Here is a 279,329-nt window from a genome sequence, read left to right on the forward strand (position 1 = left end):
TACAGGGGCCAAAGGTGGGCACACATGATGGAAAGGTCTCAGGTGCTGAGTGCTTCTGCTCATTTGCTCCTTTCCAAGGAAATGGCTTAAAACCATGCTGAGAGCTACTCTATGGACACACCACCCAGTATCCAAATGTCCCACAAGGCAGAACAGTGAAAAGCAAAAGCTGATTTTCTTCATGCAACAAAATCTCAAAGGAATCAATATGAGACTATTTCTTGTTTCTCTAGCCCTTTATTGCGGGGGCCACACCCGGTGATGCTCAGGGGTTACTCCTGGCTCTGCACTCAGAGATTGCCCCTGGCTTGGAGGACCATATGGGATGCCAGGAAATCAAACTGCGGTCCATCCTAGGTTAGTGAGTGCAAGGCAAATGCCCTACTGCCTGTGCCACCGCCCCGGCCCCTCTCTAGCCCTTTTGTAGTGACAAATCATATGTTATGTACAGGCCGGACAGACACCTCTGGGAGTGACTAATAAAAGGGTCCCATGATGTATGAAACTGAGCACAGTTTCCAACGCTACATCTGAAGTACAGCTGGCCCCAGGGGGTTCAGAAAAGAGATCCTGGGTGTGAGTAACCCTTTCACACTTGACAAGGTAAAAGTGCTCTCATTTAGAAACAGCAGAACCATGCTCAACTCAAATGGGGAGACTGGGGTTCAATTCCTTCTACTAGTTTTAGTCACTCTTCCCTTTTCATAGCTTCCAACAACACACTTCTCACCCATTTTCCACCTGTAGGAAGAGGAAGATGGACCAGATCTGTGGGTTTAACCTGTGGTTTAATCTGCCCATTGAAACATTGCTCAGAAATTGGCCTTCTTCCAAGGAGGGCTTAGAAAAAGTGGGGGACCTCCATCCAGGGACAAGACCTCAGACCCAGGACTTTGGAGTCTGTTCCCAAAGGGGTTCCTCCCAGGTCACTCTGAGAACTACCAGAGCAAAGCCCCTCTAAGAACCCCTCTCATGGTTCTCATGTGGTTCTGTGGCCCTCTCTGAAGCTCGAGGACCTCACTGTGAAGGACAAGGTGGACTTAAACTTGAAAAGGGCAGCTTCTGGGCCCGGAGAGATAGTATAGCGGCGTTTGCCTTGCAAGCAGCCGATCCAGGACCAAAGGTGGTTGGTTCGAATCCCGGTGTCCCATATTGTCCCCCGTGCCTGCCAGGAGCTATTTCTGAGCAGACAGCCAAGAGTAACCCCTGAGCATCGCCGGGTGTGGCCCAAAAACAAAAACAAAAAAAAAAAAAAAAAAGAAAGAAAGAAAAGGGCAGCTTCTAATGGACAGAGAAGATGCCAGAGCCAAGGAGAGTGAGCACAGTGGGAGACAAGGAGCAGGTGGCAAGAGCAGAGAATCAAGAGGACACAGGTAGAGGAATGCAGTGGTGCTGCACAAGGGAATCCCTGCTGGAAAGGTCAACCAGCAAGTGGCCAAATGCTGGATCCTCCTACTAGCTGGACTCTGGCTGAGCGGAGGCATCAGCTCCTGTATACATGCATGTGTACAAGTCAAGGGAACCACAGCACCTACAAGGTTCAAGGTCTATGTTCCTGTTGGATGAACAATTTTTCTAAACACCAAAGAAAGACTGTGAGCTCTGCCTCCAGGCTAGGAAGTGGGTGGGGAGGGTCTTGCACTGTCCGTTCCCACCATGGTCTCCAGGAAGATAAAAAATGAAGCAAAGGGGCTAGAGTGGTGGTGCAGCGGTAGGGCGTTTGCCTTACATGTGGCTGACCTAGGACAGACTGCAGTTCGATCCCCAAGCATCACCTACAGTTCCCCAAGCCAGGAATAATTTCTGAGCGCAGAGTCAGGAGTAACCCCTGAGCATCACTAGGTATGATCAAAAAAATAAAAAAAGAGCAAAGTCTGACATCTTAGGTAAACCCTCATTCATTCATTCATTCATTCAGCCAACTTGCTATGTCCTTATCATTGATTTAGGTCTTGATTCAGGTTCTACCAATGAGGGGAAAACCCAACAGAAATAGCATAAATCCTTTCCATCAAAAAGCCCACGATTTGTTCTAGCCCTGAAGAGGCAGGGAGACAGTGGACTGAAACCATTAAGTGAAATTTGCTCTGGCTATCAGATGGTGGTTAGAAGAGAAAGTGCTTTCTTGGAAGTGGAAGAGGTCTGGGGACCCAGACTCTGGGAGGCCTCTCAGTGGGAAAGAAACTGAGGGCAGACAGAAGTGCTGGAAAAGCAGTTTAGGAGCTTCTGACTCCAGGAGCCTGCAGGACCTTAAGAATGTCTTAAAAAGTGCTTCCAAAGAGCAGCACCTGTCTCTCCAGCAGTGGACTCTGGGTTCCTTCAAGAGTTTGTCAGCACTAACTCCCTCGAGGAGAAGGGAGAGAGAATCTAGGGGAGCCCTAGGAGAGGAGTGATGGACATGAGGCCACCAGGCCCTAAGGAGTGTCCACTGTCTTTCCCACTCATGGTCAGAATGAACCTTGTAACCAAATTTTCCCCAGGATTCAGCTTCGCTTCAGGCTTCATTTCCCTCTCTTGCCCATCATCAAGAAATAATTAAGGGGTCGAAGCAATAGCACAGTGGTAGGGCATTTGCCTTGCACATGGCTGACCCAGGACGGACCTGGGTTCGATCCCTGGCATCCCATATGGTCACCAGAGCCTAGAGCAATTTCTGAGTGCATAGTCAGGAGTAACCCCTGAGCATCACCAGGTATGGCCAAAAAACAAAACAAATAAACAAACAAACAAAAAGAAATAATTAAAATGTCTCCAAACCACATCTAGTCAAAAGAGCCACGATGCATTCCTGGAGAAACCACCATAGGACCTTAATAGGTGTAAGTGAGCCCCGAGATTAGTGGCCCCGGTAAGATCCCAGTGAAGGCTAGCTGTTCCTGTTCAGACCTTGAAAATGTGGGGAGTTTCAGCTGGCCACCCGCTAGGGTTCCCTTTCTCCCCATCAGAAGACCCACAAGACTCATGCCAGGTCCCGTGCTGAAAGAAGGGCATGTGGCTGGACCCAGGTTTACCTATCAATTTAAGTTTCAGGAAGCAGCTTTCACTCTCTCTGAGGGGCACAGGCCTGGCTCATGATTACCTGCCAGACTAAGCTGGGGATAACCCCATCACCATGCCTCACCAAGCTGACTCACAGGGCACTAAGGGTGGTTGGACTGCCTCCCAGGAGCCAGAAAGGCCTGAAAGTCAACCCAAAGACAGACTGACTATCCATCTTCCCCTTGACCTCTGCTCCAGCCAGGCCATAGGGGGCCTCTGGCTATCCCTCCCCAATCCTCTCCCTGGAACTGCTTCTCCAGCACTTTTGTCTGCCCTCAGATCCTTTCCCACTGAGGCCTCCCAGAGTCTGGGTCCCCAAGCCTCCCCTACTCCCAAGAAAGCACTTTATCATCTAACCAACCATCTGATAACCCAGGCAAATTTCACTTAATGGTTTCAGTCCACTGTCTCCCGACCTCTTCAGGGACAGAACATATGTGGGCCTCCTGATGGCAAGGATCTCTGCTGTTTCTGTTTGATATTCTCCACATTGGCAGAACCTGAATCAAGACCTGAATCAAGGACAAGAACATACCAAGTTGGTTGAATGAATGAATGAATGAGGGTTTGCCTACTAAGATGTCAGCCTTTACTTTGCTCCATTTTTTATCTTCCTGACCAAAGGCCTTTGACCTTTTCGAGTCTGGATGACATTCTGTCATCCTTGGTGACTGCTCCCTACAGGGGTTCTGGGATATATGGAACTCTTTTTATTTATCTCTCTCATGAGTTTCTCCCAAACTACACTCACATTCAATGGTCCCTCTACACAATCACATGCCCCATGGCTGTGACCCAGGAACCAAGGTAACAGGCTCTAAGAAATTAATTATACTTTGGGATCAGGAAGGAGAGTAAAGTGGGCCCATGCCACTGAAAACACATCTACCCTTCTAGAAACCATCAGTTTGGAGAACCTTCTCCCAGAAACCCCTCCAAGTCAAACAGCTGTTTTCTTTGAATGCTTCTCACTCTGACACTTGCCTGCCTATAGGTTTCCATCTATGCCTCTCCTTTCTCCTCAAAAGAGTTTAAGTACTTGAGATAGGAGTGTGGTCAGCGCTGTTTCCCACTTTGTGCGCCTGGCACCACTGGGCACACAGATAACGGCCATGTGGATGAGTTAATGAAGCAGAAGGCAAGTGGACACTGAAGAGGAAAACCAGTGAGTGCACAAATATATTCATTTCATCTGAACCAGGAAAGAGTTCTGTGCAAGTCCAGGAAGGAATGAGTAAATAAGCAAGGAAGGGGAGGAGAAGCATGATGGACAGGCCAGTGGAACAGAGTCAACACTTTCCGCCAAGCTGTTGAGAAGTGGAGGGTGCCATGACCCAGAGTGGAGAGTACACAGAGCCAAACTCTGGTTCTGTGGCACTAGGACAAACACCACCGTTGAAGTGGAGGAGAGTAGGCCTGTGTCTTGGGATGAGCGATGCAGTGCCATTCATTCATTCATTCATTCATTCATCCATTCACCCAGTCTCCTTCCTAGATCATACCAGCCGGGCCTTAGGTGCAATGAGACAATCCATTGCCCTCTGACCTGCCCTTAGGCACCCGCCTTTTTGGCAGCACTGGAAGATGAGCAAGCATGAGCCATCCCCAGCTTCCAAAACAAACACCGCCACGTGGAGCCGTGCCCCAAGAATGGGATTCTGGATGCAATTTTGATGTGATTGAGCCCGAGAACCAATCTAGTGGCCCGCGCTGGCATAGACTAAGTCCAGGAGGCCCAGTTCCTTCCTCCCTGGGGGCTCCCTCACACACACCCCTCCCTCCCCTAAAATCCTTCACCCACCCAAGCCCATTCCTCAACATTCTTCAAGCCCATTCTCACCTATGCCCAAAGAACTCTCCCTCCCGACAGACACCCCTGACTCTATTTCCCCTCTGCTCCCCAACCCCACCCACCTCCTCGGGTCTTCATTCTGCACCATCCCTCCTCCCAAGACACACACAAACATATCCACCTGGTTCCCATCACCCCCAACAGCACCCCTACCTATACTTTCCACCTGCATGTGATGTTTACAAACTGTCTTTCCTGGGGGTCCCTCCATTTATAAATGTATCCCTAGTAATCCAAACAAGCGGGGATTCCCTACACACACACACACACACACACACACACACACACACACACACACACACACTCGTCCTGACCATGGCTTGGGGGTGCACCTTTCCCCTATCCCCTCCAACCTCTGAGCACCTCCTGACCTCCCCAAATCTCACCCCACCCTGGGAAAGACAAGAAGGCCCCTGACCCCTGGGCTGGGGACCCCACCAAGACAGCCACCGCCTTGGCAGCTCTCCCCCGTCATTCCCGACTCCCCAGAAGCCCGCCCTGCCCTGCCCTGCAAGCCAGAAGTCGGGGTGCCTGCCGGGCCCGAGCCCCACCGCGGCCCGGCCGCGCCCCTGCCCGCGCAGTCGCGTTTGGGGGGCCCCGAGCGGCGGAGGGGAGGAGGCCGCGTTCGTTGCCCCCCGCAGCCAGGCCGGCGCGTACCGTTGGCGATGAGCTTGGCCGACAGCTGCTTGACGAGCTCGGGGATCCGCTCCCACTGGGCCTCGGAGCGGCAGCGCTCGATCTCCGTCTCCAGCCGCGAGCCCGCCTTCCTGGTCGCCATCGCGGCCTGGCCGGGCTCGGCCCGCCGCCGCCGCCGCCGCCGCCGCCGCCACCGCCGCCCGCTCCGCCCGGCTCCGGCTCCGCTCCGGCTCCGCTCCGGCTCCCGGCGCGGCGGCGTAACGGGAGCGCCGGCTGGGGAAGGGGAGGGGGGGCGCCGCGAGGAGCGGCCCCTGCCGGCCAGGGCCGGAGACGCACGCGGGGCCTTGAGGGGGCCTTATAGGGCCGGTGGGGCCCGATGGGCGCGGGGCCCTCCAGGGTGGACCCTCAAGCTGGGCAGGCCTAGGGGGACCGAGGCCTAGAACGGGCAGCGACCTCTGGGACCGATCCCTGGGGTCCCCAACACCTGGGGTGTCGAATGAGAAGTGGGGAGCAGGGCCTGTCAACTGTGGGGCCGCTGACCCCTTCTGCAACGCCCCCCCCTGCTCAGCCTGCTCAGCCCCTTCCCAGCACAGGTGGGCAAGATGGGCAAAGGCTCATTCTTCCAGGCAGGCCCACTGTGACCAGGCCTGGACTTTGGTTTTGTTTTGGCTTGGGGGGAAATTTTTTTAGGGGGTTACATCCGGCAGCGCTCAGGGGTTCCTCCTGGCTCTTGGCAGGCTCGGGGGACCATATGGGATGGCGGGATTCGAAACGCCGTCCTTCTGCATGCAAGGCAAACGCGCTATCTCCATGCTATCTCTCCGGCCCCAGACCTGGGCCTTGGGCATGTGCTTGAAGTCAGCGGAGTCGGGCCTAGCTGCTGTCAGGTGCAGAGGTGCCAGGGATGTTTCTGAGATCCCAGGACTAGAGGTCCGAGCTATGCCTCCTCTCACATGGGGGTTGGAGGTTGTGCTAGAGATGGGGGTCCCCTGGATCGTTACACAGATAACCCCCTGGCTTGGTGGCTTCTGCGGGTCACCTAAATGAACTCATTGACTCATGGAGCTCATTTAGTAAATGAGTATAATCTAAGAGGTAAATATGGCTCTTGGACGGGAGAGAGAATTCAAAGGGTTGAGGTGCGTGTTTTGCATGTGGAAACCCCAGACAAGAGCCCTGCCCCCCCTCCACCCATATATTGGGCCAGGATAATCCTCATTTGCATGTGACCCAAAAATGAAATAAAATTAAATAAATAAATAGAGAGAGAGAGAGAGAGAGAGAGAGAGAGAGAGAGAGAGAGAGAGAGAGAGAGAGAGAGAGAGAGAGAGAGAGAGAGAGAGAGAGAGAGATGGCTATTTGAAGAAAGAGCAGGACTGAGAGCAGAGAATAAAACGGTGATGGAGGGAGCATGAGACGATCAGGGCCTGTCTCACTGGAAAAACTTGACAAACCAAAGAAGGAAGAAGACTGTGAGGATTTATTTTTTCAGGGAACATTCAAGGCAGAGGAAGCAGCAAGTGTATAAGTCCTGGGGGTGAGAGCCTAATGGAAAGCTGACTAGAAATCAGAGACTAGCACCGCTGTGGTGACTAGAGGGAGAGGAGAGAGAACAGATGAACAAGATTGGACTTTTATATAATGACGGTCATTATAAAAACAAAAACAAAAACAAAACAAAACACGAATGTCAATGTAGAACTTTTCCAGTCAGGGGAGGCTGGTAAAGAACTTTTGGAAAATAATAAAAAGAAGTTACCTCGGGGACTGGAGAGAGACTACAGCAAGTTAAGCACGTACACACAGTTGCTCCGAGCTCAATCCCTACCATCACATATGGGTGGACGCTCCCCCAAGCCCACAAAAGTGACTGAGCACAGAGCAAGGAAATTAAAATTTCCCGAGCTCTTTAGAGATGGAGACACTGAGGCACAACCCAGATGTAGAAATATGGGTGGTGCCTTCTGGGGGGGTCCACCCCAAAGAAGGGTGAACTCCTCAGAAAAGCAGAAGCTGGAGAAGAATCTAATATGGTATTGAGATTATGAAAGAGCTCATAACACTCAAATTGTTGTTTTGTTTTGTTTTTACCCAGATTGTTTTTATGTGTGCAGAAAATTCCAGGCCAAGACCACTTGAACAAATTATATATAACCTCATCTTCAAAGTTATTCAAGTCCCTATTCTCTCCTGAACTGGTGTCTCTCTCTCTCTTTTCCACTCTGGAAAAGTCCATGTTCTTTTGAACACATATTCCACTCTTTTCCCTCAGATCTAAGTAAATTTCTTTCAATATAATCTTTTTTTTTTTTTTTTTGGTTTTTGGGCCACACCCGGCAGTGCTCAGGGCTTACTCCTGGCTGTCTGCTCAGAAATAGCTCCTGGCAGGCACAGGGGACCATATGGGACACCGGGATTCGAACCAACCACCTTTGGTCCTGGATTGGCTGCTTGCAAGGCAAACGCCGCTGTGCTATCTCTCCGGGCCCCCTTTCAGTATAATCTATCTTGCTTTACTATTTCGTCTCCTAGAATATTTTTCCATGAGGGAAAGTGACAATACATCTGTGTCAGTGTTAGAATCAACTTTCCTTTCCTGCAAAGAGCAACTCCTCACTCCAGCCTGAGTCCATGGTTCCCTGAAAACTCAGATGGTGGGAACCACCTCCAAGTTGTGTAGAACCAATGGACTGACTTGATGGCTGCCTCTTAGGGCTAAACTCTCGGGGGTCTCAAACTCAATTTACCTGGGGGCTGCAGGAGGCAAAATCGGGGTGATCCTTGAGTGCAAAGTCAGTAGTAAGCCTTGAACACTGTGGGTGTGACCCAAACAACTAAAACAAAACAAAACAAAAAAGATTCCTCTAGGGCAAGGCCACAAAATGTTGTACGGAGGGCTGTTTGCGGCCCACGGACCGTGAGTTTGAGACCCCTGGAAGAAATGTAAGCATCTGTGCTGTGTAGGTACCTGTAGTCAACTTTCCCGTTCTCTGCCAGCTATTTTCCCATGTGGCCGAAGTGGGTCAATCTCAAAGAGGTGGAACCAACTTTTTATCGAGGCTACCTCTCTCTTTTGCCAAACTACCTGTTTACAGTGTCCTTATTGACGTCCATGTTAGAATATCACTATTAGGAGCAGTGAGCACTGTCCACTGTGATATTGACAAACAGAAGAGTGACAGATGCTGGATTTGAGTTGGGAATGTCAGTCTGGAACATCAGAAATACTGGGCCATCATTAGGATCAAGCAACTTCCTGAACTTTTTCTCAGCCAGCTCGCTCATCCCTTCAGTGGTTCTGGGATTGTTCTTGGGGCCCCAGTTTACCAAGAAGGAAGCTTGAAACATTGAGAAATAAGGAGGGCAGAGCAAGAGGTGACTGCTGAGGTAACCCCTAGGGAGTTCTGAGGTAGTGAAAACTGACCTGAGGAGCCTCAGATAGGGATGAGGGAATGGAATGATTCCAGAAAGAACAGGAAGGGATGGGGAACTAATCTCCTCAAGACAGTTTCCCTCCTCTAGACATCAATCTAAGTCTTTCAGGTCTTTCACAAGCTCTGTCTCTCCAGATGTTTGTCTGAAACATTCTCTCCCTGCTGTTCTATGTTCTGAGACAAGGCTTGGGAGGCCACAGTGGGGCTTGAACACAAGTTCAGCATCACTGCCCAGGCAATGGTGTTGAACCTCCACACCTCACATGTCAGTGTCAAAGGCCCCAGTAATGAACTTTTAGGAAATAATGAAACTTAAGAAATGTCCCAGTCCCGGAGCCATCCAAAGACACAACCACCACATCCGTTCAAGATGCAAATCTGGAGCTCCTGAGAGATGATGAAGCTGAAACAGCATCCAGAGAAGTGAACCCTCAAGAAAGAGGAAGTAACAGGAGCATATGAAAGCCATTGTAATACTATCAAAGAGGGGCCCAGAGCAATAGTGTAGTGGGTAGGACTCTTCTTGTCTTGCACGTGGCCGACCCAGGTTCAATCCCTGGTATGCCATGTGGTCTCCCAAGCATCACTAAAGGTAATCCCTGAGCACAGCTGGATGTGAACCAAAACAGAACAAAACAAAAGAATATGAAAGAATTCATGACTATCCTTGTGATAAACCCAGGTTAACTCTCTTATAGGCCGAGATAGTTGGGAGGATTGATGTATAATTTCCTCCAAAAAGCCAGTTGAGTGGCTGGGAGCCATAGCACAGCAGATAGGGTGTTTGATTTACACACAGCCGATCTGGGTTCAATCTCCAGCATCCCCTGAGGCTGCCAGAAGTGATTTTTAAGAGTAGGGCAGGGAGCACCACTGTGTAAAAAACAAAAACAAAAAACAAGAAAAGTCACTTCAGGCTTTTCCTCTTCTGGGGAAGCCTATGTTGTCTCTTAAGCACAGACTGACTCTCTCTCTCTCTCTCTCTCTCTCTCTCTCTCTCTCTCTCTCACTTCAGATCTCTAAATTTCTTTCAATGAAATCTCTTTTGCTTCACTATTTTGCTTCCATCTGCAAATCTCTTCTCTTAGGTAAAGGTGCTGTTCTTGGGACATACATGCTAAGGTGAGCACTGATTTTCTTTTGCTACAAAGAGCAATTCCTTATTTCAGCCTGAATTCACGGCTCCCTGAAAGCTCGGATAGTGGGGCCGTTCCCTATCCTGCAGTACAAGTAGTTTCAGGCATAGCCGGACAGCTGTCTGATGAGACATGAGTGTCTGTGCTATATAAGTGCTTGGAGCAGACACTAACAGACCTGACTCATGCTGGGCATTTATTTCTCCAAGTTAGGTGGAGCAGAGAGGTGGAAGCACCTTTCTCAGAGCTACCTACCTTGCTGCCCACTTTACCATGTCCCCAGGAACATCTGCAATGCCTCATTTGTCGCACTCTCCCTGCAGACCTGATAATTAAATGAGGACATACAGAGAGAGCACTTACAATGGTGTGGCTATATCACATAAATACCATAAACATCACCCGCCAACCTGTGTTTCAGTATCCCTAACACCGAGAGGAGGGCCTGGCACCATGGAGGAGTTTGAATGAACTGTGAATGAGGAGCCCAGAGGAATAGCCCACAGTACAGAACACGTCTGTCTTGCAACCTTGAAAGGGGAGAGTCACGAGTGCAATCCCAGGAGTTTGTGCTGAGTGTGATTCTGATGATTCTGAATAAGGCCAGAAATATTTAAGATCTAGTAGCGGTTCCATTGTTATTCAGTCTACCTCCTTCTCTTCTGGGAGAGAGGGGAGAAATAAAAGCTCAACTAATTTTTCCCCTGAAACTTTGAAATTTAAATTTTTTTTCTGATTCCTTTTGTTTTGGGGCCACATGCATCAGCACGCAGAACTTGTTCCTGGCTCTGTGCTTAGAGGTCACTCCTGGCAATGCTCAGAGGGACAGGTTTGGTTACATGTAAGGCTCTATCTGCTATGCTATCTCTCTGGGCCTATCTATCTTCATTTTGTTTTTATTTTGTTTTGGAAATTTTCAAGGTTTTTCTATATTCTGTCTGGAGAGAGGACTGACTGTCCACTTCCAGAAATGCCTTGAAGACCATATGTGGTGCTGGTTATTGAATTAGGTTCAGCTGCATGCAAGGCACGTATTGTACTATCTCTGTAGTAAAAATTTCCCCCTCTTGGGCCAGAGAGATAGTATGGAGGTAAGGTGTTTGCCTTTCATGCAGAAGGACAGTGGTTCGAATCCCGGCATCCCATATGGTCCCCTGTGCCTGCCAGGAGTGATTTCTGAGCATAGAGCCAGGAGCACTGCTCGATGTGACCCAAAAACAAACAAACAAAAATTTCCCCCTCTTTAAACAAACAATGCTCCCCCCACAATTACACCAGAATCTAATTGAGTACCCCTTAGATCTTTCTAGCGAACCATTTCCCCACCACAATCATAGAGTGGGGGGGCATGCCACCCACTCTAGAAACCCTGAATGAACTTTCAATATACTTTTTTAGGATCTAACACAGGGATAATAAACATATACAGTTGCATGTAATGCCTCTATGTCTGCTACAGGCTCTGCTGGAAGTGGCTGGCATTCCCAGAGTTCTTTACAGACCATATGCTTGAACACTATGATTCCTCAGTTATAGAAATGCAGAACAGAAGGGCCGAAGAGATAGCACAGCAGTACGGCAATTGCCTTGCGCGCAGCCAACTCAGGACGGACAGTGGTTCGGTTCCCAGAATCCCATATGGTCCCCGAGCCTGCCAGGAGCAATTTCTGAGCACAGAGCCAGGAGTAACCCCTGAGCAATGCCGGGTGTGACTCCCCCAAAAATGGGGAACAGAGGCTGAGTCCAGGAGAGAAAGAACCTCTTGTGCCTTCACTAAGTGGAACCCCAGAATTGGGTGTCTCCACAACTTGGTTTCTTCCCTCTACCCCCTTTTGAGATGTCAAGGTTCACTCACATCCACACTGGAGATATACATGTGACCAAGTGGGAAAGTTCCCAAACGCTTTCCCAGATAAGCCTAGTTGAGGGGTTAAGGGGAATTTAGGAGTTGGGAGCCCTATTTTACTAAAAAGTTATCAGACTCAAAGTAAGAAAGGGGCTGGAGAGACAGTACAGGGGTTAAGGCACTTGCCTTACTTACTACTGGCCCAGGTACCATATATGGAGATCTGAGCCCTATCAACAAGGAATTGTCCTTGAGCACCACTAGGTGTGGCCTAAAAAAAAAATTTCAGAGAGAAGGAGAGACAGTATAGTACATAAGGCACTTGCTTTGCATGTCACTGACTCACGTTTGACCCCAGTGCCCTAAAAAATCCAAAGGCATAAAGATCACATCCATTTGAGAGGTAAATCCTGAGATCTTTAGAGATGGAGAAATTAAGCCACCATCCAATGCAGAAACTGAGATACTACCCAGCAAAGAGAGAAGCCCACCTAAGCACCTACAGATAAAAGTATGAATAAGAGGGGCTGGAGAGCGTAAAGAGCTTAGGGCTCTCACAATTTGACTGGGTTTGATCCTAGGCACCCCATATTGACCCTCAAACATTGTCAGGAGTCATTTCTGACTGAAGAACCAGAAGCATCATCGAGTGTGTCCCCAAAAGAAGAGAAAAACCATCAAAAATACAAGGTTCTAATCCAAGCTTGTGTTCTCCCTTGAACACATATTTTGCATTCTTATCTCTATATTTCTTTTTTATCCTTTCTGGAGAAGTCATTATCTCTCTTGAATAATTCTTCCTCTCTTTCTCTCCCTTTATTTATTGTATGAAACTAAGTAAATTCAATAAAAAACTATCTTGCACAGAGCAATATGCACAGTGGGAAGGGCGTTTTTGCCTTGCACAGAGCCAATCTGGTTTTGTTCCCTAGCATCCCTTATGGTTCTCCAAGCTCACCAGGATTGATTACTGAGCACAAAGGTAGAAGTAACTCCTGAGCTTCACTGAGTGTGACCCAAAATAAATAAACTATCTTTTTTTTTTTTTTTTTTTTGGTTTTTGGGTCACACCCGGCAGCGCTCAGGGGTTACTCCTGGCTCTATGCTCAGAAATTGCTCCTGGCAGGCTCAGGGGACCATATGGGATGCCAGGATTCGAACCACCAAACTTTTGCATGAAAGGAAAATGCCTTACCTCCTCCGGCTCCTGAAACTATCTTGCTTCACTAAAAAATTTTTTCAAGTTTCTAGCAATAGACACTTATTCAAGTGTGAGTAGTTTGGGAGTAGCCCTGCTCTAAAACCCACTTTGTAAAAATAGAAAGGCCTGTTGGGGCATATCCCCCACCCTGGAAATGGGGGAGTTTCATTCAAAAACTGAAATATTACTCTGGGAATTTCTCTCAGTAGAAGCCCATGTTCTCTCTTGAACATCTATCTATCTCATCTTTCTCTCTTCCTTTCTCTCTATCTCTCTCCCCCTATCTCCTTATCTCTCTCCTCACACTTCCTTTAAGTTAATGTCATTAAATAAAAATGACTTTACTTGTGGCTAGAGCAATAGCACAATGGTAGGGTGGTTGCTTTGCACGTGGCTGACCCAATATGGACCTGGGTTCGATCCCCAGCATTCCATATGGCCACTCGAGCCATAGGTGATTTCTGAGCACATAGCCAGGAGTAACCCATGAGTGTCATCAGATGTGGCCCAAAAGCCAAAAAAAAGAGAAAAAAAGATTTTTACTTCCTTATTTCAATTCCTGAATTTTTTTTTTCTGCGTGGGAAGGCTCTATCCTTAGAAAGCCTTTCACATAAGTCACTAAAACAAAGCAAGCATCTTTGGCATTAACATTATTGGTGTGATAAGGACACCAGAATCACAGCTGGACACTGACCAAAAAGTGTGACTTCATGCTAGGTCCTTCAGGAAAGTCAGTTTGGCAAGGGAAAGACCAGTTCTAGGGTTCAGGGCAAGTTTCCTGCAGTCTGGATACCTCCTACAAAGCTGAGTTTTTTTGTTTGTTTGTTTGTTTTGTTTTGTTTTTTTCTTGTCTGACTCCAATAGGGAATAGGTGAATGGGCAGGTGGGAACAGGTTGGGGTGAGGAGATAAGTGGGAAGAAGCCTTCCAGCTACTCTGAGAGAAGAATCATTGTCCTCAGCTTGCTGGATCTCCCCCATGTCCACCTTGGCTACTTCCCTTCCTTATGGGGTTTCTGCACCCACATTATCTCCTCAGTGGCCTTCTCCAGTTCTTCTTTCCAGTTCAGTCCTACTTGTCTTCACTCTTTATCCCAACATCACCATCTGATCTCACTAGAACAAAAGTGTCACAAGCATATGACCGAGTACCCCACCCCCAAACACTGCCCAGCACATAGCAAGTGCTCAGGCAGTCTGTGTGTCCTAGATGAGTGAGAAGAAAGGAGGGACCCGTAGAACACATGCACTCAAGGCCTGAGAGTTTCAGCTGCCCACCCAGGGGTCAGAGACCAAGGGAGAGTGAACTGGTTTGCTGAAGCAGAGGAGTCTGGTGTGCTAGGGAAAAAGGGATTCAGAAAGAGGAATGGACAGAGGGAACCCCATTGGGCTAAATGAACTACTGGGCCTCCCTTTGGCCTCCACACAGTCCTGTATCTAGGAGGGCCTAGCTATAGGGTGGAGCCAGAGAGCTGAAGCCCCAGTTGCAGGCAGACCAGGAGCCAGGCTGGAAGTAGTGGCCCCTGCAGAGATGCTCAGGAAGAACCTGGAAACGTGACCACAGCTTGCAGGTCTGGGGCTTGGGTAATGATAGCTGCACTGCTTCTGGCAGGTTTATAATTACAACATGTTGGATACCTACAAGAGAACCTATAATCGCCAGGCGCCTGTGTAATAAAGCAATAAGTAATGTCAAGAAACTCCTGATTTTTCCAGAGTTAAGCACAAGCTTGATTTCTGGGTTGAAATGCCCCTTACTTTATTTTTCCCTAGAAGTCTTATCATTACTTTTGCTTTTTAGTTCCCCTCGTTCTCCCAACTGTGCTAGGCATGTCATAGACACCTCAACAGACAAGGTTTTCTAAAGATGGTGTTATACTCTGTCCGTTGCTTCTCATGTGTCATCTCCCAGGAAGGGGTCTACACTGAAATTCCATGGCCCAATCAATGTTCACTGGTATGTTGACTGGTACCCAAATCTGCTGGCCAGCCAGATTCATGCTCATTCCCCACCCAGCTTCCATGAAATGTTGACAGTACTGATATCAAGCTGTTTCCAGCTGCACTGCTGGCTAAGGACTCACAGCTTCTCTCCAGGAGAACTTGACGCTCAGCACTAGAGGTCCTGGGTGGGGGCCTGGATATAGACACCACACCCTGCTTCTGAGACAGGACCCAGTTTCATATATTCACACAAGGAAGCTCTGGGAGTTTGCTGGGCTCCTGTCCAATAATCTATTGCATCAAACAGAGGATCTGCCCTTGCTAGAGTGATTCTCCCTTAATGGTCTGTGGATCCTTCCCCACTCCCAGAAACCAGGACTGCAACTCATAGGTGGCTGGCCCAAGAGGATGAAAACTATAATGATCCTGAACTTGTAACAAGGAAGTGCATCCGTGATGACCTTCCATGGGACACTGCAAAGGCCAAATCCCCTTTCTCCCTGGGTATCCATGAAGTCCCAGATTTAATGTGGAGAGAAATAATCATTTCCATGTCATCCATGTCACAGGTTAAAGCAGTGCTTCTCAGGTAGTAAGGCGCGCCTCCCAGGGGAGGCATGAGGCTCCATAAAGAGGGGTGCATTTGACCTCGATAAACACATAACAAGCTAAGCCCCATGTTTATGTCTCTGTATGTCTCTGGAGCTGAGAGTTGATGTGTCCTGCTTCAAACCCCGCTTCAAAAAGCTATGCATTGCAAAACGTGCTCATTGTAGCCATTAATCCAGACATCACTTCTAATTAAAAAATCAACTCAAATTATTTTATATATTTTTGTTTTGCAGGTTAAAGTTTTTTAATACTATTTTAATAGTATTTTAATAGTATTTTTAATATTATTTACAGCCACGCGGGGGGGGGCACGAAAAATGTTTTCTTCTTTCTAGGGGGGCATGACAGAACATAATTGAGAAGCACTGGGTTAAGGTCTGACTCAAGTAGTTCATCCAAGAGAAGCAAGAAAACTCATAATAATACATAATTTTATTTTGTTGTTGTTGTTGTTGTTTGGGAACCACATCAGGCACAGCTAAAGGTTTACTTTTAGCAAGGCAGGAGCTCTGCCTACTGTACTATGTCTCTGGCCCCAAGATCTGTGATTTTGAAAGCTGGGAAATCAGTGGGATGCAATAAGTGAGGGCATCTAAAGGTGAAAACACCGCAAAGTTCCATATACTCCACTAACAAGCACCCTGCGCGCTGGAAAGCAGCGCTCTCCAGGAGGGTTCAAAGTCTAAGTTGCGAAGGGGCAGATTTTTCCTTCCAGGGGTGTTGGTTGTAGAGCTCACAGGCCATTAGCAACTGCTTGGCCCTGAGCCTAGGGGCGGCAGCCTATGAGAGGCCTTCCCAGTGAAGTCATCTAAGCGCCTGGACCCATCTCCCGTCTGCGGAGATGCTTAGGAGGTGCTGAACCCCGCTGAGCGGGATAGGGTTCAGGAATCCTTGCAGGGAGGCCCCTCGAGAACTTTCTCCGCAATTTCATGCACCCAGTTCCCAGAGCAATGAATGAGACGCGGGGTCCTAACGGTCCGACAAGAGCAATTAAACCAGTTGGGGAAAAACCCTCAACCTTTTACTGCTTATGAGACTGGGCTCCCCAATTCTATTAAAGTGGAGGGTCGGTTTGATCTACCCCAAACACACTTTTCCCCCTTTTTATATTTTTGGGGCCACACCCAGAGAAGCTCAGGACTTACTCATACTTTAGTACTCAGGGACACTCCTGGAGGTGCTTAGGGAACTTTATGGGGGTACCCGGGTCGAACCCGAGTCAGCCATGTACAAAGCCTTAGCCACTGTACTATCTCTTAGATCCATGTTTGGTCTCCTTTTAAGGCAACACACTGAAGAACTAACCTCTTTAAGCACTTATAGACAGTAGCAAAACCATCCATTGACCAGTGATATTTAGTTTCCCTTGGTGACACTCAAGGGTTGGAAAAGGCACATTTCTGGCTATTTGGAGGGTGAATGTTGTTGGATGGTGCTGGGAGGGGTCACAGGTGCTGGGGCTCAAGCCCAGGCTGTCCAGCACAAAGCTTGCACCCAGCCTACTGTGCCATCTCTGCCCCCACCTTAAAAGTGTTTCTTGGCAATCACCACCCCCAGTTCCGGCAGGATGTACTTCATGTACAAAGAAAGAGAAGTTTCTGTTGGAGAAATGCCACTATGAGAGCGAGAAGATTTGAAAACAGTTATCTGGATATTGTCCCAGTATGGTAGAAAAGGCCTTCAAAGCTGGGACAGGAGACCTGGACAAGAAGAAACATCTGGTGCTTTCTGATCCTACAGCTGACTAGCTTTACTTCTTGATCTGGAAGTAAACTCACGTCTAAACTGAGGACACCTGGTTTACTATACCCACATCATTCCACCTACAGGGCCACAAAGGTTCAGGATTACCAGGAGAACCAGGAAATATTCTTTCTGCACTTTGCCTACAGTAATACAAGTGTAGGGGGCAGGGAGTTCCCATTCTGCAGGTACCCCTTCCTTTACCTCCTGTTCCTCTGGCAACCACCCTTTTCTTTCTTCAGGTCCTGAACTTCCATATGTTTGAGGTTCTATTCTCAACCCTCTTAGCTGGAGGGTTAATGGGGACATGGCTCTCACTCTAATTCTTTTCGCTGTTCTTCCTATTTCCCTACCACATTTTCACTGTTATCTAGTCTTCTTTATTGTCCATCTCTGTTACATCTATGACTGTTTTCATTTCTGATCCCTGACTGCCCAAGGGTTTCACAAACCCCAATAGGGGTTGAAGAGAGAGCACAGTGGGTAAGGCTCTTGCTTTGCATGTGGTTGATCTCAGGTTCAATCCTCAGCATCCCATATGGTTCCTTGAGCACTGCCAAGAGTAATTCCTGAGGGCAGAGCCAGGAGTAAGCCCTAAGTATTGCTGGGTGTGATCCCCCAAAAAAGACAAGAATCCCTAAGTATTTCTGGGTGTGACCCTCCCCCCCCAAAACAAGAAGAAACTCCAAAAAATTCCTCCCTTTCACTATTTTCTTTGCAGAGGAGAGAAGAAGAGAGGAACTGAACTTAGATGGAAGGAACTGGCCTTGAGGGGGAAAGTAGGAGGTACATGAATAAAAGGAAACCACCAATCTGGAGGAAAAGCCCACAAACAAGTGTTTCTCAGACTGACAGCCTATAAATTCAATCCCTTGATCCATAGCATAGACCAAAGCTGATAAGATAATGAGTCACCTGCACCCACAGGCCAACTTGGATCCCATAACCCCAAATAACAGGTGTTCTAGAGTAACAGATATAGACAAAAAATCTTGCTTTGGGGCCAAAGCGATGACACAGTGGTAGGGCATTTGCCTTGCATACAGCTGATACAGGATGGAGCTTGGTTTGATCCCCCAGTCAAGAGCGATTTCTGAGTGCATAGCCAGGAGTAACCCCTAAGCATCACAAGGTGTGGGCCCCCCCCAAAAAATCTTGCTTTATTTATTTGTTTTTGGGTCACACTTAGTGCTGTTCAAGGGAACAGCTCCACTATATATTTTTTGCTTTTGTTTTTGGCTGCACCCATCAATGCTCAAGGGTTACTCTGGGCTCTGAAATCAGGAAGAACACTTGGCAGAGGCTAAAGCAATAGCACAGCAGGTAGAATATTCATCTTCTTGCACGCACTGACTCGAGTTCTATCCCCAGCATCCCATATGGTTTTTTGAGCCTGTCAGGAGTAACTTCTGAGCACAGAACCAGGTGTGGCATAACCTCCCCGCCTCCCCCAATAAAGAATAACACCTGGCAGTGTTCAGGAGAGCATATGAGATGCCAGGAATCAAACCTGGGTCCACCACATGCAAGGAAAGCACCCTACCCACTGTACTATCTCTTTGGCTCCATTCATGTTAATTTTGAAGGGAAACCATTTGACTTTGCTCTGGGGCTCCTTCCTACTGCTACTCAAATGGTACAGGGAATCAAAGTGGGTCTCTGCATGCAAAGCATGTGCTCTGCCCTCTGCACCACCTCCCTGTCCTCCAGCCATTGTGTCTTGACAAGATTACCAGGTATTCTGCTGTATCTCAAGTTTGAGAACTCCCAAATTTAAATCTAGGATCTGGTGGAGGAAAGTTGATGGTGGTAAAATTTATGTGGGAACATTTATATTCCTAAAACTCTGAATAATTAGTAAAATCACAGTACCTTAAACAATTTTTTTTTGTTTTTTTTGGCTCACACCCAGCGGCGCTCAAGTATTACTCCTGGCTCTATGTTTAGAAATCACTCCTGGCAGGCTCAGGGGACCATATGGGATGCTGGGATTCAAACCACTGTCCTTATGCATGCAGGGCAAACGCCTTACCTCCATGCTATCTCTCTGGACCCTAAAAAATATATATATATTGTATATATATATATATATATTTTTTTTTTGGTTTTTGGGCCACACCCGTTTGACGCTCAGGGGTTACTCCTGGCTATGCGCTCAGAAATCGCCCCTGGCTTGGGGGACCATATGGGACACCGGGGGATCGAACCTCGGTCCATCCTACGCTAGTGCTTGCAAGGCAGACACCTTACCTCTAGCGCCACCTTCCCGGCCCCTAAAAATATTTTTTAAGAGTGAAAATAGGAGTGCAATGAGAGATAGTACAGTTGGCTGTCATGCATGTAGCCAACCCAGGTTCAATACTGGACCAGCAGTTCAGATTGCCTTCAGATCCTTTTCTGTATACAGGTGATCCCTGAGCACTGCTGGATATGACACACACCCCAAAGTAAAAATAATATTCTGGGATATATAGATTAGAGGAGCCTGTCCTCGACTTGCCATGGAACTGTGGGGTAGAATTTGAGTAAGGGGATGAATTTTGCAGAAGTCTTTTTCGTCAGCCATGAGGAAAAAATATGTTCAAGTCTCTTTTTGCTGAGTTCTGAGGTAGCTGGGTTTGTGGACATGCCAGTACTTTGAAGCTCACACACCCCACAGTAGAGCTTGGCTGACCACTTATCTCTGGGTTTGCATTTCTCCAAACCTGGAATGCTTCCAGCCTCAGGTAAGAGCTCAAATTTTCCAATGCATTTGTTTCTTTTATTATGTCAGAGTGTTGGGAAATCCTACACACAGACAAATGCTTTGGGGCTGGAGTGCTGGTACTCTTAGCACCTACAGCTCACTAAATCCTCACAATGGCATTAGTAACATCATGGAGGCATGAGGTATTTGTTGTGACAAGCAATATAAAGTAAATTATTTTCAACTGTATTGTGAACAAGTTGGTAAATCACGGTGTTTAAAATTTTTCAGACATTAAAAAAATAGAGCTTACATATGAAACTTTTCCACCAAAATTCCAAAATTAGAAAATTTCACCTGTGGCCAGAGAGATAGTACAGGGGGCAGGTCACTCATCTTGCATATTGCTTACCTGGGTTTGACCCCAGCACCCCATGTGATCCCTGAACACAGAGCCAGGACTAAGCCCTGAACACTGCTGCATGTAGTCCCAAAACTAAAAGAAGAAAAAAAGAAAAAAAGAAAACATCATATTTTTAGATATGCCTGCAATCTAGATGCATAGATGTTTTCCGTGTGTTAATATAACTCATGTGGCCTAAACAAAGGACAAAAAGTGAAAAAATATATGCTTCTTCCTAATTGTTAAAAAAAAGCAGCTACCAGGCTAGAGAGATAGCATGGAGGTTTAAGGCATTTGCCTTGCGTGCAGAAGGATGGTAGTTCGAATCCCAGCGTCCCATATAGTCCCCTGAGGCTGCCAGAAGATATTTCTGGGCATAGAGCCAGGAGCAATGGCTCCTGAGGGCTGCTGAGTGTGACCCCCGCCCCCCAAAAAAAAGAAAGAAAGAAAAGAAAAGCAGCTACGGAATTCTGAGAACTCCCAAGAAGTAGTTCATCTGATAAAAAGTCTTGATTCCATAAGCTTACTTTTCATCAAAGGTGGTACCAACTATCAATGTAGTAAACCATCTGAGAACATTGAAATGGAGATTGTATAGCAGGTAAAGTGCTTGTCTTGCTTGCAGCCCATCTGGGCTCAGAACCCCGGACCCACATATGGTTCTTCTAGTACCAACAGGAGTGATTCTTGGGCCAGAAGCCAGGAGAAAGCAAGCCCTGAGCATCTGTGGTCTGGTTGCTTACAGATTTTGATTAATATAAATAGTACTGTGATGAACATAGGAGTTTCAAAGGTCATTTTTGTATTGTGATTTTGTGTTCCTGGGGTATATCCTTAGGAGTGGTATTGCTGGATCATAAAGAAGCTCAATTTCCTTTTTTTGTTTTTGTTTTTGTTTTTTGGGGGGCCACACCCGTTTGACTCTCAGGGTTACTCCTGACTATGCACTCAGAAATCGCCCCTGGCTCGGGGGACCATATGGGACGCCAGGGGATCGAACCTCTGTCCAGCCTAGGCTAGCACTTGGAAGGCAGATGCCTTACCTCTAGTGCCACACTCTGGCCCCTTAATTTCCAATTTTCTTTCTTTCTTTCTTTCTTTCTTTCTTTCTTTCTTTCTTTCTTTCTTTCTTTCTTTCTTTCTTTCTTTCTTTCTTTCTTTCTTTCTTTCTTTCTTTCTTTCTTTCTTTCTTTCTTTCTTTCTTTCTTTCTTTCTTTCTTTCTTTCTTTCTTTCTTTCTTTCTTTCTTTCTTTCTTTCTTTCTTTCTTTCTTTCTTTCTTTCTTTCTTTCTTTCTTTCTTTCTTTCTTTCTTTCTCTTCCTTCCTTCCTTCCTTCCTTCCTTCCTTCCTTCCTTCCTTCCTTCCTTCCTTCCTTCCTTCCTTCCTTCCTTCCTTCCTTCCTTCCTTCCTTCCTTCCTTCCTTCCTTCCTTCCTTCCTTCCTTCCTTCCTTCCTTCCTTCCTTCCTTCCTTCCTTCCTTCTTTCTTTCTTTCTTTCTTTCTTTCTTTCTTGATTTTCTTTCTTTCTTGATTTTCTGAGGCACAATTGTGCTTTTTTTTTTTAATATTTTATTTATTTATTTATTTATTTATTTTGGTTTTTGAGCCACAAAAATTTATTTCAGTTTTTGGGCCAGTGGCGCTAAGGGGTTACTCCTGTCTCTGCATTCAGAAATTGTTCCTGGCAGGCTCTGGGGAGTATATGAGATGCTGGGGATTGAACCCGGGTCTGTCTCAGGTTGGTTAAGGTTGGTACAAGGCAAATGCCCTACTACTGTGCTATTGCTTCAGCTTGTGAGGCATAATTGTGAATGGGGTTGATTTTTTAATTTTTGGACCACACCCAGTGAAGCCCAGGGGTTATTTCTGGCTATGTGCTGAGAAATCACTCCTGGCTTGGGGAACCATATGGGAATGCCAGGGGATCAAACCATGGTTCGTCCTAGGCCAGCCGCGTGCAAGGCAAACGTCCTACCCCTGCACCACCGCTCCAGCCCCTATAATGTATTTTTCTTTTCTTTCATTATTTGTATATAAAAACGACATGGATTTTTGAGTGTTAATTTTGTAGCCTGCTACTTTACTACAAAAATCTATTGGTTCTAGAAGCTTTTTGGTAGAGTTTTAGAATTTTCTAAATATAGTAGCATGTCATCTGCAAACAGTGGGATCTTGACTTCTTCCTTTCCTCTCTGGATGCCCTTGATATCTTTTTCTTGCCTATTTGCTATGGCAAGTACTTACAGTATTATGTTGAATAGAAGTGGTGAGAGGGGTCAACCTTGTCTTGTGAAAGATCTTAGAGGAAATGCTTTTGGTTTTTCCACATTGAGTATATTATTTGCCATGAGCTTGTGGTAAATAGCCTTGACTATATTGAGAAAAGTCCCTTCAGTTCCAATCTTGCTCAGAATTTTTTTTAATCATGAATGGTTGTTGGACCTTGTCAAATGCTTTATTTGCATTATTGATAGGATCATGTGTTTGGTTTTGTTTTGTTTTTTTTTTTGGTTTTTGGGTCACACCGGTAGCGCTCAGGGGTCACTCCTAGTTGTATGCTCAGAAATCGCTCCTGGCAGGCTCAGGGGACCATATAGGATGCCGGGATTTGAACCACCAACCTTCTGCATGCAAGGCAAACACCTTACCTCCATGCTATCTCTCTGGCCCCGGATCACGTTGTTTAAATTTTTCTTTTGTTGATATGGTATATTAGTTGATTGACTTGCATATATTGAATCATCCTTGTATCTTCGGAATAAATCTTATTTGGCCATGGTGTATGACCTTCTTGATGAGACACTGGATTCTATTTGCTAGAATTTTGTTGAGGAACTTTGCATCTGTGTTCATCAGGAATATTGGTCTGTAGTTATCTTTTTTTTTTTGTGGGGGGGATCTGTCTGCTTTTAGTATCAGAGTGATGTTAGCTTCATAAAAACTATTTGGGAGTGTTTCTACTTCAATTTCCTGGAAGAGCCTGAAAAGGATTGTCAGTAGGTCATCTTGAAAAGTTTAAAAGATTTCACTAGTGAATCCATCTGAACCTGAGTGTTTCTAGGAAGACTTTTGATTACCATTTTAATTTCCTCAATAATGATAGGTTCATATATGCCAGTTCATCCAGGTTCAAATGTTGGGAGTTTATAGGAATCCAAGAATTTACCCATTTCTTTCATGTTCTCTTGTTTCGTGGCAGAGTTTCTAAAAGTAATCTTTGAATACCCTTTTAATTTCTGTAGTTTCTGTAGTAATTTCCCCCTTTTCTTTCTTTTTTTCTTTCCTTTTTATTTTTTGTTTTTTTGGGCCACACACAGTGATGCTCAGGGATTACTCCTGGCTATGAGCTCAGAAATTGCACCTGGCTTGGGGGATCATATGGGACACTGGGAGATTGAACTGCACTCTGTCCTAGGTTAGCACCTGCAAGGCAAATGCACTGCCATTTGCATCACCACTCCAGCCCCCATTTTCATTTTTAATTTGGTTTATTAACTTTATCTTTCTTTATGAATCTTGCTAGAGGTTTATCAATTTTTTTTCAAAGAATTATCTCTTGCTTTTATTAATCTTTTGGATTGTTTTTTGGGTTTTCAGTTAATTAATTTCTCCTCTGAGCTTTGTTATTTTCTTCCATCTGCCTATTTTTGGTTCATTTTGTTGATTCTTTCCTAATTTTGTAAGCTGTTCCATTAATTAAGTTTGCTCTTTCTTCCTTCCTGGTAAATGCTTGCAAAGCTACAAATTTTCCTCTTAATATTGCCTTTGCTGTCTACCACAATTTTTTGTTTGTTTGTTTTTGGGTCACACCCGGCAATGCTCAGGGGTTACTATTGGCTCTATGCTCAGAAATCACTCCTGGTATGCTCGGGAGACCATATGGGATGCTGGGATTTGAACCACCATCCTTCTGCATGCAAGGCAAATGCCTTACCTCCATGCTATCTCTCCAGCCCCTGTGTACCACAAATTCTGCTAATTCATGTCTTCATTCTCATTTGTTTCCAGGAATCTTTTGATTTCCTCTTTGATTTTGTTTCTAACCACTCACTATTCAGTAGTAAATTGTTTAATTTCCAGGTGTTAAAGTTCTTTCTCTGTGTCTGTTTGTAATTGACTTCTAACTTCAGTGCATGATGATTTGATAAGGCAGTTGATATAATTTGTATTCTTTTTATTTTATGGAGGTGTGTTTTGTGTCCCAGCATGTGGTCTATCTTGGAGAATATTCCATGCACATTGAAGAAGAATGAATATTCAGCTTTTGGGAGATGGAGAGCCCTATATATATCTACCAAGTCACTTTCTTCCATTTCTTCCTTCAGAGCCATTGTATCCTTGTTAAGTTTCAGCCTGGTTTAACCTATCAAGTGGTGATAGAGAGGTATTGAAGTCTCCCATTATCATTGTATTACTATTGATATCTTTCTTCAAATCTGTCAGCATTATTTTAAATATTTTACTGGCCACTCATTGGATGCATATATATTTAGGAGTGTGATTTCTTCCTGTTGTACATATCCCATGATTATTAATATATGTCCATCTCTATCTCTTATAATCTTTTTCTTTTTTTGATTTTTGGGTCACACCCGGCAGTGCTCAGGGGTTACTCCTGGCTCTATGCTCAGAAATCACTCCTGGCAGGCTCGGGGGACCATATGGGATGCCAGGATTCGAACCACTGACCTTCTGCATGCAAGGCAAATGCCTTACCTTCATGCTATCTCTCTGGCCCCTCTCTTATAACCTTTAAGTTTAAAATCTGTGTTGTCTGATATTAGTATGGCCACCCCAGCCTTTTTAAGGGAGTTGTGTGCTTGAATGACTGTCCTCCAACCTTTAACTTTGAGTCTATATTTGCTCTATTAATATGTTTTTCTTGAGGCAGCAAAATGTTGGATTCAACATTTTAATCCATTTTGCCACTCTATGTATTTTTTTTTTTTGGTTTTTGGGTCACACCCAGCAGTGCTCAGGGGTTACTCCTGGCTCTACGCTCAGAAATCGCTCCTGGCAGGCTCAGGAGGACCATATGGGATGCTGGGATTCAAACCACTGACCTTCTGCATGCAAGGCAAATGCCTTACCTCCATGCTATCTCTTCAGCCCCTCTATGTATCTTAATTGGTGCATTTAGTCTATTGACATTGAGAGAAATGATTGTCCTGGAATTGAGTGTCATCTTATTGTAGGAGTTTATTGTCTGTTGGGTCTGCCTTGGCTTAGAGTAGATCCTTCAGCTCTTCTAAGATTGGTTTTGAGTCAGTTGAATCTGTAAAAAAAAATTTTTTTTTGTATTTGGACCTCACCTGGTGGCAGGCACTCAGGGGATACTCCTGGCACTGTTCTCAGAAATTGCTCCTGACAGACTCAGTGGACCATATGGGATGCCAGGGATCAAATTCAGGTAAGCTGTGTGCAAGACAAATTCCCGACCACTGTACTATCACTCTGACCCCAAATTTGAAAAAATTTATTAGCTGTTGTTTGTCTTTGAAGCTGTGTATTCTCCCTTTAAACTTGAAAGAAAATCAGGATGGGTAAAATATCCTCCACAAAGCACTCATTTAATTGAATTTTGTCACTATATTCCACCAGTGCCTTCAGGCCTTGAGAGTTGCTTGTGATAAATCTTCTGTAAATCTTACAGATGCCTCTTTGTATATAAATTTCCTTATGATTGTGCTGCTTTCAGTATTCTATACTTATCTATGGCTTTTGTCATTGTTACTATTATGTGCCTTGGGGTACTTTTCTTGGAATCTCTTTTAGCTGGTACTCTTCAGGCATCCAGAATATGGTTGCATGCACTCTTTAATTTTGGAAATTTCTTCGAATGATGTCTTTGACTGTTGGTTCTTTATTGGGGATTTTTTTCTGAGTCTCTGGGTCCCCAATGATTCTTCTGTTGTTTCATTAAGCTTATTCCTGTTTTCTTTCTTTAAGGATTTTATCCAGCCTCTTCTGTTGTATAAAAGGTGTTGTGCAGCTCATCTTCTATATCACGGATTCTGTTCTCAGTGGCTGTTACTTTGCTGGTGAAACTTTCCAGTGAGGTTTTCATTTCACCTATTAGGTTTTACAGACCTGATATTTCTGCTTGAAGTTTTTTTCATTTTTACTCTCATATTATTGAGTATTCTGGGCTGTCCATTCATTCCATCGTTTCTCTAAGTTTGTTGAACTTCCTCTTTAAAGTCCTGATCAGAAATGTTATATAGCTGGCAGTTGTTGATTTGGTCTCCAGAACTAGTTTTTCCAGTTACAGTTGTAGTGGATTTCTGTGTAGTATTACCATTGTGAACTTTGATGTATGAAACTCTTATTAAGTGTTGTGGTACAGCTCTTTGACTGGAAGAAATGCACAGTCATGGTGTGAATTGGAGTGGCTGTGCTCTTGTTGGTCTCACTCTGCTGAGCTCACGCTTAAGATTTTCCCATTTGTGTCTCACGATGCTGTGCTGGACATTGCCAAACAGACGCACCTTCTGCCTCAGTCCTTGAGATGGGGGTTGCTTACTTTGTGACGCTGTCCTGAGCACTGCCAAACACTCCAGCCCCATTTTTAAGAACTATAAGCATGTTAAGAATGTCACATTCTTCTAGAAAAGACTCAGCTATCAAAGCTATGCAAATAAAACTCTAATTACATGCCAGTTGAATGACGTTGCCAAAGGTTTGTCTGAGAAGGACTTTCTCCAAAATTACTGTCCATATTGATGTTATAAGAAAAATAAGAAATGACCTATCTTAAAAGCAAGCAAATCCTATCTATGAACATGACTTAATTGCACCATTTTGCTTCTTTTGAGGGGAGGTGTTGGGGGACTAGGCTATTGGGACAGGCCATACTCAACTGTGCTCAGGGATTACTCTTGGCTCTATGTCCCATGATCACACCTGATAGTACTTGGGGAACAATATTCAAAGCTAAGAGATTGAACTGGGATCAACTTTCTGCAAAAACAAATAAGTATTCAGGGACTAGAGATGGAGAGATGGTATGATGGGTAGTGTGCTGCCTTGCATTAGCTGATCTGGACTCAATCCCTGGCATCCTATGTAGTCTCTTGATCACTAATCCCTGAAAGCAGTAAGTAATCTCTGAGAGCAGAGCCAGCAGTAATCCCCAAACATCCCTGGGTGTGGCCCCAAAGCAAAACAAAACAAAACAAGAAGTCACTCAAAAAAAAAAAGTACTTTACACTCTTTCTGGTTCCATCTCCCTTCTTGAATGAAAAAGATTTATTTTTCATATTAGAATATGTTGGGGGGGGAATTGAGGGAGGCTGAAAAAATGGTATGTTATAGGGAAGGAGAGATGGGGGGGGAATCTGGACAGGGAACATGCCTTTTTAAGCCAAGTTGGATGTAGAAAAGCTCCACAAAGGGCAAAGCCATCTCTACAAACGGAAGAGTTGGGTCCCTTTGGGAGGAGCCGGTGCTTGGAGCAAGCCAGGAGCACTTGGAGTGGATGATGTTCCACACAGACTTGGGTGCTGGGGAGTCAGCTATACAGAGCCAGCAACAAACAAGGTCCCAGACACCAGCAGAACTAGTCTCTTTGCCTCGGAAAATTATGATGAGTGTGCAGCCACATATTGAGATTTTTTTCTTTTTTTAATTTAATATATTTGGAGAGGTAGACAGTGAGCACATCCAGAGTGCTCAGGGCCTATTCTTGGCTCTGTACTCAGGAATGACTGCTGGCAGTGCTTATAGGAACATTTACGGTGTTGGGGACATGAAGCAGAGTCAGCAGCATGAAAGGCCAATGCCTTCATCCTTGCAATATCTCTCCAGCCTTAAGCCTTTTATTTTAGAAATACCTACAGGAAAGCCGGTGATTGCTCTGTATTCAGAGCCACCTGGGCTGCTCATGGTAATGGCCAAAGTCTGGTAACAATGCTCTCACATTTAATTGGGTGGCACCATGCAGGACATTAATGCTGTTGGATTTGGAGTCCGTGGTGGATTCATCTCAGCCACTTGGAAGACAGCAACCTTGAAGAGAAATTACTCAGAAGGCTAAGAGAAAGCTGGAGGAAGACCATGGTGATGGGAAAAGAAAAGATTTCAGGAACAGGATGGGTTTTGTTGATGTAAAATGGAAGGCCAGTTAGCAAATCCAAGACCCTAGCAATCTTCAAAGAGGGGAAAGAAGGTAAGGGGCCAGGATTGTAGGGCATCCTTCAGCCTGGCTTAAGCTGGCATACTCATCACAGGTTCCCTTCCTGTGCCCCCCCCCCCAGTACTTCACAATGAGCCTGAGCTCACTGAAGAATGGGTCTTCTGGAGACCAGAGAGATGGTACAGAAGGAAAGGAGATGGCCTTGCATGCAACTGTCCCTTGATCCTTGGCATTGCCACCGCACTGAAGCCACAACCAGGAGTGATCTCCAGTACAGAGCCAGAATAAGCCTTAAACACAGCCGGGTGTGACACAACAACAATAAGAAAACAATTCCACATAAGTCAAGTGCTTAAAAGGGGAGACTGTAATATAACAGCTGCTTCTTCCAGCCTCCGAAGACTGGGGTTCTTGCTCCAAACTCACTAAACAATGGGTCTCTTGGCATGTAACCTCTACACACACAGTGTTCCCAACCATCACAGCACCCTACAAAACAAAAACAGAGCTAATCTAATAATACATGCATCATAGAAATAAAAAGAAAGAGCATTATTCAATATCCCACAGTCTAGAAAGCTAGCATTATGCCCAAGCAATTCATCTACCAAAAAAAAAAAAAAGGAAAGAATGCAAATTTCATCTAAAAGCTTCCCTTAAATTTATAGTTCATCAGCAAATCACTACTTTCAATGTCTAAATGTCTCCAGAGGAAGCAAATATTTATGTTAGTCCAATGATATAAAAGCTGCCCAGACAGGGTGTGAGTTGACAGCGTCTGAGTGTGAAGTGAATGAAAACTAGTGTACATGCAGCGGGTGTGGTGCAAGTCAACCTGGCATAGATTCTGGAGAGTTTGTCCTGTGAGTGGCATACGTGTAAGCATTTTCCCTGAATTACACAATTCATTTCTCTTTTTTTCTTCTTTTCTGCTGGGGTAGAAGGGAAATGGAGAGGAATGAGGCTCACAAGTTCTCCTCTCTCTGGCTCAATGGTTTAATTTAGGTCTTACTAATGAGGTGTTATAACCAAATATGTCTCTCTTTGTAGTTAGATACACATATACAGACATATGGAGGTACTCATTACAATACCAAACTTTTAAGTAACTGTTGGAAGCCATAAGACTTAGAGAGCAAAATGGAGTCTCTGATGCCTGAGAAATCAAAGGCCTGTGTACCTGACAGGCTGTACTGTGGCATTTCCCCCATGGGCCTAAAGGAAAGAACAGCCACATAGTTCAGTTAGCAATAGTCACAAGATGCTCCAATAAACCTCCTGAGTTGATAAGATATAGATCACATCCTGTTAAGCTACCATTGTGAAAGAATGTCTGTATGATCTAAGGGTATGCTGTAAAACTGAAAGTCCGTCCTGTACGACCCCCCCCCCTACTTTTCTATAGACACCATGGAAAAGTACTGACTGTTATTTCCGTATTTTGCTTATCTATAAAAACTAGCCCCCTTTCAATAAACTTTAGCTCTTGATCAGCCAGCTTGACTTGAGCTCATTTCTTTCTCAGCCTCTTTCCTCCTTTTTAGGTCGGATCCCGCTCGTGACCCACGAATTACTACGTGATCCTCAGTCCACCCTGCTGGCAGGGTTCTAGGGGGTTACAAGTAACTAATAACAATGTTGTTAATATCGGAATGGAAAACTGGAGAGCATTTCCTCTAAACTAAGGTATGTATATGACAGACAATCAATGCAACTTAATTTTAAGTAAGTATAATGCAAGCATGAAGATAAGATTTTGACTTATATTTGAGGAATTCCTTGGGTCAGAGATAGTGGGGAGGGTGCTTGCCTTGCACATAGTTGAACTGGGTTTGATCCCCAAAACCCCATATGTTCCTCCAAGTCCTTAATATAGAGTTAGGAGTAAGCTTTGAACACCACTGAGTGTAGCTCAAAAACCAACAAATAAAACAATAAAATTCCCTATGTATGTGACTGTATGGGAGGTAAGGAGCTTGCTTTCCATGCCACTGATGAGGGGAGGGCATTCCCTGGCATCATATGTGCTCCTGCAAGGGGTCATTCCTAAATATTGAGCAAAAAATAGTCTGAACACCACCAGCTATAGACCAAATACCTAAGTTCCACCCCAAAATGTTTAAGCATGCATTAATTAAAATAAAAACTCTTCCATGACTATAATCTAACTTTAAAAACAAACAAGCAAACAAAACAAAACATGAGTGGCTGGAGAGATAATACAGCAGGTAGAGCATTGTAAGGTATCTCCTTCCTCAAAGCCCTAAATTTTCTGTTGAAATGTTAATCACATCTGGATTACAGGGCTTTGCCCCACCCTGGTGGGTAGGGATCTAGAGGATGAAGAAAAGGGTCTGGCTGGGGAGAAGGAAGAAGAGAAAGAGGCAGAGAGCCAGAGGAGAAGCAAAGAGAAAGCTACTAGGAATAAACTTAGCATAGAAGCTATGTGAGGAAAAGTATATGGCAGATAGGGCCTAGGAATAAAGTTGTCTGACTCCCGATGAAACTTTAACTGACTGCTTGTGAGTTATTTCTCCACAGCTACTACTCTGTGTCTTCAGACCTATATGTCAAAGGGGCTAAAAGCGCCGTGCCTTGCTGTGCTGAGAAAGGCCACACCTAGACACGTGGACATTAGACATTATATTTTATATTAAATCAACAGAGCAGGGCCAGAGAGATAGCACAGCAGAAGGGCATTTGCCTTGCAAGCAGCCAACCCAGGACCAATGGTGTTTGAGTCCGGCATCCCATATGGTCCCCTGTTCCTGCCAGGAGCGATTTCTGAGAACAGAGCCAGGAGTAACCCCTGAGCTCTGCCAGGTGTGACCCGGCAAAAACCAAAATAAATAAATAAATCAACAGAGCACTGTCTACTGAGCATCTTCAGGTGCAAAATAAAACAAAACAAAAAACCAAGTTAGATGAAACCAATATTGAAATTTACTAAATATTCTTTTTTTCAAGTTTCTAATATAGCAAATAGCTCAAATAAGTTAAATTTTTAAGTTGTCTTGGGCCTTACCTGGAAGAACTTAGGGGTCTGCTCCCAGCTCTGGGCTCAGGGGACCAGGAGGTGCCAGGGGTCAAACAGATGTCTGCCACAGGAAGACAAATGCCTTAGTCCCAGTAATGTATCTTTGGTCCCTCAAATCTCTAATTAAAAATTTTTTGTTTGCCTTTGGGCCACACTTGGCTATGTTCAGAGGTTACTGCTGGTGTATATTCAGGAAGTAACCCTGGAAGTGTTTCGAATCATATGGGATGCTGGGGATTGAACCTGGATTAGCTGCATGTAAGGAAAGTAACTTGATTGCTGTGCTATCTTTTCCAGCCTTCTATTATAATGTGTGTGTGTGTGTGTGTGTGTGTGTGTGTGTGTGTGTGTGTGTGTGTGTAAGAATTAATATATGCAACTTGCCACTTAAGTCAAAAAACTGGGTGTCTCTTAGTTTATTCAATTAAGCAGTCACTTCCCATATCTTGTGCTAATCATCCCTTGGGCACTGCTAGGAATTCTTTTCTCTCTCACTGAACTTGCTTATTCTGAACATAAATAAAATCTTAAGTAAGTGGGCTTTTCTCTCCAGTTTCTTTCACTTTAACAAACATCCTCATACATTCTAAAAGGGCTGTTATTCCAAAGACACCAAAATCAAGTGTTTACAATTCTGGATCCATGGTCTGAGTGCATCCTGGTCTACCAAGACCTACTTACTATACATGATGCTCTTGTTCTTTGCTTCATGAGCACAAGAAAATCAACTGAAATTGAAAGTGCAAATAATTGTGCTGGGGTATGACTTTGGACAAGGACAAATATCATCAGGAGAAGGTGCTGAAGTGGGAACATAAGCCTATGGGGAGAGGAGCAGAAGTCTTTAGTCACAACTATGGGCTGGAGCAGGGGTCCTCAAACTTTTTAAACAGGGGCCCAGTTCATTGTCCCTCAGACCATTGGAAGGTCTGACTATAGTAAAAACAAAACTTATGAACGAATTCTTATGCACACTGCATATATCTTATTTTGCAATGAAGAAACAAAACAGATACAAATACAATATGTGGCCCGCGGGCCATAGTTTGAGGACCACTGGTGGAGGGTCCGAAGATCAGGCCTACAGAGTGCTAACAAGGCCTGGCTGTGCTGGAGGCCACTAGGTCACATCTGATGTTGGTTGGCTTTTTTTTTTTTTCTCTTGGTAACAGACACATTTAAACTATTTTGGAACCCTGAGAATACCCAGCCATTTTTATTTTTAGTAGCTCAAAGCATTTCAAAAGTGCTTTGTGGTATTTGAAGTTAAAAATGAGAAGCCACAGTAGGCTGATTGGACAGATCAGACATCGAAGCACATAAAAATAACTGATGATTGGGGCCAGAGAGATAGCATGACAGCTAGGGCACTTGCCTTAAAAGTGATCAACCTAGGTTCAATCCATGGCAGTGCATAGGATCCCCGAAGCACAGCCAGGAGTGATTTCTGAGCATAAGGAGTAACCCCTCAGTATGCCACATGTGGCCCCCCCCAAAAAAAAAAAAAAAAAGATCGGATCACAGAGCTAAGCTTGCTCCAGAAATTAGTTCCTTGGGTTACATTTTTTTAAGTAAATGATTTTATTTAGGGAATATGGGGAGGTGAGGTAAATATGGAGAGTCAGGACAGGAACGAGGAAGGGAGTATATGAAAGAAGGTATCAGAGAGAGTATAGATTTCTACAGAGGGGAGAGAGTCAGTTTCTAAAGTTTAAACTCAAATGGTCACACTTGGGCTCCAGAGTGATTTTTTTTTTCTCCTGCTTGTGTCTGGTCTGAAGGGTTTAGAAATAAAATGAAAGACAATGTTTTTGCTTTCAAAATTGGCCCAATAAATAAAGCACAGTGTGTTATGTGTGAGTTAAGGAAGGGTCTCTGTGAAGGTGAAGGGAGTCTGAAAATATCTGTATAAAATAGGAAGGTGTCGTCATGCAAAGCTCTTGGCCTCGGCTGTCTCTCTGTCACCCACAGCTAAGAAAGTCTTTAATTAGTACAAGTCTGACCCAGAAACCTTGGGGTTGCCTCTGTACAGGAAGCTGGACCTAGAGTGGCTGTTCTTTACTGTTCTTTTGGTTTAGAGCAGACTTTTCCTGAAGTCATAGCTCAGTTTTATGCAGGGTCGGCACACCCATGTTCCTTCCTAGTTCTGCATGGTCCTCTGAGCACTAAGCCAGGAGCAGCCCCCTGTCTTAATGGACGTGACTTCCAGACCAAAGAAAGCTCAGTGTGTACAAGCTCGTCAGTTTGGGCCACTGCACATGAAGCTGCCATCATCCTGATTGGTTTTAACTGGAGCTACTGTGGAGAAGGAATTTTGGGATTGAAAATGGATGTTCCAGGGCCAGAGAGATAGTATGGTGGGTAGGGCAGACAGTCTTTGCCACCACATATGTTTTCCTGAGCCCTGTCAGGAGTGATCCTTGAAGCAGAGGAGGGGTAAGCCTTTAGCATCGCCTGGTAATGGCTCCCAAACAGAGAAATAAACCCAAACCCAAACCCAAAGCCTAATCTCCACTCTCAGTAAGATTATGATGATCTGTCCCCCCACCCCCATTGCTATGAGAATAAATAAGTTTAGAAGCCGGTAGCAACTTCATGGGTGGCCTGACCATCTTCCCCGACACAATGCCTGATACTTGAGATCAACGGCTAAGGATTTTAGAGAGAAGGAGCAAATGATTGGAAACCAGGAGAAAAATGCCTCAAAAGAAACAACCCAGGCAATATCTCAGGTCTTATTTGACCCTGTAAGAACTTAAAAATAATTTTCAATTATTTTCATTATGGTCCATTATAAAGGAAAAGACAGGATTTCAGCAGTACTGGAAGCTACAGAAAAGATCAAAGAAGATCTGAGCTAAAAATCTAAGAAAGAAGGGGCTGGAGAGATAGCATGGAGGTAAGGTGTTTGCCTTGCGTGTAGAAGGATGGTGGTTCAAATTCTGACATCCCATATGGTCCCCCCGAGCCTGCCAGGAGCAATTTCTGAGCATAGAGCCAGGAGTAACCCCTGAGTGCTGCCAGGTGTGACCCAAAAACCAGAAAAAAAAATCTAGGAAAGAAAAATACAAATTCTTTAGATTCAGTAAAATAGGGGACTTTGATAAATTTGTTTTTGGTTGTTTTTTTGTGGGGGGGGTTTCATTCATACCCAGCAGTGATCAGGGGTTACTCCTGACTCTATGCAAAAATCGCTCCTGGCAGGCTTGGGATGTGGGATTCAAACCACTGTCCTGCATGCAAGGCAAATGTCCTGCCTCCAATTTGAACGAAGGTCAGTGAAAATGACATCGCAATGATAGGATGACACTATAAATAGTTACCTGGTCAGCTGGTGATTAGTAGACAACAACAAAAAAGGAAGCTACTAACTTTGTTGTATACAGCAATGTGGATGGATGAGTTCTATAGACACAAGGATCAAATAAAACCAGACACCACAGTTTCATCTAAATGTTCTATTTAAATGGAATTTAATTAAAGGACAAATCTAATCTATGGTGACAGGAGTTCACACAATGGTGATGATTTTTAGATTTGGTGGGTGTCCTTACTTGATTCAGGTCTGGTTATCGGAGGTACAGAAACCTCTAAGCATTCCTATGATACTTCATAGGATCTTTTCTTTCTTTCTTTTTTTTTTCCTATTAGGACACATCCAATGGTACTTAGGGGTTTACTCCTGACTCTGAGCCCTGGCAGGGCTCAGCACCATATGGGGTGCTGGGGATTAAACACAGGTTGGCCTTGTGCAAGACAGCAGCACCCTACCCACTGTACTATCACTCTGGCTCCAGGATCTGTATATTTTATCTCTGCTTCCTGTACTGAAAGTATCATCTCTGTTTGCAGTAGTGTTTTTTTTTTGTTTTGTTTTGTTTTTTTGGTTTTTTTTTTTTTTTTTTTTGGCTTTTGGGCCACACCCGGCGGTGCTTAGGGGTTTCTCCTGGCTGTCTGCTCAGAAATAGCTCCTGGCAGGCACGGGGGACCATATGGGACACCGGGATTTGAACCAACCACCTTTAGTCCTGGATCGGCTGCTTGCAAGGCAAACGCCGCTGTGCTATCTCTCCGGGCCCTTGTAGTAGTTTTAGTCATGTTTTGGACTGAACTAAGTCATGTTTTGGAATGTGCCAGTGGCTGGGAAGATGGAAGGACAGTTGGGAAAGAGGAAGGATCCAAAGAAGGGGAAGTTATTCTGAGGCCTTCTAGAAGAAAAGTGCCACCTTATAGAGATAAATGCAGCAGGTTCACTGATCCATAAAACAGAACAATTTTTCAAAGGTTCACTGGGGCTGGAATGATAGTACAGAGAGTAGAAAGTTTGCCTTGCATGTGCCTGTCCTGGGTTCAATCTCTGATACTCTATATGGTTTCCCAAGCCCTGCATGCAGAGCCAGAAGTAACCCCTGAGTACCACTAGGTATGGCCTAAAAAAAAAAAAGCACTAAATAAAAAAAAGATTCATTGGGCCAGAGCAATAGCACAGTGGTTAGGTATTTGCCTTGCATGCGGCCAACATAGGATAGGACCTGGTTTGAATCCTGACATTCCATATGGTCCACCGAGTTTGCCAGAAGTGACTTCTGAGTACAGAGCCAGGAGTAACCCGAGCACTGCTAGATGTGACCCAAAAACCAAAAACCAAAAAGAACCCCTAAAAACCAAAACCAAAAACCCCAACACCCAAAAAAATAAAAACAAAAAAACCCAACAAACCCAAAAAATTCATTGACATGGCCCAAACTGGATCAACTCTGTGAAGTGGACCCTCTCTCAGTGTCAAATGTCTGAATCTCAGTGCTGTAAACTCTCTCTCTCTCTCTCTCTCTCTCTCTCTCTCTCTCTCTCTCTCTCTCTCTCTCTCTCTCTCTCTCTCTCTCTCTCTCTCCCTCTCTCTCTCTCTCTCTCTCTCTCTCTCTCTCTCTCTCTCTCTCCAATAAACAACAATGAATTAAATAAATGCCTGCATCAGGCAATGTCATTATGTGTGGTCCAAGAATAAGGTGCAAGAAGTGGCACAATGGCTGCAGGTGATGGAGACAGTGTGGAGACTGATGGGTAGGGTTACAGGGACAGGCCAGGGATAACTCTCATGGGAACTGTGGATAGTGTGACTTGTTTTTCTCTTTGTGTTTTTGGGCCACACTGACAGTTCTCAGGGCTTTTTCCTGGTGGGAAGGGGGACCATATAAGATGCTGGGGATTGAACCTGGTTGGCTACATGTAAGGCAAGTGCCTTATATCTCAGGCCCTGAAACTTATTTCTCTCTTAAAGGTCTATATAGAACAATGAACCAGACTTTCTATCTTCTATTTACTTTCCATTAGGATAAATTCTTGTGGAAGAATTTACATAGTAATATTGATCATTTTAGCTTAGATAATTATCAACAAGTGTTTGGCTCCTGACCCAAGTATATATAACACTCTCTGGACAGAAATACATTTACTATACCATAAAAATGCCAAATTTTACACAACTCTGCCAAAACTCTGTAGATGTGGTTTCCATTTAACCCAGAAAAACCTTTTAGAGATTTTTCAAAAGTTTAGTGATATGGCATTAATTTTGCATGTCACATAGCACCTTCTTATGCAGTTAAAAATAAATTTATTGGGGCCGGAGAGATAGCATGGAGGTAAGGCGTTTGCCTTTCATGCAGGAGGTCATCGGTTCGAATCCCGGCGCCCCATATGGTCCCCTGTGCCTGCCAGGAGCAATTTCTGAGCCTGGAGCCAGGAATAACCCCTGAGCACTGCCAGGTGTGACCCAAAAACCAAAAAAAAAAAAAAAAAAAAAAAAAAAAAAATAAATTTATTGTACATTTAATCTTCCATTTTACCAGTAGTGATAACTTTGAGCAAACAGAACAGCACTACAGAACCTAAAATAAACTATGAATAATCAACTGTCTACCACAGCCACCAGTCTTAATGAGGATTAATAAATTATAAGGCATCCATTCCAACAGAATACATTCTCCACGACAAGCTTCTTAGAAAGCTAAAAATAAAATTGCAGTTGGGGCTGGAGTGATAGTACAGCAAGTAGGGCATTTGCCTTGCAAGCAGCTTTCCTGGGATTGATCTCTGGCACCCCCTATGGTGCCCTGGAACTGCCAGATGTGAATGCAGAATCAGAAGCCCTGAGCACCCGAGCACCACTGGGTGTGGTCCCCAAACAAATAAGTACACCCCAAAACACCCAAAAACTGCAATTTAGAATGTTATCTTTTTGTTTTTGTTTTTGAGCCACACCTGGTGACACACGGGGTTACTCCTGGCTAGGCGCTAAGAAATCGCTCCTGGCTTGGGGACCGTATGTGATGTCAGGGGATCAAACCACAGTCTGTCCTAGAGCAGGCAAGAAAGACTCCTTACTGCTTGCGCCACTGCTTCGGCCCTTGCAGTTTAGAATGTGAAATTACTCTACCTAACTGGACTTTAAAACATACAAAACAAAAATGTCCTATTTTTTTCTTTCCTTTAATTTTTTTCTATTTTTGATACCATGATTTACAATACTTAGAAACAAAAAAATTTTTCTAAACCACTAAAAGAAATGCCAAGGCCTACTCATTGGCAGACCAATACTCTTGCATATGTGACGTCCTCAGTTCCATCACTAGCAATGCAAAAGAAAAAGCCCCCAAACCCATAATATTCTCCTAAGATATGACTTCTTTTTCTTTTTACAGTAAAAAATACAGAACATAAACAAAAGGATAAAAAAGTCCACACAATTATTTTATATAGGGAAGAAATAAAAATGAAAACTGGGTTTTTATGATAGTGAAGAAACAAATGTTATAAAGTTAGGCAAATAAAATATATTGTGGGCCAGAGCAATAATACAAAGGGAGGCCATTTGCCTTGCACTTTTCTGAATTGCGTTTGATCTCCAGCATCCCTTATGGTCTCCCAGGCACTGCTAGGAATGATTCCTGAGTGCAGAGCCAGGAATAACCCCTGACTACTGCTGGGATGGCCCTGACCCCCTCAGCCTCCACCTCCCTAGACCCCCACACCCTAGACTCCCCCCAAATTAAAAAAATACTATGCTGTGGAAAAGCATGGTGTTGAGCATTATCCAGTGTTTTGGAGGAAGAGTCGCTATATTCAATACCAGAAGTTGACCTAGCTGAAGCCTTCCTTCGTCTGTAAACCAACCAGCAGCCATGTCAGACCACTTTCCCCAGCAGAAACACAGCAGGAAAGCAGTTGATGAAGGCCTGCCCACTACTGACTACTTTCATCTTTTTCTCCAAATCTCCTTCTAAATGCAAAATAACCAGCTGGCTACCCAGTGGTTACAAGTCACAAAGGGGAGGGCATAAGTGGCCATAAATAGTAGTCGATTGCTATAGTCGATTTGCAGGAGTGTGATGTAGCCAAAGCGGAAATATCCTGGAGCCACCTTAGTTTCTTGGCTTTTTTTTTTTTTTATAGTTGAATAATAAGATACACTAAAATCCTGGCATCTGTTGAATTTACAAATTTCCATGAACTGAAAGATAGGTAACAGCTGTGGGGAGGTGGAGCAGGGGCCACTGGGTTATGAATAGAGAGCTGGAATTACAGTGGGAAAAGCTTCCTTTTGTCTTTGCCTTTTCCAGAAAAGCTGGACAGTTCAAACTAAGGAAATGTTAAACAGACTGGAGAGTGGGCAAGGTGCTTGCCTGGCTTGCATACAGCAGACCCAGGATCAATCCCCAGTATTCCATAAGGTCCTGAGTACTGCCAGAAGTGATTCCTGAGTACAGTCAGGAGTTAAACTCAGAACAGCGCTGGGTGTGGCCCCCAAACAAAAACAAAACAAAAAGAAATGCTAAAGATGAAACCTGAAATAGTGCCAAGTGTTTCTTTTTATTTTTTTTGTTTTGGGGCACACCTGGTGGTGCTGCTAAGGAGTTACTCCTGTTTCTGTGCTCAGGGATCACTCCTTTAGGATTTGGGAGAATCATATGTGATGCCAGGGATTGTACCTCAGTTGGCTGCTTGCAAGGCAACCTACTAGCTGTGCTGTTGCTCTGGCCTCTGACAAGTGTTTCTTGATGAAAAGCACTCTCCTGGGCTGAAACAACAGCACAACAGGTTGCCTTGCAAGTGGCTGAGCTGGATCCAATCCCCAGCATTTCATATATCATATTTTCCAGCGTATAAGACAACTTTTTTTTTTTTTTTGGTTTTTGGGCCACACCCGGTAACGCTCAGGAGTTACTCCTGGCTATGCGCTCAGAAGTTGCTCCTGGCTTGGGGGACCATATGGGATGCCGGGGGATCGAACCGCGGTCAGTCCAAGGCTAGCGCAGGCAAGGCAGGCACCTTACCTCTAGCGCCACTGCCCGGCCCCATAAGACGACTTTTGAAACAAAAAAAAGTCAACTGAAAATCGGGGGTCGTCTTATACCCGAGTATATTCCGAAAAATGTTTCAATATGCCGCTAAAGGAAAATTGTCTGAATATTGCCACAAAACTAATTTTCCAATTTGATCTTGCACCAATCACTGCCAGTCTGTTCGGACGCCTCTCTAACTCAGCCAATCCAAGCAGGCTTTTTATGCATGCAAATTAGACAATGTTCTGGACCTGAATCTACACTGTAAAAAGCCTGCTCAGATGGGCCAGAGTCAGAGAGAAAGTCTATTAAGTGTAACCTTTGAACCTTTGCTTGTTGTGATTAGCTCATTGTGGTACATACAGTTGCAGCACAGGAACGCTCTGTCTGATACAGCGAATATAGGCCTAAACCTATGTTTTCACTGCAAAATTAGGGGGTCATCTTATACGCTGGAAAATACGGTAGTCCCCTAAGCATAGCCAGGAATGACTCCTGAGTGCAGAGCTAGGAACCCCTGAGCATTGCTAGGTGTGTCCCCAAACAAAAACAAAAATAACCAACCAAACAAAAAAGAAATAAAAAAATAAAAAGTTTAAAAATGTGGGTTTTTTTTTTTTTTCTGGACATAACTAGCACGAGGGTAAGATATTTGTATGTGGCTGATCCCAGTTCAATGGTTGTCACTGCATACTGCCAAAGTCATCCCAAGTATGGCCTAACTCCCATCCTGACCCCAATACATGTGAACAAAATTTAAAAGACCTTCTTTTTCTTTTTTTTTTTTTTTTTTGGTTTTTGGGCCACACCCGTTGACGCTCAGGGGTTACTCCTGGCTATGCGCTCAGAAGTTGCTCCTGGCTTGGGGGACCATATGGGACGCCGGGGGATCGAACTGTGGTCCGTCCAAGGCTAGCGCAGGCAAGGCAGGCACCTTACCTCTTGCGCCACCGCCCGGCCCCAAGACCTTCTTTTTCATTTGGATTTTGGGCCATACCCATCAGCACTCAGGGGTTCCTGGCTCTGCATTCAGAAATAGTTCCTAGCAGGCTTGAGAGACCATATGGGAATGAAAGGGATCAAACCTGGGTCGGCTGCATGCAAGGCAAACACTCTACTCACTGTTCTATCATTCCAGCCCCTAAAAGATCACTTTTTTTTTTTTTTCAGGGGAGAGTGCGAATGCAGTTCCCCACTACCACAAATTGTGCAGTCGAGTTTCTCACATTTGGGGAAATCGCAGGGGTCAGCACATCCAGAGTGCAATGGATAAGCCTCATCCTGGGAAAACCACCTTCATGATCATGGTATCTCCCCTGCCAGGTAAGTATTAAAAGATTATTCTTAAGGAAAATATTCATTTAAGGACTTATCACCATTGGAAAAAGTTACTTTGGACAAGAGAACTTCTATGTTGCAGGAGCAAACTACTTTCTTTGGGTAATTATATTTAAAATATTTATCTGATGTAAACTTCCTCTGCTATCTTTTTACTACTTTTCCATTTTTGAGTCTTATAATAACTTACATTTAAATTTAAAATTTCTTAAGAGCCTTATACATTCATTTGAACATAGTAAATGAGTTGAATCAAGATGAATACTGATACAGGGGAAATAAATTAATCGGAGACCATAAAATGGGTTATTATCATATAAAGAATCTGTAAAGTTAACAGCCACATAATTTAAATACTTATTATAATACAAGAATTCATCTGTAAGTCAATTATTCTGACACAGTGTTAGTAGCCTAAAAGATTTAAGTTTTTGACTTAGCTCTTAAAAAAAAAGATCTAAATCATGTTCTTATTAATCTGGAGGGATACAAAGAATAGTAAGTAATAAGAAGGAATAAAGGACCAATGATTTAGAAACTGTCACTATTTGAAGTACCTTGTAATATGCATTTGAGAATAGAAGCAAGGAAAATAGTAATTTGTAGATTTTCATAGAATATTTAAGAACATACTTATGGTCACTGCTATTCTAGTAGGTGTCTTTAAAATAACTTTCCATTTAAAAGGGAGCTATTTAGGGCCAGAGCCATAGTAGAGGGCATGTTCTTTACATGGGCCAACCCAAATTTGATCCTTACTCCCCCTATGATCAGTTCCCTGAACCCTACTAGCTCAGAGCCAGGAGTAAGCCCGGAGTATAGCTGGTATCCCCTGCCTCCTGAATCCCACATCCCAAATAAAAGTATATAAACTACTTACTTACCCATTTAAGAAATCAGCAGAAATGTACAAAAGAGAGAAAAATTTAAGAGTCTTTTTTTTGGTGGATAAATGAACCTGCAGCTCCAAGACAAACAAGCTTGTTTCAATTAACTCAGGATACTTGATTTTCTGTTCCAGTGGTTCGGTGATGGTTTATTATTTTACAGAGAATTGGAAGCATAAATGAATGTTAAAATAGCTAATTTACCTCATTTGGTGAAAGGCTGCAGTACAGAATGAAAAGAAACCGAACCATTAAGAATCCACTGTTACTGGGTGTTAGATATTACATGACTGAAATTCAATCATAAACAATTTTGTAACTGTGCTCAGGAATCGCTTCTGGATGTGCTTGGGGACCTTATGTGGTGGCTGGGATTGAATCTGGGTTGGACATGTGTAAGGCAAGTGTTTTACCAGTTGAATAATCTCTTCAGCCCCCTTTTCCTATTCTTGCTTCCCAATGAGCTTTTCCTAGTGAAATGACATAAATTTGGACTTATGCTGGCATGAAAATGACATATAAGAACAAAAAAATAAATCCAAAACTAACTGTAGCTAAGTTCTCCAAATTCATGTTCCAGAGAGAATTTCTTTTTTTTTTTTTTTTTTGGTTTTTGGGCCACACCCGGTAACGCTCAGGGGTTACTCCTGGCTATGTGCTCAGAAGTTGCTCCTGGCTTGGGGGGACCATATGGGACACCGGGGGATCGAACCGCGGTCCATCCAAGGCTAGCGCAGGCAAGGCAGGCACCTTACCTTTAGCGCCACCGCCCAGCCCCTAGAGAGAATTTCAAAAGTATTTTGTTTACTTGCCTACTTCCATTTTACTTCCAATGTCAAGAAAAAGGTCTTGCATTGGATATTGGATATTGCATTGGATAGGAAACATATTTTAGTTTATTTTTGAGAGGATGAAATACAAGCCTTGCAATCTGGAAGTGTAATTCACCATATACCAAGAAGGTGCAAGCAACTCACAGAGGGAATGTGAGCAAGGCGGCATCGGGCTGCCAGGCTGGTCCTTATCCATGTGCAGAGGACAAGCTATTGGGCAGGAGGGCACCAGGGAGGATTCTTGGGGCTCTTCTTCCAAGTCCTGCATATGTTTTAGGGAGGCTTAATCTGCTATTAACTACAAACCTTTTCTTTCCCTTACTTCCCTCTACTACCTGATTTTCCACCCATCTGATTTTCTATGAATTCCCTTAGAAGAGGCAGGGCAATGAAAAAAAAAAATCAAAACCTCCCAATGTCCAGTCTTCACACTCAATTTCCCCTGAGTTACTAGTACAGATTGACCCATCAGTGCTCTGGATCCTTTCCATGAGTGACCAAGTCCTTTTAATTTTTACTTTACAACTTGTATCTTCTACCAGAAGACCCTGTTTCAGAAATGACTAAAATAGCTAACATAGTATATTCCAATATACTCGATACAACTATGTGTTTAAAATGGTTATTTTTTCTTTTTTTCTGTTTTTGGTTTTTGGGCCACACCCAGTGATGCTCAAGGGTTACTCCTGGCTATGTGCTCAGAAATTGCTCCTGGCAGACACTCGGGACCATATGGGATGTCGGGGTTCGAACTGAGGTCTGTCCTGAGTCAGCCATGTGCAAGCAAATGCCCTACCTCTGTGCTATCACTCTGGCCCCTAAAATGGGTATTTTCTTGATGGTTAATAATCTTTAATAGAATTCTATTTTGTGAATCAAAAAAATGTAGCTGGCTAATAATTCAGATAAAATGTCCCATCATTATTAAGAACGAGGGGAGTAAAAACTTGCTCAACAGCCTTCTGAGCTTCTGAAAACTAGGAAATTATTTCCAACCACCACTGTAGACAAAAATGTAAACAGGATAATATAATACTTTGAAAATATTTTAATATTCACCAGTTTTGTTGCCTGTGCTAATAATATATACATTGATTTAGTAATAAATATACTATTACAGAGTGCACTGTTTTTAGTATTCATAATTGTTTGAAATTAACGCTATTAGCTCGAGAGCAATAAATAAATATCATGCCCCAATTCCAAACCAATGCTCAAGAGATTATCATTAACCAAATAAACAATAAAATAAACAAGTTGAGCATTATCTTTTTAAGCATGATTCCTGTAAACATTGCAAAGATCATTTTTCTCAGCATTGACATTTTATGGGATGGTTTAAAAATAATATACACGTTCTATCATTTATTTTATTTTTATGCATAGGGAGTGAATTAATCCATATATTTGGGATGCATACCTGGTAATGCTTAAGGATTACTCTTAGCTTTGGACTCAGGAATTAACTCCTGGCATTGCTCAGGGAACCATATGGGATGCTGGGGCTCAAACTTGGGTCAGCCCATGCAAGGCAAGTGCCCTACCTGATGTGCTATTGCTCCGGCCCCCAGACCATATTATTTAAAGACTGCAGTAGTAGTCTTTCAGGGAAATGTCTTCAACTAGTAGCACTTGACTTCTGTATGTATTCGGAACTTAAGAGCAATAAAAGTGCTTGGCACAGAGTTATAAAATAGGCTTTCCGGGATTTAAAAGTGAACCAAAATATGGCAAAAAAAACCAAAACCAAAAAAAAACAAGTCAAAGCTATGGTTCGAAAATAGTATGTACAGAAGATTGACTACAGGAGGGCTGCCTCGCCGTAGCCCAACACAGTGTCCAAATGTGAAGCACAGTGTTCCGAGAATTTCCCTTTAGATTTTCTTCACAGTGGGCCTTGGTGGCGAAGGATGGCATCTCCGCAGTGTGGCCCATTCTACTTTCATTGGAAGTAGAAGTGGGATGTGAGAACAAGTTTTAAATAGATTGGGGGGGGGGCTGTTGGGAGGCATGGCAGAAATACAGTACATATGCGTCAAAACAGTGTGCCTTATAAAGTGCAGCATTACTGAAAACAGACATGTACCTTGATGCTATGAAGTCACCGTTAGAACAAACTGCCAGGAAGGAGCAGTGCAAAAAAGGAGACAGACGTAGCTTAGCATGCAGCTCGGGTGGGGCCCAATAGCACAGGGGCCCTGCAATTCTCAGATATATGTATATATATTTTATGTATATATATACATATATAATTTTACTTTTTTAAGGAAAAGAATAATCCTAGCTGGTTGTGATCATACGTAGCCATAAATCAAAACAATAAGTTAAAATTCTCTCACAAGAAATTTAAGACAGGCCACACATAAAATTTATGACAGACTTTTTCTGCAAACAGTCAAGACCTTTTTCTCTGAGAAATGACTCTTTAGTAATTGCAAATCTCTTTAAAGCACACACATACACTCGTATACACACACACACAGACACACAGACATACACATACAAGACCACAAGGCAAAAACCAATGGGTTTCTCCAGCCTGAGTCTGCAGTTGCTGGCAGATAGCTGGCAGACTGGGGATTTGTGTGAACTGCTCAAATCTAGCTTGGCCCTTAAGCAGATGTCACCAGCTCATCTCTGCTCATTCTAGAACAGTCCTGCTGGGACTAGGCTCCATGGCTTGACACCATCCTGTCTGCTCTATTCACAATATCAGCCTCAGTCTGGTGCCTTTCGGGTCAGGAACACCCACAGGGTTTCCAATACCACTGAAAGCCTCATCCTGACTGTTGATGGGGTTTTCCTCCATTTGAGGCAGATTCCCCAGAGATCAACAGGACGAGTTCTTAGAAGCACATGTCTTGGGGCCAGGCTGAGACCTGAGCTGAGGGGACCACAGTGCCCTGGGGCTGGTGGGGCTGCTCAGTCGGCAAATTGGAAGAGGGCCTCTGTGTTATTGCTGTCGGAGGGGTTGCTTGGCTGCAGGCTCTTGGTCGGGGTGGTTTTCCCATGTGAGTGTGAGGATGAGGAGTGAGAGCTCTCGCTGGAGCTACTGCGGGTCTCCGTGCTGGTGCTGGTCTTTTTCATCTTCCTCCTCTTGGCCAAAGGGGCCTTATCGACATTCTGCAGGCAGAAGCCTTCTCGCTTGTATTTGTTGAAAGCCTAGGAGAGAAAATGGGGGGAACCGTGAAGGTGAAAGCGCTAATGTTGTCTTGGCAGGCTGGAAACAGTAGAAAGAAGGTCTCAAGTTTTTTGTGGGGACAAAGTCCACTTATTTTAAATTTGAAAATTTTTAATTTAAAGACAGTGTGGGGCTGAAGAGATAGCATGGAGGTGGAGCATTTGCCTTGCATGCAGAAGGATGGTGGTTTGAATCCAGGCATCCCATATGATTCCCTGAGCCTATAAGGAACAATTTCTGAGCCAGGAGTAACTCCTGAGCGCTGCCAGGTGTGACCCAAAAACTAAAAAAAAGAAAAAAGACAAAGTGTTTTAAATCACCATGAGCTACAGAGGTTAAAAAATTGCTGATAGGGGGCCAGAGTGATATGATAGCACAGCAGGTAGGGTGTTTGCCTTCCATGCAGCTGAGCCATGTTCTATCCCCTGCATATCATATGTCCCCAGAGCCTGCCAGGAGTGATTCCTGAGCACAGAGCCAGGAGTAACCCTTGATTATTATATGCCCTATATGCCTTCCTTTCTTTTTCTTTGGTTTCTGGCTCACACATGGCAGTGTTGAGGGGCGATTATTGGCTCTGCATTTGAGTGGAATTGGGGATTCAAACCAGAATGAGCTATAAGCAAGGCAAGTGCCTTACCCACACCTTGCTATTTCTTGGTCTCCTTGAATCTATGTTTAATATCAACTACCTTCAATCCTCACAGATGTTAGACAGTATTAGATTAAAACAAAATGGCTCTTGAATGAATGGTATTTCCATGTGCCTTGGTTTCTTATTTTTTTTGTTTGTTTGTTTTGTTTTTTTGGGCGACACCCATTTGATGCTCAGGGGTTACTCCTAGCTAAGCGCTCAGAAATTGCCCCTGGCTTGGGGGACAATATGGGACACCGGGGGATTGAATCAGGGATCGAACTGCAGTCTTTCCTTGGCTAACACTTGCAAGGCAGACACCTTACCTGTAGTGCCAACTCACCGGCCCCGTGCCTTGGTTTCTAATGTGTATAGATTATAAAGAAAAGGAATTAGCGGGGCCAGAGTGGTGACACAAGCGGTAAGGCGTCGTCTGCCTTGCCGGTGCTAGCCTAGGATGAACTGTGGATTCTCAGTGTCCCATATGGTCCCCCAAACCAGGAGAGATTTCTGAGCGCATAGCCAGGAGTAACCACTTAGTGTCACCAGGTGTGGCCCCAAAACTAAAAATCAAAAACCGAAAATAAAAAAAAAAATGGATTAGCTTATTTGAAAGAAAAATATTCTGATCTTAGACATACTTGTTCTCATTGTCCACTGAACACTTCCAACTATTTGAATATCTGACTACTGGGGCTGGAGAGATAGTATAGCGCAGGGCATCTGCCTTGCAAACAGTAGGTCTAGATTCAATCCCCAACATCCCATAGGACTCTAGGAATAATTCCTGAGCACAGAGCCAGGATTAAGCCTTGAGCACTGCCAGGTGTGGCCCCAAACCAAAACAAACAAACAAACAAATCTACTATCTGACTATTGCCTCAGTTCAGATAAGAAAGACTTGGCTTGCTCTCAAAGCCAAATATTCTCAGGGTTAGCCTAGACTCCTTCCTCCATATACACATTCATGTCACAGAAACTTTTCAGAAACCCAACTAATGGGAGGGAGACCTGGTTTAAAATGTCTCTGAGCTTCCAAACACCTGGTCCCCTTCTGGCTGCCCCGTGCCTTACGTGGAAGGTTGCTTTCACGCAGGTGTGCACGGCCGCTCCTGAAGACCCCAGGATGTCAGGCGTCATCAGAGGGTTCGAGGACAGCTGGCTGCCATCTTGAAGCCATTCATTGTATCTCAGACCGGACATTTTAAGTCTCTTATTTGGGTCGACGGTGAGCAGTCCTGTGGTTCAAATAAATAAATAAATAAATAAATAAATAAATAAATAAATAAATAAGGTCTCTTTTGCTGATAACTGACCTCATGGGGTCTGCAACAACCTCCCACAGATCTCAACTGCACTGATGGGTGGAATGCAGTAGTTTCTCCACTGCTTCATCTCTGCCTTGTCCCTGTCCTCATGCAGAGTGGCTGATTTCTGCAGATGAGCTGGCTTTTCAGTCTGGAACAGACGCTCATCCCCAAACCAAACTCCCCTGTGGGACTTGTCGAGGCCATGTGTAGAGGAGCATCCACTGGGACTCCCAGAATGCAGGACGGTGCCAGAGGCCTGGGGATAAATGAGGCCTGCAGTGGCATTGGGAGGGTGTGTCTGGGTCACAGGAAATAAGTCCTAGGGCTAAGGCCTTACACCCAGGTTATCTGTGAGCCCAGAGGTGGACCAGAGCAGGCAGCAAAGCCCCAGGGATGGGAATGAGTGAGACTCTCTGTGAAGATGGGTGAGCAGGACACAGGACACATGTCTAGTCTTACAGTAACCTGGAGACTTGGAATGTTAAAGGAGGGCAGCATGAGGGTCCAGGCCCTGAGAATTGTCATCTTTGGATTTGTAAGCAAGGAGAGGATAAGGTCCCTCGGCTGACTGAAGGTGGACAGAGGAAATAGGACCTTGAAGATGCCAGCCCAACTGACAGGCTACAGGGACCCCTAGGGAGAGAGATCAGGAGTCTGGGACAAGGCCCAGTTTCTCTTCCCCAACTTGGACCCTATAATAGAAGAAAGGGGAAAGAAAGGAGCACCACAGAGTGAAGACTGGACTTGTTCTTTTTTTTTTTTTTTTTTTTTTTTTTGGTTTTTGGGCCACACCTGGCGATGCTCAGGGGTTAATCCTGGCTGTCTGCTCAGAAATAGCTCCTGGCAGGCATGGGGGACCATATGGGACACCTGGATTCGAACCAACCACCTGAGGTCCTGGATCGGCTGCTTGCAAGGCAAACACCGCTGTGCTATCTCTCCGGGCCCAAGAAGACTGGACTTGTAAATGAGGCTCTTATCATAAGGTGGGTAGGACAGGAAGGAAGCCTATTCTGAGGAAGGCCATGATGGTGAGGTACTTGCTTTGGCCTTGCCCCATAGCCTTTCCCCTTAAGCACACAGGTCTGAGGGCCCAAGTTTGTTATCATTCCCCAGGCTTGAATGGTCTGGTTGCCTTTCAGGGGATTCTTACCTTGGATCAAGTCTTTAGCCTCTTGGGAAACATTTTTCCAGGCTTCTCCTTCAAAGGAGAAATCTCCTTTTTTAATTTTCTTCATGATCTCCACTGCACTGGTACACGTCAAACTTTTATCCTGAGACTGGAATGGGACCTGACCCGACAACATGGTATACTAGAGAGAGAGAACACATCACGGTGACTGCCAGCCATAATCACTTTCAGTCACTCAGAGAGGATAATGATCATTTTCATATTAGGCCACACCCAGCATTTCTTAGGGGACCCAGTCGTGTGGGGGATTGACCTGGGCTCAGTCTACAGACAGAGCTATCTCTCCATGACATTCTAGTCATTTTATCACCAATGTTATCAGCATGATTTACCAACAGCTAGCATTATGGGGTGAGAAGCTTATGATTTGGAGGCTGGAAAGGTAGTACAGTAGGGAAGGCATTTGCTTTTATGCATTTGACCTGAATTCCATCCCCAGAGCCCACATGGTCCCCTGAACCCCACCAGGAGTGAGCCCTAAATGCAAAGCCAAAAGTAAGCACTAAGTACATTTGGGCATGGCTCTAAAACAAAGCAAAAGATTGTGATTTCCATCATAAAAACAGTCAACACATTTAAAAGTTTATAAAAAAAATAAATGGCCTAAGCTTGCTTGCTTGCTTCCTTCCTTTGTTTCTGGGTCATACATGGCTATGTTCAAGTGTTACTCCTGGCCCCACATTCAAGAATCACACCTGACAGTGCTCAGGAGACCATATGGGAGGCTGAGGATTAAACCTGGATCAGCTGCATGCAAGACAAGCACCCTATCTTCTGTACTATTGATCCAGTCTCTGGCTTAGCTTGTTATATCAAGAGTTAAGCTAGTTTCATAATTATATTCAGGGAAATAAGAACAGAAAGTGATAACCAAGGGCCAGAAAGAGAGTACAGCAGGTAGCATGCTTGCCTTGTGTGCAGCTGACCTGGATTCAATCCCTGCCACCCAACATATTTCTTGAGTCCAGTTAGGAGAGATTCCCAAATGCAGAGGCAGACCTAGACCTGGAACATAGTCAGATGTGGCTCAAAGACCAAGAAGAAAAATCAAAGTGATAATTCAAATGCTTCACACAGATGGCGTTTATGTTGCTGGGTAGGGCAATGGCTCAAATGGTTGGAGCACAAACTTTGTATGTCAAAGCCCTGCGTTCGATCCCTGGCACTGCAAGGTTCCTGAGGACCCAGGAGGTCATAGCTGTTGGTATAGCCACAATCCAAGAACCAGACCAACCACCATCACAAATAGGAAGGCTTACTAAAATTAACAGAAAATTAAGCGTGCAGAAACCCTCCTAATCATCTTTATTCCTCCCCAACTCTGCATATCCAAGCTTGAAGATTAAAAATAAAGAAATGATTAAGGATTTGGAGCAATTTTTTTCATTTGTACCTTCTTCTTTTGTTTGTAATCATTTCCACTTATATTTTGCTTTTATCATGGTTGTGCTTGATATATAGAATATCTATGCCCACCTGTGTTTACTGTAGCTATATATTTGAAAGGTTGCCCTGAAGAGGTTTCTGCCCTTTACACACACACACACACACACACACACACACACACACACACACACACACACACACACACACACACACACACACACACACACACACACACACATCCTCAGAATTCCTACATAAAAACCTGATTTTACTTTAAAAAAGGGGGGGCTGGAGCGGTGTAAGGTGTTTGCCTTGCACACAGCTGACCTAGGACAGACCACGTGGTTCGATCCCCTGGTGTCCCATATGGTCCCAGAAGCCAGGAGCGATTTCTGACCCCTGAGTGTCACCGGGTTTGGCCCAAAAACCAAAAACCAAAAAAAAAAGAAGAGCAAGAACCTGAGGTTCATCTTTGGAGCTCAGGAGGAGTTTTTGGGACCAGTGGGCTCTGCTCATAGAGACACAGACTGCAGTGGGGTTGGCTCAGGAAGCTGGGGAGAGACACCAAGAGGAGAATGTTTGCTCAAGAGGTTCCTAGGTAAAGGAAAGAGTGGGTGATTCAGTCAGATGGGCAGTGCACAGAGCCTGAGAGACACGACAGTCACAAGCGTGAAGAGAAACAGGGCACCTGAGAGACTGGCAAAGCTGGAGGCCTGGGGTGAAGCTGGACCCTCTGAGACAAAGAAAGTCACACCCCAGAAGGTGAAAACTAATCTGCGTGGGGAAGAAGAGTGTGAAGGTGGAAGACAAAGAGAAGCCACTTTGGTTACAAATTTGGAGCCACTGAACAAGGAAGGTATTTGTTAGGTGGAAGGATATGGCAGGGCACGTGAGGAGCGAACAACAAATAGTTCCTTTTGTAAGGAACAAACAGCTTTATGGAGCCTGAGCCGATCAGGCTGGGCTAGACGGACAAGGGCTAGTTAAGCAGCTTTGCTGCTTCTGTTTCATCTGGCCACGACTCTCACCCTGCTCCTAGCACACGGTCACACCCACACCAGACCCACTGGAACTGCCTCCTCAGAAAGCAGAGTCTGCACCCTAAGACTACAGAAACTTGGCAAGGATGCCTAGGCTCAGAGGCTGGCAAACCCTGGATGACCAGTGCAGGACCAAGAGAATGGTCTGGAAGGAGCTGGGAGGCAGTGCAGAAATAAGACCTGGAAGAGAAGAAGTAGCTGCCATGCAAATGCTTCTGCACTGGTATCATTGATTTGTCAGGGACACCCAGTCAGGCCGGGGGGACAGTGCAGGGGCCTCTGGTGATGCCAGGACAGAGAAGTATGGGGGCTAACAGGCTACCGAGGAAAAAGCAATCTCCTGCTCTCTTTCTAGCTCTGATACTGTTCACGAACCCAAAGGGGCCTTTCCATGCCAAAGCAATCAAGCACACTCCATGCTTGCCAACTCTCCTACCCAGGGGCCTATGGCTTTTGCTAAGGGGCAGAGGGAAAGGGAGAAACCCAGACCCTTCATGTCCTGCTTGGATCCATGTGTTGAACAGGGCACCCAGGACACAAATTTTCTCTAAGTCTAAAATTTTATTTATTTTTCAGGGGGTATGCTCAGGGTTTACTCCTGGCTCTGTGTTCAGGGATCACTCTGGCAGCGGGTTGAGGGACCTTATGTCATGTGTGGATTTGAACCAGGGTTGGTGGTGTGCAGGGTAAGCTAAGCACCTTAATCCCTGTATTATCTTTCTGGCCCAAATAAAAATCACTTAAAATTTAAACAAATGTATATGTATCTTTAGAAAAAATGAACTTAATTTTCTATTTTTATATGGTAATTTATCAAGTTATTCATAACATAGTTTATTGCCTAATAGTTTAGGCATTAAATGTTCAAACACCAACCCTACAAGCAAGGTGCCTTCCTTCTACCAGTGTTCCTGGTTTCCCACTCACCACTCTAGCCTGCCCCCTTGCAGGCTATGAATTTACTTCATATGGTTTGTTACAACACAAAGGCAAATGGAAATATCAAAACTTAGATCAGTAAGTGTCAATTTGAAATGATAGTTCTTTCTCTCAAGGGTGTTAATGAAGTCATTATATAAGGATTTTCTGGGTAACCTCTGAACATTGTTGAGTGTGGATCAAAAGCTGAGCCTTGGGGCCAGAGACATAGCATGGAGGTAGGGCCTTTACCTTGCATGCAAAAGGATGGTGGTTCAAATCCCAGCATCCCATATGGTCCCCCGATCATGCCAGGGATAATTTCTAAGCACAGAGCCAGGGTAACTCCTGAGCGCTGCCCAGTGCGACCCAAAGACAACAAAACAAAACAAAACAAAACAAACAAACAAAAAAGCTGAGCTTTTTATGTTACTATTTAGGTTTACTGAGCTTGGTGGTCTTCTGTGGAACTTCCCCATCAGATTTGCTGTGAACCTACTAGGCTGACATGACTAGAAAAGTTTGAGGTGTTGTATAACTAACTGCAAGTGATAGTGAGGTCCAGTATCTAAAGATATGTAGCAAATTTGGTGGCTTGGCAGTTTGATAAGGTTAAACTGTGGATCTTTTTGTGCCAGAGGGTATAGGGTTTGGCTTCTGTGGATTCAAGCAAAATGAGAGATCTGCCTTCAACCATTCCGAGAAGGCCTTTGAGTTTTCAGCCTGGACCAGACTTCCTGGGAAGAGTTGTCAGCCATCATTGTCTTTTTCTAAACTCATTTATTATCTGTTTATGTTTGAGTCACTCACACTCAGCAGTGCTCAGGACTTACTCTTTGCTCTTTTCTTAGGGGTCACTCATGGTAGTGCTTGGGGTACCACATGCAAGGCAAGTGTCTTACCTGCCACACCACCTCTCCAAATTTTACTAAGTCTAAAATTTGTAAATAACAATTAAAAAAATTAAAACTGGGGGAACAAAGGCAAAAATAAAAAGGGAAGAATCTCCATAATAAACACCTGAAAGAAGTCTGGCATGGAATGTATAGCTCTCCCTGGGTGGTCAGACCCTACTTGTTGAGTACAATCCTATCTGATTTTCCATTATATTCTATATCATGGAATTCATGTTTGTGAGTCATGAAATTTTATTTGTTGAAAGCCAGTCCCCATCATGGTGAGTATTTGGAGTGGTGAACTCTAGCAGAGTGAATTAATGTTCGGGGAGGTTGTAAGAGCAAAAATCAGAGCCAGTAAAATTAAGGTTCTTATTGGGAAAAAAAAAAAAAAGGACAGCAAGATGGGCTGGAGCCATAGCACAGCTGGGAGGGTGCTTGCCTTATATACAGCTGACCTGGGTTTGATCCCCGGCATCCCATATGGTCCCCAAACACCATTTGAAAGTTATTCCTGAGTGCAGAGCCAGAAGTAAACTCTAAGCATTGCTGAGCATGGATTAAAAAAAAAATCAAAACAGAATGACAGCAAGAGAGTTTGTCATGGTCTCCAAGTGCATATACTGTGTGGGGTACAGGAGGACACAGGGAGCAAATGGTAGACTTCTGGTCCAGAACTGGGGGGAAAAAGTGCTTGTTTCTGGGGGCAGATGGGCTGTGTGCCCTATGACGGCAGTAGGAGCAGATGGAGACACGTAGAAGCACATCTGAGTCAAAGTGCTGGGACCTCAGGCCAAGACTGCGCAGCCTGGAGGGAGGCTGAACTGCACCCACATTTGTGATCATCAGCTGCAGAGACAAAGGCAGCCCAGAAGACTCCAAAGACAGTTTGTATTGCTATGGGATGACTCAGGCTTAGAGCCCAGAGTCTTTGAAGATCAGTTTTTGCTCCAGCAAAATTCTTTTTTGGGGGGAGGCAGTTTAGAGAGCAGATATTACATTTGTTTAATTATTAAAATTTATTATTTTTTAAAAATTTGGGGGCCATTGCTGGTTTTGCTCAAGGCTTCCTTTGAATACTATGCTGGGATCACTAATGTCAGGGTTTGGGGGACCATATAAGTGCTGGGGATCAGTCCTGGATCAGCTGTGTGAAAGGCAAGTGCCCTCCTACTATACTGTCTCTTCAGCTTCATGAAATTTTGGTTCACATGAATGTTTCATTAAGTATCTCTCATCCAATATCCAATTCAAATTTTCCTACTGATTGTGATGATAAATGTAGTACCATGAAAAGTAATCACAGCTGAGTGGTTTAGGGATAGACGTTGCATTTCATTATAAATAGAACAGAAATTAGATTTTGCACCTACCTGAAGTATGGTGCAAACTTTAAGTGTCTTTAATCTGTAGGGCTGCTTTCTTTTCTTATAACTTATTTGTTAAACTCTTGATTTTTTTTTATTATGATGATTTTTGGCTTTATGGGGCACAGCTGATGGCGCGCAGGGTTTACTCCTGGCTCTGCACCCAGAAATTACTCCAGGCGGTGCTCAGGGGACTATTTGGGACACTGGAGATCCAACCTAGGTCGACCACATACAAGGAAGCACCTTACCTGCTACACTACTGCTCTGGCCCCAAGCTATTTTTACTTATGATTTCTTTGTTGGGGAAACTGAGTTTCAGCCTAAGAAATCTTCAGAATCAAAAGTGGTTCAAGAGGTGGAATGCAGATTTGCGAGTGGGAGGCCTGGGCTCCATCCCCAGCTCAATTAATTGCATGGACCCAGGTACATCCTTGAGCACAAAGTCAGGAGTGGTCCTTGAGCAACGCTGGGTGTAGCCCAATGAACAACAACAACAATCTTATTCATAATTACAATTTTAGTTTCAAAATGATAAACAATAAGATTTCTGAAACAAAAACCATATAAAGCTTCAAAAGAAAAACCATAGCATGGGACCGGGACAACTGGTGAGGCAAGAGAGGAGGAACAAGCCGACTCCAGAATCAATCCCAGATGGAGCCCAGATTTAAGTGTAAAAATAAAACGCAACTCGAGAGGAGACTCAGGGAGGCTATTTTTATAGTTGGGGGCTGAGGCAGGGGTGGAGTGACAATCTGACATCCAAGCCCGAGCCCATAAAGGAAGAGCCCACTTAGAGAATCGGGACATGTGTACCTCAGCTCCCCTGCAAACATAAAGAAAAACCTTCTACAAACTTTTCTAAAAACTGGCCTTTCTAACAACACTAATGGCAGGTCAAGAACTAAATCTCCCCAAGTAAAGCTTTAACATTTGCTTAGAAGAATCGCCTAGAGGAAAATGGGCAAAGCTCAGAAACATCAGATCATAGAAGGGAAGCTAAAGATGAAAAGGAGCTCAGACTAAACCATCATCAAGAAAATGCATGCAAACCATCACCATCTTTCCAAATGACAACTGAAGTGGAGGTGAATGAAAGGATTCACACACCGAGGTGGTACTGAAAGCAGTCTGGAGAAACTTCTCACAGGAATTCATGTTACAGCCAAGAGGTGCAGACCCTCACCCTAACATGTGTCCAAGGAAACAGGGAGGCAAGTACAAGCAGGCTTATCTAAAGCTGTGGGTATCTGCACAGTGATATATAAGATAATTTGCACAACTTATGACTTATAAAAATTGGAACCTGTCAGCTGCTCTTTAGTTTAAATGAATGGAAACTCAAACTATGTGCAGAATATAATCTCACTTATCAAAAACCCAAATTTAGGAGATTGTACAGGAGAAGGCACTTGCTTTGCATGTGGCCAATCCCAACTTGATCCTAAGCATCACAAAATATCAGTTCCCAAAGAACCATAATAAGTGTCTCATGAGCACAGAGCCAGAAACCCTGAGTACCCCTGGGTTTAGCCCCCAAGCTCAAAAACCAGCAAGACCCAAACCCTATTCTCACTGCAGAGGAATTACAGAAGGGGTAAGGAGGATGGGGCCAGAGGAAGATAGGGGTGGGGGAAGAAAAGGGTTGGTGGAGGGAGGAAGAGATGATGAAAGAGAGCTTGCCTGTACTACCTTCATCTGGGATATAACACAGGAATACTGTTTTCTAGAACTTTCTGGATTATCTGAAATGGTCTGCCTAATTTCCAGGACCAAACAAATGCAGGGAAAAGTAAAGCTATTTTGAGAAAAAACATGCAGAAAGTTTTCTAGCTCTAATGTTCTGTTTCTGATGGAGTCAGCCAAGGCCATTTTGTGAAGTGTGTGCCTCCCACGATGATTCAAGTTACGATGACTATTTCTCCTTTTATCTGTTGATTTTATTATTCATCCTAAATGATGTTCTGAAGTGACATTCTCAGTCTGAAAGTTTCCCAGAACAGTTTGACATGCTTATTTGTGAATGTTTCCCTGCTCCTTCCATGTTACATCAATGCCACATAGGTCAGGTGTGGTCCTTGGCATTGTCTTTGGTCTCCTGAGCATGACCAGGAGTCACTCTTCTTTTTTTTTTGGATTTTCGGGCCACACCCATTTGATGCTCAAAAATTGCCCCTGGCTTGGGGGGACCATATGGGATGCTGGGGGATAGAACCACTGTCCTTCCTTGGCTAGTGCTTGCAAGGCAGACACCTTATCTCGAGTGCCACCTCACTGGCCCCCTAGGAGTCACTTTTGAGCAGAGAGCAGGAACTAAGTCTGGACGCTGCTGGTTATGACTCCAAACACCAAAACCAAAAAACAAACAAACCAACAAAGAATAGGCATATCTTTGGAAATATACTATTGTAACTCTGGGCCTCATACATGCAAGGCAAGTGATCTACCACAGGACTACATGCCAACCCTATGGCATCTTTCTGAGAAATAGCATGTAACTCTTGTTCAATTGAAACACAGCTGCCTTAAGTGTTTCAAAGAAAATCAAATAAAAATGTCTACATCTTTTCTAATGCAATCTCTTTTGTTGGGGAGAATGGTTGTTTGGGGTTTTGGTTTTGGGACTATATCTAGTGGTGGTACTTAGGGCTGACAATTGGCTCTCTGCTATGGGATCATCCCTGGTGATGCTCAAGGAACCAAAGAGATTGAACCAGTGTCATCAGAGTGCAAGGTAAGTGCTTTAACTCCTACCTGTAGTAACTCTAGGGCCCCTCTGGCACAAGTTTTGAGAACAAGAAACTTTGGGGATGGGGTTGGAGCAATAGTACAGTGGGTAGGATGCTTGCCTTGTATGCAGCCAGCCTGGGTTTGATCCTCAGAATCCCACATGACCCCCTGAGAATGGTTCCCTCCCCCGCAAAACTGCCAAGAGTAATTCTTGAGTGCATATCCAGAAATAACCCCTAAGCATTACCGAGTGTGACCCAAAAACTAAAAATAAACAAAAAAAAAAAACCAAACAAAAATCTTAAAAAAAAACAAACAAAAGAAGCTATTTGTTAAGCTCTTTTAAATGTCTCTCTGCTATGGGATTATCCCTGGTGATGCTCAAGGAACCAAAGAGATTGAACCAGTGTCATCAGAGTGCAAGGTAAGTGCTTTAACTCCTACCTGTACTAACTCTAGGGCCCTTCTGGCACAAGTTTTGAGAACAAGAAACTTTGGGGGTGGGGGTGGAGCAATAGTACAGTGGATAGGATGCCTGCCTTGTATGCAGCCAGCCTGGGTTTGATCCTCAGAATTCCACATGACCCCCTGAGAATGGTTTCCTTCCCCGCAAAACTGCCAAGAGTAATTCTTGAGTGCATATCCAGGAATAACCCCTGAGCATTACCGAGTGTGACCCAAAAACTAAAAATAAACAAAAACAAAGGAAAAAATCTCCAAAATAAAACAAAAGCTCTTTTAAATGTTAAGCTCTTTTAAATGGCTTGATCAAAATGCTATATAGGATGGAACTAGAAAGAAAGTACAGTGGGTGGGGGCATTTGCCAACACAAGGTTGAGCCCTGGCATCACATATGGTCTCCAGAGCATTGCCAGGAGTGACTTCTGAGTGCAGAGCTAGGAGTAACTCTGAAGCATTACTGGCTATGGGTCACCCCCCCCCCCAAATAAAATAAAACAAACTAAACCCAAAATGCTATATGGGAAAGAAACCAACTGGCCATAACTTTCAGGAATTGGAGGGGAAAAAGGGGGTGGGAGGGAAGGAAGATGAGGGGGGAGAGAGAGAGAGAGAGAGAGAGAGAGAGAGAGAGAGAGAGAGAGAGGAGAGGAGAGGAGAGGAGAGGGGAGGAGAGGAGAGGAGAGGAGAGGGGAGAGAGAGAGAGAGAGAGAGAGAGAGAGAGAGAGAGAGAGAAGAGGAGAGGAGAAGAGAGGAGAGGAGAGGGGAGAGAGAGAGAGAGAGAGAGAGAGGGAGAGAGAGGGAGAGAGAGGGAGAGAGAGGGAGAGAGAGAGAGAGGGAGAGAGAGGGAGAGAGAGAGAGAGGGAGAGAGAGGGAGAGAGAGAGAGATGGAGGCTTTGCCACTGGGAAGACTCACTAGAATGACGCCCAGGCTCCAGAGGTCACAGGACTCGTCATAGCCGTTGTGGTTGAGGAGCTCCGGGGCTGCATAGTGCAGTGTGAAACACGGAGTCTTTAGCGGCTGGTTGTCGGGAGGCTTCAAGCGTGCAAATCCAAAGTCAATGACTTTGATTTCTAAATTGTCATTCTCATCCGTGAACAGTAAATTCTGAAAGACACAAACGCATGAATGAGTTTCCCTTCAAGGAGTTGGGGCTGGTGACGAAGGCCCCTAAGTGACACTGCTGGACTCTGGGACCTGGATGCAGACACAATATACAGTCAAGGTCAACAGGGCCGTATGGAGAGGTGTTGTGACAGGGGCAGGCAGAGCACTGCTTTGACATTTCATTTTGACTATGGATGAGTGAGTGATGAAAAAAATTTGCTTTTTTTCCTCTATTGTATCTGGGCCATGCTTGGAGGTGACTCTCAGTTCAGAGTTCAGGGATTGCTCCAAGTAGTACTCAGGGACCAGGCAGTGCTGGGGATTAAACCCTGTTTTTTTGGGTTCAATTTGTAACCTACCCACTTGCAAACCATGGACTCACCCTGTTGAGTGAGTCCTGCCATAACAAATAGGAAGTATGGGAGATGTAGAGATAGTATAGTAAGTAGGGTGCTTGCCTTTTATGTGGCTGACCCAAATTCAATCTCTGGTATCAGGTCTCCTGAGAACCACCAGGAATGATTCCTGAGCACAGAGCCAGGAATAACCCTTAGCATTATGTGTGTGACCCCCCAAACCAAAAACCAAATCAAAAGTTTAATTTTTAAAGGGATTTTGGGCCATAGTTGGTGGAGATCAAAATTAAATTTGTGTCACCTGTATGTAAGGCAAATATCACTCTGACCCCCAAATATTGAATTTTTTCCCTCACCCCGGAATTTTTTAATTGTATGATATCATGTGGCATTTTCCACATATGCCTTTTGCACTGTGCCTTGCTCTTTTGAAGTCAGATTTTCCTATTTCTCCTCTGTTGGCATCTTTTATTTTCTGCTTCCTCTGCCAACCTTTCTTCCAGTTGGTCTCAGTTTAACTGCTCCTCCTTTAGAAATACCACTCCATGGGACCGGAGAGATAGCATGGAGATAGGGCGTTTGCCTTTCATGCAGAAGGTTGGTAGTTTGAATCCTGGCATTCCATATGGTCCCCCGAACCTGCCAGGAGCGATTTCTGAGCATAAAGCCAGGAGTAACCCCTGAGAACTGCTGGGTGTGACCCAAAAACCAAAATAAATAAATAAATAAATAAATAAATAAATCAATAAATAAATACCATTCCAACCCCTCCACCAAACTGAAGCCAGAACTGTCAAGATTTTCTCCCGGAGTCCTTTAGCTTTTCTTTCTGGCAGGGTTCACTGATTGCTCAAGTTGTCATCACCCTGAAACCCTCAGGAGGTCTGGTGCTGTGTTCAGTTAATTGGGGCCTATCCTCAGGCTTTGGGTGTCAAAGTAGGCCAAACCATCTAGTAGGGGCTTTGGTAAATGTCCTTCACTCAATGAAGCCATAAGTAAGAGAGCTATAGGAGATCTAATGTAATCTATCAAATAAAGAAGGTATGGTAGACCGGATCCTAAAACATATGACCATCGAGAACTGAAACATACAACTGCTCAACACAAACCTATGGTACGGATCCCACTCATCAAGTACATTTTTGCAAATTATTATTATCCCTCTTTGTAATCTATATTTAATTACTTATTTATCTTTTTTTTTTGGGTCACACCCGGAAGCGCTCAGGGGTTACTCCTGGCTCTACACTCAGATATCGCTCCTGGCAGATTTGGGGGACCATATGGGATGCTGGGATTCGAACCACCAACCTTCTGCATGCAAGGCAAACACCTTACTTCCATGCTATCTCTCTGGCCCCTATTTATCTTTCCTTAATTCAATTATTTCTTAAGTGCTCAGACCCATCCCATAGGGTCAGGCCTCCAACAACAACCCATAAATAGATTTCTAATATCTGTCTATGAGAGGGCGTGAAGTTGTATACACTCAACTCCTCTTTGTCCAATACATACTGTAAATAATCCATGCCTATCTTGTATATAGCCCCTCATATATTATCCCTCCTCCCCCCATTCAGAACTCCTTATATCCTCTCATCTTCCCAATTATGATTCTTCCCTATTTAACCTTCTTTACCCTCAAATCTTTTTTTCTTTTCCTTTTTATTTTATTTGTGTGTGTGTGTGTGTGTGTGTGTGTGTGTGTGTGTGTGTGTGTTTTGGGCCACCCCCCATGATGCTTAGGGGTTACTCCTGGCTATGTGCTAAGAAATCGCTCCTGACTTGGGGGACCATATGGGATGCCAGGGATCAAACCAAGGTCCGTCCTGGGTCAGCTGTGTGCAAGGCAAGCGCCCTAACACTGCGCTACCACTCTGGCCACAGATCTTAACTCACTATGTACCAAGATTGACTGACTAATAAGCCACCACCCAGCTCCCCAAGTGAAAGGACACCCTCTCAGTCCCACATCTCGTGCCCCGACAAGAAGCTGCAAACACCACTCCTGCTGACTCATTTTACGTGGCCCTTCGTCTCACATCCTTCTTAAAGTGGACTGTTGCATGCTACCTGATTCAACTCTAGAAGAACTCCCTGCTCAAGGACACTACCTGATCCCTTACTGCTGCAAACCATTACTCAAACTCAACAAGGCCATGGTGTGGGGTGAAAATGTGCCCTACATCTCACCCCCCCCAAGAATGCCTCAAAAGACTTAATGGGGATATCTGTAGTTTCTTTGTATGTTTAATACCTCAACAGTTATACTTCTTAGCGTGTTTATTTCCAATGTAAAGATAGCCTCCTCCATCCCTTTCTTCTTTTCTTTTTTTAAAGTTAAAATTCTAGTTTATTGTTTCAATGTATCTGTTTTAGGCACAGGCACTTAAAACTCCTTTCGTCATTTTAAAATTTAATTTTTATCTTTTGATTTTTTAAAAATTTCTCTCTCTATATATTTAAATTATACTTGTTTTGGTTCTTCTTGTTACGAAATTCTAGAAGAAAAATCCTTGCTTGGGATAAAAGTTCAGGTCAAAACCAGGGCACAGAGATTGTATAGCCTATCATTCCTATTTCCAAATGCACCACCATTCCCTTTTGTATAGGAATACTAAAAGAGGAGAACTCTTATGTATAGAAACAAGCTTTTATCTACCAGTGATAAGAACTGATACATTTTATAATACAGGGCACCTCCTACCCTGAACATGTGTCCTGGGGACTCGACTTAGACTCCATGTGATCGGACACCAAACATTCAACCTGAGTCCCAGATCTCAACAGTATAACTGACACAGTTCCCTGCAACATCATCAGAAACCAAACTCCCAAACTCCCTCCAGGAAGTACCTAATACCGCTCTGGCACCAACTTGTGCCTGGTTGATTCGACATCCTAATGACGTTGAAACAGCAAAAACTTGATCTAAGAATTGGTAGCCTAATGGTAAGATGAAATCAGAAGACACTACATCCTTTGAACCAAGTACTAAGTACAGAAGACTGACTTTGATAACTGTCACTGGGCAGAACTTTTCCTAAGACCAATAAGAAAGACCCTAGCCTAAGCTTCAGCCTAGGATTTGTACAAAAACCAATATCTCTAATTGCAGAAGTCTGACTTCAACAACAGCAACTGAGCAGAATTGCTGGAATCACAAGGAAACACTATACCCTAGGCTTTGTCTTAGGATCTGTGCAAAAACCAAGATCACTAACTACAGACAACTGTGATGAAGCAGAACCTCTGCAGGGGTCCTCAAACTTTTTAAACAGGGGGCCAGTTCACTGTCCCTCAGACCATTGGAGGGTCTAATTATAGTAAAAACAAAACTTATGAACGAATTCTTATGCACACTGCATATATCTTATTTTGCAATGAAGAAACAAAACAGATGCCAATACAATATGTGGCCCGTGGGCCATAGTTTGAGGACCACTGCCTAGAGCCATAAAAAAAAAGACTCTATCTTAAACTTCGTCCTATGACTTGTGCAAATACCAAGATCTCTAATTACAGAGGAATGATTTTGTCATCCACAACTGAACAGAATGTTTCCTGACACCATAAAAAGACCTTGGGGTTTGATAATGAGCCTGTCTGGAGCCTGTAGTTGTTCCCATGATAGTATGCTTCAAGGGTGGAAAAATCCTGTATCTCTTAGGCCAAGGGGATTCCCTTTCTAATTTCTCCAATACTTACTGTGCCTATGCAAAAGAAAAAAAAGAAAAGAAAAACTACAAAACCTTGCCACACCAGCCCTCCTTCTGTTTTCTTTTCCCCTTCTTTATCTTTCTTATTGTTGCTGTTTTATGTTGTTGTTGAGCTTTTAGTCGTTGCTTGTTTTGGTATGGTGTTTTTTTCTTTCATTTTTTTTATTTTTCCCCTTTAAATTGATATTTATAGCTTCTAGACAAACTCCTCCCAGATCTCTCTCTCTCTCTCTCTCTCTCTCTCTCTCTCTCTCTCTCTCTCTCTCTCTCTCTCTCTCTTTCCTTCCTCCCCCGCCCCCCAACAGAACCACAGAACTTGAATTATCTTGCTCTGCCTTGTATATACAAAATTGAGGGGGCAAAAAGTAGATGGTACTAGGAGCAAACAGTCACATGAACATTGAGTGGAAATAAAAAATGATCAGACCTAAACACCAAACCTAAAGTCAGTAACAACAGAATCGATACCCAATCTACAATAGATTATACACAAAGGGGACCTGTTATATTAGCAGTCTGGGAGCAAAGGGGAGAAGTATGTGATGCATACTGGGAACAGGGGTGGGGGGAGGACAGCACTGATAGGGGAAATGACCCTAATTCACTGTCACTTTTTACCTTAAATATAACTGAAAGATTAGTAAATCACATTGGTCACAATAAAAAATTTTTTTGTTTGTTTTTTGGGTCAGAGCTGGCAGCACTCAGGGGTAACTCATGGCTCTGCTCTCAGAAGTCTCAGGTTTGGGGGACTATATGGAATGCCAGGGTTCAAGCCATGTCTGTCCTGGATTGGCTGTGTGCAAGGCAAATGCTCTACCACTGTGCTATCTCTTGGCCCCACAATAAAAATTATTATTATTTTTTTGGGTCATACCCATTTGATGCTCAGGGGTTCCTCCTGGCTAAGTGCTCAGAAATTGCCCCTGGCTTGGGGGGACCATATGGGACGCCGGGGGATCAAACAGTAGTCCTTTCTTGGCTAGTGCTTGCAAGGCAGATGCCTTATCTCTAGCACCACCTCACTGGCCCCAATAAAAATTATTTTTTTTAAAAAAGAAGGCATGGTAGAGACAAATTACATTTCAGAAATTTTTTTTTGTGCAAAACTTAATAATTATTTACCCTAGTCATGTACCAAAACAATTGTTCTTTTATTTTTTTTTTTTTTTGTGGTTTTTGGGTCACACCCGGCAGTGCTCAGGGGTTATTCCTGGCTCCAGGCTCAGAAATTGCTCCTGGCAGGCACGGGAGGACCATATATGGGACGCCGGGATTCGAACCGATGACCTCCTGCATGAGAGGCAAACTCCTTACCTCCATGCTATCTCTCCGGCCCCACAATTGTTCTTTTAAATCAGCCAAAGCTTCTCAACCACTAAGTTTTACTATGTACTGCTTTAGTGTTTCTCATGGGCTTAATATATGCGAAGCCGAAAATACATGGAAATACCTTTTTTGTTTTGTTTTGGGGCTATGCCTTTCAGCGCTCAAAGGTTACTCCTAGATCTGTGCTCAGAAATTGCTCTGGAAGGCTCAGGGGATCATACGGGCTGCCAGAAAATGAATGCAGGTCCATCCCAGGTCAGCTTCGTGTGAGGCAAAACGCTTTGCTATCTTCCAGTCCATGGAAACATCATTTTTTATTAGTAAATTAAACTAGGGCCCCAGAGAGTGAATCTAATTATATTCTTAGACATACTAACAAAATCTGTTATGCCTTCATGTTTGTAAAATTAGTATCTAGCTCTGGAACACCATTTACTTTACTTTGTTAACATTATTTTAATGGAAAGACACCAGAAAAAGCTTCTTTAACTCAAAGAAGGAAAATATTTCAATCTTCCACTCAAAAATTAAAAACTAACAAAGTGGAAAGAAAGAAATGCAAGAAAAGGGTTGGAAAAGTTTTCTTAACATTTCTATCATACAGTGTTTGATCCCCCAGGACCATCTAATTATAGTCCCCTGAACCACACTGACACCAGAAGAGTTACCTGAGGCCTGAGAACCTTTGAGGGTAGCCAAAAAAGCCAAAAATAAATAAAATTTAAAAAATGGGAAAGCTGACAGAATGAAGAAGACTTCCTCAAAATGGAAGCCACAGATGGGACCCCAAGATAAGTATGAAAAAATGCTCCCAGCCAATGCCCGAGATGTGCAGACACACACAGTCGATCTGGAGCTCTTAAGGCCAAGGACCCAGTTTCTTTTGAACTGGGACTAATGAAAGAGTTTGGGAAACACAGTTCCTTGAGTGGAGAGATGCAGTTTGTGTGGCTGAGATAGCAGGAAGGAATCCAAGCTCAGTTCTGCCTTCAACTCACTTGATGTGTTGTTTTCTTACTCATTCAAAAGAATGGAACCCATTTGAAAAAATATATATAGCAGCCTACTTATAATGTCAGCCAGCTTCTACACATATCTGATTCTCACCTAGAATTGAGGAGTTTTGGTTATGGTGACAACGAATGTCATATATAACTGACTGCTTAAAGACATATAAACAGGAGCTGGGAAAATAGCTCGCAGGGATGGAGCATGAGCTTTGCATAGAGAGACCAAAATACGCTAACTGACACTGCATGAGCAGTGAGCACCTCTGAGTGTGCCATCCAAGTAAGAACAAAACAGAAACTGGGGGTTGGAGTGATGGCACAATGGGTAGGACGTTTATCTTGCACATGGTCGACCAGGGTTTGATCCCTGGCATTCCATATGGTCCCTGAGCCTATCAGAAATAATTTCTGAGTGCAAAGCCAGAAGTAACACCTGAATGCCACTGTGTCCCCTCCAAAAAAAAAAAAAAAAAAAAAAAAAAACCTCCACAGAAATTTTTTTTTTTTTTTTTTTTGGTTTTTGGGCCACACCCATTTGACGCTCAGGGGTTACTCCTGGCTATGTGCTCAGAAATCGCCCCTGGCTTGGGGGGACCATATGGGACGCCGGGGGATCGAACCGCGGTCCGTTCCTTGGCTAGCGCTTGTAAGGCAGACACCTTAGCTCTAGCGCCACCTTCCCAGCCCCCTCCACAGAAATTTATGTAATCAAATCTTAAAATCCTACATTAATAGGAAAATTTTCCTTTTGCATGAAAGTAATACATCCTGCCATTTGAAAGTCAAAGTGATTGCTAATTGTTTTAAATGAAAATACAAGTACAAGATGCTTATTTTCATTTCTCCAAAATATATTTCTATCTAGGCTATAACTGCAGTTGCAAACCCTGAATAAACTTGATAGTGCTTCCTCTCAAGTGATCAAAAGAAAAACTTTCAGCTACAGAAATATCTTTTTTGTTAGAAAAACAGGGAGGCCTATGGAAATTCTGCTGGGAGAACACAATTGCATCATTTGAAACTCAGGAGATGACAGATGGCCAGTTATCAAAGAATAAAACATGTGAAAATGAGTTCTATACAATCATGGAACAGAGCCTTTCAATTAAAAAATTACATGCTTGTTCCTTGTCTATCAAAAAAGCCATTTAAGTGGTGTGTTCTCATATTTGAAAATAGACAGCTCATCTCCAATGTGCAGAGAACCATCTTTTCTGTGGGCGTCACGTAGGAGAGTGAGAACTATAATGGAGAAAGCACAGACACAGCTCTCAGCATTGCAAGTTCACAGAAACACAAATTCCCTTTGGGTTAATGACTAGTAACATGCAAAACAGCAGAGAAAGGACATAGATGGAAGATGAAACAGTTCAGGAATCTCCATGATAGCCTAATGCCAAGAATTCCTTTTCAAAACTATCCTTTTCCTTCCCAATAATCCAAGAGCCCTTCAATAAGAGGCAATAAAATGGTGCTTTCTGAGGAAGAGTCTTATGTGCTCTAATACAAACACTAAATGTCAAGCAATTATTTTAAATAGATTTAAGGATGCCTTATAATCACAAGGAAATTAATAATGAGGCTCTCTATTTTGGAGAGGATGTGGGTATAACTCTGCATATGTTAAGGCTGAGTCATAGTTATCCCTTTAAAAATGACTGGGTTTTATCTTCCAATTTTCATTATTATTTTGATGATCTAAAAGGGAAAAATTTCTGATTTGGGGCATTAAAGAGGCACTAAAAACAAAAGTTTTAAATGGTCTTTATTCATCTTTGAAATATATGTGTAAAATATATCTACCTCTGTGTTGGCATATAGTTCTATAAATATTATAGTACATGGGCAAGAAAAACATATAAAGGACAGAGAGCTAATTACTCTAGGATAATTTTCTTTATGTCTAAAGATTTAGCACAGTCTTATCCACATTCCTATTCATGAACAAATAAAATTCGACAATAAATGTAAAAAGAAAAGCTTTCCAAATCCATCATTTAAAAAATGCCCACCCCCACCCCATCTTAAAGAGTGTACATATAGAAGGAATTATTATTTTCTGTTACCAAAATTTCGAGGACTATTTTTAGTCTACAACTGTTGCATAAAGCGTTTCTTCCATAAAAGGGCTTTCACACTTACAAATATAACCTCAAGATAATCAGCTGGTGAAAAGGGGGGAAAAAAGAAAAAAGAAGGAAAGAGATTTTTAGGCTGTAAGAGGAAAGACAAAGAAATCCAAGAAACATGATCTTTGAAAGAATCTATTAGCAGTTAGTCTGGAAAGAAAGAGGAAGGAAGGAAGGAAGGAAGGAAAGAAGGGAGGAAGGGAGGGAGGGAGGGAGGGAGGAAGGAAGGAAGGAAGGAAGGGAGGTTAGGGAGGAGAGAGAAAGGAAGGGAGGGGAGAGGGAGGGAGTGGAGGGAGAGTGAGAAGAGAAGGAGAGATGGAGGGAAGGAGGGAAAGGAGAAAAGGAAGGAATGGAAGGAAGGGAGAGAAGGGAGGGAAGAAGGAAGGGAAAGAAGGGAGGGAAGGAAGGGAAAGAAAAGGGGAAGGGAGGGAGGGAAGGAAGGAAGAAGAAAAAGGAGGGAAGGAGGGGAGGGAAGGAGGAAAGGGAGGGAAGAAGGAAAGGGAGGGGAGGAGGGAAAAGAGGAAAGAGGGAGGGAGAGAGGGAAGGGAAGGAGGGGAAAAGGAAAGAGAGGGAGGAAGGAAAGGGGAGGGGAGGGGAGGGAGGGAGGGAAAGGAGGAAGAGAGGGAAGTGAAGAAGAGAGGGAAGGGAGGAAGAGAGAGAAAGAAGGGAAGGATGGAGGGAAGGAAGAAAGAGAGGGAGGGAACAGAGGAAGATGCATCTATGGGGGGGGTGTTTACTGCTTCAGGGGTAGACTACAGAAGAGGCGACCTACCTCAGGCTTCAAGTCACGGTGCACCACGCCAACATCGTGCATGTGGCTAACGGCAGAGACGAGCTTTCGCATGATGTAGCTGGCCTCAGTCTCACTGAAGTGCTTCTTCTTCTTAATGCGTTCGAAGAGCTCCCCCCCATTCAGAAGCTCCATCACGAGAAATGTGTGAAGCTAGGAAAAAGAGAGAGGAAATGTGGACGGGTCGAATAGAGAGCAGCAAACAGTTAATTCCCAGATCATGCAGTGACAGTGAACTACCCCCAGAACAGGTGAAGAGGCCTCTGCTGAATTCATCAGCAGCACTCCATGCAGTTTAGAAGAAGAATGATGCAGGGTAATGCGGCCTTTTTAGAATTCTATTTTGGTAGTGGAAAATTTCAAGTATTGCAGCAGCATCTTCATATATCTTTTCCTTGACAAATTCTTTCCTTTCGAGTCTATTCCAACCCTCTCTATCAAGTTTGCCACTTTTTCTTTGGAAAGTGGACCTTTGTGCATAGAATCAACTGAAGTCTTTCTCCTTAAAGAATATCCTAAACTTGTCTATGACATATGGCTGAGTGCCCAGAGGGCGCTGGCACACCTAGGCAAGAGCCACTTTCCCCTCCAATGATACTGCTTAGTGTTGTCACTTTGAACCCCCTAAAAGGTACCAACAGGGTTGTTTTGGGGTTCCTGTTAATACCCATGACAGATGCCCACCTATTATTGTGAATTATTTAGAGAAGGGATCCCACACTATTTTAATTGAACAGTATAAAAGAGCATATGGCTTGCATACATGTCCATCAATAAAATAAAGTTCGTATCAAATCAATATTCAAATCCAGGTGTCATCATAAACAAAATGTTTTCCTGTGAATAGCAAGATCAAGAAGGAGTGCTTTAAAAAATAATTATAAATACATTATCTGGCACGTGATGGGAAAACTGTAAAGGAGAAATCTTTACAAATGGGAACTGGTCCCAGGTTATTGGGGAGAAAAATAAGGCAAGGTGGCAGGTTGGCTAATAGCCACGTGCCAGTGACATTTAACAATCCTGGGGGGGGTGGGATGTGCAGGTGGGGAATGTACTTTCACAGCAGGCCTGAAGCTGTATTTCTAAAATAGCATTGTGAACTGAGGAGCTATCAATGACAAAGAGAAAAAAGAATTTCAAGGGAGGCTTTGCTACTATAGCGGGTAGGTTCAAAGGTAAGCTTTGGAGTCAGACCAGGTGGTGAATGCCAGTTCTGCCACCTCTGACTCTGAGGTTCTAGCCCTCCAGGATGCTTATCAATAAAATGCAAAAATGCATCTACAGTGAGCAGATGTGTGTGTGGCCACTTGTATAACTAACTGCCTTCCAAAGCTGTCCATATCCAAATTCCCAGAGCATGTGACAAGGTCAATGTCACCTTTTAGGCAAAGATTCTTTGCAGGTGTGATTTAGATCTGGAGCTGGAAAGGTTGTCCCCAATACCCATCATTCACTCAACAAATGAGGAGGCAACAAGAACACAGGTCCTAATTCTGGCAAAGAGGGAAGTTTCCTGTGAGGCACTGAAAGGACTAAGAGCCCTGACTTTATAACACTAAAAACTGACTTTGGACTTCTGGTCTCCAAACTCTTAAAATCATCTATTTGACCTCTTGTCAGTCTGGGGTAATCTGTTATCATGACACACAGACAGAACTGTCCTGCTGCTATTGCCTGGTCATAGGCCCCAAGATTCCCCCATGGTGGAAGAGATAACGTGAGGATCTGGAAATGATCCACATCATGGTTTCCCCCACCTGGTTATTGGTCACTGCTCTGAGAACAGTAATGCATTTGTTCCAGTCAGTCCATGAAACAACTTAAGAATCTAGAATATCGGGGCTAGAGCAATAGCAGGTAGGGTGCCTTGCATATTGCTGATCTGGGTTCAATCCCCAGCATTCTATATGATCCCCAGGCTCTGCCAAGAGTAAGCCCTAAGCTCCAAAACAAAACAAAACAAAACACAAAAAGAGTCTAGAATCTCTAGAACATAAAAAATAGCATTGGGGATGCAGCCTTCAATGTGCCATCAAGTCTGAAATGCTCTCGACGCAGCACCCAACTCTCAGGATGGTGAGTCAAAGTGGAAGAAAGAGTTGGGGTACCTGATCATGAAACACTTCGTGCAATTTCACAATATTGGGGTGTCCTTCGCAGAGCTTCAGAGCTGTGAGTTCCTTTTGAGTATTGGCTTCCATTCTGCAAGAGGAGTCAGTTAGAGGCTCTATAATCTCTCACCATGCTTAGGTTTGGCATTGCCCCTCCCCCCGCTACTTTTGTTTTTATTTACAATGTGTTCAGAATATTCATGTTGAAACACAGAATGAGGTTTCCATGAACAGGCTGAGTCACACCACCCACCCGAACAAGGAAGGCGTTATTCTTGAGCGAATGACTATTTCTGAGTCAGGAGAGCGCTGAGCACATGAAGCAATGGACACCCTCATTGTCTGGAAGCTTGGTAATAAGAATAGATGAACATGGAGATAATGAGCAGTTACCAAAACAACTGCCCGCTCCCAGAGCTACCAGCAGATTGCAAAATCGCCCCAGAAGAAGGGGTATTTCAAGCCTCTAACTCTACAAAGGCAACAGCTGCTGAAATGACTAATCATGGCCACAGAAAAGTCTCCCCCAAATTGACCTGGAAGTAGAGCAACTAAAGATTGATGCCTCCAGTGTGTTACTTTATCAGCCAAGAGCTAGTAAAGAGTGATAAGTCTGAGGAATCCAACTGACAAGTGAGATAGCTAAACTCATGGGCAAAAAAACCACACAAATAAACAAACAAACAAAAAAACCAATAGCAAACCCAACAATAATATACCACTGATTTAAAAATAAGAATACTAATTCAAATAATTTAGTGACCAGAACGAATATATTTGAGAGACAGCCAGAAATGGCCATACCTTTTGCTGATAATTTTGACTGCAAACGCTTGATTACTTTTTTTGTGAACGCACTTCCGGCAAATGGAAAAACTTCCTTCCCCCAAAGGTTTGTCTTTCAGGTCGAGGTCATAGTGTTGATAGAATGGGGAGTCCTGACAAGAAAGCAGAATCATGAACTTAAGGAACTACGAGGAATACATCAGTGAGAAATAAAACTAGAAAGGAACAGCTTGCCCGAGTGACTAAATATGGAAGGAATACAAAAAAAAAACAAAACAAAACAAACAAAAAAAAAAAACACCTAAAATCCCCCTTACTTTAGTTCCTTTCCATTTTCAACTAGATCCTTTAGGAAAACAAAGTTCCCATTCACTTACAAGGGGGCTCATTCCAATAAATGCTAGCAATGATCTCAGGCAAATGACGCTATTTCCAGGTACTTGTTTGGAAATACTGCACCTTAGTCAAATGGCAAGTCAATTCAATTTACTGGCCCTGACACATGAGCTAGTGTTGGTCTTTGAGTCATGAATATGTGCTTTGATTAGCCATATGATGTACCTTCATCATTGCACTTCTGGCCACGTTTGTTGCTCCGGGCCGCTCCACTCCCATATGAAACTGCAGTGGGTCAATGACGGCTGCATTCCGCTTGAAGAGAATGGAAGGAGCTACAAAGGAATAGCCCTAAAAAAAGCAAAGCACAGAGGAGATGAAAGTAAGGACTTGCCGCTTGCCAATATAGATCAGAGGAGATAGCAATAGATTTTTTTTTTTGGTGGGGGGGATATCATTAGTTTATTCTTAAAGAGAGACACGGACATTATATACATGAGGAAAGATTCCAGTACTTCAGTGGAATGGGCAGCCTCCTGGGATGCCATTTCAATAGAGGTAGTGGATCAACATACTTTCCAAATATGTCACTAACTCAAAACAAGATCTCATCCTTGTCATCTTGCATCATTCTGGAGCCTCTGTATTCTGTTAGAAGATGTCTATCTCCAACCCAGGGGACTCAAGGGTCACTCACAGTACTTGTTGTTCAAGTAGGTTGATTCTAAACTTGTACACTAACTGGCTGAATCTCTCTACCTTTCCCTTTAAAGCCTAATCCAACAGCAACCACTGTAGTTTGCAAGACCTTTCCTAAAGGGTTCATTCAAGAAGCATCACATCTCTTTGCTTATATTTTTAGCCACACTCCTCTCAACTATATACAGTCAAAGAGAGAAAGAAAGATTCTAAATGGCTGTCCTGCCAGGATGTCAACTGCCTCACTTCCTTCAGAGCTCAAACTGTAGAAAGAAGAGACACGCAGTATAGCCCTGAGAACATGAATGTTTATTATAAAATGTTTATTACAATGAATGCAATACACTTTTTCTTACACCAAAGGTTTAGGGGGGGGGCAGGGGAGAAGAATACATACAAATATGTGCTAAGGTGAATCTGATTTTATTTCACTTGTAATTCCTAAATGCAAGTCTGTTTTAGATTTGTACAGAAATGGTTTTTGGAAGGAGAGAATGCCATCTTCTGGTAGAAATAAATCAATTCAGAAAAAAAATGAAAGCAGAAAAGGAACTTCTTTCTAGCCATCCTTGGTATCTGAATCAGAATTGTAAATTTTTTTTTGCTTTGCTCACAAGTTTGCTTATAAACACAATTCTTCAACAACAACAAAAAAAGACTTCGGATTTTGTTTTGTTTTTGGGCCACACCTTGTGGCACTCTACACTTAGAAATCACTCTAGGCAGGCTCAGGGGACCAAATGGGATGCTGGGGGTTGAACCCAGGTTGGCTGTGTGCAAGGCAAATGCCCTATCTGCTGTGCTATTGTTTGGCCCACAGGACTCCAAATTTTTAAGATATAAAACAAAAATGGTACAAGTGTACCTTTTTTCCGAAGTAGAAAAATAGCATAAATAAAGTTTGGGTAGTTTCTAATTCAGCAATTCAGCATTTACTCTGTGCCCAGCTCTGTGCTAGATCCTGGCTGGAATAAAAAAAGCTAAAATGAACAATACTAGATGAAATTATACTAATGGTAGACTTATTGGGTAAGAAGTGGGATAAAATGCCCTCTATGTGAGTGAGTATTTTATCTCATATCCAAGTAAGAACCTTTTTTATGATGCAGAATCCTTTCAAACCTTATTAATTTGGGGTTTGCCACACCATTGATGCCAGTGTTTACTCCTGGCAACATAAGGGGAATCATTTGAGGTCCTGAGGATTGAACTCAGGTCAGCTACATGTAAGTCAAGCACCATACCTGCTTTACTATCTTTCTGGCCCATCAGACCTTATCCAAAAAATATTAAATTTTTTTAAATTTTATTTTTGGGCCTCCCAAGAAGTACTCAGAGGACCCAAAGGTCACCCACAAACAGTCCAGTTCTAAAGATTATTCAATGAAGATAATAAATTAGGGGCTGGAGAGAAGCACAGTGGTGGGGCATTTGCCTTGCATGCAGCCCACTAAGAGGGACCCGGTTCTATTCCTGGCATCCCATATGGTCCCCCAGCCTGTCAGGGGTGATTTCTGAGTGCAGAGCCAGGAGTAACCAAACCCCTGAGCACTGCTGGGTGTGGCCCAGAAACCAACCAACCACTCAATAAAGTATTTTTTTTAAAGATAATAAATTAGACAATGCTGCTTTTGAATGAAAGAATATGTTGTATAAAGGAAGACAAAGTTTTATATTTATGCTGAAGAAACTAAACATGGGCTGGGGTGATAGCAGTACAGGTTTGGTTAAAGGGCTAGCCTGCATGCGGCTGACTCCAGTTTGATCCCTGGAGCTGCAAGGTCTTCCAACTACTTCTGGGAGTGATCTCTAAGCACTAAGCAGAGAGCAGGAATAGATCAGGACCAGTCCCACAGATACAGTCTGAACAGAAAAATTCAGCTATAAAAGGCATCACTTTGTTTATAAAAAATAAGTACATGTCTATTCACCACTGAACAAACTATAGGCTCCAGTCAACAATATATTATCTCGGTATCGGGTGATTTTAAGAGACTAGAGAATTCCACCCTGAGATGTCAAAAAGACTTTTTAGGGGGAAATGTCTCTGCCTCCTCAGCACACAGGGCCTGAGTCAGGCACACTGGAGGACACCTGGCACTTTGAGAACCCCAGAACCCTGCATGTACCTGGAAGAGCCTCTCTGAGCTCTGTGGCAGTGCTGCGGGTGAGTAGGTGGGGTCCATCTCTGTGAACTCTTCAGCAAAGTTACTCACATCCAACTCATCACGGATGACCGGCTTGAATGGTGCGGGCACTTTTTTTGCAGCTAAGTCATCCCAATTGATTTTCTGAAACAGAGAAAGAGCATTGGTACAAAGAAGACATCAACAATGATGTTATCCAATATTTTTAACACCATTTTTAAGGAGGTATCTGGACGTAGACATTGTTCCAACACCACACCCATGGCCAGAGGCTGCTTCCCAAACCCCAATGTCCCAATGACCCCCTCAACTTCACCCCATGCAAGCTCAAATTTTCCAGTTCTGATAACTTGGACCATTTGTTGTGCCCACACTATGTTTCTTTTACATCACACATATGATAAAGATTAAAAATAATTTATGGTGAAGGTAGTGACACACACATAAATGAATAGAGCTACACCAAACTGCAAACCAATGATAAGCTGATGAAATCCATCTCCCAAGAAAAACAAACAAACAAGCAAAAAAGGCAACAAAGACAGTTCATAGTTTTAACTGAACAAGAGGGAAAAGACACATATGACAATTATTTTTTTAAATGCATTTTTCCCTAGGCATCATGACAATTTCTTTTTTCTTCTTTCTTTTTTAAAAAAAGTTTTTTTTTATTTTAAGCCACACCTGGGAGTACCAGAGTTACTCATGGCTCTGCCCTCAGTAATTACTCCTGGCAGGCTCAAGGGAACATATGGGGTGCCAGAGATTGAACCTTGGCATGGCACATGCCAGGAAAATGCCCTCCTCACCATGCCATTTCTCTAGTTCCACATCATAACACTTTCTGAGTGATGGGGTCTGAAGATGAGGCTGCTATTCCTTGCCATCCAATCCTTGTCAGGGGCACACAGACAGTCTGGACTGCACCCAGGGAGAATAAATATAATCTCTCTCCTTTTTTTTTTTCTTTTTGCGTTTGAGTCACACATGGTGCTGCACAGGACTTACTCCTGGCTTTGCACTCAGGAATCACTCCTCGTGTAGTTTGGGGAAGCATATGGGTTGCCGAGGATCGAACCTGGGTGGACCACCTGGAAGGCAAATGCTTTCTCTGCTATACCATGGCTCTGACCCCACATCACTCTTGTCTTGAAACTTCCAAGAAAGGTTCCATTCTTTTGCTTTGGTTACTGATATTCCATGTAAGAGTGAAATCATCAGGGGATCAATCAAGAATTAAAAACAGTCTCTCCTCTCCCTCATGGGGATAATTTAAGGCCCCCTGCATTCATGCCAGACAAGTCCATCTAATACATGTTCGATGTGGCGATGTTTGACGTGATTCCAGCTCAGCTGTCTGCTTTCTCTTTATAATCCTTTCGGCATGTAAATAGCTTCACATCCTACTTAGTGAAGTGAATCAGAGACATTCTCTGCAGAATTTCTTTGATTCTAAAATGTCACTGTTGGCAATGAGTTATACCATCACTTTATAGATTATGAAAAAAAAAAGCATTATTAATTACAGTGCAGATTTTCCCACTGGGAGAGATGTACTGACTTCAGACAAAGTGTGAAACTTCTATCTCTTGCTTGATGTTTAGGAAGTTTAATCAACTAACAAAATGTTTTAATTATGCCCTCTTGTGGTAGGAGTGGAGATAAACTAATCCGATTAGGAATCTTGTTTTTGTGCCACAGGTTTTGGTGCTCAGGAGTTACTTCTGACTCTGCAATCAGAAATTACTACTGGTCTTGGAGGACCATATGGGATGTTGGAGATTGAACTTGTGCTAGCTGATGCAAGGTAAATGCTCTACTAGCTGTACTAGAGCTCTAGCCCCAGAAATCTTAAATTTTTGGCTGTAGTAGAATTCAGGGCAGTTGGAACCATTCACTTCATCTTTATTTGCTCTAGATGGAAACTAAAGTTTAGAGACAAGAACTAGGCTTTTTATTTCATCTATTTTATTTTTGTTTGAGGGTCAACTCAGCTAGAAACTTGAGGGATGAACCAGGTGGGGTGGTACTAAAGATTGAGCCTGGACCCCCTGCATGCAAAGCACTCATTTAACCCACTGGACTATCTTTCTGGGGCAATGTTTTTATTCTAACATTAATAGGTAAGTCAGGGTCCAGACACAGTCTTCTAACCCTCTAGTTAGGGTCCTTTCCTTCAACCGGCTGCAATGTTTTCCTTAACAAACATTTGGTTTGTAGTTGGCTATTGTATATACATTAGGAGAAACTTCTAGAGTGAAGGGAGTATTTTAAAGAAATCTGCTGTAAAAACATTTAATATATAGAACACTGCATGCTAATCTCCACCTCCATTCCATCTAGGTCTTTCATAATAGAAATCTCATCTTTCCCACAGTGTCACTAATTTTAAAAAGTCAAGGCAATTAATCTAAAATTACTCCTCTAAGATATAGAAAAAAGATACTTCTCTAGTATGAAATTTATTGCAATAACTATAAATACAGGAAGCCATAGGAAAAAAAGACTCAGAAAATATAATTTACAGTATTTGGCTTAAATATTTCTTTAATTTTACACTATCATTTTTCAGTTAGACTTCTAAAAAAGATATTTGACAATTTTTTAAATAACCACTTCAAGCCATATTTAATTATAAAATCCATGTAAATTTATTTGAACTTAGTTTCTTATTATCACAGAGGTTTTTTTGATTTTTCTTTGGTTTTTGGGTCACACCCAGCAGTGTTCAGGGGTTCCTCCTGGCTCTGTGCTCAGAAATCACTCCTGGCAGGCACAGGGGACCATATGGGATGCCGGGATTCGAACCACCATTCTTCTGCACGTAAGGTCTTATCTCCATGTTATCTCTCTGGCCCCAGAGATTTTTTGATATATTTTAAGTGGTTATACTGATGGATTGGATTAGTAGTACAGAGGGGAGGATGCTTGCTTTGCATGCATTTCACCCAGGTTTGATTCAATATAATCCAATATAATCCCCAAGCCTTGCTAGGAGTAATCCCTGAGTGCAAAGTCAGGAAGAACCCCTGAGCCTGCTGGTGTGGCCCCAAAACCAAAAATAAATAAATGAAAATGAAATAAAACTGTTATACTGAGAGATGAAAATAAATGTGGCCTGTTCTGAGCAAAGACATACAAGATCATGCTTTTATGCTTAATCACTATTTTACAATATTTATTTATGTACTTTTCCTATTTTAGAAAAAACAACAACATAAATTTGTTTTATGCTTGGTGTTTGGGTCACAGATGATGGTGTTTAGGGTTTACTCCTGGCTCTGCACTCAGCAATAATTCCATCACTTTTGGTGGGCTTGGGGGACCATATGGGTGGTCTAAAGATTAAATTCAGGTTGGCCGTGTACAAAGCAAGTGCCCTACACACTGTACTATTTATCATTCAGTCAAATAAAATAAACATTTTATAGTTCTTATAACAAAGTGCTTTCTTAAATTTGGTATGCTATCTTCATTTGGTGACAATATGTTAAAAGCTTAGTTTGCAGAATGAAATGTAACCTTTATTTTTGGATGAGGCTGGAACAAAAGTACAGAAGGTAGGCCACTTGCTTTGCACGTGGCCAATTCAGGTTCAATCCCCATCATCCCATATGATCCCCCAAATAACCATCAGTGATCCCTGAACAGAGTCAGGAGTAAGTTCTGAGCATCATTGTATGTGGCCCCAAAACAAAAACACACACAAAAATCTTGGATGGTCCTTCTAGAATATAAATATTTAGTTCACACCTTGCTGAAAGAATGAAATTACTTAAAAGCCTAAACTCAGGACCCTTGTAATTAAGGACCTGGTATCTGAAGTTTGGACCATTTAGACAGAGTGTACTCAATTTGTCTTTTTTTTACTTATCAAAAATTCTAATGAAGATTTTTTTTTGGGGGGAGACACTAAGTTGGATAAGTGGAACAGATGCTTGGTGTCTATAGAATGGTTAATATACTGATATGACGACCACATGCATAAGGAAAATTAACAAATAACTCCTAGCTTACTCTGAGTATATTAACTCAGTAACAGGAAGATCAGAATTTTCTGTAATTTGTCCCGGGAAATGAAGAAGTGATGAAATCATTAACAGCTGAAAAATATTGGCCGTTATAACTCATGAACTCAGAAGGAATAAAAATAAAAGGCTCCTTATATCTTGAGAGCATACATGAATAGAAATTAATTCTCAGAGACTCTAACCATTAATAGAAAATTGAAAGTTCTCATGATCTTTCTTATCCCATTTCATCGAGGGAGAAAGAGATCATCTTCTTCCCTACATGTTCAGTTCTGACTATTCCTTGGAGTCCGATACTGTGTAGACACAACAGTGGAACTGCTTAGAAAAACTGAAAAATTAGGGCTAGAGAAAGAATACAGTGGGGAGGAAGTTTGCCTTGCATGGAGCCCACCTGGGTTTGACCCCCAGCATCCCATTTGGTCCCCTGTGCATCATCAGGAGTACTTCGTAAGTAACTCCTGAGCATTGTTGAGTGTGGTCCAACCCTACCCCCAAAACAAACAAAAAAAGAAAACAGAAACTAACTCAAAGGCAGTAGTAATTCCAGTCTTTTCCCCAAGGATGTGGATCACGGGTGATAGACAGACAGCAAGACAGACAGAACCACCCATGCAAGTCCTTTCACCTGGAAGAAGAGATGTTCTTTGATCTCATCAGCATCGCGTGGGCCACATCCTAACCTTTTCTTGGGATCTTTCATCAAGAGGCGTTGGATTAAGTCTTTCGCTACAGCACTCATTTCTTGGGGGTATGGGGGCTCACTTTTCAATATTCTCCTGTTGAGAGAAAAACTTGCTGTTAGAACCACTGGCAGTGAAGTTACAGTGTATGGTATTTTTTCCCCCCAAAAAAACAAGTGCAGTGGAGCATCCTTGGAACTAGGAAAAAGCATTTAAAAGGCTTTTTAAAATTGTGAAATGTGAAAATTTTGTTTGTGAAAGAAGCAGACACAAAAGGTCTGGTCTTTTTAGGATAAGATCCTCCTAAAGGGAAATAGTCACCCCAAATATTTAACTGGAAAGAGAGGCAAGGCAGAGGATAGGATAGGAGATATCCTTATCCAGAGCCTATATTTGAGGAAGAGCGATTTCACAATGGAAAGAATGCTTCAGGAATGCAGAAAAGTTTCAATACCAATGGACATGAGACACAGAGACACCTGAATCCACTCTTCTTTCCCCGTGTGCTAGCAAACACAGGACTAGCATGGGGTGGGGGAGGAATCCCAGAACAGGAGTCAGAGCCAACTCTGCTCATGTGGAAAGGACCCAGGATGGATGCTCAGGGTGCCACTATCTATCAGGGTACTTGCTAACAGAACACAGTCAGACTTGGTCAGCTCAAGGCATGTAGCCCTCCAGGAGTCAATTCTAATCTTTACTATGGGAAATACACATGAAAAAGATCCCATTCCTCAATCTAAGTTTGGCAAGGAAATCAACCTAGCCCCCAAGCCAGATCATTGATAAGACTGACTCAAATCAAGCAAACAACTTGGCTCACTAGAGGGCTAATAAAATAACAGCCACTTTCTCTGGGTGCACAAAGGTTTCCTGAGGGTACATTAGCTGTGATGGACCAAACTAAATACAACATTTATAAGAGTCAGAACTTGGACTCTGGGGCTAGAGTCATAGGATAGCAGGTAAAGCACTTGCTCTGCATATGTCTGAACCAAGTTTGATTCCTGGAAACATATGGTCCCCCCCATCCCCCCCAAAGATCCCTGAGCACTACTAGCACTACTAGATGTAGCCCAACTCTTGCCCTCTCTAACCCCCCCCCCCAAAAAAAGATAAGACCTGGGCTTTGAATTGGACTGAATTACAGTATTTTCTGGCGTATAAGACGACTCCCTAATTTTGCAGTTGAAACATAGGTTTAGGCCTATATTCGCTGTATCAGACAGAACATTCCTGTGCTGCAACTGTATGTACCACAGTGAGCCAATCACAACAAGCAAAGGTTCAAAGGTTCTAATGTGATAGACTTCCTCTCTGACTCTGGCCAATCTGAGCAGGCTTTTGACAGTGTAGGTTCGGGTCCAGAACATTGTCTAATTTGCATGCATCAAAAGCCTGCTTGGATTGGCTGAGTTAGAGAGGCGGTCTGAGCAGCCTTGCAGTGATTGGTGCAGGATCGAGTTGGAAAATTCATTTTGTGGCAATATTCAGACAATTTTTGTTTAACGGCATATTGAAACATTTTTCGGGATATACTCAGCATATAAGACGACCCCCGATTTTCTTTCTTTTTTTTTTTTTTGTCCCCCAATTCACAATACATACCCGGCAAGGGGCCTGTGTTGAGGTGTATATGGGGTGCCTTTACTGTACCTCCTCTTTCTATACAGCCAGTGTAAAGAACACAGCCTGTGGTAAGATTTGGGAGGCCTTATCTTATCTTTTATTTATTTTATTTTTTTTTCTTCAGAGCAAACTAAAGTTGTTTTTTATTTTTTTTTTTAAAGTAAGAATTCATTTAAAGGACAAAATTGATTAACATAATGAGGTAAACTAATATAACATAATATAGTGACATAACATAACATATAATTGATATAATAATAATACATGTAAGTCAAAGAAAATTTCTGATTAAAAACACAATTTTTTTTCATAATGGCTTACATATCTTTCACTGTAGTATTTTGGGTACATATTCACATTGAATCAGGGGAATACCCATCACCTAATATGTCCTCTTCTCAATCAAAAATCAAATATGCTGAAAATAGGCAGAGTCCTATCTAGAGGCTTCCAACCTCAGTTTGAGAGAGGATGTGAAAAAAGTAATTAAAATACCACAACAATACAAAAAAAATATCGAATTAAATAACCGATAAGCACCACAGCAATAAAGACAGGCACCACACAATAATCTCGGTTCTGAAATCAAATCATACTCAAGTGCAAAAAAGAAAGAGAAAGACAAAACAAAATAAAATAATATTGGAGACATCAACCGTAATCTCCACACCAAAATAAAGACGTCAAAAAAAATAGATCATTTATTCTCCTCTTGCTGCTTTCGTGGTATGTGGAAGACTTCTACTTTATCTTGGATGGTAAAATCAGACCTGTTTCTAAAGATCTTGGTGGCTGTGCAGATCAGGGAATGGAGTTTATGAAGTCTTTCTTTGTGGTTCTAGCAGTTATGCTTCTTCAATGTCATTTTTTTGTTTTTTATGTGTTCTAGGTGTTTCAGAATAGTGCTACCATTCTGTGTTTTTCTTTTGTCTTCTGACTTACTTCGTTTAACATAACATGATCTAGGTCCATCCACGTTGCTGCAAAGTCTGTGATTGTATCATTTCTAACTGCCATGTAATATTCCATTGTATATATGTACCACATCTTAATGATCCATTCATCTGTTGTTGGACATCGAGGTTGGTTCCAAGATTTGGCTATTATACTGAGTGCTGCAATAAATAGTGGGGTGCATATGTATTTTGGAATGAATGTCCTTCCATCTTGGGGATATATGCCTAGGAGAGCAATTGCTGGGTCAAATGGCAGCTCAATTCTAAGTTCTTTGAGCACTCTCCAGACTTTTCTCCATAGATGTTGGACCAAGGGGCATTCCCACCAGCAATGAATGAGAGTTCCTTTCATACCACATCCTCTCCAACAAAGGTTGTTCCCATTATTTTTGATGTGAGCCAACCTCACTGGTGTGAGGTGGTATTTTCGATTGACTTTTTTTGTTTCAAAAGTCGTCTTATACGCCAGAAAATACGGTACTCTTGGCTTGGCTATCCCTGGCATGGAGGGTAAGTCTAATATGGTAAACAGGGGCTGCTGAGATGGCTGAAAAGAGAGGTGCAGGCAATGCTGTGATCCTTCCAGAACCCTAGTGTGGGGCTAATTCCACATCCAGTGCCATCGCTAAACCAAAGAGGATCTGAATGGAACATCCTGTGGAAAAACCCAGCGGCTCTCTTGCTCAGATCCTTCAGTGTTCTCACGACACCTGCAAGACACTGGAGCATCACTTCTCAGGTGGAACACAATGTGGCTGCCACTCAGGCCATTTCTAATGCACTTTCTATAGGAAGAATTCCTTGAGCCAGAGCATCAGGGGAGAGATACTTGCTGACACTCTCTTTGGCTTCAGCAGGACTCAAGAGTCCGAGGGGACTGAGCCTGTTAGTTTTGTTAAATTTTTTAACTTGCTAAATCACTGGGGAGAAGTGTGGTCCACAAGGCTGACATGGGTGGCTTCATCTACTGAATGAGCTCTGGAGGCCCCCAAACAGAATCAGTCCCACTCAGATGCACCTTCCTTACCATCCAAGGAAAAGCCTAAGTCCTTTACCATTGTCCTTACATCACTTCTATTCCACCTTGTCTCTCCTCTTCACCCCTCAACATAGCTCAGTAATCCTGTTTTCATAAATCCAGGGCCAAGGGCCCGGTTACTGTTGGACAGTCTTGCTATTCTCTCCACCACAGACAGGTGGCATTATCTGGAATCTGTCCTTCTCCCTCTGCTTTTATTTACTAACATGCTGCCCTCCAGTTTCATCCAAGTTGGAGCTAATGGCATGACCTGTGGCTATTCCTGTGGCTGATAGAATTCCATGGTGTTTGAAAACTGCAACTTCTTTATCCAAGATAATAGTTATTTGGGCTGTTTCCGTATAAGGGGCAGGACTGGAACACAGAAGGTGACAATGGCCCCCACCAGGCTTGGAGAAGGGAAGAAAGAACCACTCGGGGCCTGGTAAGGAGTGTGCCCTGAGCACAGCCAGGTATGGCTCAACCCTCTACTGCCAAATTTAAAATGCCAGAAAAAAAAAAAAAACTAAAGCTGGGGGTGGGGGGAGAGGCAGAGAAACCTACCACAGCCACTCAAACCTTGGCTTCAGGGAAAGTCTGATCTTGGGGCACCTGCTTGGGGGGCTTGACATCAGTAGGTCAGGAATAGACAACTGGGCCAGTTGACCCAGAAAAACTCCTGGAGAGGATATGAGAGGCATGATATCCCAGATGTTTAAACTGCTCTGTGGGAACACGGCTTCATGGTGTTTCCTCTCCTGCTCTGGACATCTGTGGAAGTTGAGTTCTGGTGGTGATCCGACCAGCTCCTGTGCTGAGACCACCCCACAGGTCTATCAGCACCTTTCTCCTCATTCTCATGGTGAACACTTGACTCATCGTGTCCAACTCTGGCCAGAGTTGGGTGCCACCAGTGGGAAGGACTCCTTAAAGATGGCTAAAGCTGCCATATTGATGGCCTGTGATTCCAATCTAGAGCCTTCTAGAAAGTTCAGTGAGTAAAAATGGAGCCTGATGCCAGCCTATGGTGTCCTGTGAGTGTGACTGTCAGCTTGACCCACATCACTGTGAGCCCCCCAGTAGCTGGCCCACTGTCAAGGGCAAGTGTGGCTGCAAGTTCATCTCATCCACAAACCTTGGCTTCTTTCTCTTCTTTCGGTTTTTCTGCTTAAACGGAGCAGTGCTGAAGGCTACTCCCAATCTGCTCCTGGTGTTTGGGAATCAAACCCTGGATCTCCTACATGTAAAACATGTGTTCCAGCATGTCAAGCTTTCAGAAACCTAAAGCTTGGTTTCTGAACTGGAAATAACTCAGAGCTATTTCTTCCTATGGAGAATCAAGAAGGCTTGATAGAATTAAGTCAGTAAAAGTTTTTTTGTTTTTTTTACCAGAAAGCTATTAGGAGGAATAAGAAAGATAATGAGAAAATTAATCCGATCACTTTCATAACAGGGTAAGAGATAATACAGCTCTATTACTCTGAGCGCGTCTCTAAAAGCAAGCTATCTACAAGTAGAAGTTTTAAGAAATACAAATGGGATGATAAGAGATATGAGCGTGGATCAAATAGAAAGAAACAGAATTACTGTTGCGATTTGATATTTATAAGATTACATGAGCATATATCGCACAAAGGTCAATGTATTTAAAACAATCACCTACAGAAAAATGCTTTTTGGAAGGGCCACCAGGTGCCTGAGTCAAGTAGGCACACAGGCTGGGAAAGGACCTTTGGCTGGCAGATCCTCAAGCCGGTACCCTAAGCCCACTATCTCCTTGTTCCCATGCCTCATTCTCCTTGGCTGTGACCTGGGCAGGTGAGCTTCTCATGACCCATTGAGACAGAGTCAGGATAAGATTATAAACACCATCTTCTGGCTTCTGGCTCCTCTGGATGCAGGCTTTGAGGAAGCTATGATGTTGGAGAGTCACTAACCACCCAGAGGGGTTTTTGCTCTGCAGCCAGCAAGACATCAAGACCCCAGGCCAAGACCCAGAGGGCCCAAAGGCTGCCAGCAGCCAGGGGTGTCAGGAAAGAATCTCGTTTCTTCCCAAAGTGACTTCCTGAAGTGACTCCAGCTCAGGAAGCCACCTGACTGCAGTCTGTGCACTCGATGAGCTGGGAGATTAGCCAAGATGTGCCCAGTCCACTACAAAGAAAGGACTTGCTTGAAGCTGCTCTCTTCAGAGGTGGCTTGCTACTTAGCAGAGGAGGGTAGGTGACTACTGCAAGGCTTGATGGAGAGTCAGTTTTGTTGGCTTTACCATCTGGACCATTTCTGGGGCAAATACTCAGCTGTGTCGCTCTAAGAAGGGAGGAAGTTGGAGGGGCCGAGATGATAAACATGAGGCAGCTCAACTGAAATTGGGCAGGTGGTCATGGGAATATAAATTCCCTTTACTTTTCAACCAGCAAGAAATTTATTTTTTTTGCTGTTTTTGTTTGTTTGTTTGTGGTCACACCTGGTGATGCTCAAGGGTTACTCCTGACTTTGCACTCAAGAAGCACCACTTGGTGTGCTCTGAGGACCATATGGGATTCCAGGGATTGAACCCAGATCAGCCACGAGGAAGGCAAGAGCATTACTCATTGTAATATGTACCTAGCTCCATGAAATTTACCTTTTGATACTGTACAAGCATTTAGACATGTAAAGACCTGTGACTAGAGCAATAGTACAGCGGGTAAGGCATTTGCCCTGCAAGTGGCCAATCTGGGTTTGATCTCCATCCTCCCATATAGTCCCCTGAGCACTACCAGGAATAATTCCTTATTGTAAAACCAGGAGTAAACTCTGAGCACTGTCAACTCAACCCCGCCTCACCCCCAGACCATTCTTAGTTCACAGTTAATACAAAAACAGGCAATAGAATGATTTTCTGCCTTTCGTGGGGGCCCCACTTCAGCCTCTCATAGCTTCATTTCGGCAATACTTCCTGATCTATGTGACACCACACAACAGAACACAAAGATGAAGCATACACCTCTTTATTCATGGAAGGCAAATCTTGCATAAACATCTTTAGGGGAGGAGGTGGTGTTTGGATCACCCCCATGATGCTTAGGGGCTATCCTTGGCTCTGCTCACTCCTGGCCATGCCGAGTGTCAGATGGGGATTAGCTTTATGCAAAGGAAATGCTCTGCCCACTGAACTACCTCTCCAGTTCTCAAATTATTCTTCTGATAAATATTTTTTAAAGGCAGATAAAGTAGGATAAAGAACCCCACCCCCATGTTGTGTGGTGCTGGGGAATAGGGGAAGCCCCACCCCAGACCTGACTCCATATTGAGGGGCAACCTGGAAATGGGGTTTGCAGAGCCCCAGGGGGAGCCCCTTTTCTTGGAGGGAAGGCAGAAGCAGGATGGCCACATTAGTGCCTGGGAGAGCGCCACCCCGCAAGCAGCACCACTCACCCCTAGAAGAAATTCTACCCATGGGTCTGGGACCTGAGCCAAAGAACGGTGCTTGTGGCTGCCATAAGGAGGACCTGAATTCAATTCCCTGCACCACTTGGTCCCCACAGTCCTGTTTGGTGTGGCCCTGGTGGCCCCCAGTGGAAAACAGAGCTCTGCCCACAATTCAAATAGGCAGGAGCTGCGGAGGTACAGCTGAGTCTGGGCACCCTGACAAGCAGAGTTGTCCTTGTGATGGCCCCCATCTCACTATAATCCTGGTAACCTGGGAATGTCCTCCAAATGGGCTCATGTCCTTGAGGTGGTCCAGCAGCTGCTCTGCAAAATAGCATGTGTGGGATTTTCTGCTTCTGTGCTCTCCTGCCAGCTGCCTGAAAAGGCACCACCCCCCATCAGATATTCTATAGAATGAAGCTCTTGCCTTCATTTAGGTCCTAGTTTTGCAGCAAAGCTCAAAGGGGCCTGACATAAATAAAATGGAGCTTTCCCACCTCTATAGTCTTCTACGTGGTGCTTTTAAATGTTGGCTGCAACACGGCCACAGAGTGTGACCAGGCAGGCTTGGTCTGCAGGCCCAGGCAACACCATGTCCTCAGGTTCTTGCATAGAATATCGATTATTGCTAGAGGTGGTCTCCAGGCCCTCTGAACACTACTTGGCAGATTGATTCCCATCCTCCACACCAAAAACGAACCCCAAAACAAAACCCAAAGTTGCAAACACTGCTTTAGAGAAGAGGACCAAGACTGAAGTGCAGAGCAGCAAGAAATACATGCTTTAAGGGAGAGAAAATTGGGCCTACCTAAAGCTGTTCCATAATAGAAGGGGATTCCTTGAACACAGCTTGATGGAGGATGCCAGGATGGTGGTCCTCAGGGATGCTCAGACACAAAGGAGGACTCTCAGGGGCATTGACTGAGAGAGCTTTACAGTTTGGAGTCAAGTTCCTTCTAAAGTCTTAGATTTTAAAATCTGATAAACCAAAAATTTTTATATTTTGATTTAGCCAATCAACTGTGGACAATAGGCCAAGCAGACTCTTGAATAGTGTGTTACTTTGAAGCTGGAAGAAAAAACTATAAAAATTATGCACAGCTCAGGGAAGGTCAAAGTAATTAAGGAGTGGAAGGATTCAATGGTGAGGAAAAAAGCCTTAGCTAATTAGGATGTTTGGGGACATGATAATGATACCATTTATCTGAACAGTGCATGTCTAAAAAGGAAGACTATAAAAGATTTTTTTCATCAGTGAAGACATTCAAAAATGATTATTCAAGAAGAAAAGTTCAGTTACTTACCACACAGTTTGCAAATTTCAGTAACAAGATCACCAACAATATTAAGCCACGCAATATACACAAATATACACACACACCTCTAAAACAAATCATATGAAAAAATAGATAGTTAACTAGCTAAAGGCAAAAAGAATCCTATTCAAGTGCCTCTAAACATTAAAGTTCTAGTACAAACCCTAAGTTTAGGTTTTAAGACTTGATCCAGGCCATCTTTCTCTTTTGAGAACCATAAAGCCAACTGGTCGACCCAAGGCAACAGCATGTTCTAAAACAGCTGAAGGCTATTTCCTTGGAAATATTCCTGTAGTCATAACCGAAAACAGACTAATTCACCAAAAAAAAAAAAAAAAAAAGGTAGGCATGCTGAGTCCCACAAAAGTCCCTTACATATACTTACTTGGCTTACTTCTTCCCCCTTGTCCCTTTGTGACATTTCTAGAGATCCAGAGAGGAAGAGTGAAGAAAACTCAGAAAGTGTACAAAAATTCCTACAGCCATAAGGGTGGCACAAGGCCTTGTCACTGTTTTGCATTTGGGAAACAACAAATTTCCCTCATGGAGTGAGTCCTTGGGTCCATTCAACAGGGGTGATGTTGAGTGATGACCACCTCAAGAGGAAGCTCTGCACTGGGTCAGGCTTGTTATAAGCTGCTCTGCATCCTCAGGATCCAATGTACCCAGGGGTCAGTTGCAGAAAGGGAGCCAGTGAGAGGCATCAGAAGGACCCTGCTAGGTAACTCATAGCACAGGCCCTTAAGACAGAAATTTATTAGGTTCATAGGTTTGGGTTTTTGTTTGTTTGTTTTGTTTTTTTGTTTTGTTTGGTGAGGAAGCTACACCTGGCATTTCTCAGGTGCTATGTGTAGCTCTGGAGGAGGAGGAGGTATCACTCCTTATGGTACACACACAAGGCCCTGAAGTGCTGGGGGGGGGTGTCAAATATGGGCCTGCCCCATGCAAAAACAAACGTGTGCTCCATCATTTGAGTCCTCTCCTTGGCCCACTATTAGAATTTTGGATCAAATCTCCTTATACCTTCTAGCAGGAAACTACTCCCCCTTTGAGAAACAGCTCTTGGTTCTAGGTCTTAAAAGAGAATAGGCGAGAGTTAACTCAGGCCCCCCAAGTTGTGGGTGGGTGTACAATCTGCCTTGCTTAAACTGGGCATTATCAGTCCCCCTGACGCCAGCCCTACTATGTCTGTGATGTTTGTGACATCTGTGACCAGCCCGAGCTTGTCTTGAAGGCACTAGTAAGTTATATGAAGACATGGTACAGATAGTCCTCACTTCCTCTTCACTGCCTCCTTTTTTCTAGTCTGTCTCAGCAGTCTTGTGGGGGTCCTCCATAGTGATTAAGAGGAGGCATAGGTTTGGTTTACAGATGGTTCTGCAGACTCCAAAACATAGCAAAGACCAGTACTGATGCTGGGATATCCCTGAGGGAATGAGGAGGGGGTAGGGAACAAAATCCTCAGGGGCAGGGCTGAGGGCTAAGATTTCTGGACTCGATGGTTCATTTTGCTTGAAAGGAGAGAGTCAGATGTGCCCAGGTGTGCAATTTCACACCAACAATTTGCTTGGATGCTCAGAGACTTAAAAGAAACTTGCTTGTAGATTATCTTATTATTATTTTTTGTTTGTTTTGCGGCCACACCTAGCAAAGCTTAATGATTACTCCTAGCTCTGCACTCAGGAATCACTCCTGGTGGTACAAAGGGCGACCAATATAGGACATCAGGGATTGAACCCAGGACAGATACTTGCAAAGAAAGTACTCTAGCTGCTATACTACCTGCTGATCTAGCCCAAAACTTGTATCTAGATTTGTGACAAGGAGAGCCAAGGGTCAATGGTGTTGGAGTAGAGAGATAAGTTATATGGGTCCAATATAAATGTTACCACCAGAGAGGAGGATTTTGGGATCAAAACTCCCAGGATGACCTAATGTGGTTGGCATTTAGCATCTTTCTGCAGTGATCCCTGTTGGTACCAATGGGCTCATGAGCCTTGTGGCCAGGACAGGAGGAATGGAGGTTACCCATGGCTCTACAGCTGAAGTGCCACTTGCAAGGGATGGCCTGGCTATGGCAGCCATAGAGTACTCAACGGACTGGTAACACTGATCAGCAGCAGTGAGTTTTCACTATACAACCATTCCATTGGGGTTGGGGGATCAGACAGCTATAGCTGAGACCGCACCCTGAAATGATCAGTCAGCTACAGAGCACCTGGCTCACTACCTAGAGTGTCCTCGATGCAGAAAAGGGGCCGGATTTTGTCTTCACTGCAATAGATGCCAGCAAAACCTTCCCTGCATAGGGTGCTTTCCCCAAAATCAACGTTCTTGGAGGCCCAAGAACCCTTATTCACTGTCATTCATTCCATAGAAGATTGAAGCAGATCAAAGAATATATACACCAGTCAAGGGAGTAGCCTAACAGGCCCAGGCTCATGGAACTTACTGGTTTCACTAACTTCTCCATGCTGCTAAAATCAACAGCTAGACAACACCATGGCATAGCTTTTTGCAAAATTCATGGCACAGCTTTAGGTGGCAATTCCTTGCTGGACTGGCTTCTCTGGGAGGTGGGATATGTTGTGAGTCAGATATGATGCCAACCTCCCAGGATTCAGGGGTTTGGGAATCAAGTGCAGCAATGGGAGTGGGACTCTCATTAATAGGCCTGTGTTCTGCTGTGTTCTGCTGGGGCAACACTTGCTTCCTGCTTCTAGGCTGAGCTGCCAGCAGGGCTTAGTGGCAGGGACAGGAACACTTCCCCACTGGTAGATGATAGTCCTGCTGAAGTGGAGGGGAAGACTCTGGGACCCTGAAATCTCAAAATCAAGAAAGGGGACAATGCTGCTAACTGGGGTGATTCATCCTGACCACTGAAGCCCCCCTTTCTCATGAATATCCACCCCTCCCAGCCAACCCTTTGGCACCTGAGTTGGTTTATCACACTTGGTCTCCTGTAGTCCAAGCTTATTATCCTTCATAAAACTTTCTTATGCTTCACTGCATGCCATCCTAGATTCTTTTCTATGACAAAGGCAAGGACCTGGACCTGACAGAACTATGACTGTTTCCGCTTCCTATAAAGAGCACAAATAACCTTGCCCCAGCCTGAGGACCATAAATCTAGGGACTAATTTCCAAGTCAAATAGAACCAATGGAACTCAGGTACAACTGGATAGCTGCTCTAGGAGGGTTGCCAGGACCTGAGTATCCTTTGGTGGACTCAGGGCAGAAGCTTATTCAGTCATGACCAGTCCTGACTTCACCCAGTATCCTTTTTGAGCAAGAGGAAAAGTAACTGCTACTCTACAATGGAAGAAAGGAAGATTATATCTAGGGTTCAGGAGATCCATTACCTTGGGGCATCATCATGCTGTGATAAAGGGTAGTTGAAAATGACTACAATCCTATCTCAGTAATATCACTAATGGCCCAAAATTTTCAGGATGACGATTTGGATCACCCCATCAGATAAAACAGCAACAACAAAATTTAACAGGGGGCTAGAGCAATAGCACGGCAGGTAGGATTCTTGCCTTACACGAAACTGGAACAGGTTAGATCCCTGACACCCCAGATGGTATCCCAAATAAACCAGGTGTAATCCCTGAGCACAGAGCCAGGAGTAAGCCCTGAGCACTGGGGGTGGTGGGGTGGTGGGGTGGTGGTGGCCCCCAAACAAAACTCAAACACAATTTAAAGATCTCATTTTGTCTATTTATAAAAAAAAAATTTCCCATCAGCCTAATGGCAGAAATTTGATCTGCCCCATACAGAAATAATGTACATATTATTTTGTTAAGTCTTACCTAGATATCTCAGCTTGGGAATTCTTTTCTCCATCGACAGTGAAAGGAGAGGCCCCAGTGAGTAATTCATACGTTAGGACACCTAAGCTCCACCAGTCAACAGCCTATGAAAGAACAATTTCAGCTTCAGGATAGTACTGAATATATATTTTATAAAAAGTGAACAAAAAAGCAGAACATTTGAAAATGTTTAGCAAACAGATTTTTCTGTATAAGGAGTAGTGAATGATTGTATTCAAGACAGACATTGATGGATAGATATGGAAATAAGGAAACTTCAACACAGTGAACCCTACCAGTGAACTAAAAAGCATTTTCATCATTTCCTCAAATAGCAGTGATTTTGCTTTCTTGGCTAATTAAGAAAAATTAAATTTGAGAACAATTTTTTACATTTTTAAGTAAATGAAATGTTTGGATTTTTCATAAGGGGAAATAAAAATTAATATTTTTATTCATTACTCAGACCCAAAAAAGCCTTAAACATTTTAAAAAATATAACTAAACAATAATCTAAGGGTGATACTTTTCATAATCTTCTAATCAATTCCTCTGATAGAACTTATAACTTTTTCTTTTTTTTTTTTTTGGTTTTTGGGTCGCACCTGGCAGCGCTCAAGGGTTACTACTGAGTCTATGCTCAGAAATCGCCCCCGGCAGGCACGAGGGACCATATAGGATGCTGGGATTGAACCACCGTCCTTCTGCATGGAAGGCAAACGCCTTACCTCCATGCTATCTCGCCGGCCCCTGAACTTATAACTCTTAAAAACATCCATGGAGGCCTGAAGAGATTTAAAATATAAAATAAAAGAATGGAAATCTATTGATAAATTCAGTTACCTAAATTAAGATTAATAAAAAATTTATTAAGTTTATGAAAAATTAGTTCTTTTGTAGTTAGGCATGTCAAAACTTCAGTGATAGTTGAACATATGAGCTTTTTTTTTTTAAATCAATGAGATATTAAATGTTAAATTTTAAGCTACCTGCTTCCAGATTTCATGGCCAATGATTCAAAGAAATGATGCAAAATTTACAAGCTTAGAGATTCTTTGTTATTTTTTTCCTTTTGGTGCCATACCCAGCATGTGATTATAGGGGTTACTCCTGGCTGTACAAGGGAGACCAGAAGGGATGCCAAGGATTGAACCCAGGTTGGCTGCATGCAAGGAGAGCAACTTATTCACTAGACTACTTCTCTGGCCCACTTACAGATTAACTTTAAAATATAGGTAGGAATAATACTAAAGAGGACAGGTGGGCTAAAATAATTAAGGTAGAGGGTTTACTAGAAGTTTCCTCAGAGATGCATGGAGATGAGAACTGTGCCCATTATCCTACTCAACTAACTCACCTGCATCTTGGGATTGCAGGATCGGAAGAGAGTAGTCATTAACTAGTACTCTGAACTTTGAGTATTCCAGACCTCTAGGTTTCTTAACTAAAAGTTAGTTTCATTGGGTCTTAGAAGATAATCTACAAAACTAAGAGTTAAAATCTTTCTCAGATTTCTCAATAGTGCAGAGAATTTTTATGAAATAAGTGAAACATGTCTTATTAACCATTTGAGTTGGAGACTATTTGAACATTTCTGTTTTTTGTTTGTTTTATTTGCGGGGCATACCTGGGGATCCTCAAGGTTTACTCCTGGCTCTATACTCAGGGATCACTCTGGTGGTGCTCAAGGAACTATATAAGGTGCTGAGGATCGAACCGAGGCCAGCTGTGTGCAAGGCAAGTACTCTACCCTCTGTACTATCTCTCTGGTCTCTTCTGAATGCTATGTTGACTGATTTAAAGCCCTGTTGTTAAAGAGGTACAGATCTATAATCAGAGTTTGGGCCTGAAACCAATACACATAAACTTGAAGTGTAACAGGCTTCTAAATATATCATTAGTCGTTCATTACTCAGGGGAACAAATATTCTTCCAAGTTAGGATATTCCTCTAATCTTTCTCTAAATAGTCTACCAAGGTATTCTATATACAGGACTTTGAAAGGGGAAGAGGGAGGAATAGTCAAATTACTCATTTGGAAAAAATTATTAACAAAGCACAAAGACAGAACAAATGTAAAACCTTTAATACAGGAATAGAATGACTTAGGTATTATCAAATGACATAATGAAGCTTCTTCTTTAATCATTATTTTGTACATGTACAGGGAATCAGGAAGGGAGGAAAATAAAAAATTTTAGGAGGCTTAGAAATATAGACTATGCTGAGTTTTCATTTTATTCTCTCAGGACTTTTACAGTGGTAATCTCTACTGCAGAGACAATCAACAAAGCTAAAGGCAGAAATTTCTAGGCTCTTTCCCTATAAAATATCAGCTAAAGCATGTTCTGCTCTACAAAGCAGAGATACTATGACAGTTTTTCACCAACACTGGAACGTGCCACTGAGAAGGTGCACTAGGCTTGCTGGAACGGTCCTTCAGCTGAACAGATTTAGACAAACAACCAAAAAGAATGAAAAGAACGTACCTTGTCATGTCCTGAATCTCCTCCTTTGACAATATCTGGGGCCATGTATTCAATAGTTCCACAGAAGGAATATGCTCTTTCAGCCTTAAACAAACAAATAAAAAGAGACTTGATCGTATGTTAGCCATGACCAGTGATTGTAAAAGAAAGTTCACACTGTCTGCCAGCAGTGGGGGTCTCTGCAGCAGAATTTAGATCTGCAGAGAGACAGACTCTATCCTCTCCTGGGCAATGCCACCTCTGCTGTATGAGTTCTGGACCAATATCATGTACCTGAAACCCTAAAATGGTCTTCCTTTCTTCCATCCATCTGTCCGTCCGTCCATCCACTCATGTACCTGTTTATCTGATTCCCTATTCATCCTTTTTCAAAAATGTAATCCTAAACAGGGTACCATGAGCTGTCTGATATTTTAGCATAAGTGACTATCTCTAGTGAGGCAAAATTGGAGAAAACACTGGAAACTTGAAAAGGAAAAGTGATCAAATGCTAGAAGGAGCACAAAGAATACAAAGATGAAAAATAAACAATCTAAAAAAATAAAAGAAGAAAAATAAAAAATCTTTTCCAACCATACCACCTTGTTTAGCACTGCCAATAGCATGTTTAGTTTGAATAAAGCAAAACTGTCAGTTTTTTAATGTTTATTTATTTATTTATTTATTTGTTGTTTTTTGTTACACCCAGCTGTGTTCAAGGGTAACTCCTCACTGTGCACTCAGGGACCATATGAGATGACGGGGATTGAACCTAGGTAGTCTCCCAGCCCCACCCAAAAGACATTTTTAAAGAGAGTTATTTTCATTTTGAAGATTTCTTAAAATTTCGAAAAGGGTATTTAATGTATCAGGTGAAGAATTAATTAAAAACAGATTTTATTTATTTATTTTTTGGCGATCTGTTCAATAAGGATTTCTGGTAGAACAGTCTCTCTGTTTAAAGTTCATGTTAGAACCAAGTTACGGGGATTGTTGGACTTGTTCCCTTGGCCCCCATATGCACCAATAATACCTTGTGGCATTGTTCCTCTTTTGCACAGGCACATTAAAATGGAAAATATTATATATGCAAACACGTTCTTATCTAATAGAGATAGGAACACACAAATTTTGTAATGCAGTGGGGCCTTTCGCCCTGAACATTGTCGTAATGACCCGGCTCAGGCATCAGAAGAATGGGCATTGTCCATTCACCCCTGAACCATAGATACCATCTACAGAAACAACCACGATTGTCTCTAACATCACCAGGAAGCAAACCTCTACCTGGGAAGACCCTACCACTGCCCTGGCATCGACTTGCTCCAAAGAGGCGACTTAGCAACAGCAACAATCTGCTTGCAGGGCAGCACTCTCCGCATTGCCCTCTAATGGCGAGGTGAAATCAGAGGACGCTCCACATCATCCTGACTTGCTCCACATCATCCTGACTTCGATGTAGGATATGCACAGAAACCAGGATCTCTAACTACAGAAACTGGGCACCAACAACAGCTATTGTGCCAAAAAATTTTACTGGTACCATAGTGAATGAGTCAGGGGTAAGGTCTCCTTGTATTTAGGCCAAGGCTTTTCCTTTCTATTTCCCTCATATTTTGCTGGACCTATACAAGCAACAACAATTGCCACTCTCACACCTTTTTTTTTTTACTGTATTTTTTTAACTCATCATTAAAAAAAAAGAGTTTACTAAACATATTGCTATCACTTTAATGAGTTCACTGGTGATACAAAATTTTCAAAATTAATTTTGATTAATTTTAAATGTTAATGAACTTTTTCTTCTTTCCTTTCTCTTCCATTTTTTTTTTAGTTTTTCTATTTTCTATTTTTTAAATAACTTTGCTTTGGTCATGTCAACTATGTGATGCATTTTCTTTAAATAAATTTATTAAAAAATTAAAAAGTACAAAGAACCCCAGAATTTTAGTTAATACAGCAGGTAGGATGATTGCCTTGAACACAGCTGATTTGGGTTCTATGTCCAGTACCCCACATGGTCCCCTGAGCCTATCAAGAGTGAGCCCTGAGAGCAAATTCAATATTGTAAACCTTGTACTATCTCTCTAGTCTCCAATAGATTCCTTATTCTTTCATCAGGAAGATTAAAAGAAAAGCTTTCCCCTTTATTGTCTTTTTTTTTTTTTTTTGATTTTTGGGTCACACCTGGCAGTGCTTAGGGGTTACTCCGGGCTCTACTCTCAGAAATCACTCCTGGCTGGCACAGGGGACCATATGGGATGCCAGGATTCAAGCCATCGTCCTTCTGCACATAAGGCAAACACCCTACCTCCATGCTATCTCTCTAGCCCAGCAATGTAAAGAACATTATTCTAGTTATGTTATAGAGGTCTCTGTCGGCAGAAGGGCAAGCAAGCTGCAGAGAATGTGAGTGTGATCTACTTAAATGTGTTTTGAATATATAATTTCATAGACATAAATATTAATAGAAGTAGAACTATGGTTCATAAGATTCATTTGTATGTGATAATATTATGGAAGATTATTATTCCTTAGAAACTAAAAAAAATAATTCAATTATGCTTAGGTCTACAGATAATTTTCTTCATTGTTAACTATTAGAAAAATGTTATTTAATAAGTAATATAAATTCATCTATCAAATATCATTATCTTCTTCATAATTTTAATAATAAGGGTTAAGTTTGTATCAAACTACTAGAAAGATTAAATATAAGTAAAATTCATTCCATATAAATCTGCATAAAAAGTAATCAAGAATGTTTTATACATACTTCTTAGGGAGAAAAATGGATGTATTGGAGAGCATTTATCGGCTGAATTATTTTAATTTTCTTTTGGAGGGTTTTGGGGCAATACCCAGCAGTTCTAGGGCTTACTTCTGACTCTGCACTCAAATCACTCCTGGTAGTGCTCAGGAGACCAAATGGGGTCCCAGAGATTGAATCTGGGCCAGTCTCAGACAGGGCAAGTGAATTCTCTAGTCCCAGAAGATAGAATTACTAACAAAAGAATACTATAAAATCATTTTTAGACTAAATTTATTTAGTCAATTAACTGTTTTGCAAGAACTTTTTTTCAAGTTTAAGATAAATACTGCTGAAGAGAACATTTAAATTATTGCATCACAAAATTTAGCATTTCACCTGTCTCCATCAATAAGGCTCAAGAAGATAACTCACCTAACTGGCAGCATGAAAGCTCTTGGGGAAAGAAAATTGTAGAAAAATATCAATTCACCCCTTATAATAGCTTATATCTTGGTTCTAGTTGGAAACACACACACAAATAAATGCTTTATGTGAAATTAAATCCTTAGGCTTCTTTTTCTTGTGGGTTTGAATTTACTCTCCCTCTGCCCTTACAGTTTGAGGCAATCTGGTCCCATATGTTGATCCTCAGGAATGGATGACAGGACTGAAATAATCCCACCCAGAGGGCCACAAATTGCATAAAGACCACAGTCCCCAGAAGAAGTAAACTAGATTTCTGCAGATACAAAACGTAGAATTCACTTAAAATCACAAGATAAAAAAATGATAAAAGTATGCTGTCCAACTAGAGAGATACAATGGAGGGAAAATACCTAGAAAACTAAGTAGCAGAGACATTATCAATAGAGAAGAGATTAGAAAAGCACACACACACACACACACACACAAATCAAATGGAACACTAGAAATAGTTACGTAATTGAAAAGCATACTAATAAAAATAGGCAGAATAAAGAGTAGACTCAATTAAAGAGAGACTTCATAACTAGAAGATATCGTTGAGAAATTAATTTGAATATTGTCAGAGTTCCAAACAGACTAAATAAAAATATCTGGTTTTTGAGTTGTAAATTTCTATTTCTACTTTTATTTTTTTTTTCAGGATGTCTCCCAAGCAGTACTAGTGTAGTGGTGGTGTGTGGGGATGTGGTCAACTTTGGTAATACCTGACCAACTGTGTTTGAGACAAATTCAATATCTAAATATTTAATAATCCATTGGTCATTTTAAAATTAGAAGATTCAGGGGCCAGAGCGATGGCGCAGCGGTAGGGCATTTGCCTTGCATGTGGATGACCCAGGACGGACCACAGTTAGATCCCTCGATGTCCCATATGGCTCCCCCAAGCCAGGAGCGTTTTCTGAGTGCACAGCCAGGAGTAACCCTGAGTGTCACTGGGTGTGGCCCAAAATCCAAATAAATAAATAAATAAAATTAGAAGATTCAATCCACAAAAATTGCCCACATTGATTTCACAGTTGCTGTGAAGTAACAAAGTCTTATTAAGACAGACAAGCCCGGGGCCGGTGAGTCGGTACTAGAGGTAAGGTATCTGCCTTGCAAGCGCTAGCCAAGGAAGGACCGCGATTCGATCCCCCAGCGTCCCATATGGTCCCCCCAAGCCAGGGGCAATTTCTGAGCGCTTAGCCAGGAGTACCCCCTGAGCATCAAACGGGTGTGGCCTCAAAAACCAAAAAAAAAAAAAAAAGACAGACAAGCCTAGGAAGAGGAAGGAGAGAGTCGGAGAGAATGAGAGAAAAAGGATGAAGCGGTTAGGAATCCTGAGCTTTCTCCCCTTGGTTTCTGTTGCTATGGTCTCTTACTTCTCTCTTGCTCTCATTTCTCTAAACAAAATATGCAAATGGTCAACAAACATATGGAAACAGAGTCCATAGTATTAGGAATATAAATACTGCCTTATTAGGCGCTCTCACATCTCGTCAGGATGTTTCACTCTTGCCATAAAGGGCAAAGTAGCAAGCACAGGTGAGGAAGTGGAGGAATGAGAACTGGTGTGCTCTGTGCATGGAAAACAGAAAATAGTGTAGAGTCTCCTCAAAAAATTAAAAATAGGGACTGGAATGATAGTGCAGTGGGTAGGATGCTTGCCTAGTACACAGCTGACCCGAGTTTCATTCCCTGGCATCCCTGAGCCTTTCTAGAAATAATTCCTGAGGAATCAGGAATAACCCCTGAGCGCAGGGGTCTGAATCAAGAAACCAGAAGTGGTACAGGCACACAGTAAGGCAGTGTTCAGTATAAAACGGAGGGAATTCTGTCTTACCCTACAGTGGTCCTCAAACTATGGCCCGCGGGCCACATACTGTATTTGTATCTGTTTTGTTTCTTCATTGCAAAATAAGATATATGCAGTGTGCATAAGAATTCGTTCGTAAGTTTTGTTTTTACTATAGTCAGACCCTCCAATGAGGTCTGAGGGACAGTGAACTGGCCCCCTGTTTAAAAAGTTTGAGGACCCCTGCACCATAAATGACCCTTGAGGACATTCTACTGATTCAAATAAGCCAGCCCATAGAGAAATGCAAGTGATGCCAGTTAGGTGGCCTAAAGTAGTCAGGTGCAGAGATGGGGAGCAGGCTGGAGGATGCCAAGAAAAAGAAAATGGAAAAAAAATAAATAAAAAAAATAAAAAAAAAGAAAAAGAAAATAGGGAGCTGCTACCAGCTGCGTGTTGAGTTAAGCTTCGCGAGATGAAGAAGTTCTAGAGCTTGACCCCAGAATGCCATGAACAGTGAATAAGCTGGGCTGAATTCTCAATCAGATGGTCCAGGATGATTAAGAAGGTGGTTTTAATCTTGTTTTACTACAATTAAAATAATATTTTTAGGGCCGGGCAGTGGTGCTAAAGGTAAGGTGCCTGCCTTGCCTGCGCTAGCCTTGGACGGACCGCGGTTCGATCCCCCGGTGTCCCATATGGTCCCCCAAGCCAGGAGCAACTTCTGAGCACATAGCCAGGAGTAACCCCTGAGTGTTACCGGGTGTGGCCCAAAAAACCAAAAAAAAAAAAATAATATTTTTAAAAGATTTAGAGAAGCCAACTTTAAGAAATAAGTAAATGTCACTATAGGAAAATGTTGCATGATAGTGGCAAAAACATCAGTGAAAAGACAAGTGGAAGAACTGTAAACTTGCAAAATCTATCCTTACAAAACTTGTAAATCTATCATTATATCATTATAAACATATAAATTATCATTATATCATTATAAACTTGTAAACATATCATTTTACTTGTGAAATATGCCATTACAAACTTGTAAAATATATCATTATGGATGGGCAGCTACAATATTTGAAAAAGTTCAACAAATCAGTAATGTAAGAAAAAAAAAAAGCAATACTATGATATATGAGATACATCTCATGTATCTCAGTAGGGGGTAGAAAGCAGGATAATTTACATCAAAACATTCTACAGCAGCTGCAACCAATAAAAGAGTCATATTAACCAGTAGGAACTGATTACAAAAAGGGGTCAAACAGAAAAGCCATTTGCCATAAGGCTTTCCACTGGGGTCCATGCTAGGAGCACAAGGTGACATGCTGTTTATACACCAGCAAAGCAGGGCATAAAACAGGATGAAATTCAACCACTGCCCATTTGTGGCCTGTACCTGTGCAGCTACCCTGTTTAAAGCAAAACAAAACCATTGGGTGGCTCGTGTTCACTTTTAATTTGTGCTCATAAACCTTGGTGGGCCTCTGAGACTGCCCAGGGAAATACTTGCTCCCTAATCCATTCAGGAGATGGGGAGATGACTTGGGGGCCCTGGGTTTGACCCTGCCACTACAAGAAGAAAGAGATAAATACCTAACCTTTTTTCCTTCCTGTTTTTTCTTTTTGGGCCACACCTGGTGATGCTCAGGGGCCACTCATGGCTCTGCACTCAAAAATCGCTCTTGGTTTAGGGGACCATATGGCTTAGGGGACAAACCATGGTCCGTCCTAGGTCAATGCATGCAAGGCAAACACCCTACAGCTTGCACCACCACTCCAGCCCCAGAAATACCTAACCTTTTAATTCAGTTTCTTTTTTTTTTTTTTTTTTTTTTTTTTTTTTTTGGTTTTTTGGGCCACACCCGTTTGACGCTCAGGGGTTACTCCTGGCTATGTGCTCAGAAATCGCCCCTGGCTTGGGGGGACCATATGGGACGCCGGGGGATCGAACCGCGGTCCTTCCTTGGCTAGCGCTTGCAAGGCAGACACCTTACCTCCAGCGCCACCTACCCGGCCCCTTAATTCAGTTTCTTACTGTTCTTGCTAGTTATTTTATATGATCTTAAGACTCGTTCCCTTCCTCAGCCTCAGTGAGGCAATAGATGCAATGAAAAACGACCTTCTCTATGTTCCCAGGGCCATGTCTTGCCAGCCAGACATAGTCGTGGCCAGTATCAAATCCCTGGCTCTAAGAATGGAGTGGCCAAGGCAGTGGCTGAGGCTACATTTCTGCCCATGCCCTGAGCGCACCTCGCCAAAGGCTCTGTTGCAGCCATGTCCTCTGTCACTCTGGTGTCATTATTACATGTGCCCTGAATCTCTTTCAGGATTATGCCAACCAGCACAACACATCTGTCATTTCTCCTAAATCACACTGAGCAGAACTCTCTCTACCAGCTCACACTTCTACGATGTTTTCCACACAATTTCACTCTGCCCTAAGAGGCGTTTGTGAAGGGCATGTCTACTGCTGTTCTCTCACTTTCTTTTGTATGAGTTGAGGCAATGCTCAGTCTTCAGCTCCCCCACTTCTATCTTTCTTTTTTTGGGGGGAGGGCACACCTGACAGCACTCAGGGGTTACTTCTGCTCTAGTATCAGAAAACACTCCTGGCAGACTTGGAGGACCATATAGGATCCCAGGTATTGAACCCAGATTGAACCTTGGCTGCATTCAAGCAAGCACCTACCTATTACTCCGGCCCCTATCCAGAAGAATTTTAAGGTTTCTAAGATAAATCAATTAGGTCCTATATATAATTAAGTTTAGCAAACTATTATTTATAAGTGACTGAATATTTAGTGAATACTTCTAGAATATAGGTCTGTGAGGATAAAAAAATTGTTACATGTACTATCTAGAGAATAGGAAGCACATCTAGTGGTGCTCAGGAGTCACTCTTGGCAGGGCTCAAAGGGCCATATGGGGAGCAGAGGATCAAACCTAGGTAGGCAAAGCAAACTCTTTATCTACTGTAGTATATCTTGGGCTATGTGTCAAGACACTAGCCCTATACTTCTAGTGCCCATATAAATCTAGCTCAGAAGTGGGCACCACTGCTGAATTATTAAATTTATGAATATACATAGGTTATACCATGAACAAAAACTGCAAACATCAACAGCACGCCAATTCCTGAAAATTTAATAGAAACACATTTCCCAGACCAAAGAGGGCATAATTCACAATTCATAACACTGCACTGTATTGAAAGAGAAGCAAATTTGGGTGAGAAAGATTAGTTTAGTTTTCAAAAGGATGAGCCTGAGCTATTAAAGACAAAATCAAGTGGAGATATACTACAGGCATCTGCATTTCTGCAGTCAGAGAGAGTGAGGTCAGGACTGACCATTTTTATTTGAGAATAAACAAAACAGAGAGATAAATTAAAGCTTAAAAGGACAGCCTAGGACTTCACTGTGATTATATAAAAGAAGAACCCGTAAGAGACAACAAGAAGAAGGAAGGTCAGGGAGTGTGATACCACTAAAGGCAAGGCAAAAAACCATTTCAAATTCAACACTGGGAGGCAATAAAGTAAGAGAAAGAATAACAAGTACCTAAAATTGAGGTCAGAAGGTTTGTTTCGGAGAAGTTCAACCAAAGTAGAGTAGTAGTGATAAGACGAGTGATGCGCAGAGAAAGGAGAACAATATGGTAGTTAGAAACAACTATGGAGTCTGAGAAGATTTTTCTTTTCTATTTAAATAATATTTTTATTTAAGCACCGTTACAAACATGTTTGTAGTTGGGTTTCAGTTATAGAAAAGAACACCCCCTTCATGAGTGGATTTTTCTTTTTACCTTTATTTATTCGCTGGACATTAGTCAACCATCCAACCATACATACATACATACACATTCCCTTCATCCATCCATCATCCAGCCTATCATCCATCCATCCATCCATCCATCCATCCATCCATCCATCCATCCATCATCCAACCAGCCAGCCAGCCAGTCAGCCAGTCTTCCAACTATCCATCCATCTATCATCCCCATTTTAAAACATTTTGAGGTTCTGTGACTTGCAATATTAATTTCTTGCATACATATATAATTCCAATATATCCAACATCATATCCATTTCCCCACCAAAGTCTCAAAGGCCCCTCCTTGTTCCTTCCACCCCTGCTCCATAAGCTCAGTTCTATGGATCAGCTCTCTACTTGTGTTGCCTTTGCCCATTTTTGGCTTTCTTATTGTTTGTTCCATTGATGAGAGAAGTCATTCTGCATCTATCGAGAAGTCATTCTGCATCTATCTCTTTCCTACTGAGTTCACTAGGCATGATACCCCAGAACTCCATCCATCTAAGTGGTAAAATGCATGATTTTTTTTTGTTTACAACTGCCTACTATCCCACTATGTATATCAATCATAACTTCTTTATCTCTTGTCCAATTTAAAAACTTTGAGACTGCAGATGAGAGATTGGGCATCTTTAAACAGCAATAAAAATAGAAAGAGTAAAGAGGTTTTAAGAGGACAGATTAACTATAAGCCAAGGAGGTAGACTAGATATTAGGGTTTTGGAGGGAATCATTCAAGAAAAATGATACTTTTGATTTATGTGAAATGGGCTAATATGTCCATGAAAAAGGGAATGACATGTAATCACAAGAGACCAAAAAGCATGCTTTCAGGGGCAGGAGAGATAGCATGAAGGCAAGGCATTTGCCTTGCATGCATAAGAACAGTGGTTCTAATCCTGGCATCCTATATGGTCCCCCGAGCCTGCCAGGAGTGATTTCTGAGCGTAGAGCCAGGAGTAACCCCTGAGCGTTGCCAGGTGTGACCCAAAAAACAAACAAATAAAAACAAGCATGTTTTCAGATGGAAAGGGCTCTGCAGGTACAATGCAGATGCTGGGAAGAACTAGGGGCAAAAGATCATTGGCTCAAATTCAGGGAATTCTGGGGGCCAGAGACAGAGCATGGAGGCAAAGCATTTGCCTTGCACGCTGAAGGATGGTGGTTCAAATCCTGGCATCCGATATGGTCCCCTGAGCCTGCCAGGAGTGATTTCTGAGCAGAGAGCCAGGAGTAACCCCTGAGTGCCGCCAGGTGTGACCCAAAAAAACAAACAAACAAAAAAAAATTAGGGAATTCAGAAAAAAAGCCATCCCCAACCCACCCAAGTTAAACCTTAAGTCTCGAATGACAGTACGTCCATGGGGCCAAGGGAACATGCCTGGGCCATCTATGAGTGTGATGCGGGGGAGCCAGAAAACAAGGGAAAATATGGCTTTAAATGGCAGCAAAATATGTTGATTCAGCCAAATGTTGTGCAAACAGTATCGACTACTTATCTGCTTTGGACTCAACCCTAGTATCTCATTTCTTAAACTAAACAACTACACTCTGGAAAATTCTTTTTATTTTTTTCATTTGTTTTTGTTTTGGCAATGTTCAGGGGTTACTCCAGGCTCTGTTTGGAGGATGATATTGGATGCTGAGGATTGAATCTGGGTTGGTAGTGTGCAAGGCAGGTGTCCTACCTAAAAATTTCTGATGTCACTCTGAACCCCTTCATTCTCCTGACATGAGGAGCAGAAATTATTCGACTTTTCTTTTAGGAGAGAGAGCTGGTCGATGCTCACACAGCATTTTGAACTAATCTGTGGTTGGGTCTCTCGAAAACCTAATAACTCAGAACAATGTTTGCTTCTGGTTAATTTTTGTCTTGGTCAGTCTCAGGCACTGCTGTTCCCCATGGCCAGAGACTACTTCTGCCTGGTGCTAAATGATCAGCTACGCATGCTGAAAGCACTCCCTGAGGTTTCCTCATCACCGCAGGGCTACCTGCTCAGCCAAGCTGAGTCTCCTGTCTGGCAGATGGAAGTTTGGCCAGATATACTGATGGAGGCATGAGCAAGTGTCTGAACGAGTCCAGAGAGGAAAGAAGGTGATGACCAAATCCTGATGCCACGGTAGCCGAAAGGCCACATTCTCAGAGAACTGTGTTTTTTTTCTTTCCTGTTTCATTTTTTTGGGGGGGTTCCCACTAACCAGTGATCAGGAATCCCTCCTGATAGGGCTTAGGCATTCAATGCCAGGGATTGAACCCAGGCCAGCTGCAGACAAGGCCAAGGGCAGAAGCCACCAATGACAAGAAACATGGCTATCAAAATAGGAAATAAAGATGTGATATGCTTTGGTGACATAGGCAGGCCATCACAGCCCTTTGCAAGCAGACCTGGCTGGGCAGCATGACTGACTGGTCAGGCCATGGGCTGACAGTACCTGTGATGGTTAGTTTTCTGCTTCCCAGAGTGAAAGCCACGAATGCTGCTGTTCTTAGTCTCTGGTACAGGAAGAGGTCTGGGGGCTGCATGGCTACCTTAGGATCTGGCTACCTTAGGGAACAGGGTAAAGAGGAAATCTTGGGGTGATGTTTCTTATCTAGGGTCCTATATTACCTTCCTCTTTACTCTGAAAGATTCTTGTAAATCCCCCACTCCTGCACTGTTTTCAGGGGTCAGAGGTCCAGCTTTGGGGTCTCTTGCAGCATTGACTTCACTAGAATCAGTAAGATTCAGCTGTTTAAGGGACTGCTCAATCAGTTGCAGAAATTAGTATTTCTGTTTTTTTTCCCTTCCAAATCTAGTTATTTTCATCTTTGTCCTGAAGTTCTTGCCCATTTCATTTCTCTCTCTCATATGCAGAGTGGGATTTAGTGAGAAAGAATTTTCCAGTAATGTGTTCAGAAAGACTCCTTGGAACATTAACTATTCTAACTATGGTTTTCCTACAAAGAGGGAATCAACACATTACACATATTATAACTGCCACAAATTCATAAAAGCAGAGATTATTTTCAATGTACTCCTCTCATTGTGTTATCAGTATTTGGCATAGGTGAGGTGGTCAGGAAATAATAACTGAATATGTAACTTGGATCAATATCATTATGAAAAGCAGTCAGAACCTTTAGCTTTTATAATTTTAGCACTAATGCAAACCACCGAAGACTGATTTGATTATACTGCAATTAAGTCATCAGAAATAGATACGCCTGACTTGGAAACCGTGAATGATGTGGTCTATAGTGAAGTCCTGTACCATCTCATTTTTACTGATTCTATATTCTACAATGATCATTTTATTTTTATGTGAAGTGAGAGGTTTGGGTCACACCCTATGGTGCTCAGGGTTTATTCCTCACTCTAGCTTCAAGGGATCATACGTGATGCTAGGGAACTGACCTGGGGTCAGCTGCATAAGGGTCAACTGCCTTAACTTCCGTTCTATCTCTCTGGCCTATCCCAAGAATTTTTGAGGGCTGGAGAGATAGTATAGCAGTAGGGCACTTTACCTTGCACGCAACTAACCCAAATGGATTCACTCCCTAGCATCCTATATGGTCCCCTGAGCACTACCAGAAATGATTCCTGAGTGCAGAGCTAGAAGTAATCCCTGAGCATCACCAAAAGTGGCTCCAAAAAACAAAGCGAAACCAAAAATTTCTTAGCAATAGATTGAGGTTCACATTTAGTTATTTTGAATAATTAGTAGTGTGAAATATAATCATTACTGCTTTATAAATAGCATTTACTTGTAAGTAGGAGGTGAACGACTTTAAATACCATTAAGCACATTTTAATACTAAACAAGTTCTAATCAACACTGAGAATGCAAATCTTCCACATTTAAAATCCACACATTATCTATTACAAGTTAATTTACATTGAGCAAAAAAAAAAAAAAGAAAAAGAAAAGAAAAGAAAAAGCATTATTATCTAAAATTGTAGGGAGTAGATGCCTGTGATCACTGCTGTAAAATCAAGGGACTTCCATAGTGGCCAACGTTACATACATTATATAAAGTATAGAAGCTATGCTTTTGATTCTCTATTGGTTACTATGTGGGTGTATTCTATTGGTTTGTTTAGAAGACTTCAGCTATATTTTACAGAGCAACTATTGTCTTGTTTAAAGCTGGAGTTTCTGATGTATCCACCAAAGATTTTTTTTTTTTGTAATTCAAATAAGAAAAATTTAAACAAAAAACAGTCATGCATGTCAAAATGGGCCAATGCACCAAAACCTATCACCTATCTGACACCGTCTTGTGAAGTGCTTGTTCTGTAGATTAGTTTTTACAGATCATTCGCATTGACAATCAATTATTACTAACTTTAAATGAACAGATAATACTCACTTCATCAGCCACAAACTCCTTACTCAGACCAAAATCAGTCAGCACCACATGGCCATTAGAATCAAGGAGAATATTCTCAAGCTTAATGTCCCGGTATATAATCCCCAACTGTAAAAACAAACAAATACGCATTTAACAACAGCAATTTTCTGGAAGTCAACCAAGAGAGTCTTGACCATTTATTCTATTCTTAGTCTTATTTCTCAGTGGGCTGAATGTAAGCTTTGCATGCACAAGACCCAGGTTCCATCCCTGGTACCACAGGGCCCCTGAGTGATACTAAGAGAAAAACCCCTAAACTGAGCTAGGAGAAGCCCCCAAGCACTGTGGGGTGTGTCCCTGACCCCCCAAATATAAAAAAATCAAGATATTCTCACATATACATGCAATATGTATTTTGTACTTAAAGATAATGGTTTTCTCTAGATACTTTTGTCTTGCTATAAGCACATTCTGTGTTTTTTAGCACAGTGTGTCAAATAAAAAACTTTTATAATAATAGGCTCCTAAACATAACATAAAGACTAAAGGTTGGGGCTGGAGAGATAGCATGGAGGTAAGGCATTTGCCTTGCATGCAGAAGGTCAGTGGTTCGAATCCCAGCATCTCATATGGTCCCCCAAGCCTGCCAGGACCGATTTCTGAGCATAGAGCCAGGAGGAATCCCTGAGTGTTGCTGGGTGTGATCCACCACCATCCCCAAAAGACTAAAGGTCATTAGTTAATTTGAGCTTCATTTTTTAGGAGGGAGATTTCCTCAGCAGTGCTTAGGAGTTCAGAGACCACTCCCAGCAACACTTGGCCCTAACAGTTGGTACTTGAGCCTGGTATCACTGGGGTTATGTTCATCTATATGTAAGGAGCCATATAGTGCCAGGTATCAAATGTAGAGGTCTTTGCATGCCAAGTATACACTCTAATCTTTTGTGCTATCTCACCTGCCTCAATCATTTTTGTGCTATTACATTTAATGCTAAATAAACAAAGTCAACACAGGAGAAAACATTTATATATTCTTCCATTTATTTTACATGTAAGTTTTATAGCAAAAGTCTTCAGTTACTAAAGCAACATAAATAAATCTCAAACTTGGCATGCACATAGCAGACCCAGGTTCAAATCCAGGGCACCCTATCTGGTCCCCCGAGCCCACTAGGAGTGATCCCCGAGTGCAGAACCAGGAGTAATCCCTAAGCACAGTTGGGTGTGGCCCTCAAAGCAAATAACAAGACCCAAAATCTCAAGCCACAGACAATGCTCTCTGGCTATGTGTAACTTTCGTGTCTCTCATGATGTCTGTCCATTCTTTACCTACCAGTCCCCAGACTGCAAACCACTATCTACTTCCTTGCTTGTAACTGCCATGGTGCCAGTCCACAGATGTACAAAGGTCAAATAACACCGTGATAGCCTCAGTGCCTTTCTTTGGCTTTGCTTTCTGGACTACATCAGGCATTTCACATGTCTCCTGGCTCTGTGCTCAGGAGTCCCCTCTCACTAATGCTGAGGAAACATGTGGCTCTGGGTCAAACGTGGCCTCCTGCATGGAAAACATGTGCTCTAGCCCCTTGAGTTATCTCCCTACCCTCTAAATTCAATGTCTGTGTACTTACAAGCACTGTACTAAGTATATGAGAAAGGAGATTCTTAATAATCTCTTAAAACATAAGTTAAAAAAACTCAAGGGAAAGTCCTAGGCAATTTTCCTCCAAGAATTTCAGTGCACTGTAAGATAAGAGAAAAAGAAAACAACACGAACATTCTTAAGGAGGTCAACAGCATCTCTTAGTCTTATAGACAGACATTTAGCTTAATAACACTTAAAAAATACCTCTTAGGAAAAACTTTCAGTGTAAATCGTCATTGTGTGTTTTAACTCAGCACTTCCAAGAAAACTCCCATCTCTATCTTGAGAAATTCAATGCTAGCAGCTACATCAAGATAAAAATTCTGGCTTTCTGCTTCATTGTACTTGTCTTTTAGGATTGTACCATAAGAAAAACTTAGCTGAGACTGCATAGGCTAGATTACTCTAACTCTGAAGCATTAATCACATTTACATTCAGAATTCACATGCTCTACTTCTGTGATTCTGATTATCCTGGTTTTATAATGATGTTCACGGATTTTCCTTTAATAACCAAATTAAACAAATCCAGAGCTTTGCTGTCAGCCCTAGAATTCAATGATCCTTGTGGCTTACTTATGCATAATGATGTCACTACTTAAAGTCCCACAAAGTTAATGCAGGCATAAAACCTGTCACTTTCCCCATGCTCCTATCAAAAAGGAACCGTGACAGGTCAACTCTCTCTCTGCCTTTCCTTAGCAAGACACCTGGTCTTTCCCTAGCACAGGGGTCGACAACCTTTAAGACGTAAAGGGCCACTTGGACTCTGGAAGCTACAAAACCATACACTGTTTCTTATCTTAGTGCTATATCCAGGATCATGCAGTTAGCTGCCGATCTGAAGAAAAAAGAACTTTTTCACTTAACAATGTAAAACATGTATTTGTGCAAATTAACAGCCAATTAAAAGATTTAAGTGATACCACTCCCTGCCCCTCTGCTATCGGTCCTGCTGTTGGAGCTGCTGCAAAGCTTCAAAAGAGCCACATGCGGCTCTGGAGCTGCTGGTTGCCGACCCCTGGGCCTAGAAGGACATCGGGGCCCATGCCCCATACTCCTACCACCCCCAGCATACACACTTTACTCTGATGCTGAACCTTATATCTTGGAACAGTCCTGTCTTGTTTTTGCTTTGGGTCAGATCTACCCCTTTCCTTGACAATTTAATCTTCTCATCATCTTATCTCACTACTTCTCCTCTCCAATTCCTCCATCATGTGGTCCCAGCTCCCTGCCTCCCTTGAAATTCCATCCTTCTGCTTTACCTTTATCCTCCATTTCTCTACTCCCTTTTCTTCCATTTTTCCCAGGGTAAGCACACTAATCCGCTTTTCTATGATTTAGTGTAGGATCTGAACACATGGGTCTCCTCTAGCATTCTACTGACTTACAGCCTCTGTGCAGGCTCCTTAGTATCTGCACACCTTGGAGTATGGTCCTTAGAGCTTCCTATTTTGGAAGAAATGCCATAAGCCTAGATATCATAATGATTGCTTCCGCATAATGTTTCCTCATTATGTGAAAAGAACCATTGAAGTCAAAATTGCTTGGATCAAGATTAAAATACATAAAATGCTATTGTTTAACACACTGGCACCAAAAACATAATTTTATTAATATGTGTTGACTGACTAGATTATATTTTTTTTTGCAGGGGAGGTATTTTTCTCAGCCACACCCTGCCATGTTCAGTACTTTCTCCAGACTCAGGGATCACTCCTGGTGGGGTTTGGGGGACCACCTGGGGTGCCAGGACTCAAACTTGGGTCAGTTTTGTGAAAGGCAAGCAAGTGCTTTACCTGCTGATGAAGCCCACACATGATATTAAAAGCCTTAAGCTATTTTTTATAATATAGCGTTCAAACAATAATAACAGATGTAAACTCCACTGGAAATGTGAAGTCACAGGAGTCACTGTTTAGGCCATGGGGAGCAAGAGAACATCTGAGACTAAAACATTTGGAAAGAAAACCAGAGTAGAGAGAGGGACTATGGGGCACCCCCACCCACCCACCCAGGGGTAGAGGCTTGGAGGGAGCTGCTTTTCCCAAGGTCTCCCACCTCATCAGGGACTGGGCCCTTGAAGATAATACAGGTAACAGAGCAAGTCACCAACTGAAGGCAGGGCATCATGGACAGTTACTTTTTGTTTGGGGGGTTCATCTTAAAAGTCACTTTAAGAAGGAAAAGTGTCCTTTCTAGGATTGCCTTAAAATAAGCACCAGGGCCCTTCAGGTGCCGCACTAAGTGAATAGCATCCAGGAACTCCACAGGGCCTCCATTTGCCAGCTGCCACACAGGAGAAGCAGGAAGGTAGAACTGGCTTTTGGAAGGGCCCAGTGGAACCATGGAGATGAACTCCCCACTGGCCAGCGCGCCCTTACATGCTGTGCAGGCTGCACTGACCCCTGTTCTGAACTCTCTCCCACCATGGTGGAACAGAACATTCCAGGAAGAAACCCCAGGGGGCAGGGGGGGACCTTACCTTGTGGAGGTGCTCGAGCGCGAGCACAATCTCTCCCACATAGATCTGCGCCTCGTGCTCTGAGAAACGCTCTCTCTGAGAAAGATGCGTAAAAAGTTCTCCACCATTTATATAATCTAAAAACGAGATATATTTTTTCTTTCTTTCACTTGCATTCACAGACACTACAGAAAGTATTGCCTTTTCAGCATGTTGGATTACCCGCAAGACACTGATTTGACATCTTTCAGTACTAAGCTGGGTGTAAGATGGACAGTTTCCATAGAGATGAAATTATTAAATTCAGAATAATGTTATTTGTAAGATAAAATGATAAGTCTGCAATAGAAAGCTGCCCTTAAACCATAACATGAAATCAATTGCTATTGAAATACATTTCCCCACCCAGTACTGCCAGTCACCTTTTCTTAGCTCAATATTTAACTTATGGTGAAGTAGCAAGACATTTGGCATCTCGAGAACTAAAATTAAAAAATAAATACAAAATTCCGGGCCATTTCTTTGTAATAGGGCCAGTTAGTATTTTAAAGGAGATTCCCGAGTTTTCCAGAACTATTGCAGCCTTTGCAAAATGTACACACTAAGCAGCTGGTGATTATTAGTCCATCAAGCTCCCAAGTAAGTAGCATAACCTAGTTAAACCAAGACTTCTGATATTTGGGGAGATTCCTGCTACCCTTTCAAGTTACTTTTTAAGCAAAGAGGAATAATTCAGGAGCAGCCCAAAGGATTACTGCCAGTACTAAGGGCACAAAGATTAAAAATAAGAAGACGCAATCATGTGACAGTGATTTTTAGCTATAGCGAGGAACTGGCTAGTCAGTTGATAATAATTTCACTAGAAAATAACCATAGCTACATTAGCAAATAGTTTTTATGTGTTAGAAACTATGCATATTTAGAGAGAACCATCATGTGGTTCTGGGATCAAACTCAGGGCTCAACATAAAAAGCTCCAGCCTTCTGAGCCATTTCCCTGGTCCTTAAAGAATCTGAAATACATGTATCCCAAATAGATCTGCTGTATAAGTTCATATGTCCTTTCATTCAATGATACCGTAACTCAATAAAAGGGCAAAGCAACAGCTTCTTCAACTCACCAAGTTGTTTCATCTTGCCCACCTAACTTTACATACCGAAAAACAAATATCACAGAAAGAAAGAATGCTGATTGTTGGTGATTTGCAATATAATTCAGAAAACACGTGCCAGAAAAAAAGCATGTCTCTCCTAGAGTTCTGTATCTGGCATGGGGTTTTAATTATATCTGAGCACAAAGCTAATTATTAAAAGGTGTAAAGGAACACAACATTCCTGCAAACTAACAATGAGTTTTTCCCACTTTCAGTTATTTACTTAAAATCTAATGCTACTGTTCTGCATAAACGGTTTCTCTATAGTCAAGACACAGAACAGACCCCCATAGGTCACTGGCAAACACCTACATATCTCTGGGAGTCTTACTCGATCATCTCATCTTTAATAACCATCCAGACAAACTGATCTCTTTCTTTTAAAGCTTAGTGGGGAAAGGGGAGGCGGCGAGGTAGGGAAATGGGGGGGCATTGGTGACAGGAAGGTTGCACTGGTGAAGGGGGTATATATTCTATGACTAAAACCTAACTATGAACATTTCTGTAACTTAAATGGTGCTTAAATAAAGAAATTATTTAAAAAAATTAAGTTTAGCAGTATACTGACTGGCCTGAAAGGTTGACTTTCATGCTTGTCTTCTTCTTGAACTCAGATCATTTCAAAATCCAGAAGAATATCTTCATCCTTACAAATCCACGAACTATAGTGACTGCATGCAGTAGGCACTCACTAGATGCTTGGAAGATTACTTACTAAACAGAATTTTTTTTAAGTTTGCATAAACATGAAATAGAGTGCTAGGGGGGAAAAAGTCACTCCAAAACTCAAAAGGCAAGTGGATTGTGAGGAAATAAAAAACAATCTGAAGGCTTAGCAAGCTGACTTAAAGGTAGCATCTGCTTTGTATAGGCAGGAGGCCCTGGGTTTGGTCCTTCCAAGTTTCCCTGTGTACCATGAAGCAAAACTCCCAAGCACAGAGCTGAGTGTAGCCCACAACCCATAAACAAGCAAAAAGTGTGTTCCTGTGTTATTTAATTGGGGAGGAGTGAGGCTCCAAGCAGTGCATAGGGGGTTCCTGGTACCACATGGAAATTCTTAGCCAATCAGCAGATGTCTCAATGCTTGTGCCAGAGAATATAGCATTACTAGGGCCCTGCAGTGCTGGGGATGGCTCAGACCACTTCCAGTGCTTGGGGGGCCTCCAGGCCCCAAACAGGTAGTGCTGGAGCAGGAAACTTTCAAGACCATACATGGTAGCAAGACTCAAAAATCAAACCAGAACCAACCATGTGTAGGCGAAACACCTTAAACCCAGCCCATCTCCTTTCCTGCCCCATCAAGGCAAGATGACATGGTCGAAATAACCTGGAATTTTGACTGACCTGGAATGAACCATAAGGCACCACTGTCCTATTCTGGGGAAATTCCATCTTTCTGCATTTCAATTCTTTATTAGCACAACAGGAATAAGAATTATGGATACTTGGAGCATGAAACATAAAAAAGTGATGGCTTCCCACTTAGGAGGAGAGACAGAGTAAAACTAAACATTTAAATAGACAAAACAACAACCAAGAAACATGCGATCAACTTTTCTTAACCCAGCAAGTTAGAAGCCTTAGCTTTAAAAAGACAAACAAAAATGCAAAACCAACCAATCAACCAAAACAATGCTTTTTACACATGTACAAATGCACGCACAGTGCTGCCTGATACCCAAGATGGAGTCGGCTCTCTCCAGACAGCCAGACTACTCACAATGGGAAAAGTGAACCTAGCACCTGCCAAAGTTTGGGAACAGCAGAGCAGGCATTGTGAAGTGTGATAGAAATGACCACTAGGGCCCGGAGAGATAGCACAGTGGTGTTTGCCTTGTTTTTTTGGCCCTGTGTTCAGAGATCACTCCTCGATCTATATATAAGAGACTACTGCTGCGGGTAGAATCTGTGATGGCTGCATACAAGGCAAATGCCTTTTGCCTACTGTACTGTTTCTCTGGCCCTTTTTTAGAGTAAAGTTTCCCAGGAGAGCTGATCCATGGGCTTCTTCACACTGCCATTCTCAGAGTGTGAACTTCAATTTTCTCCTTTTTTATGATTCCCTCCAAGGTATTCTTGCAAGTTTTGTATACAATTCTCTCAGATGAATCCACAGCAAATCCAATCTGAGCCTGTGGTTTGAGGCTTTGTCTTAAGTGTCTACTGTTGAGTGGAAAATGTTTAATTTTGAGAAGCTCAACCTTTTTTTCTTATTTATTTCTTTATTTTGGAACTTGGCAAGACTTGGGGGATCCAAAAGAAATGGGCATTCTAGGTGCAAAGCACAGTTTGTTTGCCCTTTGAGCCAAGTCTGGCCCTTCTATTCTTTCTCCTCTTTTTCTTATCTTTCTTCTCTTTTCTTCCTCCTCCCTCTCCTTTTTTCCTTTATTTGGTTTTTTTGGGGGGCTCTACCTGGAGGTGGTGAGAGCTTAGTCCTAGCTTTGTGCTCAGGGATCACTCCTGGCAGGGTTCAGGGGACTATATGTGGTTGGCTACTTGCAAGCAGATGCCTACTCGATATACTATCATTCTAGCCCCTTTGCAGATAAATTTGAGTCAGCTAGGCAGTTGCTACAAAAAAAAAAAAAAAAAAAAAAGCATGCCTGTCTTGTTAATTGGGAAAAGCTTTGCATGTATAGTTCAAGTTAAAGAGAACTGAGATGTTAATACTTTGGTTTCAAAGCCAAATAGATAGAGCTCTGTTAATTAAGGTGTCTTTATTTTCTCTTACGATGTATTTTAGTTTATAAAACAAATTTCCGGGGCCAGAGAGATAGCACAGCGGTGTTTGCCCTGCAAGCAGGCGATCCAAGACCTACGGTGGTTGGTTCGAATCCCGGCGTCCCATATGGTTCCCCGTGCCTGCCAGGAGCTATTTCTGAGCAGATAGCCAGGAGTAACCCCTGAGCACTGCCGGGTGTGGCCCAAAAACAAAAAACAAACAAAAAAAAACAAAACAAAAACAAAAAACAACCCCCCCCAAATTTCCAAGTGTTTTGTTTTAAAAACGGTAAAAATTTCTTTTCTTTTTTTTTTAATTTTTAGTTATCTTTCTTTTCTTTTTTGTTTTTTGGGCCACACCCAGTGACGCTCAGAGGTTACTCCTGGCTATGTGCTCAGAAATCGCTCCTGACTTGGGGGACTATATGGGATGCTGAGGATCGAACTGTGGTCTGTCCTAGGTCAGCTGCATTGCCAGGCAAACGCCCTACCACTGCACCACCACTCTGGCCCCTCATTTCTAGTTATCTTATGTCAACATATAGAAATAACTATTGCTTTTTTATTTTGAAACAATTTCTTAAAAATTGGTGTTGTTTTTTCTTTGCAATACCAAGCAAGCATTCTAGCCACTGAATTATCTTGCTGAGCCCAGGAAACAATTAAAAATTTATGAAAAAGGGAGCAAGAGCAATAGTAAAGTGGATAGGGTATTTGCTTTGTACGTAATCAACCTGGGTTCTAGCCCCAGCACTCAATTTGTTCACTTGTAGTGAACCAAGCACTCCTGAGCACTGCCAGATATGCCCCTCAAAAATATATGGATATAATTTGCTAATGAAAAGGCTAGATAGACTGTTTTCAAAACTCACTTTGCTATCCCTTCATTTGTTTGTATTACCTCAGTATATTAATTTTGGAAAAGTCAGGAAATCAATACATCTTGACCATCTAATCTTCAGTCCTAAATTTAAAATTTTGAACTTTTAATCCTAAAACATGTTCCTCCCCAAATATTTTCTAGACAAGGTTCCTGCTCAAAATCAAATATCACAGAACTTCTTTTCCTCAAGTTCTAACATTTCCTCTTCCTTTCCATGACTTTTAGAGCCTTGATACTTAACATTTAGACTAGGAATTCTGCAGTCGCTCCAACCCTGTGATCTACCATCGCTTCAAAGATGCTGCTTTTGGGAAGAGTTATGGGGAAGTAACACTGCTCTCACTGTGAGGTTTCGGTGACGGTCCTTCATCCTAACAACCACTGTCACTTTGCAGCATCTCCTTAACATTTCACATTTCTTTTCTTTCTTTTTTTTTTTTTTGGTGTGTGTTTTTTTGGGTCACACCCGGCAGTGCTCAGGATTACTCCTGGTTCCATGCTCAGAAATTGCTCCTGGCAAGCACGGGGGACCATATGGGACGCTGGGATTCAAACCGATGGCCTCCTGCATGAACGCCTTACCTCCATGCTATCTCTCCAGCCCCAACATTTCACATTTCTACCCTGAAATGATGGAACTATCCAAACCTATCTTAAATTACTTTTATTTATGTCTCAATGGACTCAGGGGCTCCTAATTTTAGTCAGTGAGTTAACACCCACTATCAACAGTTCTCTCTGGTTCTGGGAAATGTTTGTTCTCCTCCAGGATAGTGTTTCTTCTAGAGATTAGAGAAACATCTTATGATGCTCGCCAAGTTGCTGGACCTTGGAAGGAACTGGAACTCCTCCAGGCAGGTGCCATGAAAATCTTGATTTCAAGTTTTCAGCCTGCCTTGAGCTCATCCTTTGCTTGGCACTATGTTTCTTAACCCCAGTTGTCATTGTCACAAGTCAGTTGGTGAGGGGCTGGAGCTACAGTATAGTAGGTATGGCGCTGGTTTTCCACATAGCTCACTTAGGTTTGATTCCTGACATCTCATAGGGTCTCCCAAGCCTGCAAGGAGTGATTCCAGAGTACACAGCCAAGAGCAACCCCTGAGTACTGCCAGGTGTGGCCCAAACACAAAATAATAAATAAACAAACAAACAAACAAAAAAAAACGAGTCAGTCGATGTGTACAGATTTCCAGACACCTTCTCCAAGTTTCTCTTCTACAACTTGTAGCAACTGGGCTTGCCCCAAACTCTCAGACACTGCCAGGAAACTGCCATCTCAGTGATAAGTGACCTGTGGAGCTGGGCAGAACAGAGGTTCTGGTCCTGGAAAGGATTTTATCTTTAACTCTGAATGACATGAGAAATCTTAAAAAAAAAAAATGTATCTTGTATAGAGAAGTCAAACGAAATGGCTTCATCTCAACAGTTTCAATGTCTCTGGCTCCTATGCTGTGAACATAACAAAAGTGGAAGCAGAGAGATAACAGTCAGGAAGTGGGGAGATACAGGGATCCCGCTCTCCCTTGCTGTCTGAGAAACTGAGAAAAGGCAAGGCTGTGGGAACAGCAAGCTTGGAAAGGGCAAGCTGGTGGACAGCCTCGCTCTCATGGATTAAACACTCTTTACTTTTAGGCACAATGATTTCCAAAGCTGTTTACAGAGTTTAGGCAGGCAAAGCTCCACCTCCACGCCTACCACCTACATCAGTGTCCCTCTACCAACGACCCAAACTTCCCTCCCACCCACCACCCATCTCAGCAAACTTGCATTATCCACATACACATCCCAACTTACATATACTTTGGACCAACCACACAAAAAGTGTTGACTCTTATGGTTCTGATGTACAGTTACTTCACCTCTGAAGTGTCCAATCCCTTTGGACAAGCTCCCATGATTGGCAGTCCACCTCATCATTCCTTGCCCCTCCATTCCTTGTCATTTTCATTTCTATCATCCAGGGCCAAGGGTGTGTGATCAGCTGCTACTCTTCATTTCCTTGTCTCACTACTCTATATGCCCCAGCTCAGTAAGAACATTGGTATTTGTCCTTCTCCCTCTGACTTATTTCACTTTATATAAAACCCTTTGTTTCCATCCAGGTTGCAGCAAACCTGCATCCAGGTTGCATAATTTCATCATTTCTTAGGACTGCATAGTATTCTTGCAGGTACATGCACCATAACTCTGTGATCCATTTGTCTGCCATTGGACATTTGGGATGTTTCCATATCCTGGCAACTGTACTAAGCCCTGCAATGAACATAGATATATACATGTCTTTTCAAATGAATGTATTTTTGTATTTGAAGGGTTTTTATTCGACAACTACCAAGAAGAACAGGAAAGCTCCCAGCAAGGGGATGCCACTTCCTTGACACTTCCTATACTATTTTCAAGTATATGTAATCACAGGTGCTTTTTTTTTTTTCCTGAGAAAAGGGTTAATTTTCTAAAGAGTTACAAGTCACAGAAACTTGAAGGATCATCACACTAAGAAAACAGCATTATCATACATGCATAATTCTAGCATTATTCATTTGAATGGATGAACTCCCGCTACATTGATAAACAAGCCTCCTTATACAATTGACTGTGGCATTCTTGTAAGTTCTGGCCTAAGAGCCAGCGCTGCAGTAAACCTTCCAATTCCAGCACATGCCCAGTCCTGACCTGGGCACTCTACATCACTTCTCCCTGACTTCCACCCCAGTTTGGCAAAGTAGCATGCTAAAAAGTGAAATGGAGCAAGAGGTGTTCAATTTCAACAGGCTCCCCGGCGACGGAGAATGTGCTGGAACTGAATCTCCACTTATTTGACACCTCTGTGTAGACATAGACATCAAGCGAGTCGATGAGGGGATGGCTGGGGTTTGTCCTTGAAATTGAAAACAAGGGAGTCAGCCAGAGAAACAGCTAAGAAAACAACCTTTGGAAGAGATCATCAGGGATATTATTTTTTTCAAATAAATTCTTTAATTGAACCACTGTCAGATACAGTCAGAAAATTGTTCCCAAATGAGTTTCAGTCATATAATGTCCAACATCCTTCACCATCCTTCCCGTCACCAATGTCCCTACTTTCCCTCCTTCCTGCCTCAATGGAAGATATTTTTCTTCTCTTTCTCTTTCCTTTTTCTTTTTAGACACTGTAGTTTGCAGTATTATTACTGAAGGGATATTGTGCCTATCATTTTATCTCCTTTCTTTCTTTTTTTGTCTTTGGGGTCACACCTGGCAGCACTCAGGGATTACTCCTGGCTCACGCTTAGGGTTCCCTGGCAGGCTTGGGGAACCATATGGGATGCAGGGATTCGAACCACTAACCTTCTGCATGCAAGGCAAACGCCTTACCTCCATGCTATCTCGCCAGTTCCTTTTTTCCTTTCAGTACCAGTTCTTGCCCAGAGTGATCATTTCCAATTATCACTGTCATAGTGTTTCCTTCTCTGCCCTAACTGCACCCCTCCACTCTGTGGCAAGCTTCCTATCTGGTCGTCCTTGTCCTCATCTCTATTGTCTCTGGTTACTAATACCATACAATCTTTTTTTTATAGATATACCACAAATGAGTGTGATCATTCTATGCCATCCCTCTCCATCTGACTCATTTCACTCAGCATAATAATCTCCATATCCCATAAGGGATATTATTGAACTGGGGTTGTATGATGTCCTCTTGGAGAATGTTGTAGCTAAGAACACAGGCAGAGTCTGTGTTTGGCAAGAACTGTAGGGTATAAACACAGCGAGGGGAGCCTGAAAACAGGCCCTGAGACACTCACTCAGGCCTCCCTGTCATCTGCATCCTTTTCCTTTCCTGGTGGGTATAAGATGCTCCTCCACTTAGTAACAAGTTCAGCAGTGATGAAACACTTTAAATGGAAACTACTAGAATAGACTGAGTTAGGCTCTGCTCTGTTGGGTCACGTGGCCACCTTTCTGATCAACATTTGGGTCTTAAGTTTTCCATGTTTCTGCCAATTTCTTCCAAAACAAATCCAAATCTGAGGTATTCTTTTTTCTTTTTCCTCCTTAATAATTTTTACTAAAGTACTGGATTTATAACACTGTTAATCAAACTTCCTGTGCTGACCTCATCCCAAGATCACACCCACCACCACCAGAGTTGCCTTTCTCTGAGGCCCCTCACAGCCACACCCCACCCCACTTCCCAAAGCTCAGTTCTGTAGATAAAATTACCAGTGCTAATGCCTTTGGTCATTTGTTATTCCCTTAGAATATTTCTATCTATCCCACATATAAGAGAAACTGTTTTTTGTTTGTTTGTTTGTTTTTTGGTTTTTGGGTCACACCCGGCAGCGCTCAGGGGTTACTTCTGGCTCTATGCTCAGAAATTGCTCTTGGCAGGCTCGGGGACCATATGAGATGCCAGGATTCGAACCAATGACCTTCTGCATGAAAGGCAAACGCCTTACCTCATGCTATCTCTTCGGCCCCCTATTTTTATTTTTCCACTGTGGCAGTGGTAATCTTACTCACATATAAATGAATAAATCTAAACTCCTGAGATTTCACAAAATTGAAAACAATGAGATTATATTGATAATTTTTTCCCAAAACTGTCTTGAAGAGTTTATCAATTTTTTAAATTGCCTAAATAATTCCATGCTAATACATTTTTAACATTTACATGAAATAAAAATTATACATATAGTAAAAGTAGGGTGACAACTTAAAAAAATATCAAATCATTTTAAGTCCCTGCTATTTCTACCCTCATGAGGGTTAAGGCTGAGTCTAAATAAAACCATCCCATTGGTGTTGAAGGAGTGGAGGCCTCTGGGCACAGAAAGAACAAGGGCTTGATGTGGACTCAGTGTCCCTCTGCCCCTGCAGTCTAATAATTTCCTCCCTGGAAGAGAGGGCAGGTCTAAGCACAAACACAAGGCAGCATAGGGACACCCCTCAACAATGCACATGATAATTCTAGGCTTTTGTGGCTTCAAACCCACAAGAAGACAAATGCAGGTCCAGGTGCCACTAGTGAATATACTTGGACTAAAAGCAGAAAAGGCAGCTGAGTGATGACGAGGTGGCCACAATTATAAGGTAGAAAACATATCCTGGCCCACATTTTCCCCCTTGGGTGTACCAGGAGGGCTCAGCCTTTTGTTTTTGTTTTGAGATCACACTGGTGGTACTCAGGGCTTAGTCCTGACTCTCTCTGCACTCTGAGATCACTCCTGAAAGGCTTGGAGGAACCATATGAGATGCTGGGGAGGAGATGGAACCTGGGTTGGCCATGTGCAGGGTGAATGCCCTACCTGCTGTACAATCTCTCCAGCTAAGGAAGGGCGAGTCTTATCTTGTGCTTTTTAGGCTTCATTTTAATGAGGCCACTACTTAAAGATAACTGTCTGCCAGGGGTGAGGTGAAACACTTTGCCCACATCATCCCAATTAAGACTAACTATTCTGGGTATATACATGGGAAAACACAGGGTCAGAGAGATGAAGCAATTTGGTACCAAGAAATGCTAAAATCTGAGTGCCTATCTGATACAAATGAAGTGGAGAAGAGGGAAGGGAAAAGGAGCACAGGCTGACAAGAGGAAGATTTCCAGCCTGGAACCCAAGCACAGGAGTACAGGAGATGGGGCAGAGGCAGGTTGAAAACAAGAGGGTCTGGCTTTAGTGATGTGATGTAAGTAAATAGTAAGTAGAGGAAGTTAACATGACTATGTTCAAATAATAATAATAACAATAATAATAAAATAATAATAGGGATAAAGAGTATATGGTGCTCGCTCTGTATGCAGCCAGCCCAGGTTTGATTTATCCAGTACTGCATAAAGTCCCCCCAAGCATAAAACAATACAAAAAAAAACCACAAAAAGCAACAATACAACAAACAACTCCAAAACAAAATCACAATATGAAGGATGAATTGTAAAGGATCAAAAGAGGGCAAAACTGGACAAGTGCAGTCATCATGTTAGGACTAGGCCAGCTCCATAGACTCCCTCTTTTCTGGAACAAGATTATTTACCAAGCCATGACAGATCATGGATACATTGGCCCATGCAGCAGAAAGTTGGCCATCTCAGGAAGAGAGGGTGGGCCAAGCCCCATCTTTCCAAAGCCATGTCTGCAGCCTCCATCACCCAGAATCACCATTAGAAAATGGCCCTACTTCATCACCTTCTACAATTCCCTTCAGGGACACCAATCTGACCAAACTTTAAGAACATTGGTTTTGGGGCTGATATCACAAGGGCTTTTTGAAGCAAAATGAAGGCACCCTTGCCCCATATCATCCTTCTTCCAGGAGGCTTAGCAGCTAAAGCCACAGTATCAGTAATAGTACTTTGAAATTCTGAACAACATTTGTTTGACACAGTCATCCCTCTAGAAACACTAATTTAACAGAATGGACAGCTAACAACAAGAGCTTATTAAATCTTCTGCCACTGTATTAATGACTTCATTGGAGATACAGTAATTTTCACAAATGTGCTTGCTACTTAACTTTTTCTTTTTAACTGTCTTCTCTTCCTTTTTCTTTTTTCTAGTTTTTCACTAACTTTGCCTTCACTCATCTGTTCAACTATGTCAACTATGTAAAGCATTTTCTTTAAATAAGGTTAAAAAAAAAAAAAGAGGGCAGAAGTGGAGACTATTAACGTAAAACAAAGACATTCCCCCATCTTCCTCTTTCCCCTAAACCTTTTCCTTTGATTTGTAAAAACCCACCTGGATCTTATTCCACCCAGTCCCACCTGGAATGGGTATTGGTTTAATAAAGGAAGAGGCAGTGTTGGCTTTTTGCTCAGGCAGAGATGACTAAGTGAAAAGCCACTGACTTCATGATCCTTTCTTGACTGACTTGGTTTATTAATCTTTGTGGCTGCCTTACTTTCTTCAGACCTATCTGCCTGGGTGTAGAAATACGGTGCGTGGGTTGATCTCACAATGTGTGGATCTTATTTTACAAAAGACAACAAACTTCTAATGTTCTGCTATTATAAATAATGAGGCTTTGCTGTCTGAGCTAAGAGAAATCAAGTTGCTTGATTCCCTCACATCCCAGCCATGTACCCTGTGTGCATCTCTTGATTCCTAAGCAAAGACACCTCATGAATTAAATGAGAGAAGCAAATTCAAATTTATGGTTTTCTTAGAGAGGCTGGATGAGGAATATAAGGAAAATGCCAAAGCAGTGCCTGGTACCCAGTAAGAATTGCACAATTAAGAAAAACAAACTGGGGCCCGGAGAGATAGCACAGCGGTGTTTGCCTTGCAAGCAGCCGATCCAGAACCTAAGGTGGTTGGTTCGAATCCCGGTGTCCCATATGGTCCCCCGTGCCTGCCAGGAGCTATTTCTGAGCAGACAGCCAGGAGTAACCCCTGAGCACCGCCGGGTGTGGCCCAAAAACCAAAAAAAAAAAAAAAAAAAAAAAAGAAAAACAAACTGTATTTTCCACCTCCCCCTCAAAAAAAGCAATAGTCATTTTTTGTCACCTGGAACGGTGAATGAATGCCTCAAAATGATCAGACTTATACACCAAATCCAAAGCAAACTACAACAGAATCGATACCCAATCTACAACAAGCTAGACACAGAAGGGGCCACTTATACTAGCAGCCCTGGGGGGCAAAGGAGGGGTGATATGGGAATCAGGCTGGGAACAGGGGTGGAGGGAGGACAATATGGGTGGTGGGAATGCCCCTGATTCAATGTCACTATGTACCTAAAATACTACTATGAATGATTTTTAATCCACTTTGGTCAAAATAAAAATTATTAATAAAAATATATTCTTTTTTTTACCCCCTCCCAAATATTCTTACTCAAGACTGTCATTGTCTTTTTTTGTTTGTTTCTGGGTCACACTCGGCAGCGTTCAGTGGTTACTCCTGGCTCTCTAAGCTCAGATATCACTCCTGCAGGCTCGGAGGACCATTTGGGATGCTGGGATCCAAACCACTGTCCTGCATGCAAGGCAAATGCCTTACCCCCATGCTATCGCTCTATGCTCAGAAATCGCTCCTGGCAGGCTCAGGGGACCATATGGGATGCTGGGGTTAAAAACCACAGCCCTTCTGCATGCAAGGCAAATGCCTTACCTCCATGCTATCTTTCCAGCCCCTCTGTCTTTCATTTTTAACCAATGTGAAAGACTTTTCCAGAAAATAGAAATGTTTTCAAAGAGGGATGAGAGCATGAGTCTGTGGCAGTTGGATTTCATCTATTTTCCATGGAAGCAAAGACTGAGTCTGTCTGCTCAGAGCTAACGAACAGAAGGGGCCATCAATAGCCCGTCTTCAAGATTATTATAAATAAACATGCGAATGAAACTGGTATGTTCTCAGAAGCTGTGAGGCACATTTCTCCAAAGTAACTTCAAAGCAAAAATTTATCAATTTATTCTTATTCTCAGTTTTACAATAGAATATCTGAGTGTGATGGTTATATAGACCAGTGTTTCACAAACCAAGAAGCCAAAGACTCCCAGTGGTACCCAAAATTTTCTGGGGAAGAAGAGGGACAGAGATAAAAACTGCATAAGTGGACCTTAAGCCATGGCTTAAGACTAGGGGGACAAACAGTAAAACAGGGAGATCTGGGGTGAATGGCAAAGGGAACACAATCATAAAAAAGGTGGAGAAACACTACTCTAGATCACTGGTTGATTAAGTTAAATGATTAAGTTAAATGTTTTATTTGAATGATTATATCTTCATTCTTCTAAACCTGCTAAATGATTTTTCTACATAGAATGGTTTTATTCCCTATCTATATGCGTGAATGTAATTTCATACTCCCACATGAGTGTCATGAGGATTAAACAAGTGTATCGGGGTGAACTTGGGCTCAACCCACAGTAAGCACTTAAAGGCATTAATTACAAAGAACTGAAAAAATATTGCCAAGTTTAGCCACAATCATTTAAAAAATTTTAATTCAAATTCATAAGTCCTGATTTACCTATTTTCTCAGCATAAGCATAAGTCAAACTTTAGAAATGCTAATGTTTCTGCAAAGTACTAGTAGGGTCTAATTAGTCTTAGAGTATTAAGTAGCTAACGAGAACTTTTTCCTGTAATTGATTTTTCTCTCACAACCCTTAAGTTTTAAAATTGCAGAGATCGCTGGGTTTTATTCAAGTGCAATTAACTTTCTTTCAAAGGCTTTTCTGGGATGGCAGAGTGACAGCTGAAGCACTATAATGCTCTGTCTCCAAGAGGCATAAAAATAACAGAGCAATCACACAAATCATAGGGTAATTCAAATACACAAAATCTCTCCCCACTGCACAAAATCCTACACCATTCTCTTGAATCCCTCAGAGCCTGTCTTCTTTGCTTCTTTCTTTCTTGTGGCAAAACATCTTTAGCATGATCTTCAGTCTGATCTTACTCTGTTTACCCTCTGCTTACTGCCTATTGCTGCTCTTACAGCTTGTTCTAACTCTGGTGGATTAAAACAACACATGAGTTAGTCTGATTGGATTCTAAATTGGCTTGAAATCAGCAGAGTTGCATTTATTCTGGAAGCTGAGGAGAAAGTTGATTTTCTTGCTTTTGCCAGAGTCAAGATGTCATCCTTGACTCATGGCTCCTCTTCTTTATTTTCAAAGCCAACAACAGCAATCAAGTCCATCCTTGCACCACAAATCATACCACCATGTGAGTCTCACCTCTCCTTTTTCCCTAATTTTTTTTTCACTTTTTGGGTCACATCCGGTGACACTCAGGGGTTACTCCTGGCAATGCGCTCATAAATCACTCCTGACTTGAGCGATAAAATAGGACGCTGGGGGCTCAAACTGTGGTCCATCCTAGGTTAGCGCGTGCAAGGCGAACACCTCTGCTTGTGCCACTGCTCCACCCCCTTTCCCTCTTTGACTTTTTAAAGACTACCTAGGAAGCCCAAAAAATCAATTTCAAGGTCAGCTAACAATTCGACATCCATCTGCAGTCTAAAAGTAACTCAACACATTATATACAAGGCAACAAATTCATGGTTCTGAGGATTAAGATACTGGCATCTTTCAATTCCATAACACAACTTCCTCCTCTTAATATAACTCCTTTTCTTTACTGCAACATGCAACTTCCTTTTCTATTATTTCCACTCCCATAATACAATTTTTGCCTCTATGAGACAATTCTCATCTTTATAATACAACTTTTGCCTCTTATTAAAACTTCTGTGCCTATTCAGGCACAGGCTAAGGTGAAAACTAACCTCGTGTTGACACAACCCCAAGAACTGGAGTGAAGGAGATTACTCAAAAGACTGGAGCACATACATTGCATGCAGGAGCCCTGGGTTCAATCCTTCACAACGAACACTGAATCAGGAGTAACCTCCGAGCAAGACTGGCTGTAGGCCCCAAACAAAAACACTTAACTCTTGCATTTGGTGAAAATGAGTTGGGGAAAGAGAGGGGATAAATAAGTAGATAGTGAAATGACACTGGAACTTCAGTGGTGGGTCCCACACATAGGAAGAGCTATAAAGCTATACCTGTAATTTTTATTTATTTATTTTTGGTTTTGGGGTCACACCTGGCAGCGCCCAGGGTTACTCCTGGCTCTAGGCTCAGAAACCGCTCCTGGCAGGCTCGGGGGACCATATAAAATGCCGGGATTCAAACCACCATCCTTCTGCATGCAAGGCAAACACCCTACCTTCATGGTATCTCTCTGGTCACATATACCCTGTAATTTTTTTATCATAGTAAACCATATCATAGATTATAATTATAACAAAGTGACTTGCTTGAGTTCTTACTGGTAAGTAACAAAGCTAGAATTTAAATCTCAGCTCTACTGACTCCAGACTTGACTGGCCCTGCATGGTCTGAGCTACAGGACTGACTGCACTTACACTCTGCAGTTCTCAAGTGCTCTGTCTACCTGCCTGGCTATGTAGACACCCTGGGTGTGCAATGTTTTTCCTGATTCTATTCTGTCACTCCTAAAACTTTGATTCTTACCCTAGGTAACACTTTTCTGGGAAGGCCTTCCCTTGTGACAGAAGAGATTTCTATCTTTTCCTTTCCTGCTTTCACTGGGACCTTTTGAATTTCCTTTGAGCTCCTTATGTGAAATAATTGAGATTCATTCAATGTGGGTCCTTCTTTTAGATGATAAGGCTCCAATGATTAGCACTGTGTTAAAGTTGTTTGTTACTATATTTGAGCAACAGACCCATGAAAGCTGCAAATATCTGTGCACCCCCCCATCAAAGCACTGTTATTTTTATGATTTTTATTTAGGTGTGGCGATTTGCTGAATTATTGTTTGGTTTGGGGTTTGCATTACACCCTGAGGTGCTCAGGCATTACTGGTAGTGCTTAGAGGGACATAGAGAGTGCTGGGAATCAAACCCAGGTAGGCTGCATGCAAGACAAATGCCCCCTATTTCTCTTTTTTATTTCTATCATCTAGAACCCATGTTTTTGCCCTTTGATACCTAAAAAAGTTACTATGCAAATCAGATTAATAAGAGCAGCTGGTATATATTCTTTTCTTAACAAAATTTATACTTCACTTAACAGAAGATCCTCCAGTTCCACCTAACTTGCAAAAAATAGATTTCATCCTTCCTCATGGCTGCAGAGTATTCCATTTCTCTATATACCACACCTTCATTATCTACTTTTCTGCCACTGAACATCTGGGTTTCTTTCATATTCTGGCTATCACATTATGGCACCACCTTCCAAAGAGTGGTTATTGGTCCCTATTTCTTTCATGATTCAGACCACCCCACAGGCATTTCTTGGTTTTCTTCTCACTTTGCTTTTTCCTACAACCTTTTCTGTTCCTTCAGATGTCCATTACATATATCAACTTCCACGTATTCAGGTTCTCATTTTCACCTCCTCTCCTTCCTCTAGACTCCCTAGATTTCTCAACTGCTCCCTTTTCTTGTCTTACCGCATCATCTTAAGGCGATACCTCTGTCATTTCTGTATATCATGTCAAATCTATCTCACTCCTCTTTAGATTTTAACTCAACTTTCAACTTTCTAATGGCACCTTCTGTGCATCCAGCTTACCAGAACCACTACTAAATTCTGACTGTTGGTCAGTGCTGTGAGTCAGTTGCATTCACAACAGAAGGAGAGTTGCTTTAGTGACTGTCCTGCCGCATGACAGACTGTGTAATGTGAACAGTTCTGCTACCATCGAGCAAGCCTCCTCACCTGTACAACTTCTAAGATGAAACAAACACTGAGAAATGAAACTTCAATGTTTTAAACACCCCTGAACTCAACAACGATAGATGACTCATGGGGACAGAACTGCCTCCAGGGCTGGGCTGGCATTCATCTCTGAGACGGCTCCCTGGCATCACCTTTAAAAATACCTTTGTGTGAGAGTGTCTCATGAATTCAACTGATGAACCTGACAGTTGATACTGTCACAGATGAGCCAGTGTTGTGACAAAATCACCACTAACAGAGATCACACAACCCCCAAAGAAAGCTGCTCTCTACAGAATGTTTTCCACATAGATTTCACTCCCACAGTGATTGTAAGGACTATGAATTCTGAGAAAGAGAGGATAGAAATTAGACTTCTTGTTGCTGCCATTCAGAGGTACAGAGTATGAAGGGAGGTCTGCTTTCTATTTGTAAGACTCAGAAAAGCTAAAAAATAAATACAAAAAAAAATCAAATCCTTATATCATGGGCTGGAGAGATAGCACAGCGGTAGGGTGTCTGCCTTGCACCCAGCCAATCCAGGATGGATGGTGGTTCAAATACCGGTATCCCATATGGTCCCCCGAGCCAGCCAGGAGCGATTTCTGAGCACCGTCAGGTGTGACCCCAAAACAAAACAAAACAAAAAAATCCATATATCATGAGAGATATTAGAGATCCTAATTCTGTACAGAAATAAACAAAACAAACATGACTTATCACAGATGAGTTTACAGAAGTCACCAGCCGGAGGTCACATTTGGTCTTCTGCTTTATATCACCTTTTTCTCTGAGTCCTGCCATACCTATTTATTTACAAGTGCAGGCGTGATCTTCAGGTCTTCAAAAGTCGGAAGTGCTGGCTCTTATTTGGAGGGTAGCAGCACAACTGAATGGAAGGTGGTCCCCACTGATAAAGTATGACACAGGTCAAGCTCAGTTTCTGATCTGGCACCTGGCAAACTAATATTCTGTTAACAATCTTATCATTTGGAAACGCCTGTGCCAATCAGACAAATTTTATCCTGAAGGAACAAGCCTTGTTAAGAAATCTCCAGGGCTGAGTGAGGCGTACCAGAAGAGGAGGGACAGACATAGGATGACCTCACATAGGTTGGATATGAGGAAACATGGTAGGGGAGTAACAGGCGCATGAAGAAAACAGAAACTGAGATGTGGTTTCTGGAAGGAAGCTGACCACAGGGGAGAACAGGATAGAGTGGCAACACATTGAGATGATGGGGCAGGGAAGTAGACACTCTGGTGGAGGGTGTGGGAAGCCACAGAAGGATGTCCTAAATTATGTAAATATAGTAATAAACTATATAAAATAACAATTTTGTATGCCATGGCACAAGGAAGGAAAAGAGGAAGGAAGGAAGGAAGGAAGGAAGGAAGGAAGGAAGGAAGGAAGGAAGGAAGGAAGGAAGGAAGGAAGGAAGGAAGGAAGGAAGGAAGGAAGGAAGGAAGGAAGGAAGGAGGTAGGGATGGAGGAAGGAGGTAGGGATGGAGGAAGGGCAGGAAGGAGGTAGGGATGGAGGAAGGGCAGGAAGGAGGTAGGGATGGAGGAAGGGCAGGAAGGAGGGAGGGAAATGAGAGGATGGAATGAGAGGGAGGAAAGGAATGGGAAAAAAGAAAAAAGAGGGAAGGGAAGGAAAATGAAAGAAAGAGAAAGGAAGGGATGAATGAGGAAAGGGAAGGGGCAAGAAGGAAAAGAAAAGGGAGAGGAAGGAGAGAAAAGGAAAGAAAAAGGAATAGAAGGAGAGAGAGGGGAGGAAGAAGGAAGGGGAACATTATCATTTATTTTTGAAAAACAATTTAAAATAAATTATATTTATATAATAAATTAATTTTTGTGCCTGCCAAAAGGGCAGGCCTGGAACAGGGCACAGGGCAACTGGGGACAATGATGGCGGGAAGGTCACATGGGTGGTGTGACTGGAGCACCGAACATCAGAAATAACTGGACTCTGAACAAACTTATAAATTACGGTGTTTAAGTAAAATAATTTAAAATATAATAATTATAAAATTTCAGCATGGCAGTCACTGCCAACATCAGAACATTTGATAAGGTGCCAGCCTATCGATATTTCAGCTCTCATTTCTCAACTGCCTGGAAGGAACATGCTGACAGACACTATGGGATATATTTTCAGACCCATGAATTCAAGGGTATAAAAAAAGAAAAGGCTCCAGATGAAAAGACATTGAGAGCATAACCACACAAGAGTGTACAGGCTGGATCCTGCTTCATAAGTTAGCAGTGAGGGGTGTGATATGGCATTGAAATGTGGCCTCATAGGACACAAAACCATCTTGCATTCCCCCCCATCAAGAAGAGAAGTCAAGAACCCCCTTTGTTGAACCAGGGCAGGCCAAGCAATGGTAGGTAGAGGGGCCATGGACAGTCACTGAGCCTGGCCTCTTCAGTGCTCACTGCCCTTCTGTCACTCTCCAGAAAATGCTTAAGCCTGCCAGACCATGAAGAAACTGCTATGAGACCCCCTTGTTGGTGTAGGAGAAGAAGGGCTGTCTAGTGTCAGCATCCAGACCCAACTCCTGGACCACAAGTACAACCATCTTGGCTCTTCTAGTGCAGCCAATTCTCCAACCAACCACTGTGGGCCAAACCAGTGAAGAAGTGCCAAGCCAACCCTAGTATCACAAGGACACCAGTCACTGCCTCAAACAAAGAAACTACATGTTACAGTGGTTTGCTGTGTGGTGATACATAATTTATACAGACTGAGAATTAAGTAAACCAAAATTTGACTAAACCAGAAGGGCAATTCAATTAGTGAATTGTGGGAGGGGGTTGTGCACAAAAGGAGAGCATAAAACACAAGCTTGCAGTTAAGACAAATAGAAAAATGTAGAAAGAAGTATGCTAAGTAACAATCGAGGTATATATATATTGAGGGAAACATTGAGCTCTTGTTTTCTTACTTTTTATTTTCCTCCCTTCTATAAGAAAACATACAATTTTGAAGTAGTAAATTAGTGTTTGAAACGTCTCTTTTTATGTGTCAGAGATCAAATCCAGGGTCTCAGACATGTAAGGCATGTGATGGACCACTGAGTCACATCCCAGGTCCCAAATATATTATTGAAATATGTTTTATATATTATATATGTTTTATATATATAAAACATTATATATGTTTATATATAATAAAATGGCAGGCTATGTAGTTCTTCATCAGGCAAAAAAGTTTAGCTGGCCATGTACAGTCTTGCTCTTAACCTCTGACATGCACAAAACCAACAAAGTGGTTGTTCAGGGATAGTTACAGGCTTAATGGTGTTGTCTCCCCCAAATCCACAGCAAGAAGTACTACCCAGCCCTATACCCCACCCTGAGACCCACAGAATGGGGCTTGGGGTGGGTGGGGTATAGGTTCAGGCAATTAGGTTAGAGTCTCTGGGACAGCTCTGAGAGATCTTCCTGGGTCTTCAGAGAAAAGGGATTCACCATAGCAGCTGAGCACAATGAGGGGCAGCAAAGCATGGAGAGGCCCAAACACACTGCTCTTTGGCTTGCAGGAAAGACCAATCTTCATCTGAACAACCCAGATATTAAGCTCCAGCTGCCAGTCATGAACATCCATTTCTGTGCTACTTTGTTAGTGACTCTAGATGTGAGAAGTCTTATCTCCGACTCATTCCTCCCTCCTATCCTTTCTGAATTCCTCCCTTTTTTTCCTTCCTTCTGTCCTTCCTCCCTCCCTCCCTTCCTTCCTTTTTGGATTTTGAGTCATACCCAGTTGTGCTCAAGGCTTACTCCTATCTATTCTAAGGGATCACTCTTGTCAGTGTTTGGGAGACTATATGAGGATCTAGAGATCAAATTAGGGAGGGCCACATGCAAGGCAAGTACCTGTACTATGTCGCTGTCCCCAAATTCTTGCTTTTATAAAAAAACCTACTAACGGGGCCAGTGAGGTGGCGCTAGAGTTAAGGTGTCTGCCTTGCAAGCGCTAGCCAAGGAAGGACCGTGGTTCGATCCCCCGGCATCCCATATGGTCTCCCCAAGCCAGGGGCAATTTCTGAGTGCTTAGCCAGGAGTAACCCCTGAGCGTCAAATGGGTGCAGCCCAAAAATCCAAAAAACAAAACAAACAAAAAAAAAAAAACAAAAAAAAACCTACTAACAACTCTCATACACATAGGGAAGTTATATTAAATATATATGGGTAGAGAAGACCCAAAGCATGCTTTCTAAGTCCTGCTGTCTTAGGCAGATCAGAACAAAAGTGCTGGCCTGTCCATAATCTATTTCTGAACTGGTACAGGGAATGGTGTTTCTTGCCTTTTTTAAAAAACATTTGTTTATTTATAACCCCCTGACAAAGGGCAAAGATTGAGAAATAGTATTCTCAACAATCATAATTTTAAATCAAATCTAATTTCACTCACCTCTTTTAAATGAAAAAAAAATTTACAAAAAGAACACAAAGCAATAGACAACAAAAGCCAATGACGCAATGATGGGAAGGAAAGAGACTGAGTAGAGGGGCCCAGGAGCCTATTACTGTTCTGGTTCCTGACCTAGCATAGAAACTGGCCGCTTTACTCTAAGGGGAGAGTAATGTATTCTAGAACATCAGACCACATTTCACAGTTAACCTAATACTTCCCTGGAAAATTATGGCCAGATGTAAACCAGGATGGAACCAGTAGAACAAGCAGCCTATAAATTCAGATTCAAGCAGATGGACTCATTTCTGATGGTTACCATTTGAATGTCTATGTTTTCCATCTAGGGAAAAGGTTTTCTGCTAATAAAATACTTGAACATTCTTAAATTTTTTGAAATTCTTACATTTTTGTTGTTGTTGTTGTTTACTTTTTGGGTCATACCTAGAATGTTCAGTGGTTACTCCTGAGTTTGCCTTCAGGTAACACTCCTGGCAGTGCTTAGGGGACCATATGGGATGACAGAGATCAAATACAGGATACCTATGTGCCTGACAATTGCTCTACCTGCTGGACCATAAAATTCTTAAATTTTTTGGGTCATACCCAGAGGTACTTAAGGGCTCCAGGTTCAGTGCTGGGGTTGGTCAGTCCTGGTGTTGCACAGGGCATGAAGCAGTACCCTAGTCCACTCAACCATTTTCCCATACTCAGTGACATGCTCACCAATCAAACTGGGTCAGAATACTGAAGGAACACATGCTTCAAAAGAAAGAGGCAGAAGAACTGAATGATGATGACTAGCACAAGAGGCAGATGATAAAATTAATTGATGCTGACAGGATTAGAGAGCCTGTGATTGTCGGTCATAAAAGGCTGAGAATTCTTAGCTGATTGTAGGCATTGCAAAATGAATCTGAGTCATGCTTCATAAAGTGAATGCAGGGTTAGGGAGACAGCTCAAAAGGCTGGAGCATGTGCCGTGCATACTGGGATTCAACTCCCAGCACTACAGCCAAGCCAGGAGTAGCTCCTAAGCACTGCAAGTTGTGGCCCAAACACCACTTGCCCTAGAGCCTCCCCCACCAAATAAAGTGAATGCAATTTTAATACAAACATAATTTTTAAAATGAGAGAACTAGATTGGGTAGAGATCTCAGCAGATTGAGAGCATGCAGCAGGCATGAAAGCATGGAGAATTGAGAGCACTAAATAAGAATACTTCATACGCATAGAAAAAAAACTCCCTATACTACTAATAAAGAATACAAAGGCTCTTTTCACAAGCTAAACACCTTTTTGTGAGTTATGTTTTGGGCTATGTCCAACTGTACTCATGGAACTCATGTACTCACATACTCATGTACTTTTGAAGGTGTCAAAGGAGTATATGTGGCACCAGGCATCAAACCCAGGAGGGCTACATACACGGAAGGCCTTACCAGCTGTACTATGCCTCACAATTTCCTATCTTAGAAGTTGACATGACTCACATAACTTTAGGAAATACAGTTTAGGAAGCCTCTATGTCACCAATGATGACAACATTTTTGTGAGGGTAAGTGATACAATAGAGAGTATCTAACGGGGCGCCAACATCCTGCAGACATAAGAAATGACATGCTTACCAAGCATACACTGCTTCACTGGATCCTTACAACAGTTAGTTAAGAAGGAGTTACGGTGCAAAAATACAAATGATCGCAAAGGGTCTAAAACTGACAAAGTATTGAAAGATGGCAGTAGCATTCCTATTTGCTTCAGACTGCAGCAGAAAAGGGAGCATCTTTTCTGTAAAGTATCCCAGCAAAAAGGGCCAAGGACATTCCCAAGTTCTGAGATACGATGCTCCAATTGTTTCTGGGACAAGAATGAATTCAGAAATTACCTGTGAATGTAATCCAACAGCTGAGAGCAGTGAGAATCTACACAACTTGTGGGTTTTCACCCAAAAAAGCAAAACTCTACCAATGAAAGTCCTCTCTTGCATTTTTCCTGCATTACTAATTTGCCTGAGTGGTTCCTATTTGGCTCCTGGTACCCAGAAGAAAACACACTGTCCTGGAAGTGGAGGTGGACACCCAGGGAAAGTCCATAGCTACTCTTTCTGGTGGCGGGGTCAGGGCAATGCCCAGAGTACAATGAAATGCCACCAGAGAGAGAAGGGTGGGAGTGAGAAGGGGCCCTCCCTTCTACAGCTGAGGTGGGGTGCCCCTCAAGTCCCAGAGGGGCCATAATCACCCAGGGGTGACACTTACCTAGAATGAGATGAAGTTTGGTTTCCGTCTGGAAGGCATAGTGCAGCGTCACCAGGAATGGGGACTGCCTGATGTGTTCTAGCACCTGCCGCTCCGTCCGTGTGTGCTCTGTGGTTTTGGCCTTTTGAACGATGGTTGCCTTTTTCAAGACTTTCATGGCATAGAGCTTTCCAGAATCGTGGCCGCTTATTTTACGAACCAGAAACACCTTTCCATAAGCTGAAAAGAAAGATCAAAAGAAAATAAAGAGCTAGAATAAAGAGTGGTTTATTGGAAGTTAGAATCCAAGGGGAGAGGGGACAAAAGTACACATAATGAAAAAGTATCAGAGAGAAAGAAAGAGAGATAGAAAGAAAGAGAGATAGAAAGAAAGAAAGAAAGAAAGAAAGAAAGAAAGAAAGAAAGAAAGAAAGAAAGAAAGAAAGAAAGAAAGAAGGAAGGAAGGAAGGAAGGAAGGAAGGAAGGAAGGAAGGAAGGAAGGAAGGAAGGAAGGAAGGAAGGAAGGAAGGAAGGAAGGAAGGAAGGAAGGAAGGAAGGAAGGAAGGAAGGAAGGAAGGAAGGAAGGAAGGGAGAGAGAAAGAGAGAGAGAGAGAGAAAGAGAGAAAGGGAGAGAGAGAGATTCCACCCCCAACCTCATATAGTACCCAGCACCAACAGGAGCAACCTCTGAGTGTGGAGCCAGGAATGTCTTCCTAGGGCACCAAAATAAAAACAAAGCATCCTTTGTTATTTCAAATAGTTCTTTGATAGATTCTTCTACTTTATGGGTCTAGCTCTTGACCCTTAGTATTTATATCTCCAGCTACTGCTGACAAGTGTATTCTTTGACTCTGTTATTCTCTCAGTATTTTTAGCTGTAGAAAACTAGCTGTTATTATGGTCAATTAGCCACAGTTCAATTAGGGAACAGCCAGGACATTATAGATATGGGGGATGAGGGGACCCCGCTAGGTTTTGCTATAAATGTAAACAAATGACAATGTATACCAATTAAAATAGGTCTTAAATGAGAGAATTGTGTGTGTGTGTGTGTGTGTGTGTGTGTGTGTGTGTGTGTGTGTGTGTGTGTGTGTGTGTGTGTGTTTAGGAGCTGTGTCCCTCTACCTTTATTTGTTACATCCAAAGCCATAACAACTGACAGGAAAGTGACAAACTCGGGTTTAAGAAACAAAGAGCCAAACTGGGGCCAGAGTGATAGCATAGCAGATGGGGCATTTACTGTGCATGTGGTCAACCCAGGTTTAATCCCTGGCATCCCAGATGGTCTCCCAAGACTGCCAGGAGTAAGTTCTGAGAGCAGAGCTAGGAGTAACCTCTGAACACAAAACAAAAACAAAGAGCTAAACTGAAGTAGCACTCAGTTCCTTTTATGCTACCTGGTCACTTTTTTTGGTCATTTTTAATTTGGGGGGGGGGGCATCCCCTACAGACTTATTCCTGGCTCTACTCAGGGAACACTCCTGGTGGGGCTCAGGGGACCATCTGGAATATTGGGGATTGAATCCAGTTTGGCAATATGTGAAGCAAGCCCGCTACCCATTGTACTCTTCAGCCCTATCACATTTTTGTTTTCATTTTTAAAAGTAAGATCTCTCCTAGGGGGGCCGGGCGGTAGCGCTGGAGGTAAGGTGCCTGCCTTGCCTGCGCTAGCCTAGGACGGACCGAGGTTCGATCCCCCGGCGTCCCATATGGTCCCCCAAGAAGCCAGGAGTAACCCCTGAGCATCACAGGGTGTGGCCCAAAAACCAAAAAAAAAAAAAAAAAGATCTCTCCTAGGCAACTCCTATTGGGGTTCCATGGTCTTCTAGAGAAGTGAGACCCCATATGCTGAGCTGGCTGGGAGAACAGATTTTCAGCATTAATTTCCTGAGAAGAGCAGGAGGAGGGCAGGAAGACATGGAAGAAGAGACAGGCAGAAAGAAGGCAACTATGTGATAGAGACAAAGCACATGCCCCGACTCCTGCGGACACAGCACAGCACAAATTCTTTTTCCCCTCTAACAAGGCAGCCCCAGCAGGGATGGGTAAGCATAGTCAGATGCAGAAAATGAAATGCTTTAGTCAGGCCATGCTGGAGGGAGCCTGAGTTCTGACGCAGACTGGGGCTTCCACACACTCTGCCCACACGGCCGCTGTAGCTGGCACACAATTTGGCTCTAATCCACCCACTCTATTCTGAGAGCTTTAAGGGAAAGGCTTGTGTTTCCTCTACTATTTGCTTCAGTTCTCTGGGAAGCAGATTAAGGTGAGCAACTACAACAATCTCAAAGGGGAAGAGACCCCAAACTTTACAAAGGCCTTCTCTATGCCAGGCTCTTAAGTAAACTGTCCACAGGCTGTGTCACTTAATGACTCAAGGGCCACCAAAGATAGTGTCTTCAGGATCTCCATATCACAGTGGAAGAAATGGGTTCAGAATAGTTAATAGTTCAGAAGACTTGGGCAAGAAGTACCAAAAGTGGTTAGATGTCAACAGCATGACTCCCGGGCCACTGCTCAATCTTCAATAAATGAAAAACAAAACAAAACAGATTCTTCACCAAAACCAGTAACCAGATGTTCTGATCTAAATAAGAACAAAACTTCAAACTCATCAAACACATTTTAGAATACAGCAAAAAGTACATAAAAGGTTGATGTCTATCTCTTTATTTTTTTTTTTTTAATTTTTTTTTTATTTAAACACCTTGATTACATACATGATTGTGTTTGGGTTTCAGTCATAAAAGGAACACCACCCATCACCAGTGCAACATTCCCATCACCCAAGTCCCAAATCACCCTCCTCCCCACCCAACCCCCGCCTGTACCCTAAACAGGCTCTACATTTCCCTCATACATTCTCAATATTAGGACAGTTCAAAATGTAGTTATTTCTCTAACTAAACTCATCACTCTTTGTGGTGAGCTTCCTGAGGTGAGCTGGAACTTCCAGCTCTTTTCTCTTTTGTGTCTGAAAATTATTATTACAAGGGTGTCTTTCATTTTTCTTAAAACCCATAGATGAGTGAGACCATTCTGCGTTTTTCTCTCTCTCTCTGACTTATTTCACTCAGCATAATAGATTCCATGTACATCCATGTATAGGAAAATTTCATGACTTCATCTCTCCTGACAGCTGCATAATATTCCATTGTGTATATGTACCACAGTTTCTTTAGCCATTCATCTGTTGAAGGGCATCTTGGTTGTTTCCAGAGTCTTGCTATGGTAAATAGAGCTGCAATGAATATAGGTGTAAGGAAGGGGTTTTTGTATTGTATTTTTGTGTTCCTAGGGTATATTCCTAGGAGTGGTATAGCTGGATCGTATGGGAGCTCGATTTCCAGTTTTTGGAGGAATCTCCATATCGCTTTCCATAAAGGTTGAACTAGACAGCATTCCCACCAGCAGTGGATAAGAGTTCCTTTCTCTCCACATCCCCGCCAACACTGTTTATTCTCATTCTTTGTGATGTGTGCCATTCTCTGGGGTGTGAGGTGGTATCTCATCGTTGTTTTGATTTGCATCTCCCTGATGATTAGTGATGTGGAACATTTTTTCATGTGTCTTTTGGCCATGCGTATTTCTTCTTTGTCAAAGTGTCTGTTCATTTCTTCTCCCCATTTTTTGATGGGGTTAGATGTTTTTTTCTTGTAAAGTTCTGTCAGTGCCTTGTATATTTTGGAGATTAGCCCCTTATCTGATGGGTATTGGGTGAATAGTTTCTCCCACTCAGTGGGTGGCTCTTGTATCCTGGGCACTATTTCCTTTGAGGTGCAGAAGCTTCTCAGCTTAATATATTCCCATCTGTTAATCTCTGCTTTCACTTGCTTGGAGAGTGCAGTTTCCTCCTTGAAGATGCCTGTAATGTCCTGGAGTGTTTTGCCTATGTGCTGTTCTATATATCTTATGGTTTTGGGGCTGATATCGAGGTCTTTAATCCATTTGGATTTTACCTTTGTACATGATGTTAGCTGGGGGTCTAAGTTTAATTTTTTGCAAGTGGCTATCCAATTGTGCCAACACCACTTGTTGAAGAGGCTTTCCCTGCTCCATTTAGGATTTCCTGCTCCTTTATCAAAAATTAGATGGTTGTATCTCTGGGGAACATTTTCTGAGTATTCAAGCCTATTCCACTGATCTGAGGACCTATCCTTATTCCAATACCATGCTGTTTTGATAACTGTTGCTTTGTAGTACAGTTTAAAGTTGGGAAAAGTAATTCCTCCCATATTCTTTTTCCCAATGATTGCTTTAGCTATTCGAGGGTGTTTATTGTTCCAAATGAATTTCAAAAGTGTCTGATCCACTTCTTTGAAGAATGTCATGGGTATCTTTAGAGGGATGGCATTAAATCTGTATAATGCCTTGGGGAGTATTGACATTTTGATGATGTTAATCCTGCCAATCCATGAGCAGGGTATGTGTTTCCATTTCCGTGTGTCCTCTCTTATTTCTTGGAGCAGAGTTTTATAGTTTTCTTTGTATAGGTCCTTCACATATTTAGTCAAGTTGATTCCAAGATATTTGAGTTTGTGTGGTACTATTGTGAATGGGGTTGTTTTCTTAATGTCCATTTCTTCTTTATTACTGTTGGTGTATAGAAAGGCCATTGATTTTTGTGTGTTAATTTTGTAGCCTGCCACCTTGCTATATGAGTCTATTGTTTCTAGAAGCTTTTTGATAGAGTCTTTAGGGTTTTCTAAGTAGAGTATCATGTCATCTGCAAACAGTGAGAGCTTGACTTCTTCCTTTCCTATCTGGATTCCCTTGATATCCTTTTCTTGCCTAATCGCTATAGCAAGTACTTCCAGTGCTATGTTGAATAGGAGTGGTGAGAGAGGACAGCCTTGTCTTGTGCCAGAATTTAGAGGGAAGGCTTTCAGTTTTTCTCCATTGAGGATAATATTTGCCACTGGCTTGTGGTAGATGGCCTTCACTATATTGAGAAAGGTTCCCTCCATTCCCATCTTGCTGAGAGTTTTGATCAAGAATGGGTGTTGGACCTTATCAAATGCTTTCTCTGCATCTATTGATATGATCATGTGGTTTTTATTTTTCTTGTTATTGATGTTGTGTATTATGTTGATAGATTTACGGATGTTAAACCAGCCTTGCATTCCTGGGATGAAACCTACTTGATCGTAGTGGATGATCTTCTTAATGAGGCATTGAATCCTATTTGCCAGGATTTTGTTGAGGATCTTTGCATCTGCATTCATCAGTGATATTGGTCTGTAATTTTCTTTTTTGGTAGCGTCTCTGTCTGGTTTAGGTATCAAGGTGATGTTGGCTTCATAAAAGCTATTTGGAAGTGTTTCTGTTTGTTCAATTTCATGAAAGAGTCTTGCCAAGATTGGCAGTAGTTCCTCTTGGAAAGTTTGATAGAATTCATTAGTGAATCCATCTGGACCTGGGCTTTTGTTTTTCGGCAGACATTTGATTACTGTTTTAATTTCATCAATGGTGATGGGGGTGTTTAGATATGCTACATCCTCTTCCTTCAACCGTGGAAGATTATAAGAGTCCAAGAATTTATCCATTTCTTCCAGGTTCTCATTTTTAGTGGCGTAGAGTTTTTCAAAGTAGTTTCTGATTACCCTTTGAATCTCTGTCATATCAGTAGTGATCTCTCCTTTTTCATTCCTGATACGAGTTATCAAGTTTCTCTCTCTCTCTTTCTTTGTTAGGTTTGCCAGTGGTCTATCAATCTTGTTTATTTTTTCAAAGAACCAACTTCTGCTTTCGTTGATCTTTCGGATTGTTTTTTGAGTTTCCACTTCGTTGATTTCTGCTCTCAGCTTTGTTATTTCCTTCTGTCTTCCTGTTCTTGGGTCCTTTTGTTGAGCATTTTCTAGTTCTATTAGCTGTGTCATTAAGCTACTCAGGTAAGCTCCTTCTTCCTTCCTGATGTGTGCTTGCAAAGCTATAAATTTTCCTCTCAGTACTGCTTTTGCTGTGTCCCATAAGTTCTGAGAGTTTGTGTCTTTATTGTCATTTGTTTCCAGGAACCTTTTTATTTCCTCCTTGATTTCATCTCGGACCCACTGGTTATTGAGCATGAGGCTGTTTAACTTCCAGGTGTTAAAGTGTTTCTTCTGAGTCCCTTTGGAGTTCACAAATAATTTCAGAGCCTTGTGGTCAGCGAAGGTAGTCTGCAAAATTTCTATCCTCTTGATCTTATGGAGGTATGTTTTATGTGCCAGCATGTAGTCTATCCTGGAGAATGTCCCATGTACATTGGAGAAGAATGTGTATCCAGGTTTCTGGGGATGGAGTGTCCTATATATATCCACTAGGCCTCTTTCTTCCATTTCTCTCCTCAGGTCTAGTATATTCTTGTTGGGTTTCAGTCTGGTTGACCTGTCCAGTGTTGACAAAGCCGTGTTTAGGTCCCCCACAATTATTGTGTTGTTGTTGATATTATTTTTCAGATTTGTCAGCAGTTGTATTAAATATTTTGCTGGCCCCTCATTCGGTGCATATATGTTTAGGAGAGTGAATTCTTCCTGCTCTACGTACCCCTTGATTAATATAAAATGTCCGTCTTTGTCCCTTACAACCTTCCTGAGTATAAAGTTTGCATTATCTGATATTAGTATGGCCACTCCAGCTTTTTTATGGGTGTTGTTTGCTTGGATAACTTTTCTCCAGCCTTTTATTTTGAGTCTATGTTTGTTCTGACTATTCAGGTGCGTTTCTTGTAGGCAGCAGAAGGTTGGATTGAGTTTTTTGATCCATTTAGCCACTCTGTGTCTCTTAACTGGTGCATTTAGTCCATTGACGTTGAGAGAAAGAATTGTCCTGGGATTTAACTCCATCTTTATTTCAAAATTTGGTGTGTCTTTTGGGTAGTCTTGTCTTAGATTAGGTCTTTCAGTTTTTCTCTTAAGACTGGTTTTGTGTCTGTGAAGTTTCTGAGCTGTTTTTTGTCTGTGAAACCATGTATTCTTCCATCAAACCGGAAAGTGAGTTTTGCTGGGTATAGTATTCTGGGTGAAGCATTCATTTCATTCAGTCTTGTCACAATATCCCACCACTGCTTTCTGGCATTGAGCGTTTCTGGTGACAGGTCTGCTGTAAATCTCAGGGAAGCTTGCTTGAACATGATTTCCCCTTTTGATCTTGCTGTTTTCAGAATTCTGTCTCTATCTGTGGGATTTGTCATTGTGACTAGGATGTGTCTTGGGGTGGTTTTTCTGGGGTCTCTTTTGGTTGGTACTCTTCGGGCATGCAGGATTTGATCACATATATTCTTTAGCTCTGGAAGTTTCTCTTTAATGATGTTCTTGACCATTGATTCTTCCTGGAAATTTTCTTCCTGGGTCTCTGGGACTCCAATGATTCTTAAGTTGTTTCTGTTGATCTTATCATAGACTTCTATTTTCGTCTGTTCCCATTCTTTGACTAATTTTTCCATTGTCTGCTCATTTGCTTTAAGTTTTTTGTCCAATCTCTCCTGCTGTATGGAATTGTTATGTATCTCATCTTCCACAGCACCAAGTCTATTCTCAGCTTCTGATACCCTGTCCCAGAGCTTATCCATTTTGTCATTCACTTCGTTTACTGAGTTTTTCAGGCCTGTTAGTTGACATGTTATTTCAGTTTGGAGTTTTGTCATTTCTGCCTTCATATTTTCTTGGTTCTTATTAGTGTTCTGTTCAACTCGATCCATGGTTTCTTGGAGTCTGTTGAGCACCTTCCATATTGCTAGTCTAAAGTCCTTATCTGAGAGGTTGATTAGTTGTTCAGTCATTATCTGGTCCTCAGAATTGTCATCTTCATTCTCTATGTCTGATGCTGGCCTGCGCTGTTTCCCCATTGTCACATTTGTATTGTGGGTTTTTCTACGTGTTGTAGTGGTATTCATTGTCTATATGATGTAGGCAGCACACTCCTCTGGCTCCTCCCTTTCTGGATGGGCTGACTTGCCTCTAAGGGAGGGGAGTCCTCCGTGGATGAAGCCTCACACTGGGTCAAATCTTAGGCCCGAGCATGTAACAGAGAAGACAGTCCAGAGAGAAATGTTTGCTTCTGTGATATAGCGCCGTTCTTAGTGTGATTTTTCCTTCTTGTTGCAATGGAGTTCTTTCCTTAGAAAGAGTGCACGGCCGCGTAGCGAAGCGGAGCGGCCGTGCTCCTCTGAGCCTCTTTTTGCCCCACTCGCAAGAGTTTCACGCAAGAGGACAGTAGACAGACATAGACAGGTCACACTCACAGTCTTTCACAGCTGAGCCCCACTGGGCCGGTGTACTTTCGCGGATTTTCCCCGCCTGGTGTCACACACAGGGAGCCAGCTTTTGCAAAGGATAGCCGGCTTTTATGCTCTGAAGTCCCTCCCTGAAAATGGTCTATCTCTTTATAAAGCATAACTAGAGATCAAGGGTCTGTGACTGACAAAAGCAAACCCTGCCAGTTATAAAACTGAACAACTCACTGCAAGTCTATAAAGAAGCAGTGAAATATAGCTAGAAATCATGCTCATGATGCAGACTGTTTTCTTACGAGGGAGCCATCTGGTCAGTTATAGATGAAAGCTGGTCCTCAATGGGGCTTCTCTATCCAAAATTCCTGGATTCTGAATTCCCATCTCCAGGGTGCCATGGTCCTTAGAAATACTAATATTTGGCCCTGCAGAAGTCCCGGCAGCTGAACACACAAATCCACCATACAACTGCTGCCGTGCTAATACCCTAGCTTTACTGCTTTTCTACTAATCTCTACAGTCTTCTAGTCGCCAAAAACATCACATATATTGACATATCCAGGGATATGGAGCCAGGGCAAGATGACTATCCTCCCAACCCCCCCCCTTCCCTCCCCCATCATACTTCCAGAAGTCCCAGCATCCATGCCTATGAACCATCCCGGTCGCCATATGAGCTTATAGGCCCCACTCCACAGATCCTCAAATTCCTGGAATGTGCAGTCACATAAGCGGCCACATGATACCCCCATAATTTTAATGTTGACTTCCCAGTAGAAACATACCAAATTTGATGTGAAATTATCATAGAAGCCACATAAGCACAACCAATAAAACCAACAACAGTGCTCAACTAGCAATAAACAGCTTAGTAAACCTTCAGACAATGACGTAACAACCCCATTGCAAGATATGACAATTTTCACAAATTTTCTTTTAATTAAGTTTTTTTTTCAATAATTCCATTACCATTTAGTTGTAATAAGCAATATTGGGTAAATTATTCATACCTGCCAAAGGGCAGGCTTCAAGGAAGAGTCTGTTGACAATAGTGGAGGGACTACTACACTGTTGGTGGGATTTGTACTGAATACTGAATTCCAGAAATAACTATATTATGAACAACTCCGTAAGCCACTGTGTCTGAAAGAAATTTAATTAAAAAATTTTAAATAAAAATAAATACTAATATTTGCCCACATCCGCATTGAGCTCTCCACATCTCAAAGATGGCTATTTGATCTCTTCATAGTACTCATATCAGTCAGCCTCTGCTGACAGACAGGGTACTTCCATCTATCAGCTGATTACCTCTTGGCACTCAAGGAGAGGTGTGTGGCTTGTTTGATTTATATAACTTCACTGCTGTTGTGTTTTGGGTTTGGGGGTTGCACCCAGCAGTATTCCAGGGCTCTGCACTCAGGGAATCACTCCTGGTTGGCTTGGGGGACCTTATGGGATACCAATTGGCCATGCGCCAGGCAAATATTCTACCCACTGTACTATTGCTGTGACACCTCTTCACTTCTCTGTAATGGATAAAGAACCACTCTCTCAGCAGTGCTCCTGCAACCTCTCATAAGTGAATGATCTCAAAGGCAAGTATAGAAGGAGGAGTGAGCACTGTAAGCAGTGAGCACTGTGAGGTGTGCTCACTGGGGGACAGATGCATTGCTGTTTCCACATTATGTTCTAGTTTTACTGTCACAATCACTACAATTAACATGAAAGCTAGAGTGTATCTACAACTGATAAGTGCCAAAAGATGCTTTGTTGAACCAGTTTCAAAGTGGGCCTTGCTATGATCTATACTAACATCTCAAATGAAGATGATACAAACAATGGAATGGGTAAAGTCACCCATTTCATTGACAAGAATATCTAAATAGGGCCCGGAGAGATAGCACAGCAGCGTTTGCCTTGCAAGCAGCTAACCCAGGACCAAAGGTGGTTGGTTCAAATCTTGGTGTCCCATATGGTCCCCCGTGCCTGCCAGGAGCTATTTCTGAGCAGACAGCCAGGAGTAACCCCTGAGCAACGCCGGGTGTGACCCAAAAACAAAAACAAAAACAAACAAACAAAAAGGAATATCTAAATATCTGAATTTGTCCTTGGTGCATGGAAACAAGCTGCACTGGGATATTCATCTGCTGGTCCTTCTATGCTTTGGGGAGTTCTGAAAAAGTATATATATTTTTAATAAATTTATTTAAAGAAAATGCATCACATAGTTGACATAACTAATCATAATTCATTTGTTTCAAGATGACCAAAAGTAAAGTTTTTTCTTTTCTTTTCTTTTTTTTTTTTTTTTTTTTTTTGGTTTTTGGGTCACACCGGCAGTGCTCAGGGGTTACTTCTGGCTCCACACTCAGAAATCGCTCCTGGCAGGCACGGGGGACCATATGGGATGCTGGGATTTGAACCAATGACCTTCTGCAAGAAAGGCAAATGCCTTACCTCCATGCTATTTCTCCAGCCCCAAAAGTAAAGTTATTAAAAAAAATCAGAAAATTGAGATAAAAACTAAAAAAAATGGAAGAGAAAGAAGAAAAAGTTCCATAGCAAGTACATTTGTGAAAATGAAAAAGTGGATTTTTTTCTAGAAGATAATTCTTTGAATATTTAAAAGCACCATCACACCATCTCATCTAAGTAAAAATTATTATTATTCCTAAAGCTAATTTTTGGTTGTTGCTGTTGTCTGTTTTGGGGGGGCTACTCCCAAGAGTTGCTCAGGGTTTACTCCCAGCTAATGCTCAGGGATCATTCCTGGCAATGCTCAAGGAACCATAATGAATGACTGGGAATCAAACCTGGGTCAGCCATGTGCAAGGCAAGGGCTTTACTAATTGTGCTATTACTCTAGCCCCTAAAGCTGATCTTAGAGTAACCAGGAGATATCTCACCCCCAGGATGCTGCCTTGGATTATACTAACTTTTTTCCACTCATCTTTCATAATATTGAAAATTCTCTTGATGTGCTATTGGTAAATACATTCTTATTTTACCTATTACTTATTTTTAAAGAGTCACATTTCATTAGAAATAAACTTGAGGTAGCAAAGGGGCCTAAGGTATGTGGTCTCTAATAGAAATGCCCATACTAAACACTATGGAATCCAATAATATCAATCATCCTCCTTGTGTATCAAACAGAAGTTTGTCACTAATATGAGCGAATGACTATAGAGCCTGCCAACACAATTACGTTCATCTATCAGAAAATGTCAAGGAGAGAGAGAGAGGAGGAAAAGGCTGGCATTACATTATGTTCTGGTTTTACTGTCACAATCACTACAAATAACATGAAAGCTAGCATGGATCTATCACCTGTTAAGTGCCAAAAGATGCTTTGTTGACCAGCTTCAAAGTGAGCCTTGCCATGATCTACACTAACATCTTGAAAGAAGATGATACAAATGATGAATAAACCGGCGATCTCAAGCCTCACCACCTCCGAACAGCCTTGGTGTTAAGCGCAGAGAAGGCTGCATGTCACATTGCCACGGGCACATGCCCACATTCACCAGTGGAGATCTTGAAGAGGCCACTTCTCTGAGGAAGGCTAGTTTTCAGCTTCTAGTGGAGGGAGAAAGAGAAGTGTTCCTTCTGTGCAACATTTTACCGACAAGCTTTGCAAAAGTTTAAGAGGAGCCCTGGGAGTGGAGTAAATAGGTGGCAAACTTTGCTTCATGTGCGACTCAATGAATGACTATCTTCTAGTACAACCAGGCCTTGGCTTCCATTGGATCTGTTTACACTGATATCACTAAATAATCCATATTCTGACAGCATCTTTGGAAAGGCTATAATAGCAAAAATCCTGTGGCTCTAAAATATAGGACTTCTTGGGGCCGAAGCAGTGGCTCAAGCAGTAGGGTATTTGCCTTGCATGCGCTAACCTAGGAAGGACTGCGGCTCAATCCCCTGAATTCCCATATGGTCCCCCAAGCTAGGAGTGATTTCTGAGTGCAGAGCCAGGAGTAACCCCTGAGCATCACCGGATATGGCCCAAAAACCAGAAGGAAAAAAAAGACTTAAAGATAGTACTTCTTGCATTATTGGAACCCCAAAACAGAATTTTGGAAGCATGTCTGTATTTGGTGCTTAATGAAATTAAGCATCAAATCTGAGCATCACTCTTAAATTTGTCTCTCCACATAGTGGATTCAAATGCTCGACTGGCCGTCTTCAGCGGTCTATGTACCACTATGAATCTAACCATCTTTTGTTTGTCTTTGGCCCACACTGGGTGGTGCTCAAGTGCTGACTCCCGGCTCTTCGCTCAATGATCACTCCTGGCTGGCTCAGGGGGCCATACAGAATGCCAGGAATCACACCCAAATCTGCAACATGCAAGGCAAGTGCCTACCTGCTGTACTATTACTCTGGCCCTAATCAACTTTTTTAAAGCAAAGTAAAAGAGCTTTATTCAGGGAAATGTAAAAATGGAAACTGTAAAAGAAACGTGTTTAAGGAAAAAATATAGGCTTTTCCAGAGGAGAGAGGGTGGGGGTGGCACATAAAGAAAAGAAAAAAATCACATATTTTACTTAGAGATATAGGTGATCCCTTAGAATAGATTGGAATGCACCAACTGGAATCAACTTTATCACAGCTGGGACCCTTTTCAAGATACTCTGTCAAGAACTGTGAACAAAAGAGGGCTTGGTTCCTGGTCTTCCAAAACCTGACTGAACTTGAGGTAAAGTTCTTATTTGGAGAGCCCATCTCCAAAAGCCAATTCTAAGAAAAAAAACATGATCAGGGCCGGGAAGGTGGCGCTAAAGGTAAGGTATCTGCCTTGCAAGCGCTAGCATAGGACGGACCGCAGTTCGATCCCCCGGTGTCCCATATGGTCCCCCAAGCCAGGGGCGATTTCTGAGCGCATAGCCAGGAGTAATCCCTGAGCATCAAATGGGTGTGGCCCAAAAACCAAAAAAAAAAAAAAAAAAAAAAAAACATGATCAGAAGGATTAATTCCTTACTTAGCTGATAGACACTGTGACCATATAAATGAGGCTAATCTTTCAATTGAAACACCATTTTGGAGCCTGTTAGAGAGCTATGAATACTTTTTTAGCCACGCAGTTATATGAAAGGAGAACTGGCAGGCCAGAGAGATAGTACAGAAATTAAGGCACCTGCCACTCTAGGTATCACTGTGGACTATTGCCCCCAATACTACATATATCATTCTCCAAACACTGTTTTTGAGAACTGCTGGATGTGGCCACACACACTCACACACATATAGTCAGTTCTGTTCAAACAAAAACATGATTTGTAATTCTGTCCTAATACCAGAACTTGCTCTATCAAATAAATTAAACGACTTAAACATGGCATCAAGTGACATGGTCTAATTCTTTAACCTCTTCCCAACCTGCTTTTCCAAATATGAGTTTCTTGTCCCATCTGTCATAATTATTGTTCTGAATCAGTTGTTTAGTGCTTTTTGATGTCATAAAGTTAAAACTGGTAACTTAAAAATAAAATCACAGGTTGCCATGTCAAGACCCACTGCACAACTTCTATTGCTGATTTATCAAGCTAATGAAAAGTTATCTTTTTTCTTTTTATAATTTTTGAGCCACACCCTTCAGTGCTCAGGAGTTATTCCTGACTCTGTGCTCAGATTACTTCTGGCAGACTTGGGGACCATATGGGATGTTAGGGATCGAGCCTGGGTCGGTCACATGCAAGGCAAACACACTACCCACTGTGCTACTGCTCTGGCCCCAGTAAACTTGCTAATCTTTGCTTTGAGCAAAATTGAGCTCATTATTTTTACTCTAAAATTTTATTAAAAAGACCATAAAAGGGTGGGGAGGAGGGAGACTTGGGACATTGGTGATGGGAATGTTGCACTGGTGATGGGTGGTGTTCTTTACATGACTGAAACCCAAACACAATCATGTATGTAATCAAGGTGTTTAAATAAAAAAAAAAGGAAAAAAAAAAGACCATAAAAATTTTACCGGTTTGTCTATAAAAATCTATTTATAATGTCATATAAAGAAACACAAGAAAGTGGATGTGTTTCACTAAGTATAAATGTGTCTACACAAAGGCATTATTTTTCAGAAAGCAGCTCTGAGCCATAAAAAAAAAATAGAGAAGTTTCCTACTGTGCATCCTTTATTTCAGTACTTAACTGGGACATACAGCTCTCACTGGTAGGTAAAGGGCTCAGTCTCTGAGAACTCCTGCCAAGAGTACATTTTATTTTTATTGAGGCAAGAGGGTGCAGACTTTGAACTACACCAGACAGTATTCAGAAGTTACTTCTGGCTATGCTTGGGGAAGAGAAGGTCACAATGTGTGGTACTCGAGGAAGGATGAACTATGTGATGATGGGGATAGAAAACTAGAGTCAGGGGTTTGTCTTGCATGAGGCCAACCGGGTATGATCCCTGGCAGACCACATGGTCCCTTACCACCAGAAATGACACTTGAGCACAGAGCCAAGAATAACCCCTGAGCATTGCTGGGTATGGCTGAAAAACAAAAACAAAACAATAGAACCAAAAACCAGAGTCATTCACAAACAAGCCAAACTCTGTAACTCCTGAACTGTCTCACTTGGCCCCACATGTTAAATGGGCTTTAAACTGTGTCTACGGCACAATTCAGTCACTAGCCATGTCATATTTACTCAGGTGTAACTTCAAAGCATCCAAACAAGAAACTTGAATTATTGCTTTAATTTTCATTTAGATGGCAGCCCCTGGGCCATATCCCAGGCTCAATGATCCCGCCCTCTGCCCTGTGGCCCACTGCTGTAGAGAACCTGATGACTATTCCCTAGAGCTTCTGTCCCTGCGGAACACACTCACTGTCAGCCTTGCTTATCCCTGTTGTATATGTGGTTCCTATTATATAATTCCTGTTACATAAACCACTGAAATGTGAATGTGAAATAAAAGCAAAAATGAGCTTGAATGTTTCGGGGTGGGGAGATAAAAACAGGTCCTTTTTTTTAAAAAAAAAAAAAAACAATCAAAAAACAAACAAATTTTCAGAAACTGCTGAAAATTTAGGTGTGGGTGAAACAGTTTTAAAAGGTGAAGGGAAATGGTGAAAATCTAGCAGGATTTTTGTACTCAGATTACTTCAATGTGCTTAATTCTCACTCTATGTTAAGGAATCTTTAAGGAATCTGAAACTTAATTTTACGTGATGCCGTAAAAAGTATGATTTAGGCAAAATTAAATTAATTTCATTGCTTAATGAAACTATTTTCAGAGTATCTTGTGCCCACATCCTAAGACTGGCAAGTAAATATATATGACTATATATAAAATGTATGTTATATATTTTAATAGTAAAATAATATGTAGATAGCACATGATTATATATATGCTTATACTTTTCAAATGATTTTTCTACTTTTACAAACTTTTGGGATTAACTGAAATTACCAACAAGTCCACCCTATGAGAATATATCTGCAAACGAAAGGCCACATTCAGGGCTATAGAAAGGCTCCTGCTTCTCCTTCTGGAATCTTGTTAAAGGGAGACATAGCTATCAAGCATCCTAACTATGCTTTTCAGTCTGCTTTCAAATTCTTACAAGCATTCCTTTTGTGTTGTCACCTAAGTTATTGCTAAGTCTGACTGTTGGACAGAACGACAGCTCTGTGAACACAAACATTGCAATCAGAAGGCCCAGATTCCATCTCCAGCACCACACAGGAGTCCTCCCTGAGCACTAGCAGGTGGGCCCCAAATGACAAGAAAATAAAAGTCTAATTATTCTAAAACCACTTGATTTCCCATTCCCAGAGAATCCTTAATATAACCTCTTGTCTCTAAAGGATCTGGCTTCCACCTCCCTCTTTCTAACTTTAGGTGTTAGAGACCTCTTCCCAGCTAAGTCCTCCCCCACCCAGCCTTTCCTTGTAAAAAAGATATAAAATGGGGGAATTGAAAATTGTTTCTTTTCACATTTTGGTAACCTCAGAAGATCAGTAAGACTCATTTACCACCACTACCTCATCCTAGCAGTCTCTAAGCCCTAATTTCCTCTTACTGCTCTGCTTAGACCACTTTTCCTGTACCTTCTTTTCTTAATCTTTCAAAATGTCATGAAATAAATTTTCCTTTTTGAAAATCAATTTCAAAACACATTGGAAATAAGATGTATTCGGTTTCATGCATTTGTCAGACAGAAGTAGTGACTCCCAAATTTCTCTAAACAATGGGTATCTTCACTACACACGAAATTCCAAACACTAAATGACACACATAAAAATAATTATTTCTAGGTCATTTTAAAATGAAAAAGGAGAACTGAGCCTACTGACTTATAACTATTTTTAGATTTTGTTACTGTTGTAAGGACTGCTAGGATCATAAGAGCAAAATTTAAGATAAATAAGAAGTAGAGTAATTACAAGTGGATTTTGAGGCACTGTACAAGTAGTGACAGAGGCTAAGAAACATGCCTTGTATGCAGCTGACCTGGGTTTAATCTCCAACACTATACATCAGGGGTCTCAAACTCAATTTACCTGGGGGCCGCAAGAGGCAAAGTCAGGGTGAGGCAGGGCCGCATAAGGGATTTCGCTTACCGAATATTCGCAATAAAAAAATTGCATTAGTAAGAAAAAAATCGCAAAAAATCACATTAAACATTTGCATATCTCGAACAGAACTGCTCGGGGTATGCGAGTGTTTAATGCGATTTTTTTTCTTACTAATGCGATTTTTATTGCGATTATTCGGTAAGCGAATAATCGTGAATATTGCGATATTTGAAGGCCGGCCACGGGCCACAAAATTTTGTATGGAGGGCCGCAAACAGCCCGTGGGCCACAAGTTTGAGACCCCTGCTATACATGATCCTCCAAGCACTCATATAAATGATCCCTGAGCACAGAGCCAGGAATGATCTTTGAGCATTGTGAGTGGTAGTCCAATCCCTTCTCTAAAAGGTGTATCTAAGAAGATGGAAAACTTAAAAAAATAAAACAAAACACCAGGATCTAGAAAATTACTGGATGCCTGGTAAGTGTATGATTGTAAATCCAAACCCAGCACCAGGTGTGCACTAGGAGATCGGGCCATTGCTCCAAACTCTTACTGCCTGTGTGAAGGGCCTGGATAATGGTTCAGTGGCCCAAAGCACTTGCTGGGCAAGTATGAGGCCACAAGTTTAGTCAGATGCCCGCTACTTGTGAAGCGGTTCTTTCATTTCTGCTATGGATTCTGCTACTTAGGGATCCCAGAGAGGCAGGACTCCATAGATAGTTGGGGGGGGGGGTGAGGAAGTATTCAGGGCAAGTATGAGGTTCTAAGCATTAGCCCGCATGTACAGAGACAGTGAATCTGAGACTCCCCTTAAGAAGAAGAGGAGAAAATAGTTACAGGATAAGATTCTCTGTAGAATCCATTTCTATATCCATTAAGCAAGCATCATCATCATCATCATCATGATCTGTACCAGTTCCTAACAACATGGATCTATGTGCTGAGGCCAACCTGATTCTCAAGATGGATGATCCAGAGTTAATAGATTATCTCTTTTTTGGGGGGGTGGAGAGGAGGAGGGGAAGGGGTTGCAAACCCAGCAGCGCTCAAGGATCACTCCTGGATCTGTACTCAGAAATCACTCCTTGCCAGGTCAGGGGCCCATATGAGATGCAAAAAAAAAAAAAAGGGTCTATCCCAGGTCGACTGTGTGCAAGGCAAACACCCCACCGTTGTGATATTATTCAGGTCCCAATAGACTATTTCTTTCCCCTGGGCCCAGAAGGTTAGAAAACCAGAAAATCTGGCCAGGCAGGAAAGAAGAAAAAGCTGCAAAAGAAACCAATGACCATAGTCTGGGACTATGACCAGTCTTGGAAATACCTACCAGGAGTCAATCATCACCTAAGGATTTGACTAAATGAAAAATTCAGGAGAACCAGGCAGGCTGGCCAGCAAAGAAGCATTTCCACTACACAGTCCTGGCCCTGCTTCAACATGCTATTTTTTTAGATCAGAATCTGTTTATTGCCAGCCAGTGTTGATGGCCATCCCCATGAATGGGAATAGTTACCTGCCAGAGCACAGCTGGATGCTGGTATCCCCACCGGGTATTACAGTTCTGCAACTCTGATACAACCAACGCAGGCTGCCCCTGCCCACCCTGTTTCTCTCACTTGCTTGAGCTTCATTGCAGAAGTCAGAAACCCCCAAATCCCTGTCCCAGTGGACAAAAACCCAAGATAGCATGGACAAAAGTCAAAAGGCATGTGTGCGGGCAAGGGAGACAGAACCCAGTGGGAGCCTCTGAATATTCTGACTCCACAGTTCTCTAAGAGTTAGAACAACATCAACACTGAATTCTGGAACCAAAGTGTCAGGAACGGGGAGTGTATGGAAATGCAAAATTATAATTTTTTAAATGACAATTTTGACAATTTAATGAACATACTTTTAAGACTACTATTTTAACAGGGACACCTTCCCCAATCCTAAGAGAAGAAAATGACAAATGATGACTAAGTCATCTTATTTTGTACAAGTCTTGAGTCAACCCAAGTCCCGCCAACCCCCATGTTCTCCCCAAAAAGTAGCGGCTGGGTCTTCAAGCTGCTTGGTGCGACTTTCAGCGCCCTCTAGTGGCAAATGACACAGCAGAAAGGGAAAAATGAACAAAAACATTTAAAAAAAAAATAAGGGTCCACCACCATTCACCCGGGTGGTGTATACTCTATGACTGAAATCCAACTACAAACATTTTGTAACCACGGTGCTTAAATAAATAAATAAATAAATTATTAAAGTAAAAATAAAGGTGCTATATTAGGGATGAATTTATCTGGAGCCAGTGAGTTCGTAACCATAACAAGTACCACGGCAAGGGTGACCCTTCACACTCAGAGAAACCTGTCTCATAGTCTTGCTACAACCTTCTGCACCAGTATGCTGACAAACCCCATCCCAAAATGCACATGGGAAGGAAAAGCAATTTCTGAGCAGGATGCCAAAGAGTGGGGCAGCTCTGGAGATAGATTTACAGCTGGCACTTTGGTTCTCTCTGCTGTGGATGCTGCCCCCCAAAGCTTTAAAGCCCAGCAAACATCTACATTACAGAGCTACCACCACCACTACCACCACTACCCCACACATATCCTTCTGTTTGCAAGGGTTGTGGGACAGGTAGGGGAGCACAGGAGCACCCAAGATCTCTAGCTCTCCAAACAGTATCTGCACATGGACTGATTAGTCCCAAGAATAGAGAAAATAAGTGCAGGGTTTCGGTGGAGAAATGACAGATCAAATCTAACCTGAGAAAGATTGTTTTTCTGGGAAGAGTGTGGAGAATGAAGTGGGAGGACAGATTCAAGGGGACACTCATTATGGAGAATGGTGGGAAGTTAGATTATGGAAGACACTCAATATGGAGAATGGAGGGAAGGAAACTGTGGGGGATCCTTAGTATGGAGGATGGAGGGAAGGGCAAATTAGGAGAACACTCAGTATGCAGGATAGAGGGAAAGATAAAGGGGGCACTCGGTATGGAGAATGGAGGAAGGACAGATTCAGGGGGACATTCAGTATGAAGTGGGAGGTTAAAAGTAAGCCATCTTCTGGGGGGGGTTGTATTTCCCAACGGTGGGAAACACTTCGGGTTTCATGATCAAATGTGTCTGAAAAATTAGCACCCACTTACATATCTAGATCATCTGAGAGCTTGCAGTTTGTTAGCTATTTTAGAAGCTAGGCTTCTCCATTTCTGGGTCTACAACAAGCCAAAATATGAAAATATACTATCTGTAGGGCAATCTGAAAGTTTGATTACTCATTCATGTATAACAGTATTTGTACAATGTATACAACATATGTATACAATAACCTAAAACACAAAGATAGTTCAGAACATAAAATCTATGAAAGGTAAGTGAAGAAAACGAAGAAAAAGAAATATGAGGCTGGAGCAGATACAGCAGATAGGACATCTGCCTTGTACAAGAGTTACTCAACACTCTATATGGTCCCCCAAACACCCACCTGGAGTGATCCCTGAGCATTGAACACATGTAGGTGTAGCCCTGGGATTGGGACAGATAACTAAAAGGCTTGGACCAAATGCGCTGTGTGTGTGTGTGTGTGTGTGTGTGTGTGTGTGTGTGTGTGTGTGCGCGCGCGCCATGAATGTCTGGCCCAAAAATGAACAAAAAGGGGGACTGGAGTGATAGCACAGTAGATAAAGCATTTACCTTGCACACAGCCAATCTAGGACAGAACTGGATTCCCCAGAATCCCATACGGTTCCCCAAGCCATATGGTTCTGAGCCTGCCAGAAGCGATTTTTAAGTGCAGAACCAAGAGTAACCCCTGAGCACCACCAGGGTGGTCAAAAAATTACAAACAAACAAAAAAAATTATGATCTTTTCATCTGGTATGATTTCTGTTTCTCAATTTGGGGGTCACACACCTGGTGGTGCTCCATGCTTACTCTTCTGGAAGTGCTTGGGGAACCACACGTAGTGCCAGGAATTAAACTGCGATTATTAGCCAGTATAAGGTAAGGCAAGTGCTTTACCTGCTGTACTACCCCTCTGGCCTCTCAGTGATGTAATTTTTTTTTTTTTTTTGGTTTTTGGGCCACACCCGGCAGTGCTCAGGGGTTACTCCTGGCTGTCTGCTCAGAAATAGCTCCTGGCAGGCATGGGGGACCATATGGGACACCGGGATTCGAACCAACCACCTTTGGTCTTGGATCAGTGATGTAATTTTTAAGGTAGTATACAAATTAAATTCTCAGAAATGCTAATGGAATTTCAACTATCAATATCTAATTTATTTTTGTTATACATTTCTTGCAAGAAACAGAATTTTAGCTAAAATTACTCCCACAGATGGTAACAGAGTGCCTAGGTATGAAAACTCAGCATCTATCCTTAAAAGTCTTAAATAATTGTTTTCCTTATTTAAGGTACAGCTTTCCAATGAAGTTCCCTCTCCAGTCAATAACTAGACTAATGATTTTCCAGCTTCATATCTATTATCTTGTTAATCTTATAACAACATTGTAAGAGACATAATTAATTTAAGCTGATAGTGACAGGCACACAGAGTTCATGTGGTTTACCAAGGTACACCAGTAGATCGTGGTAATATCAAGATTCAGTCTAGGATCTTCTAAGTCATTCTGATACCCAAATACTTTATAATTATAAAATCAAGGAACTAGAAGAAATCAACTTAGCTGCACCCTTGAAAATTACTGGGCAAGGGGCCGGAGAGATAGCACAGAGGTGTTTGCCTTGAAAGCAGCCGACCCAGGACCTAAGATGGTTGGTTCAAATCCCGGCATCCCATATGGTCCCCCGTGCCTGCCAGGAGCAATTTTTATTTTTCCTTCTTTTTTTTTGGTTTTTGGATCACACCCAGCGGTGCTCAGGGGTTACTCCTGGCTGTCTGCTCAGAAATAGCTCCTGGCAGGCTTTTTCCTTTTTTCATAATAACTAAATAACTCCAAAATACATGAATATGTATGATAGACAAAAACAAACAAGGGGCTGGAGCAGTGGCACTCAGTGGTAAGGTGTATGCCTTGCCGGCGCTAGCCTAGGATGGGCTGTGGTTTGATCCCCCGGCATCCCATATGGTCCCCCAAGCCAGGAGCGATTTCTGAGTGGATAGCCAGGAGTAACCCCTGAGTGTCACCTGGTGTGGCCCAAAAAAAAAACAAAACAAAACAATCAAACACAATCAGGGGCCAGAATAATAATACAGTGATAGTACTACATAGCCAACTCAGGTTTGATCCCGGGCATCCCATATGATCCCCAAAGCACTGCCAGAAGTGATTCCTGAGCAGAGTCAAGAGTAACTCCTGACCATTGATAGGCATGCCAAAACCAAAACAAAACCACTCAAAGTAAAATACTAGTCAGGCATTTTACAAGTGTGTTAAAATGCCTTCTCCTGATATAATTGGACAGACATGGTCAAAAGGAAGACAATAAGAGCTAAGAAAGAGCTAAGAAAAGCTAAGAAAGAAACAATCATTATTCCCACAAAGAACCTAAAATTTCATCATGAATAAAAATAATTCTAAAATATGAACCAGAAAAATTTCCTGGATTTGAAAGTATTAATCTCAAGAAATAAGATAAAGAATATAGGGGCCGGGTAGGTGGCGCTGGAGGTAAGGTGTCTGCCTTGCAAGCGCTAGCCAAGGAAGGACCTCGGTTCGATCCCCCGGCGTCCCATATGGTCCCCCCAAGCCAGGGGCGATTTCTGAGCACAGCCAGGAGTAACCCCTGAGCATAAACGGGTGGGGCCCAAAAACCAAAAAAAAAAAAAAAAAAAAAAAAAAAAAGATAAAGAATATAAAGGACATATTTGTTAGAGATTTTCTTCATATGACAATAAGTGAAAAGCAGGCCAGGTGGGGAACACAAGGATGATCTTTATCTTTTTCTTTTATATTCTTTTGTTACACTTGGAGATGCTTAGGGGCCACTCCCAGCAATGCTTGGGGACTAGGTACTGCTAGGTTTTGAACCCAGATCTCCCGCACACAAAGCACACATTCCAACCCTTTAAGCCATCTCCTTAGTCGAATATAAGCATGACCATCAGAGCTGACACTCTACACACAACAGTGGTAAAGGAAAGTTTAGAGAGCTATTCCGTGTTGGGTCTCCACACAGTACTTTCAGTGCCAGCACAGCACTGAAAAGCGATGGAAGCGATCTAGGAAGCATCTGAAGAGCGGGACAGGAGAGCACCAAGGTGAGGGTGCAGTAAATCAGAGGATGGAGACACAAGAACCACTCCAGGGGAGGAAAAAAACATCAGTTGTGCCAGAAAGTGGGCAGAATTCTGAGGAAAAGACTGGAGAAACCGTGTGAAGGCTGAAAGCAAGGCAAGAATTTGATCATACATTCAACTGAAAAACATCCAAAGTTCTAAAACAGGGAATACTGTCTGGTAATATAATAATTCAAATAATGTGTATTAATAGGGTTGCATATCATTGTATAATCAAATATATTATAAAATGTGCAAAGAGGAGTCAGAAGACAAAAAGGCAAATGGGTTGAGAGTTTACTAATAAAATTTTAAGCCTGAGGACACCACTGATGGCAGAACTAGCTGAAAGAAAAAAGCAAAAAAACCAAGGGTCACACTGAGAAAATAATTTTAGGACTGAGAAAATAGGAATAAAAGGTCAACATAGAGAAGAACCAAAAGTTGTCTCCAAGTTTCTAGCTCAGACAATTACTCAACTGAGTACCAATAGACCAAAAAAAAAAAAAAAGAATCACTAAAAAAAGACAATCATTCTGAGTAAGAGAGAATATTCACACAGATTCCATGGACCTTGGTATGAGAGAAAAGGGTGAATATTTAATAGTCAAATATTCCACAAAGCCTTCACAATCCATGGTGAATATAATTTTTGGCTCAAAATATACAAAAATTAATTCATCAGAAGTTTTTGGTTTCACTTCCACAGAAAATCTGACAAGACACACAAAGACATCTGATGAGGTTTTTCTATTATTCTCAGAAGTGCTGGGGGGGGGGGGGGGAATCATCTTTTTAAAGGATTTTTTAAGGGAACAAGACAGAAAGATTAGTGGTGAGATTTCTGAATAAAAATCAAGATTTTATTATATTCATAATAAAACTTTCCACCTCCTCTTTTTAGTCATCAAAACTATGATTTAAAAATGTACAAGTGCCCACAATGGCATTTCTTAGTGATTCCATCTTCTCCTCAGAATAGCCCCCGGCCTGTCAGCTGACACAAAAGAAAAGCAGCGGCCATGGTGAAGAGTGGGCTCCTCAGAGGACAGCACAGGGCAACTGCTGGGACAGAGTGGCAGTGATCTCTGAAAGTGTGGGTTCAAATCACTCAAACAGTAGGGTCTGAGAGAATGTAAAAAAGCTTTCCTGTTGTGAAAGAAAAATACATAGTGGTTTGAATGTTAGACATTTGATTATTTCAAAGCTTCCCATGTATGTTAATCACACGTTTTCTGTGCTCTTGAAGTGCCTTAGATGGCCAGAGTGATCTCTGTCTCAAAGGGAAGACAGGACTCATTTCTGAGACCTGTATCAGGCATTTTCCACATGGGGAGACTTTCACTTCCAGGTCAATATTGCACATCCGGATCAATCTTTCACTTCTAGATCAATCTTTAGTGGCTATTCTGCTGTCTTTCTACATGTAAAAGTTCCTGTATAAGCAACACAGCCTCAGACCACCAACTCCTCAACGCTATTTTTGTTCAATAAAGACATTTCTTTGGTTTTGAACCCCATAAACGTGACACTGGCTAGTTTTACAGTCAACCCTTTTAATTTTTCTTTGTTCACCAAGTTATTTTTGCACTTAGAAACTCTCTTAAGGTCACTACATTAGAAAATCTTAGTGAGGAACTATTGGCAGAACTACTTGCAAACTTTTATCTATTTCTTTCAAGCTTTTATACATCTGACAGAAACTATTTCACCCTCACTTTTGGAAAAAGTTTTTGCTAGGTATACAATTCCAAATTGATAATTCTTTTCTTAGAACATTTCACAGCTATTTCTTGCATTCTTTTGTCACCTTCCCGGCTGCTACTCAGTGATTGATTGTTGATCTAATAACTGTTCCTTCATAAATAAGTCTATTCTCTCTGGCTGCCTTTAGCATATTTCTCCCTCTCTGATATCCATCTGTTTCTCTACGATGAAGCTGGATCTGGATTGCTAGGGATTTGCTCTCTTATCAGTTGATAAATGGACAAACAAAATTGATCTGCTCAGATAATGAAATAATAGTGATCCATAAAAGGTAATGAAACATGCTACAATAAAGATAAATTTAAAAATTATTATGCTGAGTGAAGATGACATATACCATTCCATTTATATGAAATATCAGGATAGACAAATAGATGGCATCAGAAAACACATTAGTGATTGCTTGGAACAGAGGAGGATATAAGTTTGCAAAGTAAGAGAAAGCATATTCAATTTCTTTTTGAATTAAGAAAGATATTCTAAAATCTAAAACATATCTGAATCTAAACATTAAATATAGGAACTGTATGATATGTAAATTTGATCTCAAAATGGTGCTCAGAAGAAATTGCAGATTTATATATATTTCTGGATTAATATTAACCTAAACAAAGCTTTTAAGATGTGATATCACAAACACCATTAATTTTTTTTATTGGGGAGTAGGAGAGATTTGACCATACTTAGCAGTTCTCACGGACTGTTTTGGGCTCTGTGCTCAGGAGTCACTCCTAGAAATTCCCAGGAGACCACAATGTCAGAAATCGAACAGGGAATTGGCAGTATGCAGGGCGAGTGCTTTGACCCCAACACTATGTCTCTGAGCCACAAACACTGTTCTTAAGAGAAATGAGTAAACCAAGGTATTGGGCAACCTTTTGAGTAGATATTATTATTGCAATGGGATTAAGATGGGAATTGAAGATAATGCTTTGATATTTTGAAAGCCAGTTTCTGCATGATAGAAGTTGTATTTTAAAACATTTTTTTTTATTTTTATTTTGGCCATATTGACTAACATATCTTTCACAGTAGTATTTTAGGTACATTGGATTAACATTTTAGGTACATTCAATTAACATTGAATCAGGGGAATTCCCATCACGAAACTTGCCCTCCTTTCACCCCCGTTCCCATCTTGCATTCCATATTGTTCACCCTCAGCCCCCGGGCTGTTAGAATAAGTGGTCCCCTCTGTGTCTAGCTTACTCTACCTTTCTTTTTTTATTTTAACATAATTTTTATTTTGATCATAGTGGCTTACATATTGTTGACAATAATATTTTAGGTACATATTTACATAAAATCAGGGGGGATTCCTATCACCGGTTTGTCTTCCCATCTCCTCCGTTTTTGTCCTACCTTCCATATCCTCTTCCCTCACCCCCAGGTACAAAAATTTCAAAGGCCAGTATGCGCAATAAACCTCCAAGTTGAAAATTACACTAAACTCTCCCCGACATTAAAAGCCGTAGTTAAGAGAATAAACATTAGATACGTTCACTTATAGTTGTAAAATCTGGCTCCTCCGCTCAGGGACATCATGAGGGCTTTAGTCAGCAGTGATTATTTATTAAGGCTCATTACCAAATGGCCTAAAAACACAAAATGACACACATGAATTGAGACATACAGATATCTATAAGAAAGCTGAGATCTGTGGCTGGGAATCAGAAGAAATTTCTGGGGGCCAGAGAGATACCACAGCAGTAGGGCATTTGGCTTGCAAGCAGCCAACCCAGGACGGATGATGACTGGAATCCTGGCATCCTATATGGTCCCCCAAACCTGCCAGGAGCAATTTCTGAGCACAGAGATAGGAGTAACCATCAGCACGGAGAAGAAATTACTGCCCTCCTGCTGGAGAACCAGCCCTCAGGATGGGCAGACCAGTCCACTCAGGTGGCCAGCTGCAATCCAAAGGCTTGGCCTCTGAGACAGGAAGTGGAACTTTATAGCATAAGAAAAATGGTCCATCTCGAGACATTCTCTCCCCTTCTAGGGAAAGAGATGATGGATGGAAATGGGATAGAAATTGTCCATTGCTTCTCTACCTGAAGGAAGAGAAATGGGAGGAGCACATTCCCAGGGCGAGAACAAGCACAGAGCAGCTCACTCCTGAATGCTGAAGCAGCATGCATCGCTCCTTGCCAGGCCAATGACAATGAGACTGGTGGTCCTCAGGCAAAAAGAAAAAAGGTGGCAGTGCCTGGTTTAGGAATTATTTCAGAATTTCAGAAAGCAGGGCATAAAATCAAACAGGAGGCACTGCTAAGTAGGAGGATCTCTGAAGCTGACCCAGTCAGTCACATGCCCCTGAGGCCCTGATTCTGGAGCAGTAAGAATGAGGGCAGCACAGAATAAACCAGAAAGGTAAACTCATCTAAAATACTAACACCAGTGTCAACATCAGCGTCAAATAGCATTTTGGGGCATGTTAACACCAGCATCAAATGGCATTTTGGTGCACGATGATGTTTTGATATGTATTTATCCATGTAGACATTTATTCAGGCAATGTTTTACAATATAGAAATGGTACATTCTCTTCTGCAGCTTTTGAGGTTTGTTTTCACTGATTACATAAGCTTTCAAAAGAGTCCGTAATGGGTACAGCAGAAAAGGCAGCTTGAATGCAGACAGCTGATTCGGGTTTAACTGCCAACACCCCATATATTCCCCTGAGCCCCACCAGGAGTGATCTGTGAGCACAGGGCCAGGAGCAAGCTCTGAACACCACTGAATGTGGTTAACAACAACAAAAACAAAAACGTGGAGAGGCAGGAATAGTAGGGGCCAGAGAAATAGTACAAGGGTTAAGGTGCATGCAATTTAGCTCCATTCCTGGCACCACAGGATCCCCTGAGCATTGCTGGATGGAGCCCTGGAGACTCCTTAACACCTTCCGAGTCCCCCACTCCACCCCACATAATACCCAGCACTGCAGGGCCTGAGCAACACCACATCCTCAGGTCCTTATCTTGAGCTGTCAACTCAGTCAGCTAAGAATCTCTGCGACCCCAGACCTCCTGAGCACCACATGGAAACACCATCACACCCCAAAAAACATTAAATAAACAGCTCATTTCACTTAACTGTTTCCAAAACACTTAGTTCCACATTCCAGTTAGCCAAAGTTGTGTTGTTTCTTTCTGCAGGTTCCTTAGCTTTTTCCTGACTCAACATAATGAGTGCTGAACACCAGTACAGGTGGATGAGGTCTGAAGGACTTGATCAGTACACAGCACTTCTGAGAGCCTGGCAAGTGCTCAAAAAACCCTGGTGGTGTTTTTACATCTTGTCCTGTGCAGTGACTGAGCTCATTTCTATTCCAGACAGCAGTACAAAGTGACTGGTTTTCCTAAATCCTTGCCAATTCTTTTTGTTTGTTTGTTTGCTTCCTAAATGAGTTTTCCTTTGGGCCTCCCAAAAGGGGAATAAGTTGGGGATGTGGGTGAGATGAGGGTGTCACTGTGATGTGGCACAGCCTGGGCCCAGAAGTGTTGGGAGGCACCAGGGTGGGTCCTAGCAGTTATGCAAGAAGCCAGGCAACAACCCTAAACTCACTCATATGAAGCCTATGCTCCAGCCCTTGGAACTGTCTCCCAGGCCCCTTACCAATTCTTTATGGAGGGGAGAAGGAAATTCCCAAGCCATGCTCTAAGGGCCCAGGGCCCCTCCCAGTGATCCTATCAACCAAACCAGTGGTTCAAATCCAAAGATGTGGAGCTACTGGAGCCTTTGGGGGCTATGATTACCCAACAATGCTTTTGGGACTCCAGAGTCACACTCAGATAGCCAAGTCTTTTCCATTTTGCCTTTCATATTTCTTCTATAAATGGTTTGATCATATTCTTCAACACTTCTCTTACTGCATTTCAGTGCTTTTGACATTTTAACTGAGTTATAATTTGGAGATATCAGGCCTTTGTGCTAAGAATAATAAGAATTTTAGACATAAAAAAATAATTAACTTAAGACTTACCACCAGTTCCTAAGACCTTCAGGAGTTCAAAATTTTCAATCCCCACCTTCTCTGCATGTCCCGTTAAGTTAGCTAAAAAAAAAAAGAAAGAGAGGGAAAAAAAGAAAATAATTAAGGGGATGAGCTTCATGAGGGTTTCCTTTGACTTGTAGTTAACCAGGATTCACTTTATAATTACATATTAAACTACACAGCAACGTGGGATGCCATTTTCTAGATGTTAAACATCACAGTACCACTGTGGTTTTTAGAAATAAATGATCATGTATTATTTGTACCATAAATAAACACACAAAAATAAGGTGTCAAAAGAATCTCAAGTGATCAATGTAACCTGAAAAGAAACACAAATTCTAAAACATTGATAGAGGTGTAGGGGAGAGGAAACTGGACAGATTTGGAAGATGTGTTCGCTTATTCAACAAATATTTACCGCATGTCTACTAAAAGCCACCCCCAGGTTCTAGCCTGGGATCAGCTCCCATTTCTGGTGCGAAGCAACTGGAATATGTGCTGCCTGCATTAATTACCCTGCGATTAACATAAGACTCTCGTGTCTTGGTTTTCCTCTGCTCAGAAATCAGTGTTGATTTCAAACTCTGACATCTCTACCAGTTCTTTGGGGTTATCCCAAAGTATATTTAAAGACATAAGCTCTTCAATAATAATTTATTCTATCCTAAATACATTTAGAAGGCTAGAGAGATAGCATGGAGGTAGAGTGTTTGCCTTGCATGCAGAAGGACAGTGGTTCGAATCCCAGCATCCCATATGGTCCCCCGAGCCTGTCAGGAGCAACTTCTGAGCGTAGAGCCAGGAGTAACCCCTGAGCGCTGCCAGGTGTGACCCAAAATACAACCCCCCCAAAAAAAACTAAATACATTTAGATAGAAAAAAAATACCCAAGGTATATTTAAAGACATAAGCTTTTCAATAATAATAATAATAATAGTAATAATAATAATATATTCTGCCCTAAATAAAATTAGTGTGTTATATAAATGAGCATGTTCAAAGTTAGAGACAACTGAATTCAGGTCCTATCCTAAGAGGTGTCAATGTATGTACTATATTTGGGAACAAAGTACTTCCAAACTAATACTTCTCATTTCTTTTGTTTCGAAGTGCCAGGAACTGAACCCAGTGCCCCATGCATTGCAGCCATGACCTTCTACACCAGAGGAAGCTCAAGAGATCTAAATGGTGCCAGCCACATGCAAGACTCCCTTACTATCTTTTACTCTCCGATCCTTACCCATTGAATGTAATTAGTTATTTGGGTACTCTGAATAAAACTGATCTGCTAGTTATGCTTTTTCAAATGCATTATCCAATTCTGTGGCTTGTCTATTTGAAGGAGAGATGTGTGGAATGGGCAGGTCTACCAGTGGTGCCACTTGAACCAGGTAGTGGCAGACCACTGGGGGAAGCCACCTAGTGGAGCTCCAAGAGTTATGTAGTGCTGAGGATTGAACTTGATCTTCTGAGCTACCTCAGATCTCAGCTTACCTTCTCCTTTTTCTTTCTTTTAAAGTTTTTATTTGTTGGAGCTGGAGTGATAGCACAGTGGGTAAAGGGTTTATCTTGCATGTGGCCAACCCGGATTCAAACCCTGATACCCATATGGTTCCCCATGCAGCACTAGGAGTGATTCCTGAGCAAAAAACCAGGAGTAACCCCTGAGCACCTCCAGGTATGGCCCAAAAATAAACAAAAAATTTAAAAATTTTGGGTTATACCCAAATGTTGTTTGGAAGCCATTTCCAGAAATTCATGCTTGAGTGACCACGTGATGCCAGCTACAAAACCCAGTTTGGCTACAGAAATGTACTGTAACTGCTATACCATCTTCCAGCCCTAAACTAAAATCACTTTAATCAGAAGACCTTCACATGGAACTCTTGTGAAACCTTCTTCTTTGAGTTTTCTCATATGGCATTTTTTTTAATCATCATTTTAAAAGCTCTGCTGGGATGACCCTGGATGACTGAAACATTGTTAGGGTAGCTCAATTAATATGGCACTGCAGGGCCAGACAGCACCACATTCTCTAGCTTTCCCATTGAACCACTGACTCAGTGAGCAGAGAACTGCATGAGAGAGCCCTCCAATGACTTCCCCAAATTCAACCAGATTAATCTTTGGATTCTCAGAAATGAAAGAGCATTTAAAAAAAGATAAATATGGAGGGGGTCGGAGCAATAGAACAGTGGGTATGGCGCTTGCCTTGCACGCGCTCCACCTGAGTTCGGTCACCGGCATCCTACATGGCTCCCTGAGCATGCCAGGAAGGGGTCCTGAGCAAAGCTAGGAATAGCCCCTGAGCACTGCCGGGTGTGGTTAAAAAAGACAAAAAAAAAAAAAAGATAAATATGGAGCTAAAGAGATTGTATAGTAGGCAGGGCTCTTGCTTTGCACATGGTCAACCTGAATTAGATCTAACTTGGGTTAGAACCCCAGCACCCCCGAGCCCTGCCAGATGTGTTCCCTGAGTGTAGAGCCAAGAATAAGCCCTGAGCACCAACAGGTATGGCTACTGTGGGAGCAGTAGCTCAACAATGTCAATATATACTTTGCTGTAGGAAGTTAGGATTGCATCCCAGGTGGACACTGCTGAAAGTGACCTTCATGTACCACTGGTAGCAACCACCCATGTATCAATGATACCATGATCATTGGTAGCTCCTACCGATCAGAAGTAACCCCGTCCCTCCAAAGATTGGGGATTTTTTTGCCTTAATTTTCAAATACTTTTCTACCCATTCTCCCCACACACTGAATTTCCTATCATGTAGGAATATCATGCTCCTATAATGAGCAGCAGACCACATATATGAGGTGATTCTGTAGTTAGGGTGCACAGAAAGCCTGGAGTCAAGGCTTGTACAGCTACGTGTTACTCAATTGTCCTGAGAGAGAATGGCATAGGTTGGCTTTAGATATGTTCTGAGAGAGTTCTGAGATTCCATTAATGTTTTCTCAAGTTTCTTCCCATTCTGAACATGACTTTCTATTGTTCTATCTTCAAAGTTCACTTGGTTTTACTTCTGATATTCCTATTCAACTGTTAAATCCATCCAGTAAATTTTTATCACTAATTTTTTTATATCTAGAACTTTCATTTGTCTTTTTAATGCTTTGTACTTATCTGATTATATTTGTTTTTTGTTTTTTTACTCACTGAAAATATGTCATTTCATTGTAGATACTGCAAAAAAAATTCTTGTCTGCTACTGCAGTATCTCTTTTCAGTGGTTTTTCCTTCTTGGAACATGATTTATCTTCTTTATTTTCATACAGTGGTTAATTCTGAGTTCTATTCTTACATTTAATATTATAAACTTTCATTTGTGAAAATTTTGTAGACTTCTCCTTTCCCTCTAATACGAGATATTTCTCTTTTGTTTGTTTTTGGACCACACCTGGAGATGCTTAGTGTTATTCCTGACTCTACTCTATACTCAGGTATTACTCCTGGTGGTGCTCGAATGGGAGAGGAGGAGGAGACCATACGGGATGCTGGGTATCAAACCTAGGTCGGCCATATGCAGGGCAAGAGTCCTGCCAGCTATACTACTGCTCCAGCCCCTAGAGTTCTCTTTTTTCTCAACAAATACCCTGACTTGAATAGAAAACTCTCATGGTTAGGAGCCTGTTCACAGTCCAGGTCAGATTTCTGTCTTCAGTGAGCGCTATTCTGAGGCTGCCATATTCATACACCCGCGTGGTCCAGAGTCAGTCAGAAATGGGTAAATACAAACCTGAAGGCCTGCCTGTGACTTCTCCTCCTGGGATTTCTCCAAGCTATTCAGTGGTCAGGATTCTGTGGTTTCAAGTGTTCTAGTTTCCAGGGCCAGAGACACTCTTGTTTTTCCACTAGTGCCTCCAGGGTCTGAACTGTTAACTAGCCTGCAGTTACAGTCCATGAAAAGGGAAAATTACTTCTTATTGCTTCCTCCAGTTCCCCCTCCAGCCACCAACTTCCCTCATTTCAGTCTCTCTGCTTCTGGCCTGTCTCTTCTCTTCTCTCCTCTTCTCTCTCTCTTTGCTTTGAAGCTGTTCTTTTTACATTAAGTCCTGGTTGGATAGCTGTTTTCTGCAAGGAATCTCTCCAGTAGAAAGTCGTATTCTGTCATTACAAGATGCTAAACCTTTCCTACCATCAACACTGTGATACTCTACTTTTAATTTAAGTCTCCTAGCAAGTTAACTTGAAAAGGTAAAATACATTCTAAAAATGATATTATAATGGCCCATTGCAGGGATCTTGAACTTTACCCATATGATTCTTCATTTTACAAAGACTTACACCTATAGAGACATATCAATAGGAAGTTCTCATGTTTGGACATGGGAATTATCAAAAAAAAAAAATTAGGGCTGGAGCAGGCAGGGCATTTGCTTTGCATGTGGCCAACCTGGGTTGGATCCCTGGCATCCCATATGGTTCCCTGAGCACTGCCAGGAGTTATTTCTGAGTTCAGAAGCATGAGTAACCTCTAAGCACTGCTGGGTATGCCCCCCCACACACACACACACAAAATTTAATTGTGTCAAAAAAAAAAAAACAAAAACCAGCTAAAAGCCAAAAGTAAATAAGCTAATCTTGCATCTTAACCAGTGACACACATCTCTTCAAGTACATAAATTGAGGTATCTAAGTGCTATTATTGCATTTCTATGCTATTATTTGTGATTATAAGCCTTTGAGCACGAGCTTCTAAAAATAAATTATGATTCTTTTAATTAAATTGTTAACCTAAAGAACAAGGGCTCAAGTTTCCCGGCAAACACTAACATTTATTAGAACAGGCCTTTAAATGTTTACACATTTTATTTCACCCGGAGGAGAAATAAACATTAGCCAATGACAGAAGTTGCCTGCATTTCTGAGTCATTCTGAAGAAGCCTTGATAAAAGTTCAGCCTGTTATGCTGAGTCTGTGGTGTGAGACTCCCAAGAGAGAGAACCGCCCATGTCTTTCATCATATATGAAAGTAGATGATACTACTGGGATTGCAGAAGCACTTTTCATGCCAAGGCACACCTCTGTCCAACCCCTGCCAGTTTCTAATCTAATTATTTAAGAAGCCAAAATGTGAGTCCACAAGTTAACAGATGGTGGAGTCAGGTGTTAAAAGAACCTTTGTTTTGTTTTGCTTTTGTGCTTTTTTTTGTTTTGTTTTGTTTTTGTTTTTTGGAGGGGCCAGACATGGTAGTGTTCAGGGGTTATTCATGGCTATGCACAGAGAAAGTCTGGACAGGCTTGGGGAAACCATATGGGATGTCAGGGACTGAACCCAGGTCAGTTGCATGCAAGGAAAATGCTCTGCCCACTGTGTTATCACTCTGACCCCTAAAAGAACAGTCTTGCTATCAGCTCATTACTTTTTGCTACAAACTCTGGTAGGGGGTAGGACTGGCCTACCCCACTGAAGCTGAGTGGAAATTCATTCTCCTATAATACAGAATCTTCCTTTTCTACACAGAGCACTGAACTAAGTTAGTTTTGAGATTCTGGTGGGACCTAGTGCCTTACTAGAACAAACTAACCACAATGTCACAGAGCTAAACACAATGGTGCCACGATGATTAGATGAGGGCAGGAAAGCAAGTGGAGTCCCCTTTGGCTTTTAATCTAAACTACATGCAGCTTCTTCCTCCCAAGGATACTCACTTTATTTAAGGAACAGATAGTAAACAAGTCAATGAGTCAATGTACAACTGGGTAAATTAACTGTTTTATTCATAAAGGGAATTTTTCCACAGAATTTGAAACCAATGCTGAAGGAAGGGGAGTGGATAAAAGCTAAGTACAGCTTTGCCACTCTCAAAGGCAACTCTCCTTTCCCTGCTAGGCAGGTTTGAAGAGCAGCTGAGAGGCCTCTGTATGGCCTGAGGGTGCTTGGAAACTTCATTAACAGGCCCTGCAGGCCACTGTGCCTGGATCATAGTTCCCGAATGATTCCGAAGAGACAAGAGCAGACTGAGTAGGCAGAAATTGGGCATTTGTAGATTTCTGGCTCTATAGGAACATAAGGGTAAATAAAAATTAAAAACCTTTGTACTCAACCCCTAACTCCTAACAACAACAACAACAACAAAAATTAGCTCCTTCCCACATAACTTGTGAAAACTCTTACAAATGCATGAACTAACAAAGAATCCTCACAACCTTCAAATTTTTATTGTTTTTGTTTTAGGGCCACATTTGGTGATGCTCGGGGGTTACTCCAAGCTCTCTGCACACAGGAAATGTTTCTGTCTGGTGCTTGGGGGACCACATTCGATGCTGGAATCAGACCCAGATCGGCCATCTGCAAGGCAAGCACCTTCTCCACTTATCTCTCCAGTCCTAAGCTTCAAAATGTTAGACTGGAGCTATTTAGTTAGTACATTGCAGTTGTTTCTATATAGCATCTGTTTTGATTCTCCAATTACAGGATTGTTCTCTTATTCCCTTAAAAAAAAGTTTAGCGATTGTTAAAGATGAGTAAATTTGGACCAAGGTAATAAATACACATTTTAATATTTCAAAGTCTACTTTAATACCTATCCTCCTCCTCCTTTTCTTCTCGCTCTTTTTCTTTTGTTCTCTGCAGTACCAGAGAAAGAATCCAGGGCCTTCCTCATGCAAGCCATGTACTTTGCCACATCCCTGATCACTATCTCTACTGTTCATAAGCTTAGACAGCCAGCTCTTATCAAAAGCATGGAGAGGGGCAGAGCAATAGTACAGCAAGTAGGGCATTTGCCTTGCACATGGCCAACCCAATTTGATCCCCAGCATCCCAAATGGTCCCCAAACCTGCCAGGAATAATTTCTGAGTAAAAAGCCAAGAGTAATCCCTGAGTACCTCCAGATGTGACCGCTCCCCAAATAAAAGCATCTATAGTTTTCTTTTTTTTAATATTTTTTTTCTTTATTTAAACGTCTTGATTACAAATATGATTGTGATTAGGTTTCAGTCATGTAAAGAACACCCCACTTAATCAGTGCAACATTCCCACCACCAATGTCCCAAATCTCCCTCCTTCCAACCCCACCCCTACCTGTACTCTAGATAGGCTTTCCAGTTCTCTCATTCATTCACATGATTATGGTAGTTCTCAGTGTAGTTATTTCTATAACTGCACTCACCACTCTTTGTGGTGAGCTTCATGAAGTGAACTGGAAGTTCCAGCCCTCCTCTCATTGTCTCTGAGGATTGTTGCAAAAATGACTTTTATTTTTCTTAAAACCCATAGATGAGTGAGACCAGAGATGAGTGTGTGTCTCTCTCTACCTCTGACTTATTTCACTCAGCATGATAGATATTGAAGGGCATCTTGGTTGTTTCCAGAGCCTGGCTATTGTGAATAGTGCTGCAATAAATATAGGTGTGAGGAAGGGGTTTTTGTATTGTATTCTTGTGTTCTTAGGTTATATCCCTAGGAGTGGAATAGCTGGGTCGAATGGGAATTCAATTTCCAGATTTTGGAGGAATCTCCATATTGTTTTCCATAGAGGTTGGACTAACTGGCATTCCCACCAGCACCAGCAGTGGATAAGAGTTCCTTTCTCTCCACATCCCCGCCAGCACTGATTGTTCTCATTCTTTGTGATGTGTGCCAATCTCTGGTGTCAGATAGTTTTCTTTTACATTAATACATTCCCATGTTTAGTCATTTACAAGACAGTTGTGAACACTTCTAATACTTTTATTAAAAACAATTTACTAGAGACTAGAGAGATAGCACGGAGGTAAGGCATTTTCCTTGCATGCAGAAGGTTGGTGGTTAGTATCCTGGCACCCCATATGGTCCCCTGAACCTGCCAGGAAAGATTTCTGAGCATAGAGTCAAGAGTAACCCCTGAACGCTGCCAGATGTGACCCAAAAACCAAACAAAAAAAATTCACTAATTTTCTTATTATGAAAATGTTAGGAATAATCCCATTAAAAACTCAACTCTTCATCAGTATTAGAAGTCTATAAAGTGTACTCTCTGGTTAGGAAATCACTTTTAAGACTGAATTTAATTAAGCCCTTACAGGAAATCAAAATTTTTTTTTGTTTGTTTTTTGGGCTACACCCGGTGTTGCTCAGGGGTTACTCCTGGCTGTCTGCTCAGAAATAGCTCCTGGCAGGCATGGGGGACCATATGGGACACCGGGATTCGAACCAACCACCTTTGGTCCTGGATCGGCTGCTTGCAAGGCAAACGCCGCTGTGCTATCTCTCCGGGCCCGGAAATCAATGTATTTTTAAAACAGTATTTGTCACAACTCAAATGAATTTCAATAGGTAAATGATTCCCATTCCAAAAGATCTGGAATTATTAACAGGTTTTTTTTTGTTTGTTTTTGTTTTTTGTTTTGTTTTGTTGCCACACCCGTTTGATGCTCAGGGGTTACTTATGGCTAAGCACTCAGAAATTGCCCCTGGCTTGGGGGACCATATGGGACGCCAGGGGATCGAACAGCGGTCAGTCCTACGCTAGCGTTTGCAAGGCAGACACCTTACCTCTAGCGCCACCTTCCCGGCCCCAGTTTATTAACAGTTCTTAAAGGGAAACTCTCAGGTTATACAATGAAGATGAAGGACTGGCTTCCTTACACTACAATTTTTTTTTTTTTTTTTTTTTGGTTTTTGGGCCACACCCATTTGATGCTCAGGGGTTACTCCTGGCTATGCGCTCAGAAATCGCTCCTGGCTTGGGAGGACCATATGGGACGCCAGGGGATCGAACCGCGGTCTGTCCTACGCTAGCGCTTGCAAGGCAGACACCTTACCTCTAGCGCCACCTTCCTGGCCCCCTTACACTACAATTAAACCTCCAGCTCCTCCTATTATTAATATACCTATGTGCACTGTGGGAACTTATGATTGATATAATTCCTTAAATAAAAATTTTGAGTAAAGAATAAAATCAAGGGCCAAAGTGGTGGCGCAGATTGTAAGGCATCTGCCTTGTGTGAGCTAGCCTGGGATGGACCGTGATTCGATCCCCCTGCATCCCATATGGTCCCCCAATCCAGGGGCAATTTCTGAACATATAGCCAGGAGTAACCCCTGAGCATCACTGGGTGTGGCCCAAAAGAGACAAAAAAAAAACAGGGACTGGAGAGATAGCATGGAGGTAAGGCGTTTGCCTTTCATGCAGGAGGTCATTGGTTCGAATCCCAGCGTTCCATATGGTTCCCCATACCTGCCAGGAGCAATTTCTGAGCCTGGAGCCAGGAATAACCCCTGAGCACTGCCGGGTGTGACCCAAAAACCACACACACAAAAAAACCCAAACACCCTGATATGACCTACTCCCACCCTACAAAAAATGAAAAAAAAAATGAGGCTCACAGTCTGAAAAAGTTAAGACAGGAGTTGGAATGATAGTATAGCAGGCAGGTACTTGCATTGCACATGGCTGATGCAAATTCAACCCCCAGCACCCCATATATACCCTCCCCCCCTGCCTAGACCAACCCCATTAGGAGTGATCCCTGAGCATAGAGCCAGAAATAAAGCCCTGAGCATAACTGGGTGTGGCCCAAAAGCCAAAAGTTAAAAAAAAAAAAAATCTAGGAACTAAATAAGCAAAAAAGTGACCCTGAAACTCTCCTATACCCCCCACCTTCAAAGATAAATATCATTAGAGCCAAAGATGCACAGTAAGGAGGTAAGGCTTGCCTGGCACATAGGTGACCCTCATTCAATTGCCCAGCACCCCATATGGATTTCTAGAGCCCTGCCAAGAATGACCCCTGAGCATAGAATCAGGGGTTACGTCCTGAGCATAGCAGGATGTAGCCCCCAAAGTTGAAAGATAAAATAGTTAATCCTTGTCTGATTCTTTCAGAATTTTAGTCCTAAATCTATGACTGAAAAATATGGATTCTTAACCCGACATTCGAGATCATTCTATTAGCAAATATAATTTGTAATGCATGTATAATGCATATAAGTGCATATTTCAAATTGCTAATATTGAACATATAAATTCCCCTTACTGAGGAAAACAATCGGTAAAGACACATTTTTTCATTCTGTTGCCATAGTTTCCGCTAAGCGGCACAAATGTAATTGAACAGAGCTTTGCTGCAATCATTCGATTAGATCTAATGATTCACAGTGTTAAAGCTATGAAAAGGCTTAATTTAAAAACACTTTTACAGTTAAAGTAGAATAAAGAAAATAATGGCTTGAAAGCCATTTCAAGTTTTTACACCCTCTTTTTAATTGAGATACACGCTTTATAAGAACATTCATTCCTATTTGGGTTTTAGACATACAAAGTGACTGCACCATAACCAATACCCGAGTGCCAGGATCTCACCACTGCCAGCCCTGGCCTCCTTCCCTTCTTAGTGTAGAACTATGATCAGATATTAGTTAATGAACTAATCATGCATTAATTTAAAATAAGCCATTTAGTAGGAAGGATTCTGAAATCTGAGGATAATGAGGACCAACATCATTATCCAGTGAGCTAGCTGGGATGAGTGATGATATGGATCATCTACTGACTCATTTAACCTTCACCCAGTCTACCAATACCTGAGCTAAGTGCTGGGTATTCATCTCAGTAGTGCGGGATTGGCAAGGATGAGAGAATGAGAAACTAAACTAGAAGAATGGCTGGAACAAAATGAGTAGTTTCCTGGTAGCGAACATTAAGAGTACAGTGCTAATGAGCTCTAAATGGCTTCTGTGGGAGAAACAAGAGCAAAAATATACTCTCACACAGATCCAGGAAACTAGTTGATTAAAACCTGGAACACCGGACAATTAGTCTTGGCTGAATCATTCCGCAGTAGTGGCTTTTGACAAGATGGAAAGTAAGGTCAGAAGAAAGCAACCCAAGTGGCAGCCTGCCCTATGCATGGAATGATGGGGTGAGGTTACTGTAATAAGTGAGGATGCATTCATCAGGATCTAGTCAGAGCAGAAATGAGATTGAGCCAGAGAATCATTGCACGATTCAATTAATGTCGAACACTCACTGATCACACTCGTTGACTTTTAGTTAACAGGCTGGGTCCCTCACTTTCACAGAGAAACTCAGCAAATTTGCTAATAACACCTCCTCCCCTTGGGACCAAATTTGCTAGATAAAAAGGACAAAAAGGATCATCTGGTAAATGGCGATATTACTGACAGAATTTCACTGAAAGCAGAAGTTGAAAGGAGAAGTTTTGCATTTCCCAAAGAGCTTGTGTGTGAAAAGTTCCAGACAGGGAACTAAACTTCTACAGAGATTGAGAGGACACTGAGCGGGCTCAGGAAATGCTACCCCAATACATGGCACCTTGATACCATGTCTGTATTAAACTGAAGAAAACTGAGAAATAACATTGCAAGAGAGACTTTCCTGAGAAGGGTCAGAAAAACACCCGATTCTCTCTACACACAAGACACAGAGAACAAAAACAAATGGCCACTGACTATTGATCCCAGCACCTCTGTTCTGGCATGCCCTTTGCCAAGACCTGCCCCTTGCCAAGACCTGCCCCTCTTCAACACACCTAATACCAAAATGCCCAGGACCATCCTTTTTTTTTTTTCTATCTTCAGATTCTTGTGAAGGCTCCCAAGTCACTTTCATATAGCTACTTCAGTAAAATCTATCTATACATTTTTATCTTGTCAAGTTTCTTGTCACAGAGATCCCCTGGGACAGTGGTCGGCAACCTGTGGCTCACGAGCCACATGTGGCTCTTCTAACTGTTAATTTGGCTCTTCTGTGTGCCAGGCGGCCGCTCCAGGAATCAGAACTCTGCTCCTAGCCTCTGTCAGTGAGCGCACTGTGTGCAGCCCAGGTGGCCGGCTCCAAGAGTGTAAGATGATACCCAGTATCATCCCCAAACAAAGGTGTTCCCCCAACATCATCCTTTCTTAAACCTCTTCCTCTGATATGTAAAAGTCCACTGAATATGTACTTTTGTCTCTCTCTTGATCTGAAGCTTCCTGGTATTGGGAATTGGTTTTAATAAAGAAAGAGGTGTTATAGTTTTTTTGGGCTCGCAGAGAGTACAAGGTAAGAGGCCATGGACTCCATGATCATCCTTTCCTGGATAGCTTGGTTTATTTCTTTCCTGCTACCCTGCTTCTTCAGACCAGGATGGGTGGGGTTTAGAAATACAGTGCCTGGAGTGATCTTAAAACACATATTTTATTTTGCACAAGAGTGGGCATCTTCCATGAAGGGATTCTCAACCCAGAGTTTTCTTTTCCGTGGATTCTCATGTTCAGAGTACTCATGATTAAAGTTGTGAGCTAATGCCCTTAAATGCTGTTTTTCATATTGATTATGACTTTCTGCATAATATAAGTGGCAATCAGAAATTTTTTGCAAGAGTGGAAACATTTCAATATCTCCTTATCAGACACAGCTATCCCAGAATCAGATTCTTTTTTGAACACATCCAGCTTATGTCTCACTGTAAAAACTACTTGTGAAACTCCCCTGCAGAGAAATATTAAATTCAAAGAGAAAATGAACAATGTCTGCCAAATACACAAGCTTAGCTACCCATTCCTTGTCCAACTGGGGCTGTACAAAGTCAGAGTTCTGCTCTCACAGGAACTGCACTACTTCTTCCTTCTTGCCAACAAGGCAAGAGAGCACCCTTCCCCTGAACAGCCACTTCACTTCTTCATGAAGAAGATGCTAGTAGTGGGCATCCATACTCTCACCCAGGGTGCTGAATAGCCTGGATTTGATCACAATTGTGAATTTCACAAATTATCTTTACTGTGTTATCTGTCACAAAGTTTAGTTCAGCAGGGAGTTTTTTTTTAATCCAGTCTATCATACAATGAGTGGATACAATGTATGAGTGCGCAACTTCTGTTTCTTGTGACTACACAAAAACACTGAGCCATGCACAGTGCATCATCTGTACATACATCAACACATCAGATTATTATTCTGAGTGAAATGAGTCAGAAGGAGAGGTGTAGACACAGAATAATCATTTGTGGCATATAGGAATAATAAATGGCAATATGGTAATAATATCTAGAGAAAATAGGGATGAGGGACAGGAGGACAAGTCCATGATAGGAAGCTTGCCATAGAAAGTGGTGAGTTCAGTTAGAATACAGAAAGGTACATTATGACATTGATAGTTAAAACATATCACTCTGGACAAAAACTGGATGCTAAAAATGGTAAAGTGACATGTATGGTACCAAGCTTAAGCCCCAGGATGGTGGATCACTGCCCCGACCATCCCAGGGACTTCAATCATATAACTTCCTTTTCCCTTCTCCTCGCTGATGGGAACAGAACTAAGAAATCAGTCTGTTTCCTTTCACTTCCCCCAACTCTCTTCTTTTATGAGTATGGTACCAAGCCAGCAATACCTCAGAGCAGTTCCCCCCAAACAATTCTGGAACCCCATATTTTGCCTGTCTTGTGCCTGAAACCCCTTTTGCCTGCTCATATTCATTTTTCAGATTTTATGTAGACATCTTACTCTATATTGAATGATATCATCAACACACCGAGCCAGTGTTTGGATTACAAGCTTACTTGTAATCAGTACTGTGTAAAGCACTGTTGAGCCTGGAACAGACAAAAGCCCTGACACCAAACAGTGGAGAAAGTCCAGAGGAGATACTCAGACAAGGAAACAAGCCCCAGGTACCATCTGGAGACAGGTTAAAGTGAATCACACACTAGACCCTCGATGGTGAACGTATGGCACGCACGCCAACTGTGGCACAAGAAGGCCTTGCAGCTGGCACTTGAGAAGGTCCGCAATTAAGATATGCGGCATGGCAGGAGTCGAGTGTGCCGGTGTCTGCTTTGCAGCTCACCTGGCAACAAGGCCGGACTGGCCACTGGGAGACCGGGAATTGTGCAGCAGTTTGGGGACTCAGGCTCAAAAAGGTTAGCCATCACTGCACTAGACCAACCTCAACCAGGCAGAAACCAGACCCACACACTCTACACTCCACACAACACCCCAGAATGACTGAGTGATAGCAGACCTTCATTTACAACAGCAACTCTGCACCCATATTTTGGCCACTCAGAAATGAAGCAACTTTTCAACAATAAAAAGCAAAACTACTACAGCAAAACCAACACTTCAACTTCCAAAGCACGACTACACCAAGGAATGTTGGTGCGTGATGGTAAGCTTTAAATTGTACTTTTCTTGCAAGTCAAATGAGTTGGGGGGAATTTTCAGATTTCAATATAATGCAAGAATATACAGAAATACAACAGTACTTCTCTCCTCCTAAGTCATAATCTAATTTTTTTCACTGCAATTCAATTGTTACTGCTCCACTTCATTCAACTGTAAAAAAGAAACTCTGTCAACACTCTTTCTTTTCCTAGTTTCCAGACAGTGTGCCAGGCACGGTGCTGCTCTGGTTACCGTTAGCTTACTTAGAAAGAACTCAGATATAAATTCGCAGGGATGCGGAGTTTAGAAAGCTACAAACTTTCAGAGGGCTACTGCCAACTCATTTTTTCAAGAACAGTTCTACTTTTTTAAAATGTTAACGGGAACTCACAGTGCAGTGCTTAATTTAATGCTACGAACACTGGAGGCTGAAGATGTGAAATGCATCCTCTTCCTTTCCTTCATTTTTAACTGTGTCTTCTCCACACACCCCTTCACTCGCTCCCACGATGCTCTAGTCCCCAAGTTTATTATAGAGAAGATGGGGAGTGCTCTTGGGGATTCATAGACACTAGGGCTCCCTCAAAGAGCTCTTATGACTTCAACTTTTCTGAGTTTAGACAGAAAGTGTAGAAGTCATTACCCTGAAATCAAGTGACATAATTTTTGCTCCCAAAATCTGGACATTGGTATAAGCACAACTACATCACCATATAAAAAAGTCATGTGTCCAGAGACCAGAGATACTGTAACGAGGTTAAGGCACTTGCCTTGCATGTAGCCAACCCTGGTTTGAATCCCCATCACTGCACAGGATCCCCCAAATACCACTGGGGGGGTCACTTTAGAGAACAAATTGAGTTAGGAAAAGCCTCTGTACATTCATCAATAGTGGCCCAGACACTACATCCTCTACCCCAACCCTCTCCCAGAAAGCCACATCTTTTGTGCCTCTAAATAACTATAATGTTCTCTCATCATTTATGAGTTTATTTTAAAAGGAATTCACAATCCAAAATTCTAAAAATAGTTGAATTCATAACCCCCTTGATTCTTTTTGTGTGTTTTGGGTTTTTTTGGGTCACACCCAGTGGCGCTTATTCCTGGTTCTGCACTCTGAAATCACTTCCGGCAGGTTTGGGGGACCATATGGGATGCCAGGGATCGAACCCAGGTCAGCCGTGTGCAAGGCAAATGCCCTACTCGATGTGCTATCTCTCTGGCCCCTCCTCTTGATCCTTAATGAGCACCTGGTTCAAACCACCAGTTTGTAACATTCTGCCACATCTGTTTCCCCTTACTTTGACACTGTATGTACATACTCATACATGCACGAGCTTAATGCCTTCATTTATAGCTAAATACTTTGCACACACATGTCACCACCTTTACCCTTATAGTTCAATGGGCATTTTCTAAAAATTCTCTTGGTTAGGGCCCGGAGAGATAGCACAGCGGTATTTGCCTTGCAAGCAGCCGATCCAGGACCAAAGGTGGTTGGTTCGAATCCCGGTGTCCCATATGGTCCCCCGTGCCTGTCAGGAGCTATTTCTGAGCAGACAGCCAGGAGTAACCCCTGAGCACCGCCGGGTGTGGCCCCCCCCCCCCCAAAAAAGAAAAAAAATTCTCTTGGTTAACCTCAATACAGTCAACAAACTGCACATTTAACACTAATAAAAATACTTTAGTGCCCCATTTGTCAGTCCTCTGTGTCTCTGTGCTGGCTCACTTGACATGTGAAACAGACAGAAGCTCAGGTGCTTGGCTTTTTGGTCAAGCTTTATTCTGGGTGCTTCAGGAAGGCTGATTGTCATGATTGCTATTCAAATAAGTGAAGCAGATTGCCTTCCGTAGACAAGAGTAGCGATATGCCATCACCAAATGGAACTGGAGTCCACAAGACTGGGGCAGCCTGAAGGTAGTAATAGGAAGTAGCCCCAGAACCCACGGCCCCACCTCCACTATAAAGACTTCACTTTCCCAGCCCACATTATGGCATGGCTGGAGTTCTAGAGGATCAGCTGACAGAAAAGACAGGACATGTAGTTGGTTCACAGATGGCTCTGCATGAGATGCAACCACTACCCAAGAGGAGAGCAGCAGTTCCTTTCAGGGACATTTCTCAGAAAGTACTGAAAGAAAGACCTCCTAGGGCAGGGGTCTCAAACTCAATTTACCTGGGGGCTGCAGGAGGCAAAGTCGGGGTGATCCTTGAATGCAAAGTCAGTAGTAAGCCTTGAACATTGGGGGTTGTGACCCAAACAACTAAAACAAAACAAAAAAAGATTCCTCTAGGACAGGGCCACAAAATGTTGTACGGAGGGCCGTTTGTGGCCTGCGGGCCACAAGTTTGAGACCCCTGTCCTAAGGGCAGAACAGAGAACAGCAGCCTCCTACTGGCTGTTCACTTTCTTTAAAGAAGTGGTTAGATGGAGGATCACATTGAATGGATGAGCTGTGACCAATGGTTTGTATGGAAGATGAGTAACTTGGAAGGAAAACTGGTGACAACATAGTCTGGGAAGAACAGATGAGCAAACCTCTCTGCACGAGGGAGGGAGGGAAGGAGGGAGGAAGGAAGGAAGAAAGGAAGGAAGGAAGAAAGGAAGGAAAGAAGGAAGGAAGGAAGGAAGGGAGGGAGGGAGGGAGGGAGAGAGGGAGGGAGGGAGGGAGGGAGGGGAAAAGAAAGAAAGAAAGAAAGGAAGGAAGGAAGGAAGGAAGGAAGGAAGGAAGGAAGGAAGGAAGGAAGGAAGGAAGGAAGGAAGGAAGGAAGGAAGGAAGGAAGGAAGGAAGGAAGGAAGGAAGGAAGGAAGGAAGGAAGGAAGGAAGGAAGGAAGGAAGATGTGGTGCCTGGGTGATCTCATGACTCGTGGATTTTATTTTACATTTGGGTATTAATGTTCATTGATCTTCACATACGTACAGAACAAATATCTGTTCCCACCCCTCATTTATCCTCTTATCACATAAGTTTCATTGACTTCATACTATAGTGGTGAATTTAAATAAAAACAAGAGTAAACATTACTCAAAAACCTTGAACCCTCTCCTGAGGAAATTATTAGTATATTTTGGTTGTGTACAGTATAGCTGGGTCATGTTAGGAGGAAAGGGGGCCTTATTGTTGTTGTTGTTGTTATTATTATTATTATTATTATTATTATCTTTATTTGACAATTAAGTTGATTTAAGAAGGTGACCAGATATTTAGCTAGTCAAATATTGTTCTAGGTGCTTCTGTGATGGGGCATCTAGAAAGGATTAACATTTAAATCTATGATTTTGAATAAATTAGAAAATCCTCCACTCTAAGAGGGCCTCATCCAATAAGCCAAATGCCAAATGCCAAAATAGAAGGAAAAATCCACTCTCTACCCTGCATGAGAAATTCCCCGGCAGCACCTCCAGACATGAACTGGAACATTAGTTCTGCTGGCCCATGCAGATTTGCCAGTTGGATTTGCCAGCTTTTATAAACTCATAAACCAACTCCAGTAATAAATCTCTCTGTAGACATGCATACACAAACATTCTACTGGTTCCATTTTTCTGAACAATTACTAGAGCATCATTGACTAAACATCTTTCTTGAGAATAAAATCTATTACATGATTACTTACTTTACTGGTTTGGTTGTTTCTTTAGTCCCAGTTCATCTGTGAGTCTTCTTCAACCTGTCTTTTTTTTTTTTTATAACAGACCCTTTTTCTGGGGAGGTCGGGACCCACAACCCAGCAGTACTCAGGGATTACTCCTGGCTGTGCTCAGGGATCAATCCTGGCTCAGGGAATTAGAAATACCAGGGATTGAATGAGTGACTGCAATTCAGCTGTAAGCAAGTTTACCTGCATATGCTTTACCTGCTGTACTATTTCTGGGTCCCTATAACTGAGCCCCCCATTTTTTATATATATATTTGGTTTTCAGGTCACACCCGGCAGTGCTCAGGGGTTACTCCTGGCTCTGCACTCAGAAATCACTCCTGGCAGGCCCAGGGGACCATATGGGATGCCGGGATTCAAACCACCATCTGTCCTGGATCGGCTGTGTGCAAGGCAAAAGCCCTACTACTGTGTATCTCTCCGGCCTTTTTTTTGTTTTTGTTTTTTTTGAATAGAGGTCATTATTTTGGTTTGTTTAACTGAATTTCATGTTTGGCTTTTCCTCATGACTCAGGTTGTACATGACTAGCTGAAACATTATTTATGTGATGTCTGCCTCTTTATGTATTATAATCAGAGCACAAAACACCAGTTGGTCACTCTTTGGTAGCTGGTTTTAATCATCCTGTCAAGGGATTGTCCAAATTTCTCATTTCATAGGGATTAACTCTTCTTTGCAATGAGCAATCTGAGGAGAGATCCCCAAGGACCAGAAATGTCCTGTTCCTCAACAAATTCTCCCACGTAGGTGGGGTACCACCCATTGATGACTCTTGCCTGAGCAAATCTTTACTATCATGGCTGCAAAACACTAATTTTCCTCTCTTCCACTCCTCCAGTAATCAGTGAGCACTGGATTTAAAAAATTCTCCCTTCTCCGACTATCATCCACCCCACGGGTGATTTTTTTTTTTAATTCATTACTTTCCCTAAGGATTCTAATGCTGCACTGACTCTGATTTGGTCACTGAAAACACCTTCCAGTTGGCTTTGTTCCTTTTACTTTCCATTCTAATTGTTTTGGCATTTCTTAGCTCTCTAAGTAGCTGTGATTCCTCTGACAGGGAAACAGTGCTTGAAATCAAGATCTGGATGCCAGCTTGGCTCCCTGCTACTTGCTTTCCAGGTTCCTTCACGAATGTATACTTACTTACCGCCTTACATATATGCTTAAATCTGCTATTCATATACTTGAGTTATACATGGATGCATGTTGTATGCATATATAGCATGTGTCTCAAAATACTCTTCCCTTGTTTAAAACCATCGCTTACAATTTCCTCACACAGGAAATCATTTGCATGTGATTGGACCTTAGACTTATTTGCTGGTTTAAGTCATCTCAAATGAATCACTAAGTCTAGGGCCAGCTCACACCAGATTCCACAATGAATACTGCAGCTAGAATAACAGTTGGACCCATGTGGAGTGTCTTAGCCATCCTATGTCTCTCGACAGTGGCCTTGAGCCTTTACCTGGTGGCCTCTCACCCAACAATCTATGTGCTCACCTCCCTGTGTTGAACCAAGAAACACCAGGCTAGGAGCAGATCGAGGGTTCCTGGGGAGCTGAGTCCTCTAGACTGTTCTCACCACCAATTTAGTTTAGAAACAAAACCCTAAATGGGAAGTAAGGCAACACTAGCAAGTTTTCTTTTTTTGCTTCTAGAGCTACCACTCAAAGAAATCAATTTTGCTGTGACATGGACATGGACATGGAGGCTAAGATTGGGAACAAGCATGCACACATATTTCTGCTCTGAGCATACATATGCAAAACATGGAAATATTAACACATTTGCTATCACTTAAAGTTCAATTGCCACCGATCTTTGTGTAGCTCATTCCATGTTTGAGTCTCAGCTCTAAAAATACATATTAAGGATTCTCCAGTAATCTTTTCTCCCTGTCTATTCTGCTTTGTCTAGTAGATAATGTCACTGTCTTAAAGATTCTTCAGAAACATCACTTCCTGAGGAAATACTCTAACTTCCTGCATTCTCCAAACTTCTAACATGTAGTTTTAATTGTTTTTTTTATTATAACACTGTGATTTACCAAGTTGTTCAGTCACTTTGTACATTAAATGTTCAAACACCAATTCCTCCACAAATGTGACCTTCCCAACACCAGTGTCTCCAATTTCCTACCGAACACCTTAGCCTGCCTCCTAGCAGACACAGACAAAAATAATTCATACTGTTCGGCACAACACAAAGGCAACCGGAATGATAAAAACTTAGATCAACATTGGGGCCGGAGAGATAGCATGGAGGTAAGGCGTTTGCCTTTCATGCAGGAGGTCATCGGTTCGAATCCCGGCGCCCCATATGGTCCCCTGTGCCTGCCAGGAGCAATTTCTGAGCCTGGAGCCAGGAATAACCCCTGAGCACTGCCAGGTGTGACCAAAAAACCAAAAAAAAAAAAAAAAACTTAGATCAACAAGGCACAGATTTGAAATAACATCTGTCCATGGTGCTATGTTACTAAAGTTGCTGTCTAAGGATTTCCCGGGCTATGGTTGGTACTAGTTGAGCCTTCTGTTTAGGCTCACTGAGCTTGGCACATGACTATAGAACTTTTCCAACAGTTACTGAGCTGGTATTGCCATGAAATTTTGAGGTGTGGCATGGTTAAGTCCAGGATCTAAAACAAAGCTGGTGGCTACGAAGTTTGATGAGGTTAAGTTGTGGAGGTGGGCCATTTCTGTAGGAAGATGTTGGGTGAGGCACTGGGCTCTGCGGCTTCAGACAGAAAGGGGAATACCACCACCACCACCACTACTACTAACCTTTCTGAAAAGGTCACAGAGCTATTAGCTGTGACCAGACTACCTGAGAAGTATTGTGGCTTTTTTTTGTTTTGTTTTGTTTTTGTAGCTTTGTAGAGTAGTTGGGCCATTTTTTCTTTAGGGAAAATGGTAGGTGTGGGCAGAGGGTGCTGGGTTTTCTGGTGGTGGGGTAAGTGTGGGGGATCCCACTCATTCCAAAAATATCCCAGAGTTTTCAGCCTGTATTCTGATCCCACCTGAGATGGTCTGCTGCTCATATTAACTAAATTCAGTTGCAGAAACTCGGCCATTTCTGTCAAAGGATGTTGGGGGAGGCTGTGAGCTGCTGTGGCCTTATAAATTAAGGGAAATGTGCCCCCGCCCATTCTGGAAATGCATTTGGCCTTAATTTTATTTTTGTTTTGAGTTTTGGTGTTTTGTTGGCCACACCCAACAATGTTTGAGCATTACTCCTGTCAGACTATTGCTCCAAATCCTTCATTTTAAGGGCAGTTGGCTAACTTTAATTCTTGGTTTACATTATATCTCCTTAAGGTTCTTTGTTTAAGTTTTCAGGATTATGTTCCTTTGTTGTTCTTGAGAAGTCTGATTTCAGTAAATGATCTTTCCTTTATCTAATTTTAGCTGATTTTTTGTCTGGAAGTTCTAAAAACTTTACCTTTCAAGAGTAATAGTATTGAAGCTAGAGAGATAATATAGTATAGCAGTTAGGGCCCTTCCTTGCACACAGCAGGCCCAGGTTTTTTTTTTTTTTTTTTTTTTTTTTTTTTATTTTTTTTTTTTTTTTTGGTTTTTGGGCCACACCCGGTGACGCTCAGGGGTTACTCCTGGCTATGCGCTCAGAAGTTGCTCCTGGCTTGGGGGACCATATGGGACGCCGGGGATCGAACCGCGGTCCGTCTCCTAGGCTAGCGCAGGTAAGGCAGGCACCTTACCTCGAGCGCCACCGCCCGGCCCCAGCAGGCCCAGGTTTGATCCCTAGCACCACATATCAAGCCCAACCCAGCCTGCCAGGATTGATCTCTGAGCATGGGGATAAAAGTAATCCCTCAGAACTACTGGATGTAACACAAAAGCAAACCAAAAAATCTTCTAAAGTATAAAATGGTATGTTTTAGAACCAACCAATATATCATTATTGATTGCCTCCAGTACCCAGGAACCATAGCTGACAGGTAAACTCAAGTTTTCGTTTATTGCTGCAACTTTTCCTAGATAGTTGTTTTTTCTTCTTAGACTCTGGCTGTATCGATCTTACATCTTTGTTTCTCCTCCATTCCAACTGCCTTCTGTCTGACCTTTACTATTTCTTCTGTCAACTGATTTTAAGACTTTTTTCCTGTCTTATTTAATGTCAATTATAAAATTTTCCCTTGAATCTATTTTCCCTTGAGTATCTGATTGTTTATTCTCCATTTCTTATGCTATTGTGGCTCTTCCTTCTAAGATTTTCCTGATTTCAGTAAACTTTCATTCAATTTCCTCCTGGTTGAGATTTTTTTTTTTTTTTTTGCATTTTTTTTTCCCCTTAGCTTTTGAAAATCTGATTCCCAGTGTTTTTTTCTACATTTCCTAATGAATGTCGGAGGATATTTACTCAGTTGGAACATTGTGTTCTTATTTTTCTTCAGTATAATGGTTGGGTTTGGGGCAAATTGCATTCACTGATGTTTTGATTGTTTGCTTTTTATGGTAGTTTAATATTTTCTGGTTTGTTTTATTTCCAGGTTTTTGGTACATGAGGTTCCTAGTGGGGCAGGGCCCTTCTTTTACTTTGCTTAGTGGAGAACAAGAGAAATTGGTGAGTAGTTTTTCTTGCTTCTGTGAGACTGGTCTTTCCACTACCATATGCTCTTTACAAGTCCATTCCCAAGGTGGCCTCCCCTTCCAAAGTAGATTCTGCCCCATGAACAAAACTTTACAGCTGTACTCTGGACCCTTCTGCTCACTTTCAAGCCCCTTCCTTTAGCCAGCACTTGTAATCCATCAAGTCCCACAATGGGAACACGTACTTGGGCACATACTGTCAACTCTTTACCCTCCTGAGAGTGATTTTTACCCCTATTTTGTCTAAGTTTTCTGTTTCGTTTTTCCAGGCTCTCTTAAGAATCCCCTCTCTGGCTGGAAAGAAGAGTTGAAGCATATGCTTTGTATGTGGTAGAGGCCTATTAACTACCTTGAATTGAATTAGTTTCTTTTCTCCCAGCAAAGATGATGACACGGGTCAGATGAGGTTTTATTTATTCTTTTTTGTTTGTTTGTTTTGTTTTTGTTTTTTTGGGGTGACACCCAGCGGTGCTTAGGGGTACTCCTGGCTCTGCGCTGAGAAATCACTCCTGACAAGCTCGGGGGACCATAAGGGATGCTGGGATTCAAACCACCGTTGGTCCTGGATTGGTTGCTTGCAAGGCAAACACCCTAACACTGTGCTATCTCTCCAGCCCCTAAGTTTGTCATTATTTAAGCTTTTCAGAGATTTGGGCATGGGGATGGACAGAGTATATATAAATATTTAGAACCAGGCTAAAAAAAAAAAATCTAGCCTTAATCACTATCAAGTGTCATTTCTGAAGTGTCCCTCCTAAAAAGACAAAAAGCTCTCAAGATGAACTAGAAATCTTCAGCTTGGTCTAGAAGTCTCTTAGGAGTGTTCAACATGTTAAAGCCTTCCAGCCCTAACTTCACCTAATCCTCTCTGTAAACTCCACTCATCTTTAATTTTTAAAGATTGAGGGAGCCTGGACCAGAGAGATAATACCACAGTTAGAATACTTACCTTGCACACAGCTGACCTAGGTCTGATCCCAGGCATTGCATTTGATCTCTCAAACATTTCTAAGGAGTGATCCCTTAAGCACAGAGTCAAGAGTAAGCCCTGAGCACCAACAGGTATGATGCAAAAATGAAATAAAGAAAGGAGAATCCTTTCAGCTTTGTGATCCTAAATTCTGAGTGGCTTCATGCAACTTTCATTACACACACATCTGTATCACTTAGAATTATCTAAGTGACATGCAGTAACCTTTGCTCCCAATTTTAGCAGCTTTAAAAAATTTTTTTCTACTTCCTTCTACATGTCCACTAAGGGTTGTTCAGGGGTCTATCACTATATTTTACTGTAGTCCCAAGATTACAGGGAACAGCACAAGCGTTGCCACTTGCTGAATCAGAAACAATAAAAAAAGCTGTGAATAGTACCATGTTTGCCAGGAATGCACAGGGCAAAAGGCTTCCGTGCAATTTCATTGGCCAGAACTAGAGTAGACTCACATGACTAGACCCAATCACAAAAAGGATCTATCCCTAGTAACAGACTAGATATCAAGGCTATCTAAAAAATAAACTGTTTAAAAGAAATTGCTTCTGAAAATATTCCTAAATATATTTCTGTTAAAAGCAATCAGGAAATGTCTTCCTTAGCATGTGAAAACTAGATTGACTCAATCAAAGAAATCATGTTCTTAAGAAATTCAAATGACAAACAGTAAATCTAAGTACACCCTGTCAAAGACATGTAATGTTTTGGTTGGCCGAGTGATGGGAACTAAAATGCTTTAATTACAGTTCTCGAAAAACAAATTTAGTTTTGCCTAGCAAGCTATTGACTTTAAATTATGGAAGATGATTGTAATCATAATACCCTTATAAAGAACATTTAATAATTTAAGGGAACCACAATTATATGCATGCATTAGCTTATAAGTATGTGTGTTTTCCAAAGATGTTTGTCTACAGTCAAATACCAATTTTTGTCTCTATTTATATGCCATAGATTCCCTGTTTTACATCAAAAATATTTGAAGGGTTGGTAAATTCAATGAAAGAAACTCAATTTATTTACCTTTATAATAGTTCTGAATTGGAGATGGGGTACTTTGTTCTAGTTTGGGGCCACACCAGGTTGATCTCAGGGGTTACTCCTGGCTCAGCACTCAGAAAGTACACCTGGCAGTTCTCAGGAGACTATAGAGGGTGCTAAGGATCGAACCCAGATCAGCACATGCAAGGCAAATGCCCTATCGACTCTACTATAGCTCTGGCCCCTAATAATTCTAAATTTGGGCTAACCATCTGGAAGGTAAAAGGCAAGTAAAAAGCCGGTAACATATTAATCAGCATAAACACTTTCTATTCAGGGTTTTGAACTACTCCTAGCTCAGTACTTGTGAGTCATTCTCAAGGGGACAACCAATTCCGGTGTTCCTACAAGCATAGCCTGCACTCCCATCCCATGAGCCATCTCCCCAGCCATTTCTTCATTTTTAACAACCTTTTCAGTGCCAGGGATTGGATGAAGTTCTCTCTCATGCTGACAGAGCATGCACTTAACTGCTGAACTACAAGCATGGCCTTGAAGGCCTTTTAAAGAGTTTTATTCCCCCAATTTCTCATAGTCACAAAATGTTAGATTAATAATTTTAGGTCAAGGGGAGAATCAGATTTGAGATTATTAAGCACAATAAGGGACAGAGAACAAAACAAAAGTTTAACTAGAGGTCTGAATGGCATCCTGGCTCTAGCATGCAAAGAGCAAGTTGGTGGTCCCCAAAACTCTGGAGCATCCTCCTATGGAAAAATGCATCACCTTTGACAAATGAGGTTCCCAAAGGAACACTACTATACTATCAGGGTCCCTTACAAAGAATTTTTGTTTTTGTGTGTTTTGTTGTTCTCTTTCTTTCTCTCTTTCTCTTCTTGTGTGTTTTTGTTGTTCTCTCTCTTCTTGTATGTTTTTGTTGTTCTCTCTCTCCCTCCCCCCCCCATACTCTTTCTAAAGAAATATATTTTAACCATGAAAACATAAAAGAGTAAAACTTAGGGGCTGGAGCAATAGGGCAGTGGTAGGGCATTTGCCTTTCACATGGCTGATCCAGGACGAACTTCGGTTCAATCCCCGGCATCCCATATGGTCCCCCAAGCCAGGAGAGATTTCTGAGCACACAGCAAAGAGTAACCCCTGAGCATCACCGGGTGTGGCCCAAAAACCAAAAAACAAAAATTTTTTAAGTAAAACTTAAGTTTATTAAGGTCTGAATGAATAAGAAATAAGCCAAATTAAAAGAGAAATATGGGGCCCGGAGAGATAGCACAGCGGCGTTTGCCTTTTAAGCAGCCGATCCAGGACCAAAGGTGGTTGGTTCGAATCCCCGTGTCCCATATGGTCCCCCGTGCCTGCCACGAGCTATTTCTGAGCAGACAGCCAGGAGTAACCCCTGAGCAACACCGGGTGTAGCCCAAAAATAAAAGCAAAAACAAAAACAAAAAGAGAGAGAGAGAGAAATATACATTATATATTAAATATTATAATATCTTTATTGGGGGATAAGTCACAGCAGTGCTCAGGGATCACTCTTGGTGATGTTCAGGGGACAATAAGGAGTACTAGGGATCAAATTCTGGTTGGCTGTACAAAAAGTAAATGCCCTACCTACTGTACTATCTCTCAGACTACCAAATATATGTATATATTTAAATAGCCAAAGAACTGAAGAGAGTTTTAGGATTTCTGGTAGGAGTGTTGGGCCACATCCAAAACTAGAGCATGGAGTAAGCAGTGCTAAGGGCTTACTCCTCTGTGCTTCAGGGTCACTCCTGGCAAGTGTAGGGGATTACATGGGATACTGGGAACTGAACCCAGCCAGATCAGCTACATGTAAGGTAAGTGGCTTACCCAGTGTACTAGCTCTCTGACCCCTGGCAGGATTTTTAAACACAGTCAGTGCTTAGCATATTGAATGAAAAGCATCCATACCAAGATATATAAATGTGAGGCCGGAGAGATGGCATGGAGGTAAGGTGTTTGCCTTGCATGCAAATCCTGGCATCCCATATGGTCCTCCAAGCCTGCCAGGAGCGATTTCTGAGCATAGAGCCAAGTGCACATACCTGAGCGCTGCCGGATGTGACCAAAAACCAAAAAAAAAAAAAAAAGTAATAATGATAATAATAAAGATATATAAATGTGAAATTTCAAAATTACTTTCTGAAATTAAAGGAAAATAAGTCACACACAAAGCAGGAGGAATCAAAATGACATCAAAAGAAGCTAGAAGACAATGGGCTATGTTTTGAAAATTCTAGGTGACAATTCAATTTAGACTTCTATATCAGGATTCTCTGGAGAAAATGTTACTTGACCCTAGATGCCTCCAGATGTGGGGTTTTAATCCTATTTACTTACTTAAACCACTGGAGTTTAAGCTTTCTCATTCCAGTTACTATAATAAACACTGAGAACTGGGTTTCTCATACCAGTTACTAAGACAGGCCTGAAAAACAAAGAGAAAGAAAATAGCTTCTTTCCCCCCTTCCAAAGCTATCTAATAGATAATAGGAAATAAAATGTAAGACAGTCCGATAGCCAGACATGGTGCTGGGTGCAAGCTGGAGAGCGTGCTATCCAGCTAAAACACCAGGGATATATTTCTGTTGGCAAGGAGCTCACTACCACTGGTTTGAAGAATAGAGGCCCCACCACAACGCAGATTCAGCATTGCAGAAGCAGCCCAAGCAAATGTGTATTCACTGGTATTTATAACTCTGGAGAATGTCATTTTATTTGCAACACAAATATTACTGGCTAAGGAGATTTGGAACTTATAATATTCCCCTAAATAAAAATAAAGACAAACCAAGCAACAGAAAAAATAGTTGCAAGACAGCATTTCTTAGAAAGATATAGAAGATCAATAAACACTAGAAACAATCATCGGCATTAGTAATCAGAAAAACACAAATTTCAAATCACAATAAGATGTTTAATTTCATCCCCTATAATGGCAGAGATTTCTTTTTGTTTGTTTGGGTTTTTTAGGGTGTCACACCCAGCAACATTCAGGGATTCTCCTGGCTCTGTGCTCAGAAATTGCTCCTGGAAGGAGCATATGGGATGCTGAGATTCAAACCACCATCCGTCCTGGGTCAGCTACATACAAGGAAAATGCCCTACCGCTGTGCTATCTCTCCTGACCCTGATTTCTCTTTTCTAATATTTAAAAGTTACTATTATAACACCAAGATTTACCAAGTTGTTCATGATACAGTTGTTTCTGGCACTAAATGTTCAAACACCAATCCTACTATAAAAAGTGACCTTTCCTTCTCTAATGTCCCCAATTTCCTATCCACTACCTTAGTCAGTCTGCCTGCCCTTTGCACACATAAACAGTGTTTGTTGCAACACAAAAGCAAATAAAATGATCAAAATTTAGATCAATAAGGGTCACCTTGAAATCATTGTTATTATCTTTCCATGGCATTAAGTTAGTGTCTAAGGATTTATACCAGACTGTGGTTGGTGTCAGCTGAGCCATCTATGTTACTGTTTAAGCCCTTGGCACTTGGTGGTCTTCTATGGAAAACTCCTATGAGATATTCCTATCAGATATCCTACTATCTTAATACCATTGTAAAATTTTGATATGTGACAAAGACTGAATGTAGCCACATGGTCCAGTATCTATAGATTTGGTGGGCTGGCAATTTGATACAGTTTAGTCAAGTTAGGGACCTGGACCATTTCTGTCAGAGGGTATAGAGAGTGACTGTGGGCTGTTGTGGCAGAAAGGGGAATGCCCAAATCCATTCTGAGAAGTCCAAAAAGTATCAGTCCAAACCAGATTATCTGGGAAGAATCAGTGGCCATCATTTTCTTTTAACAAGATTTCATTTTTTATCAGCAATAAAAACATTGGGATCCCTGGGGCAGGAGAAATACATGGGGATATATAGAGTTGAAGGTTTATGTCTTACCCTGTTGGATCCCCAACACCACATGGTGTGTTCCCCTCCCACCTCCCCCCCAAGCATCACCATGTCTGGCCTGGGAGATTTCTAAGCGATGCCCAGGTGGCCCAGGTAATCCCCAGAATCAAAGGGTCTGAGTCAGTGGTCCTCAAACTATGGCCCGCAGGCCACATATTGTATTTATATCTGTTTTGTTTCTTCATTGCAAAATAAAATATATGCAGTGTGCATAAGAATTCGTTCATAAGTTTTGTTTTTACTATAGTCAGACCCTCCAATGGTCTGAGGGACAGTGAACTGGCCCCCTGTTTAAAAAGTTTGAGGACCCCTGGCTGAGTAGCATCAGTTCTTGGGATCCTCACATCAGACCACCAGCTGCTGACCAAGAATTTCAGGGAGGAGTCTCAGGTTCTCCTGATCACCACCAAAAAAAAAAAAAATTGGAGTAATAATATAGTAGGTAGGGTGCTTGTGTCACACATAGCCAACACAAGTTTGATCCCCAGCATCCCATATGGTTCCTTGAGCACCACCAGGAGTAACTCCTGATCAGAGAGCCAGAAGTAATCCCCTGAGCATCAATTTTTAACTGTTGAACAAATAAAGAACAACCAAATTACTTACACATTATTGGTAAGAGTATGTTAATACACCATTTAAAAATAATCAGCAATATCCAATACAGCTGTACAAATGCCCACGATCACTGGAGTATATGACTTCTAGATATATAGAAAGTACGAAACTCTTATACACAAACAGAAAAAATGTAACAAAAACGTCCACAGCAATATTTCCATAGGAAAAAGAAAAACTCAACTGTCCACTGAGAACAGAATGAACTTTAACTTTCACACCTGTATTAGTTTAAAACAATAATAATGAGCACACGCATTAAGGCATCTGCCTTGCCCGCACTAGCCTAGGACAGACCATGGTTTGATCCCCCTGTGTCCCATACGGTTCCCCAAGCCAGGAGTGATTTCTGAGCACAGAACCAGGAATAACCCCTGAGCGTCACCGGGTGTGGCCCAAAAATAAACAAACAAAACAAACAAACAAAAAACAATAATAGTGAGGGTCCTGAGCAATAGCACAGTGGGAGGTCATTCATCTTGCACATGACCCACCCAGGTTCAATCCCCAGCATCCATATAGTCCCCAAGTCAGGAGTAATTCCTGAACACAGATCCAGAAGTAACCCTCAAGCACTTTCAGGAAAAATACCAAATATTTGGCCCAAATATCAAAAATATATAATAATAATAATGATGATGATGATGATGAATAATCTATACCTCCATGTAACAATAATAACCAACTTCACAACACTTACCTATGTGAAAACTATCAAGTTACAGAGAATGTGGACAGTAGGATTTTAAGTTTCCATTGTTCAGAAAGTTCCACAGAGCAGAAAGCAAGGCTTGTGCTTTGGCCTCCCTCCCAATTATATTTTATCATCTGTGCATGCCCTTGCACTATCCTCAGGACCAATGGCTCCAGATGGAAAACACTGGTCTACAGCAGAGATTGTCAAACTTATCTGGTTTAATGGCCCTTTTACAGGAGAAAAAAAAACTAAGCACCCCCCTGGAAATCTACACTCTTTATTTATCTGGTTTTGTTTTGGGGTTGCACATGGTGGTACTCAGATGCACAAGTGGTACTCAAAACTTCTAGTAACTTCTAGTGTGTGTGTGTGTGTGTGTGTGTGTGTGTGTGTGTGTGTGTGTGTGTGTGTGTGTGTATGAGTGTGTGTGTTGGGGTGCAGAGATCAGTCATTGCCAGAAGTACACAAGTGGTACTCAAAACTTCTAGTGTGTGTGTGTGTGTGTGTGTGTGTGTGTGTGTGTGTGTTGGGGTGCAGAGATCAGACATTGCCAGAAGTAAGCTAGCGTCACTCTCATGTAAAGCATGGCTGCAGTTCCCTTGAGCTAGCTCTTTGACCCCAAATCTACCTCCTTTGGGTAAGTAAATAGAAAGAGCAATGACAGATTTATAACCTTTTGGTTTTTTGTTTGTTTGTTTGTTTGTTTTGAGCCACATCCAACAATGCTCAGGAGTTACTACTGGCTCTGCACTCAGGAATCTCACCTGGCAAGCTTAGTGAACCATATAGGATGCTGGGGATCAAACTCAGATTTTCTGTGCACAAGGTAAGCACCCTACCCAGTGGACTATAACTCCAGCTGCAAATTTACTTAATTTAACGTATCTGTAATTCTATGTTTTACAACATAAAGATGCTGTAAGTAACATTCACATTACACATAAAAAAGAGATAGACACAGAATAGTGTCACTCATCTATGGGTTTTAAGAAAAATAAAATACATTTTTATATATTTTTTATTTAAACACCTTGATTACATACATGATTGTGTTTGGGCTTCAGTCATGTAAAGAATACCACCCATCACCAGTGCAACTTTCCCATTACCAATGTCCCAAATCTCCCTCCTCCCCACCCGACCCCCGCCTGTACTCTAGACAGGCTTTCCATTTCCCTCATACATTCTCATTATTAGGACAGTTCAAAATGTAGTTATTTCTCTAACTAAACTCATCACTCTTTGTGGTGAGCTTCCTGAGGTGAGCTAGCTATAACTTCCAGCTCTTTTCTCTTTTGTGTCTGAAAATTATTATTGCAAGAATGTCTTTCATTTTTCTTAAAACCCATAGATGAGTGAGACCATTCTGCGTTTTTCTCTCTCTCTCTGACTTATTTCACTCAGCATAATAGATTCTGTGTACATCCATGTATAGGAGAATTTCATGACTTCATCTCTCCTGACAGCTGCATAATATTCCATTGTGTATATGTACCACAATTTCTTTAGCCATTTGTCTGTTGAAGAGCATCTTGGTTGTTTCCAGAGTCTTGCAATGAATATAGGTGTAAGGAAGGGGTTTTTGTATTGTATTTTTGTGTTCCTAGGGTATATTCCTGGGAGTGGTATAGCTGGATTGTATGGGAGCTCGATTTCCAGTTTTTGGAGGAATCTCCATATCGCAATAAAATACATTTTTACAATAATTCCCAGAGGCAAAAGAGAGGAGGGCTGGAAGGTCCAGCTCACGACATGAAGCTCACCACAGAGAGTGATGAGTGCAGTTAGAGAAATAACTACACTGGCAACTATCATAACAATGTGAATGAATGAGGGAAGTAGAAAGCCTGTCTAGAGTATAGGCGGGGGTGGGTTGGGGAGGAGGGAGATTTGGGACATTGGTGGTGGGAATGTTGCACTGGTGAAGGGGGATGTTCTTTACATGACTGAAACCTGACTACAATCATATTTGTAATCAAGGTGTTCAAATAAAGATATTAAAAAAGATAAAAGGATAATGTTAAAGAAAAACTATAAACATTAAAAGCAATTCCAATCACAAGAATCAATCTGGTGTGCTATCAATTTATTAATGTTTACCCTTATTTTGGTCAGTAGCATTCTTATATCACTGTGATTAGCTATTTGCACTCAATTTCTGATATTAGGTAAGAGATTCATGGCTGCACTATGCCCATATCCCACTACATATCAAGATGAAATTAAAACCTTTTATACCCTAGTCTATAATCTGGGACCAAGTGTCAGGGTCTGGTTTTGCAACCAGAACTAATTTTCTATTCCTCACTTGTGGTTACTTCCATCAGTTAAGTTCTTCAAGTTGTTTTGGAGACGTTCCTATGTATGTACTTGGAAAAGTGTCTGACACCAATCAAATGTGTTTATTTGAAGAATATCTTCAATTTCCTAACTGAGGTCAGAAGAGAGAGATTCCCTGTGCTCAGAACAGGGAAGCAAGTCATTCTCTTTCTCTGCTATTGATAAATCTGGAAACTGGCTGAATTCTCCCATCCTAAACTAAGTTTGTACAGAAGGAGGTTTACAACAAACACAGACATAACTTTTGTTCTGATTAAATTCAGCTCATCATCTTGGCACTGTAGACCTGTTCATTATATTTATTAAACAAGGCTGTCAAAGAAGATACGTCATGTCATTTTTGGAATCATCCTTGCTTTCTAGGAACGTGAGTCAGAGTTCATGCAGCCAGCCCAATAAGGAATTTTGATAGTTAACAAACTTTGTGGAGGTGGGATGTGATGGGAGATAGTGTTGGGTCATACCTGGTGGTGCTCAGAGGATCTTATGTAGTCCCCTGATTGAACTGGGTAGCCATTTGCCTTGAGCCCTGTTTCTTAACTCCCATATTACTTCAGTCCTGAAAGCCTATAAATTTCTCTATGAAATAGCAAGTGTGTGAATACATCACTTTCAATACAAAGTTGTCCAAACAATCCTCATTCAATAGATTTCTTCTGATTTTGTTGAGTGCTTTAATGACATATGACCTGTGTAGATGTTCACTCAGATTTATGGCAACTAAATACTGATGATGAGTGAAATATTGTACATCAAATATATTCAGAAATTCCATTTTTGTTTATTGGTTTGGTATTACTTTGGGAGGGATTTGGATGAGGACCACAAAGAGTGGTGCTCAGGGTTGACTCCTGGCTCTATTCTCAGGGATCACTCCTGGCAAGCTTGAAAAGCCATATGTGATGTCAGGGACCCAACTCAAGTTGGCCATGCACAAGGCAAGTGCCCTATTTTCTGTATTATCACTCACTCCAGCAACAATAGTTCTAATAATAATAATTCTCAACAAATAATCATTCATAGCATGCTTTTTCTTCTTCTTTTATGAATTGTACATATGCTAAAAGTAAGGTCTCATTTCCTGGCAACTTTGTTCATCAAGCTGTATTGAATACCGGGATGTCTTTAAATACTCACATAATGAACTGAATCTCTCTTGTGCCACTGCATCAATCAGTTGCTGTGTTGCACTGTATGACTACTCAAAGAAATGTTCTTGATTCTATCCAATGCTGACTTGTGTAAATAGTGTTTAATATCTCACAGCTAGCAGAAATTGTTCTTCACCAATAACATGTAGTTTTCTTGATACAGAAACTGGTAATGAAATGCTGCAAGCAGCACACTACCCATCATCATCTTGTTTGGATGCTGCTGAAACAAGTTCTGACATGCTTGGCTGCCTGAAATTTTTTTCTAAAGTACTGGAAGGTGGTTTTCCTTAGATTCAGCCATATTATCTTTAAATTATTTAATTTAGATTTCTTTAAATTATTTATCATAATAGTGGCATAAAATCATCAGAAGATATAGATGTTTATATGAATGAAAAAGTACAATTTCTCCTGCCAGAATCAAAATGTTTCGCAATAATTGGGTTAGCAAAAAAAAAAACAAAAAAAACAGTCAAGACTTCAGGAATATAATTTTGTGTAGGATAGCAAAAGACAAGCTGAAATATTATTAAAACTAATAAATGGGGTTTTGTTCTTTGCTCAGCACTAAATACATTTATTTTATTTTAACTTTATCAAAAATTAATTATAAATAATAAGCCAAGGGCAGAAAGGTAGTACAGATAGTACCTTGCATGCAACAGACCATGGATCAAGAACAAACAGGGTTAGGAATAACCCCATACACAGAGTCAGATACAGCCTCTGAGCAACATTAAGTACGGTTCCCCAAACCTCAAAAAAACAATGCACCAATATGCAATTTAGTGTGCTCTTATTTAAATAACTCTTTATTAATGCATGACTCATTTACCAATTAATATCAATGATTCAATAGATATAATGTTAATGACTAACAGAGTTTTATTATCTCATTCCCGTTCTGGTCAACATTTGTCAACATATAATAAAGACATGACAAACATATTGTCTATACACTTCAAATAGTAGTGTATTAACATAAACCTGCTACAATTTTATTTGTTGTAAGCACTAGAAAATGCATTAAAATATACTTATTTTAATATGCAACATGTGTAAAGATATTTTATAAAAACAGTGCTACCATTTGCTTTGTATGAACCCATAATCTGTAAAGAGAGCAAAGATATTAAATAGGATGTAAAATGTTACTGAATCCAAAATATTGGGGGTCAGACCCAGCTGTGCTCAGGGCTTACTCCTGGCTCTGCTTGCTTACTCAGGCATCACTCCTGGCAGCATAGGGGACCATATAAGCTGCTAGGGTTGGAAATCAGGTTAGCCCAGTGCAAAGCAAGAGCCCCACCTGCTTTAGCAATAGTAGTTGCTCCAGCCTAAATGAATCAAAATTTTAAAGAGTTATAGCACTTGCACTATTGTTGCTTGTCACACAATTCAGAAAGAATGCAAATGAGAGTCCATATGTGCCAACTATGTCCCATACTGCTGTAAACCTGTCACTGTACCCAACAATTCCTGCTGGTGCCAGGTGCGCTGCAGCAGGCACCTGGACCAACACTTGCCTGTTGAGACCTGTGCACAGACTTGACCTCTGATCATTTGTAACTTGCAGCCTGTGTTTATTTGGGAATTAATCTCTAGACTTTAACTCTTATTATACATGAACAGATAGTTTTCACAATTTTGTGTGTGTGAAACAAGATAGTTTTTACTTAAAAGTGTGATGAGAAAGAAAAGGAAAAAAATACATGTTTAAGAGAGAACATGTTTTTCTCTAGAGCAGAAAAAGCCTAAATTTTTCTTCCTTATGCTTCCACTGCCCCCTTATTTTCCACAAGGAATATATAGAGTTTTATCCATAATTCTCTTAGAAAAATGTAAAAATAAAGAATCATTTACAATTAACTGGGTTTTTTTGTTGTTGTTGCTTTTTGGGCCACACCTGGTGATGCTCAGGGGTTAGTCCTGGCTATGTGCTCAGAAATCACTCCTGGCTTGGGGGACCATATGGGATTTTAGGGGATGGAAGCATGGTCCGTCCTAGGTTAGTGTATACAAGGCAAACACCCCACCACTTGTGCCACCACTCCAGTCTCATGATTAACTATTTTATTAACAAAATTAATCAATTATTGCAAACAAAGCTCACTGGCTGAAATGAAAAGGAACTAAGATTCAATAGTCATATACTTAGAAAATTATAAAATTCATAAAGAAACCATGAACTAATTTTGCATTTCAATTCGTCTGACAATAAATATATCAGTGTATGAAGAACATTTTGTCATTAAGCAGAAATGTAATTTAATTTCAGAAGAGACAGTCACAATGAAAAACTTTCACTGAATGCTACTTTGAACCAATTTTTGTTTGTTTGTTTGTTTTGGGTCACACCCGGCAGTGCTCAGGGGTTACTCCTGGCTCTACGCTCAGAAATCTAGCAGGCATGAGGGACTATATGGGATGCCGGGATTCAAACCACCGTCCTTCTGCATGGAAGGCAAACGCCTTACCTCCATGCTATCCCATATGGTCCCCTCAGCCAGGAGCAATTTCTGAGTGCATAGCCAGGAGTAACACATGAGCATCACCGGATCTCGTCCAAAAACCAAAATAAATAAATAAATATAAATTATATGTATGATTTTCTGAAAAGAAATCTGCTTTCTCCCCATTAGACAAAATGATTGTCTACAAGGAACAGTAAATAGCTTTCAAAACAAAAAAAAATAAAAAATAAAAAAAATAGCTTTCAAAACCAGGTAACAAAAGCTGCATAAGAAAGAGCCAACTAGCCAGTAGCCCCCATACGGGAACTTTCCCATAGCAAAGGGCTCAGCTACACAATTCCTGAATTCTGCACAAAACCACATCATTACAGGTAGAATGATTGTCCAGCTGACAATTCCATTGCCTTTTCAGAATGGGGGCGGGGGAGGTAAGATAGATTCTTCTACTATCCAGCTAAGTCCAAGAAATCCACCATGCCAAGGGGTCCAGCCCCACAACTGCTGAAGTGCATGACTGTTGAGCAGTATCTTCTAATTTCACACTTCTCACAGCACTGCAGAAGTACAACAAACCCGATGGGGTAGCTGTGTGGATGCCCACTATGCTTTATGAGCTAAAACAAAAACAGAGGTTCAAGCAGCACCAGCAAGCATAGTACATCTTCAGACAATGATTTTGGTGACATTCTCACATGCTGAGTATGTTTAATGAGGTCAAAGAAACAATAGAACTGTTAGAACAAGTTGTCAGCAAAGCCAGCCTGCAGAAAAAAAGAATGAGCACTGAAATAAAAAAAATTATAAGCATATATGAAAAGTATAAGGGGTGAGTTTCTTTTTTTTGTTTTTGATGGGGGTGGGAAATGTGGGTTACCCAGCAATGCTCAGGGATACTCCAAGAGATGCTCAGGGTACTATGGGATGCTGGAATCACACCTGGATTGGAAGTCTTGCAAGGCAAGCACTTTACCCATTGTATTGGCCCTTGATTTAAATGCTCAGTAAAGGCTATGAATAACAGATTTATAGCAACCAAGCCAATTACGAAGGAGCTCCAACATGAGATGAATAAAAAAAATATTGGATACAATATAAAGAACTACTTTTAAGTGAAGGCTGTGCATTATAAACACATTTTTGTGGTTGTTTCTTAGTGGAGTAAAATCACTTAAAAAAAAAAAAGGGTAAACAAAGGGCCAAAGTGATATCACAGTGGTGGCGCATTTGCCTTGATGTAGACAACCCAGGAAGACCCAGGTTCTATCCCCGGGATCCCACATGGTCCTCTGAGCCTGCCAGAAGCAATTTCTGGGCTCAAAGCCAGGAGTAACCCCTGAGCACTACCGGGTGTGGTCCCAAAACAAAAACAAACAGAAAAATTATAAGAGAGAGAGAGGAAAAGTACACATCACAGTAGAGAATAAATATACTTAGAAACCCATTTTTGCATAAAGAGGCAAGTGAGATGAATGGATAACTTCAAAAAAGAAGAAAAACAAAGGCCAATAAATTTACTAATCACTCAGTTTCAAAAAATGCTAACTCATGATGAGCAGTTTTCAAAGTAAAAAGAACTCCTCTATCTAGTTCATGAGGAGAAGAACTAATACAATCAATTTGGAAAGCATTTAGCCATACTGACAGAACTGAGATCAGGAGGATATTTGTTAGTCCTTTTCTGGCTTGGGGGGAAACATCCATGGCTGTGCTCAGGGATCACTATTGGTGATGCTCAGGGACCAATATAGAGTGACAGAAATTCGAACCTAGATTAGTTAGGTGTGTGTCTTCTGGGCTACTGGGCAGAGTTGAAATTGTGCCACTCACAATGCAGTGATTCTGTTCCTAGATATGTATGTAGCACAGAGAAACACATACAAGTATACCCATGGACACAGAGGAATGCCACACTCAACATCAGGACACAACTCCGAAATGTAAAAGTCCACTAACAGAACAATGGAAAAACAAGTCTGTATCATACTCACCCACCACCTCCCCATCACCATCACATACACACACACACACACACACACACACACACACACACACACACACACACACACAAGCAATGGTTGTTATCATACAACAAAATACTGAATAACAGTGGGAAAATATTAAAAAACTACTCTCCCTTAAAGTGTTAGCAATGAAAAATAAGTACGATGTGGAAATAGGATGCACACATTTAATAAAGATGTGGATGCAATATGATGTCATTTATGGGAGAGAAAGGCATACAAATACTATGTACTGTCATTTTTAAGTATATGATTACGTGTTAAAAGTAGAAAACACCATCAGAATGACAAGAACTAGATTCAGAACAATGATTGTTTATGGAAAGGAAGACAAGGGGAGACTGGAGATCTAAGAGCAGTTTTTATATCTCAATGGAGTTGGTATGCTTTACTGTCTGAAAAATATCAGGACCAGTTAACATCAGTTGGTAGGCTTATGAGTGATAATATACAATAGAGATCAGAAACGATTCATATGTTAAAAATGGCCTTATTAAAAAAAAGAATAAGCCTAAGGGCTGCAGCAATAGCAGAGCTATTGGTAGCTATTGGTAGGGCATTTGTCTTGAATGCGGCTGATTTGGGTTCGATCCCCCGCATCCCAAATGGTCCCCTAATCTGGCCAGGAGTAATTTCTGAGCACAGAGCCATGAATACCCCGAATGTCACCAGGCATGGCCCAACCCCGAAAATAAAAGGCTAAAACAGGGGCCTCAAATTCAATTTACCTGGGTGCCATAGGAGGCAAAATCGGGGTGATCCTTGAGTGCAAAGTCAGTAGTAAGCCTTGAACATTGGAAGGTGTGACCCAAACAACTAAAACAAAACAAAACAAAAAAGATTCCTCTAGGGCAGGGCCACAAAATGTTGTATGGAGGGCCGTTTGCGGCCCGCGGGCCTCGGGTTTGAATAACTTATGATTCCCAAAAATACAAGATAACCTTAGTTCATCACCTCAATCTGAGCTCACCACCTTTGCTCTCACATCACCCTCAGTTTTGAAAATCAATGAGTAAATCAAGGTATGCTCTTCTTGAGAAGGGTGAAAATCATTCAGGAATGGAGTGTCAGAGAACGATACTTGGACTTACACCCAATTTTGCCTCTTGCCAGACATGTGAACTGAATGAAGCACCTTAGTCTCATCTTCTGAAGCACAGAGACTATCAGAACATGTGTACATGCAAAGTGCTCAATGACCTCATGAGGATGAACACATAACACACCTGCCTGAATGGTTACACCAACAACAAGAACCATCACCAAGTTAAGGGTTTGGTCCATACTCCAGAGAGCAGAGCATGTGTTCACAATCTCTGAATGATAAACAGGCGACTTTGTTAAAATAAATAAATAAATAAATAAATAAATAAATAAATAAATAAATAAATAAATAAAACCACCAAGCATAAATAGCTTCTCCTAATATCCAGATGAAAATAAAGCATTTCTGGGCCAGAGGGATAGCATGGAGGTAGGGCATTTGCCTTGCATGCAGAAGGACAGTGGTTCATATCCCAGCATCCCATATGGTCCCCCGAGCCTGCCAGGAGTGATTTCTGAACGTAGATCCAGGAGTAAACCCCTGAGCACTGCCAGGTGTGACTCAAAAACAAAAACAAAAAAACAAAAAAGTAAATCATTTCCAAAGAAATTACTCAACAATTCTAGTGCAGGTGGTTGACTTAGCAATTTTTTTTAACAATAAAAATACATCTAAATATAGATCACAGTTTTGAGGGCTGGAGAGAATGCACAGCAGGGAAGGCATTTGCCTTGAACATGGCCAATTCAGGTTTGATCCCCAGCTCCCCATTTGATTCCCTGGGTCCTGACTGGAGTGATCTCTGAGAGCAGAGCTAGGAGTAAGACCTGAGCACTGGGAGTGAGCCCCCCACAAAAATTATATAGAATTTAAATTTTATCATGCAAATAGAACTAAATCAAGTGATTTTTTTCAACTAAAAATCATAGTAAAGATTGCTGGAACCGGAGTGATAGTACAGAGTGTAGGGCATTTGCTTTCATGCAGCCGGCCCAAGTTCAATTCCTAGAATCCTATATGGTCCCCTGAGCCTGACAGGAGTAACGTCTGAGTTCAGAGCCAGGAGTAACACCTGAGCACTGCCGGGTGTGGCCCCAAAACAAACAAACATAAAAGATTTGCTTATAATTTGCTACGGAAATATCAGGCAACTCCCCATTCTGTTCCCGTTTCTCTTTTTTCCAGAATAAATGAAACTAACAAATTTATTTTCTAAATAAATTTAATTAGACACGATTACTTTCTGACCTCTACAACAGTGTGCATGCTATTAATAAGAATATCTTTCTGGGGGCCGGGAAGGTGGCGCTAGAGGTAAGGTGTCTGCCTTGCAAGTGCTAGCCAAGGAAGGACCGCGGTTCGATCCCCTGGCATCCCATATGGTCCCCCCAAGCTAGGGGCGATTTCTGAGCACTTAGCTAGGAGTAACCCCTGAGCATCAAACGGGTGTGGCCAATAAACCAAAAAAAAAAAGGATATCTTTCTATAAGAAATTCTGGATAAAATCCATTTTTATTAAATCCTATAAACAACATGACAAAGTTCTACAGACCTCTTTTCCAATATTCAAATTTTATCTGACTGTTGTATCTAAAAATTATGACCTACAATACAAAATAAGTATGAAAAATAACAAAATGGTTTTAAAAAGTCACATGGGGGGCTGGAGAGATAGCATGGAGGTAGGGCATTTGCCTTGCATGCAAAAGGATGATGGCTCAAATCCTGGCATTCCATATGGTCACCCTGAGTCTGCCAGAAGCGATTTCTGAGAGTAGAGGCAGGAATAACCCCTGGGTGCAGCCAGGTGTGACCCAACGCCCCCCAAAAAAGTCACATGGACTGAAAAGACACGTATCTTATTTTAAAATCTGTTCATGTTATGAAAAGATGGGTAGAAAAAAACTCAGAATTTCTTTGAATTAAATATTTAATAGTTACTATGTAAAAGGACTGGATTTATACATGTCTAGTTTGCTAAAGGACATATACACACATTGTCAAACTCTTTTTTTTATAACCAGTTACAGAACAAGCACAGTTCAGGTCTTTGAAGAGTGCTAAACAGCATCAGGAACTGCAATAAAAAGAATATTTTGGCAAATTTACATCCAAAGAAATCAGGTGCATCAAGCACTGTGTCTTTCAGTAACCAGATTTATCTTTTTCATAAGCATGAGCAACTTTAGCCATGTGGAATATGCAACCTGCTTTGTATGGCAAAAATATATATAAAGTCACTTCTAAAATTATCTGTAACAATAGTGATTTTGCAAAACCTTTTCATAGATACTCTTTTTTAAAAAGTGAGTCATTTCAATTTCCAGAACTTCAACTAATCAACAATATTAGTTATGAAAATGTATGTATGAAAGTCATTTTTGGGTTTTTTTGGGTTTTGTTTTTTGTTTTTTGTTTTTGTTTTTTGGGTCACAGCCGGCAGTACTCAGGTGTTACTCCTGGCTCTACACTCAGAAATCGCTCCTGGCAGGCTTGGGGGACCATATGGGATGCCAGGATTCGAATCACCGTCATTCTGCATGCCAAGGTAAACGACTTACCTCAATGCTATCTCTCCGATCCCTAATTTGTTTTCTTAGGAGTTTTAAGGGGGTAACCACATCCAGCAGAGTGCAGAGTTTATTCCTGGCTCTGCACTCAGGAACCACTCTTGACAGGCTTAGGGGAACATATAGGATGCCAGGGATAGATCCCAGGTTGGGACATGCAAAGTAAGCACCTTGCCTTATATACTATCACTCTGGCCCCCATTTATGTTTCTTTCAAATGTTTATAGTTGTGTAGTTTTATTTCTGGACATGTGATCCTATTGAACTTCATGTTTTCTCATCTATAAGTTTTTATTTACTTTTTAGAGTGTTGATTTTTAATTATTTTACTTGAAACACAGGGGTTTTACAAAGTTACTCATAATACAATTGTTTCTGGCATTCCATGTTCCAACACCAATCCCACTAACAATGTAACATTCCCTTCGCCATTGTACATAGTTTTCCACCCACCCATACACCCCCAGCCTACTCCCTTAGCAGGCATGAAATAACTTACTTTATATTGCTTGTTATAGCTAAATGCTAATGGAATTATCCAAAAATTTTTCAGTAAAAAAAAAAATCTCTGAAAATTGCTGTATCTCAAATAGGTCATTAAATCTTTGCCAGAAGGTTTACTAAGCTGTTGTTAGTTGAGCCTTCAGTGCTATGATCATGGGTGGCCTCTATGCTACTTTGGCATTTAATTTAGTGTGCTCCAACTGGGGTGTTAGTACTAAAGCATTTTGAAGGTGTCACAGCCACATACCATATACATCTGTGCACTCCAGGAATCCCAGGATTTGTGGATCTGGGCTGATGTGTTGAGCTGAGAAAGTGATGGCATTGAATGTGGGTGTGGCTGCCAGGGCTGCTGGAGTGAGGCTGCCTGCCTTCACGCTGAGAAAACCCAGAATTCTCAGTCAAAGAAAATCGACATACTTGGAGTGTTTGTCTATTAGGTGTCTCTGCAGAGATCAGTGGAAAAGCAGTGAAGACAGGCCACTGGTGTGCTGGCAATTGTGGGGTGTGATTGCAGCTGCCAAGGCTTTAGCAAAGAGAGACTTGGCCCACCCATAGTCCCCTCCCACCCAAAGAGTCATTTCTGTTTTTAAAAATCACTTAGGACTGGGAGCCTAAATGATTTAAAAATCATTTAGGAATAGTGCTCACCTTGCATGCAGCCAACCCAGCTTCAATTCCTGGCACCCCATTTGGTCCCCTGAGCATGGCCAGGAGTGATTCTTGAGTACAGAGCCAGAAATAACCCCCTGAGCATTTCCAGTGTGGCCAAAAAAACTAAAAAAAAAAAAAAATCATCATCATCATTTAGGGCTGGGGAGGCAGATCAAATGGCTGGAGCACTTGCTTTGCACATGAGCCTCCCATGGTTTGACTCCCAGCACTACAGGGTCTCCTGAGCTGGGAGTGACCCCCCAAAACCTATAAAAAAAATCAATTAACATTATAAGCTTCATGGCAGAAGAGGTTAGTAAGCCCATTCATCACCTTAAATATTAGTATTACTATAACATAAACCTAATCATTATTCAGGCTTTCTACTCTTCTTTCAAAACTGAAGATCACCCCAAGATATTCTCATTATTCAAGACTTATAGAGGTGACATTCATCAAGTGAATCTCTATTCCGCTTTAAGTAAATCAATTCCTTCTGTGGGGATCTACTATTATCACTAAAAGAAACATACAGTTTTTGCTGGCTTAGAGACAGTCAACATGATGGGGAAGGGGAAACCGTTATATAATTACAGTGCAATATAACACATGTAATTAGAGAGAGGTAAAGGCAGCTAGGAATACAAAAAAGCAGCAGCAACTATCAGAACAAGGAAATGGAAAACTCTCAGGGAAGGTTTCCAAGAAGAGAAAATGTAAATTTTGAGCTGAATTTTTAAAAGTAAAGACTTAGGATAGGGTCTTGCATTGCATGCAACAAACTCTGCTCTATCCCCAGTGCTGCTTTATGTTCTCCAAGCAAAGCCAAAGGTTACTCCTGAGCACAGAGCTAGGAACAGCCCCTAAGCACTACCATGTATAGCCAAAACCTCTTCCCAGCATCAAATAATATATATATATGTGTGTATGTATGTATGTATGTATACATACATACATACATACATACATACATACATACATACATACATAAATGTACATGTGTGTGAGAGAAAAAGAGAGAGATTTGAGGATTTGAGTTAGGGGAAATGAAGGCTCTATTTCAAATCTTCCTGCTCAGTCTCAAAATTAAGCCCACCCTAAAGCCAAAAAAAATAAATAATAAAAAAGAGGAAATAGAAGTACCCATAGCCCATGCTTTAGCAGAAGTAGGAGACATAGAAAATAATAGTGCTCCAATGATTAGTTAAAAAAAAAAAGTCAAATGCCATAACCCAACAGGTGAGTAATAGTGGGAAGAGTGTCAGAACCTGGGACCAAAGTGGAGCACTCTGGAGTCAGAACTGGAGTCAGTTCCTCCATGCATAGGAAAGAGGTTTAGGGGCCTATGGGAGGTGTAGAGAAAGAGTACAGGGCTTCCTGATCTAAAGGCAAGGTGAGAAGAGTGACTTCTGGGTTTGTTTGTTGTTTGGGTGTTTGGTTTTGCTTTGTTTTATTTCTGATTTATGGGCCACACCAGGCAGTGGTAAGGGTTTAGTCCTTGCTCTGTGCTCAGAAATCGCTACTGCTGATATGGAGCTCTGGAGGACCATATATGATGCAAGGGATTAAACCTTGTCAGCCTGTGCAAGGCAAAATACCCAACTGGTATACGATCTAGCCTGAAATTTCTATTTTTGTGCTCCCCTCCCCTTACTAAAGCTGCCTTTGTGTTTGTGTCATTAAAAAGTCAACCCCTTGCAGACAATGACCGGGATTGGACAAACTGGTTTGCCTGGAGGCTAGAAATGGTCTTCTGTCGGAAACTTCAGGGGTAGGGTCTCCTTGTATTTAGGCCAAAGTTTTTCCTTTCCATGACCCCCATACTTTGGTGGGCCCATGCAAACAATAATTGCCACACTAACACTGTTTTTACAGTGCTCCTTTGACTCCAAACCTTAAAAAAAGTTGATGGTCACTATCACTAACAGGTATAAATAGCACAAACTTGAGAACAATAATTCATGTTAATTTATAAGAATTGTGTCCTTGTGGTGTCTTATAAATAATGTACTGTATGTAGTACTGAATAGTTGCATCATGCTGATATATTTAATTTTGTGTGTATCCTGTAATTATGTTATAATGTTTTCGGAAACTTACTGTAAAGAACAAGATATACCTTTGATGTACTATACTAAGCATTGAATGTGTTTGAGTTTAGAATGGTAATACTTCCTTATTAAAAAAAAGAAAAAAGAAAAAGAAAAGCAATCTGACTACGATGAAAAAAAAAAAAAAAAAGCCAACCCTTCCTCCTCCAATGCCAACAGAACTTCCCCCTGTTTATACCCCAAAGTAAATCTGTGGGCAAACCAAGAGACATAAGAGACACTAAATTATGGGACCAGAGAAATAATATAGGGAAATAACACACTTGCCTCACATGCTGTTAACTCTGGTTCGATCCTGATGCCGTGAAAGGTTTCCTGAGCAATGCTGGGAGTGATCCCAGAGCACATGCCAGGTATAGCCCCTGAGCACCAATAGATATAGCCCAAAATAAGCTGAAACCGAGGGAAAGGGCACCAAGAAATGAGACAAAATTACCTCCCAAAAGGGGCCAGCAGAAATTCAAGAAGATTAAGTACAGCTCAGGGCTCGATGCTCAAAAAGACACAGAGAGCCAAGAAACTGGACAGAACAGGCAGTAGCCAAGAAACAGAACACAGCAGTGAAAAGAAAGAAGATGAGTAGGACCATTTCAGGAATCCACAGAAATGAAAGAAACAAGACCTCCCCCAAAACGCATACCATCCTTAGAAGGAGAAAGAGATCAGAGGAGGGCACAGGCACTCTCACAGAAGGGAATGCACAGACAGAGAGACAGAACAGCAGGCCACAAACACTGCAAACAGCCACTACAACCCAGAGAATATGAATAAAAGCTTTTTGGCTAAAATTATCCCTCCTCTCCCCCCCCCCCACCCCGGAGAAACCACAAAGTTGAAAAAATGAGGATAGAACACACCATGCCAAATCTTTCAATCTTCAAATTAGGGAAATGAGAAAAAAAAATCCTAATGTGAAAAATAAGATAAAACAAAGAACAGAAATGAGCAAACATTTGAAAAAAATTTAAAAAGAAAGAAATGAAACAAGAGTTGACGATGAACAAAAAAGAACAGAACAACAGAAGGGCAAATCACTGAGGACCAGGAATGACAACCCTACGGCCAACTGACATCATCTTAAGGGGTGGGATGTTAGGATACTCACAGAGGAAGAGAAGGTTTTTGGAGGAACCAAGGAGATGGGGCTCATGCTTTTTTTCCCAGACCCCTACGTTCAAAGGGAGCAACCTGAATTCTATAGAACATTACTGAGAGTGTCCACCCAAAACTGGAACTACAATTCAAAAGAAGACAACTGAAGGCTCAGATCTCTCTGAAATGTTTCCAGCCAATCCAGTTGGGGTACATCCTGGCTGGCTGTCCATCCCAGCATCCCAGATGTCAGTGGCCCTATTATCCACCTTCCCAATGATACCAAGTACCACTGAGTACCACCACATGGGAATCTACTGCTATGGATGTTTCTCTCATGGTTTCTCACTAGAACGATCTGTAAAACGTAGTGAATTAAAATTTTCTATAAAAAAATTTTTTTTCTATAGACCCTCCCAGAAAACATGCTCTCCATCACTAAAAACGAATTAATCTTTTCTCATATCCTTTTTCTCCCTCTGGTTTTTGAGCCACACCCAGCGATGCTCTGGGCTTACTCCTAACTCTGCACTCAGAGTTAGGGAACTATATGGGGTGCTAGGAGCCATGCCTGGCTTGACCCTGTGCAAGAAAACTGTCCTACCTGCTCTCACTCCAGCCTCTTTTTTAGGAGATTCCTGACATGCATATTTCTCAAACTGATCACAGAGCATACTCAAGGCTACACTTCGGGAGAGCACCCTGCAGAACATGTGAAGCAGGCTATGAGGAAGTGAAACCCTGAGTTAAAAGTTGTGTCCCCTGTGAATAATCTCTCCCCTTGTGTTCCCAGTCTTAATCTGCTTCTTCAAGTTTGAGACCTCTAAGATCCACTTTCAAAGTCCTCTGGTACCTGTTGGTCCATTTTAGCCAAGGCATGAAACTCTTGCAGTGGTCCTCAAACTATGGCCCGCGGGCCACATATTGTATTTGTATCTGTTTTGTTTCTTCGTTGCAAAATAAGATATATGCAGTGTGCATAAGAATTCGTTCATAACTTTTGTTTTTACTATAGTCAGACCCTCCAATGGTCTGAGGGACAGTGAACTGGCCCCCTGTTTAAAAAGTATGAGGACCCCTGTGTCTTGAGCATTTGCTCAAAGAGCAAGAATATCTATGCTTAGACTATGCTAAGGCTGTGTCTTGTTCTTGAGGAAGGGCTGAGGCAGCTTCTAAGAAGGATTAGCATCATTCCAAAAGGCTCTGGAAATAGTCTCCTTACTGGAGAAGTGCTGCCTAGAGGATTCCAGGAAAATCAAGGGCTTGAGATTCTCAGGCACATTCTCCATAATGTTCCCACCTTACTACAGGAAGTCCTCGTCCCACAGTAGGGCCTGGAACAACTGTCCAGACGCAGTGGTCCTCAAACTATGGCCCGCGGGCCATATATTGTATTTGTATCTGTTTTGTTTCTTCATTGCAAAATAAGATATATGCAGTGTGCATAAGAATTTGTTCATAAGTTTTGTTTTTACTATAGTCAGACCCTCCAATGGTCTGAGGGACAGTGAACTGGCCCCTTGTTTAAAAAGTTTGAGGACCCCTGGTCCAGAGGCACAGCTGACCCACTCTGAGCATGAGGGATATGGCTAGAGACTAACCTTGCACAGTTCCAGGTGTGAACCAGCTCAGGAAGACTGTTCCCCAGTGCCTGGAGCTAAGCATAACAACAGGCATTTGGAAAGGAGATGCAGACACAAGCGAACAGGAGCAAGAAACAACTGGAATCCCATCGACACGCCACAAACCCTCAAAAACAAAGAATAGCCCAACTCGCTCTTTCATTGCCTTTCTGTCCCCAGCTTGACTGAGGCCAGAGTCCCACAGACAAGAGTCGCCACAGACCCAGGTCACTAAGTAAAGATGGCCAGAACAATGACACTGTGGCAGTCTACAGAAGGTGAGTGGCCACTGAGCCATGCACCACTTCTTTGGGAAAGAAAGGCACTGCTGCTTCACTCTCTCCTTTGAAAACAGACCTTTATTGGACATAAAAACAAAACTGGATGGGTTCCTCTGCTGATTTACAATGCTGTATGTTTGAGGGGTACAGCTTCGCCCCTCTTTATGCATATATACTCTACCATCCTCATCGCCAATAACAAGATGTTCTACAAAGCTTCCTTCCAGGGCCTGGAGAGATAGAACGAGTGGAAAAGCATTTGCCTTAAGTTCAACAGGTTTGTCTAGGACCCTGGTTCAACTCTCCCTGTACCACAAATGATGCCCTGAGCACCATTAGGTGGGGCCAAACCTTCCCTGGAAAAGATTCAGTTCATATGAATTTCTGGATAGGCTCCACAAGGACAATCTGCAGGTAGAGTGTTTGCCATGCATGTGGCCGACCCAGGTTTGATCCCTGGCATCCCATATGATCCACTGAGCACTGCCAAGAGTAATTCCTGAGTGCAGAGCTAGGAGCAATCTCTGAACACTGATGTATGCGCCCCCCCCCCCCAAAATAAAACCAAGCAAACAAAAAATAATTGAATAGGTTTCTCCAGAGGGCAGGTAGAACCTACCTTTGGGGCTATTGAGGACAGGCTTTGTACCAGGCCCTACAGTAGCCCCAGGAACCCTAATGCGGTGTGGCTGCTCTGCTTCCTCCCAGAGCAGTCTGGACTCTGCAATCTCCTCCTATGTGTTCTGTGGGCATTTCTCTGCCCATTCCTCTCATCTTGTTCCAGGAGAGCCTTCCTAGCTCACACTTTTCAGGAGAATTCACACTCCACTAAAACTTGGTTGTTACAAAGCCTATAATATAGCCTTAGTGTCAGTCTGCTTGTCTCTCTCTCCTCCCTTCCTCCTTCCTTCTTTCTCTCCTTTCTCTCCTTGTTACAAAGCCTGCAGCCTATCCCATGTCTGCCTATCTGTCTCTGTCTCTGTCTCTCTGTCTCTGTCTCTGTCCCTGTCTCTCTCTCTCTCTCTCTCTCTCTCTCTCTCTCTCTCTCTCTCTCTCTCTCTCTCTCTCTCTCTCTCTCTCTCTCCTTACAAAGCCTACAGCATAGCCCAAGTGTGTTTGTTTTTGTTCTCTCTCTCTCCCCATCAACTCAACTTCCCCCTCTCCCTCTCTCTCTCCCTCCCTCTTCTCTCTCTCATCCTTCCTAATTGGCCTGCTCCCTCCTGCCAGCTCCTGGGATCCATAATCAGTATCACTGTGGGATTCTGTGAAGAAGAAGGTCTGAAGGGAAAAGATCCCGACTCTGAAATCTGGGATTCCTGAGTTCGCTCTGCTGCTAAGCGGAATACAGCTTGAATCAAGGCTTATTCCTGACTGACCTATTTCCTTGCTAGTAAAAAACCAGAACATTAAACCAATTTTGAGTCTCCAGGATTGCTGGACAACTGCAGAAAGTCACACTGATGACTAATACCTTTGTCCACTCCTCTGGGGACATGTAGTCCTCTGGCTTGCAATTCCCAACTCCTCAAAAGGTGACCAATAATACATGGGCTGCCTCTGAGCAAACTGCAGCCCCCAGCTATGTGTGTTAACAGGTTCTAAAGCAGAACAAAAATAATTTTCCAAGGTACAGAACTTGCCTTGCAATGTGAGGCCCTGGCTTTCATCCCTAGTACTGGGAGAAATGGGGAGAAAAATAAGAGTGAGTTAAGAAAGTGAGAGAAGAAAGAAAAGTTCCATTTAATTTTTTTCTCTTCCCTTTGCAGTTCTTTTGTTGTCATTGTCACTGAGATATCTAAATGGTGCAGAGAAGGGGTTATTTGGTTATAACAGTGCCAAAGGTTTGTTGGTTCTGCTTTGCTGGTTAAGATTTGTGTGTCAGACCCAGTGGTACTCAAGGGCTCTTCCAAGCTTGAGTACTAAAAGGTCACTTTGGGGGCTGGAGCAGTGGTGCCTTGCACGCAGTAGCCTAAGATGGACCATGGTTTGATCTCCCGGCGTCCCATATGATCCCCCAAGCCAGGAGCAATTTCTGAGCACATAGCCAAGAGTAACCCCTGAGTGTCACCAGGTGTGGCTGAAAAACCAAAAAATAAATAAAGGTCACTCTGACCAACCACGAGGTGCTAGGGATCAAGCCCAGGGTTCCCACGTGCAAAACATGCACTTGAGTCCTTTAAGCTATTCTGTGTTTTTCATTGTATGTTAATACTATCCAAATAGGATTTCTTTTCAGTTTGTAAAGGTCATTTAAGAATTTCTTGAAGGGCTGGTTTCAGAGCAAGGAAATCTTTAAACCATTATTTGTTGGAAAAGCTGCTTATTCCTCTGGCAAAGTTGAGCAGTCACCTCACTGGGCACAGTATTCCTGGCCAGAGACCTTCTCCTCAGGCACTTTGTCACCTCACCCCCGGTCCCTTCTGGCCTCAGTTTCTGCACAGAAATCTGCCAGTGGCACTGTGGGTTCCCTTATGTGTGGTGTGACTCTTATGTTCCTCTTGCTGCTTTTAACTTGTACCAGTTTAATTTCAGTGTATCTTCAAGTGTATCTATTGGGTTTAGTTTGTTTAATATTTCGAACTTACTGGATCTAAGTATCTAACGCCTTTCTCAACTTGGGAAGTTCTTATCTATTAAATTTTCCAATAAGTAACCCCTGATTATCACCGGGTATGGCCCATAAACAAACAAATGAAAAAAGAGGTAGAAGATTTATACAAAGAAAACTATAGATTACTACTAAAAGAAATTTCAGGGCCCGGAGAGATAGCACAGCGGTGTTTGCCTTGCAAGCAGCCGATCCAGGACCAAAGGTGGTTGGTTCGAATCCCGGTGTCCCATATGGTCCCCCGTGCCTGCCAGGAGCTATTTCTGAGCAGACAGCCAGGAGTAACCCCTGAGCACCGCTGGGTGTGGCCCAAAAAAACCAAAAAAAAAAAAAAAAAAAAAAAAAAAGGAAAACATCCCTGTTTACAAATTAAAAGAATACTGGGAATAACCAGATGCCTTCCCACTCAGTCTACGCCTTGTTACTCTTTGAATTTTTGAATGTAATATTCAAATATTGGTGTTTAGACCACTTAATCTATCCCAGAGTATGGTCTGAGTCTTCCCAATAAATATCCTAGATCTCAGGAAAATGCTTTCTCATGTTTATGGACTTTCACATGAAGTTGCCTGCTTCTTAGGAGCAGAAGGCTTATGTGGTGGAATTCCTGAACCCATTCCACCCTCTTTAGTGTGTGTGGATTATTTCCTATTATTTATTTATATTTGCTTCTAGACCCGAAGTCTCCAGTGTCCTGGCTTTGGAGCTGGAGGACTGATTTAACATACCATCAAAAGACAATGCTGACCAAAGCACAGATTTGAGGTAGTCCCTGTAAGAACAACCAGCAGACCCAGGATCCATTCCTGATATCCCACATAGTCCCCCCAAGCACTGCCAGGAGTAATTTCTGAGTAATTCAGAGCCTGGAATAATCTCTAAGCATTGCTGGGTGTGGCCTATAAAGCCAACCATAAAAAAAAGAGTGGAGTCCACCTCCCACTCTGAGCACCACATCCCAAGCCCACTACTGGGCACAGTCCTAAGCACTGCCTGGGCTATGACAGTCACAGTGAAGGGTTTGTAGGAGTGCTGGGAACTCACTAATAGAATCACTAAGCTCTTATTGTCGGGGTCCTCAAAGGCAAGAGGTGGACAACTTTAGAGTCCTCATTATCACCTCAGTCCCTATGCCACTATAATCCAGAACCATGGTATGACCCAATACTATGCCTTCATACAAAGCTAATCCTGGTCTCTCAAAGGTGGGAGTCTAGACACATGCAGGGGAAGGCACCACCTCCCAAATCCCAGTTGCAATGGTGTCCTTGCTGCTACCTGGGTGAATCACTCCAACAGTGCCGTTGGGGTCACTTTCTAGAGCCCTTCGCTGTCTTACCTGGGACTTAGTGGAAAGTGACTCACTCGGGAGGTGATTCCAGGGAGAGGATTGAGTAAATTTATGTTTGGGAGAATGACAAGGAGAAGGAAAGGGAAGTACGAAAACTTGTTGGCCATTCAATTAGCAAGCAGCCCCTCGGCAGCTCCCACTCTAAGTTGAGAACTGAGAAGTGCCCATCAGCTGCCTCCCCCATCAGTGGAATAGGAAAACCCTCCAGCTCTAGGACAAAGGTCTGTGCTGCAGAATCTTGGAGCAGAAACCAAAGCCCTGGGGCAGAAAGTGAGAAGTGGGTGTGTGCAGGCCCGAAAACAGATACATGGGCCTAGAGCTAGCTGAACCGAGAAGAGCTGGGAGGAGCTGATGCCCATACACAGTGTGTGCCATAACCAGCCTACACCCTGAGGCACAGGAGCTGGGAGGCACATTCTAGAGGGGTCAGACAATGCCCATCAGAGAAACCTGATGAACCAAAGTTCTCCAGAGCACTTGCTCAGCATGGTCACAAACATATGAAGTCCAATAAGTAATAGGTTCAACAGGCTGAAGATTTCTGTAGTTGTTCCAGTTTGGGGGAACTGAAGTACATGGAGAATCATCCTGACAAGTTTCCTCTGAGAAATATTGAACTTGTCCTACAAAAACTGAAACGTGATAAATCAAAATCCAGAGAGTTTAAGCAGCTAAGTACAGCTGCTGGTAGATTAACACAGTAAAGGTAGGTTTTAATACAGTCTGCAATATAATAAAGAATATAGTTATAAATGGTGCTGGTGAAATCAGATCCCAAAATGTAGAAGTCACTGGTGAGATGGGATCCCATTTGAGTAAAGCACTCACAAAGTAGCATCCACCAGCTACTTCAGGAGAGTAACTTGGTTTATTGTTCTTGGGAAATGGATATTTATATTAGGAGAGAGTAAGATGTAGACTCTGCGTCAGCCAATCAGGTAGGGTGTGAGAGGGAATTGAAACAGAGTGTGTGCTTCTGTGTTTAGGGAAGACAGGATAAACGGACTAGGGAAAGCAGAGTGTGTGCTTAAGGTGATTAGCTACAACAATTACAGTAATAGTTAGAGTTCCAATTAGCCAAAGTTTGTGGCAGGTGCCTGGTAAGCCAAGACTGAGATAAAGGAGGCAACTCTGAGATAGTGACAGCTGGCAGAGAAAACTGCATCACAGGGAGAATGCACCATGGAGGACCAGACTGAGACCGTTTCTGGTGAGGGTCAGAGAAGGATGGAAAGCGGCCATGCCACTGGATACAACACAGAAAGCCAAAAGCAGCAGCAGCAGCACCTCCAGAAGGAGTCTTGAGTTGCAAAGAGGCCTGGGTGGCTCTGACTGTAAGATAACGATCAGCTATTAACCTAACACAAAGACGGTCCCCCATCTTCCTCTTTCCTCTCCTTTGATATATAAAAGCCCACCAGGATAGGTACTTTTGTCTCTCTTGACCTTTCCTCTCCTGGTGAATTGAAAATGGGTTAATAAAGAAAGCAGTTCTGGCTTGTCCTGCACTGAAATACCACGAGGAGAAAAGTCACTAACTCCATGATTCTCTCCTGACTGGCTTGGTTTATAATTCTTCGCCACTACCCTACCTGCTTCAGACCTGTTTACCTGGCATTGGAGATACAGTGTGTGAGGTGATTTCATAATATGAGGATTTATTTTACATCTGAACTCAAAGGAAGAAGAGGGACATTGACATGAACACTCAAATGGAGCAGAAGACTGAAAGGACACACTAAGGGAGCCTGAGAAAGCAGAAAGGAGCAGTCAGAGCTGGAAGTGGACCAGGAGCATGAGCTCGGCCTGCCACTGAGAAAGAGCAGGGCCAGACCTCAGCCACCAACTGCTTTTGTGAGGTTAGAGGTTCTATGGAGACGATGCCATTGAAATGGGAAAACAGATACTTGGGAACTTACATTTTTTAATGTATTTTTAATAAGGGCCTCCCTGGCACTGCTCAGAGGTCCTGGGGGTCACTCTAGGTGATGCTTGGCCAGGCAGTATAAACCCAACCATTCAATGCTTGGTTCCAGCAAGACAGTGATGTCCAGCCCATAGGAGATCTAGACACCTGAGAGAGAACAGTAAGGAAGAGGGCAGACAGAGCCAATATAAAATGTTCTTAAAAAATACTCGTGGGAAGGAAAACACTAGCCATGACTTGAGGCTCAGAGAGACTCTTGCTGGTTTTTCCAAGAAAACTCAGATGTGTTTTCGGAAAGTTGAGTGTGAGGTTCAAGGAAAGGAGAGGGGAGGAAAGGCACGCAGAGGAAGCCAGCGAGCAGTCTGGGGAAGTGGCAGATTTCCAAGAGAGCTCGTCAGAGCACAGACTGACACAATCAACTTCGCTTCGGACGCTTAGATTTGATTTTAAAATACCAACTGGAAGATGTGTATTTAGGATCGAAGTTGCCGGGCCCAACCCAATAAAGCTGTGAAAGTCCTCTTATGAAACCTTGTCTTTTCTTACTCAACATCACAGAAACATAAGCTTCTTGAACTAATTTAGCTTCCATCAAAAGGTGACAATTGTATGCAGTGAGAAAAAAATCTTTCTCGGTTCTCTGAGTTTGTGTTTTTTTCTTCTTGTCAGGGGCAAATAAATTATTTATAAAACAATGTTACATGGCAGCTCAAGCTTCAGGGGTGCCTAGGCAAAGAACCTCCAGCACATAACTAAGTAACAATCCTCAGTAACCTAAACAAGGAGTGAGCACCTGGGCTTGAAGCCATTTCAATGGGTGGTGAGACCCATCATGGGGCTGGGCCAACCATCTGGCTGGAGGGAGCGCAAAGTCCTATGTAATGCCTGAGCACTTGAAAGCAATGTGAGCCTCTTACTTAACTCTTATTGCCAGGGGTGCCCCCTATGAGCCTCACTGTTCTTTGTGGGGAGTAAAGCAGCAATGTCTACTTAGTCAACTGACTCTGAAATTCCCTGGTCGGGTCACTGTCAAAAACGAAGTCCATTAGAAAACAAATGCTTATAAGGTAGTAGTAGTAGTAACAAACAGCAGTTTCCCCCATTATATACAGGCCCTACTGCATACAGAAGAACTGATCGGAAATAAAACTGATCTGAAAATAAAAGCCTTGGAAAGGGAGAAAAAGAAGGGGCTGGAGCAAATCAGGATTTGAAAAGAAGAAGAGAAAGGAAGAGGATGTGGAGAAGGAGGGTAGGGAGGAGGAGGAAGTGAAGGAAGTGGAGAAGGATGGGAAGGGAAAAGAGGGGAAGGAGGAGGAGGAGAGAAGGGGTGGAAGGGGCAGAGGGGGAAGAGAAAGAGGAAAGGAGGAGGAGGTAGAAGAGGAGAAAAGGAGAAGGATGAACAGGAGGAGGAGGAGAAGAGAAAGAAAAAGAAGTCGAAGAAGGAGGAAGAGGAGAAGAGGAAGAGGAAGAAAGGAAGAAGGAAGAGAGGAGGAGGAAGAGTAGTGAACTGTCTGGTTTGAAAGCTTAGGAACCAGTTGTCAATGGGCTCAGCCTAAAATCCTCTGCCTGGACCAAGTGACATGGCAAAGTAAAATGATGTGCTATAAACTTTGACCTGCTAGCAGATTTTTGGGCCCACTTAGGAAGCACACTACCACATTTAAGCAACTCTCAGAGGACACTGTAAAAGAACGGACTTTAGGAACAGCAAAGCTCTCTTGAATAAAGACTAAGAAAACCCTGGATCTGAAGAAATAGTGAGATAGTACAGTGGGTAGGGAGCTTGCCTTGCACACAGCTGATCTAGGTTTGATCCCTGGCACCCCAGGTGGTCTCCTAAAGCCCACAAAGAGTGATGAACCCTGAACACAGAACCAGGAGTAAGCCCTGAGGACCTCTGGGTGTGACCAAAAACAGGGAGAGAAAAAGACAAGAGACCATCAACTCAAACTCCCTTATCTTCTGCTACCAAATCTACAAAGGAAACTATGAATAACTTTGTAAATCACAATGCTTTAAATTAAAAAAAAAAAAGACCTTTTTAAGATTTCAAAAGGCACCTGTGAAAGTGTTTAGATGTATAAGACAAAGATATGGAAAAAAAGCTGATTGTTTTGAGAATAATGTATACAGTTTAAACTTTGATGCTATTACAGCCAACTTTTGCTAACCCTATACAAAATGACAACCACTTTTGTAGGTTCTGATCTGGGGCTCTTGCCTCTTGCAAAGAATAGAATGCAACTTATGTACCCCTCTCAATTTTTTGAACAAAGAAAGGGCAGTTGTTAGGTTACACCTTATTTTTACCTAAAACATAGATCATCCCTGATTCCTTTGTATGTTTGTTTACAACTTGGATTTACCCCAAAACAGAGATTGTCTTACTTGTAAACCTGGGCGGGACTGGCTAGGGATAGCCTGAGCTATCTGTTCTTACTGCCCCAAACAGGGTGGTTTCTGTACTCAACAAAAAAGGGCAGTTGTGTCAGGCAGCTTGCTCTCCATATGAGTAGAAGACTGCCAGTTGTTCCATCCTCAGCCTGGTTTGGATTATTTCGTATGTGGCCCTGATTCAGACTCATTCACCTGGGGTTGGAGATACTGTATATCAGGTGATTTTACACCACTGTACCTCCTCCCTCCTTCCTGTGACAGTGAAAACCATGGACCATCTCCCCTCAGGGTCAACCACCAGCCGCATTCCAATATTCTGCCCTTCCTGGGGTACCTGATGCCACTGGCTCTCACATCTTACTGATGCATTTCAGAAGCCTAGACTTGCAGTGTTCAAGAAGCTCGAGCATCACGCGATCACTATACTTCAAACAAAATATGCCTTCACACCCTCTGTTCCTCTCTGGGTACATCTCGAATCCCTTCCCTAACCAAATCTCTAAGGCTTCCTTCATTACACCCACTCCTGGGCCTGTTCCAGCCTGGCATCACCTCAAAGCACCCCAAAAGTGTTCAAGTTAAGGTCTGAGGCTTATCAACCCTGCGAAACCCACTCCCCTCTTTTTTCAGTAACTCCATGACAGTCTTAAGGTTTAGGACTTGTCATGACATGACAATCTTAAAGTCACCTGTGTTTTCTCTTCTCACCTTTCTCCATATCCTTTCCTACCAGCTCCTTCTCCAGCCATCCTTGACCTCAGGGAGGAGTTTTCAGGACTCAGTTCTCAGCCCTTTCCTTCCTCTCCCTTCAACCAGTTCTCTTCCTTGGATAAGGTCATTCACATCTGGACTAGCTCTGTCATCTAAATGCCAGTGATTCAAAGATCTTTATCAGCAGCAGTTTCTGTACTTCAACCCCATTCCAAGCTGACAGCATAAGAGCAAAGACAGCCCCTAAAGCCAAATTTCGAAGCTAGTAACTTCTACTTACTTCCTGGTAGTCAAAACAAGCTTGTGATGTCTCTGGGACTCAGTTTCCACCTCAGGGAAAAAAAATCTAAATAAATAGCAGTGCGCTTAGATGATGAGTGTCTGAATGAGAGTCCATGAAAACACCTTCCTAGCACAGGGCAAATCTCCATCATGAGGGATGACCATCATCTTATACAGCCATGAGGCATCTCTAAACTCCCAAAATCTACGTAGAACCGAAGCCCATCTGCTCTGCCCACCCCCACAGGCAGAGCTCCTGTTAAGCCCACCTGTAAATTCTAAAGCAGAATTTGAAGAGGAACCACTATGATCTCTTGCTTGATTTCAACCCCTAGAATGAATATGAGGAGACATATGATCAAGGAAACTTACAGATGCAATCACGAGTCCCAATCAGTTCATTTATGAAAGGAAAAATTATCTAGGTGGAACGAACCTCAGCTCCCAAAGCTGTTTAAACCTAGGCAGAGAGTTCAGGAAAAGTGATGGAGGAATTACAGTTAGAGGAGACGCTGGCCCCTGCAAGCTTCTGCTGGCCTGCAGGTGAAGAGGCCAAATGAAAGAGAAACACAGCTGGCAGAGCCCTGCAAGGAAACTCAGATCTACCCTAGGGACCGAAATCTGCCCATTGTAAGGGCAGCTTGTAAGCAGATTCTTATCTGCTGCCTCTAACAGTGAGCTCAGACAGGTTATCTCTGAGCACAGCGGAACTGAAATCAGAGGCAATGAATGTGTGTGTGTGTAGTTAGGGGTGGGGATGGAGCAAAAGAAATGAGCATCATTGCACTATCATTCAATTGGTGATATACAAAGCCCTTAAGTCCTTGTATAGGTTCTTGGAACCTGAATGGAAGTGAAATGTCTAACAAAACCAAGCTGACCACAGGCTGACAGAAACAGAGTTTAAGTTCCTAGGATCTATTTTTGGACACAGAAACTTGCTTTAAAAAGACCCCCTATGCTCTAATATGAAGCAATCACTTGTGATCATCTGTTTGTTCCTTTTCCACCCTGCTTATTCCACTCAAGGTGGCTGGAATCTCTCCGAGCAGTAGGGCAAAAGCAGGCCCAGTACTGGGAGAGAGGCCCTTTTCCCTCAGGACCTACACATGCACACATAGTCGGGGACATTTGACCCACCACACCTACCAGGCACATCCCTACCTAGAAAGTGGACGGAAATGAGGCCCCCTGGAGGAAATCCACGTAGACAGTGAGTGACCCAGCCATGAACCGATGGTTTCACTATATTCATCTATTTTTTTTAAAAAGTATACTGAAGAAAACAACCTTGTTGAAGGATCTGCTATAATTTGCTATGTGGCCACAGAAATTAATACACCATCTGAACAAACAGCACTTTCAAAAAGATGCCTGTTTCTGCCAGAAAATTCCATTCCGATGCAGCACCAAGTTCTGTTGATTCTCCGTCCTAAAAGCATCCCACAGAGACTCCTAGAGCTGGGTCTCCCACTGGGATCAAACCCAATCCTATGCATTCCCTCTGAAGGTCTGCCACAGCCCCCAAGTGGCTTCCTATGTAGAGTCCTTTCTGCCAGCCCCATTACAAGGAGAGGTCTGGATAATGCAAAACTCATCTCCCTGTTCCCAACCCAGAGCCCCTTGAAGGGTTTCACAATGCATTCAATATAGTCTTCCAGCCTAAAGAACCAACAGCCATTTCAGTCTTATTTCCTGTGGCCCTCCTGGCTGACAGAAATATATTGCTCAAGCCATCACGGCCTGTAAAAGTCCTGGTTTGTGACGCTACTCCTCCCCCTTGAGAAACATGAACTCCCACCCACCTCACTTGTCACCCAGTAAATCTCAGGGCCTCAGTTTATGAGTGTTACCTCCTCAGAGAAACCTTCCCTCAGCCCTCACACAGCACAAGGTCAGACTATTAGACACCCCCACATGGAATCCTGGATGTCTTCAGAGTTTAGCACAACTTCAGCCATGACTCAGCGGTTTTAAGTCCCTTTTTAAGGTCTTTTTCTTGGGTATAGTTCAATGAGGGTAGGAGGTATGTCTAATTGTCTACTCACTAAAACTCAGCATCCCCTATGGTACGCAACACCAAGAATTTGATCATACCAAAACAGTTTTAATGAATGAATAAAACCCTGGTTCTTTCACCCAAACTATCGCAGCAAACTTAGGTCAAAATCATGATTTTGATGTGTGGATAGTTCCACTAAATTTGTCCTGCTCTGGCCCTAATTACAGTGTCTTCTTCCAAATGACTAGTATCAAGAAAAAAACTGGGCAAGTTTACAGGAAAAGTTATCTCAGATCTGCTAAGACTCGTGTTCAGGCCACCTTCTTAGCACAATATTGCATTTAGACAGAAATACAGCTCTGCTCCTGTTAAATACTTTCAATAATTTTCCCTTAGGAAAAACATACAATTCCACTCCAATATTGATGTGGTTAGCAGAGAGTGCTTCAGCTGGCTGGATTTTCCAGCTTAAGACAGGATGTTTCCCAAATGGAAAAAACTACCCTTTCTGCTACTAGAAAGCAAGTTTGCTTGCCTCGTTTTATAAAGGATATGTTTATTTTATTGCTTTCTCATTACCTAATTTTTAAAAATCAAAAGTACTATTAACTGGAGATCTTGGTTTCTTTTTAGGATAAACGTAACATAAAAATCGTGTAAAAAAAAAAGATTGTATTTAAGAAATAACACTACAGAAAGAGGAGTATTTGGGGTAGGGAGATAGTACATGGACTAAGGACCCACCAGGGTTCAATCCTAGGCACAGCATGTCCTCCTGAGCCTAGAGGTCTCCCAAGCAGAGAGTATGGTCCTGTGGGGGCCCGGAGTACAGTTGGGGTGGCCTTGGTGGCTCTTGGCACAGGGGGCCAAGAGTTCTATATCTTCCGGCCCCAGCACCAATTCTCTGACTCCATTGGACAAGTACTGAAGTAGGGATCCTAGGGACCCTGAGCACAGTTTAGGAACCCACCACCCAGATGTGAAATAACTTCCCGAACTTTAGGCTACATTTATAGTTTATATGTATTTTTGTGTGTTTGTCTGTATACAGATATACTTTAATTATATACTTAGCCAGATTCCAAACAGACCAAGATAAGATGGCCCAGATATATAGTCCAGTAAGAAGGGTGCTTCTCATGTAGGTGTCTAACTTGACTTTAATCCTAGCAGGGTACAGTGTCCCCTGAGCACTGCCACAAGTGATCCCTGAGAACAGAGCCAGGAGTTAAGCACTGAGCACTACTGGGTGTGGCCCAAAATCTACCCCACCCCACCCCCCAAAAAAGAGGAAAGTACAGGGACTCAGAAAGAAGCTCAAGATGCAAAGTCAGACCAGAATTTTACAGTGTAAAAGCCCTAATACTTAAAGCTTCCTAGCCACCAACTTGATCAGAGTCTGCCAGAACCCATTGAGAGCATTCCTAGGAAAAACAACAGCTGCAGAAAAGCAGCTTAGCGAGGTTTAGCGCTAAGATCAGCTAGGAAGGAATTCTGTGAATTCTTCACAGAAGACACCACTCTGCTCTGAAGAAGAATGACACTTGTTACCATTTTCTACTGAAATTGTTGCTTGTTTAACCAAATGCTTCACATTGTTACCATACTCGAATTACTGGGTCTGGGCAAAATTATCTTCTGGCTCACCCAATCTGAAACAAAATAGATGAGTCCTGGGGAAAAAAAAAAATAATACAGCATAGAACCTTTGGGCTCATTAACAACACAGGTTTGTTTTCCTAGGGATCTGGAAGCCTAGAGACTCCCTAGCTAAAATCAAGGTGAGAGCAGAGTTCTGTTTATTTGGGAGATGCTTGCCTACATCCCATAGCTCGTGGCTTCCTCCTAGCTAGCCAAATCTTCCTCCATTCCAACTCCCCGTCCAGACTTTTTTCACCTTCTCAACTCTGGCTTCTCAGTCTCTTCTTTTAGAATCCTGTGATCACTTTAAGTGCACCTGCATAACCCAGGATAATAACCCCATGTCCAGATCCTTCATTTAAGTACGTGTGCACGGTCCTCTGTTCATAGAAGAGAACAGACACAGCTCTGATATTAGGACCTTGGCTTCTCCAGGGGAGGAGACAGCAATATCAAAGTAAATCAATACAACAGTAAAAACACAAATAAAACACCTGATCGCCAAGTTATTTTTTTCCAGGCTAAGAGTTAATAATAGAGAATTAGAGAGATAATACCGAGGGTAAGGCTCTTCCCTTACATGAGGCTAAAATGGGTTCGATCCTCAACACCACATATGGTCCCCAAGGCCCCACCAGTGATCCCTGAACAAAGCTGGAATAAACCCTGAGCACTGCCGAGTGTGACCCAAAACAATGAACCCAAAAAAGAAAAGAGTTAATAATTTAAGAATCAATTCACCTTCTATATTCCAAATAATTGTATGTACATACTATTTACACAATTTGGGGCTGGGAACACACTGACTACATTAAAAAGCAGCACATCTACACACACCAAAAAAATGTGTGAAAAAAATCTGCAAAAAACACGAATAGAGGGCCCGGAGAGATAGCACAGCAGCGTTTGCCTTGCAAGCAGCCGATCCAGGACCAAAAGTGGTTGGTTCAAATCCCAGTGTCCCATATGGTCCCCGTGCCTGCCAGGAGCTATTTCTGAGCAGATAGCCAGGAGTAACCCCTGAGCATCGCCGGGTGTGGCCCAAAAACCAAAAAACCAAAAACAACAACAACAAAAAAACACGAATAGACAAATCAGGAACTGTATCTTTTTACTCTCCTTGCACTAGAGAATATACACTGAATATTTCTGTTTGGCTCTTCTTTTTATCTGGGGTCCACACCTGACAGTGCTCAGAGCTTACTCCTGGCTCTGTACTCACGGATCACTCGTGTCCTAGGTAGGGACTGAACCTGAGTCAACCAAGCACCTGATGTCCTGTACCTTCGATGGCGAACCTTCGGTGGCACGAGAAGGCCTTGCAGCTGGCACGCAGGAAGGGGTCCACAATTAAGATTTTCAGCGCGGCGGGAGGCGAGTGTGCCGTTGTCTGCTTTGCAACTCACCTGGCAACAGAGCTGGACTGGCCATTGGGAGGAACAGACACTGTGCGGCAGTTTGGGCACTTGGGCTCAAAAAGGTTAGCCTATACTATATACGACCTATACTATCTCCCCACCACTTAAAGCTTTAGTTAGTTTGTTTTTTAAGGGAGATAAGTGGTCAGTTCACTCACAACTTTAGGAAGTTACAAATTCTAATATAGACATCATTGATCTTCCCAGGCACCCAAGAGGCTGGTAGGAATTGTTGGGTTACTGGTCCTAATCAATATTTGTACTGCACCCTAGGGTGTGATCTGGTGATGGAATATTGGATTATTCCCTACTTGGTATTCCTCTCCCACCCTAGAGTGTGGACTAGTACTTGTCAATAAAAGTAGGGGTCTGAGGAAGACAGAGGCTCATTCTTTAGTCTTCTTCCACTGAGCTGTGTTCCATAATAGAAGCAGAAACCTTGGGTGGTTGAATTCCTTGCTTCAGCACTGGATTTCTTTCTTTTCTTTTCTTCCTTCCTTCCTTCCTTCCTTCCTTCCTTCCTTCCTTCCTTCCTTCCTTCTTTCTTTCTTCCTTCCTTTCTTTCTTTTTTTAATCAACTTTTAATGATTCAATGCCAGAAAGCAGTAGAATCAGAACAGTATTTAAATGGAAGCCCATCTGACTTCAAATCCCTGCATGCTTTCTTTCCTGTGTTAAAGATCTCCTTCATGAAGGGAGTAGGTATGCAGAATTTCCCCTAGTCTCATAATCTAACATTGAGGGTTATTTTATTGTATTTTATGAAGTCTTTATTTAAGCACCATGATTGCAAGCATGATTGTAGTTGGGTTTCAGTCATAAACAGAACACTCCCTTCACATGGGGTGCAACATTCCCACCACCACCCTCCTTCCCACCCCCTGCCTATATTCGAGACAGGCATTTTACTTCTCTCACTCATTAACATTGTCATGATAGTTGTTAGTGTAGTTATTTCCCTGGATAACTAGAGCCCATTCTTGTACCTCTTCACTGTGTGGATTATTTCCTGCATCAACATTTGCTTCCAGGCCTGTGTCTCACTAGACCCTCATTTTGAAGCCATAGGCTCCACTCACAGGAATGACACACTTTCAAGATATAGAGAGATTTGTATAAATCATCACATAAGTTCAAAGGTGTTGGGGTCAGTCAGTCGTACTTGCCCCATATCTTGGGACTATGTCAAAATAACATGCTGAATTGTGACACCTCAGTCAATATACGAAGTTCCTATGTTAAACCCTCTCTTTTCTCAGGAATTTTTCACTAATCTTCAGCTCCTGCCCATAGAACAACTTGTGTCTCCAAGATACTGAAGTTTCAAGATTTTAGCTTGCTTCTTCTGAGTAAATGTTAATGCTGTAGCTGATGAGACATTAGACTTACCCCAAAAAGGTTTAGCCCCCTGAGGATACAAATACAAAGCAGACTAGAGCATCCCTTAATCTTGAGAGCTGAGAAGTCACTGCCCTTTCCCATTAAGGTCATTTTCTTCTTAATTCCGAAAACTCATAGTAGAGACAGAGAGCTTAGAAATCATTTCTGGGGACCGGCGCGGTGGCGCTAGAGGTAAGTTGTCTGCCTTGCCAGCGCTAGCCTAGGACGGACCACAGTTCGATCCCCCGGTGTCCCATATGGTCCCCCAAGCCTGGAGCGACTTCTGAGCGCATAGCCAGGAGTAACCCCTGAGTGTCACCGGGTGTGGCCCAAAGCCAAAAAAAAAAAAAAAAAGAAATCATTCTGGAGCTGAAGAGATAGTCCAATAAGGAGGGTGCTTGCCTTGCATGTGGATGACATGGATTCAATCTCCAGCATCCCATATGGTCTTCTGAGCACTGCCAGGAGTAATCCTTGAGCACAGAGCCAGGAGTAACTCCTAAGTACTGCAGGATGTGACCCTCCCCAAAGAAATCATTTCTTGAGTCCAGCAATATAGTACAGAGGGTTAGATGCTTGCATTGCATGAAGCTGACACATGTTCATCCCTGGCATCCTCTACAGTGCCCCCAAACCCCAACCCTTAGCATTGGCAGGTGTGGACCAAATATAACAGTAATAAAAGAATAGAATAAAATTATTTCTTAAAATTTGTGCTCTAGAAATTCAAGGTAGAGTGCTATTAATAATCTATATTTTTACATCTTAACCTTTCAATATATCCTATAAAAATTAAGATAAACCAGAAGTTCTTCGCATACTTCTCAAGGAAGAGTACTATCAAAAATACACAAACAACAGGACCAGAGCAATCAGTCAGGGTAGGTGCTTTTAAGTGGCCAACTCGAGTTTGATACCTGGCATCCCATATGGTTCCCCAAGCCTGCCAGAAGTGATTCTAGAGTGCAAAGCAGTTAAGTCCTGAGCACTGCTGGATATGGTCCTCTAAAAAATATATATACATATATATTTATGCATATATATAGAAGAGGGCTGCATTACTGTTAGAGATAGCTCAGACTGTCACTGAACTCTTGGTAAGTGTAGGTCATCACTATTGCTATAAAAATAATTATAACTGTATACTTTGGGGCTGGGGAAATGGCTTAACATACTTTGCATGCAGGAGCCCCAGGTTCAATCACTAACACTACCTGATAGCCCAAACCTCCCTCCACCAAAAGAAGAGAAGAGTGGGAAAGAAAAATGAAAAGTTCTAACTAACTTCATACTATGTGGTGAAAGGCTAAGCTTTCCCTAAGATCAGGAAAAGGACAAAGATATTCTCTCTCTCTCTCCTTTCACCCTCATTCATGCTACTGAGCCCTCTATTAAATGTTCTAGAAAGCAATTAAACAAGAAATTAAATAAAAGGCATTTGAAAAGAAAAAAAAATAAAAGCATCTCTTTTTTAGACATTATCTTGTAAACAGCAAATAGCCACACAAATCTCCCCCGAAAAAAGAACTATTAGAACTAGTAAAAACTAGCTAAGCAAGGCTACAGAGTACAAAATCATTTACACCAAAACAAACACAACTGTATCTTGCAATAATAAAATTTTTTAATTAAAAATAATTTTCTGGAGCCAGAGAAATAGCACAGTGGTAAGGCATTTTGCCTTGCATGCAGAAGGACGGTGGCAAATCCCGGCATCCCATATGATCCCCCGAGCCTGCCAGGAGCGATTTCTGAGCATGGAGCCAGGAGTAACCCCTGAGCGCTGCTGGGTGTAACCCAAAAAAAAAAAAAATTTTTCTGGGTCCAGAGCAATAGCACTGCAGCAAGGTATTTGCCTTGCACGCGGCCAACACAGTACAGACATTAGTTCGATTCACGGATCCCATATAGTCCCCTGAGCCTGCCAGGAGCAATTTCTGAGCTCAGAGCCAAAAGTATCCCCTGAGCACCACCAGGTGTGGACCCCCCCCAAAAAAAAACCAAAATAAAATGTTTTTTTTATTTTACAATAGTACCAATAAAGAATAAAATATTCAGGACTAAATGTAATAAAGTGAGTTTAAACTTACCTACAAAATGTTGAAATATATAAAAGCTCTAACTAAATTTAAAAAATATTCCATGTTCATAAATCAGAAAAATAAATATACTAAGTTGAAAATATCCCAAAAAAGGAAACACAGATTCAATGCAATCCCTACCAGAAGCCCAGAGGCCGAAGCGATAGATAGCAGTAGTATGTTTGCCTTGACGCAGAAGACCCAGGACGGACCCGGTTCTGATCCCTGGCATCCCATTTGGTCTCCTGACCCTGCCAGGAGTAATTTCTGCATGCAGATCCAGGAGTAATCCCTGAGCACGGCCAGGTGTGGCCAAAAAAAAAAAAAAATCCTTACAAGGAGTCCAGCTGTCTTTTTTGCAGAAATTAGCAAACTGATCCTAAAATTCAATGAAGGGATTATGTCCAGATAGCCAAAATAATATTGAAAGGAAAAAAAGGGCTGGTGTATTCATACTCCCAACTTCAAATTTTACAATACTCAAGACCGCATGGTACTACAATAAAGATATATATAATGATCAATGAGGGGCTGGAGACACAGTACGGTAGGTGTTTTCCTGCATGCAGCAGATCCAGGCTAAATGCGCAGCATCCCATATAGTCCCCAAATCTTTCCAAGAAAGATTCTTTTTTTTTTTTTTTTTTTTTTGGAATTGGGGCTCAGGGGTTACTCCTGGCTATATGCTCAGAAATCATCCCTAGCTTGGGGGACCATATGGGATGCTGGGGGATCGAACCGCAGTCCGTCCTAGACTAGCGCATGCAAGGTACACGCCTTACTCCCTGCGCAACCACTCCGGCCCCCCAAGAATGATTCTTGAGCACAAAGCCAGGAGTAACTCCTGAGCACAGCCAGTTGTGGGCCAAAAACTGAAGGGGGAATAAAATTAGATCAGCTCAACTTGAGAAATCAAAAATAAACCCATTGATCTTTAGTCAATTAATTTCCAACAAGAATGCCAAGATAATAAGATGGGGTTTGGGTAGGAGAGACATCAACAATTGATGCTGGGACAATCAGATATCTATCTGCAAAAGAAAGAAACATGGCTGATTATATCACACGATATACAAAAACCAACTAAACACAAGGCCAGAGTGATAGTACAGTAGGTAGGGTATTTGCCTTGCATACAGTCAGCCTGGGTTCGATAACCAGGTTAGAATTTTTAGTTAGAACTTTTCAGTACCCTTGGCCCTCCAGATATGATCCTTAAGTACAGAACCAGGAGTAAGCTCTGAGCACCAATGAGTGTGATTCCAAAATGAAAACGAAACAAAACAAAAAAAATCAACTCAAAAAACAAAATTGGGTCAACTAATAGCATAAACTCTTAGAATTCTGGAAATAAGGGCAATCTTATTGTCAATTAAAGTCAATCTTCATGACCTTGATTCAGTCTTAATCTCTCTATCAAAAGCAACAACACAGACAGACCTTGAAAACACTACTGTCAATAAAAGAGGCTGCCATGGAAGGTACAATACTAGAAATTCCATGTATTAAATGTCCATGATAAGCAAATATATAGGGAAAGAAAATAGAATTAGTGGTTGCCTGGAGCTGCAGAATCTGGGGTGACTGATATAAGTGGGTAAGATGTTTCTTCCTAGAGTGATTGAAATGTTCTAAAATTAGATTGTGGTGATGGTTGTATAACTATAAATGTGCTCAAAGTCACTGAATTATACACTTCTAAAAAGTGGATTTTGGGGCCAAGGAGATAGCTTAAAGGGCTAGTACACTTGCTGTGCATTCGGGAAGCTGGGTCAATCCCTGCTCCCCCAAGCACCATCAGGAGTAGTAGCCCCCAAATATCAAGCCAGGAGTTGTCCCCAAGCGCTTCTGGGTGTAGCCTAAAAGCAAAAAACAGCCTTTTTTTTTTTTTTTTGGTTTTTGGGTCACACCCGGCAGTGCTCAGGGGTTACTCCTGACTCCACGCTCAGAAATCGCTCCTGGCAAGCACGGGGGACCAGATGGGATGCCAGGATTTGAACCAATGCCCTTCCGCATGAAAGGCAAATGCCTTACCTCTATGCTATCTCTCAGGCCCCCAAAAAAGCAACTTATTTTATGCTATAAATTATATCTCTTTACAGGAGCACTCAGCTTCCACCAGGCTCATTCTCTTCGATCACCTGGCAGAAGCCAGTTGACATGTCATGACAACCACCTAGTATCAGTATAGAGAGATCTAGATGTCGAGGAACTATGGACACATGCAACTGAAAACATATGAGTCGTGCATGGAAGGGAAACCTCCATGCCAGACAAGTCTCTGGATGACTGTGGTCGACAGTCCTGCAGTCCTGGAGTGGACTACAAACTTTATGCAAAACCCTTAGTTATTAAGAACAATCATGCCCAACAACTCTCAAATCCCGGGAGCACACTATTGAACTACTTGAGGCCATTAATTCAAGACAGCTTGTTCCCCAGCAATTGACAATGAAAGCTTCTTCCTTAAACCTCCCCTGAGTGTTTGGTTCATGCTCCTAATGGCAAGCACTGCGGACAGTATCTTTCCAATGATACTTTCTCTTCAGAAAATTTAATTTCATTACCACATATATATATATATATATACATATGTGTATATATATGAGCTGAACAAAGTGAAAGTGGGCACCTGATTAAAGTTAAATCAATCAAATCCTTCCTGAGATGCTTATTCCTGAGTCTAAGAAAAAGGAGCAGTCTCTCTAGTGTCCGAAGGGGGGGGGGGGGGAGAGGGAGAGAGGGGGGAGAGGGGGAGAGGGGGGAGAGGGGGGAGAGGGGGGAGAGGGGGAGAGAGAGAGAGAGAGAGAGAGAGAGAGAGAGAGAGAGAGAGAGAGAGAGAGAGACTTTGAGTTTTTCAGTGGTCCTCTTTCCCCAGGGGGAAAAGCTGGACAATACTAAAGACTGAAGCTGTCCCCATGGAGATAAGCACAGATTTGAGATGAAAAGAAACATACCTCTCTGAAATTCTGATGCTTCCTGATTGAGAACATCATGTCTTTTGTAACCCCAGCATCTAATACAGCATCCAGTACATAATGAAGGATTTGCTCAACAAATGAATGGATAAGAAAAATCCAATAGCCTTTAAGTAACAGCTCACTCTTTTGTGTTGCTGTTTTTCAACAGTTAGACTATTTTATTTGAACCTGGAGTCGGATTTATAAGGCTGCCTTTTAGTCTGTAAATGACTCTATGATTAGGCTTTCAGCAGTATGTCCTAAATACAGACTTATACGGTTTTCTCTCTTACTATCAGAAAAGGAAATTCATCACTTTTTTTTAAAGTCATCAGTACCGTCTAACCTAGAAAACAGAAGCTCATCAGGAAATCTATGTTTAACTGATCTAATCAGTCTTTTACTCTCCACTCTTCAGCTTTTATACACATTGTCATTAGTGTATCAAATTGCAAGATACAGGGAAAACAATAAACTATTAGACTCAGTCAGTATTTTATTCATTCAGTGAATTTATTCTGTGACTATTTTACCTACCAAACACCATGGCTGAAATTACAATGACAATGGTGTGAGCTTCCAAGGATCTAGCTAGGTCCAGTAAAACAATTATTATTTACAACCATGTTTAGTAAATATTTATGAAGAGAAGGTTGCCTAACAGCAAGGAGTTTACAGAAAAGATCTACACAGAAGAAGCTGAGAGCCTGTGGCCAAATTAAGTTTCAAATTCGCATACCGGCAGTGGTCCTCAAACTATGGCCCGCCGGCCACATATTGTATTTGTATCTGTTTTGTTTCTTCATTGCAAAATAAGATATATGCAGTGTGCATAAGAATTCATCCATAAGTTTTGTTTGTCCCTCCAATGGTCTGAGAAACAGTAAACTGGCCCCCTGTTTAAAAAGTTTGAGGACCCCTGCTTTAAAGGTAGTCTTGAGGAATTGCATTTGATCAACATTTTCTAATACATGACTAGCATTCTGCCTTCCACTTTTCTCATGGTGTCATCTTCAATTCTCACATTTGGTCGACAGAGAAGTGAGCTTCATAGAAGTGACTTGTCCTAGTTCACACAGCTAGTACGTGGCAGAGCAGGGATTCAGGAATGTCTGTCTTCAGGTATCCCAGGTTCCATGTGCAAGATACACAGCTGTAACCATTTCCATCCCCTGAGCTGAGGATGTGACTCATCAGTAGAGCAAGAGCAGCATTGTACGTGGAGGACCTGGGTTTGAGCCCCAGCATAGCAAAAATAAATACATACATAAATAAATACATACATAAATAATGCCAGCTTCCACTCCTTCCATCACAACTTGGGTTGCACTTTCATTCGCCATGCCTTTCATTTCCACTCCTTCCCATGCAACTTTGATTGCACTTTCCCTGCATACAGTATCAGGCACAAGCAGATGATCAGCAACTGGTGAGCTGATAGAACTATCCCCTCACCACAATTTAAGAAGCAAGGGACCACAGAAGATCAAATGACTTTAGTGCTTATTATAGTACCATGTGCTGACAGGAGCACAGTTGGCTGAAGATGAGCAAATCTTTCAAGTTATATTTTAATAGTGCCTTTGACCACTACATCCGGTCAGTTGCTCCAATGTTCAGCAATAAATCACAATGACTGTTCATTTCCTTTGACAGTTAACAGTTCTAATGAATTCCACATAATCTCACCATCCATCAGACAATGTTCTGAGATGCAAACTTGAAGCTGATGATTCACACAGTTAGTAGAGAAGGGGAAATAAAGCAGTACTCATTGTTTTCTACAAAACTACCATTGTTTGCAAAGCCCAAAAACTGAGCAGTTGGCTAACTACTAAAAACATGGAGGTTGGCTCCGTGGTCAGTTAACAAAAAGCTGCTTGGATCATGGTCAATGGCTGATGAGCATCTGATTTCAAATGGTCTTCGCTGTTCTGCATGATCCTCTATCCAAATCAATGACCCATTATGCTAGGTAAGATGAATTCAAGATCTCCATCCCAAATAAAGTTTGATCATATATGAATAACTGATCTAAGAATACTGATCATATGTGAATACTGAATAAAAGATCAATTTATTTGAAAATATCAGCTGTCCATTGAATTAAAGGAGAAACATCAAACTACCTAGCTACATTACACAGGTTCCATTATAACTGAAAAAGATAGGTAGTGCGATGTTTCTCCTTCATAACAAATTCATAGTGATTGTGAAAACCTGTTGAAGTAAAGCAAGAATGAAATGCACTGCTCTCTTGAATGAAGTCACCACACTGGCAGTTGTTTGCTGGTGAGGAATCTTAGAAACAGCAAAAAATGCAAATGCTTCTAATAAGCAGCAAGGGTGCACTAACTTTTTTTTTCTAAGAATATCTTTCTTGAAGCACCATGATTACAAACATGTTTGTAGTTGGGTTCAGTCATAAGGGTGCACTAACTTAACACCTGAAACCTACCTTCTAAACTGGTCGACACTGCAAAATATTTAAAACAAAAAAGGGGGAGCCAGTTCTCCACAGCTGGATCCACTATATCTGATAATAAGGGCTCACAAAGGTGTAAACAGAAATAATGGGCAACTCCGAAAAGGCAATTCTTAGACTCAGAAATAAGGATCTCTTCTGAGCAACACGAACCCCAGATCCAGACCGTCTTGGTTAGCCCAGATCAACACGTTCCAAAATGAACAACCTGCCCCCCCCCCCAAAAAACACACACCAGGAGCCAAGTCACTTAACAAGTAAGTAGAAAGCTTGGGACAACTCCAGGGATCTCAAAACGTTGAAAACTGGAACGCCCAGAGCCCAAAGCAGCCTCGTTTACAGCCTCTATACCTAGCGGCTGAAAAACTGACAGACAGCCTTCTCCGGGGGACCTTTTGCAAGAACAAATCCAAGGCCAAGGATAGTATTTCAGACCGATTGCAAAAAAAAAAAGCTAAGCTCCCCCTCCCCGGAGCTTTGGATCTCGCTTTATTTCACCGGGTTTTAAGAAAAGCCTGGGGACCAGCCACCCTTTTTTATTCTTTTTATTTTTTATTCTTTTAATTGTTATTATTTATTTTTTATTCTTTTCATTGTTATTATTTATTTTTATTATTTAAATTGTTATTTTTTTTTATTATTTTAATTTTTCATTATTTTAATTTGTATTATCTTAATTTTTATTATTTTAATTTTTTATTATCTTACATTTTTTCCCTCCTGCAGCACTCCCGTAGGACACCTTTAGGGGATGGTGCCAGAAAACCCCAAAGGGGCCACCCCAGTGAAGCAGCAGCAGCCCGGGCACTCCTTTGCCCCCCGCGACAGGATGCAATCAGTGACAGCTGTGTCAACCTGTGCGGGAAGGGGGGCGCGAAAGCATCCGCACGGCAGAGCGCGGGTTGCCCACAGGCTGCTACAACATTCGGGGGGCACCCCCAAACCCGAGGGGCGCCGGGCTGCCCCACCATTCCGGGCTCGGGAAAACTTTGAGCCGGCGGCGGGGATGGGATCGATCGGGGAAATGCACCCCGATCTCCTCGGACCCGTGCCCGCGAGACCCGCCCACCCCACCCCACCCCAAACCCCACATTGCCCGGGGCCCGCGCCCCTAGTTGCACCCCCGATGGCTCGCTCACCCGTGCGCAGCTCGTGCTTGACAGTCCGGAGCAGCTCTCCCGCCGCGGCGCCGCCACCGCTGCCGCCCTCCTCCTCTTCCATCTTCTTCCTTGCCCCGAGCCCGCGGGGTGTCCTTCCGAGGGGAGATCCACAGGCTCCCGGCCCCTCGCAGCGCCCAGAAGAGGCTCTTTTTCCCGCTCTGGCCGCGCGGCTGCTGCTGCTCCTCCTCCTCCTCCTCCTCCTCCCCCTCGGGCTGGCACCGCTAGTACCGCGCAACCAAACCGCCCCCTCCTCCGCGCCGCCCCGCCCACCTCCAGCAAGTTAGAGCGTCCCCACTCCAACTGCCACCGCTGATTGGACGCCTAAATAGAGACACGCCCACTCTCTCTCCTAATTGGTCCATCTTCCCTGACGCTTCCGGAGCCGCCCCGCCCTGCTCCTCGAATTGTTTGTTGCTTGGCGGGGAGGCAGGAGAGGGAGGAGCACGATGGCTCCGATTGGTGGAGACCCAAGGCTAGACCCCGCCTATTTTCTAAACGCGCACGCGCAGTTTAGATTTTCCCTTCCCTGACCTCCTCCAGAACTGTCACTCCCCTCTCCCCCTTATTCCCCTAGCTTCTGTGTTAGTAAACAGTGTCTAGTAGTCAGGAGGCGTTCGGGGTCTGTGATTGGCTGTGACTGAAGGAGGCGGGGAAAACCTAATTGGTCAGCCAATCATGGTGAAGAAAGGCGGGTCTTGGAGGGACGCGCTCCTCTCGCACGTGTTTGCAGACTTGGGCTCCTAGGCTGATATCCACAAACGTGATCCTGCTGGGAGACTAAGATGGTGGCATTAGCTTTAGTAACTTAACAAAACAGGTTAACAAAAAAAAAAAAAAAAAAAATGGGGCCGGGCGGTGGCGCTGGAGGTAAGGTGCCTGCCTTGCCTTCGCTAGCCTAGGACGGACCGCGGTTCGATCCCCCGGTGTCCCATATGGTCCCCCAAGAAGCCAGGAGCAACTTCTGAGCGCATAGCCAGGAGTAACCCCTGAGCGTCACAGGGTGTGGCCCAAAAACCAAAAAAAAAAAAAAAAAAAACAGGTTAGATGAAGTGTGTTGCCCAAATTAGGTAGCTGCTACTAGACATTAGAAAACCTTACAATCCTAGCTCTCACTGGGAAAATCCGCAAAGAATAGATTAGAACATATTTCCTTTTTGACAAATACACACCGGAAGCACCCAGTGCATACAGTGATGGAGAGCAGAATACAATCCTTACTCTAAACAGCACACTTTGAAAGGAACGTGAAGCAGAGTTTGACCCAAAAAATCATGCAAAGCGTATTTTTTTTATTAATTTTTATTGTGACAAAGGGCATTTGAGAGTTGCACGGCTCCTTAGAGAAGCTGGGAAAGCTGGTAGGGAAAAGAAGCATTTATGATAACCAACTTAAAGGATGGGGTAAGGGGCTGGAGAGATAGCATGGAGGTAAGGCGTTTGCCTTTCATGCAGGAGGTCATCGGTTCGAATCCCAGCGTCCCATATGGTCCCCCGTGCCTGCCAGGAGCAATTTCTGAGCATGGAGCCAGGAGTAACCCCTGAGCACTGCCGGGTGTGACCCACAAAAAAAAAAAAAAAAAAAAAAAAAAAGGATGGGGTAAGATAGACATAAAGGCCAGTAGCAGACTTTTTATTCAGAACATAGACGTGAGATAAACTTCATGAACTGATACGGCTGGATTGAACTTTGAGGCAAGAGACACAGAGGAAAAGATAGTGTGGTAAGGTAGGATGATGGAGAATATTGACTTCAGGGCCTAAATTGAACAGATTTTATGTAATGCAGTAAGGGCAGTCTCCAAGAGTAGTTACAATATCAAAGTACAATATCAAACTACTCTTTTAGGCATTTCGCTTTTGTTGTCCAGCCAGAAAAATAGTTCAGGGTAGGGGTCTTGTCTTACACAGAGCCAACCACATAAGGCCCCCCAAGCACCTGCCAGCTGTGATTACTGAGTGCAGATCCCCCAGTAACCCCTGAACATAGCCAAATGTGGCAAGCAAACAAGCAAGAAAGCAAAGAAAGAAAAATTTGCTCTGGCTCTAATCACAAGGATGAACTGGGGAAAAAAAGTGTACAAGAAAGCAGCACAAAAAAATATTGCTAGATACAAATTACCAGGCCCAATTTCTGACAATAGATGTATAATGGAAAAAAGAGGGATTAAATAATTGCACTTGTACTTAATATAGTAGTGACCTTTACACTAAGCTGGGATTAGATCAGAGGTCATAAAACTTTTGTTAAAGGTTAAATAGTAAATATTTTAGGCCTTGTGACCACGTGGTCTATTTCACAATGTGTTGGCTCTGCTATTATAGTACAAAAACAATTATAAGCAATAATCAAACTACAGGCCTGGGTTAGCAGTAAGGTGTCTGCCTTGCATGCATTTGAATGGTGTTTGATCTCTAGCACCACATATGGCCCCCCAAACTCAACCAAGGAAGCTCCCTAAGCAAAGATCCAGGACTAAGCCCTGAGCACCACTGGTTGTAACCTAAAATTTAAAACAAATAAGCAAACTAACAGATATAATAGTTTTAATAAAACTTTATGAAAATGGAATTTAATTAGACATAATTCTTTTATAAACATTAAACATTTGAAAACCATCCTTTTCTTGTAGGGCCCTAAAATGACACAGAGCCCAGTGGGAAGTAATTTCTGTTTTATAGATTTGTGGAGTAAATTCCTATAGAATAGCAAGCAGAGAAGACTTGGACACCTCTTCGAGTTATCATTAATTCATATCATTAATTCCCTAGGCCAACCTGCCTAGAACATTTATCTCACGAAAAGATGGCTGCCTACTTGGGGGTCTTTCTTCTCGATGGTGTGCTATTATTTGTACTCAACTTTTGTATCAGTAATGTACCCAGGTCTATAATAGCTGCTATAAATATCATGGGAACAAAACAGATGCCATTGTTGATCTCCGAGAGTCTAGAAATATAAATGCGTATAAATAATGACATAAAGAAATGTACACTTTCCATTATGATTAAGCTATAAAGGGGGATTATAAAATGCTGGAGCAGTATATATTGTGAGAGAAGATTGGAAAAGCTTGAAAGTCCTTGTAAAGGTGTTATATTTTGGCTGTGTCTTTAAAGATTGTAGATTTTAACCAGGATGTGGCGGTCTGGCCTCATGTCCTCTTCCTAGACACCTAGGGCCACAGCATCACACCCCCCTCCATTTGTAGTTAGGATAGAAACATGTGGTTTTTATCAGGCCAATGGAAGGTGGGCAGATGCCACTGTCATTTCCAAGTCTGGCCAGGAAACTCCAGAAACAATCACTTAGTCTCCTCTTTCCATACAAACTACAAAAGCCACCTGTTGGATATAGTGAAGACACAATTTAGAAGGACAGGAAAGCCTTCATATGAAACTATGTGACCAGATGAGAAGTGAACAATTTGATGATGAATTTATGTGTAAGTTACTGAACTAAAAGGGTGATTGCTACCAAGGTATGGTCCAGCCTTTCAGGCTAGTCTTAGACAAATTCAGTAAGGGAAAGAATTCCAATAAGCTTATACCAACTCTAGAGGCAGACAAAGGGCCTCTTGTATATAAGGGATTTTAAAAACGTCATAAGAAAGCAAGCCAGGTCCCGGAGAGATAGCACAGTGGCATTTGCCTTGCAAGCAGCCAATCCAGGACCTAAGGTGGTTGGTTTGAATCCCAGTGTCCCATATGGTCCCCATGCCTGCCAGAAGCTATTTCTGAGCAGACAGCCAGGAGTAACCCCTGAGCACCGCCAGGTGTGGCCCAAAAACCAAAAAAAAAAAAGAAAGAAAGAAAAGAAAAGGAAAGGAAGCAAGGAAGGAAGGAAGGAAGGAAGGAAGGAAGGAAGGAAGGAAGGAAGGAAGGAAAGAAAGAAAGAAAGAAAGAAAGAAAGAAAGAAAGAAAGAAAGAAAGGAAAGAAAGAAAGAAAGAAAGAGAGAGAGAGAGAGAGAAAGAGAGAGAGAAAGAAAGAAAGAAAGAAAGGAAAGAAAGAAAGAAAGAAAGAAGGAAGGAAGGAAGGAAGGAAGGGAAGGAAGGAAGGAAGGAAGGAAGAAGGAAGGAAGGAAGGAAGGAAGGAAGGAAGGAAGGAAGGAAGGAAGGAAGGAAAGGAAGGAAGGAAGGAAGGAAGGAAGGAAGGAAGGAAGGAAGGAAGGAAGGAAGGAAGGAAGGAAGGAAGGAAGGAAGGAAGGAAGGAAGGAAGGAAGGAAGAAAGAAAGAAAGAAAGAAAGAAAGAAAGAAAGAAAGAAAGAAAGAAAGAAAGAAAGAAAGAAAGAAAGAAAGAAAGAAAGAAAGAAAGAAAGAAAGAAAGAAAGAAAGAAAGAAAGAAAGAAAGAAAGAAAGAAAGAAAGAAAAAGCCGGAGATGAGGTTGGGAGGCAGGCAGAGAACTAATCCAGCACTATGGTACAACCCTCAGTTCTCATCCAGCCTCTGCAATTCCAGAAGATACTCCTAGAACAGTACACAGTGGAGTAAAGAGATTCCCTTCTAGATGTGGTTTATTTGGGTCTGAACTCTGAATGCTCAGCAGGGAGAGGACTGGGAGTCATCCCATTAAATATATTAAGAAGATAAATATGCATATATTTATATAGTCAAAGGCAGAAAAAACATTTTACTCCCTTTCCCTCCTCCATTCAACATCTTGAGAAAGGAAAAAAAAATAGAACAGCAAAAACACAGGAAAAGTCCTATTTTTAACGAAACAAGGAAATTTTCAAACCTCAGACCACAAACCATGAAGTATGTATTTTACCAAATAAACTGCAAAGCCTGTTCCAAAATCGAAGAGATGCTGAGAGCCCCCAGCCTGAACCTCCAGCCCAAAGCACAGTACACATTTCCTGAGCTGTTGCTCTTGGTACCAAGGATAAAATGACTACTGTATTAGGCAAGGGTGTTATCAAGGAAAAGACAGGATGATGGTTACTTGCTCTTATCATGTGATCTGGCTTCCAAGCCCAAGTTCTACACCTGTAACCTCCCACTTCAGCATCTCTAACACAAAGAATGATGCTCCAACACCTCTCAAGTGGCAACATTTGACAATGTCTGAGACATTCCCCATAGAGAGACAATAATTCAACTGTGCTATATCTAAGGCCCCCTTCCACGTGATTCTTCATATCAATGAAGAAATTCCCAAATTATTTCCCTTAAAAGACCATCTCAGGTTGAAGAGATAGATCAATGGGCTGAATGTGTGTTTTGTAGGCAGGAAGTCTGTGTTCAATTCTTGGCACCATATAGTTCTTTGAGCATCTTCAAGAGCAACCCCCAAGCACTGAAGTAAAAGTAGTCCCAAGCATCACTGGGTGTGGTCCCCAAACCAAGAAAAATAAATTCTAAAAATTAAACGGAATTTCAAAGAGGAGTATCACGGTACAAATAAAAGAATTATAGACTAACAAAAGAGAATAAAACTAATTGGCAGGGCTCATGGAAGAAAAGAGGGAAAATGCTTTAAAATCAGTCCAAAATGGAGTGAACAAAAAAAAATTCAGTGGAATAAAAATGGAAGGAACAGGGTGGAAACAAACAGGGCAATTTTTCAAGTGCTAAGGATTTGGTAGTTACTGAAGATAAACCATGAGTTTCAAGATATGAAAAATCAGCATCACTGAAGAAGAGGCCAGAACAAATACAACAAGAAGCTCAACTAAAATGAAGAGTTGAATCAAGGTAAAAGTGGTCCAGAGGCCAAAAATAAAATTAGTCCCTAAAAAAAAAAAAAAAAAAAAAAAAAAAACAAGAATCACAATTACTATTCGAGGGCTACAAAATATAAGGGCCTGGAGGTGTGAGTTGTGGATTTTATATTCTGCCCAATGTTCTGTTAAGTGTAGAATGCCATTAAGCTTTCTTGGGTGTGAGAGAACTCAGGACTTTCATGTATATTAAAAAGGTTTTTAACACTGAGATCCAATCAAGAAAAATAAATGAGGAGGAAAATTGAGGGTTTTAGAAATGTCTGAAGATGAATCTTAAAGAGTATTAAATAGAATTAAGACAGAACCGTCTTACTGGTTTTGGTTGAAGAGGAAAATAAAAACACTGTAAACTCTTAAGCTATACAAATAATAACATACCTCCCAAAATTGGGAAGAAAAGGGGGGAAATAATGGAAGCACCTGTGGGTGTACAAATTGACTCTTCTTTTGGATATGAAAAAGAAAATAATCACTAAAAATATGGCAGGGAAATGATCACTCTGAAAAAAAGAAAAAAAGAAATGCCTGCACCACGGTGTTTGTTAAGCCAGGATGATTCCATCTTCTTGATGATTTCATATGCATTTTTCTATTTGTTTAGGTTTGGTTTTGGTTTGGTTTTGGAGCCAGCAACTCCTGGCTCTACACTCAGGAATTACTTTTGTTGGTGCTTGGGGACCATAGAGGATAAAGGATGCTGGGGAGCAAACCCGGGTTGACCACTGTACTATTGCTCTGACCTCTATGTGTTCGTCTTATCTTTAAATACAATAAAATTCATTTCTAGTGTGATGGAGAGCATTTAACTGGGAGCAATTTATTTCACTTCCATTTCATTGTCTATAAAATAAAGTTTAATCATTTTACTTATGGATACCTGCAGATCCCATACTTGTCTGTTGGTCTTTCTTCCCTGTTACATGTAAGGACCTGTTAAGGCAATAAATTCCAAATATCGGTGTATGTTTCTGGGAAGTGACACTTGGAAGTGACACTGTGGGGGACCACACCCAGATGGGCTCTGTGCTTACTACTGGCTCTGTGCTCAGTCAGTGATCACTTCTTGTACTAGAGGTGGGACAGGGGTTGATATGAGGTGCTAGGGATTGGATACTTGTAGGCTGCCTGTTAAGGCAAGTTCTTTTCCCATTGTATGATCTGATTCCTGGGGTATATTGGATATTTTTCTTAATTTTTTCTTTGTATTTACAATTATTTTTATCATCGAATACATCCTCCATGTAAATAAGTCACTTTCTCAGAAAAATAGTTGTAGGATAAAATGGCCACAATGACCTTTGTTCCCAGGCCTGAATCACTCTGATTATATTGATATCACATGGGAAGAGGATTTTTTGCAGATGCAATAAAAGTTATTAATTTGTTGACTTGAAGATGGGAAGACAAACTTGATGAGCCTAATCATGATAGCCTTCTATTTTTTATTTTTGGAGGGACTCACACATTGCTATGTGTTTAGAAGGGTTTTCCTGGATCTGTTCTGAGGACACTCCCAGTGGTGTTCAGGACACCATGCAGTGCCAGGGATTGAAATCCAAGCACTCTTTACTTTGAGCTATCTCCTCTACCTTTAAATGATGAGCCTTTAAAAGCTGGGGACTTTCTTTCGCTGATAACAGAAGAAGTTTACAGAGATTCCAAGCATGGAACATCTTCAGTATGAGAGATACTGCAGAACTGCCTCTTAAGATAGAAAGGGCTGGGGCCGGAGAGATAGCACAGCGGCTGCGTTTGCCTTGCAAGTAGCTGACCCAGGACCTAAGGTGGTTGGTTCGAATCCCAGCGTCCCATATGGTCCCCCATACCTGCCAGGAGCTATTTCTGAGCAGATAGCCAGGAGTAACTCCTGGCGCTGCCGGGTGTGGCCCAAAATCAAAACAAACAAACAAAGATAGAAGGGGCAAGAGCTAGAACAATAGTGCAGCAGGAAGGGTGCTTGCCTTGCACACAACCCTTATAACCTCAGAACCTGGTCAAGAGTGATCCCTGAGTACTCAGTCAGAAGGAATCTCTGAGCACTCAGGGTGTGGCTCCAAAACAAACAAGTGAATAATATAGAAGAGGTATCCTGAAAGGCTCTGAAAAACAGCTACAAATAGCTGTGAGCAAGTTAGAAAGACTACATTGCACAGTTGGATAGCTGCTTGCCTTGTATGAGGTAGTGTGGGCTCCAGCGCTTAAAAATTTCCAACATTTCTCCTTTGATGGCCTATACTGTCTTTGTGAACTACTGTTAATACCATTTTGGATCTCCTATGCTTATTTTCTGTCTTTTTTCTTTTTACTTATCTTAAATATATGTGTGTAAATATATATATATACATACATACATATATATTTATAACACTCTTTGTATTTAGGAATCTCCTTTCAGAAAGAAAACTATATATCTTTCCACTAACTCTTTTTTTTTGGGGGGGGGTTGGGTCACACCCGGCAGCATTCAGGGGTTACTCCTGGCTCCGTGCTCAGAAATTGCTCCTGGCAGGCTCGGGGGACCATATGGGATGCTGGGATTTAAACCACCGTCCTTCTGCATGCAAGGCAAATGCCCTATCTCCATGCTATCTCTCAGGCCTTCCACTAACTCTTTTACAACTTTATCAGTTGTCTTTTTTAATTTCTAAGAGCTAATCTTATTTGCCCTTTATCATAGTATTCTCTGAATCTATTTATTGATTCTTTTACTTTAGTTCACTTTCATTTGAACTCTCTTCCTCAAAATAACTGCTTCCTCCAAAATTGATGTTCTGTTTTTTTTTTTTTAATTCCTGATTGTCTTACTTTCCTTCTTTTCTTTCTTTTTGGGTTTCATTTTGTTTGAGTCACTGTGGGGTCCTTTCCTGCAACCCCTAGAGATTCTACATGGTCCATTTGACAATGAAGCCTAAAAAACTAAGGAGTTCTGTGATCTTATGCAAGACTTGTTGAAAGGAAGCTTTCAGACTCTGGGTGCTCTGAATTTTAGAATGTTCTGGTCTATCTCTCTAGATATAATTCCTTTTGGATTTGTTTAATGGGGTCGGGGGGAACTCTTTCCTCTCTTCCCTTTGATCCCTTTATTGTGCTGGTCTTCATCACGGTCACTATGACTGTGAATCATACACTGTGGCAGCACCTAGGAGACAGGAGGAGGTTCCAGGAATAAAACTTGTGACTCACACATGTAAAGCCAAAGCTCCACCACTGAGTTACATTATTATTATATTATATTATTATTAATATTAATATTATATTTGCAATGCCTGGGATCTATGGTTGCACACAGGTTACAATTCAGCTACGTCCCAACTTGTTTTATTGTAAAAGAGTGGCATTATATAATTTATATATATATTGGTTTTTGGGTCATAACTGGCAGCACTCAGGGGTTACTCTGGCTCTGCACTTAGAAATCATTCCTGGCTGGCTCAGGGGGCCATTGGAATGCCAGGATTCAAACCACTGTCTGTCCTGAGTCAGCTGCATACAAGGCAAATGCCTTACCACTGTGCCATCTCTCTGGCCCCAAGAGTGGCATTGTTTTATGATTTTAAAACAATTTTAGGAGATGAAGTGATACTACAGCAGCAGGGCTATTGCCTTACAAGTGGTTTGATTCCCAAATAATATATAGTTCCCCAGAGCATCACCAGGAGTAATTCCTGAGTGCAGAGCCAGGAGTAAACTTGGAGCATCACCAGGTATGACCCAAAAACCTCAATCACCCAGCACCAGTAAAGCCCCTCCCTTTCCCAAGGACCCCAAGACCCATCCCACTCAAGCCCTCCATAAATCAATTGTGTGGATCAATTCTCCTCTTATGTGTTCTTTGGACCTTGGACTATGACTGTACCTTTTATCAGGGTTGGTGGTGGGGTGGGAAGACTCAATTGTTCTTTTCAGGTGTCTATTTACAGTCAATGTTCATCTATAGCCAGAGTCTCGTGAGCCCCATTTACAAAAGAAGTCATATGTTGAGTTTTTCTGCTTCATCCAGAAGTGCAGCCTCCTCCTGTGTCCTCTATGAGCCCTCCTGATAGTGGACTCCTGCCATTTCCTGGGAAGTCTTATCCCACTTGGGGACCAACCCACTTAGTCTATGCCCTTTCTTCCCTGCTCTGACCAACTGATGAATTCCAGAGCTTGGACTCACCATATCTCTAATTCTATAAACACTGACTTTCCAACAAAGATACCTCCAAAGGTGAGGCAGGTCATGGACCTGTTCTCCTCCTATGGACAGCATCGATGGTTCACCTTTAAGTACTTCCGGTGCCTTTAGGATAATTTTCCAACCTTCCAAGTTTCCAAATGTGGTCCAAGAGTTCCCTTAAATTAGCTAGTCAGAAACAAGGTATAAATGCCTCCTTCAAAACACCAGTTAGTTACCCAGATGTTGCTGTGCCTATTTGCCCATCAGTAGTACCTTACCTCATGTTTATCTCTGAAACACTGAAGATTCAGATTGTTCGGTAGTATTAAGTCATGATTTAAATCAGGGGTCTCAAACTCAATTTACCTGGGGGCCGCAGGAGGCAAAGTTGAGGTGAGGTAAGGTCGCATAAGGAATTTCACAAAAAAAGTCCTCAAACATCATTATTAACAGCTTTAATTATTTCTTTTGAACATGAATAGAACATTGAGTGAAGATCATGAACAGTTCTTCTGAACATGGCATCTTTTGCCTATTCCTTGCTGCCAGAGACTTGACAGTGCTTCTTTTCACAAATCTGAACCACATTTGGCTTTAGAGAGGAAGCAGTTGAAACCCTCAGTATGAGGATGATCATCATTAAGTCTAGACCTATACTTTGACTTATTGAAGTTCAATGTGGAGAATAACTTTTCACATAAATATGTGCTCCCAAAAAGGCACATGGTGCGCTTGAACATTCAGGAAAGCTCAGGGAAGCTGCAGGGCAATTCTCTCAAAAATTGCCCATGCATGTCTGCTTTTCCACTAATCTCCCTGAACTTGACGTTGAGATCAGAGTTGCATTGCAGATCAATGAGCTCCATTTGAAGCACAGGAGGGGCATCTTGTACATCAAAGGAAAAGGGTCTACAAAAATTTGGAAAGTGGCTCTGTGCTTTTTGAAGTCTGCAAATCTGTGATCAAATTCCTTCTCTAACTTAAAAATAGCATCAACATATTTCTTACCACTGAATGGTATGCCTGCACCCACAAGTTCCTTGCATGCTGGGAAATGGCAAAGGTTTGTCTGAGAGAGTTGGGATTTCCATAACACAAGTTTTGTGGAGAATGCTCTCACATTGTCATAGGCAGCACTGATAAGCTGCCCCGGGCCTTGTAACATCGTGTTTAGTACATTCAGCTTATGTGTGATGTCAACAAGAAAAGCTAAGTCCATGAGCCATTTGTGATCACTCAACTCAGAAACAGCATTCCCATCCTTCTCCATGAAGGCTTTCACTTCTTCTCTCAACTCAAAAAATCTTTTCAAGACATTTCCCCTGCTGAGCCAACACACCTCGGTAAAATAGAGCACATCTCTATTCTGACTCTATTTCCTCTAAAAAAGCATGGAACCTCCTGTGCTTTAAGCCCCTGCATCTGATTTGGTTGATGCATTTCACAACAACAGACATCACGTTGTCACACAGCAGGCATTTACTGCAAAGGGCCTGCTGATGGATAATGCAGTGAAGAGCAATGGCCTTCTCTACACCTTCCTCTTCAAGTTTTTTTTGAACAAGTGCCACCAGTCCATTTTTCCTCCCTGTCATCGGTTATTATTCCAACAAACCTCTTCCATGGCAAACCTGCATTCTCAATGGCATCACACAGATGCCGAAATATCTCATTAGCTGTGGTCTGGCCATGCATTGTAATTATTGTGAGCAGCTCCTCTGTCAATTCAAAATTGCAATCAACACCATGGACATAAATTGTGAGCTGTGCAGTGTCTGTTATATCTGTGCCCTCGTCAAGAGCAACGGAGTTTGCATCAGAACATTTGGTTTTCTCACACAGTTGATGATAAATGTCACTTGACATGTCAGAAATGCGCTCTGCCGCAGTGTTGGCAGAAAGGCTGATTTTGCTAAACCGACCTTTCTTTTCAGGACAGATAATACGTGCAGCCTGTAACATGCATTTTTTAACAAACTCTCCTTCTGTGAATTGTTTCCCTGACTTAGCAATCATCTCACTAACCATGTGACTAGCTTCAACTGATGCAACATTCTCTTTGGTTGCTTTCTTGAAGAAATCTTGTTACCTCGTTAGATGTGCTTTAAGACTGGCAACCCTCTTGGCTCTCTCATTTCCTTGATATTTTGCAGAAATGACGTCTGCACTAGGCGCAAAGTATTCGCGATTATTCGCTTACCGAATATTTGCAATAAAAAAATCGCATTAGTAAGAAAAAAATCGCATTAAATATTTGCATACCCCGAACGGAACTGCTTGGGATATGCGAATGTTTAATGCGATTTTTTTTCTTACTAATGCGATTTTTTTTTTTTTTTGGTTTTTGGGCCACACCCGGTGACGCTCAGGGGTTACTCCTGGCTATGCGCTCAGAAGTCGCTCCTGGCTTGGGGGACCATATGGGACGCCGGGGGATCGAACCGCGGTCCGTCTCCTAGGCTAGCGCAGGTAAGGCAGGCACCTTACCTCCAGCGCCACCGCCCGGCCCCACTAATGTGATTTTTATTGTGATTATTCGGTAAGCGAATAATCACGAATACTGTGATATTTGAAGGTCAGCCACGGGCCACAAAATGTTGTATGGAGGGCCACATATAGCTCGCCGGCCGCGAGTTTGAGACCCCTGATTTAAATGGAGTGGTCAAATATTTCAGTTTAGACTACAGTTAACAGGCAACTGTAATTATTCATGTGCTGCTTCTGAACTCCATAGGATGAGAAATACCCCCTGAAAGAAGCTGGAGGGAAAGGACTAAAAAAAAAAAAAAAAAAAGACAACAGCAAAACTGCAGCCCAAATAACAGGCCCCAGGATAAAAACAGACCTAACCTGAGGCTCCATGTAAAGTGGGTCAGCTGGGGAAGGAATAATAGTAGAATGGGTAGGGCATTTGCTGTTACTTTTTCATAACCAACTCAAGTTCAATCCCCTGCATCCCATATGGTCCCTTGAGGTCACCAGGAGTGATTCCTGAATGAAGAGCCAGGAGTAATCCCTGATCACAGATAGGTGTGCCCCCACAAAACACTAAAAAAAACAAAACAAAAGAAAAAAAAACACTCAAATAACAAAAAAGCAGGTCTACTGATCATGTGCTATATTCATTGCCATATTCACTGCCTGCTGCCTCTCTCAAATACTAAGCCAACTAGTTTCTTTTTTTCTTGAAATCATTTTGCTCCAAGTATCCTCCCTTCTTTTGGGTGACCATTTATTACAGAATCCATGGATATTATGTTACAGGCATTGAACATAGAGGGCAGAGAAGCTAAAATCAGGAAGGGAGGATGAAGGAGGGAGGTATGGAGGGAGGGAGGGGGAGAGAGAAGGAGGGAGGGGAGGGAAGGAGGGGGAAGGAAAGAAGGAAAGGAAGGAGGTAGGAGGAAGGGAGGGAGGGAAGGAAGAGAAGGAGGAAGGAAGGAAGAGGAAGGAGGGAGGGAGGGGAGGAGGAAGGGAAAGGAGGGAGGGAGAGAGGAGGGAGAAGAACTAGAAGGGTAAAGAAGGGACAAAAAAAGGGGAAGGAAAGGAAAGGAAAGAGAAGAGAAGGGAATCAGAGAAGTTTGTGCTTGTGTAGGTATTAAACTCCTTGCATAGCGTGGTACAAGGGGCAGGTTTTTAGCCAGAGGCTGGCCTGAAGACTGAGAAATAGACCAGAAACCAATTTGATTTCATTGAATCTGAGCTGCTGTAGCTATAGACCTGAACTGATAAAAATAGCTATTTGTACTTGAGAGTTCTGTTCTGAGAACTGAAGGAGAGAATGGGAAAGGTGGTGGCATTGTGATTGCAAATAAGCCCTCACCTCTGTCAGAACGCCTTGGGAAGGGCCTGGTGTGGGCAGAAAACAAGCCTCAGAAACATCCCAAGGTGATTCGGTGATGAGATTTCCTGTCCTTTCAGCACTGATGTCATTTCATCTGATGCAAAGAACTGCAGTTTCACTTGTTTAATTAAACTAATTTAAATAGCAAGATGCTTCAAATAACAAGATACGTTAGAGAAGAAGGAAAATCTGTGGCCAGAAGTCCTTGGAACATGCTGACGTCTAGGTCCAATGATGCCCAATGACGCCAAGGGAAAAGCACTTCCGGAGATGAAGTGGATCATCTTCACCTCCATGAACCGGACCTCCTCCTAGAGAATTTCCTGGTCACCTGCAGACTTGAGGAAAACGGACCAACTGTGCTATCAAGGCCACGTAAGTTCTGGTTTAGCTCAGCTGTCCAAGAGCTGGGCTGCGTCAGTGCTCCGGGGTCGAGGGATGACGCACACTCAGGCAGCGTGGGCTTTGTCATTCCATCTCATCAGGACCAAATCTGTTTCCTACCCAGGGCACTGAGGTTCACACGCAACTGTGTTCCTGCAGCAAGTTTTACAAGACACAAAATTGGCAAGCGACTCGTTTGCTTAACAAGAGAGGAAAGTTGAAACAAATCCTAGTTTTTGTGAGGAAGATTGGTGTACTCATGTAAAAGCTTACTGTTTGTGTCTGGAATTGTGGCAGTACCGATCACCGATGTTATTCTGTGGGACCACCTTGTGCTGCCTAGCCCAAACCAGTCCAGACAACACAGAAGCTCTTCTTTAAATAAGGTCTCCTGGCTTGTGCTATGGCCTGGAAGCATCATCACCCTCTGGACAGGGAAGGTCTGTGGGGAGGTTATTCACATCAAGAAACAGACTTGGCAGGTTTTAAGAAAAAAATGGGGGCCTTAGACCCTACCTGATGGAGACACGCCTGCACCTGGGGAAACCTAAGAAGCCATCACATGCATTTCTAAAAAGGGTGCATACAGGGAATCTGGCACCAGTACTGTCCTGGCAAGTGAGAAGACACAGGTCACTGGGGCATGGATGCTTCTTGGAAGCAAAGTTTCAATGGAAAGAAGTGGCTAGTCAATACACTTATTCATTCTTATTTAATATTTCATTTTATTCCATTAATATTTCATTTTCTTACAGAGAGAAAATTGCAACCAAGTGATCGCTTTATTCTTTTCTGAGGTGGGGTCATACCTAGCAGTGCTCAGTGGATTATTATTCCTGGCTTTGTACTCAGGTCCTCTTGGCAGGCTTAGGAAACCATATGGGATGCTGGGAATCAACCCTGGTCTGCAGTGTGCAAGGCAATGCCCTATCCTCCGTGTTGCTTTGGTCCCTGATTGCTTTATTCTAAACCCAGGAAAATGTACTTGGGAGGTAGGGGGTCCTCGTCTTGAATATAAATGAATGGGTTGTATAAGCTCAACAGAGGGATGAGTACAGAGGAACTGAAGAACCCTCCAAGGCAAGCATCCAGGAAGAGATGAGGGGCTTATAAAATCATAGTATCTGAGCCAATTGTGGGATTTGATCAAATTGTGGGGATTCAAGTAAAAGCAGTTCTGATAACAGTTGCCTGGTGAGGTCTCTGAGACTGCTTCTGTGGCACACCCCAGAGATGGACTCCCTAGATTCTGTACAGGGAGAACCCTTGACATAAAAGAATTATCCTATCAGACATCCATAGATACTGATGCACAGCCTTGTTCTAGGCCCCTCTAATAAGAGAGTCCCGGTCTGAACCTTCCTCCTGAATCATCACACTGGGACAGTGGTGCAGCATTCTAGACACAGGTGTCTGGACGCTGATCTTGAGTGGTGGCACTTAACAGTGCCGCAGGTGCTCCGCAGAGCCTGCTGTGCCTCCCAGACAATGATGGCGGTAGTGGGCATGTTGGTATGAGTGGGACCTCAAGAAATCACCAAGAAACAACTCTTTATTGACTGACCATGAGAATGTGGGGGGTCGGTAGCACCAGAGAAACCATGACTCCAACTATGCCCACAGCAGGTTGCACCTTAAAAGCCAGTTTAGCAGGAGAGATAGCATGGAGGTAAGGCATTTGCCTTTCATGCAGAAGGTCAGTGGCTGGAATCCCGGCATCCCATATGGTTCACCAAGCCTGCCAGGAGCAATTTCTGAGAGTAGAGCCAGGAGTAACCCCTGAGCATTGCCAGTGTGACCCAAAAACCAAAAAAAAAAAAAAAAAGACAGTTTACAGACAAATGGGGAACCCAAAACATTGAGAGGTGAAGTCACTTGTCCAAAGTCATAGAGTAATTATGAGGTAGAAGCTCCCAGACTTCTACTTCTTTTGGATTTTGGGGCCAAAGGACAGAATGTCTGAGGCATTTAGGGGAGAATCCATGCAGGAAAACAGCACTGGATTCAAGCTGGAAAGTTAAATACATTTTTAGAATTGTTCTGGGGAGAAGTTGGCACTAATTTGAGTGAGAATAGCATAGTACAGGGATCAGCAAACTAGGGCCCATGGGTCACATCCATCCTTGGATCAAGAGGTAAGAATAGTTTCTATGGTGGTGGTGGGAAGGGGAGGTGTTTCTACAAATGAATGTTCACAATTCACCTGCTCATAGGGAACTCCACTTTGAAACCACTAATGCAAAGCCATCCCCTTTAAAATAATTCCATGATTCCAGAAGTAAATCAATACAACAGACTATTTTATTTAGGGGCCAGAGTATTGGCACAGTGGGAGAGCATTTGCCTTGCACGTGGCTGACCCAGGATGGATATGGGTTCGATCTCCAGCATCCCATATGGTCTCTTGAGCCTGCCAGGAGTGATTTCTGATCACAGAGCCAGGAGTAACCCCTGAGCGCCACCAGGTGTGGTGGTGGTGGTGGTGGTGGTGGTGGTGGAGGAGGAGGAGGAGGAGGAGGAGGAGGAGGAGGAGGAGGAGGAGGAGGAGGAGGAGGAGAAGAAGAAGAAGAAGAAGAAGAAGAAGAAGAAGAAGAAGAAGAAGAAGAAGAAAAGGAGGAGGAGGAAGAGGAGGAGAGGAGGATGAGGAAGAAGGAGGAGGAGAAGGAGAAAGGAGGAGAAAGGAGAAGGAAGGAGGAGGAGAAGAAGAAGAAATGAGGAGAAGGAGAAGGAAGGAGGAGGATGAGGAGGAGAAGAAGGAGGAGGAGAAGGAGGAGAAGGAGAAGAAAGGAGAAGAAGGAAAGAGGAGAAGAAAGAAGAAAGGAGAAGGAGGAGAAGAAGAAGGAGGAGGAGGAGAAGAAGAAGAAATAGAAGGAGAAATGGAGGAGGAGGAGAAAGAAGGAGGAGAAGGAAGGAGAAGGAAGGAGGAGAAGAGAAGGAGAAGGAGGAGGAGAAGAAGAGAAGTAGGAGAAGAAGAGGAGGAGGAGAAGGAGGAGGAGAAGGAGGAGGAGAAGGAGAAGAAGAAGAAGAAGAAGAAGAAGAAGAAGAAGAAGAAGAAGAAGAAGAAGAAGAAGAAGAAGAAGAAGAAGAAGAAGAAGAAGAAAGAGAAGGAGAAGGAGAAAGAAGGAGAAGGAGGAAGGAGAAGGAGAAAAAGGAGAAGGAAGGAGGAGAAGAAGAGGAGGAGGAGGAAAATTAGAAGGAAAAGAAGGATGAGAAGGAAGGAGGAGAAGAAGGAGAAGGAGAAGGAGATGGAGGAGAAGGAGAAGGAAGGAGGAGAAGAAGAAAGAAGAAAGGAGAAGGAGGAGGAGAAGGAGAAGGAAGGAGAAGAAGATGATGATGATGATGATGATGATGAAAAAGAAGAAAAAGAAGAAGAGGAGGAGGAGGAGGAGGAGAAATCAGATTTCCTTTTCTGCATGAGCTATAACAGCCCAGTGCCACCCCCCTACACCCTTCAGAGAAATGACCCAGCTCCTTATCAAATTTCCAAGCTACCAAATTTGTCTTAAATTTATAAATTCTGGACTGTGGTAGCAAGCGATACCTCAATATCTTATAGTAGTGTCAACCCAGTAGTATGACAGGAAGTATGATGTGAAATTTTCATATAATTCTAGCAATATCAGTGAGCCTAAATTGTAACACAGAAGGCTCAACCAGCACAATCCTTAGACAGCCCAATAATCCTTAGACACTGGCTTTAGTAGCACCATAGAGTGATAGAAAAATAAGTTCAAAGTATTATTGACCTGTATTGATCTAGTTTTTTACCATTCCATTTGCTTTTATGTTGTAACAAGCAAAATAAAATAAATTTGTTTGTACCTGCTAGAGTGGTGGTTAGAAATTGAGGATACTGGCAAAGAGAAGTCGTCAACCTGGTGGTAGAATGGGTTTGAATATTTAATGCTTGAAATGACTGGATTATGAACAATTTGGTAAATCACAGTATTATAATAAAAATTGGGGGGAAATAAAGAATGAAGATAGTCTTGTATCTTGAGGATGTGGTAAATAAGCCAGAATTATGCCATATTAACATAAGGAGAGTTGGGACCCTTTTGGATTTAGATTTTTGCATCCTCTTTGAGTACATGAATAAGTGTTCTCTGTAGAAGACTGGCAAGTAGGGGAAAGTAATATAAAAATGGATAACTTGGGGCTGAAGAGATAGCATGGAGTTAGGGCGTTTGCCTTACAGGCAGAAGGACGGTGGTTCGAATCCCGGCATCCCATATGGTCACCTGTGACTGCCAGGAGCGATTTCTAAGTGTAGAGCCAGGAGTAACCCCTAAGCACAGCCGGATGTGACCCAAAAAAAGAAAGGGTAACCTGGGCTGGGGAGAGCAAGCAGATGGCTAGAGCTCATGCTTCATGCCTAGGGTCCATCCTCAGAACTGCCTGGCCCCCTGGCATGGCCCAAAAACCAAACAAACAAAAAGAATGTAGGGGAGAGTTAACCTTTTAGCCAACCATCTAGAGTTAACTTTTGCTACTGTTTAGTTTTTTTCTTTATTTGGGGGCAACACCTGTGGTATTCAGAGGCCCATATATGGATGTCAAGGATTGAACCCAGGGCCAACTGCTTACAAGGCAAGTTCTTTAACTTCTTACTATTTCTACAAAACCCACTGTTTTGGATTTATTACAAATTTTTATTTCCCATCCCTCCCTAGTTGTGGTTGCTTGCACAGAGGTCCGGGGCTGTTCACTCCCTTAGTGACACATATGATCTGCCTTGTTGCCTGGGGGTGACCATGATGAGCCCACACCTGCCCACCAGTACTCCCACTTCCTATCAGTGTCACTTGCACATTTCACTTGCACATTATTCCAGTTAGGATATTTAATGTGGATAATAACCCTTTTATGGTGATCACATAAGCCTGGCTATCTATAATGCAGTTAGTAAACACTTGTATGGAGCTGGAGAGATAGTCCAGTGGATAAGGGGTTTGTTTAGCCCATGGTGACCCAGGTTCAATCCTCAGCATCCCATATGGCCCCCATGCACTTCCAGGAGTAATTCTTTTTTGTTGTTTGTTTGCTTTGGTTTCTGGGCCACTCTTGGTGGTGGTCAGGGCTACTTCTGGCTCTGTGCTCAGAAATTGCTCCTGACAGGCTCGAGGGAACCATATGGAATTCCAGGGATTGAACCCAGGTCTGTCTGAGGTCATCCATGTGCAAGACAAATACCGTACTGCTCTGCTATCACTCCAGCCCTTTTTTTTTTTCCAGGAGTAATTCTTAAGTGAGCCATAGAAACCCCTGAGCATAACCAGCCCTCCCCCAGCCCTCAATAAAGAAATCACTTACGGCTCTAGGGATTACACAGAGCATATTCAGGGCTCGTGGGATTCTGGGGTTTGAACTCATACTTACAAGTGACCATCCACTTATAAGGCAAATGTTTTTGTTTTTGTTTTTTTTTTTGGGGGGGTTTGGGCCACACCCGGTAACGCTCAGGGGTTACTCCTGGCTATGTGCTCAGAAGTTGCTCCTGGCTTGGGGGACCATATGGGACACCGGGGGATCGAACCACGGTCCGTCCAAGGCTAGCGCAGGCAAGGCAGGCACCTTACCTTTAGTGCCACCGCCCGGCCCCAAGGCAAATGTTTTTAAACCCCTGTATTAGCTTTCCAGAACCCTGTTGTGGATTATTTCCTTCACTATTTTAATTATTTATATCATAAATGAATATATGCTCACCATACTGAACAAAATATTAACCTGTATTTTTGGACTTAACATTATAGGCAAATCTCATATCAGTGAACATCTCTTAGTAAACATGATTTGTGCCAAATAGTCCATAATTTGGACATACATGGCTTTAAAAAAAAAACAAATTACCTAATCTTTCAAGTTCTCTAGAATATGATTAGAAATAACACTGTGGTAAAGAGATTTCTGTTAAAAATTTTTTACTCACCTTTTGGATATTGTGTTAAAATAAATTCAGAAAATAGAATTGAATTTGTTATGACTTTTAAAATTGTGGTACAATATCATTGTAACCATTTCTAAAGTGTACAATTTAGTAGCATAAAGCCATTCACAGCATTATATGAATGTCACCACTATCTAAAGTCAAAACATTTTGTCATCCCCCACTACATAAACTACATAAACTTTAAATAATAATTCCCTACTGCCCTTTCTCCACATAATTGTCTATGGTAGATGGTTGGGAGTTCATATAAATGGGAGTGAATAGTCTTTCCTCCATACCTGGCCTATTTCATGTATTAGACTTTCAAGGCCAATTTATGTAACATCTATCAAAATGTTATTCTTTTCTTATGACAGTACCATCAGAGTGTGTCTATCTAGCACTTTTGATGAGCCATTGCTGGATGCTGGAGCTGTCTCACTTTCTCATGATTATGAAAATGCACCTGTGAACACTGGTGGGCAGGTATCAGCTTAGCCCCTGATTTTCACTCTTTAAGATATAAACCCAGAGGTTGAATTATGGGATCTTTGGTTTGTTAGATTGATTTTGTTTGGGGGCCACACCCAGTGGTACTCGGAGGTTACTCTTGGTTCTTTTTTTTTTTTTTTTTTTTTTTTTTTTTGGTTTTTGGGCCACACCCAGCAGTGCTCAGGGTTTACTCCTGGCTGTCTGCTCAGAAATAGCTCCTGGCAGGCACGGGGACCATATGGGACACCAGGATTCGAACCAACCACCTTTGGTTCTGGATCGGCTGCTTGCCGATGGCCGCTGTGCCATCTCTCTGGGCCCGTTACTCTTGGTTCTGAACTGAAAGATTACTTGTGGCAAATTTAGGGGACCATATGGGATGAGGAAATCAAACTGATTGGCCCCCTGTACAGCAAGCGCCCTACCTGCTGCATGATTTCTCTGTCCCCAATAGTTTTTTGGTTTTTTTTTTGGTTCGGGTGGTGTTGGGTTGGGTTTTGGTTTCTGGGTCAAACCCAATAGCACTCAGGGTTTACTTTTTGCTCTGCACTCAGAAACCACTCCTGGCAGATTTGGGGTACCATATGGGATACAAGGAATCAAACAAGGTCAGACACATGTAAAGCAACGCACTACCTGCTTCACTATATTGCTCTAGCTCCAAAATTGTGGGATCTTATGGTGATCTCTTATTTAGCTTTTTGATGAAACTCACCAGTTACAGAGCCAGTATAATATGAGTATTATCAATAACATCTGTGTTTTGTTATACAAGAATGACTAAGGGATTCCTATTTTCAGGTGAATTATTACAAGTTTGTTTTTAAAGGGGTTTTGAGGAACAAACTCAACTTTCTCAGGGCTTACCCCAGATCTATGTTTAGATATCACTCATGAGATATCACTCATGGTGGTATTCAAGGGACTATATAAAGTCCTTGTAAAGAAACTAGGGTTGACCAACTATATGCAAAGCAACTTGCCTTAACTCTTGTACTGTTTATTTCTCTAGCTCTATGATTATACGTTTTCAGCTAAAATAAACAAAATTGGAAATGATACCATTTTAAATGGTTGCCTCCATTTTAAAAACAACCAGTCCAGGATCCGGAGAGATAGCACAGAGGTAGGGCATTTGCCTTGCATGTAGCCAACCCAGAACATACAATGATTCGAATCCCAGCATCCCATATGGTCCCGTGATCCAGACAGGAGCAATTTCTGAGTGCAGAGCCAGAGTAACACCTGAGCACCACTGGGTGTGACCCCAAATCAAACAAACAAAGTCCTAAACTCCAAAGAAGCTTTTAACTATAAATGTAAAGACTATGCAATAAGTAGGGTCAGCAGAAATAGGGATTTCTACGTTCTCTTTATTTTCTTATTTATTGAGAGGCTTCCCAAGTGCTTAGTTTGGGCTTGGTTTTGGTTTTTTGGGTCACACCTGACAGCACTCAGGGTTTACTTTGGGATCTACATTCAGGGACCACTCCTGGCAGACCGGTGGTGCCAAATAGGTATGAGGGATCAAACTAGATTGGCCTAAGACAAAAGCCCTACCTGCTGCACTATTGCTTTGGCCCCAAAATTGTGGGTACCTGTGTGCTCCATGAATAATTTTTGGTTAATCTGGTCTGCAGTTCAATGCAAGGGCCTGAGGATAAAGTATCTTGTCCTTTATACTAGGACTACCTAGGCTACCCCAGATATGCTGCATCTCTTACGCTGCATCCAACAACACTCAGGCAACCATGTAGTTCCAGAAATGGAACCAGGTGATACATGATCCTTAGCTTCTCGGTCTTTCCTTGTTTGTTTGTTTGTTTGTTTGTTTTATTATCTATTTGTAGATTACCCTTGCCAGTATTCATGGGATCCTCTCAGCTTAATGCTTGGGGGTGTCTCGCTGCAGTGTTCTGGAGACCATACAGTGCTAGTAATCAAATGCAGACCCCCCACATAAGCATGCACTCCAGCACAAAAGCTGTTTTTCTCTCTCTCTTCTCTCTCTCTCCTCTCTCTCTCTTTTTCTCTCTCTCTCTTTCTCAGGTCCTGCAGATGTGCTTGAAATCAGTAGTTTTAACCACAGGTCTATGGACTAAACAAACATAAAAAGGTTGAAAATTTCTGCTTTTGAGCTTCAGAAAAATGAACGACAAACTGTATGAGTGATTATATTTTTGTGTGCATCATACAGCATTCAGTCTATTGAGACATACAAGGTCATCTTTTCAGAAGGTAACTGTGCCTTTGTCACTCCCATTTTCAAAGTCATTTCCTTAGAATGCCTTGTGCTAGGTTAAGGCCATTCAGCATAAACAAGTGCCATGGTAACTAAGCCACATGAAATGCTCCAGAAAAAGCCAAATGTGCACCCCACAGCAACACAGGATGAACTTTCAGATGCTTCTCAGAGGTGTAGCAGAGAATCCCAGACAGAACAGTCTGGGATTTTTGCCTCCAAAATAATTGCATAAAAATAACACCTTTATTATTTCCAGAAGTCAGAAGTCTTAAATGGAATCTGCAGCCTAAAATCAAGGTGTTGGGAGCACTGTGCTCCCCAGCAAACTCTTTTTTCCTTACTCTTTCCACATCTGAAAGACCCATCCCCTTGCATTTATCCTTAAAGATCGTCACAAGGGGCCAGAGGGTTAGGATAGCAGGCATGGAGCTTGCCTTGTATAGATAACAGGGTTCAATCCCCAGCATTCTATATGGTCCCTGACCCCTCCATGAATAACCCCTGAATGCCAAGAATAACCTCTGAACTTTGCCCTCAACAAAAACAAAAGAATCATTATGTTCTGCCCATTGTTGCCTTGCTTTTCTCGGAACCACCTGCTTCCCCCTTTCAGTGCTCTTGTGATCACAGTGGGCCTTCCAGAAAGGCCTAATGAATCTCCCCACGTTTAGGTCCCTCATGACATCTTCCAGTTCCTTCCTTTACATAAATTAACATATTTGCTGGTTTCATACATTAGGACTTGGATATCTTGGGATGCGGCTGTTAGTACTGCATAGGAATTGAAAAAACAGAGACAAGGCACTTACGATAGAAAACTTTTTTTTTTGTTGATTTGACTAATAGTCTAAAAATACTCCCCTTTTGTTCTGTTTTGGGCCACACCCAGAAGTACTCTGGAATTACTCCTGGCTCTCTGCTCAGTCATTCCTTTTGGTGCTCAAGGAACCATAGCAGTGCTGCAGATTGAACTGGGATTGGCTTTATACAAGGCAAGCATCTGAAAACCTGCATTTTTTTTTTCATCCTGATAATATACGTTCTTGGGAGAAATTCCAAGAATTTGTGGACAGGCTCCTTCTTCCCATGAAAGAAGCACATGATAAAACACATCCAATGGGTACTCCTGCTCCCTCTTTTCACCAATGTGTTTTTGCTTTGTCTCAGTTGCTCTTGGCACTACATTGAGGTATTCTTCTAAGAAACAGCATATGGAGTCTGCTAGGGTGATGATTGTAAGGAGGCAACTGAAAACCCAGTTCTCTTTGCAACACCTTTTGTAAGGAGAAATGTCCCATAGATCTCAATGCTAGGGGATTCATCAATTCTACTGTACATGACTCCTTTAGGTGGTGACTTTGATAATCTGATTATTTCCAGTCTTCTCTATAGGACTCTCGTAGTCTGCAAGATTGAGACCAGCTCCTGAATATTTGCAAGTGCCTCCATGGACATTTACCCCCATGCCCCTAATTTAATGTTGCAAGCCAATGAAAGACAGAGTATAGACCCCCAAGAAGTTCTTGTTCAGTACAAAAATTTTTGGGTCCCGTATAGGCTTTTGGTCAACTTTGATGAAAATACAGCGTTTATATATATTTCTCACTCTTTTTTTTTTTTTTTTTTTTGGTTTTTGGATTTTGGGTTTTGGGCCACATTCGGCGGTGCTCAGGGGCTACTCCTGGCTGTCTGCTCAGAAATAGTTCCTGGCAGGCACGGGGAATCATATGGGACACCGGGATTCGAACCAACCATCTTTGGTCCTGGATCGGCTGCTTGCGAGGCAAACGGCGCTGTGCTATCTCTCCGGGCCCCATATTTCTCACTCTTTCTTTTTCTAGCTTTTAAACTTCATATGGAAGTGCTCAGGACTGACTCTTGGCTCTGGACACAGGGATCACTCTTGGAGAGATCCAGGGGAACCATATGGAATGCCAAGATCAAACCTGGGTTGGCTACATGCAAAGCAAATGCTCTACCAGCTGCACTATCATCCAGCCCCAAAACACGTATTATTAGCTCAGAAAGGTCTGCATTTATTATAAGCCTTATCCTCATTTTCAACTCTTGTTGTTGTTCGATTGTTTTTTTGAGGGGACCAGAAGGTATACACAGTGATGCTCGGGGGTTACTCCTAGCTCTGCACTTAGGAATCTCTCCTGATGGTGTTCAGGAAACCATATGGGATGCCAGATATTGAACCCAGTTTGGCTATATGCAAGGCAAATGCTCTACCTGCTGGGCTATGACTCCCTTCACTTTCAACTCTTGATCTGTGCTTAGAAAGAGTGCTGGAGACCACTTTTCCCAGGGAGAAGCCCCTGGGAAAGAGGTTCTCTCCAGGCCTGACCTAGACATCCTGCTGGGGCAAGGAGAAGGGGCAGCTGGAGCAGAAGGAGCAAAATACTTGCTTCTCACTGTTCCTTCCTGGGCATGGAGATGTTTGCTTGCCTTTAAGTTAAAAATGAATACCAGCAACAATGATCATTGATCATTATTTAAAATGATCAACATTGGGGCTGGTGAGGTGGCGCTAGAGGTAAGGTGTCTACCTTGCAAGCGCTAGCCAAGGAAGGACCACGGTTTGATCCCCCGGCGTACCATATGGTCCCCCAAGCCAGGGGCAATTTCTGAGCGCTAGCCAGGAGTAACCCCTGAGCATCAAACGGGTGTGGCCCCCCCAAAAAAAACAAAAATAAATAAATAATTAAAAATAGGTAAAATGATCAACATTGATCATTATTTAAAACCATGTCAGAAATATGTGTAAACACCTTAGAGTCTTGGATGCTCTGCCTCTCTAACCCCAAGTTTCTCTGCAAAAGTAACCTTTTGCAGGGTTCAGCTCTGTTGAACTGCTGAGTATCATTTCCATAACCCCTACCTATTCCCATCATTCTCCATCTCATCTTGTTCCCCACACTGTCTCCCTGGTGTGGCCCCTATATAAAATAGGCTCTTCCATGTATTTGTTTTCTTCCCATCTTTCCCTTTTTAGAAGGCAAATTCCAGGGATATAAGGGGCTCTTCTGTGCTACTCCTTGCTGCACACAGTAGGAACAGCAAAAATACAAATACTATTAAATGAATGAGTTGTATTTCCTGGGCTAAGACCCTTCTCTGTTCCTGCAGACTCCACCTCCTTTCACTTCCAGTCTTACTGGTTCTCTGCCTCCATCCAACTCTTCTGCAATATTCTTCCCCAAACTATCCCCAGCAAAGTAAAACCTCTAAGATAATGGTAATAACATCTCTGCCTGCCCATTCTCTATTCCACCATGCTACCATGCTTTTCCTGAATCTCATCATGTTGCTTCCCTGTTTATATGTCTTCTCTTCACCAACACAAACCAATGAGCTGATTTCCTATATGATGGCAGAGAGAGCGAGGGGTGGTGCATATTGGAATGGGATGGGGAATGGCCGATACATAGATGTGCAGATTGAAATCAAAGCAAGACTTTCTCCCACTGACTTTGCTTGGCTCTGTACACTCAATATTTAATTTTTTGCGATAGTCTCAAAGGAAACCTAGTATTTTGTTAATCATAGGATTACAATGTGATTTTTAAATTTTAATTGACTTTATTTAAAGACCATGTATCACATAGCTGACATAGTTGATCATAATGCATTTGTTTCCAGGTAAATGGGGGAGAAATTATTAAAAAATGAAAAAGAAAGAAAAGAAGAAATAAAAAAAGAGTATAACAACAAGCAAATTTGTGAAAATTATTGTATCTCCAATGAGATTATTAAGTCATTGTCAGAAAGTTTAGTAAGCGCTTCTTGCTAGTTGGTCATTCCTTTTTTGGGGGGGTGGGTCACATCCGGCAGTTCTCAGGGGTTACTTCTGGCTCTATTCTCAGAAATCACTCCTGGCAGGCTCAGGGGACCATATGGGATGCCAGGATTCGAACCACCGACCTTCTGCATGCAAGGCAAACACCTTACCTCCATGCTATCTCTCCGGCCCCGCTAGTTGGTCATTCTTCTTTCATTTCTGAACATTAGATGGTTTCAGGTACACATTGGCATCTAAATTATTGTTTTCCTATGGGGATGACTATATTAAACAAAAATGGAATTGATGCACAGCCACGAATGAGGCTACACATTTCAGGAATTCCAAGCACTAATGCTGACATTGCAGCTTTTATGTGGCACGTTTTAAGTTGCCAGGTCTTCAGGTCTTCTGGAAGTAGAAGGCAGGGGAGGGAACCCCAAGTAGAGAGCCAAAGAGGATTAGTGAAGCAAGGCCATAGGCAAAGAGACAATTGTGGGTGATAGGGAAAGCCAGCAAGTATGGCTTTGGCAGGGCGGGACTCAGTTTACTCTTAAGATTGCCAGCTTTCAGCTGCATGGAGGGTGTACCCACAATTTTTCACAGCTTGGTTTACATCTCTTTAAAGAACAGTGAGTCTATGAAACTGGCCAGATGCATGGCAACTGTGTTTGTATGATGTGATTTTTTTTTTTTAAGTTAAGTAGGCTGGAGGCTAGGATGTGGCTCAAGTGTTAGAGCTCAGATATTTCACAAGTGAAAAGCCTTGGAATTGCTCCATGGTATCACGTGGTCTTGCCAGGAATTTCTTGCCCCCAGCACTGCCAGGTGTGGCTCTCACATAACAAAAACAATTTTTGAAAAGAGTGAAAAGGACTGTTGATCATATGCTTTCCTAGATAGGTCATGAATTCTCAGCCCTTTGTCCCCACCCAGGCAGACCCTCTCTCATGACCTCTATTGGGGAAACCTCCTCCAGGGCCACTTTGATGATGCTCCCACATACCTTCACTGCCACATCAGACCACACAGTTGTGCGTCTGAATCCAGGATCCTTTGTTAGAGACTTTTTTCAGACCCTCATTTGACTATATGTCTGATGAAAACAAGATGAGATGGACAGGTCACCAGAATTCCAGACATGATCTAAAGAAGTGGCTGTTACCAACCCTAAAAAGCCCCAAAGCATGAAAGCCAGACCCCTCTTCTTGGCAGAAACTAAGGCCACTGAACACTAACTGACACCAGCACTGACCCAGAGTAGGTTGTGGCCCCTCTGGAGAGGAGAAACTGCAACAGAGACTAAAGACCATGACAAGAACATGAAAGAAGTCTTCTCAATGTTCAAAGCTTGTAGACAACCCAAGTGGGGAAATTTGGAAAATAAAACAATAGAACCAACTTTGCAAAAGCAAGGAGCACATACCCTGGTTCTGAGGTTGCCCACATCTCAATTTGGGTGTGTAATTTTGTTGTTGTTGTTGTTGTTGTTGTTTGGGCCATACCCAGTGATGCTTAGGGGTTACGTCTGGCTCTGTGCTCAGAAATCGCTCCTGGCTTGGGGGACCAACCCAGGTCCATTCTGGATCAGCCGCATGCAAGGCAAATGCTCTACTGCTGTGCTAATGCTCCAGCCCCTTGGGTGTGTAATTTCTTTTTCTTCATGGGGCTTTCAGCCCTCTAGAGAAGCATACATTCTGAACCTGGCACATGCACTTCCACTCTTTCTCTCCTTCTCCTCTCTCTCCTCTCTCCTTTCTCTTCTCTCCCCTCTCTTTCCTCTCTTTCTATCCTCTCTCTTTTCCTACTCCCCCTTTCTCTCTCTTTCTCCTCCCACCACCTGCCCTGCTCCCCACCTTCCCAGCATCAGGAACCCTACATCATGTTGGAAAACATTGGGACAACTATACCAAGCCCCTTGCTATGTTGTCAGATTGGGTGACAATGACAATAGAAATGTGTTTGCCCTTAGTTCTGGAGGCAGGTCACCAAGGTCAAGGCACCACCATAGGCTGGGGCAAGGGTCCTCTTTCAGGCTTGCAGATCCCTCTCCCTGTGTCCTCACATGAGAGAAAGCATGAAAGACCACTCTTCCATCCCAGGGAGTCCGAGCCCATGGCCTCAGCTAAGCCAACTCCTTCCCTAAGGACTCATCTTCAAAATTTAATCTATTACATTCAACAATACCTATGGCTTCTCCCTTTCCAGAAGCCCCATCTTCAACAGTGCCAGGGGGAACACAGGAATGAAATATCTGTGTGGCAAAAACCCACAGTTTTATGGTCCCCCAGCTGGGAACCATGGGGCAAGTGTTCAACACAAGGCACACAGGTACTATTCCTCTCTGCCCCTCACAAGTCCTACTCACATTTCAGAACTTTGTGAAGTGAATCTTCCATGAAACCTCAGAACAGAGCCTAGGAGAATATCACAGACTCGGAGAAAGGATCACATTTACCTGTAGCCACAAGCAGCCATCTCTCAGCATTGAGTCACAGAATGAATGGATGGTGCATGGTTTTACTGGGCCAGAGACAGAAGACAGGACTTGCACAATGCCACATAGTAATAAAGACAGGTTGATGAGTTGATTTTTTTTAAATTTCTGTTCACATGTATTTGCCTTCACACAGAGAATTGTTACGTACATTCACAGTTTTAATAGCCTGTAATGATTTATTCCAGTTACTATCCCAAGTATTGTTTTCATTAGTGAGCTCAAAGCAGATGTCCTATTGGCTATAGCTGGTCCTAAGGTAATAAACTTCATAAGGATTTCACGAAGGTTCCAGTGTTATTATTCTCTTTTTCAGGGATGACGTCAAGTCTCTGGTTTAACTTCAGAACATCGGTTATTCTCTGTGCTGACTTTATTTAGTCCACAGAAACAAAATCATCATGGATTTGTTTCAGATTCTCAAGAATTTAGAGTTTGTGGGATTGTTTTTGTTGTTGTTGGGTATAAGTGGAGATAGAGGCGAAATTTCGCCTCAGGTCCATTGAAACAGCAGCAACCACAACAGAAACAATGCATAAGGATTAGATGGAGTGGTATGGGGTTCCTGTTGAGGAATATTATTTGGCCACAAAAAGAAACACAGGAAACTCAGACACTGGCTGTAGTGTGAAGGCACCATGAGGCATTGTGTTACATGGAGAGAAAATCAGACCCCAAGGCCAAATGTTGCCTGAATTCTCTAGAACAGACGTACCCACAGAGGTGAGAAAATAGATGGTGGCCAGGAACTGTGGGGAGGGGGTAATGAAAAGTTCTGGAATCAAAGAATTTGATAAGTGTGCATGCTTTCAGGCCAAACTTTCACACCTCCTAAGTTGTAGACTGGAAAAAGGTGTCAACAGTGCATTTTGTGTATTTTACAGATTAAGATAAAGCAACAATATCTCATCTTTTAAAAAAATGTTTAAAATATGACTTATGGAACATTGCAAATTATTAAAAATCAAAGTAAAATGAATATGTTACAACATAAATGCATTCTTTTTTTTGTTTTTTGTTTTGCTTTGTTTTTTTGAGCCACACCCTGCTGTGCTCAGGGGTTACTCCTGGCTCTGCACTCAGAAATCGCTCCTAGGTGGTGGGACCATATGGGATGGCCAGGAATCAAACTCCGTAAATGCATTCTTGATGTCACAAGTTTTTGATAATGTGCCTTTAATTTGGGACATCTTTAATAGATATATTGTGTCTGTAATCTTTAAAAAGCTTGGAAATAAAATTTCTGTTTAATTAAAAAAAAAGATAAAACAACAAGAACAGTGTCCAAACCCACATGTAAACAGGATGGCTGAGTTGAAAGATTAAAAAGAGCCTCTGGGAGGGACCCAGTGTGCTTCCAAGGATACCAGGAGGTATCCCAGCCATGACCTCAAGATTTGGGGTCTGTACGGGTGCAAACTAGCTGTTAAAAAAGGGTCTGGGGGCCAGAGCAATAGCATCGTGGTAGAGTGTTTGCCTTGCAAGTGGCCCATCTAGGATGGACCTTGGTTTGATCCCCGGAGTACTATACAGTACCCCAAGCCAAGAGTGATTTCTGAGTGCATAGTCAGGAGTAACCCCTGAGCATCACAGGGTGTGGCCCAAAAAGCCAAAAAAAAAAAAAAAAGGTCTGCCAGGCCTACCTATGACTCTGCTCTCTTTGAGCCTTGGACTGATAAAGAGGAACTCGACAGCCCTTCGCCAGGCCTCGTCACTTCTCTTAATTACATGCGACATGTCACCTTCCAAGTCCTTTACCAACAACTTTGACTCTGCCAGCAGATCAAACACAAGCAAGCCCCAGTTTCAACAGCACCAAAGCTGATGCCATTCCCAACTTTCCACCTTCTGGAACTTCATTCCCGGGTTATCAGGAAAATTCTAATTATTGCCTGGAAATTAATTCATCCCTGCCACAGGGGCTGCCAAGACTGGGAAGGGATATCTTCCAGGGGTGAGGAGACCATAGAGGGGCAGGCGAGATCCCCCATGCTCGTCTAGGGGACATCTCCAGTCACCATGCACCGCCCCCTCCTGCAATGAGCCAAGTTTTCTATGGTTAGGGTATGATTTCTACTCTCCAGAGTCACACACACACACACACACACACACACACACACACACACACACACACCACAAACCACACACGGCCTCCTCAGTGTCATTTGTGGATGTTCAAAGAGAAGCTTTTTTCAGTCTAGACATATGGCAACAGCGGGAGGACATGGGCTGAGAACAAAGACTCATTATTCGCAGTGGGTGGAAGGAGAAATGTGGCCATGGGAAGTTTCAGAGTGAACATCCCCAATTTTTCCTGGACTGTCAAATCCTCTCCTCTGTGCATCTCTGTGCATCTCAGGCAAGTGGTCCTCTGCCTGACCCAAAATCTCCTCAGGATCCTCCTTCCCCTAAAAGGCAATTCCCCAGCATGATGCTCTAGAAGAGTCAAGATGGCCCTGGTATCATCCACACTCCACATCAGTATTTACTGCAGCTGAAATTCATGGCCCAGAACACTGACCTGAGCTCATCTAACTCCAAGAGCTAGTCAGGGACAATCCCCATTGCAGGCAGAAGGAGGGCTGATGTCAGTCCATGATGCCTGCAAGCAGCTTGTTCTGAGGTGGGAATGGGGACCTTATATCTGGTCTCCTGTGGTGACCAGTAGAGCCAGTGATGGCTGTTTCCACAACATGGGAATTTATATAACAGGTGTACACATTCCTTCACACACATGCACAGATACACTCACTCTCGCATGTGTGAACACAAACAATTCATTCTCACTCGCATACATGTACATACTTACTCTCACACATCTGTATGCACTCCCCCACATGCCTGTGCCTACTTGTATGCACAAAATACACAAGCCACATGCTTATTCTTGTGGTCTATATACCTACATGTACATATGTATGCGCACACAGTGAGCACACCTGGCTGTACACACCTGGCTGGTTTCTCTGAACTTCTTTTTTTTTTTTTTTTTTTTTTTTGGGCCACACCCGGCAGTGCTCAGGGGTTACTCCTGGCTGTCTGCTCAGAAATAGCTCCTGGCAGGCACGGGGGACCATATGGGACACCGGGATTCCAACCAACCACCTTTGGTCCTGGATCGGCTGCTTGCAAGGCAAACACCGCTGTGTTATCTCTCCGGGCCCCTTCTTTTTTTTTTTTTTTTTTTTTTTTGGTTTTTGAGTCATACCCAGCAGCACTCAGGGGTTCCTCCTGGTTCTATGTTCAGAAATCGCTCCTGGCAGGCTCGGAGGACCATATGGGATGCTGGGATTCGAACCATCATCCTTCTACATGCAAGGCGAATGAATGCCCTACCTCCATGCTATCTCTCCAGCCTCTCTCTGAACTTCTTGCCATCCCAATGGAAGCTGATCCCATCATTCAGCCTTGCTCAGTTTCCCTGTCTCAGTCTTGCTGGGAGAGCAGCAGCCTCCTGGGAGGGAAGGATTAGCATGGGGTGAAAGGGCATGTCACTGGACTCACACAGGCAGAACTGGACGCACTGCCACACTGGCTGATGCTCAGGAAGCCACTTCCCAGACTAGCCCTCTCAGTTTCTGATTTCTATGTTAGCATCAAAACTGCCTAAAGTCTATTAAGGCAGAAAGAGTTTCCAGGACTGAAGGAGGATGCCAGGGGAAGAAAGTGGGGGAAATAGGGTGTATGTCCTGATGTTTCTTTTTGAGGGGTTATAGAAATGTTCTAACATCTGTAATGATAGCACAGCAGGGAGGGTATTTGTCTTGCATGTGTCTAATCCAGGTTTGATCTCTGGCATTCCATATGGCCTCCTGAGCACTGCCAGAGGTTATTTCTGAATGCAGAACCCTGAGCATTGCCAGGTGTGGACAAAAAGAAAACAAAAATGATCGCATCACTCTGATAATGATGATCACACTTAACTAAACTACAAAAGCATTGTCCACTTGATTGATTTTTTCTGCAATGCCAAGTTGGAATCCAAGGCCTCATGCATGCAAGGTGACAACTATATTACTGAGCCACATCCCCAGTCCTAAATTTTACACTGTATGTGAGTAAAACATGTGAGTATGTGTTTGTGTGTGTTATGTCTTAATAAAGCTATTGTTTTTAATGATATCTTTCTGTCCAATAGCAATTCAATACCAGACAGGTATGCAGACAGATTTGTCTCAGCATTATCCACTCCCCTCCACTCTCCACTGTACTTAGCATCCAGACACCAACCAAATGAGAACACTCACTCACTTGGTTCTCCGATTTCATACCAAGTTCTGTGGGCAGCGGTGCTGCTAAATGTTTACCAACCAGCTCTGTGAGGTGCCAACAAAAAAAGCCTGAATTTGTAGCAGCTGCTGATTTGATCCTGTGGGAAACAGCATCAAGCTACAAGTCTGGTGGCTGTAGGCCAAGTTTTGTTTTTCTGGTCCCACCCTAGAATTCAGGATTTACTCATGGTCCTGTGCTCAGAAATCACTCCTGATAGACTTGGGGGACTATCTTGTGGTGTTGGAAGTTGAACCTGGGTCAGACTTTTGCAGTGCAAGCTCCTTACCCTCTCTCTGGACTTTCAAGCCAAGCTGAAAATGCTACACACAACACACACACACACACACACACACACACACACGTAAATGATCTCAAAAACATAAATCTGAATGGCTGGAGAGATAGTACAGTAAGGAAAGGAAAAAGAGAACTGAATGCCAATATTCCTTGAGTTTATTCACCTTGGAAATGAGATGAAAGTGAATAAAAGCATCTGTGCTGCTTTGCACTCAAGCAAACTCTCTCTGCACTGCAGGGTAGATGCTATCAGAGAAGACTGGGAGACAAGAGCAAAAAAATTGCTTGAAGCAGGAGCAGTTTTGGAATTAGAGGGAAGACACTGGCCTGGCTTCTGAATAACCAGAGGGAATGTGGAATCAAAGAAAGGGGCTGGAGAGGACTCAAGGGCTGGGCTGGCCGACACAAGCTTTGCATGAGGGAGGTTCGGGTTTATTTCCCAGAGTACCCCTAGGTATGACCCCTGAGCACAGATCTGAGAACGGGCCCTAAGTACTATTGGATGTGGCCCAATCCCATTTTAAAATTTGGAGAGAGAGCTCCAAGGATGAAGCATATATTTTACATGAAAGTGGCCTGGGTTTCTGAGTACCATTAGGTGTGGCCCCAAAACAAAACAAACAGCAAGGAAAAAATTCAAAGGGAGATATCAGAGTTATGGAGCCCATGCTTCCAAATTCTTTTTTTGTTGTTTTTGGCTCACACCCAGTTATGCTCAGAGATTGCTCCTGGTTCTACACTCGGGGATCATTCCTGGCAGACTAGATCATATGGAGTGACAGGAATCAAACTGGGTTCAGTCATATGCAAAGACAAGTGCTGTGCCTGCTGAATTATGGTTCCGCTCCCCTCAATTCTTTTTAACATTGGTAGTATAAAATCTCCCTTCTTCCCCCAGAAACTCTGATCTGCTCTACAAAGGAGCTGGGGTGCAATAGAACCATTGTCCTGGAAAGATAATCAAGATTTGTCAGGAATCCTGAATCTCCCTGCCACCCTGAGTTTCACAATTTTATTTATGCAATGCCACTGAGGGATCCCCATGAACTCATACAGGCAAGGTACTTCCCTGCCACTGGCTCCCCACTCTGGCTTACTGAGTTCTTATCCATGATGTTTCCAGTCCTGACCTCCCAGGCTTGAGAATCCCAGTGCTGGAGGGATAGATCAGAGGGGAAGGCACTTGCCTTGGATGTGGCTGACTCAAATTCAAGCCTCGCATCCCATATGGTCTCCCAAGCACCACCAGAAGTGATTCCTAAATTCAAAGCCAGAAGTCAGCCCTGAGCATCACAGAGTGTGGCCCAAAATTAAAAAAAAAGAAAAACCTTAAGAATGAGAATCCAAAAGTTGGAAGATATTCTAGGGCTGTCTTTCTGGTTTGCACCTGCATGGAACTTGCCTTGTCACCTTTGGCAACTGGCTGTCCCTCTCTGGGCCTCCTTGTCCTGGTCTTTAGGGAGAATAAGGTGCAAAAGTTCCCTCAACTCTCACATTCTGGAGGCTGAATTCATTTTTCTTCTTGACCTAGATTTTAAAGATAATGCATTTAAAATATGACACAAGTCGAAAGTGATCAGTTATCTCCTCCGCTTAAAAATGTCAGCACTCTCCGTGCCTTGGTGGGTGGTAGGGGTTATTTTTGGGACAGGGCTGCAGAGGAGGAGGAGGGAGAGAGGGCGGTAAGATTACGGTTTCAGTCACCTCCTAACAGCTTCTGAGGCCAACTAGATGCCTGTCTTGAAAGCCAGATCCCCATTGCCAGGCAAGTGTGGGGATCGTGCTCGAAGAAGGATAAAAAGAACCGTCCCTTCCTTTTCCTGGACATGTCCTTTGGCTATGGACCTGGCTTAGTTTCTCCCTGAAACGTAACAATGAGCTCTCAAGGTGTGAACTTGGAACTCTGCTGGATAAGTTAAGTCAGGAAACAACTTCCAAAGAACTTCAGAGCCAGAATTCAAGCTCCAATTTGCACCCTGAACCTGACCACAAATCCACATAACCATAGGGTCTGAACTATAGTTCCCTGCCCAACTTCTATGGGCAGTGCAGGTCTGGCAGCCCTGGAGAGCTTAGAAATGTATACTTCCTTTTCCTATACATGGATGTACATGGAATCTATTATGCTGAGTGAAATAAGTCAGGGGAGAGAGATAGACGCAGAATAGTCTCACTCATCTATTGGTTTTAAGAAAAATAAAAGACATTTTTTGCAACAATCCTCAGAGACAAAGAGGAGGGCTGAAAATTTCAGCTCACTTCATAAAGCTCACCACAAAGAGTGGTGAGTGCAGTTAGCGAAATAACTAAACTGAGAACTATCATAACCATGTGAATGAATGAGGGAAGTGGAAAGCCTGTCTAGAGAACAGGTGGGGGTGGGGTGCGGTGGAGGGAGATTTGGGACATTGGTGGTGGGAATGTTGCACTGGTGAAGGGGGGGGGTGTTCTTTACATGACTGAAACCTAATCACAATCATATTTGTAATCAAGATGTTTAAATAAAGATAGTATTTAAAAAAAAAGAAATGTATATTTCCAAGTTAGAGGGATTTCCCAAAGGACCAGTGTACCACTTTGCTAGGCAAAGGTCTGAATTTCATCCCTGGCACCACACAACTCCCAAAGACCCTCCAGGAGCAATCCCTACCCAGCCCTAAGCTAGGTGTGGCTCAAAGATGACAGCAGAGGAGTGGAACGATAATATATTGCAGTCAGTAACATGTTTGCCTTGCACACATCTGACCCATGTTTGATCCCCGGCAACCCCAAGCACCGCCAGAAATAATTCTTGAAAGCTGAGCTAGGTGTAACTCTTGAACATCCCACATGGGGCCAAAAAACAAGACAAACAAGCAAACAAACAAAAATCAAAGATGATAAAAGCAAAGGATCTGCAAGATCTCTGTGAATCAAGAGGTGAGGATGGGAATGAGCCATCTAGGGAATGCTGAGGCTCAGTCACTTTTGCATGGTTCTCATCAGGTGGCGGAGGGTGGTTACACGAGAAATCCAGCATTCCAGTCCCTGTTCTGTGACAGACATTTCCACATGGTACTGAAAACCATCCATCCTGATGCTGTAGGGAGGCGGTGCCAGGCAGGTGGCAGTCCTAGGCCTTGAGGGAAATGACAATGCACCAGATGTCAATGCAAGTGCCACATGCACCAGAAAGTTTCTTACCAAAGCATTCTTGAACCTGAGCAAAGCAACCCAGAGGTGATTGGATTTTCTGGTTCTTCTAAAGCACCAAGAGCCTCCCAGTGTATCTCTTGCTCTGATTTCAATTTCTCTGGGTAAGGATGGATGGATTCTAGGAGGAAACTGGGGTAAGCCAATTTACTGTGAATGAAACATTCTTTGGGGCCCCGCCCTGTGTTGTTCTGGGGCTACTCTCAGCTCTGCTTGGTGGTCACTTGTGGTGCATAGTGTCCTAAAGTCTCAGGATCAAATCCAGGTCTCCGCTGTGCCAAAACTATTGAGACAGTGCCCAGTCTCTGGCCCCACAACTCTGGCTTTCCCCCATTGGAGGAAAAACAACTCACCCACCCTCTGCTCCTGCGTCCATGCCAGCTGCCCTCTGGAGGGACCACCAGGCCTCCTACCTGCTGCCCCTGTGCAGGAGCAAATCCCTACCCCACAGTCTGGCTCCTCCCAGATGCCAACCCCAGGTCCCACACTGTAGTGTCTTCAGCATCTCCCTGCCTCCTCCCTGTGCTCAGTGCTGAGGTTAGAGTCTTCTCTCCTCTCTTTCCCAGAATCCTTTCTTGTTCTGCTGCCCATCACGCTGAACTGTCAAAACAGAAGCCCACAGAGGGGCTTTCCCGCTCCTGTACCACCAGCACCAGAGCAGGCACTTTCCAGCTCCCTTTGGAGTCTGTGCAGTAGAACCCATCTTGACCTCGACCTCCAGTCTACTTTCTTTTCTTTTTTTTTGGTTTTTGGTTTTTGGGCCACACCCGGTAATGCTCAGGAGTTACTCCTGGCACGCCCTGTACCACCACTCCATTCCCTACTTTCTTTTTATCATGGTACTAACACACATACCATCATGATGTTTGTCCATGGTTATCTGTACACTTGATGTATGTTTTTTTTATGTCTCAGTTGTGTATTCACTGTTGTCCCTCATGAATATGTATGAGCTTCCTAAAAACTACTAGAATGTGTATAAGCTGTTATATCACTCTGTCTCTGCTAGAATCAAACCAAACTCCCTATGCTCTCTGAAGCTGTTCTCTGGTCCACAACCTGCCCAACTGAAGTAAATTTCATGCCAGTAAAACCCTCTATGCTATTCACTTGTTTCTGTGCTTTTGGGGGGATTCATGAGAAAAGAGATTCCTGCAAACATTTCAAACAAGCTAATACCAGAGAGCAGGAGCTGCCAAGGGGCAGCTGAATCTGGGTGCCATGACATGAACAGGGATGTATTTGGGATGTCCTTGTGATGGTCCTAATCTCACTTAACCTTTGTGACCTGGATGCATATTTCAAATGAGTACATATTCTTGAGGTGGTCCATATCCTGCTCTTCAAAATAACATGTTTAGTTTTAGGAGACCTCCAAGCAGTGTTCAGGGGTGGGGGCCTCTCCCAATGATACTCAGCTAAGCAGGCACAAAAGCTCAATGTTCAGTCTTTTAATAAGGCTCTACTCAGACTAGCAGTGCTGGGGACCATAGGAATTACCCCCACAAGCTGGGGTGGGCCGGGGCATCAGTGCAGGAACCAAACTCAGGCATGTGTGTGCCAGGCACGACCTACCTGGCCTTGGAAAAGGCTTAAGTAATTATGAAGGGACACTCTTGGCTCCTACTAGACTGAGGTGAGGGAAATCGCCGAATGTTCTAGAAAGCACAAAATGGCCCCTTGGAGAAGAGTTCTTCCACCCCCATTAGTCCACAGTGCAGTCACTGAGCAATATGATCTGGGAAGGCTCCCGTCCAGGCATGAAAAGGGCCGGGCAACTTCCCAGACAATGCTGATGTGAACACTGATGACCTGGACAGTGCTGACCTGACACTACTGACCCAACCCTGCTGACCCAAACACTCCTGACCCCAACACTGCTGACCCAGACACTCTGACCCAGATACTGCTGACCTAGAACTGCTGACCAGACACTGCACACTGGATGTTGCTGACCCAGTCATTGCTGGCCTGGACACTGCTGACCGGACACTGCACACTGGATGCTGCTGTCCTAGACAAGTGCTGACCCAGACACTGCAGGCCTGGATATTCCAGGTCTGGACACTGCAGACCTGGACACTGATGCCCTGGAAACTGCTGACAGGATACTGCTGACCTGGACACTGCTGGCCCTTCTCTTTCTGTGGCTGCTTCTCTCTTTCGGTAAGTCCTAAGCATTACCCAATTAAATCTGAAAACAAAACAAAACCAAAGTGTGCAAATAATTATACTAGTAAGAGATGAAAATAATGGTCATAAATGATAGTAATAAACCATAATAAAAATCATGTGCAGATACATTTCGGAACACTTTAATAAAAGCAAATCTTCATTCTTCAAAACAAGAATTGCAAGAGGAACACTTTTGATTTTTTTTTAATTATGTTATTGGAAATATAATTTATGTACCATACAATTTGCCCATTTAGATTTGGAGGTAGAGTGGGGCCACACCCAACGGTGCTCAGGGCTTGCCCCACAAGACAGACAAGCACCTGAACCCGTGTGCTATCTCTCTGGTTCCCATTAAGATATTTTTATTTTCTGGGCCCGGCGAGATAGCACAGCAGCTTTTGCCTTGCAAGCAGCCTATCCAGGACTAAAGGTGGTTGGTTCAAATCCCAGTGTCCCATATGGTCCCCCGTGCCTTCCAGGAGCTATTTCTGAGCAGACAGCCAGGAGTAACCCCTGAGCAATGCCGGGTGTGGCCCAAAAAACAAAAAACAAAAAACAAAACAAAAAAAAAGATATTTTTATTTTCTAAATAGTAACAATTTTTATGGCTCAGAAGGGATTGAGATTCTCTTGAGTTTGCAGATCCTAAGGAAATAAAAAGTTAAAGTTTGATGAAATTGTTGCCTCACAAATGCCTCTCACTTTAATTCCCAAAGGTCTAAGAATGTATTTTTTCTTTCTGTTCCTGTGTTGTTGAAATGATCTAGGTGGTGGTGATCTGAAAAGAGAATGCCTTGTACTTTAGGAGTGGCTAAATTATGGGGTGCAGGAGATCACCCGCATCTCTTATCATGGTGCCTGAATCACAAATGACAGTGTGGGAGCCAGAAAAATAGTCTAACAGGTAAGGCACTTGCCTTGCATACAAATGACCAAGATTCAAACCCCAGTATCCCATATGTTCCCCTGGGCCCTGCCAGGAGTTATCCCTGAGTCAGAAGTCAGCCCTGGACATCACTGGGTGTGGCCCCAAAACCAAAACATAAAAGAATAAATTAATTAAAAATAAAATAAGTTCTACCAAAGACAGGCACTTGCTTAAAATATTCACAGAAGAGCCAGATAGGAGAGATGCAATTTGATGAATAAGTTGCTGAGAATGTGACCCCTGGGGGCTTGACTCCAATTCAGGGACCCCAGGTCGTGGTCTCACAAAGCTAATGAGGGACTATGAGTGACAGGGAGTGGGTAGCTGGATATTCACATGATGGCCCAGGGCACTGAAGAAAACAAGGGCCTCAGGCCCACAGGAAGTGCCCCATTGGGCAGGAAGTACAAAGATGATTGGGAGAATCCAGGAATGACACCATCATGGTGTGGATGCTGCACTTTGGGCATCATGCAGTCTTAGGGTAGATGAGTATCTGAGAATCGCTGCCCATCTTGGTGACTGTGCATAATGGCACCCAAGTTTCAGGCCCAGAACCTACCATGTGTGTGTCACAGGCGTTGGCCAGGGCTGGGCTGTGGCTGTCCCCAGACTTTGCTCCATGGTCTATGGAAAGGGCTTTGCAGGGTCTGGAGGAAATAGATGATGTGGGCAAGGAGGCATGTGGAGGGCTTGTCTCTCCACAGGAGAGACTGGCACAGAGGCAGAACAGGGACAGCTGGCTGACTACCCCCACCCCTTGGGGCCCTGTCCACACCCAAAGGTGCAGAAGCCTGACCTCTTTCCTCCTAACTCTAGCCTGGTCTGTGTGTGCAAACAGGAAGTTCTGCCGTGACTCCACATTATTTGTGGCTGAGAAACATGATTTCGAAACTCTGCAAACCGTTATCAGTTGATGCTGAAGCATGACTGGGTTGGGGGATTCCCTGCTCCTGCACTCTGAGTGACCCCCTTCTGACAAGAGCCATGATTTCCTTCTGCCTCATCCTGGGAGTGGATGCAGGAGCCTCTCAGTACCTTAGATGGGCATCAGATTGCTTGAGTTTCAGAACCCCCACAGAGGAGAGGTCCTGGTGGCAGGACCCTGTAGGTAATTGAAGGCAGAAAGTTTACAAGGTGGCCCAGAACCTCCCCTCCTGTCCCAGAATGCCTCCACACAAAGGGCTACATCCCACAGAGTCATGTCTGAGACAGAGGTGGAGAGGGCCTTGCTTTTCTAGGCCTGCCACACTACAGCAGCAGGTGAGAAAAACTTCTAATTTTCTGTCCAGTGATTTTTAGATTCTGACCCATTCACCTGCCAGTCTCTCTCACCTGTACTTCCCTAGTCATTTTCTAAAATGGAATTTTCCTGTGTAGAATTAGGAATAACCTTTGAGCGCCACCAGGTATGGTCCAAAAAGAATAAAGAACAGAGAAGGTAGAAGAGGAGGAAGAAGGAAGAGGAGGAGGAGAAGGGAGGGAGGGAGAAAAGAGGAAGAAGAGGAGGAAAAAGAAGAGGAAGAGGAGGAAGAGAAGAAAAGAAAGGAGGAGGAAGATGAGGAGGAAGAAGAAGGAGGTAGAAGAAAAGGAGGAAGAGAAGGAGGAGGAGAAAGAGGAAGAAGAAGAGGAGGAAAAAGAAGAGGAGGAGGAAGAAGAAGAAAAGAAGAAGAAAAGAAGAAGAAGAAAAGAAGAATAACACAAGAAGAAGAAATAGAACAAGAAAAAGAAGAAGAAGAAAAAGAAGAAGAAGAAAAAGAAGAAGAAGAAGAAAAAGAAGAAGAAGAAGAAGAAGAAAAAGAAGAAGAAAAGAAGAAGAAGAAGAGAAGAAGAAGAAGAAGAAGAAGAAGAAGAAGAAGAAGAAGAAGAAGAAGAAGAAGAAGAAGAAGAAGAAGAAGAAGAAGAAGAAGAAGAAGAAGAAAGTCAGGAGGAGCAGGAGAAGAATGGGAAGGGAGAGGAGGAAAGGGAGAGGATCAAACAACACTCTAATGTTACATTCTGGGGCTTTAGGGCATTTGCTTTGCACATGGGTGGCTCTGGTTTAATCACCAGCATCCCATTAGTCCCTCACACAATGCTAGGAGTAATTCCTGAGAGTAGAATCAGGAGTACCCTTGAGCATTGCTGGGTAAAGCCCCCAGCAAAACAAAACAAACAAAAAGATAAAAGGGGGGCCAGGAGCAATAGCACAGCAGTAGGGCATTTGCCTTGTACACAGCTGACCCAGGTGTTCCATATGGTCCCCCAAACCCGGAGCGATTTCTGAGCGCATAGCCAGGAGTAGCCCCTGAGCATCACCGGGCGTGGCCCAAAAACAAAAACAAAAAAGATAAAAGGGATTTTCCCACTGAGCCTTGAAGCACTTTGTTCATTCAGGACAGCTGCCTTTTGCCATCAAAGCCTGGCTTGAACCCTAACTATGTCGCCTGATGCCAGTTACTTAACCTCTCTGAATCTCCATCCACCACCCTGGGGAAGGGACCACCTAGAATCAGATCTCCGTCCTGCCCCTTGGAGCCGGAGGACCGTGGGCCTAAGCCTGAGTCAATCCTTGGAGCTTCAACTTCTCTGTTTATGTGGGAAAACCACAATGTCTACTCCTGAGCTTAGCTGTCAGTACAGAATGAGATGAATTACCTAGGAGCGCCAGCTAAGTGGTCACTGAAATCACTAGTGTGGTTGGAAATGGAGCTGCTGAAGTATCGCTCTGAGAGAAAGAGAAATACACTCAGGACTGAGATGAATTTTCAGGACCCCAGTAAAAGACTCACAAGCTCTCTTCCTGTCTCCTCAGGTACCAGTGATTCAGGACATGTACACTGGCTTCATGAGAACCTACTAGGCATCCAGCAAGCTTCAGGAACAGGGCAAGAAGGCCCCAACTCTACTCCATGCTTCATGGGAAACTTTGTGAGTTGTAAGAAGGTAGAACAGGAGTTGCTGATTTGGCCTTGGTTGTGGTGCAGGGGTTGGGGAGGCACAGGGATTCTAAGCAATATTCAGAGGTCCAGACACCACTCTCAGAGACACATGACCAGTCAGACAGACAGATCTGTGCTCAGTGGGCCTCCAGGATTCTAATAGCAGGACTTAGCAGGCATATAGTGTCAGAACTTGAATTTAGGGACCTTGTACTTGTTAGGCAAGCTAGCCAGCCCTTAAAACTATCTCCCTGGATTTTTCTGGGGAAAATGGGGGCTTTCAAGTAGTGCTCAAGAGACCTCATCCAATATTTTCACTAGCAGAACCAGCAGTTCAAAACAGGGGCCTGAGGATGCAGTGTTAAAGGGGGTCCCTACAGTGATGAAGATACTTGGGCCACTCAGGGTTGACTGCAGCAGTGCTCTGAGTCCCCATGATGATAATTTGAATCAGATTTGCAGGAACCATGCTAAATGAACCCCGCCTGACCTTTCCCTCCATTTCCTCTGTGCTATTGTGATTTCAAGGTAGCCTGCACAACTTGGTTGTAGTACTTAGTATTGGCAGTCTGTATTTTTCTCGCTTACTGAACAGTGCCTCTGGCTGGAGTGCTCCCTTGAGTCCCTGTGGTGCTCAAGCCCCTTTCAATAGCTAGGCTCTCCTGGGGTTGTGGACATTATCTGTGGCAGTGCTCATTCTGCTGATTGTTTGCCAGGGATGGCACAGGTTATGGGCCCGGGGTCTCAGGCAGCAGGAACTGTGCACTTGGTATATGTGAGTAGCACCAGAGGATGCAACTCATAGAGGAGTATTTATCCCCTGAGCCATCCCCATGTCCTCTGAATAGGGTTTTTGTTGTTCTTGTTCTTGTTTTATGTTTGGGGGGCACACCTAGCA

The 279,329-nt window shown here is 42.6% G+C and overlaps 2 protein-coding genes and 2 non-coding genes across 6 annotated transcripts in view; all 4 read right to left on the minus strand.

The window, feature by feature from the left end:
• Window positions 1-5,713, minus strand: part of TTC7B (tetratricopeptide repeat domain 7B) — a 224,021-nt gene extending 218,308 nt beyond the window's left edge. For all 3 annotated transcript variants that reach the window (XM_049769780.1, XM_049769779.1, XM_049769781.1), the window contains exon 1: window positions 5,549-5,713. In XM_049769780.1, the coding sequence (XP_049625737.1) occupies window positions 5,549-5,669 (121 nt within the window). In that variant the 5' untranslated portion in view covers window positions 5,670-5,713. The remainder of the gene's footprint in view (window positions 1-5,548) is intronic.
• Window positions 5,714-41,208: 35,495 nt separating this feature from the next.
• On the minus strand, window positions 41,209-41,372 carry LOC126004670 (U1 spliceosomal RNA). The gene has a single exon (XR_007493935.1). It is a non-coding gene; the product is annotated as a U1 spliceosomal RNA (small nuclear RNA).
• A 3,991-nt stretch (window positions 41,373-45,363) lies between these two features.
• Window positions 45,364-235,782, minus strand: RPS6KA5 (ribosomal protein S6 kinase A5). The gene is made up of 17 exons (XM_049769792.1): window positions 235,568-235,782; window positions 163,664-163,735; window positions 134,958-135,176; window positions 111,361-111,476; window positions 107,246-107,353; window positions 94,089-94,172; window positions 91,600-91,703; window positions 79,399-79,549; window positions 74,722-74,883; window positions 72,119-72,244; window positions 71,576-71,709; window positions 70,769-70,862; window positions 68,640-68,810; window positions 59,133-59,324; window positions 49,378-49,537; window positions 47,989-48,152; window positions 45,364-46,261 (listed from the first exon to the last, which is right to left on the minus strand). Exons 1-17 carry the CDS (start codon window positions 235,647-235,649, stop codon window positions 46,022-46,024), a joined length of 2,379 nt encoding a protein of 792 aa, XP_049625749.1. The 5' UTR covers window positions 235,650-235,782; the 3' UTR covers window positions 45,364-46,021.
• Window positions 81,035-81,167, minus strand: LOC126005184 (small nucleolar RNA SNORA51). The gene has a single exon (XR_007494356.1). It is a non-coding gene; the product is annotated as a small nucleolar RNA SNORA51 (small nucleolar RNA).
• Window positions 235,783-279,329: the final 43,547 nt, after the last annotated feature.

The sequence above is a fragment of the Suncus etruscus genome, chromosome 3 (assembly GCF_024139225.1).
Source record: "Suncus etruscus isolate mSunEtr1 chromosome 3, mSunEtr1.pri.cur, whole genome shotgun sequence".
NCBI classification, from domain to species: Eukaryota; Metazoa; Chordata; class Mammalia; order Eulipotyphla; family Soricidae; genus Suncus; species Suncus etruscus.

Coding starts and splice junctions, on each gene's coding strand:
- RPS6KA5 (XM_049769792.1), bottom strand. CDS start 235,649: ATGGAAGAGGAGGAGGGCGGCAGCGGTGGCGGCGCCGCGGCGGGAGAG. Junction 59,325..68,639: donor ACCGTGACTTGAAGCCTGAG/GTAGGTCGCCTC, acceptor TGTGTCTTTCAG/AATTTACTGTTCACGGATGA. Junction 49,538..59,132: donor GGAGCCTGGGCGTCATTCTA/GTGAGTCTTCCC, acceptor CTCTCTCTCTAG/TATACCATGTTGTCGGGTCA.